The sequence below is a fragment of the Trachurus trachurus genome (assembly GCF_905171665.1).
Source record: "Trachurus trachurus genome assembly, chromosome: 8".
In the NCBI taxonomy this organism is placed as follows: Eukaryota; Metazoa; Chordata; class Actinopteri; order Carangiformes; family Carangidae; genus Trachurus; species Trachurus trachurus.
In genome coordinates this window covers 17944146-18196715 of record NC_139905.1, presented here as the reverse complement: position 1 = coordinate 18196715, position 252570 = coordinate 17944146, and the positions used below count along the sequence as shown (strand labels likewise).

The 252570-nt window shown below is 41.6% G+C and overlaps 11 protein-coding genes across 25 annotated transcripts; 4 read left to right on the top strand and 7 right to left on the bottom strand.

Moving 5' to 3' along the window:
* Positions 1–30708: 30708 nt before the first annotated feature.
* Positions 30709–118145, bottom strand: septin9a (septin 9a). Of its 10 annotated transcripts, none has more exons than XM_083977791.1 (12): positions 117857–118145; positions 107751–107813; positions 87374–88135; positions 40540–40749; positions 37950–38078; positions 37483–37564; positions 37036–37173; positions 35256–35373; positions 34695–34790; positions 34476–34572; positions 33311–33362; positions 30709–32235 (listed from the first exon to the last, which is right to left on the bottom strand). In XM_083977791.1, exons 1-12 carry the CDS (start codon positions 117876–117878, stop codon positions 32094–32096), a joined length of 1911 nt encoding a protein of 636 aa, XP_083833917.1. In that variant the 5' UTR covers positions 117879–118145; the 3' UTR covers positions 30709–32093. The 10 variants fall into 10 exon arrangements, with proteins under 10 accessions (XP_083833917.1, XP_083833921.1, XP_083833922.1 ...); XM_083977795.1 differs by lacking the exon at positions 117857–118145 and adding an exon at positions 110855–110971; XM_083977796.1 differs by lacking the exons at positions 107751–107813; positions 117857–118145 and adding exons at positions 102996–103118; positions 103740–104140.
* Positions 78188–82030, top strand: LOC310990435 (uncharacterized protein). The gene is made up of 2 exons (XM_083977804.1): positions 78188–78418; positions 80098–82030. Exon 2 carries the CDS (start codon positions 80099–80101, stop codon positions 81593–81595), a length of 1497 nt encoding a protein of 498 aa, XP_083833930.1. The 5' UTR covers positions 78188–78418; position 80098; the 3' UTR covers positions 81596–82030.
* Positions 118146–123727: 5582 nt separating the features above from the next.
* Positions 123728–128475, bottom strand: LOC310990172 (uncharacterized protein). 2 transcript variants are annotated; one of them, XM_083977444.1, is made up of 4 exons: positions 128388–128475; positions 125916–126251; positions 125194–125333; positions 123728–124368 (listed from the first exon to the last, which is right to left on the bottom strand). In XM_083977444.1, exons 2-4 carry the CDS (start codon positions 126049–126051, stop codon positions 124285–124287), a joined length of 360 nt encoding a protein of 119 aa, XP_083833570.1. In that variant the 5' UTR covers positions 126052–126251; positions 128388–128475; the 3' UTR covers positions 123728–124284. The 2 variants fall into 2 exon arrangements, with proteins under 2 accessions (XP_083833570.1, XP_083833569.1); XM_083977443.1 differs by lacking the exon at positions 128388–128475 and adding an exon at positions 126394–126470.
* Positions 128476–131397: 2922 nt separating this feature from the next.
* LOC310989682 (uncharacterized protein) lies at positions 131398–141074 on the bottom strand. Its single transcript, XM_083976824.1, has 5 exons — positions 140851–141074; positions 138128–138270; positions 134490–134647; positions 133712–133739; positions 131398–131971 (listed from the first exon to the last, which is right to left on the bottom strand). Exons 1-5 carry the CDS (start codon positions 140904–140906, stop codon positions 131826–131828), a joined length of 531 nt encoding a protein of 176 aa, XP_083832950.1. The 5' UTR covers positions 140907–141074; the 3' UTR covers positions 131398–131825.
* An 875-nt stretch (positions 141075–141949) lies between these two features.
* Positions 141950–147552, bottom strand: LOC310989997 (small ubiquitin-related modifier 2-like). Its single transcript, XM_083977201.1, has 4 exons — positions 147493–147552; positions 146185–146316; positions 143511–143582; positions 141950–142696 (listed from the first exon to the last, which is right to left on the bottom strand). The coding sequence occupies exons 1-4, from the start codon at positions 147511–147513 to the stop codon at positions 142634–142636; spliced, it is 288 nt and encodes a 95-aa protein (XP_083833327.1). The 5' UTR covers positions 147514–147552; the 3' UTR covers positions 141950–142633.
* Positions 147553–148338: 786 nt separating this feature from the next.
* On the top strand, positions 148339–155739 carry nup85 (nucleoporin 85). The gene is made up of 19 exons (XM_083976808.1): positions 148339–148495; positions 148963–149053; positions 149162–149318; positions 149423–149493; positions 149614–149657; positions 150011–150080; positions 150215–150336; positions 150554–150688; positions 151496–151618; positions 151916–152047; positions 152142–152248; positions 152518–152601; positions 152707–152772; positions 152918–153069; positions 153170–153287; positions 153685–153785; positions 154323–154474; positions 155268–155369; positions 155626–155739. Exons 1-19 carry the CDS (start codon positions 148463–148465, stop codon positions 155722–155724), a joined length of 1959 nt encoding a protein of 652 aa, XP_083832934.1. The 5' UTR covers positions 148339–148462; the 3' UTR covers positions 155725–155739.
* Positions 155740–155923: 184 nt separating this feature from the next.
* Positions 155924–166650, bottom strand: gga3b (golgi associated, gamma adaptin ear containing, ARF binding protein 3b). 3 transcript variants are annotated; one of them, XM_083976449.1, is made up of 17 exons: positions 166583–166650; positions 163932–164016; positions 163763–163838; positions 163582–163680; positions 163355–163478; positions 163163–163266; positions 162825–162905; positions 162506–162643; positions 161635–161716; positions 161409–161534; positions 161077–161325; positions 159995–160077; positions 159771–159910; positions 158981–159270; positions 158180–158349; positions 157452–157562; positions 155924–157338 (listed from the first exon to the last, which is right to left on the bottom strand). In XM_083976449.1, exons 1-17 carry the CDS (start codon positions 166635–166637, stop codon positions 157228–157230), a joined length of 2124 nt encoding a protein of 707 aa, XP_083832575.1. In that variant the 5' UTR covers positions 166638–166650; the 3' UTR covers positions 155924–157227. The 3 variants fall into 3 exon arrangements, with proteins under 3 accessions (XP_083832575.1, XP_083832576.1, XP_083832577.1); XM_083976450.1 differs by having other exon boundaries at positions 158981–159261; XM_083976451.1 differs by lacking the exon at positions 162825–162905 and having other exon boundaries at positions 166583–166626.
* A 175-nt stretch (positions 166651–166825) lies between these two features.
* mrps7 (mitochondrial ribosomal protein S7) lies at positions 166826–169334 on the top strand. Its single transcript, XM_083977233.1, has 5 exons — positions 166826–166923; positions 167892–168083; positions 168182–168245; positions 168341–168508; positions 168857–169334. Exons 1-5 carry the CDS (start codon positions 166880–166882, stop codon positions 169076–169078), a joined length of 690 nt encoding a protein of 229 aa, XP_083833359.1. The 5' UTR covers positions 166826–166879; the 3' UTR covers positions 169079–169334.
* A 159-nt stretch (positions 169335–169493) lies between these two features.
* mif4gdb (MIF4G domain containing b) lies at positions 169494–174309 on the bottom strand. Its single transcript, XM_083976828.1, has 6 exons — positions 174197–174309; positions 173405–173516; positions 173211–173320; positions 172730–172885; positions 172197–172289; positions 169494–171212 (listed from the first exon to the last, which is right to left on the bottom strand). The coding sequence occupies exons 2-6, from the start codon at positions 173481–173483 to the stop codon at positions 170985–170987; spliced, it is 666 nt and encodes a 221-aa protein (XP_083832954.1). The 5' UTR covers positions 173484–173516; positions 174197–174309; the 3' UTR covers positions 169494–170984.
* Positions 174310–175001: 692 nt separating this feature from the next.
* Positions 175002–180068, top strand: slc25a19 (solute carrier family 25 member 19). 3 transcript variants are annotated; one of them, XM_083976960.1, is made up of 7 exons: positions 175002–175048; positions 175982–176142; positions 176881–177036; positions 177144–177314; positions 178014–178194; positions 179084–179214; positions 179308–180068. In XM_083976960.1, exons 2-7 carry the CDS (start codon positions 176011–176013, stop codon positions 179521–179523), a joined length of 987 nt encoding a protein of 328 aa, XP_083833086.1. In that variant the 5' UTR covers positions 175002–175048; positions 175982–176010; the 3' UTR covers positions 179524–180068. The 3 variants fall into 3 exon arrangements, with proteins under 3 accessions (XP_083833086.1, XP_083833088.1, XP_083833087.1); XM_083976961.1 differs by having other exon boundaries at positions 175029–175121; XM_083976962.1 differs by lacking the exon at positions 177144–177314.
* A 2956-nt stretch (positions 180069–183024) lies between these two features.
* Positions 183025–234701, bottom strand: pitpnc1a (phosphatidylinositol transfer protein cytoplasmic 1a; the record flags this gene model as incomplete). Its single annotated transcript, XM_083977128.1, has 9 exons — positions 183025–183335; positions 184576–184639; positions 185165–185320; positions 187088–187183; positions 189396–189467; positions 193010–193017; positions 194619–194707; positions 198383–198531; positions 234654–234701. 9 exons carry the CDS (start codon positions 234699–234701, stop codon positions 183025–183027), a joined length of 993 nt encoding a protein of 330 aa, XP_083833254.1.
* Positions 234702–252570: the final 17869 nt, after the last annotated feature.

Sequence of the window (252570 nt, the reverse complement as noted above, 5' to 3'; positions counted from 1 at the left end):
GCCCCTCCATCACTGCCTGTGCTGTGCCCTCTCTGCACTGATGCTCACCAGCTCGTCCCCCCCCCCCCAAAAAAAACAAAACAAAAACAACAACAAAAAAAAATCATATGTAGCGACAGAGGAGAAGTAGCTACCGTACAAGTACAGTGGGTTGAGGGGAAGGTTCAACTGCGCATCGGCCTTAAACCTGTAGTGTGTTTTTTGCACCAACAGAGGGCACGGTTTCTAAAATGACAGGGTTTGTTGAAAAGTTTTTTTTTTTTTAGGAAACTTTAGTGAATCCAGTTCATCTTTGCATAGAAGAAAAATCACAACTTAGTAAATAGTTCCCATTAGCAGTTATAATAGCCTACCTGTAAAATGTGTACTAACTAAAACAGGGATGGGATAGTGGGACATGGGACTGGATTGTGCAGGAGGATCATGCTAAACTGCACTAGAAGATTGATCAAAGTCAATATAAATCCATCAAAAATCTTCAATAAGCAGTGATTTATTTTTAAAATGTTTAAATACAATCATTTTTCATTAGCTACTTGATCCATTCGTCCAATGTCCATTCATTCTCTGCTGCTTATCTGGGTCCACCTGTTATTACAGTAATATAATGGAGGAATTATTGTTATTTTGCTAGGAAGCGTTAAAAAAAGTGATATGATATAAACACTTCTTTTCAACCATACGTTCATTAGCTGGCCACTGTGACTGTGAAACAAGTGTTAAATCATTGTCTTGTGGTATTAAAAAGGTCTTTAAAGTCTCAGATTGTACTTGTTGAATCAGTAGAAAACTCCTCCACACTGTGCTGCTTGACTGAAAAAAATGACACGTTGTACATAGAGCAACATTAATAATACTAATACTGGTATGGAGTCACAGCGCTAGGGAGGACTTTTCCTTTTGATGCTACATTTAGTCGACTTTTAATTGTAATTAAACTATTTTTACATCATCATATTGAGGTTAAAGAAAGGGATCCTTCACCTCATTTCCTTCCCTTTTCTTATATTTTTATTCCCTTTCTTTTCTTCTCTTTTCATGTCACCCCGTGTTACTGACACAGCTTAAAGGCCTCTGTAACATCATTCAGACCATTCATTCCCATAAACCACTTTCCCCTTTTACGGTCATGGTTGGCTGGTTTCTATCCTAAACACCTTTGACATGTCAACAGAGCGTCACAGGGCTTAGGCACAATTTAGAGTCTCTATCTGAACTGTACTACATCTTTGTAATGTGAGGAGGAGCTGAGAAGATGGGCCATGCTGTGTTCGGTGGCACCTGGGAGTTTTCACATCTTCTACATTTACATTAGTATATTTGCCTATTATTGTTGCTGTTGGTCACATTTTCTCCATTTTGGTTTCCTGACAAAACAGTTTGCGACTTGGCACGAGAACAAACTCCACTTGGTTTGTTTCTGCCACCTGCGCGACAGACATGCTAATCCCTCTAAAGCCTCAAGGTAAATTGTAATTTCATGGCAAGTACAAAAATAAAACTGACTTGACAGTTTTGCAGACAAGAAAAGTAATTGAGAGCAATGAGATTTTTCCAAATGTATGTGTAAGATAAGCAGCGTGCTACTGGTTTTTTAATAATCTTTATTACAGTTGTCACATTTAAGATAGATGACACCTACTGTGATAAACACTTGCACACCAGTGGTTTTGCAACAGTTTCTAATGAATTTCAGTTGTAATACAAAAAATAAAAAAAATTTGACCACAGACTTCCACATCCACGTGTGTAAAACTTGATCTGATGCATCAACAACATCAGGTACATTTTCAACACAGTTGATACTCATGAGAAATCCTCTCAGTGGAAACCTTATCTCCACAAGCGAATCAAGGAGAAACAGATATGATTTGAGTGCCCATCAGGCCGATATGTCACCACCCAATGAGCCTCATCCGCAGCTGAAATAAATACCCTCGTCTGTATCATCACGAGCCATTGCGGTCCACTCTAAATGAGACTTCAGTGGCATCTGATGAAGGAAATGAATCCTGAAACATCAAATGGTCACCGCCCACAAGAAATCTGATTACAAAACAACGCAATTACGGAACCATCTGCACCGTGTGTGGCGGGCGTATGGATTACAGTGTCAACCACATCTGGATAGTCATGGATGGAGATATGCATCACACTGAGGGTGGCAAAACACAATTATTCAGTCTACAAGATGATGGAGTGCAAGTGGAGAAGAGTGTGGAGAGGAGAGGAGGGGAGACACTAATCACGCACCATGGTGATGAATCTTCTGTGTGCCATGGCAGTAGATATAAATAATCTATTGCCCGAGTCCTTATCAACCTTTATGTGTTTTGTGCGTGTCTGTGTACATGTGTGATATTTCTACAGTGTAACTCTGAGCATATTTTTCACCAGCTGCCACAAGTCATCACAAAAGCGTATTATATTCATTCTATTACAGAATCTCTTCAGTGACTGTGAGCTGTAATTAGTTTATTTTATTTTATTTATTTTTTTGCCTGTCTGTAAATTCAACTTTGTGTGTGATTCAATATACTTTATATTATATTGATGTTGTCTCCATGCAAAATGCTGTCGCTGATGCTGCCAGTAGTGAAAACAAATTTTGCTGGCCCTGGTTGTGTGCTCATTAAAGCAAAGTATGTCACTGTATTTAAGTGAGTTAATATGTGGAGTAGTGCAATTTTGGCTGAACAGGTAGATTTAGGTCAACTAGATCAGAGAAAGATGATGATTATCATTAATGTGGAGCTCTCAGTGGCAGGAGTGCACGGTGCTAGACTGTTGCAGCATGGGAAATGATGGTAAGTAAAGTTCAAATTAAAAGTGCTACTGTGACCACTGCATTTTGTCGTATCCTTTCATCCTGCACATATTACTGTAAATAGAGACCTGAGGGGTAGGGAGGAAGGGGTCGCCATGGAGCTTTTTGTGTAGCGCTTTTTTTTCTCTTTGTTGTGTAATAAAGGAAATATAAAAAAGGATCACTATACAAGAGAAAGCTGACTACCGGTATGTGCAAGTTTATATACAATAGTCCACTCAAAGGTGAATTTATACAGGTTTACTGTACCAGAAAGTAAGTACCAAAGAAAGCAAAAACCAGTCAGTGTGTTTGCTGTTATTGCTCCCATCCTTTTTTCCATTTCATATAGCTTCATAAATGCTACGGTGGATAGTTTAATATGTCCCATAACCTCTTCTGTAACCTTCTGATATTGTTTCAGTACATTAAAGCTGGAGCGATGCTATAATGCTATAGATGTGTCTGTGTGTTTGACTCACACATGATGGAGTACCAGCCCCTGGTATGTCAGTGAGTGAGGATATTAAGGTCCGTTAGATATACTTATATTTGGGCCTGTTCATGTTGGACTGTCAATCATAGCTGATTGATAGTTCAGAAGAAGAAAAAAAGAAGAAAGCAGAAAAAAAACTTCTCTAAACCTTTGGTTCCTGCTCCTTATAATGTAATAATCAGCTGAGTCACATAAAACATCCAAAATAAGTATGTGCAGGACAGTGTGTGGGATCCAGACAAGAAACTCTGACCTTGCTGTCTCCACCGTGAACGTGAGCCGCATTGATTAGTGCGCCAAGCCAGTCGATGAGTATCTGAGAAATTCAATTATGACCGTGGCCAGCTGACCTGTCTGGCTGAGGGTAAAGTTCAAAGGTCAAATTGTTACCGTACCAACCAAGCCCTGTGGGAAATGCAGGGGGTCAATCAAAGTGTCATTTCAGACCAAGGAGGAGGAAGGTCTAGTGGAGCTCCCGGGAGCAGAGAGACATTTTTGTTGATTCAGTTAAAGGTCGGAAACACAATTCAGCCAGCCACACACACACACACACACACACACACACACACACACACACACACACACACACACACACACACACACACACACACACACACACACACACACACACACACACACACACACACACACACACGCACACACACACACACACACACACGCACACACACACACACACACACGCACACACACACACACACACACACACACGCACACACACAGGTACACACACTGTTTTAATAGGCTCATGCTTGTTGAAAACTCTTAATGTGTATTTGCACAATACACACACATTACACACGCACATTTCACTGTCTAAATAAAAATGATATGCTAAATATTACAAGTGGTAAAAGATTAAATCATTATGTTTTTTTATAGATAACCATTTACAAAACAGGATGAGTTTATGAAATATGATTCACTGTTATAAAACAACCCATATCTCCTATACTCCCACGCATATTACAGCAAAATACTGCTTGAATATTACATGCATCAATTAAAATGGTTCAATAATTAGTCATTTAATATATTAGATAGTTGTGATAACATTTACATTAAGTTCATTTTGCTATCAATTAAAAATGAGTTTGTTTATATTGTGTCCGTGAAGGTTCTCAGTCATCCAGGTCATCTTATTCTTGTGGAGTTTTAGTAAAAAGCAACTGGACTTCTTTTCTTGTTTGAAGATGTTTCACCCCTCATCCAAGAGGCTTCTTCAGTTCTGAGACTAATGCAAGAAACCCAGGTACTTAAACCCAGAGTGGGTGGTCCTATGTTTGGTTTCAGGTCAGGTTTGTCAGGTTTGTTTATATTGCATTGTTGAAATTTTACCTCAACAAAGGATGTGAACACTTACTCCAGAAATAACTGTATGACAAGGAGAGCTCGCTTATGTGATGTGACTGATGCTCCTTTAACAATAGTCCTGAGATCCATACAAGTGTTTATTTGTATAATACAGATGAAAGTTACATCTATAGCCTATGTAGCATATTTAGTACCAGCCACCCCAACCCCCACTCCCTGTTTGCATGCACTGATGCATTATTCCTGCATTACAGCGGTCAGCTGAAAACCACTGGAGGCTGCATGATTTCAAGATGAATCTTGTGTTTGACGTGCAGAGAGACAGCAGGTGACAGTATAATCGCCCGGAGCATGTCCATTAGAGCGGGTAAATGATGACACTGCTTGTGCCGGTGTCAGCGTTCTGCAAACTGGAGGGAGGGAGTCTATGGGGGCCATCAGCATGGATCTGATGTGATGCAGGACCAGTTTGTCAAAGATCTATTCTCTGCAGGGAGCAATTTCAATGCTAAGCACCTGTATTTGTGCTTGACTTGACATCCCATCTTGTCTCCCTAAAGTTTTCTAAAAAAGAATCATGTTCAACTCAGTCATTTTTGTCCTTGTCGAGCTGACAAAACATCTTCCGTTGGTTTATCACTTTTTATATTTTTACACTGTTTTTCTTTTATACTAACTTCACTTCCATACCCTGGCACAGCAGATTTTGCTCCCCGTCGTCCAGGGAAGGTGCACGAGGGAACAAACTGCAACTGAATTCTTGCAAGTTATTTTTCTCAGTAAGAAAATGGAGGATCTTAGTGTTAGGGGAGGGGAGTGAAGCTGCGATGATCCATGACTCTGAAAAACAGAACGTTGCAAGTGTGAAAAAAATTCAGACAGGCACGACAAATTGGGCCATTGTCAGTCTGAAGGTCTCTCTTTCAGCGTTGGCTGTTATTTTAAGCTTCTGTCACTAATGTTTGCTTTCCAAATAGACTGCGCAATTAGTCTGAGTGATACATCATCATACTTCATTTCATATATTGTGCGGTAATAGAGAGAGAGATATGTGATGGTGCTTTGCAACTAATCAGACGTGTGCTGTGTGGGTGGGCATTAGCCCCCTATTCAGCAGACTGTGTTACGTTTGCTGCGCGACACTCTGCGCTAATCAGATTTATGGCATGCATAAACATAATTGTGTGTCTTTATGGTTTCAAATGATTCAACTGAACAATTAAGCTCCAACTAACATTAATCTACCTCCTCAATACATTTTCTACCCTCTTTACCTCTTTTTTACTCTCTAATTCTCTGTGTCCTCTCCTCAGATCTTTTGTCATTCTCTGCCTGTGTGGGGTGTCTGTCTACCCGTCCTCTTATCATCAGAACAACATCTTCTTGAACACACTCAGTTAAGCACAAATGTGGAGCACAGCATCTCTCCCACAGAGAGGAGACAGGGGGAGGAAGAGATGGCGCAGTGACATAATATGAAAAGCTTGTCTGTTCGTCATCCTTCAGAGTCAGTGCGTCCCATCACCGACTGCACCTGCCAAGGTCTCTGCAGTTTTGGGGGGTGGGGGTGGAGAGCAGCGGGCATGCTACGGTGCTAAAAGCGCTGCACCACCAACAGCCATGATTGTTTCTATTTTCATTTGAGATGAGATTAAAGTCCTTGGGGGCAGAGATATCAATCTGTTGTAACATAATGAGTCTTTTCTAGTGAGCAAATAGACACTTGGGCCGACAATGGCCATGGTCGATATTTATCTGCCACTCACAATTATATTCACAGAAAGCAGGAAAGGAGCAGAGTGACAGAGACAGAGAAAGAGAGAGAGCTTCTAGGGAAGATTAGTCTTTCACTAGAAACAAAGGATGTGTTTGTGTAAAACCATCATATCAGCAACTAATTTCAATTAACAACAACATCATCAAAATCTCTGTAAGCGCTCTGTAAACTGAATACAGTGGAGGAAACAATGATATATATCTCTATATCTTCAGCTGGTGCTTTGGGTGTAATAATACTAGTAGTGCACACAGGCGTGCACACATACATGCACGCACACACCCCATCGTCTCCCCACAGCATCCATGTGTCAGGGTGATGAATGTCTCCTTCCTGTGAGTGACCCACAAGGTCAGCGGTAGTGGGGCAAATGCAGCTTAGCTGCCTCATTTCCCCCAGCAGCTACAGCAAGGTAACAGCTCAGGCATAATTCACCATCCCTTGGCCACAGCTCTAATCGCAAATGTAATCAAACTGGCTGGGGTGCTACAGGCTCCACAGCGCCGGGCTGGAGTACAGGGTGGCATGAGGACGAGGAGGGCTTCAGTGTTTTGGAGTTAAAGCATGAAGTCTGTTTACACAAGCGTCTGATACAACACATTCCTTTTAATTTGCATTAATTTGCCCTGGGACATCTCACATACATAAACACACATTCCTAAACAACGGCTTTGCACTTGATTACAGTGCATCATGGCACTGAGCATTGCACTTACATTAATGTCAAGTCTACCATCAGTCTATGTGACAGACCACACACTAGCAGGCTGCATATGAAAACATGCTGTACATACACCATGCCATGCCTGGCTACACTCACCCAGTCACACACAGGGAGAGAGAGAGAGAGAGAGAGAGAGAGAGAGAGAGAGAGAGAGAGAGAGAGAGAGAGAGAGAGAGAGAGAGAGAGAGAGAGAGAGATATAAAATAAAAATGCAACAGAAATAAACTGAATGAGGAATCAAGCGGTCACAACCTATGGGAGCACGCTGTGGTATTATAAAGCAAAACTCCATATGCCTCGTGCCAAAAAACACATTTGTTCCATTCTCCCACATATGCCACCTCTGCCTTGGGATGTGCCTGTAAATTATACATAAGTATGTCATTACGCACAGAAGCCAATGACAGTGGCCTAATGAATATGGGCAGCGTCGCAGTCAGCGGCATCCCCTCACTGGAGAGATCCTATCTAGGCCACAGCATCAATCTTCCTGTCAGCACTACAGCACAACCACTATCTATGCCCCACCATCATAAACAGATATATTATTCATGAATTAGCATTATTGTCCACTTAATTATTCAGCAGGTCTTAATTATCTGGCAGATAATCTATTCCAGGTCGTGGGAAATTAGATAAGGAACAACAACGTTGTTTCGAGAGGTTTCGCCGCCTTGGTGAGAGTGTGGAGTGTTTTCTGCTCAAGTGGTTATGAATTTATGAGCGGTTATGAGTGCATGGTTGAGGTGTCAAGAAAGGAGGGATAAAGTCCACGAGACAAAGAACTAAACAAACTTCAGATAAGTTTCAGATTAATGTGACAAGAAGAGGTGAGTTTTACAAGGATGATGAATTACAATGAGCACCCCAAGGACGGTGTACATCAAAGTGGTAATGAGAACATTAATATCAGAAATCTCCTGTCAATTAAGGTAAAGACTGTCCCTAAGGCAAAAACACAACAAATGTAATAATACAATGACCATTGCATTCTGCATCCCCAGTCCAGCAGACGCCAGGGTTTTTCTGCCACAAAAAAAAAAAAAAAAAACTCGAAGAAAATGTGTTTTTTGTTTAATCCCAAACCTCTTAATATCTCTCTGAGTCTCTGCTGCTGTACTCCACCTCTGGCTACGTTCTCTCTCCTGTCACCTCATCTCCCCTTCCTGCAACTATCTACCTTACCCTCTCTATCATGTCCTCCTTGTTTTCTAGTCCGAGCACATACACACCACACAGGGCAATGAATCATTCATAGCAGCACATAATGCCCTCAGCCCTCTCCCCAGAGAAGGAGAGAGAGAGAGACAGACAGACAGTGAGACTAACAGAGGCAGATAGAGAAAGACGAGGGACGTGATCGAGAAGCAAGACATGAAATGGGTTAATATGCAAGACAATGCTGTGTGAAATACTGTAGATGAAATAGATTGGAAGCATTTTATTGGGAAAGTGGTTAAGATAGCTGAAAATTTAATAAGGTCCAATTTGCTGATATGGACAATTTTTCATATGGCACATAAGAATGACGTGATTTTATTCAATTCATAATGCTGCAAGTAAAAGCGCTTTTCTTTCTTTGTTGAACAATGTGTCTATTGGTGTAGAAATTGTATGAATATAGATATAGGTTTGCAAGACAACATTATTTTAACACTGAGGTGGAGCTTTTAGTTAAAGCCGAGACAATAGTAACATCTTTATCAACACCAAGTCTTTGATGGTCCACTCTAATCATCTATTAATCATATAAAGGTTGGTATTGTTGACATACAGTATGAACAGTTCTCCTGCCATGATACTCATGAAATCTGCTGAATTGGCAACAAATTAAATGAAAGATGAAACGATTTAGTCCAAATAACACTGTAACATTACAACACTGGGTCTGGATCCACTGAGAGACCACAGAAATTCGCCCTGGCATGCTGCAGCCCTGTGTGTACACTATAGCATCTGCTAAGTGCAGTCTAATGATATCTATTCCTCTAACTCTGGTCAGCAGGCCTCTAAATCACACAGCTATAATACACTTATCGTCCCCTGAGACTGCCCCATGTGGTGCAGCACGGGGAGCGAAACAACATGCGCACAAAGACCCACACACACAGCGGTCTTGATTCCTTTTGTGAGATTTGTCCTCGTGTCAGTGATATGATCATGAGGGGAGAGCGGGAGCTGGGGTGCTAAGAGGTGGACAAGTGAGGCTTGGTTAGATAAAGCATGTTAAAATATCGTTTTTCCTTTACTGTATTGGCTCTGTATGGATTTTCCATTCACTCTGCATTAAACTCCCTCTGTGCTCCTTTCCTTCCCCATGTTCTCCACCTTTTCCTCTCTTATCTGAGTCAAAAGAGTAAAAATAAAAACTGCCTGTTTGGCTTGCTCGGTTCAGTCCAGCTCATTTCCCCTGAGTGAGATTAATCAGAGAAATCAGCTGCTGCAGTGTTTGGTTGAAATGAAAAGATGAACACTCTTGTGCCGTGATGGGACGCTGTTAAAAACCACTGAAGATCCATTAAGAGTGCACAAAATGCTCCGAACTGGCATAATTAAAAGACGGTCTTAAGATATGCTCTGGCAGCGGCCCAGCAGTTCATACAGCTCTCACAGAGCCCTGAAGACTTCGCTCACGTGCATGTGAGACAATGGCCGATTGAGCTGTTTGTCATACAAGCCACTGTATCTGCCAAATAAGGATGAGAAGAACCTCAGCAGACTGGTTCTTTTGAACACGGCATGTAACCAAACCATTTCATCTGGAGGGAAACCATGAAGCAGCTTGTATGACAGGCAAGGTCAGACGAGCGCTGGAAAGTACCAGAGAGTTTCAAGGAAAAAGCAAATATTTTCCTTATTAGCGACGTTTATGACAATGACGAGTTGTTGTTGTCTGTCTGTGCACGCAAAGATGAGCACGTAAGTACTTGTCTGTTTTTCTGTGTGTTCACCACAGAGAAGTGGGTGTATAAGATTCAGTGATGACAGCCTGTGTATGTAACGCACAGCAATCACACATTTAAACTTGTAATTAATTCTTTCACGGTCCCTTTATATGTCAAAAAGCCCACATCATTGATTAAACAACTTGTTTTTTTTTGCAGCTTGTGACATAGACTAAAAGCTCACACACACAGAGAGGCGTCTTGGTGTATTGCATCCTGCTGTGAGAATGACAGAAAAGTGAACGCCAGCCTGACAAATGCAGCCATTACGCCACAAAAGACCACAACATGACGAGCCGTGCATATACAAGAAAAGAAACAAGTGCTGTTAAGTCCTCCACTCTCTGCAACCTACAAAAGCTTATTTTTCCATCTCAAGGACCTTGAGTGTTTTCCTTTTAATGCATCCACTCACCAAGGCCTCACCCCTTCCTCTCCTGCCTTCAGCTCTCTCACATACAAATGCCTTTGATGTCTTCGTTGGCAGCCTCTCTCTCTCTCTCTCTCTCTCTCTCTCTCTCTCTCTCTCTCTCTCTCTCTCTCTCTCTCTCTCTCTCTCTCCTTCTCTGTCCTCTGTAGGTGTCTATGTGTCTGTTTGGTCCCACTGTTATCTTGACAAGCTCTCCAGCTCCTAATTGCTGCACTATAAGTGAAAGCTTCTGGGACCGGCCCTCTAAACTCTCACCCTGTTTTCGCTCTTTTCAGTGGAGGTGGGAAAGAGGGAGCAGAATAGAAGGGAAGACAGTGACAGAGAGAGAGAGATTAAAAAAAAGAGGCAATGAGGAGAAGGATTGAGAGAGACAGTAACGAGAATCTGGGAGGCAAATAACAAAAATATGAAGGGACTGAAAGGAAATGACAGCTTGATAGTGTTGATATTGATGCACACACATACAAATCTTATATACAGTAAAGTGAAATACCTGATATATCGTGCTGTTGTATTAATTCTTTCCATTTGAGACTCAGAGAAAACTCAAATTTCACTTCATTATGCTATGAACAGAGAAGTCATTATCACCTGGAGGATCCACAAACATTTTCTGCAGATCTTCTGTAGCCTATACTGTATATCGAATGAAAACGGAAGAGAATAATAATCATCAAGACAAATCTCCGCAATGTGAACGCGTAGATTAGAGGGGTGCACCTTGTGGAATTCCTCATTTATGGAGTTAAGGGTATTTGTCAGATTAGCACTTCTACTGAAGAGGATATAAAAAAGAAATAATTGAATTAACCCCCCACCGAGGTGGATGCATCCAGGTGTGACAGCTACTGTTAAATAAAATATGCATTTTCTCCACAAAACATCTCGCTGGCTCATAATTAGGAGCCTAAATAGAATTAGGTATTATTAGAGTGACTATTTGCCTTATTAAATGGGCAGTAAGAAAATCCCCTGAGCTTTCATGTCAGCTTTTAGGAGCAAGCAGCTGGCTAGACGCCTCGGCCCCAGGGGCGCAGCTAACTCACTCAGTTCAGGCCCCCACCGCCGGTTGCCATAGAAATAATGGGGGGGGGATGCACGGAACCCGCAAAATGGAAAATGTCAATTACTGTAGATATGTAGATGTAAGCAGGGAGCGTGGGGTATCCAGGTGGGGAGGGGGAGGCGGGGCGGAGCAGATGCTGCCGTGTCCACCTTCATTTAAAGATCATTCCTCTCCACATGGCAGACGTCCGTCTGTCATTGAATTCACATCTGTCCTTCTCTTCTCTCTCTTTCTCTCTCTCTCTCTCTCTCTCTCTCTCTCTCTCTCTCTCTCTCTCTCAGTGGTGATCAGGTGCTGAGTGTGAATGCGAGAGGTGTCACAGAGCTGGGGGAGGGAGGGGGGTTTGTGGGGCAGCACTGAGGACTTAACTCCCCCCTATAATCCACGTATTGATCCCTCCATACTCGGCCCGAGCCACGATCGATACAGGCAATAAAACCAAACCAGGCAGCCTCTCCAGGGAACTGTGACAGACCCTGAGGCGAGGTGTGCGTGCGTGTACACATACATCTCCCTGTGTGTCAGCAGCAGCACACCGTGTGACATGATAGTGCATACAGTGTGTGTATGTGTGTGTCTGTGTGTCGTAACACAAATCAGTCAACTGGACAGACCTTGGTAGCTGTCATGGCTGCTTTCCTCTCGGGGCACTCAGAACATTCAACATGACAAAACAGTCGGTGTGCTGCATAAACGATCAGACAGCTACTGAGGCTCCAACCAGAGAGTTGTGGTGCAGCATATGCTACCAGCTTACACACACACACACACACACACACACACACACACACACACACACACACACACACACACACACACACACACACACACACACACACACACACACACACACACACACACACACACACACACACACAGTGCATGAATGTGTGCAGCTGTGTATACACCAAACATCATATCAATTCATTATATGTATTTGCATCTGTGTGTGTGTGTGTGTGTGTGTGTGTTTGTGTGTTTGTGTAACCACACATGCTGACACACTGCCACCTGCAGGTGAGTAATACACTGACCACTGATAACATCTACAGTATCATCCCTCTGATAATGCGTCACAAATCTGGCATTTTATATTCCACATTCAACCTGTACTCCCAGAAAGTGTTAACACTCTAATACAATAATATTAGACGGAGACATGCAGGTATTAAGTGGACAAGCAAACACATAGGGGTCATGTGCATTCACCCACAAACAATAAATAGATGAAGTCATGCATGAAGCAATATAAAAAAAAAACCCTAGTAAACATAACATCCCCTCGGTGTACATTAGGCTTATTTGCATTCACATAAACACACACACACACACAAACGTTTCACATTGCTCTGAACGCAAAGAGCCAATTTTCTAACCCCGAATGAAAACCTGAATTAACTATGAGATTACAACGGGGAGGATGTTTATAATTTACTATACATCACAGGGTCTGTTATTGTTGCCACCCCCATCGCCTCGGTAATCATCATTATTTTTATTGTGGGCTGTTAGTGTGGCATCATTAGCATACTGTATTGCAGCGGGTAAAGCGAGGCTGGGAGCTGAGGTGGATTGCATTGCTCACAATATCGTCCTCGTGGGCTAAAACTATTCTTACACAGGCAACACAATTACACTATTTTGCATCTTTTAATATCTGTTGGAAATTACACTGTTCCAGCTTCAATCACATTCATGAGGTGTGTGAGGTGCTTTGGCAGGGTAGCTTATATTTATGGAAATCAGCCCATGAAAATTACATGTGATTAGACATCTCCCTGAGCATAGTTAATACTCTTCGCTGCAAATATTATGCATCATTTGCATGTGGAACCCCCATACAGTGGGTTTTTATCTGAGGATTTTTGCAATGAACAAACTCAGAGGGAGGAAAAAGACTGAAGCTGATCCATGTAAACAGAGAATTAAATTTTGACCTGATGATGGGATCCTGGCAGTCCACAGTGATCCTTAGGAGAAGCAGCTGCAACAGAGAGAGGGAGAGAAAAGCATATACGACATATACAAAGAAATGTGGACAAAACTGAGTTAAAATTCAGATAGATGCAGGCGGACAGTTTGAGACACAGAGAAGCTGGAATATCAAAGAATAGCGTGTAGAACGTTGAGCTGGGCAGACGAACCAAGCCTGCGATAACTTGACAAATCCCAGAGCGTGTGCTCTTGAGAGGATTGTGCTTCATTAACAGATAAAGAGTGGAGGAGACGGAGAGGAAGAAAGAGAGAGGGGCGAGGGGGAGACGGGTTCGCTCTTTGTTCCTCAGTCTTTACTCATTTCACTGTTATCTGCTTCAGGGGAGCTTCATTTGATGACATGACCTTTAAGTTGCAAGAACATGAATTGAAAATGAGCACAAGTTTCCGACGGTAGGCAGATTTGTGCTTCATCTCCCACTAGGAAAGACGCCCTCCTGTCACATCCCGCCACCTACAGTGGCAGGGATAAATCAAGGTGCATGAAGGAGCGTGCACGTGTATGTGTGAAGGAGGGGGAAAGAGACTTTAAATGGCTGTATTTAAGCTACTGTAAACACACAGTCAGCTGCTAACAGGCAAAGTCAAACAAACATCTCTTGTAATGAAATACATTTGATGATGTTCGTTTAACATTTCCGAAAATACAATTGTTGTCATATCTGTCTCTAAATATAAAGCTACTGTACTACAGTTTAGCAGAGGCTAAAAGTAATATTTGGATGCTGGCAACAATCTGTGTCATCTCTGTCTTGTTCAGGAGAAAATGTAAGGTGTACGTAAAAAACAATTCACTCTTTAGCCAAGAAATAGCCCTGCACATAAAGCACTGCATCAATCTTCTCAGCTAACTCTACTCACGTAGGTGCGCACGAGTCGTTGCCCCGTCAGTCCCAGACTCCATTGGGAGTCCCTGCAGAGGTCAGAGGTCAGAGGTCAGGGCCTCAGACAGTCCAGCCCAGACACAAACCCTGACATTATAACCTGCAAATGAGCTGATCAATAGTCTTCTCCTGGTCAGGCTGGAGAGTGGGGGTGGACTGTGATAAAAAAAAATTGACGTTCAGCCATCAGCTTAGATTAAAGCATGAGACATAAGAGGAGTAGGAGACTCTGCTTTCTTTACTTCATTAGCTTTCATTGCTGTTTTGTTGACTATACTTGAACAACACCTGGATATGTTTTATAGTAGCAAAGAAATAAAATATACACAGATCACAGCCTGAGGTGTTGCTGACAGTGTACGTGAAATTGTGGCACATGGGGAAAATCTTAGATATTATTGCACTTGCTCAACACACTGCAACTTAAGAAAACACATCCAAAGAGACTTACTTACTGCAGATTTACTACAAATAACAAGTGCATCCATTTCAGCTTCATCACTTTGTTCTATTTAAATTTTTTTTTTTTGTCTTAATTTTAATAGTTACAGAGATATGGATGCTTATTGTTTTTTTTTAATGTCTGTCAGTTAGTCCTTGTTACAAACTGATCTGTCTGCACAACATTTAATGCTTAGCTGTGCTACTTTGTTACTGTTTTATGTGCTAATTGTTAAATATTAGCATGCTACTAAACATAGGCTGTAATGATGGTGAACCCTGTCTGCTAAATGTCATAATGTCTCTGTGCAGCCTGGTTGTAGATCATATTGACATTTCACAACAGCAGAGAACTGAAGGTCTGTTCATTGACTGGGATAATTTACTTCCAGAGGTGACGTCTTTTGTCTTCAGGGTGTGAGGAGTTGCCCCTGAGGCCTTCTTGTATCTGCCACCATCAACAAATCCTATTTACTAAGCATATGTTTCACCACTCAGCCTCCAATCAGTCCTGCCATGATCCTGTGAGCTCTACCTAACCCCTGATGCACCGAGGCCCGGCGGACGCTTAGTTAATTGGAATTTCCTTTGGCACAGCCGTTGTGGTGATGACTGCTGCTTGCTAAATAGAGACGTTTCCCCGGTAACCCACATCAAACACTATAGTTTAACTCAGGAGTTTCTGAGAGATTTCTGTTGGCTGATGGCGTTAGCTGGGTGAAATGTCACATGTGGGATGTCAGCTTCGCCGGTGAGCTCTGAAATGTCTGGAAAACACCTAACAGTCGCAGCTCTGACACGTGACATCGCCTGACGAAGAAGTTGTGGTCACAGCTCAGCTCAGCTCAGCTCTGCTCTGCTGTCTGTACCCACAGTGAGTTATTCTCCATCTCTGACTCTCTCTCATTCTCTCTCTGATCAAACATTAACTCCACAGGGAGTGATAGACACACACTGAGCCCACCTGTTCTCCTCAACACACACTCACAGCAGCATATGTGTGTCCTTCTAAGCATTTTGATCCCACACAAACACACATAAACACACACACACACACACACACACAAACAGTGATGGAGCACAAGTGTAAACAAAAGCACAAAAGGGAGGAGAGTCCATTGTGCAATTAAAAAGGATAAATTAACCATCGCTGTCCACTGACATCTAGGTGGGAGTGAATCCATGTCCGGCTGAATGCAGACAGCACGGACCAAGGATGGAGAGAGGATTACGGCTGATTGGTCTTTTCTTCTGTCTACAGCGGTGCGGCCAGGCGGTCTGCTGGGCCGGCTGAGATGAGCTCTTCACCATTCCTATCTCGTAGCTGCAGCCCTGCAGGCTCATCCATCTCCATTTCCAGCTCGCTGTCGTTGTTTCTCCAGCACCAGCTCGGCCTTAATCAATTTAATTACCAACCGCAGAATAGGCCCCAGACCTATCTACCTGTCCGCTAAGCCTCCCAGACTCTCTCCAAGCCTTTGCTGTCAACACGACGCTGCCCCCTGGTTTACAGTGATAAATAGAGGAAATGCGGTCAATAACAGTAAGACTTCTTTTAAACTGTAGCAATAATCATCTGGGTTTTTACTTTTAGAAATATCTGCACATTTTTGCAAAGGAAATTACAGTAATACAAAATTACCTAAAAATCTATCAAATCGTTTTACTAAATCATGATACATTGTTCTGTGCTGATAATAGCTTTCCCTGTTGATGCATTGGTTTATTAGCATTAAGTCATTCTTAATCCCAACCTTAATTTGCCATCCATAAAAAAATCTTAAAATATGATAATTAATGAGTTATTATTATATTATTCTAGTATTTAGTATATCATTTGTTAGCTTGCAGTTTAACTGCTTCTTGTAGACACAAAATCTGCTGTAAAGAGTCAATACACCACATGTATAGGTTTTCTGCACAAGTTTTTTTTAAATCAAATGTTGGAAATCAAAATAAACTATTACTCCAGTGAGTATTTTATGAAACAATTGACAAGTATTAACATGAATTTACGCCACACAGTTCTTGTTAAATACTCAGTGAGAGAATGTAAATGAACTTGCACGTTCACTCCTACAACCTACTGATCGTCACAAAGGAATCGAATCACATTCCTACCAGGCCTCTTCAATATAAAGTGTGACCAAGCGAAGAGAGAAAATTAGTCTGTGATTTCTCTCCCTCTCTGACAATGGCATGCTAATTAAAATCCTGGCATTTCATATTCATGACTAATTAGCTAAACGAGATGGCAGCTCCAAAGTGGGCTGCACTTAATTAAGCCAGAGAATTTGAGTTACACCTTGGTGTGGAGGGGTGTGTGTGTGTGCGTTCATCTTGTCCGTGTTTGTGTACATGCGTGTGTGTGTGTGTGTGTGTGTGTGTGTGTGTGTACAGTATGTGCAAGCATGTAGGCGATATTCATCTTGCCGGGTGCCCTGGCATTTTCCATGAAGCTGACCCCCGTCTCAATGGAGGCAGAGGGTAAAGGTCATTTAACGCTGCCTGGATACAGTGCACACCATCTATATTGTTTCTCCACTCGATCTGCAGCTCTATTTTATTAGTGGGTATTTATCAAGATTTTTTTTTTTAACACAACAGCTTGGGTGATGTGGGAAACTTTGAACCCTATTGGATTTATCAGTGTTGACCTAACAGTTAGTGCTGCGTTGTGCCACACACATATTTGTCATGACAACATTTTATTACCACATTTGTTAGAGAAAAATTTAAACACAAATTTTGGTATCTTGCCTCTATTGCCACATGCTGCAAAACAGCTTACTGATACTGACTCATTAACCATCTTATCTATAATATACACTGTTGGTGATGCTGTAAATGACTAAATACACTATTCTCTATGCAAAACTGAAATCCAAATGAAAACAGTGGAAATCAAAACAGAAAGAAAACAAATACTGAGGGAGAATTAGCTGATGTAAACATTCGATTTGTAAATTATTCACTAATCAAATATCTGTGCTGCCAATTTGTCTGGGAAATCTTTGTTGTCAGACGTTACTGTGATTGACTGACTCGTGAAAAGGAGCGACACAGATGTTTGTGCCATTAGACATCAACATTTCGGTGAAGACAAAGATAGTGAGTCAGGAAAAAGAAACAAGATGTGCACGTTTGCTTTTTGGTTGAGAGTTAGATATGAAGCTCGATACTACTCTCATATCCAAGGCTGGAAGTGACTTGTTAAGAATACAAATGACTCTATACTGAAAGACGCTGAATTACAGCAATGCAAGAGAGAAATATGGACCGATTAACTAAAGCTACTTAGTAGTAGAAGTTCAAACAATATAGAAAACATAGAAAATGAAATTCAAAACAGTACAGTACAAAGATAAGTCACAAGCCACTCAGTTGAATTCACAAGTGCCTCGTTAAAATATAAACCAAAAAACTGAAACAGCTTTTCATGGGAAAGTGCAACAAATGTCAGCTTTAGTTTTGTAATTGCTTACCCATTGTTACCGTGGTGACTCAGGCTAAAATTCGGGAGGTTTAACCATGATGACGTTGTAGCTGTGTAACCACAGAGCCAACGCCTGCACTCGGCTGTTGCACATGCTCTACACAACAGAGGTCAAGTGTTTGGTGTGGATGGCCTGACAAGCGCAACTGGAGTTTGTCTCCACAGACAAAGGAGGGTGGGGTTTCAATCACAGTAGCCTAGAGAAAATGTGTTTCTAGTTTTAGAAGTTGACTAAATGTCCAAAGAAACTAACTACTCACTGATGTAGCTGAGCTTCCAGCAAGCTGCTGCAACACTTAGCACTGGTTTAATGACATGTAGGTTCATGACTCCTTGACAGTACTCATATGTGGTGCTAATTACTGTATGAAGCTGCAGTGGACCTGTGAGTTACTGTAGCTTAGCTTAGCAAAGAGACAGAAGAGAAAGAGAGGTCTCTAATTAACATGTTACAGCTCTATGTTTCAACTGAGTATCAACAACAATTTGCCATTTTCCGCTGGTTATGTAAATTCCCTCGTTGCAACAAACAGCCGTGCACATAACGTCATATTCTCATTTGCCTCTTTGTTGATGTTGATGTTTGAGCAGTTGCTTTAAACTTAGTTGTGAGAGGCCGCTACCTACTGTACTGACCTCAACATGGGGTAATTAAAGTAAACACAAAGTGGCTCTGTCAGTCTGTCTCCTCTAAGTCTTGTGTGCCGGTGTGAGTGTATTAATTTGGCGTATTAGGGTTTATATGTGTGTATCCCTGCGGCAGAGTCCAGCACGGCCATTAAATCTGAAAAGAGAGCTTCTGTTTTGTCAGCTCCTCAGCAGATTAAACATCTCCCTCAGGCCTCAGTGTGTTCCCCGTGCAGCACAGCTTAGACACACTGCTCAACCACCAGCTCCCATTTAGTCATAGTGCATCATCCAGGTTAACACTCACTCACATACACACTGTGGCGAGATCCACAGCTTTATTTACTGCACTGTTCAGCCGACAGAGAGTCTCAACACTGGATCAAATGTGATTTCCAAAACAAGCTTTTATCAACTTACATTGACTCATTTTGAGAGCGTGACAAAAGCTCTCCTTTGTGTGATCTTTGTAAGAAGCAGAGCTCTAAAGAAGCAAAGCGAGAAAAAGAGAAAAGTGAATAGAGGAGAAGAAGAGAAGGGACAGGTACGTATAACTTTTCTGTCTTTCTCTTGATTCGAGTAATCTCCGCAAGAAAATCCTCTTTCATTCTTTACAAGATTCCCAAATCCTTGGTAAATCCACAGCAAGACATTAGCGCACTGCAAACCCCTCTCTGCCTTTAAAGAGATTTGTATCCTTCAAAGCTCTCAGGGCCTGACTGCTTTCACACTCTACAGCTGAACAGATGCTGAACCGCACAGTAAAACAAACCAGCCTATAAATTACTGTCTGAGCTACAATGAAATAACTAAGGTACGAAGAACCATGGGGGGATTTTTTATGGGATGATTGACAGTATCAGTGTAGAAAAGTAATAGAAAAAAAACTTATATCCGTACTCTTGAATGTGGCCACATTTGCATTTTTACATAAACATTATGGTGTATAAGGAAAGAGCAAAGTGCATGATGTTATTGTGTGAAGTATCTAATTTAAAAGAAAAATATGCTTCATTTATATGCTTTTTATAAAACTTATATGGCATATCAATGTAAAAGTATATAAAATGTCATGCTTTGTATATGTTTTTTCCCCATAAGATTCTGATATATCATCTAATTAAATGAAATGTCACCAGAGAAGTATAAAATAAGTATACATTCATTTATATAGGACTTTTTCTTTCTTTCTTTTTTTTTTTTTTTTTTTTACTTTAATTTGACAGGTTTGGTCAGAAATATATAAATCTCATATTAAAGTTGTCCCAATCTGTTGAGCTGGATGTCAGTGTTTCCTGGATGGAAAAACTTGGCACAGATCTATTTTCTTATGATAAATGTTTGAAAATTTGCAACTTTTGAGCATTATTTGCAATAACAAAAAGAGACTTGGAAGTCAAATAAACTCACACATAGAGTTTTCATTTGTACCCACTTGAATTAACTGATTACTGGAAATGCACTGAACATATGAATCGTCTCTGCCTGGTGATCTTTTTGACACTGACAACTCCTCAGTACAACATCATTTTGCACGTGGGTGTTGTATTTAAAGAAGAACAAAAGATCTAAGTAGTGAGTATCATGCTGTTAGCCATAGGGGAATAGGATGTAGATTAAAGGACACTGAGAATCACAGTATCTGCATCAACTCCAACAGTCTTTACAGTATGATGCTCCTCTTGAGTGTCTTTGAACCCAGGCATCCTACTTAATGACTGAAACCTTCCAGGGGTCCTCTGTAATGAATGGAAGCTGAGTGGGAGAGCGCCAAGGAGTCAAAATTATAAAACCACATACTTCCTTCATAAAACTGTCTTATTTGGATCTTTACAGGGATTACAGGGACAGTGTTTCCCCTTCTCCCTGTTTTTTATGTCATTAGCGTGGCAGTAAAAAGACTTTTTGAGAAGCGAAAAGAGAAAACGGGATTTTCAACTGTGGAGTAAGTGATGGGTGTTTTCGTCGTCTCAATGACGGAAAAACTCTGAAAAATATATATATTTAGGTGCTTGTGGAAAATGCTAATCTGATTTCACGTGGAGAAATACTCTATGATATTATTACAGCACAAAATTGGACTAGTTGTGTGGCGGTATGAATGTATAGGCCTATACAGTACATGTGCCTCTGTGTGTGTGTGTGTGTGTGTGTGTGTGTGTCTGAGTGTGTGGTTGAATTTGAATGAAAGGAATTATCCATCAAATGGCTCCCGAGGGTGGCGGGGTCCAATCCACTTGTTTCTGCAGTGTGTAGATTAGCAGCAGGTTAATGGATAGGCTGCCAATGTGGTGCACACACACACACACACACACACACACACACACCAAATTTCACAGACTGTTTTGCTATAGTACCAAGACAATCAAGGTCCAATAAAGGATGTTTTCATACAAAGGCACACCTTCAACATCCTGGAGGAAGCAAACAAACACGACGATGACAGTGAAATCAGTGGCTGAAGATAAAATATGAAAAAGAGGAGAGAGAGAGAGAGAGAGAGAGAGAGAGAGAGAGAGAGAGAGAGAGAGAGAGAGAGAGCGAGAGCTGAAGTCACAGAGTCTTGTCAAATGCATGGCGCTTAATCTCCAGGGCTCCATGCAGGTAGGATGAGCGTGTGTGTGTGTGTGTGTGTGTGTGTGTGTGTGTGTGTGTGTGTGTGTGTGTGTGTGTGTGTGTGTGTGTGTGTGTGTGTGTGTGTGGAGATAGATTCACCCACTTCATGTGCATTACAAACTGAACAGGACATTTTATTTCATCACATCACAGCACAGATTTAAATTCAGGATCTGATTACACCATCTCCCTCTTTCAGTCCTCATCAAAGAGCCGCTCCGTCTCGTTACCAGTCACACAGAGGAGGGAGGAGGATTATACCATGTGTGATTTTAATGGACGGCACAAACAGCTTGTTCCATTGCTGTAGTGTAGTTTATATTTTCTTTCAGCCATGTGTTGTGTAGCTCTATATAAGATAGGAAACTTGCAGCTTCTATGGTGGCCCAGATAAGTCAATGTACTGCAACTTAAGAAAATACCTGCAAATACACAGGGGACGCGAACAAGGGACTGACCTGGTTTAAGGCTAATGCTAAGCTAACGTATTTGCAATAATATCTGAATCACGTGATGTTGACATTATAAAAAAAATAAACAAACTCACCTTATGTTCAAACACCACCAATAGCTAGCCATCTTCAAAACTTATCAAGTCAAGAAATATTGAATAAAAGTGTTTCCCACAGTCCAACACTTTCTTGTGTCCCTTGAAACATTTACAGTATCTTGTGTTGTGAGTTTCTGTGTTTTTGTCTCTGCATGATTTTTATAAGCATGTTTTTTATAAATTAGAGCCGTTTGAGCCTGCAGGGCAGTTTTTACAACATTCTTGATTAAAAAGAGTCTGTTTCAGACACTAAGGTGTCTAAGGTGCAAAAACAAACTGCGCTGAGCTGCTTTTATAAAGACTACGTCTTATACAATTAATTTTGTGATTTTTTTTTCTTTTATCGTGATTCTGATTTTTTTTTAAATTGGAGTGTTTGTGGTGTTTCTGCCAAATGTGCAGGCACAGCCTTGTTGAGGCTACTGTCTGCAGAATATTCTGTGTCTAAATATATCGCTCTTGATTTCAGTTATGGATCAATAACTCTCAAAAACTCTCCACCATCCTCTCACAGAGGAATGCAGTCAACACAAACACACAAATTGTTGTCATCTGCAGTGGGTGGAAACGGCTCAAACCTCACAGGCTCAGATGGAAACTAACAAAAGATAAATAAATAAAATCCCATGTCATACAGCAGGTCTAGCAATATTGAGTGTGGAGACAAGAGACAGCAACAAAGTGGAGACTGAGGTGCTGTGCAGAGGGAGTGGAGGTGGAGGATCAGTGGAGCAGCGCTGAGTGAATTTACAGAGGGAACATCGCTCCTCTAATAAAGAACGAGTCTCTCCCTCCACCTCTCACTGCAGGCTTAGAGAAACCGACTTTATTGGTTCATATCTGACTGACTGACTGCTGCAGCCACAGGGGGAATCTTGATGTGTGTGTGTACGCGTTTCTACGTATGTGAAACAGGTGATCAGCACTCACATGATATTAAACCGTCACAATATCAAACTTTTCACACAAAGAGGAGAGAAAACCAGAGGCAGGTTGACGGGAGAGGGAGCAGATGTGCACACGACAATAAAGGAGTTCACTGTTTGACCTCATATCTCACATCTTTGACACAACAAAAAGGTAAAAGCAGCTTAGTTTTAAGGTCCGGGCTTAAAGAACATCTCCCTTAATATCCCAAGTGACATCCTGGTTTACGCTTTTTGTTTAATTAGGCAGGCATCTGAGGCTCTGTGAGGCTTTTATCCTGCCAGTCAACTTGGCTGTTATGACGGCCGACTGATGGGGAAACAAAGGGAAACATATGCACGCTGGCTCCTACCTGTGCCGGCCTGTTTGAGGTGCGTTCGTCCTCAGTGTCTCTGTAGATGCCTGATGGCAGCTCCATAACCTGGATGATAGAAAGATGGACAGATTTTTTTTGGGTGGGATGGGGTTTTTATTTTGTAAAACACTTTGCGTTGCATTTTTTAGTTGTATAAAAAGTGCTATACTAGACTTAAAGTCTGATTGATTAAAACTTGCCAACAATAAATGCAGGTGCCTCACTGCTCAAAGGCTCACTCTCTATGTCCTCTCCTCCATGGGTGCTTCTAGACACTCTGGAGGCCCCATGCAGGCAAGAGGCACCCCACCACCACCCCCCACCACAAGGCCACAAACTAACATTTACTGTTAATTCATTCAAAACCATTGATTATTCAATTTTGCAGTAATGATGCTTCATGTTAATTTGTACCAGAAAGTTCAAGGAGATATACAATATCTTCCTCTTCAGCAAACAAATCAGTAACAGTTTGGACAGGACAAGCTGACCTACCGATAGCAGATTTGATGTTGGTATCAATGTTAGTATTTGACAACAAATGCATTATTCTACTGCTTATGGGAGAAATTAACATTGGCGTTGGCTGCACTCAATTATCGTATGCTCTGCAATAACATTGTGCATACTATGTGTGTACATCCACAGCCAGTCTGGGTTTCCTGTCCTGTTTTAACGCCTCTGCTCTCCTCTTCTTTCCTGCTGTGCTTGATTATTCACTTCTTCTGTTTTCTTCCTGTCACACTTTCCACTCCTGTTTTCTTCTTTTTACATGCTCATCTACTATTTCCAATTATCAGCACCAGAGTGGAGGAGGGGTTTGTTCAACTGTACTTGAAGTTTTCCTGTGTGTGTGTGTGTGTGTGTGTTGCTGTGTACGTATATGTGCGTCCATTCAAGCATCCTCACCTCCCTCGTCTGAAATGCCACTGAAACCAATGTGCAACCATGGGGAAAATTAATTTCTTAATACGTGACCCTCCTCTCCAACCTGCCTGTGCCTCTGTCTCTGCCGCATGTTCATACAAAAAAACACTTTTCTTCCCTCTTCCATTTATCACCCTCCTTTCCGCTCAGGCTTGAATCCTATCCTTACTCTCCATTACTATTCACCTGCAGTCTCACCTGGCTGCATACAGTACATCAAACTGGCTTTCTTTCCCAGAGAGCCGGCTGCCTTTATTTGCTCTGCCTCTGATAGAATTTCCAGGCTGTCAGGAGACTTGAGCAGGAAAGTCAAACACCAGTCTGCCAAACGTGTCCTTTATACAGGAGCACATTTAGGATTTTCCCCTGGCACATAGACACTGATTGGATCTGTCGGTGTGTGGTAAGTCGTGCATGCAAATGACTGACACACACACACACACACACACACACACACACACACACACACACACACACACACACACACACACACACACACACACACACACACACACACACACACACACACTGGAGGGCTAAACTAAAAGACAAACCAGGCTTTTACTTTCTGAATGAGTCTCCTTGAAATTCCTCAGCCTCCAGAGCTTCCCTTTAGCTATCACCTCTCTCATTCAAACCAAACATGACATAAATAAAATCACTGTCTTTTCACCATGAGCCATTCATCACAGTTTTGTAAGATCGATTGCTTAAACTGGAGTACAACTGCAAGTTTGCTTCCAGGGTGATTTTTTTTTTACTACAATAACAAAGTCAGCCACCTTAAATACATCATGAAGTCAGAGCTCAACAGACTCATGTGTGGCATTTGAAACTTGATGTTTATGTGACAGTTTTGAACGTCCTGTGTACAAGCGCAGGTGAATTATGCTGGAGGAGGTTGCAGAGCCTCAGTGAAAGATTTTTTTTCTTTCCCCATTATTTAGCAGAAACCTTTCACGGACGAGTCGACAATGTATAACTGAACACATGATAGTATAATGGATATTGTGTTTGTTCAGGCAGTGAGCTACCATTCTGTATAGTGGAGAAAGAAAACAAATGGAAAGAAAAAAAAAAGTGCAGGACACGAGCGGCTATCGATCTGGAAGCCTGTTGAGGAAAGAGCACTGACACAATTATGGTTAGTATTGAGCTTCTCACTTCATTACAGAGGCTTTATCTTCCTCTGCTAACAGAGTATCTCTACCTCCATCAGTCTTTTTAGCTGATAACCCTTTCCTCCATTCCCTCACTCCTTTCTTCTTGTACTGCATCCATTATTCTGTCTCTCTCCTGATTGGTTCTCCCCTCACATTTACTTTCACTCTTTTGTTCCATTCATCCCAAACATATTCCCATCCATCAGCTCTGTTGTTGTCCTTGTCAGTGTGTCATTAACAAGCAGTGAGCAGATCCAACCGAGGTTTCCTCCACCTTGGTTAGATCTTTCACCTATCTTCGCATCTATCTCAGTAGTAAAAGTTGTAGATATCGTCCTCTCAGTCCTAAGCCTGAATAAACTTCTGAAGATCACCAAGTCACTCAGCAATGTCCTTGGGGCAAGTAACTGAAACCCTGATGGCTGTTCCATCAGGGTATGGGTGTGACGTATGAATGTGAGTGAATGGGTGAATATGACTAGAAAAGTGCTAAGTAGGTAAGTCCATTAACATAAAAACATAAAACTAACACAAACTATGCATCCTCTCTATCTCCTCTCCTCTTACACATTTTTGAACTGTCATTATCTGTTGTACTTTGTAGTCCTGCCTTCCACTGGCCTGCTCTCCCTGCCCACCAGAAGCTGCCTTCATCAGCTCTTGTTAACTGACCGATTCCTTTTCCATGTTTTTCCATATTCCATGTTGTAAACCGTTTTCTTGTCTGCACACAAAATCTATTGCACGTCTGCCCGTCCTGGGTGAGGGAATCCCTCCTCTGTTGCTCACTCTGAGGTTTCTCCTGCTTTTTCCCTGTTAAGAGTTTTCTTTGGAGTCTTTCCTCAGTCGATGTGAGGGTCTAAGGGCAGAAGATGTTGTTATGATGCTGTGAAAAGCCCCTTGAGACAAACTGTGTGTAAAATGGGCTATAGATATAAACTTGCCTTGCATTAAAACTAAAAAAAGGTGACACAAGTAAACAATGGGAACCCAACAAGTTTAGCAACGACAGCAAAAGAGGACGATCCTCACTAGATGTCAGGAGTTAGACCCTGGGGGCCCGAGGGTGGGGGGTGGGGGTTCTACTTTAGCTGACCACCTTCCCATGTTGGTCAGGACCAACCATCAAGATCCACGACAGTAGCATTGGTGTGACACAGTATTAATATGTCATTGTGACAGTTACTCCTCTGCAAATTGCTTTCAATTAAAACACAATTAGCTCCGGTCCTCTCGGTGTAGTTTAGTGAGTTGACCAGGACACTATGAGCATCAATTAGCTGCTTGAAATGGGTCAACTCTGTTAACCTGTTAACCTGGTTTAAAGTGTCCGCCAATAAGTCAAAGCCAGAAGAAGAGATGAAAACCCACAAGAAGTCCACAAAGCCTCCACTTCCCGCACAGACAAACATCATCACCTTTACAACGCATAAGCATGCACAGTGACAGATAAAGACACACGCAGTAACCGCAGTCACAACGGCGTCTTCGCATTCATGTCCATTACAGCACTGATCGCTGACACACATCTGCGACTACTTTAATTACTCACAGTAATTAGCCAGAGGCAGGAGCTACCAACGAGGATGTTCTCTCTCTCTCTCTCTCTCTGTCTCTGTCTCACGCCTCTCCTTCTCTGTCTGGATCATTCGCTCTCTGTGTCTCAAATGCTTTCCAGCAGTGTGTATGTCAACCAGCTCACCACTGTTGCACATAGAGCCGCACACTCCATCACGTTCTTATATTACCAGGGAGCGGTGTGGTTTACGACAGCTTGACGAGTTTGTTCCCATGATAAAATGACAGTTTCATCCTCGTATCCAACACATTTTTAAAATCCCTCCCTGAAAAACCCCCTCTGCCACGATTTCTTTGTTTTTCGAAAAACCACCTTCAGACTGTTTGGGAAATGTTTTGTCTTTCAAAGCCGCATTGCCTCAGCGTGAGCAAAACGCGCTTCCTCCTCGTCTGTTCAGTCAGCTAATTGAATTTGCAGCTGACTTTTAATTAACAGCGGGTCTGATTTGCATAAAGTCAGATCATTTGCATGTGGTCGGCAGCCCCTCCCCCCCTTTTCCCCCAGCTACATGTCTGAGTGCCTGGCACGGAGCCGAGAGCAAGGGGTGGAAAACTGACATTGGAGAGACTGGGATACGCAAGGAGGGAGAAAGGATTGGGCGGAGGAGGAGAAGGTGAGGTGTCTGCCAACAAAGGAGAGGAGAAACAGCAGATGGAGGAAGGAGGAGACAAATGGGGGCAAACAACAACTCGTGCCACGAGGTAAACGAGGAAGACATGAACACACGCAGCACGCACAACATGATCACCCACGCAGTGTCACACTGATGATGATAATACATACATTTTGTTTCAAAGACACATTTCAAAGACACCTTACAGTAAAGAGATAAAATGCAAGTTGAACACAAAATAGAATAGAATAAATAAAAATAGTTAAACGGAGTAGCTTTGTTAATGGAGGAGGGACGTGGGATTTGGAAACAGGAAGAGGATCAGTCTTGTACGGATGTCTTGTGGAAGTGAATTCCTGAGCACGAGTACACAAGTATCTCCACAGATTTTGCAATCAAGTTGGCTAATTACAAAATCAAAAAGGGGGAAAGCGGCGCAGTGCATGCTAAATAGTTATACTCGTCTTACAAACAGGTGTTAATTGGTGGCACGTCAGCTCTATGCAGATGAGCCTGGTGGAGTTGATAACAAGATGAAGCGATGAGGTGAAATTCATCGCGTAGTCATGTAATAGCAACAACGATTTGCTACAGAGGGACTTAAATGTGGAGCACATTCACGGATAGTCGGGTATAAAATAAAAAACGAAACTCCGCTTCTAGTTAAAGATTCTACATTTGATGACAACTCACTTCGAGGCAACCACCTTCCTTCAATCACACCGATACCGCACTGTAACCACCTCTTGCATATTCATGCGGCGACAGGATGAGCATTCGTCAAAATGCCTCCTGTCCACGAGCTCGCTGCGCTCTGATAGGCCCCATCCATCACTCTGTGCCAAAGAGCATGCCCGTATCTATTAATGGCCATCCCATAATGCCTAGTGGATTGGTGTCTCAGTTTACAGTGCACACACTCATGGCAAAGTTGTTAAGACGCATTAAAACAGATGGCGCAGTGCAAACTTGGAGCGTGTGCACGGGTTTATGTGCTCAAGTGTCACGACATCATCAGCACATCATACACTTAGAGAACAGAACTGCAGCTCTACATGTGCACACAGACACAGGTTCTCCTTCCCTCTCTCTCTCTCTCTCTCAGTCGCCAGACTTCATTAGTATCCAGAAAGAGCACAACTCATTACTGAATGTCATTAAGGCGGGCGGTGAAGTGCTGGGTGGCTGCCAACAGGACGACTGCTGGGTGGTGGTGCGCAGGGAGTGGACGAGCAACGGCCAGCTCGAGTAGAGATGCAGCTGCTTCTCTCTCTCCACTGCTCCCGGGGGAGAAGAAGGGAGCTGGAGAGAGGGACTGTGAGGGAGAATGTGTGTGTGTGTGTGTGTGTTTGGGGGGGGTCTCAAGTCTTAAGAGTTGAGGCGACGGGTGCGCTAAAGGGTCATGGCCACGGGTGTTACAGGCGTGTGCCTTCTGAATACTGTGGAAGATTGGGCACGGCAGGCGCCATTTTGAGGAGCGATGCGACGAGACGCCATTTTGAGGAGCTCTGCATGGAGATAACGGAGAATTATTAAGAAAACTGAACCAAGCCCTCTCACATTACACAAAAATCTGAGCCGTGGTCAAAGTTTTGACACTTGGAAAGCTGATTGATGACTCACGAGGTCACATGACACCATCAGCTTTACTGTGAGAATGTGACCTCAGATCATCAGTATTCTTCAACATGCACAAACCAGCATTTAGCTTTTATCGCCCACTTTGTTGTTTCACAGACAGTCGGTAGTTTGTGTTTCCACTATGACACACAGACTGAAATTAAAGGGGAACTATGAAAGTCTGGTCGCTTTTCCACTGTTTTGCTATAACCCTCCTCAACCCTCCATGTGCATTTGTTTTCAGCCAAGAGAAAGTAATCAGTGGAGTGGTGGATAACGTTATTTATCATATACAATGTGAATATCTGTGTAGTCTTATCTGTCATAAACAAGAGATTAGGGGTTACGGGGCGCGTTTGTGTTGCGGTGCGGCCAAGACGAGAGCTGGGACACCGGGGCGCTGATCGTGCCGGTAGGTTGGCTGAGAGACACGACATGGAAGGCAGAGCCTCCATTCTCCCTCGTAACAAGTTACAGGTCATTGTGATAACCATCACAATTACTCTGAAATGTTTAATTAAGGTGAAAATGTTGCAAAGTTCCTCTTTAACAAAGACATTTAAAACACAAAAACTATCTTTCTGTTTTAGCCTTTAGGTCAACAGGCAGAAACATTTCATCTTGTTGCTATGCACAAGTTCAGTGACTGTTTTGAGATTTTTAAACTGTGTACGACGAACACTGATTCCACATTGTTCACCTTTACTGGCAGATTGCTGTCAAAAGTGATTAGAGGTGTTTTGTTATAGAAAGATCTGATCAACTAAAATGTCAATGTCCAATGAACTAAGAAAAAACATTCGCAGCTTTATATTTCTGTAAAATCCCCATTTGACTCACAATATATGACGTACTTTGAACCACAGGAGGAAAATTAAGTGGTAGGTATCTGCCCACATACCTCTGGACGTTGATGTCTGCAGCCTCTCACTGATCCGAGGCCCTGACTGGAGCTCAGGACTCGTCCTCTCTCACTTCTCTTACTGAGGAAGAAAACATGCACTCATGCATTCAAGTGATTAGTGCTAATCAGCCATTCACCGACCTAGCAGGCAGCCATATTGATTTAGGAGGCTAATCAAGGAAAAGCTTAATGACACGGCAATTAAAGTGCTTCACTATGTGAATTACACCTGTGATTAAAAGCTATGGGGATCCAGTGTAGTATAAATGCTCTCAAGCGCATTTACAGCCAGAACATACAAGCTGATAAATTTAAGCTGTTGTTGTTTCTCTGCAGACTCGATCTGTGAAATGTGCTGATGAAGAAAAAAACGTTCACACACTAGTTTTAGAGGAAAATGTTCAGATAGATAAGATAGATCAAAGAAAATTAATATTTACAACTTTAATCTTTATTTCTTTAAAATAAGATAAAGGAAATTTAGTTATTATCAATAATACAAGTACAAAAAATGTTTCAGAACACAGAGGAATATACAGGACAGATCATGACAGTGACAACTTAGGAAATTATATATGGTTCAAACAGACAAAGACCTGGGTATATTATGGAAAATAGGAAAAAAAAAAGTGGGTCAGTCATTGGAAGAATAGATTTTTTTCCCCCGGATAACAAGGGAAAAGGACAGAAAAATGTCCACGGTAAATGTGGTTAACTTGGCACCAGCAAACCTGTTCTCTTTCCAGTTTCAGCCAACACGCGAGCAAACCTTCTCCAATAAATAAGGCACTGTGACGGGCCCAAAAGCAGGGTAAGTATGTGAGTGCTTATATGAATAATCTGAATAAGTGGACCACATCTGATGGTATATGTTCACATTTTATCTCGTGCATAAATACTTATTCATCTTAAATCACTCTTCAGATATTTCTATTAATAAACAATGACATTTATTACTGGGAATTTAAAAAGATGCCAAGGCCCTGACATCCATCTTTAACATGACATAGAACAAACAGTTAAAGCAAAACACAGCTTGTGACAAAAAAGATAAACTCAAACATACAATGTGCTATTTGATAACCTTTTTTTGTTGTTTGTGTTTGGTTAGCTACTACCGGGCGACGGCAGCTGAATGATTGTATGTGGGTCACATGTTGTCAAAGAGCTGCCCGGCTCCTCTCCAACATGCCGTCACTGACAGAAGATGTCGTGATCAAGTGCAATAATGAATATCATAATTTGGCACACGCGTCGCTACAGTACAGCGGTGTGCAAAAAGACAGAAACTGCACTTCTGTTACGGCATGAATCCTTAAAATAAACTGCTAAAAAATATCAAATCTTGGAGAAAAGTAAAAGTGAATCAAGATTAACATGATACTGTTTAAGGCAGTTCTGACTGAAACAAGTTGGTATCAGCTTGTTCTGTTTGGCCGTTGCAGAAACTTTGGCACCACGAGTTAAAAAAACCACCAAGGTTAACTGTAAGATCTGGAAGCAGGTAAAAAAAAAAAAAATCAAGCTGCAGCACATTACGAAGAAGCAAACGTCTCTTCACTCTCTTTGTCAGCATTAGTGAGAGGATAGTGTTTGTTTGATAACAAGGCCAAAAAACTGACATGAACTGTCCGTCAAGCCGCCAAAAAATATTGAAAACAGAGTCTCTGGCAGGCTTTTTAAGTTTCTATCCCACCTGTGAGATGGTGGGGGGCTGGAGTGGAGCGCTGGAGTGGTGGGAAGGTTGTCAATGAAGGTCAAAGTCTCATAGCAAATGAATGACGCCCAGCTGAGGTCAACCGCGACAGGGCAGGTGGCGTCTACATCTCGTGGGCGGCAAGATGATGTTCTGGGATACCGTTGGCATGAGCCACCACTGTGTTATTCTCATTGAGGCGCCTCACGCGGTACATTTCATAGTGGATGCTGCTGGTGATGTCCTTAATGTTCTGCATATGGGTCCTGTAAGAATCACACACACACAAAGCTGCATAAGGAACCAATACAAGTGTGAGAAACTTTCAGATTTTACAATAATATTTAATCCGTCCCTTCACTCAAAAATGCGGTTGTCATTGTTTCTTCAGTTGGACGTTTGAGCTTCACCGTGAGGAATGATGTATGAGCAGAGTTTGACATGGGAAGGCTGTTTTCACCTTTGTCTGTTTAAGGAGGAACTCTTTAAATCATGTTGAGGACCAGAGGTATGAGCTGCAGGATTATGCAACTTACACAAGTGTGATGTGGAAAGCTGGAAACTATCAGAGCTTTCACATTCACTGAGGATGGACTTTACAGTGAGGTAGGAAAGGTCTTGTGTCCTGCAGTGATTTTTTGATTGAGTGATATTATGTCGTAAACCATGTCTATAGGGCATCTTTAAACAGACAGACACCGCAACATGCAGCTGTTTAAGGGTCATGTACACTAATAAAACAATTATTAGGAATAATATGTTAATGTAAATAACGCGTTTGCCCTACATGCCTTTTTCTGAAAAAACCTTGTTTACATGATCCTCTTAGTTATCAGAAATGTTTCCTTGCGGTCTTCTGTTGTTTTCAACTCCAGTGGTGGAAGAAAAAGGTGAAAAGCATTCATACGTCGCGTGGGAGAGAGTTGTGTTGACGATGTTCTGTGATACTGAATGGCTCGACAACTTCAGGATGTTGCGGCGATCATTAGTAAGGCTGTGTGAAGTAATGAGGGTGGTCGTGAGCCTGTTGCCCCAGAGGAGAGGACAGTGTGTTCCCCAGTGCCTCTACAAATGCGAGAGGCTGTAGCACCGTACACAAAGCCATACTCTGCCACAATGTAGCTGTATACAGCACCGGAAAAACGGATTATTGTCCAAAAACCTACATTGGTCAAACTGTTTTCTCATAAACCAATAACTGCCTTAATCCGATAACAGTTATCGGTTTATGCTGTTTACATGACCACTTAAATGATCTGAAAACTACAGTTATCCAATTATAATCAGTTTGTTAGCGTGGATGTAAACGCACTCACTGATATGCAGAGAAATTTCACTCACCTGATGAGGAGATCCCTTAAATAGGCAAACTCACAGTGGGCTATGTTCTCAACTAAAAGGGAGAGATGGAGAGAAAGAATATCATAAGTTACTAGAAATAATCAAAAATGAGTCTGGAACAACAGAAAAAAGAGGTTCAACAGGCCAAAATAACGACAGGATGACAGCTGTGAGTTTTGTGTGTGGTTGTTGTTGAGTTTCCTGAACAGTCCACTAGGTGTAGTCAGTGATCTCAGTGTGTCGTCCCCACAGACGCACAGAGGCTGCACGTCGTGTCAACACTCAGATGCCATCGCCTGCTGCATTTTTCTATTACTGCTGACTTCACCCACTTAGAGCCTCTCTGGGGAGATAAGGCTGACTACTCAAAAAATTCCCGCCAGACGTGTGTTTTGTGTGTCTGCACAGCGCACACTGCAGGAAATGAAACTTCCTTTATGAGACACTTGATAAGAGGGGTGGTGCTGCCCGTCTAGAGTGGATAACATAATTAAATATTGAAAGACGAATCCTGCAGTAAAAATGGATGTTAACAAAGCAAAAACCACTGGCCGACAGATAAACTGAGTGAGCAATTCTTTATGAAGACCAGACAGAAAAGAACAAAGCTGACAAACACATTTTAATCTCGCAGTGCTGATAATGTGCAACTAGTTTGGAAAAAGTCAAAAGGCCCACTATCAAGTTTCTCCTGTACAACATATTTCATTTTCTACATGAGAGTCGTGTGAAACGTGGCTCTGGATACATTAGGGAGCCAAAGAAACAACAGCTGTGTGTGCTGGAGGCCCGAACCAGCGGAAAGGCACATGACACTAGTCTGACCACTGAATGAAGCATTGTTTTATTGACTGTCTGACTTAGTGAGGTCTTCATCAATCTGCCTCCTACTCAACACACCACTTCCTGTTGTGTTCTTCTTACAACCAAGACACCAGAGACGCGAGGTGCATGTTTAACTGAACTTGACTGACAAACTGACCACAAACCAACCACTGTCATCTTCGTGCATTTGGCAGTGTTATGTTATCTTGACACCTCCAGCTGTGGTACTGTATGTGCGTGCTGACAGAGTCTCTGTCCTGAAACTGTCTCTCAGAACAAATTCAAGCAGAAGAAGGAAATGGGGCTGAAATGGGAGGAAAGACGGAGAGAGAGCTGTTACCTTCAATAGTTCCCCACTTGGTCTTCCTACCCAGCAGCCTCCTGCCGTTGACCTGGTACTCCTGGTCGCTGCCCACCACAGCAAACGGGATCATCTCCTGCTCCATTGTTAAAGATCAGAACAGACGCTGGAGTCAGATATCAGTCTAATCAAGTGTATATAAAAAAACGGGACTGAATGGATTTAGGCTGTGCTGTAGCCAGGCACCGATCTCCTCACCCTAATCTTCTCGTTTATCATCCTGTCCTCTGCATCCTCGTCAAATTCCTTCTGTGGGTACACGTCAATCCCGTTGGCTCGCAGCTCTTCCCTGATCTGGTGAGAGCATGTTCAAACACACACAGAGAAATGAGTCTTTGACCCAAGAACAGTTTTAAAAGGATACAAAGTAGGACCTTTAATTGCTGGAGTAATTAGACAGCCGTGCTTGATGTAGTCTTAAGAGAAATCAAACACGAATGTGGCCTAAGACGGCACAATGTACAGATTAAGGTGGTATTAACACTAAACTGCCTACTAATCAGCGCCAAAAGTTTGGGCTTAGTCGTTAATCGCAGTCTGTATACAAACAGAGCAGAAAAACCTCACGAGACTGATGCCCGTTCATTAACAAACACACACACACACAAAGAAGATGATGATGATGCCAGTAAAACATACAAATCAAAGGCTGAATATACATGTGGATCTAATGGGGTAAAGGGGAGCATTAACACAAAACAGAAACATATTAAATAACTATAAACTGAAATTAAAAAACAAAGGATAGACATGTGTTACCTTCTTTTTGAAGAAGTCCCTCTCCTCCAGGGTGAGTGTATCCGCCTTGGCAATTACTGGAACGATGTTGACCACTTTACTGAGACGTCTCATGAATTCTACATCAAGAGGCCGCAGACTGGGAGAGATAGAGGGAGCAGACATTAGAGGCAGAAACATGGATGTAATGCCCAGCTCTCCCACCAGAGGGCAGATGTCTCCAACAGTTGCCCCAGATGGAAGAACTACTGTAACATGTTCGCAGTTCCAACTGTGACCTAATCATCTGATGAAGTGTGTGAGCAGCTCCTTGGTGAGTGTGAAAAGACTTGTGATCGGTTTGAGGGGCTCAGAACTTCTCTACAGTTTACTGAAAGCATCTGCATGCGGTTAGAGCAGCAGATCCTGGCCTTGCTCGCTACAACACTTCGACAAAGACTGGCCATTGTCAACAGCGAGCCCTGTGCACTCGAAAAGACAAAAGTGCAAAATTGATTGCATGCACCCAGACACCCACACAGACTCTCTGTCTCTCTCGTCCTTCCTGTCTCTGTCCCATTAGGCCTTTTAAAGGCAAACCCTGAGCAGCTGCTGGACACACCATGTGACATCTGCAGTGTTGGATCGACATGAAACGTTGCTGATGGGGCACAGAGACAGGGGGCCATTTTCACACCAGGCCCCCCTGACTGAGTAAAGACAGGCCTTGACATAAAAATTAATAAAGGTGCAGCCCTTGAACGGTGCTCTGTGTTCATGTGTGTCTGCGCACTTGAACAAGGCTGACGATCCACAGCTGCTTTCAACGTTTTCCCAAGACCTGCTGCTGCACTCGACTAGAGTTACACAAATGTAAAAGCTATAAAACGCACGGTGAATCCATCACTTGACAGACACACAAGACTGTGTGTACCCTCCCCCTTATTTCTTCTGCTAGTACACCCCAACCCCCTGAGCTCCGAACAGTGAGGGGCTGCACCAGCGGAGAGTGAAGAGGGAGGGCAGTTTATGCAGTTCAATCAGAGACAGATGTGTGTGTCTGTAAGAGATCCAGGGAGAGAAACTTGGGACACTTTGCTGCTTCGGGGCCTGGCGAGAGCAGCCCATCTTTCCAGTGTGTTTGTGTGTGTGAGTGTGTTTGTGTGTACTGGTGGTCTGGGATATGTTGAATCTAGCTGAGCAGAGAAGTGCAGGGACGTCCGTGTGTTCAGTACGAGGGATTAGAAAGCAGAGCGACACAGTGAAAAGCTTCAGATGATAAACTAAGGAAATGTCTATCAATGAATGATCTGTTTGAACATACACAACACACTGTTGGGCTAAAGGTTGAGTTAATATAATTCGGTTTTGCTCTCATGTAAGTGAAAGTAAGATCAAGTTAACCCCATTAATTTAGTTAACTGACTGACAGTCTCTGAAAGTGTCATTAAATGAACAGATGGATACCACCCACAGGGCCTGTACACTAAACATGAGGCTAAATAGAAAGCATTGGTTTCTGTGCAAATTAAACCGACCTATAACCTTTTGAGTTCCAGTTTTAATGCTGAGTGGCTCTTCTCATGCAACTCTCAGCAAGAACGCAAAGAGGTTTTACAAAGAAGAGCATCTTTTGTTCTTTCACATTTAAGATCAACAGAGGGCAGCACTGACACCCTCTCTGTGTTGTTGACAAATGAGAAGGTGGAATTAACATTCAGGCTGTCTTATCTGTGTGTGTTTGTGTGTTTTCTTCTTTCAACTTAAGTGCACTTGTTTGTGCCATGTGTCTATATTTAACCATGTTTGTACGTGTCCTTACCAGTGTCCGGTCGGGGGGATGAAGTATATGCAGCAGTGAACTCTGGAGTCTGGGATCCTTTTCTTCCTGTTGATATTGATCTCCTCCTGCAGGTATGCCTCGTACTGGTCATTAATGAACTTCATGATGGGCTGCCAGCTAGACCACAGCAGGGATTGATTGAAGGAATAAGGAAGATGGGAAGAGATGGAGATGAAAGAGGAAAGGCAGTAGCAGCATTTGGGTAGAAAAGGAAGACAAGGGGTGGATGGGTAGAAGGAGGAAGAGGGAGGGGCACAGAGAGCAAGACAAACAGAGAGGAGGGAGATAAAGATATAAAACCACAGAGCAGGAACAGGAAAAGTGGGACAACAGGAAAAGTAAGGAGAAAGGCAGAGGCTTCTGGTTAGACAATTCAAGTCTCACAGTTCATATAGTTCATGCAGTGACAGTGGGACTGTAACTCACCAGTTCTCATTGTTGATTTGGTCTCCAAAGCCTGGTGTGTCAATGACTGTCAGCTTCATTCTCACTCCCTTCTCCTCAATGTCTGCACACAAACAAAAACCCAAGCTTTAAAAATACTTCTACAGTACACTTATAAAACAACCAGAGCAGCAGGTGCTGTAGAGACATGATTTGTGATGGATGGAAAATAGAGAGGTCAACTTTAGAACTGTTTGTTTTGTAAGTTTAAGAACACATTAAAAAAGAGCACTAATAGCTGTCTGCAATTAAAGAAAATTATATTTAAAGAAGGGGAAGAGGAAAAGTAGAGTGAAAGAAAAATAAGATAAAGGTTTGGAATGACTAGACGAGCACTGCTGACAGATGATACAGTCTGTGACAGAGGCAGGGTGTATTTTGGCTCACAGACCTACAGCCAAAAAGAGGGGACAGAGAGAGAAGAACTGAGGGGATTGAGAGGGCCATACCATGACTGATCGACTTGATTTCAATCGTTTTGGGGATCTTCTCCTGTGCTGTAGCCAGCACCGACTTACGGCTGACTTTAGACTTGAACAGTGTGTTCATCAGAGTAGACTTTCCTAGGCCACTCTGTCCTGTAAGCAAAAAACAAAGACAAAAACATAAATCCAAACAAGATTCTGTGTTTAAAACTCGTCTATTGTTGGACTGAGGCTGTGACACGCTGCAGGCGTCTGTCTACACACAAACACTGCCTGCAAATCCATCAATATGCATGAGCACAACCCAAACACACCATCAAATAGACAAAGTGGATCCAAGGTAAACCGTTCTCATGTGCAATGACTGACCAGACATTTAGTAAGTCTTCCACTTTGTGATGCAATTCAATGTAAAACTCCTGTCCTGTATCAATGCTACCTACAAGATGCCAGGAATTTATTTAAATACTGGGTCACAGATAACATGGTAATGATCATAATAATATCTTTGCTTATGCAGCTCTTTTCTTAACAATTCTTAACTGCTAACCAGTGAAACACAATATTGAACCATAATGCTGCAATGAATAAATGAAAGAGTTTAAAAATATAACATTGAATATAGTAGTAAAAAACAATGATGAACACATACACACAAAAATAAAGCCAGGATAAACACATGAAGTACTATGAAATCTAAAAGAATGTATGTTAAACAGGTGATTATACATTAGATTTTATTTAGTATCCATAAAAGGAGGTTTATTTTCTCCCTCTAATTATATAATTTGTCATTTGCATATATTTTTAACAAGATGATCACACAAACGGTTGCTGTTGCTCTGCTGGATAAGACAGCCTGGGGGCATCTTTATGATAGGAGCTTGCTGCCTAAATGAACTGTATGAGTATAGGTCAAACGTGTTTTAAAAAAACCCCAACAGGAACCACAGGTTAATGAAGATGAGCTTGGAGGGGCCTAGTGGCCAACGAAACTTCACAGTTCAGCCTCAGGTTAAGTCAACACAAATGATAGGAGACACACCCGCTGATACAGTCGCATTTACATGCAGTCAGCAGTGAGTTCATGCAACCATGGATCTACTGTATGCAAGAGACAACAGCTGCAGATTTTATTGGCTGGAGAGTTAATCATCACATGCCAAATTTGCATTGGGTCTACTATGAAGCCTCTATCAGCCCTCTACTGCATCCATCCACCCTCTCTGTAACAGATGTATTTCCCAAAGTGTCTTGGTCCGACATTCTTTCACCGACTACAGTACCATCGCAAGAGTGATGCCAAAATCCCACGCTTGCCTCCTGTACAGTATGTGACCAAAGTGCTGCAGATTTCGTTTAAAACTGTGTCAGGAAAGAAAAACTGTGACAAAATATCTCCAAAACAAAACGGATTGAAAAAATCAATTTGAAAGTCATAATTAGAAGAGAGACTGTGTCAAATTTAATACATATTTTGTGAAGCCACAGCCTTCTAATCAGTTCATTCCTCAGTGAAGAAGTTACATTTCATTCAAATTAAACTGTGGGCCTGGCTGCTCTGAGACATAATACAAAAGTGACTCCTTCGCCACCCAAATATCTAAAACAAAGACGATAACCCAAACACCTCATTTCAAAAAGCCTAATTCCTTGCTGCACTGCTCTCCTTTCTTTAGGCGATGGAATATAATTTCGCTTGAATGCAAAAACCACATGGAGACTGACTGTGTTCAGTTCTGTTTATCACTGCCTCCACAACTTTGCATGACTCGGTTTCAACCCTGAGGCTGCTTCTTAAATCAAGCAAGCTTTTTTTTTTTTTTTTTTAATGGCTGAAACACAGACCAACCGGCGCGACATCACCCAGAGGAGACATACAGTAGGTAGGTGGTGTGAGTTTTACGGCAGCCCGTTAACTGTGTGTGTGTAATTAGCTCCCTTTTCAAAAGGTGTCTGATCACAGTGATGAGGGCCCAATGAGTCCTACTGTGTTTGGCTGCTAATTAAAAAAGATTTGAGGTCTCAGTTTTTTCTACCCAAACTTAATTAGAGAGAAATGGCATCACACCTGAATGATGGGACACGTTATGACAGTTGGCTGCGCTCGTTTTGGGATAAACATGCAAGATAACAGGTGGATACTGCAGGAAAAATGTAGCCTACTCTTGATAACAAGGCTCAGAGAATGAGAAAGTTGAACGATAAAAAAAAAATCCACTTTACAGAGTACAGTAAATTATTACATCTGCAGCCAAGTAATGTCAGGGCTTGAGTGCGTCCCTGAAACATAGGCATATTTTAATAGTCGTCATGGAGACATTCATCCTCACTATTTGAGAAATCCTAGACATTTAGGAGCAGTCGGCATCCACAACACGGCAATCAAGGGCCAAGTCAAGGAATATAATACAGGAATATTTCCGATGCCTGCATGTCTTGTGGTGTCTGTGTGGAGTGAGATATTTTCTCTGAAGTTCTTGTCATGCAAATGTAAAACCCACTTAGAAACTTAGATTTGTGGCAAATAAATTAGTAATCTCCAATAAAGCAATCAAAGTCTTTTCATCAAACGTAACCCAGTTACATTAGTGTGTCTGCACGCTCTACTTACCCACAACCATGATGTTGAGCTCAAATCCCTGCTTCATGGCCTTCCTCCTCATCTGCTCCAAAATGGCATCAATGCCCACATAACTGAAGTCCACCGCGGGGCCGCCGGCCTTTTCCCCGTACAGGCCCCCCACTGCTGGGGGCATCACAGCATCGGGCACCACTGCCTCAGACATGGCACTGCCGCTGTAGCTGGAGATCACCTCTGACCCTGATTGGACAGAGAAAGAGAAAATGTCAGAGGACAGTTGCTGAGGTTATTACCGTGGAGGGATCAGATGGCGCTGGAGAGTAGTGAGTGACAGATAAATATTTGATAGCAATGCCAAGAATGTGAAAAACAAATACTTTAAGTAAGATGAGGGAGCAGATGAGAGAGTTTGTAGCTGGGTACGGTATTGGAAAACAGTCACGCTACAAGAACTCAAAGAATCCAAGTCTCTGAGTAATCACTACTCAAACAAGGCACCACCTACCTACAGATGTTACTGGTTCAAAATTGCGGACTTCACGCGTGGTCCACGCGAGACGGCACAAGACTCAGGCATTTTTTTTCTTTGGCGAGACAAGAGGTTTTAATGAAAAGCCTCAATGTGCCAAAACAACCGCCAGGTGGCATCTGTGAGAACGGAGGACGACAGGCGGATGACTCAGTGATCTGTGCAGTAATCCACAGCTTAAACTCTAGGCTATTAAACTAGAACTAAGGCCCAATCCCATTTCTCTTTTTTACCCCTACCCCTTCCCCTACCCCTTGCCCCTCGCCCCTTGAAACGGAGCTACAAGGGGTAGGGGTAGAAAGTCAACCCCTCCGAATTGGGACACCCCTTCAACAATCACATACGTCATCACGTAGTCTCACTGGCTTTTACGTAAGCTGATGCGGCGAGCTTTTGCCAGAAATCAAATAGCGTGTTCCATATAACTTAATAAAATAAGATAAAACTTAATGCAGACTGATCGGTTCATTGTAAAACATTTATTTACTGATGTAAATGTGGTGATTTCTGTACACAGAGCCCAGAGGCAGCGCTGCCTGCTCCTCTGACTGGTACATGAAGCATAACTTTTCATCCAAATAAACTAATGCTACTGCCACAATTGTCAGATTTCATCAATGAGACCAACATTTAAATGCTGAAAAGAATTTAACATGCTGGTGGTAAACCTCTAAAAACCCGCGGATAAGTTAATTAACGACCGCCTTCTCTCCCGGCGGGACCGGGACGAGAACGTAATTTGGCCGGTGGAGCAGCGCTGCAGACCGGCTGCTGTCTCTGTGAGGAGCCGCTCCTCCTGGAGCAAACTTCTAACCCGCCGTCATTTGGATAAACTAACCGCACATTTGGGACCTAAATAGTTACTTTCTCGCAAGAAAAAATATTAAAACTTAATAAAGTGACGTAATAACAGCGCTACAGTGAGAAATAAAACAGCTTTTCGTTTTACAGCCACCGCTGCCGGCTGCCGCAAGATGCATTCTGGGAAATTTTCATACCCCTCCGTTTGGAGTGTGCCTCTGAAAAATCTCCGTTTGGAGGGCTATGTAGCCCTACCCCTTCCCCCTACCCCTCTGTCCTAACGGGGATTGGGACACCCCTACCCCTACACGTGAACGCGCAAAACGGAGGGGTAGGGGTAAGTGGTAGGGCCAAGGGGTGAAATGGGATTGGGCCTAACTACTGTATACCCTGCCTAAATCACATAAACTATTGTAATATGATAAAGCCTGTCTTGCTTTATGACTTGATGATTATGTATCACAAATTATGAAGGATCATCTGCGCAAGGCAAAGATGATAGCATCAACAAAACACGTCGTAACACACGCGGCTGTATGGGACAGGCTTTTATTTAATTCAGCACTCACTTTAAGTTAAACACTTTTTAATTCATAAAAACTGCTCGGCAGCGAGAAACGGACGCGTTTCGGCAATCAGCCGTCCTCAGCGTTTTTTGACTTTGAATTTTTTTGGACTGGCACCCGATTCACCCGTTCATACCTTGAGTTGAGCACGCCAGGTTTGCTGATTTTATTTAATTCAGAACAAACCGCTTAGCAAAAATGGAAAATATAGTCTATAATAATTAATTGATCTGTTGTTTGGCCACTGTTTGAAAATAACCCGAATTATGAGCAAATAATCTGATCCAGAGCAGCAGTCATAATCAGACTTCTTCTAAATAAACCTAAACATTCATTCTTCTTTCTCTTCTTCTTCACAGGAGAAAATGAGGTGCGCTGCGCTCACGGACGCGTTGATGTTTTGTGATTTATCTGCTGCCTTGACTCTGCCCTTTATACATGTGCGTTCAGATTAACAATAAGACAAGCCATGGTTGAGTTTATTGAGTTAATAATCAGCATCTTAGTACCTCTGATCCGGAGCGATAGTGTTATGAAAATCGCTACAGTTGAACTGGTCTGGTTTTTAGCTGCTCAATCTCATTGTTTCAAAGAAAAGGGATTGATTTTTATAACAAAATGAAACGAAAACAATATTATATTGATACATTGTTGCCGCGTGAATGGCCAATTGCCATACGGCCGACATGTAAATCAGCTGTTTCGATGGGCGTTATATGAATAGAGATGTTAATGTGGTACTTTCTTGTGAATGAACGGGTCTGTGTCACTTTGGGGCTGGGCGATAAAACATAGGATAAATAACTTTCCCTCGATAGAAGACGCGGCCGATACAAAGTCGTTTCATTCATCCATTTTTTGACAGACAACACAAACAGCCAGTGATAATGAGAGTGGTGACACCGTCAGCCATGCAGCCGGCCTGGACTTTTTATTTTTAATTATGAAGGATCATCTGCGCAAGGCAAAGATGATAGCATCAACAAAACACGGCGTAACACACGCGGCTGTATGGGACAGGCTTTTATTTAATTCAGAACAAACCGCTTAGCAAAAATGGAAAATATAGTCTATAATAATTAATTGATCTGTTGTTTGGCCACTGTTTGAAAATAACCCGAATTATGAGCAAATAATCTGATCCAGAGCAGCAGTCATAATCAGACTTCTTCTAAATAAACCGCTCTAAATAACTTACTCTTCTTCTAAATAACCCTAAACCGCTCTGAGGCGAAACCAACTAACAGGGAGGAGTTGGAAGCAGCGATCCAGACATTTTGGATGGAGAAGCTGACCATCAGCGTCTGTAATAAGTACATCGATCATCTGGACAGTGTCATTGAGAAAGTTATAGAACTGAAGGGAGGAGCGACTGGCATGTGACCGTAATCGATATCCTGTCCTGGGGATGCTGTTTGTGTGCCTGCTGGTGACTGTAGCCTAATATAAAGCTGCTGTATATTTTAAATAAAGCTAGAGAAAAAAAATCTGGCATGAGTTAGTTCTTTGTTCTAAAGTTGTGGGAAATATACTAGAGACAAAAGAAGGGACACGCACATTAGGGCAGGTGACGTTATGTAAACAAACATTTTTATCATGTGATCAACAACTCACATGTCTATTCTCTTAGTTACATAGGCTATAATTTAACACATATGTTGGATGATCGCGCTGTTTTATAACTTTAAACGTATGTTGTTATTTGTCTCAAACGTCCCACCTATGCGGGTCGTTTGAGACACAGAGGAGGGGCGGTTGAAACAGCATGTTTTAAACAGAAACTACTGACATTAGGCTACTCCCGTTATGAAGCTTATCTGTGAAACGTGCGCTGCTCAGAGACTGGGCAGAACGGTCCCACTTGCTTTCTCCCCGGCTACGTTGGTGGAGATCTCCCACACAGTAAAAGATTTAGGCAACACATTCTTCCAGCTGGCTGTTTTTCTTCCAGTTACAGAAAGTAGCCTATGTGCAAAGTACCACATTAACATCTCTATTCATATAACGCCCATCGAAACAGCTGATTTACATGTCGGCCGTATGGCGATTGGCCATTCACGCGGCTTTGTTCTTGGTTTCGGCCAATCAGCTTATAAGCACATGGCTAATTATCAGCTTTCAACCAATCACACTGTTTTAATGTGTGTGTGAAAGTTATTTTCTTTAGTTCATTTTCGTTTCTTTTGGATTTTTTTTTACAACAATGTATCAATATAATATTGTTTTCGTTTCATTTCGTTATAAAAATCAATCCCTTTTCTTTGAAACAACGAGATTGAGCAGCTAAAAACCAGACCAGTTCAACTGTAGCGATTTTCATAACACTATCGCTCCGGATCAGAGGTACTAAGATGCTGATTATTAACTCAATAAACTCAACCATGGCTTGTCTTATTGTTAATCTGAACGCACATGTATAAAGGGCAGAGTCAAGGCAGCAGATAAATCACAAAACATCAACGCGTCCGTGAGCGCAGCGCACCTCATTTTCTCCTGTGAAGAAGAAGAGAAAAAAGAATGAATGTTTAGGTTTATTTAGAAGAAGTCTGATTATGACTGCTGCTCTGGATCAGATTATTTGCTCATAATTCGGGTTATTTTCAAACAGTGGCCAAACAACCGATCAATTAATTATTATAGACTATATTTTCCATTTTTGCTAAGCGGTTTGTTCTGAATTAAATAAAAGCCTGTCCCATACAGCCGCGTGTGTTACGCCGTGTTTTGTTGATGCTATCATCTTTGCCTTGCGCAGATGATCCTTCATAATTAAAAATAAAAAGTCCAGGCCGGCTGCATGGCTGACGGTGTCACCACTCTCATTATCACTGGCTGTTTGCGTTGTCTGTCAAAAAATGGATGAATGAAACGACTTTGTATCGGCCGCGTCTTCTATCGAGGGAAAGTTATTTATCCTATGTTTTATCGCCCAGCCCCAAAGTGACACAGACCCGTTCATTCACAAGAAATCATCCAGCTGCACTCTCAAACAAGGTGCGGAGTGAGAAATCTGCGGCACTACTGCACAGTACTGTAGTTGGCTCATTTTAAAAACACATTTTGGAGATGACGAGACAGATGACTGAAAAAAGAGAGTGAGACGTGGGCTATAGTCTACTGTAGCTGCCGTCGTTACATTTTGTCATTGAAAAACGAGGCTACTATATTATTTACTGTCTGCAGCTAGTTCTCCTTTCATCCTCTTGTATTCTGTATCATGAACAGCGCCACTCCTAATCGCGGCTATCAGGCTGTCAGCATTGTCCCCAAAACGTCTGAGCAGTATTTAGTACGGTGCTGCCACCTAGAGGAAAACAGTTGTGGTGAAAAGTCACGCGATCACGCGATCCTGCAGTGCAGGAAAAACCCCGCAATTTTGAACCAGTAACATCTGTACTGTAAAATGTCAAGCTAATCAAACACAATCAAGTATGTCATCATGAGCCATGAAAATCACCTTGTACACAAAAAAAACACCTCTCTAATGCTTTGGATGTACCTGCTTGAGGAGGACGGGTACTGTTAAATGGATTTAGTTGGTGTAGCCTGTTTTCTAATCAAACACCGCTGGACTCTCAAGCGGGCGGGATGGCTGGTCTCATGCCAACAGAGACTCTTGGCTCGACAGAAAACTCTCGAAAATATACGCTCTAGTCTGTAGTATTACAGCACTTTGCACTTGGCAGGAGGTTATCCCTGCAGTTTGTTTTGCTAATGATTAGCTTAATGTCCTTCTGTGGAATGCCTGCAGATGTGTGTCCAATCATAAGCTAAATATTCAACTTTTAATATGCTCACTAAGGTCTGTACATTGTACGTACATGTAAAACTGCCGCAACAATGTGTTTAGTCAGTGTAGGTGAAGAATTTACAGTGTTTATGTCTCGGTCTGTATGTCCAGTAGTTTGAGTGGCTGCCGCCCCTCACAAGGCCTCCCGTCCCCTCGCTCTACACAGCGCAGTGGTACTGTCCTGTTAATGCGAGTGGAAAAGAGAGAGAGGGCTGATTCTGAAACCCGATACACTCGCCCTGCTAGCCTGGCGTTCACACTCACGCACTCAGTACATGCTTGAGTATGTCGATTTAAATGCAGAGGTCGACATGGCCTCGTATGCGCTCGCTCTTGTCTTTCTTCTACTGTATGTGACCACACAGATGACCTGTAGGTACACGCCAATGTGAACACACACACACACACTGGCTGCCAAGAGTTTAACAGCAATTGGATTCCAGCTCTGCCACAAATCTTACCCCGCAACACTTGTCCTGCCACATGGAAAAAAAAAAGTCCAGACTTAGCCAGTTCCCTTGTACTGTATCACTTGGGGAACAAATCAACAGGGAACGGCACCGCTGCTAGTGGGAGCTCCACGCACGTCAAACTGGCACTGCATTGATTAATGGATGAGATTCAGGGAAGAAAAACACTCCTGTGGAAATCCAACACTAGTTCATATTCAGCACTGAGTCTTACTTTTATAATGTGCTCCATTGTGTGTGTGAGTGTATGTGTCATAGAGACCCACCTATGGAAGCAGCTCTCCTGGCCTCCTTCACCACTTCCCCATCCTGTTCCAGCAGTCAGTCAGCAACTTACTGCCCTCCACCTCTCCTCTGCACCTCCCGCATTCCCATACCTCAGCTAGTGTCTTTTTCTCTCAACCTCACCCTTTCCTCTCCTCCACATACTGACTCTCTCCCGTCATCAATTTCCCCTCTACACTCAATCTCTTTGTTTTCCATTGTCTCTGCTGTTCAACTCCACGTTACTCCTTTATCTTCTCCTTTTACTCCTTTATCTTCCTCCTCCTCTGCTCTCATCTGGCTTTTATCTTGAACATTACATTGGTTGTCCTTCCTTTTGATTACTTTTATGTCACCTCACACAACCTTTGTTCTTTTTATCCTCTGGCTGCTGCTCTTCATGTTAATCTTTCTCTTTCAGTGCTTCCGTGACATATGTGCTGTAAACAGAGATGTTGGCCCACGGCAAGTGCACATTGACGGGTAGGGCTGCAACAACGCCAGAGCATCAAAACAAACAGACAGTAAGTGACCAAGGTCAATGATGATCAACACTTGATACTAAAATATCATCCAACAGCAGCTACGCCTACAAAATAACCACAATCTATCTTTTGAAACTTAAAAATAGACAATTGGCAGACATATTTTAGAACTGAAAACACTAAAACAATCACCTCGATCAGTAACATAATACATGATGGTTTGCTCCTGAGAGTTTTTGGTCATGAGTCATGACCAAGCCCAAGGGGCTTGAGGATCTGATCCCTACACTCTGGTCAGTAGTTCAGTTTTTCGAAGGCTTTATGTGTCCAAACCATCACAGTATCTGTATTTGATACGAGGTCTTGGCCTTGAACACAAGTCTCATTTCCTTTTTTGAGAACAGGGTACTGAGAACAATGCTGCCCACATCTATGGTATTAACAAGCTGTCTGTTCTCAGTAACAAATAGTAAACACACACTAATCTCCTAGAGTGGCTGGAAAAATACTGAAGCCACCAAAAGACAAAGTAGAGTTGTCTCCTGCATCTTAACTAGCAAGTTTCCTAGACAGAAGCAAGCAAACTTCAGAGAATCATTGACTGTCATTCATGACTACACACAACGGCACCGCCCATTTGCGCAAGTCAAAGTGGTGTCAAGCACTGTGAACTACTTGGCAAACACACACAAAGTGCTGGGCCACAACTGTGGGAAACCCTGATCCATCCAACAATGAAAATAAATCACTTTCTTTACAGGTAGTAAAGTGTTTCAGTCCTGTGTCATCCATTTCAGTAAACTACAAAGACCACAGTGAAGCAATGTTGACATAAGCACGTCAAGCTGTGAGTGGAGCATACTGTCTCAATTCTGGTGTTTTAAGGCTGAATAAAACCAGACTCTTGGAGCAGCCTATCATTAAACATCTGGATACACAGACCATCTATCAGACGGGGGTACTCAGTGCCCCCTGTCCATCCATGATGTCCTGCCAAACAGGTGTTTACTGACCAGTTGGAGCACGACCCTGTAATAAGGAATGACATGACGGCTTAACAGCTAATGGACATTAGCCCGGCCCAGCCAAACACTGGCCTGACTGACACAGCACAGGTTAATGCCAGGTTGGATAGGAATGTAATAGCCCACATTCAGCAGGACCAGCAGGTAAACTGAGTATTGTCTGATTGATGCTATCAGGCCAAATGTTGTGGTTTTGTTTACACACTTTTGCCTCGAGGGAAATTAGCCTCTCTCTGCTGCAGGTCAGCAACATCCACCGTGCATCATCGATTTAAGAGTTAACTACAAGTTTTTGCCCTGTACTGTATCTGGTACAGACATGGGATGGCATTGATAATGTGTTTCCTTTGAGTCTGTAAGAAAGCAAAATTAATTTCAGAAATTTGAAAGCAGTGAATGAGTCAGAGGACTTGTTGTGATCCTGTTTTCAATTACAGGCACTAAAGAATACTTTTTTCTTGCTTCAAGCAGTATCAGATTGTTCCGCTTTTTGTACTGTAAATATCCTATCCTATACCACAAAACATTTTGCAAATGAGAGCAGGGGGGGGGGGATAAAGGCATGAAGTAAATGAAAAAGAGAAAAGGTAGTCATAAAACAGCAGAGGAAGGCAGGAGTGTGAGATAATGGGGTAGAAGCAAAGGAGGAAGAGGACCACTAAAGAGGGGGAGGCAAAAAAAAAGATAAGGTCAAAACAAGGAGGACAGAGGAAGGAGTGTAGAATGGAGGAGGAGGGAGGAAAACGAAAAAATACTTTGAGGAGAGTCGAGAGTTTGTGATTGATTCCACTTTTGAGCCTGGGGCATTCCTCTCTAACTACACACAGACCTCCAAACAGGGATGTAAATACAGTTGGAAGCCACTAAACGTGTCCCTGTCTGTTGCATATCTGCTTTAAAAAGGCACCAGAACTGCCCAGAACTATGAGGACCACTGACTGTGTCATCTATGTTTAGTGGAGATGTGGTCAGAACCACTGAGCCGTATCGCAGCTGCCCAGGGTGTTGATCTTGACAGCATGGCCAGCAGGTCAGAGGTCATGTTCCCAGTTTAGGTTGGAAAAGATCCCCCCACCACCCCCGCAATCATGACAAACTAGTGGTTTGACCCTCTGTACAAAAAGTGCCTTGAATCACAGGAGAGGAATCCAGAAGAAGTGTGTTTGTTATCTAGAAGAGTGACTCATTCAATTCTTACAACTCTGACTCCACAAATTATTTCCCTTCAGACAATTTCTGCAATTTAATGAGTCATGTTTTGTATGTTTTCTTCATTTTTCTTGAATGAGTTCATCAACTATTAATAGGAATGAACTACATTGATTCTTCTTCACAACAACCAACAATAAACAAAAATCATACTACCATGTCATAATTCTCATAATTAAGTTTGCAAAAAGGTAAATGTGAAAGTTTATATTCAGTAAAACGGTTCGTTCTGAAAAATGATGAAATGAACATGTATTCTTTGTGCAAAAAATGATGTCATCTCAAAGCAGGCCAGGCGTTCACTATGCAACTGTGCAACATACGAGGGGGAGCAGGTATCCACCACCATACGCAGCCCTTCCAAGTGAGGAGGAACTTTATACTTATGTACTCTCAATTCAAGTCATTTGTATGGAGCTTTATGTCAAACACACATTAGTGGACTAATCCACTAATTGGGCCGTTTGCATCTTTGCTCTGGTTTAAAATCTTTTTATGGTCCCTCTTTAAAAACATCTGCTCTTTTTGTCCTTTATTTACATTCCCAGACAGGACAAAGGAGGTTTGCAGTCGAGTCTCGTCTTAACATGACTACATTCGTTTTGATGGTGACCCAGATGCTTCCTCAGAACTGCGTGGGCTGCTGCAAAGCTTATTCACCCTGATAAAAATCAAAAATGGTTCTGGGAGGCCTTTTCAATTTCAGTGATTCTCCAGCTTTTCTCTCTTTCTTTTTTTTTTTACGGTTGATTTCCCACAAGAGGAAGAGGTGGTACAAACACAACTGAGAAACTTGTGCAGAGAGAATAAAGTGCATGTGGCCATTAAATGACTTTGAACTGGGGTTTCCGAGCAGCCCTCCAGCACAAACTCAATTAGATACCCCAGACCACATGGGTTTTTGCGACAGACCCAGGGGAAAGACATAAACACATACGTACACACACACACACAAACACTTTTTTCCCACCCTCTGACAGTGAATCCCTTAATAAAAGGGGGAAATTGGAGTGGTGGCAGTGCAAACATGGTCTGTTGTGTTATTAGAGTCAGAGTGTTTGTGCAGCAAGGCCCCGTTCCCAGAGTCCTCATCACTGAGCTCTCTGGAGTAATGTGCCCTTTGACCCCAACTCTCTCATTGTGTTACCTGACATCGGACGGTCAGCGTATGTGTGCATCTGTCTGTGTATCGCATATGTATGCTTTCTTCTACTAATTAACAGTGTGTAAGTCATACACGCTGTATGTTAACTACTTGTCACCTCTCCAGAGCTGCAAACTAGCCCGCGTCCGTCTCTGACGTTCTCACTGCAGTCGCGTTAGTTTGACTCTAAAAAGGCCCAAGTAGTATCCGTGTCGGTGCAAGCAGCTACAGCAGCTTCAGCAGCTAGTGTTACTTTGCAGACGGTTGAGAAATGTTTGTAAATTGCAGTAATGACAGTAGAAGCCCACAGGTTTGTCTAGACTGCCAGAGGAATGTGTTCAGCTCCACACTGCAGCGGCGCACAAGAGAGCTGTTGTGTTTCTAGGTTCTTCCACTGTCTCTGACAATGTGCAACTCACAAAAAAAGGTCCGGTACTTTTTGCAAGGTTTAACCAATATTTCATGACGAAAGAGCAAGTACCCTTATGAACTAAATGCAAGGCTTTATTATTCAATTTCTAGTTGGATATCTAGAGTTAAAGAAAGCAGTTTAACCACAATGCAACATTCTTTACATAAGTGTGCAACTGACTCGGTTTTAAACCTCAAAAAACAATATTGTAGGCCAAAGCAACTGCTAAACATTAACCCTTAAGTGTGTTGACACAACAGCTTAATGAAACAGGAAGTTGCCCATTTTCTGAGGCTCTTGGCTGAGCCGGCTTAATAATGATTTAGCTGGCTATTATCCGTTAGCTGCTCTCTGACAGGAGTTGTTAGAGTCATTAGCCTGGTAGTGGTAGCAGTTCTTTATCTTAGTGTGCAGGTCAGAGTGTATCAGTGAAACGGTTGGCTGACAGCGGGCGTGGGTCCGCAGGGCCAGGAATCTAACCTCTGTCCTCACACATGCCTCACCTCAGGGACACCAACCAGAAGATGTCAAACATTTCCACATGCAGGTGAATGCTGACATGCAGCAGTTTCAGAAAGAAATAGAACCACAATATTCTTATAAAAAAGGATGAAACTGACTAGAAAAAGTACAACGGCATCTCATCAGATCAGTATGTTCAACTCACAGACAGCTGTCTTTCAGTGTTAACATGGGAAAGGTTCAAGGTCTCCAAAGCCACTAATAAAACATTTCACTGTATGTGTGAAGCTGCACAAAAACACACATCCATCACTCTATCAACAACACAACCAGCAGGAGTCCTTAGGCTCTTTGACACCATCCACAATGTGTGTGTGTGTGTGTGTGAGATATAAAGCCTGTCCTCTCCAGGCCTCAGGAGCAGTATTTATGGACTGACTGACCCACATACAAAGCCTGAGAGCTCAACAGCAGACTGGACCAGTGAAAGATCTCACTACTAACTATTCTAATTTGCTCTGTCCCCTGAGCGCACTTTGTTTTTAAAATGCAGTTCTTGTTTTTAACCATTTTTCCACATGAAATGCAGGTTACAAATCTTCAGCTTTTATCTGCTGTATTCACTAAGTAATATAGTTGCTGTATTTTACAGTAAAAACTATGTTTGTGTTTTAAGACATGTTGGGCACTGTGTGTGTACATCACCCTCTTGAAATAATTGAGGCCTGTTACATTGTTACATCAGAGTATTTCCTGGTTTACATCTGAAATGCATATGACAGATGTATACGCACAGACACACAAACTAGCTGTTTGAGAATGTACAGCATGTCGACTTACAGATATGAAACCTTATCAATTTTACATTTCAGAGCTCCTGCAACATTCGTGAAATACTTTGCATTTCAACATCATGATCCTGAATTCCACGACAGACACATAATCTTACAGCAGTGACTTATTGGCTGATTCACAACAACACACACACACACAGAGGCACACACAGACACACAGAGGCACACAAGATACAGAAGGTAACGATGACCTTTTCAGCATCCCATCAAACACTGGTGAAAGGCCACTGTCTGTTCTCGCTTGGCATTGCACAGGGGGCAACAACAGAGCTCCTTTCAACAGCTCCCTCTGTGTAAAAGTGTCTAGCTTGAGTGTGTGTGTGTGTGTGTGTGTGTGTGTGTGCGTGCGTGCGTGCGTGCGTGCATGCTGGTGAGGCAAAGCAGAGGCTGGTGACTCTCCCAAAAGGTGAAGGGTGGTTGCTGTTTTCCATCGGGCTGATATTGTCAGAGAGCTATGCCTTGTAACCCCCAGGTCAACCCTGGATAACAAAGCCTGGATGATACAGAGCTCAGGCTCAGCTTTCCATCTGCTGCCACATCGCAACTTAACCAGGAATTCAAACAACCGCCGCTTCTCACCGCTTAAACACAGACTGACTGATCAGAAAAGCAGAGACGAAAAAATAAACATGAAAGAGAAACTGAAGCTGGACAGGGTCAACAAAGCAGCTCAAACAGAACAAAAAACTAGGATACCCTTTGATTTTGGTCAAAATTTGATACCTAACCTTTCCCAATGGAAAGGAATAAAGACTACTTTCCACAGACTACCATTAGCTGTGTGGATCCCTTCAGTGTTACTTTCCAAAGCGGACACTAAACTCTAGACACTAGATTCCCTTCTGTACTGTCTGAAGTGTACAAAGCACATCTGTGGAGCCAACTTCTCACTTTGCTGCACACACACACACAAACCTCTGAGTGCTGATCTGGTAATGACAGAGCACGTCCAGTGTGTGGACAATATCACGGGGGGGGGGGGGGGGACAAGAACGTGAAATTAAACAGTGAGGCAGATGAAACATGACGGAACATCCCTCTCTTTCTCTCTCTCTCGCCTATGTATGTGCGTTACAAAGACATATCGATTACAAAGCCTGTCACACAGCAACGTTAAGGGGATGAAAAGCAGAGGGAATGTAAAACCTTAACAATGGTAATCATGCACAGGCAAGCACACACATAATTGAAAATCGTCTACAACACAGCTAAACGGTACCTACACCTGAACTTAAAAGCAGCAGCAACAGGAACAGCCGATGTATATATGAAGACGACTGGACTATTTAGACACTTGTTAACTACCAGGCTCAAGTATGGAAGGCATGCACAGATATCTATCAAGTAGGCAACAGATGATCAAATCTCTTCCTCCTGAAGAGAAAACAAACAAAAAGAGAAAAACTCCCTCTTCTTACAGCCACTCTCTTGCAAGCTCACACATACACACCCACGCAGAGACACTCTCCCAGCATGCAAAAACACTCACCGTGTGTATGTGTGTGTGTGTATGAGTCGTCCCCTGACGAAGTGCAGCGCTCCAGTGAGAGGCCAAACTCTGCTGTGGCTCTGGAAGCTCCCCGCCTGCCCCTCCCACCCACGTCTGTCATGTGACTCAGCATGCAAGGCAACAAGACACACCCACTTCCTCCAAATAACCTCCCCTCTTCACCAAAAGAAGGAAAAAAACACAGCCTCTATGCAAACTAAGTCAACTTTAGCATGGATGCTGTGGGAGTAAGGTACAGTAGACGATGCAGAAGGTATTCGTCAGAGACAGAGTTCAAACAAGAGGAAAACAATTACTTAAAGAGAAGATGGGTGATTAACAGTGATAGAGGCAAAAAAAAAAAAGAGACAGGAGTGATGTGTGAACGGAGACTGACTGCAGCCTTTGGGACAGCTGAATGTCCCTCTCCTAAACTCCCAGGATTATTTACAACCCTAATTACCTGGCCTGACCCTCTCATCTCCTCTCCAGGCTCTGCATTCATCACATCCCACTCATTCCTCACACACAGACCTGAGACACTTCACATCAAGCCACTGGGATTCCCTTTGACGTTACATAAGTGGATGCTCTTTTAGTTTGAGCCACTAATAAACACTTTGGACCAAGAGTCAGGGCTGCACAGTTTTGGGGGAAAATATAATATATTATGTAATGTCTCCATTTCAAAAGCCAAGATACACTTTTAGAGGGATGTTTTAAATGTTTCGATCTTGCATGGTTTAGAATGAGGACAGACAATGAAAATATTTATTCTTTTTTAAAAGGGAGAATAGTAGTATTGGATAATAGCGTCACAACTAAACTGTTTTGGCAAATGTCAATGACAGTGACACATATCCAATTAACAAAAAACATTTCTGGCATCCCATAAAAAAAGCTGAAGAAATTTAAACTTAAGAAAGGTGCCTCAGCATTTCTGTTGAATAGTCAAAAGTGCAGCCGTCACTTATTTTTAAAACCTGAGAGCAAACCAATTACTTTGGCTGATTACTGTTCTTATGGAGTTTGTATATTTGTGTGATTAAAGAGGAGAGGAAACAGCTGTCTTCAGCCTCACAGGAAGTGTAATTATACACCAGTGCAGGTCTCGAGTGCAACCTCACAGCCACATGGACACACACACACTAAGGGCAGCACCTGCATTCCTTGAGATGAAGAGTCATGTTCCTGAAAAAACACACACAACAGGCCGTGAAAATGGATTTGTTTCATCTCATCACAGACTAAGCTGCCAAGATAAAGTCCTTCTCCGGGTGCACGCTGGCACCTCAGTGCTGAATACCTGCGACACACAATGCAGCATTTATACCACATCCATCCAACCCATCTGATGCACTGTAATGGACCTTCAAAATACTGAACTACCAACAGGTATATACAGTAACACACAAGAGTGAAAAAACCTAACATACAAACAGATCAAACCCTGGTCTTACCAAATAAGGAGATAATAAACCTTCATTGTGCTCAGTGTTACAATGGTTCATCTCCCCCTAACCATGGCCCCCTCTCTTTAGACCTTTTAGACCAAGTCTTCTCTTTTCATCCCCACTCTCTCTGAAATCCTGCTTCATCAATAAAACCCCTTGGTTTAAATTGAACATTCCTATTCAGGTTTAAAATGTAGATTAAACTGACAATGTATTAGTGGGATTAGATATAACTATCTTCTCCTGTCTTTAACATTAAGCAAAACACACTTAAAGGTTATAATATCTTAAGATAGCAAAAATGACATTTTCTTCTGAAGGCTGAGCCTGGGAACCTCAACCTTCCTCGACCGCTACCTGGGAACCACCTCAGCCACATCTCTGTGCACTTCCCCAGTGGAGGTAGGTCTTCTTTACAATAGCTCTCCTGTTTATGATGCAGACATGACCATAAAAGGATATTACAACTTCTCCTACCATATATCTTTACAGAGCCAGAGATAAAGCAAGCCACGGTGAAGATAAAATACAATCTCACAGAAACAGAGGTAAATAAGTGCAACATGCCTGCTGCCTCTTTCATTCAATGCAAAACAAAAATCACCTATAAATTCACCAAAGTATCTTCATCTGATTTTGTATCATGACATAGTTGCTCTCCTTTTAAAAACTGACTGTTACAGGGCTGAATAGCTTTGTGCAAACAATTCTCCTCCAACTTGGAACTCCAAACACAAACTTTTCCTCTTGCCCGTTTCCCACATCACCGCCTCTCTGGAGCCACTCTTTTACTCTCTTTATGTTTCACTAATAACTCTCCCTCTCTTTCTTTTTCACACCAAATCCTTGAGTTAACCTTTTCTCCGAGCTCCCCAGAGTGTAAAACTATGTCGCCCCCATAATCACTGACACCCAACAAAACAACGTCACTGCAAGCTTCAGCTCTATGACAACCCTCAAACTATGAAAGCTGACACAGGATTTCACAGATGTTGTTCAGAGAGGTTAGTTAAGATTTGTAAGAAAGAAAAAAAAAATCGAGACTTTCTTTCCTTCCCTATCGAGGTATCTTTTTAAAAACGTTGACTCCTGAGTGAACCCAGCCTGCGCACACACTGAGCCAACCGTCATTTGTTCAATCCGACATAACTTGGCGTGCTCCTTCGTTACAGAGTTGCTGCCCTGCTGGGGACCTGGTCTTTTCCAGATAAAAAAGATCTTCATTTTAAAAGGAGATGGGGGGGGATGTGGCGACAGAAAACCAATGGCAGCGGCTGATGTTTTCTGGGCCGCGCTGAGCCAAGATGGTGTCATGTATTGGCAGGCGGAGTGTAAGGGCTGCCTGGCTGACCCCTGACAGCGTTCCTTGCAGCTGTCCAAGGTCTTTCATAAGACAGAAACATGATGGATCGTAGCAGCATGAGTCACTGGGTGCATTATATTAAGTGCATTTCTGTGCGCTCTTTTACAGACAATGTACAGTGGAATGCCTGGTGTTCATGAACATTTAGGAAAATACTGTAATTGCAAAGGGAGGACAGGGACACAAGTTAAATCATTACGCTTGATGAGGGACAAACTTTGGTCGGTCAAATCCTGTTTCAGTGGAAAAAGAAAAAAGAAAAAATGAATCTTCTGAAGTATCAGTGTCAGTTGTAATGCATGTTATATGAAGAGCAGCAGAGCATCATTATACAGCATTACTTGTAGGCTGATCTTGTGCTGCCCATGTGAAAGATGTGGGTGGTGACCACAGAAAAACTAAAAGTTTCCTTTGTGTGTTTTTTTAACTCCCTACTCATCTACGTACCTTACCCACTGGGAGTCCCAAAGTCTCCATACAGGATATGAAGATAAATTTAAGTGTGTTTGTGTGTGGAGGTGTCAAATAAGTCGGAAATACTTGGTTATTTTGGAGGATTTCTAGTAAACAGCAGTGTGGGACCTGGTCATTGCTCTGAAGAAGCAGTGATTGCAGCCTCACATCGGCTCCTCCTCCTTGTCCAAATTATGTGTGTGCACAAACACAGAGCTGGACAGCTGATCTGGTGTTTGGTATGTTCCTAATTGTAAACTCCCAACTCCCTTTAAAATGTAGTGCTGCCGCAAAAGCTTTTACAAGAGGCTTGATACCTTCCAGGTGAGTGAAGCCAATGACCTGTGTGACAGCACCTCCTGCTGGTCGTTGGTAGGAGCTGCAGCAGAGCTGGCTCTGACTTTAACTACTCCTTGTTATTGTGCTGCAGTGACATGAGAAGTATAGATACCAGTTCAACTCACTTTTGATATTTGGTAATCACCTTAACAATATTACAGTTGCAATTTGCCTGCATTAGTATCAAATGTTTTTTTTTTTTTTTTTTTTTTTTTTGTGGGTTTTTTTGGAGGCAGGGGGGGGGGGGTAACATTTGGTGAGGTGGTGAACCTGGCAATAATTCACTTCATTTCCAGGCAGTGAAACCAATTTTATAGTGGAATAGTTTGGTCAATATTTAACAATATTATCTTCTAGTTCCTGTAGACTTTAATCCAAGACAGTAAAACCTGCACAGGGCAGTTTCCATGGTTACAGAATAAACCTCATTACCGTATCATTCCACTAATAACTGCAAATTCGAACAATCACATTTTATGTTTTCACAGGAAAACGACAGGCATACCCAATCAAAACATTGAGAAAAAGCGCTATTGGTTCCTTGAGCATAGAAGGAAAAAAACAGCCGTGTCAAACCTCCCCCTGGGCTGGGCTAGTTTCAGTTTCATTTACTAGGAACAGTAACCTAAGGGGGAGTTACAACTGCTCAGACACAAACACAGATCACATAGCTACTGTACATGACAGCAGAGGAGTGAGGTGAGCGCTCTTATTTGATTGCTAGTTTTTCCATTTACCATGGCTTCCATTCAGTGTGACATTTAAGAGAAGTCTGCCTGGAGTGCAGCTCTAACCAAATGCATTCTTATTTATAGCTTTTCCCTCACAGTAAACAAGGTCAAAATGTCAACTAATCATTTATTAAATGTTATTACAGGATGGCGAGGATGTCAGGAAGAGTCTTAAGTTGCTGTGTAGTTCTGTTCCTCACTGTGACCTCTGTGTCAGCTGTGAAAAAGCTCCATTCAATCAACGACCTGAAGAAAATCAACTTTGGCCAGTCGGTGCCCAGACACGGTCTTCTGCTGCTCCACTGGTTTGCCAACATTCTTGATATCGACAACGTCATACGTATGAGATTTAATCCATTTAATGGAGATTATGGCTTGCATCGTTATTATGACAACGAGAGGGTACTGGACCCACTGCCTCCCGGACACGTGTACTACACTGTTGGCAATCTCAATGCATACACTGCTCAGCAACTTCCAGTTTATGTCACCGCTCCACCAGCAGGCTATGGAGGAACAAACAGCGACCGCATCATATTCAGAGTCAGGGAGCACAGCGCAGTTTTACCAACAATAGACAGAGTGTACCTCACACAGCATTCTGCAAATTGCAGGAGTTATGACCCAGAGTATACCTACGAGATCACCACCAACCTTCTGAGAGAAATCAGAGAGTTTTCTGTAGAGGAAGAAAACCATCGGCCACTCTGGGATCTCAGAGATCGCTTCGGAGGGAGCATTGATGATTCCCAGTTACAGGACATCAGCAACACATGCGGCCAACTTGCTGGTCTTGGACTGCTGCTGCGCATTGTACTCCAGGCAAAGTATTCCTACAACAAATTCAACTACAGGCCTCAGCGAGAGGCAAGAAGAAACCCACGACCTGATGTTGCTGTTAAAATCCCAGAAAGCGCACAAAACCACAGGGATGCTGACACTTCAGACATCTGTACAGACATTGGTACTTGTATTGCTCGTTTTTTGTCTTTTTTGTTTGTTATCTTTATTGTGATTTGTATCGTTATATTTTTCTCAAGTATGCAAAGATGACAAGAAATGAGAATGATATATTGTCTAAACCAGAGGGTGATTGTAATGCTTTTCAGTGATGGTTAACATGAAAGAGAATCACACTGTTGTGACACCTTAATACCTGGGTAAAGGTGAAGGGTTGCTCTAACATCCTGTTGTGTGCTTAATTTTGCTTCCATACGTTTCATTAATTGTGTATTACATTAGTTAGTAGTTACACTGTCTACTTTATATTGACAATTTGACATATTGGTTTATTATGACATGTTTGACATAATAAACCAACTACTGTCAGGCCTTGGAGTCAAGGTTTTCAGTGCAGCCCAATCAGCCCATTTTAAAGCCTTTGACTTTTGAAGTAGAAGATACCTTGAAGCACATTCCACTTTGTAGGAAATTTCTATCATTGTAACCTGGATGACTGTTACAGGTCTTTTTAATTGTGCTACATACATAAAAGTGAACTTGAACTTAACTGAACAAACTAAATATCATGAATACAGTACAAACCAAGTTAGAACATTAACTATTCAATGTATTTGTCAGATGTTGTCTAGGGTGGGATTAGGAAATACAGGAAGAAGGTCCAGTGTACTGGACTAGTGCATGCATATTGTGATAACTGCTGTGCTTCATTCTGCTGTTTGCTGCTGCCACAGTGAGAAGTAACAAACAAAATTTACAGTACCATCAGTCTTTGTAGTCCAAAAACTTCAACGTCTCGACTATTTTACTTTACTACTTCGTAAAAACAAAACGATGAAGTTATGATTAAACTGTTTATGAATGCAACAAAGCGTGTCAAATCAGCAGCCTCAGCAGAGGGAGCTGCTGATTTGATACACTGCCCTGTAACCATGGCAAGTGTCCCAAAGCAAACACACCTGGAGCATGAACAACAGGTGCATGCACAGAGGACAACTCCTGTGCTGCCTTGCAACAGTGTTTTGGCTGCATTTGGCTGTTACAATGGAGTTTGTTGTTTCTCACCAGCTTAAATATGATCATTTATTAATTCATTAATTCATTTCAAAGGAGGTTAAATCGAACGCAACTGGACTTAGTTATTTGTCTAGGAAGACTGTTCACCTCTCATCCAAGAGGCTTCATCAGTTCATGTACGCATCTGACCAGGCTGGGACTGGTCCCTATGACCTGGACAAATGAGAATATACACAGGCCCATTATTTTTAAGTTATTGTTATCACCATATTTTTTCTCCTCCTCTTCCCCAATTTAAAAAAATGTAATGCAATTTCTACACTGAGTACTTTGTTCGTGAGAACATTTTTACAAAAGAAAAGTGATTCCACTTTTCAACTTTAAATGATCACCTACAAAATTGCAGTGAGAAAAAACTTCTTTAAATTATGACAATTATTCTGGCATAGTCACAAAGCTCCAGGCTGACAGGACCTGTGGTCTGTTGAGGAGAACTTGCACTGATAATGTAAATAAAATAAAGAAGTATATTTTACATTTTGGTTTTGTATTCTTTCTGTGTCATTTTAATCATTTGTTTAAAACAGTGATTTGTTGGTCTATGAATAAGAAATCTGTGACTCTGCAGTCACAGTTTCCCTCATGCTCCTAAAAACACAAAACTGATTCACAGAATATTTTTTTCTTTAGAGAAAAGTTATAAATACAGTAATATATACATTTTTTTTTGCACATTGAGTAAACACTTATAATAATACTAACAAAGATCAGCACATTTCTTTGATGATTCAGCTGCTTGAAACGTCAGTATCAAATGCCCAATACCTGTTTTCCCGGTTTCATTTGAGGAAACGGTACTGTAGGGAAGTTACTACTGCTATCACACAAACACAGATCAGATACCTAATGGCAGCGGACTAAAACAGGTGAGTACTTTCATTGTCTCCTTGTTTTTGATTTAGCTCAGCTTTTATTCAACATGAGTGAAGTATTTAAGCCCTGTCTTGTTTGTCTAGTTTCCCTGTTTAGACATAATGCAGTAGGCAGTTTCAGTTAGATGTGATTTAGAGTGGACTGCACTTGACTGAGCCAGTCTTGTTATAAGTGTACTCTTGTTATAAGTGTACAAAAATCTGTTTCATTGTTAGTACTGCTTGGTATCACCTGAAAAACAGCCTATATTTTATATACACTTTTCTCCACTTTACAATTTAAACTAACCTGAATTGAACACATCGTTAAAACCGGCCAAGTTGCATTTTTTCCTCAATGGAATTCCTTCCTGATGCAACAGGCAGACAGCAATTAAATGCAACACTGCAGAAGTTCAAATAAAGACGTTTATACTAAGGGACTAACTTTTCAATTGAAGCACTGGTTTTAATTTGGTAAGACTGCACTTGCTGTGACATTTGCGGAGTCTAAAACCTGTCCTGCCTGTGTTAGCTGGAAGAATAGTAACCATAGAATGTTTTCGACAACATGATATTGCTTTAAGGAAGGGTGGAAAAACAACAAACCCATGCTTTAGGCGTTAGAATATAATCACTGACAATCATAAAATATAAAAAGTGAATTGATTTGTGAAAATAAAGATTGGATACATGGTTGAGATTGTACAGTATGAATGACTAATTCGACTAACGAGTTATTCCATGTTGTTACAGGAGGATGAGGATGGCAGGGAGAGTCACACGTTGCTGTGTAGCTCTGTTCCTCACCCTGACCACTGTGTCAGCTTTCCAACAGCTCAACTCAATCAATGATTTGAAGGAAATCAGCTTTGGCCAGTCTGTGCCCAGACACAGTCTCCTGCTGCTCCACTGGTTTGCCAATGCTGTTGATATCGACAGAAACAATGTCATACATTTAACCTTTGATCCAGACAATGAAGATTACGGCTCACATCATTATGGCAATTTTGACGAGCTGCTGGACCAACTGCCGTACAGACACCGGTACTTCACTGTTGGCAATCTAAATCCAAACACTGCTCAGCAACTCCCAGATTATGTCATCGACCCACCAGCAGACTACGAAGGAACAAACAGTGACCGCATCATATTCAGAGTCAGGGAGCAGGACGCAGATTTGCCAACAATAGAAAGAGTGTACCTAACACAGCATTATGGGACGTATGGAACTGCAAATTATAGGAGATATGATCCATCTTATACCTATGAGATCACGACCAACCTTTTAAGAGAAATCAGAGACTTTTCTGTGGAAGAAAACCAGCCACTCTTGGATGTCCGAAATCGCTTCGAAAGTAATGCTTCTGATTTCCAGTTACAGAGCATCAGAAACACATGCGGTCACCTTGCTTGTCTTGGACTGCTGCTGTTCATTGTGATCCAGGAGGGGTGCTGCTCTAACAAAGTCAACTACAGACCACTGCGTAAGCAATCCATGTACAGACCTCAGAGTAACCAAGTCAACTCCACACCTCAGCATAATTCAGTCAATTACGACCTTCAGCATAACCAAGTCAACTCCACTCTTCTGAATACACCGGTCAACTCCACACCTCATAACCAAGTCAACCCCACACCTCAGCATAACCAAGTCAACTACAGACCTCAGCATAACCAAGTCAACTCCACTCTTCTGCATAAACCGGTCAACTCCACATCTCAGCATAACCAAGTCAACAAACCTCAGCATAACCAAGTCAACTACAGACCTCAGCATAATAAAGTCAACCCCACACCTCAGCATAATCCTGTAAACTATAGTCATCCGCAAGCAGCGAGCAACACAGACGATTTTGTTTTCTATACTTGTGTTCTCCTTATATTGTTGATTGTTTTTGTGCTTGGGATTTGTACGAAAAGATGACAAGAAGTCAAATATAGCACATTTGTAGTAGATATTTTCTAAAAACTAACTGTGATAGTGGTGCTTTAGGTCAAAAAGGATGAGAATCACATTGTTATGGCTCCTCGACATGGGGTACCAAGAGTTGTTCTATGATACTGTTGTATGCATTGTCCTGCCTCCATACTGTATGTTCAATTCATTGTGTGTAATAATGGCTTATTGTGTAATTTAGTTGACTTTATTTTGTTCATATTGAGATACTATAAGATAAGTGTGATGTGCCGTTAGGGGCTGAGGGTCATCGGGTTTTCAGTTCAGACAGTCAACTTTCAGACTGTAGGACCACTGCACTGTGGTCCTACAGTCTGAGTGGCACAGTCTCAGTGGCACAGTTTTGGACATACAGTACGTATGCTGTGAATAACATTTGAAAGGATCATAGTCTATAAAACGTTTTTGATCTTTTTTGTTTGACTTTTTTCCCCAAGTGGTAAGGTCTGTTGGGTTGAATTTCATCATCTGGATATTTTGAAATGTTTCTGTTTACAAAATAAGATAACAACTCTGCTCTAGCACAATCATAAAGCTACAGGATTTATTCTTGCATAATATCATGTCTCCATCACATTTGATGTCATACTAGTAACTCACTGTTGCTTCATCGTGTGTCTGATAAATACGAGATTTTGAAGTCTGATTGATGACTAAGAAATGAATTAAATGTGCCATGGCCTACTTACAGTAGGTCAGCCTTCTGATTATGTATTCCCGTAGCTTTAAAACTTTAAAAAGGGACAGGAGTCTATTTTAAATGCGATTTTGTATTCTTTCCATAACATGTGTGCACTTATTGAACAAACACTGTTTTGTTTGCTCTGTAAATAAATAAAGTCTATAACCTCACACATCTGATTATTTCTTCATATTCTTTCCTCAAGATGTGAGGAAGAATTCAAATACAGAGGGAAACTCTTGTGTTGGTCTTTGTACTGCAGAATTGATTTATTCAACAATGAAGTCACTTCATGAAATTCACAAAACTTTGATTAAGTTTTTGATCAATCAAGCACAAACTGGAATAAGGAAAGCTGAAACTCCAATAAAATAGTTACAAAACAATCATACTGAAGGCAAAAATGTTATCTCAAGTGACATCTCCTAACTTGTTTAGACAAACCAAACGTCCAAACTCACAAAACTTGTTTATAGATGCCAGTCTACTGAGGTAAAAAAAAAAATCTCTGTTAACCTCCAGAAAGAAAAACAAAACAGCCTGATTGTCCCAATTTAAAAACACCACGTCATGCTGAGAATCTAGCTGGGACCTTTTGTTGCATATCATCACTATTTCTTGACTTTGCTTTCTGAGACACTTTGCTGTGTGTCCATCAGAGCAAAGTTCACCACATTTATGAGAGTAATATGACAGTATGAAAAAAATAGATTTATGGCATCATAAGTGAATATGAGTTAATAATAAGCCAGCTTCTAGTGCACATTTTACAGTTCCTCACACTTTCACTGTCAAATTTGGATCCACAGTTTCACACGTAACCTGCTCATAAAAATATGTGTAAAAAAACATGTAAAAAAATAAAATAAAATAATGCACATTAACTTGACCTCCTATAACCTCCTGAGACCCTGCGTCCTAAAATAAAGCTCGGGTCTCAGGAGGTTAAAACACTAAAAGAGATAGGTACATTTCTTTGATGATTCAGCTGTTTGAAACGTACTTCCTTTATATCAAAACACCCTGCGCTTGTGTCCCCGGTTTCATTTATGCAGAAACGGTTCCATGAGGAAGTTACAACTGCTCTTACACAAACACAGATCAAACACCTACAAGCAGCTGACTAACACGGGTGAGTAGACTTGTTGTTTGCTAGTTTTTCGATTCACCTCAGCTTCCATTCAGCATGATGAGTTGATAAAGTTTTTAAGCCCTGTGTTGTTTGAACTAGTTTCTCTACTTATGATGCAACACAGTTTGTTCTGTTAGATGATTTGGAGTAGACTGCACTTGACTTGGCCAGTCTTTCTTGTGTCATAAGTGTACTCTTTCACACACACACACACACAAAGAATACACATTCAACAACAACATGCAAATATCCACCATCAAAATCAACTTTAAACATTTAACTACTCTTTTTTTGTTAAAGAATTGTGTTATTGCTACAGCTAAAAATCAACTCACTTAACTTATACTTTTATTTTTGATGTTTGAATACATTTAAACTAACCTGAATTTAACAAACCGTTAAACTGGCGAATTGAGGCAATTCCTTCCTTATGCAATTGTTTCATCATAAACTTGGCTCTTACTTACTTCTCAGTTGTAGAAACAAAGGTAATGACAATGTAATGCCACAGAAATTCAAAGAAGGAAGTTTATACTAAAAAGACTAACTTTGCAATTGAAACACTGCTTTTAATTTTGTAAGACTGCACGGCTGTGACTTTTGCACACAATCGTCTAACCCAGGCATGTCCAAACTATTGCACAAACGGCTGTGTGGCTGCAGGTTTTCGTTGCAACCAAGTAGCAGCACACCAGACCCGACTCATTTAATCAACTGATTTCAGTCTTCAGACAGTTGATTGGTCAATCAAACTGTGTTCTGTTGATTGGTTGGAACAAAAACCTGCAGCCGCAGGTCCCTTTGTTGAATAGTTTGGACATGCCCTGTCTTACCCCTCCTGCCAGTGTTAGTTGGACGAACAATAACCAAATAATGTTTTCAACAACATGATTTTGTTTTAGGTAAGGGTGGAAAAATCATTGACAATCTTAAAATTACGAAGATAATAATTGGATACATGAGCAGATTGAGATTGTACAGTGTATCAGACTCTACAACAAGGTCTGCTCCCAGTAACCAGACAACAGCACATGTGCAATATCCCGTTTCTATGTGCAATAACGGCATACATTACTAACTCAACTAACGAGCTATTCCATATTGTTACAGGAGGATGAGGATGGCAGGAAGAGTCTTAAGTTGCTGTGTAGCTCTGTTCCTCACCCTGACCACTGTGTCAGCTGTGAAAAAGCTCAACTCAATCAATGATTTGAAGAAAATCAGCTTTGGCCAGTCTGTGCCCAGACACAGTCTCCTGCTGCTCCACTGGTTTGCCAATGCTGTTGATATCGACGGAAACAATGTCATACATTTAACCTTTAATCCAGACAATGAAGATTATGGCTCACATCATTATGGCAATTTTGACGAGCTGCTGGACCCACTGCCGTACAGACACCAGTACTACACTATTGGAAATCTCAATCACTCACCTAGGAAACTTCCAGAGTATGTCCGACGTCCCACGCTAGAGTATCAGGAAGGAAACAGGGATCGGATCATAATCAGAGTCAGGGAGCAGAACACAGGAGGGCAACGGAGGATAGACACAGTGTACCTCACACAACATTATGAGGACTCTGAACATCAGAAGAAATATGATCCAGTTCATACCTATGAGATCACTTCCAACCTTTTAAGGGAAATCAGACAGTTTTCTGTACAAGGAAACCAGCCACTCTGGGATCTCAGAAATCGCTTCAGAAGTAATGCTTCCGAGTCCCAATTACAGGACATTAGAAACACATGGGGTCACCTTGCTGGTCTTGGACTGCTGCTGTTTATTGTGATCCAGAATATGTACTATGTGAACCAAATGAAATACAGACCTCAGCATAATCCAGTGTACTACAGTCATCAAGCAGCAAGAAACACAGACTCTGATTTCTTTAACAACATCTGTACTTGTTTTGGTGTTTTACTCGTTTTATTGATCTTTGTTGTTGTTTTTGTTCTTGGGATTTCAGGTATGAAAAAATGACATGAAATCAAAGAGAGCATGTTCCTACATATTGTCTAAAAAGCAAGTGTGATGGTGGCGCTTTCAGTCAAAATGAATGAGAATCACATTGTTATAGCTCCTCGATACAGAGGAGTTGTTCTATGATTATCTTGTATGCTTTGTTCTGCCGCAAAATTCATTTTGTATTATAATGGCTTATTTTGCAAATTTGCTTGACTTTGTTTTGTTTATACTGAGATATAGATTTACTGTGACATGCTTGTGATATAAGACCAAACAATCACAACTTTTCTTTTTTCATTGGGGGCTGGGAGTCATCAAGGTTTCAGTTTAGACACCCAACTTCATCACCGTGCTGTGTTGGGTCAAAGGCACAGTTTTGGACATATGCTGATAACATTTGAATGGATTTTAGTCTATAAAATGTTTTTGATCTTTTGTTTGTTTGATTTTTTTGATGAGGTCTGGGGGGGGGGGGGGGGGGGGGGGGGTCCATTTCATCATCTGGATATTTCAAAATGTATTTCTATCTGCAGTTAGGCTATGACATCACAAACTCTGCTCTAGCACAATCATAAGGATTTATTCTTGCATAATGTCATAATGTCTCCAGCACATTTGATGTCATAATAGCAACTCATTGTTACATCATCCTGTGTACTAAGAGATTTGAAATAAGTCTGATGGATAAATAAAACAAAGTAATTAAATGTGCAATGGTCTACTTATGTCAGCCTTCTGATTGTGAATTAGCTTTAAAACCTAAAAATAAAAATGGGCCTGAAGTGTGTTTTACATGTGATTTTGTATTCTTTCTGTAATATTGGTGGATTTATTGAACAAACAAAGGACAAAGTCACTGTCAGACCTGGATCTTACACCTGGTTCAAAATCTGCATCAAATTGACGAGCACATCTCTCTCATCAGCTGTGTCAAACTACCACCAGCAGTGCTTGTTTCACATGTTTCATTTATAAAGACAATGACAGCTAAAAAACAAACAAAAGCAAAAACAGCTTCATTACCCACATCACCCTCAAAATTTCAATGACTTAATAACAGCACAAGATCTTCTCCAAATGGCTCCTTTTGTAAAGTATGACACATTCTGGCATGGACATAAACATCCAGGCTGACAGCACCTGTTCTCTGTTGAGGAGAACCTGCACTGATCTTCTCCAAATTATGACACATTACTCTGGCATGGTCATAGAGCTCCACTGGTCTGTTGAGGAGAATCTGCATTGATAATGTATTAGCTCTAAATAAAATAAGAAAGTATATACATTTGGTGCTTTGTTTGGTCTATGAAGTCTGTGACACATTCACTGTCAAATTTAGATATCAGTAATAGTTTAACCCTAAACCTGAGAAGGGTTATAAAAACCTGGGCGATATGTGAGACTGCTGTTTCTAGACTTTTCCAGTGCTTTTGACACAATTCAACCTAGTATTCTGAGAGGAAAGCTGGAGAAGATGGGTGTAGATCCAACCATCATCTTGTGGGTCTATAACTATCTTACAGAGCGGCCACAGTATGTGAGGCTGGGGAATTGCATGTCAGACACAGTGGTGAGCAGTGTAGGAGTACCACAAGGTACTGTGCTCTCACCTTACCTCTTCACACTTTTCACTGCAGATTTCACATCCACATCTGAATCTTGCCATGTTCAGAAGTACTCTGACGACACGGCCATAGTGGCATGTGTGAAGAAGGGACAGGAAGATGAATACAGGGACCTGGTGGGGGCGTTCACAGACTGGTGCAACAAGAACAACTTGTTGCTTAATACATCAAAGACCAAAGAAATGATTATTGACTTTGGCAGGTCCAAAAGATCCTTACGGCCTGTGACTATGGATGGGGTGGACATTGAGAGGGTTCAGTCATACAAGTACCTTGGAGTACACCTTGATGACAGGCTGGACTGGTCCGTACACACAAATTATGTGTACAAAAAGACACAAAGCAGGCTCTTCTTTTTAAGAAGACTCAGGTCTTTTGATGTATGTAATGTAATGCTGCGTATGTTTTATCAGTCTGTCATTGCAAGTGTTACATTCTTTGCTATTGTCTGCTGGGGTAACAACATCAAGGTCAGGGACAGGAACAGACTAGACAGGCTCATCAAAAAATGTAGCTCTGTGATGGGGGAGGGAGCGGAGCTGGTAGAGGCTGTGGTTAAGTGGAGGATGGGGTGTAAGTTGAAGACCATCCTGGGTGACCCCCAACACCCTCTACACAAAACCCTCTCAGGTCAGAGGAGCAGCCGAAGCAAAAGGCTCATCTCCCTGACCTGCAGAACTGAAAGATTTAAGAGATCATTTGTTCCTGCTGCAATTGTTTTATATAACACTTGTTAAAATGTATTTTTGTGTTCATCTTTTTTGTCATTGTTGTGTGAGCTACTGGACTATCTTGAATTTCCCTGCTAGGGATGAATAAAGTATTCTCTATCTCTATCTATCTATCTATCTAAATACATAAACATATAGTTTTGCACATGAAATAAGTAAACCCTCATAAAACACCAACAGAGATCAGTATGATTCAGCTGATTGAAATGTACTTCCTTTGGTATTAAACGCCCTGTGCTTGTTTCCCCGGTTTCATTTCTGAGGAAACAATACTGTAGTGAAGTTACAACTGCTCTCACACAAACACAGATCAGATACCTAAAGGCAGCTGACTAACGCAGGTGAGTACTCTTGTTGTCTTGCTAGTTTTTGATTCATCTCAATTTCCATTCAACATGATGAGTAAAGTGTTTAAGCCTTGTTTGAGCAAGTTTCTCTGCTTAGACATAATGCAGTTTGTTTAGTTAGATGTGATTTGCCACATAGCCAGTCTTGTCATAAGTGTACTCTTTCACACAGACATGTGAAGATCACACTTTCAGCAACAACAATATACAGTAGACACACACACACACAATATAAGAATTGTGTTATTCATTTTTTGTGAGAATCAAACACAAAATGTATTGTTAGTACTGCTTGGTATCACCGGAAAACCAGCCTATTCTTTTATATACTTTTATTTTTTGCCACTCTAAAATCTAAACTAACCGAATTGAACGCATCATTAAAACCAGAGAAATTGCATTTTTTCCAAGTCAATGGAGTTTCTTTCCGATGCAACAGGCAGACAACAATTAAACAATGTAACACTGCAGAAGCGCAAAGAGGGAAGTTTCTACTCAAGGGACAGATTTTTATAAGGCTGCACTGCTGTTACTGTTCCACAGAGTCTAACCCTTCATGCCAGTGTTAGCTGAAGAAACAATAAAAAATAGTGAACCCCTGATTTAGGTCTTCAAATGTTATTATTCATAATCCTAAAAAAAAAATCAGTTAAGACCAGTTGTGAAAATAATGGATCTATGAGCAGATTGAGATACAGTACAGCATGAATGAGTAATTCGACTAACGAGTTATTCCATATTGTTACAGGAGGATGAGGATGGCAGGAAGAGTCTTAAGTTGCTGTGTAGCTCTGTTCCTCACCCTGACCACTGTGTCAGCTTTCCAACAGCTCAACTCAATCGACGATTTGACGGAAATCAACTTTGGCCAGTCTGTGCCCAGACACAGTCTTCTGCTGCTCCACTGGTTTGCCAATGCTGTTGATATCGACGGAAACAATGTCGTACATTTAACCTTTAATCCAAACAGTGAAGATTACGGCTCACATCATTATGGTAATTTTGAGGAAATGCTGGAACAACTGCCTTATAGACACCAGTACTACACTATTGGAAATCTCAGAAATCAGTATGCCTCTCCCAGGCCACTTCCAGATTATGTCCTACCTCCCAGGCCAGAGCATGGGGAAGGAAACAGGGATCGGATCATAATCAGAGTCATGGAGCAGAACAGAGGAGAGCGACACTGGAGGATAGACAGAGTGTACCTCACACAACATAATGAGGATCCAGAACATCCGGGGGAATATGATCCAGATTATACCTACGAGATCACGACCAACCTTTTAAGGGAAATCAGACAGTTTTCGGTAGAACGAAACCAGCCACTCTGGGATCTCAGAAATCGCTTCAGAAGTAATGCTTCCGAGTCCCAATTACAGGACATTAGAAACACATGGGGCCACCTTGCTGGTCTTGGACTGCTGCTGTTTATTGTGATCCAGAATATGTACTACGTAAACCAAATGAACTACAGACTTCATCTTAACACTGGGCGCTACAGTAATCTGCAAGCAGCGAGAAACACAGACTCCGATTTCTTTAACAACATCTGTACTTGTTTTGGTGTTTTACTCGTTTTATTGTTCTTTGTGGTTGTTATTGGGATTTCTTTATCGGGTATGAAAAAATGACATGAAATCAAAGAGAGCATGTCCCTAGACATTGTCTAAAAACTAAGTGTGATGGTGGCGCTTTCAGTCAAAATGAATGAGAATCACATTGTTACAGTATAGCTCCTCGATACAGAGGGGTATCAGGAGTTGTTCATCATTATCTTGTATGCTTTGTTCTGCCGCTATATGGTAAATTCATTTTGTATTATAATGGCTTATTTTGTAATTATTGATTGACTTTGTTTTGTTTACACCGAAATATAGATTTAGTGTGACATGCTTGTGATATAAGACCAAACAATCACAACTTTTTTTTCCATTGGGGGCTGGGAGTCATCATGGTTTCAGTTTAGACAGCCAACTTCATCAGACTATAGGACCACCGTGCTGTGTTGGGTCACTGGAACAGTTTTGGACATATGCTGTAAATAACATTTGAATGGATCTTAGTATATACAGTAAAATGTTTTTGATCTTTTTTTATATTTCTATCTGCAGTTAGGCTATGACATCACAAACTCTGCTCCGGCACAATCATAAACCTGCAGGATTTATTCTTGCATAATGTCTTGTCTCCAGCACATTTGATGTCATAATAGCAACTCATTGTTACATCATCCTGTGTCTGAGAAATACTAAGAGATTTGAAATAAGTCTGATGGATAAATAAAACATATGAATTAAATGTGCCATGGTCTACTTACTGTATGTCAGCCTTCTGATTATGAATTAGCTTTAAAACTTACAAATAAAAAAGGGCCTGGAAGTGTGTTTTACATGTGATTTTGTATTCTTTCTGTAACATTGGTGGATTTATTGAACAAACACAGTTTTGTTTGCTCTGTGAATAAATAAAGTCTATGAGTTCACACATCTGATTTCTTTACACTCTTCCTCAAGAAGTCCAATTCAACATGAAGAAGAAACAATAGATTTATGGCATTCAAGTATCTGCTAATATAGGCAATTAAACCTGAAATGTGCAGCCCAAAGGACAAAGTCACTGTCAAACCTGGAACTTACACCTGGTTCAAAATCTGCTTCAAATTGACGTGCATCTCTCTCATCAGCTGTGTCAAACTTCCTATAACCACCATCAGTGCTTGTTAGTGTGACTGCTGAAGCAGTCACACTATTGTTCTTCTGTTTGGCCATTTTCTTCCGCCTTTTTACGGTCTTCTTCTAGTCCTTCATACTTTGTGCTATTTCAACAATTCATATATCAAAACGTGCAGCTTTTTTTGAACTTTATTGGCATTACTTTTCTCTTTTTAACTATTTATACTTTTTCAAATATTTAACTTTTTAGATGTTGACAGTGTGCAGATCATTAACAGACAACAGTCTTCTTGACAACTCCACTGTAGTGTAGGGGTTAGGGTGGCTGCTTCCCAACCCTAAGGTCACTGGTTCGAATCCAAGGGAAGAACTCTTGTTATGTTATGTTGAATTCTGCTCTCCTCCCCCGCCTTCAATTGGTCACAGGTGTTTGTTATCTCCTTGATTACTCATACCAGTTTGCAGCACATCATCACATTACAATAAATGACAACAGTCTTGAAAGCAGTGTGCTCTCTGTAGCCGAGTGGCAGAGTAAAGGTTTAGTGATCATATGGTCATGGGTTCGATTCCTGCCTTAGTCATTTCACATCATTGCTTGACTTTTGATTCCAATTATTCAGCTGTCATTGGACAGTCTTTGATTCCTCATAGTATAAAGCTCATTGTATCAAAGGTTTTCTTTACCCCTCACATACTGTCTCTATCTGTAGCCTAGTGGTTAGCCTGCTGGTCTGGAGACCTGAAGGTTGCTGGTTCAAATCTTGCCTCAACAACAATTATAGTGAATTATTTTCCCAGTCGTCATCTGTTGACTTCTGATAACTTGCTTCATGTTGAAACTGCTGCTCTCAGCCTGAAATTCACAGAAATTTTCATTCTAAGTCATTCAAGCTGGACTCTCAAGCTTTCTTGATGTTGACAGTGTGCAGATCATTAACAGACAACAGTCTCTGCAACTGTGTGTGCACTGTGGCCTAGAGGCAGAGTGGAAGTCTAATGACAATGAGGTTGTGGGTTCGATTCCGACCTTGGTCAAACATTTGTATGGTGATCACTGCTTGCACTATTTGCTAATTCTGCAACAGCATTCAGTTGCTATCAGCAGTCACACCATTTCCATTCTTGGAAATGCTTTTTCTAGTTTCACATGTTTCACAATTCAGACAATGACAGCTTCGCGAAGCTACAACAAAAACAGCTTCATTACCCACATCACCCACAAAATTTCAATGACTTAATAACAGCACAAGATCTTCTCCAAATGGCTCCTTTTGTAAAGTATTACTCTGGCATGGACATAAACATCCAGGCTGACACCACCTGTTCTCTGTTGAGGAGAACCTGCACTGATACTGTGATAGTGTTATGTATTATTAAAGTCACTGCTTTGTTTGCTCCATGAATATCCCCAAGAAGCTCAGTTCAACGTATAATAATGGTAGTCTACAGCATATTATCATCTACAACCTGTTATTGCTGCTGCTAAAAACAAAGATCAAATACTGGAGAAATTTAAATGTGATAAACCCATATCACGAGTTAATAATAAGCTGCTTCTACTGCAGATTTTACAGTTCCTTACATTGCAATCCAAATGACACTTTCACTGTCAAATTTGAACATGCACAGTCAGAGTTTCACCTTAAACCTGTTCATAAAATGTACTACATATTTTTTTTCTTTTGAAAGGTAAGGTGATTGAAAAATAAACATATAAAATATTTCGGCACATTATCTTTGATAATTCAGCTGTTTGAAACATACAGTAGCTACTTCCTTTAGTATCAAACGCCCGCGCTTGTGTCCCCGGTTTGATTTATGCGGAAGCGGTATCATGAGGAAGTTACAACTGCTCTCACAAAAGCACAATTCAGATACCTCACGGACGCTGACTAACACAGGTGGGTACTTTTATTGCTAGTTTTTGATCCTCCTCAGCTTCCATTCAACATGATGAGTTAATAAAGTGTTTAAGCCCTGTCTTCTTTGAGCAAGTTTCTCTATTTAGATGCAATGCAATTTGTTCAGTTAGATGATTTGGAGTAGACTGCACTTGACTTGGCCAGTCTTGTCATAAGTGTGTGTGTTTTTTATTGTTTATTTTTTTGTGTATTTTTTTGTTTAAGAATTGTGTTATGGTTAATATTGCTTGGTATCACCTGAAAAGCCTTTACTTTTATATACTCTCATTTTTCTACAGTTTGAATACATTTAAACTAACCTAAATTTAACAAACCGAACTGTGCACGTTGCATTTTTTGCAAGTCTAGGCACTTCCTTCCTGATGCAGCAGTTTTATTATAAACTCATCTCATATTACTGGCCACTCTGCTGTAGAAACAAAGGCAATAGCAATGTAACGCTGCAGAAGCACAAAGAAGCAAGTTTATACAAAAGGGAGTTAACAACACTGCACTTGAAACACTGATTTTAGTTTTATAAGACTGCACTGCTGGGACTTTTGTACTAACTCTAACCCCTCCTGTCAGTGTTAGGAGAAACAATAACCAAAGAATGTTTTCAACAACATGAAAAATAGTGAACCCATGCTATCAGTTATGATCAGTTATGAAAATAATCACTGGACACATGAGCAGATTGAGATACAGTATGAATGACTAACTCGACTAACAAGTTATTCCATATTGTTGCAGGAGGATGAGGATGGCAGGAAGAGTCTTAAGTTGCTGTGTAGCTCTGTTCCTCACCCTGACCACTGTGTCAGCTTTCCAACAGCTCAACTCAATTGACGATTTGAAGAAAATCAGCTTTGGCCAGGCTGTGCCCAAGCACAGTCTTCTGCTGCTCCACTGGTTTGCCAATGCTGTTGATATCGACGGAAACAATGTCGTACATTTAACCTTTAATCCAAACAGTGAAGATTATGGCTCGCATCATTATGGTAACTTTCAATGGATATTTGAACGACTGCCGTATGGATACAAGTACTACACTATTGGTAATCTGTATAGAGACCCTCCCAGGAAACTTCCCTCCTATGTCCTCCGTCCCAGGCCAGAGTATCGGGAAGGAAACAGGGATCGGATCATAATCAGAGTCAGGGAGCAGAACACAGAAGGGCAACATCGGAGGATAGACAGAGTGTACCTCACACAACATTATGAGGACTCAGAACATCAGGGGACATATGACCCATCTCATACCTATGAGATCACAACCAACCTTTTAAGAGAAATCAGACAGTTTTCTGTAGAAGAAACCCAGCCTCTCAGGGATCTCCAAAATCGCTTCGGAAGTAATGCTTCTGATTTCCAGTTAACGAACATTATTGAAAAATGGGGTCGCCTTGCTTGTCTTGGACTGCTACTATTTATTGTGATCCAGGAGAGGTACTTCAGACCTATAGGCAGAGTACAGTATAAATCAGCGAGAAATAGCTTAAATTTCTTTGACGACATCGAAAACTGGATCCTCTTTGTATTGTTTTTTATTGTTGTTATAATTGTATTTAAGTATGGTGAAAATAAATGAGAATCACATTGTTACCTCAATACAGGGTATCAGAAAGTTGTTCTGTGATTCCGTTGTATGCATTGTCCTGCCTACATATGTTTAAAGGGACAGTATGTAAGAAATGTACAGCAAGTTATCATAAAATCACTCAATATGTCACCAGAGACTAAGGAATCATGTTGATTTGAAATACTAATCTAACTGACAACAATAGTACAGCCAGAATATATTCACATTTAAAAATGTTATTTGCAGCCTGAAAATCATGTTTATGTTTTGGTTTTGTGCTTTGGCCTGTTGCGCCACCCAGCGCTCTCTCCCAATCACAGCGTCAGTGGCATTTTGGCCTCCGGGTTGCCAGTTAAGCTACCACTGACACAGTAACATATTTCTTCAATATCACACGGGAGAAATAAGCAGCCTGTCACTCTGCCATCTGATACACCGCCTGCTGTTGTGAGTATATCTTGTTTGAGCTGCAGCAGCTAAAGCTAAAGGGAAGAATTACAAAGTGAAAGTTGGTAAAAGAGGGAGGAAATGTGGTGAAATGGAGTCGATGGTAAATAAAGTGATGGTGAATGTGTGGAGACGCCCGTCTCCGCTCATCATGTGTTATAATCCGACGGTCAGAAAGTGGAGGAGAAAAGTCCGACGGAGCTGCTCGTGTCGTTTATTCTGCGGTAACTTGTCTCATATGTTGGCTCATCTACGGCATGAAGAACATGGACTAAGGCTCCTGCAGGGTTACAGTGTGTCTGTGTGTGTGTCAGCTCTGCGCATACACAGACACACACAGCCGTTACGTCAGAGTGGTGAACTGAAACCATAACCTTCAGATCACCTGAGTTGACGTGAACTCCACTCATAGGAGTCAGAGTAAAAAGCTACAGAAACGCGAACACATAGGAGATATTTTACAAACAAATGTAGATTTACTGCTGCTCCTTCCCTCTGACTGCAGATAGTAACTACAGTAATGCAGTCACATATAACATGTAACATTTATTTACATTTATTTTTAGAGAGGCTTGATCATCTTTACAGTACTTTGAGACTGACTGTATGAGTGAGCAGAGCAGAGGCTGTGTTTTGAATTTGACTGCAGCAACAGTTTTGGCCACATTCTTACATACTGCTCCTTCAATTCATTGTGCATTATAATGGCTGATTTTGTAATTATTAGTTGACTTCATACATAAAGGTTCATCAAATCTTTCCTCCACAGCACTGTTTCAGACATAAATACCATTTGAATGGATTTTGGTCTAAAAAATGTTTTGGATCTTTTGTGTTTGTTTTTTAAAGAGGTGAGGTCTGGGAGGTTGTATTTCATCATGTAGATATTTTGAAATTTGCATTTCATTTAAATATATTTTCACTTCATACTGTTGCTTCATCCTGTGTCTGATAAATGTATGATTGTGTTTTCTTTCTATAACGTTGGTGCAGTTATTGAATGAACACTGTTTTGTTTGCTCTGTAAATAAATAAATACATTCTAAAAGCTGACACATCTGATCATTTCGTCATACTCTTTCCTCAAGAAGCCTAAGTGACCTACTGGAATAAAGAAAATAGATAGATCCAATAGATTACACAACAATAACACTGAAGGCACAGATGTTTTCAGCTAGTTTAAAACCACATTAACTGACAACACTTTATTGTGTAACCATCAAATAAAGGCAAAGTTCATCACATTTATTGGAGTTACATCAATATGATTTATGACACTGACATATCTGCCAATATTTTATTCTACTCTCTGGCCATTAAGGAGGAACTATGCAGGATTTGTACCTTAACTATGCTACATTTTACCTTAATTAAACAGCTTTGGAGTAATTATGGTTTAATAAATAAACGTGTAGTAAGGTTAACTTGTTATGAGGGAGAATGGATACACTTATTGGGTCTCTTGGCTGAAAACCAACTTTACAAGATTGAGCTGCCGCCCCGGTGTCCCACAGCAACACACAGCAACGCACAGCAACGCAAACGCGCCCCGTAACCCATGATCTCTATCTACCGGTCCATTGATTGATTTCTTGCCCGCTTCGTTGTAAACAAATGCACATGGCCGGGAGGAGGGTTAGCAAAACAGAGGAAAAGCGACCGGACTTGCATAGTTCTCCTTTAAACATCAAATCATATGAGCAAGAGTTGTGACACATACTTGAGGTACAATAAAACAAACTTGAATTAAGAAAAAAAAGGCACAGAGAAAACAAGGCAATAAAAGAAGTCACACAACATGGAATTGATTTGTGATAGGTGAATGTGAGCTAATAATAAACCAGGCTCTATTACCTATCCAATGGTGCCTCACCCTGCAGTCCAAAGGGCGAAGTTACTGTCAAACCTGGATCTGCACAGGCATGTTTTCATATTAAACCTGCTTCGAAACCTGCTTTTAAATGACTTGCAAAACACATGTCTTTCATCAGCTATATCAAACTTCCTCTAACCACCAGCAGTGTTTGTTTCACTTATGAGGAAACTGAAACCTACAGGGAGAACAGGGAGCTACAACTGTTCTCACACAAGACACACAGATCAGATATCAACAGCAGCAGCATAACACAGGTGAGCACTCTTCTTTGTTTTTGACTGCTAGTTTTTGCATTTATCTTGCTTCCTTTGAAAGGGACAACGAGGAGTTTCGGAAAAGCGAAGCGTTTTCACACTACATTTATGAGCCTCCGCGCGCACCGTACATTTCTTTGACCGGGCGCAAGACGGACTCATGTTTTCATTCATCAATAATTAAAGTCAGAGGTTCAAAGAGGTTCACATACCACCGTAGTTCCGACCATAAACGGCGATGCGGCTGCGTTATTCTCATGATTCGCCACGAAGGAAACGCTGGTCGGCTCGACCAGCATTTCCGCCACCACTAATAATAACAAAATAACGATAGAGACAGAACGATATATTTATCGAAAATGGGCTCATTAACAAGTGTGGGTAGCGGAGATTCATCCACATTAACGTGAGACTTTTTTATAACCGAATAGAAACTCCTCGTTGTCCCTTTGAATGTAATTAGTGAGGTATTTAACCCCAGTCTGCTTTGTAAAGGTTTCTCTATTTAGAAAGTACGTATATCACATTTTATTAAAAGACACAATGAAACTGGCAGTTAGTTTGGTTAGATCTGGAATACATTACTCTGTTTCTGGTTCCTCTCCGAAATCGTTGCTGTGTTTAAGTACTCTCTCTTACACAAGGTGAGGAATACACATTAAAAGGGATATTTCAACATTTTGGCAAATTCATTCTAAAATGTAGTTCCAGCGACGCATTTACCTTGAAAACAACTAGCCTACCGCCCAATTCCAACCCGACCCCTCACGGACTCACTGACTTAGAGGCGCGTTCACGGGAAGTCCGTGAGTGTGTGAGGGCTGTTCCATTGTCACATCAAGTCAGTGAGTCAGTGAATGAGCCCTTACTGCCCCAGGGCCTTACCATACTGTAAGTCAGCACCGATGCTGACTTTGGGTAAGCAAATTACCCACAGTTTATAGCGTTGTGAAGTCAAACACATGGGATGCCGTCGGAACGCGAGTGTTAAAAAATTAACGCTACGTGTGTTAATTTACTTCTTTTTTTTTTATTGTCCATTAACAATAAAGAGCTCTGCCGGTCTCTTTATTGTTAATGGACAGGAGCAAAAAAAAAAAGAAAGACAGAAAAAAAGAAGAAATTTACTGTCAGTATTAACGTGCGCAGTTTGTGATTATTGATGAGGATTTGATCAGATCTGATCCAGGAACATTTTGTTTTGAGTCCGTCCCACTCACGCATATTTGTGCGTGTTGAAAGTACAGTAAATTATCGGTCCAAGAGCAGAGTCAACAACATTTTGTTGTCAAGGTAATGTGTTGTGAGAGTGGGTAAGTGCTGTTCCATTCATGTTTACTGCATCTGGACCCTCACAGACTCTCACACTCTGTCACTTAGAGCTGACGTCACTTAAGTCAGTGAGCGTTCAGGGCTTGAGTCTTCAGGGGGCGGATTGGAATTGGGCCTACGTCTTGCAATGACCAAAATGTTGAAATATCCCTTTTCCATTTCCAAATTCAGCAACCACAACAACAACAGAAGATACACTTAATCCAACAACATCCACTTTTTGCCTTAAAACATTTACATCTTCATTGGATTTCTTGCCAATTATGTAGCATTAGATCCACGCCTCGTTAATAACACTTATATGGATTGAAAATGTACAGTACTGATAATATTTAATATTTTTACAGGATGGCAAGGATGTTTGGAAAGCTCTTGAGCTGCTGTGTAGCTCTGTTCCTCACCCTGACCACTGTGTCAGCTTTCCAAAAGCTCAACTCAATCAATGATTTGAAGAAAATCAACTTTGGCCAATCTGTGCCCAAGCACAGCCTTCTGCTGCTCCACTGGTTTGCCAACACAATTGACATCGACAATAACGATGTCATACACTTAACCTTTGATCCAAACGATGGAGACTATGGCTCACACCATTATGGAAACTATGAGAGATTGCTAGACCCACTGCCACAGGGAAACATCAGATACCGGTACTACACTGTTGGAAATCTCAATCAAAACTCGCCCATGCGACTTCCACCTTATGTGATCCATCCCCAAACCCCCGAGTATGAGGGAAGAAACAGGGATCGGATTGTATTCAGAGTCAGAGAGCAGAACACAGGAAATTTACCAAGGATAGACAGAGTGTACCTCACACAGCATTTTGAGCCTTATGAAAATCGGGGGACAGTGTATGATCAGGACCATACGTACCAGGTCACTACTAATCTGTTAAGGGAGATCACACAGTTTTCTGTGGGGGAAGACCAACGGTCACTGTTGGACCTCAGAGATCGGTTTGGAAGTCACGCTGACTCCTCACAGTTATGGAACATCAAAATCATCTGGGGAGACCTTGCCTGTCTTGGACTGCTGCTGTTTATTGTGATCCAGGAAAAGAACTTCTTCAGCCAAAACAACAGACCTCAGCGGGCATCAAGAAGAAACGTGCAGCCTGATGTTGTTGTCAATATCCCAGAAAACAGAGAAGATCACACGTCTGTTGATATTGCAAGGATTTTGGCAAGAATTCAAGTGAATGAGCACAGGGATGAACTACAACTTCAGGTGACAACCAGCGGGAACGGACAAGCGAGGATTGTTTGGAGCAACATTTCTGAGCATCGTCGAAGAAATGGAGTGATGGTAGTACTTTTCAAGAACAATGAGGACCAGGAAGCAAGCAGGACTTATAAGTTCATTGGGAACAGAGAATCAGGCAGTTGGGACACCTCTGTACCCCTGAACGAAGGCCTTCAGGTCCGAATGCATAAGGTGAGAATACGCTGCTGCTGCTGGAGAGTGGTGGGAGAGGAGATATGCAGAGGACCTGAGTTTAAGAATCCCGAAGCCGTCAATATAGCAGGCTATAATGCAAAACTCCAGCTCTTGGCAAAAGATGGTAAAGCCTGTGCTCGCTTGTATGTTAAGAAGACTTTCAGGAATTGGAGGTCAGAATTTCAAAAGTCTTGGGTCGGGTTCTATGACTCTGAAAACAAAGCTACAAATCAATATGAATGGTGGCAGTGGCAATGGGCGACTAAATTCGGATTTAGCACTGATGTCCAGAGCTCCCTTTATGATGTCTATGAATATCAATCAGGTATGGCGATTACCCCAGGAGTCCAAGCACGATTCATATTAAGGGATGAGGAAGTAAAAGTACGAACCCCAAGCTGGAGGTGACAGTCTTAATGTAAAATGTATTCCAGAGATACTGTCAGCTATTACAAATCTGAATTTATCCTTGAATGAGAATTTCTCAGAAAATGAAAAGGAGACGGTGCTGAACCTGTGATCTTGTGTCTGTAAATATTTGCATTTATTTTATTGTTTAATACTACTGAGGGTACAATCAAATGGTAGCATGAAAAAGCATTCATTTTACATGACTATGAAACACTGAGCCTAATAGATTTATTTACAAAACAGCAGTTTGTTAAAAAGAGCAAATTGTTCATGCATGTCAGTCTACTGCTAGTGACTCACTTCTGTTTCATCCTGTGTCTATACTGTAAAGAATGTAAATGAAACAGGTTAGTGAGGGATCTATGGTCTGTTGTGGAAATCCTTCAGTGACAGTGATATTGCTTTTTTCCTGTAAGGTTAAAACATTTTGTTTTTAATAAACCATATTTTGTATGACGTGTCAGTGTTTATTTTGAGTTGGAAAAGGACCTGGGTGAGTATTTGTTTGTAACAGCATGTGTGCCCCAGGCAAAACACACGCCCACTTTCCAGAGAGATCACATCCAACCCTTGTGACATGCACAAGTCCTTGTTTCTCGCCAAGTCCTAAGCAGACCCATCTAAAAGGGCTTTATGTTTGTGTGGAAGAGATGAGTGCTGTTTAAAAGCGGTGGAACCAGGATAGCACTCAGCAGGCCATCACAAGACCAAACAGATCATAAGATAATGAGTCATCATTAGAAACTGTTGCACATTCAGCTTTAAGGAACACTAATCAAACATTCCCTCCCCGAGGATTACAGAGTCCAGAGCCAAGTGTTAATGACAAACACACACTGCTCTCTGTGGTTTGTAAATAAGAAGCCCAAAAGCTAGTACTTTTAATCAACTGCTCATATACAGTATCGTAGAGAGGTGCAGGTCAATGTGCGGTCTAATTCCTGCTACACAACAAGGTCTTTCAAATATTTACATGACTTGTGTTTGTTTTGATGTTGATGAATTTATTCAACAACAACACTGAGGTGAAACTGGTTCAAGTACTGAACCGTACACGGCATCCGCTGTTAATTTGGTTATACTTCCTCCACGTCTAGCCCTGACTCAACTTAAAGGTAACTGGGTCAGTGCGTGCACATGAAAGTCTCAAAAGAGAACTAGAAATTATTTTCTATTAGATTAATCGATCATTCAATTTTTTCCAATTAATATCTAGGCTATACAGTTTTAGAATTACAGTGACGGCCACTAGAAGTTCTTCCAAGCTAACGTCTTCTTGTCTTATCTAAAGTGACATAGCCTACTTCTTTTAAAAAGCTGGAACCAGACTGTCTGCTATTTGTGCCTAATTTAACAAAAAACCATGAATAATCCATCTCTGTTGATCAGCAACAACTTAATTAATCATTCAGGCTACACGACATGACGCAAGTTCTTCTTTTCCACATTCTTCAACACATAATATGATCACATAATGTTCCAATCCAGACATAATAATGCTTTACTATGATTAATCATTAACTGTAATTTTGGCCTGCCAGTTCACAATAAACAACTTCACAGCTCAATTACAGGATTTAAGTCAGTCCACAATCTCGCTTGACACGCACACTGCATCATGTCCTTGTCCTCAACTCTATACCACTATTCTTGTTCTCTTGGCATTTATGCAATATTAGCACAATACATTGTCATAAATACTACAATTAAGCGTTAGAATAAGATTGGTTAACCTCTGCATGGAAATCGCTGTGATATTCCCCCTATGTCAATACAATGATTCCAGCAAAATAATTGAAGGACCTGCAATTTTATAAACATAGTCCTAATGTGAGGACACATATTAACTGTCCTATTTATTCTAATTCAGTTGCAGTTATTTCTCCACCTACGCCCGTGTATGTGTGCCACGCGTTGCCTCATCTTGCTGTGTGTAACTCTGATAATGAAACTCACGGCTAACACGCACCAATGTTGGCACCAGGAAATAACAGAATACATTATCTCGATTGAGAAAAATCCAAACTCCCTTTAGCCTCACTTGTTTGTGTCACCATTCCTTATTATAGTAAGGTACATTTCTGCATTTCGGAATAAGGTTACCAGATATTGAAGTGACTAGTGTGTGTACCAGAGGCCAACACAAAATAAATCAAGGCCAAGGCATGGACAGGAAACTCAGAGGAGCTGTGTACAGAATGAATGAACACAAGTGTGTGTGTGTGTGCACCACACACGTGCACGCCGGTCTGTAAACATGAGATCATATCCTGTGGAAGCACCACAAGACTGGATACAGCTGCTCATTGTTGCAGCCAACAAATCAACTGAAACAGAGCATGAAATTGCAGCACCTTATGTGTTATGGCACAAAAACACACAGCTTAATGCACATGAGCATATTCATCAGCAACACAGGCACAGACACACAACAGAAAAAGACGAAGAGGCAGGTCAATCTATTGAGGTAAATGTCGCAAAATATGAGAGCTGTGGGATTGCATTGTGGCAACTTGTAGAGGAAAGTATTCAAACACAGTTACAGAACTACGCTGAAATTTATTTAGTTGTATGATAACCCATGCTCACCAAAACTTAACATACTTTAACTGTTTTACACACCTGGCTATTTAGCATACCGTACCTTGATGAAGATTTCAAAGATTTGCATTGAGACAAGGTAAAGTGTGCAAGTGAACAGATATTTGTCCTACAAGCTCTCATTTCTTCTACCAAATCTCACATTTTGCAACATGTTTAGCTTTATATAGATTCCCTTCAAATACCAATTAGGCTGCTAAACAATAAACTAATGGGACAGCCAGAGAGACACATTGGAAACATACACTGCCTGTGTCCCATGAGACACAGTGCAGACACAAGCAGCAGCAGAAGTAAACAACAAAGAATTAAACTGAAAAACATTCCCAGTTTTCCTTTCCAAACAATATAAAATATTTATGCAAAAATAAATACTTAGAAAAGTGAATTTGCCTGAATGTGTGTTGTGTGTACTTGTTGAGGAAATGGAAAGTAAACTGTAGTTTTTTTGGGCATGTCGACAATGCAGTGTGGTCTGTCAGTTCAGCTTCTACTCCCGGACGACTGGAGGTTAAAGTGGGCTTTTCTCATTCTGTTTTCTCCCTGGGGACGGACTTTACAGGAAATCACACTCTCTTTCTCTCACGCCTTGCGTTTTACTTCGTCTTCTTTCTGTGTTACTCTTCCTCCACCTCATATCTGCCTCCTTCTTCTCAAGTTTTTTTTTCCTAGAGCAGCCTCCCTCCCTCCCTCCCTCCCTCCACATGCACGGCTGAAGAGGAAGATTGTAATCTGAGCCAAATGTGGCAAACGTCGAGACTTAATCCTCTCACTTTTCCTCCCTTATTTCCTCTCAACGAACACAAAGGCCACAATACATATATTTTGGTTGTGTATGCTTCTGGTTCAGCAGCAGCAGTACATAGAAAACTTTAGGAAAGAAATGTCTTCAGAAAGAGGCAGAGCTAAAATTAAATCCTTAGCTGGTTGCAGTGGAGATTGAGAGACACAAAAAGACTAAACGTACACACACACACACACATACACACAGCATAAAAAGTGGAAATTGGAGGCTTTCTATTTTTATGTAGAATGGTTTATGACCTCCAGATTTGGAATGTATCACCTCCCAGCCCGCCTACGCCTGGATACTACTCCACCAGTGAGAGCAGCTCATGAGCACAGCTGTCTCCAGATAGCAGTGCTACACACACACACACACACAAACACACACAAACACACACACACAAGATGAGCTGTTCTATTAGGATTAGAGACAGGGAAGCATACGCCACAAATAACCTGCCAGAAAAGTGTCGATTTTGAAGCCCCTGCATACAATGCAGCACAAATGAACACCGTTTTTCCTACAATAACAAGAACCAGTCCTATGCACAACTTGTACTGAAGCCTGCTTATCTATTAAAATGACAGTAAAATGAAGTGAGCCACTGAAAATGAAGCATACTGTATGTGCCGTGACCTATGCTCCACAGCTCACAAAATGAGAACAGGACTAAAAGCTGCTAATGGGAAGCTGCTAACCCTGCTAATGACCCATAGACACTGCAATTCACTACACCACAGTAAAAAGGAAAGGATGAAACACTAGCAGTTTATGGATTCAGAGAAATTCAAATGCAAGGTTTGTCCTGAGGGTGGTGCTAAAAGAAAGGTCATGGCCTAACTTTAAATATAATATTTCTTCCACTGAGGACAAGGAGTGTCCACAGGGTGGACCAGCGATTAGTCTTTCGAGAGACCTTGTCATGCACTTCAGTGTTGCTCCAGAGCTTTGTTTACCCTGACAATGGATTAAAAAAATACAACAAATCACCTTCTTTCACCATCTTAATTTAGCATCAATCAGATCAGAAGTAATCTCAGCACATCTTTGAACCAGCACTCTGGATTGATGGACCAGCAAACCTTGCCATGGAGATAAAAGTAAAATACTTAAATACCCCTGATCGGGGGGTTTTATTGTACGATGATCATAACCTGGTCAAACTGAGAGGTTACACCACCATCAATGACTCATGGTATGTTGCATCTGACCACAGCTATGGGGCATTTCTTGATGTTTTCCTCACTAAACCAATAGTTTTGTGCAAGTTACTAGAAAAACATCTGATATTCTGTGTTTGGCATCATCTCTGTACCACATGTCCGATGTTAGTCAGCAGTGGCTGAAAAGTAAATACCACCTACGCACTGTCCAGATCAGGAAAACTTTGCTCTCTTTTAGACTTTTTATGTCACATAAGTTCAATGATCAACTGAGAAAATGATTTATCACAGAAAACATCCGCTGTGTCACGAGTAACTAAACTGTAACCAATTAGATTGACTTGATTAAAAAAAACAATGGAAAGCTCTACAAAATGCATAGCTGCCAGTCTCACAATATAAATTCACAGTGAGTTTATCCTGTAGCTCTTCTGACTGCAGTGGTTGATTCAAGTCGAAGTGAGCTGGGCCACTCAGCTGCTTTGCCTGTATGAGCTCTTTTTTAACTGCTGTCCTGGGAGCAGCCCTGCGATTCTCATCATTACCCTCCCTGACCTACATTCAAAGAGCTGCACTGACAGGCTTACACAAACTTGTGCTTGTGCTCATGGCACTGTTAATTCACAGCTGTTTTTAGGTGGAATAAAAGAGCAAAAATACCAAATCAGTGCAAAACAAAATGTCAATACATGGTTCCATTTTGTGTCACAGGGAATTACATGTAGGACCTAGTTTGAAAGTGAAACCTCCCATCAACTGGACAAATCTTCTGTATGTAGATGTAAGTAAACTACGGTATTGGAAGTACCTTAAATCTGGGTAGAAATACCTTTAAATGCAAACAGGATCCAGCGTGTTTGATAGATAAACCAAAGCTCAACATGATTGCGAGTGTGTCGCAAGATAAGGTTAAAATGAAACGGTGATAAACAGGAAAGGAAAGTGAGCAGCAATGAGGTAAAGCAATGATCAGATGATTTCATCATAGTGTAGTTGCTGCCAAACTGTTGAAAGTTATTGGATTTTGAAAGATGGGCCATGTTGAAATCAGTTACAGCCAAATTACTAAAGACAGTCAAGTGGCACTTCAATCAAAAACAGACGGACTATATGGGAAAATGGTACCGGCTTGATAAGTTCACTTAAACAAACTCTTTCCCCTGAGAATCTACATCATATACACAAAATAGTTAGTAAAACATGCTGTATTTAGCAGCTACTCACTGTCGGTTGGTCGGGCTGTCGGGGCCTCTGTGACAGGCGACTGCACCCTCTCCACCCGGGGCTCGGCCAGGGAAGGCAGGGGGGCACTAGGGGCAGGAGGCGGGTGGTTGTTGTTGTTCTCCATTGCACTGTTAGTCACCACACCATCTGGCTGTCTGAAAACCGGCATCTCTGGCCTCCTGGAAGGCGCCCCCTCTGCTGGGCTGAGGATTGTAGACGGGGGCTCCGCTCTTCTCTGGGGGGGCTCGGGGATCCTAGAAACTGGGGCAGAGGACAGCTGTGCGTCCATCCTCCTGGGAGGGGCAGGGGGCTCATGGGGCCGAGTCATGCTCAGCTCTGCCCGCCTGTTTGTGGAGCTGGAGATGGAATTGGAGGAGCTGTCCAGGGCAGAGCTCCGACTGCTCAGGCTGACTTCAGGTCGTTTGAGGCCAAAGCGGGCGATCCCAGCACTGGGCGAGTTGTCAATTTGCTTGGAGGAGACCTCAATAGAGATTTCTGTGCGGCGGGATGATGCTGTGTCAGGGTTACGACCCCCTGATAACTCGATGCGCCTCATGCCAGTTTTCGGGGAGCGTGGATTGGAGGACTCAGAGGGGGAAGATCTGGAAGAGGAGTAGTCAGAGTTGCGAGAGCTCAGGTCGTAGCTCCGCTGGCTGGATGTGGAGGATGTGGATGAGCGGAGAGGGTTGGTGTTCCGACGGGACAGGGGTGAGGGGTGTGTGGATGTATCCGTGTCCTCCACCTCAAATGACCGCTTCAGCGCTAGAAAACAGAACATTTGTGGTTGGTCAAGATACAAAACAATCTCTTGAACTATCCAGACAAACATTATCAACAAAAGGGCCTGAGGCAGAGGTCATAGGCCACTGTCTTTATGGATGAAACAAAACGTGTAACACTTCATACAATCAGTGGTGCAGCAACCCAACCTGAATCAGCACCACAATGTTTAGGCTACATCTCATAGTTTCTTCAGAGACTTGGTGCAATTACAGTATTTTATCTTAATAAGGTAATGTTTGTTTGTTTCCTGCTTAGTTTAACAAAAATGACATTAAAAGTGAATTTCTTGCTCGTTCACAATGTGTTGAGTGCAGAAACACACAAACATCTGCAGATGAGAGGCAGACAGAGCCATAAAAGGCAGCAAACACATGCTACAAGGAAGACTCACAACTGACATGCAAACTTGACACAATGGGCATCACACGCAAGCACTTTGAGAACATTTACAAATGAGCCAGTGATATCTGCCGATAAGATTATCTTACACACTGTGACAGAGAGTGAACCGGCCAAAATAAATAAATAAATACGTAAATAAACCGCTGGGGAACAAGATAATCTCACCGGATTTAACACGCTTCACGTAGCGCGATAGCATGGCGTCTGAAATGACTATCCACTCAATGAGAGAGTATTCCTCTGTTTCCACCTGGTAGAGTTTAACTGTAGGCCTACTGTCAGGTAAGACCACACATCTGCCACTGACCGAAGAGGACGGCTCTGGTATATCGTCTGGCTTAATATTTGATGAAAATACACCGTTATTGTTGTGCTACTCCGTCCTCCACTACTCGATGTAGTCCAGTTAGCCGAACCTGGCGCACACCTGTTGACATGACGACGAGCAGTCTGGCCACGCCCCCTGAGTGCGTGGATTCTAAATTTCTGCACGTCATACACGTCATACAGCAGCTGAATGAAAAACGTGTAGGCCTACTTCTGCTTTGACCACATTTCTGTCCTTAATGTTTGGGTTTGTATGTGGATAGTGCAGTAAATGTCATACTAAAAAAAAACAAAAAAAAACCTCCATTTTAAAATATCTAATTTATATGTTTCCAGACTAACTAGCTCTTGCCATCCATAATAGCTGAATGCCAATAGTCCACCACCAGAGGTCCATGTCAAGTGAGCGTGACACCAAGCTCACCTCTGCTCTCAGCCCAGAGACCGGAGCAGCAACAAGTCCTGGAGCAACACGGCACCTGTCCCAGATAAACACCTGAGCCTGTGCAGGCTTCTGGCCTGCGTCAGGGCCGACGAGCCAAGCACCAGCATGGGAGAGGACCTCTCTTCCTGGAACTCTCTGTTTTCACATCCTTAATTTGTTTCAGCGGGTTCTGTGATGGGAGGCAGCTAACGATCCACAGTGTCCACTGAGTGTAATGTGAAACACTGATTCAACTGAGCATCTGTATCAGTAAGAACTTTTAACCCTTCCCCTGTAAAATTTACAGATTATTCAGTGCTTTAGGCTATGACATGTGCATGTTCAAAATACTGGCAGCAGCACTTGGCATCTTAAAGGAAGTACGTTTTCAATATCTTGGTTCTCTTTTGTGCTGAGTAAGATACCAAAAATAAAACCAGACTCACCGGCTGGTTATCTTTGCTCATCATAGAACCAGGAAACCAACTGCTAACTTGGCTCTGCATGATAATAAATAAATCCTCCTTCCTGCACCTTTAGAGCTCAGCAATTTGCATGTTAAACAAATAAGATGTTGTAATATCCTCAAAGGCTTACCGGATGGTTTGTCATGTCATCCATAAACTCTGTGGAATCACGTTATACTAAATTCTTGTGTGGTTACCGCATGTGGCAATTTTGGCACTCCTTCATTCCACCATTAAAAAAAAAGAGACAAAAATAAAAAAACAAAAAACATTGTGACTCAAATTCAGACTCACATATGCATGTAGTGTAGCCTACATCTCCACTGTCACAGATGATTTCAGCTGTCTCTGACAATAAGAACTTTGTGCTGCTAGAATGGAGTAATGTAATTTCATTTGAGGGAAAATCTGCCCTTGAAATTTTCTTGCAAAACAGTGATTTCAGTGTGTTCTGCTCTTATTTAAGAGTAAAACAGAGTCACAATGGAGTTATGTGTAAAATTCATTGGAAACAGGGGCTTGACGTATCTAAGAGTTGAGTGTCAGTACGGACAGGAAATGAAGCATAAATGCCTTCAGTGCACTGCTCATGAATGCGTGATGCTCAGCCTTTAATGGTAAGCCTGAGCAGTGAAAGTAAAGTCATATTCACAGTGCCACAGACCACTTGAAACTCTGTTTGACTGTGATTTTGATATAATGACCTGTTTGCCTAGAATTGTGTTAAATGTGCGGTGACACAAGAGCCCAACACAGCGAAGTCCTCACAGACACGTTGGAGACAGAGGCTCCGTCAGATGTGTTTCAGCCTCTCCGTGTAAGTGTGTGTGTGTTTAAACACAGCTGCAGAGTAAAGCAAACACAGGCAGGTCTGCCCATGGCTGGAGCCAAGGTCTCTGCTTCTGTTAACGTCACTACATGATTTAGATGTGTGTGTATGAATAGATGAGGAGATCACACATTAATATGTGTCCTTTTCTTCCCCTCTGGCACCGTTTTGCCTCCTGTCATGTCTCAGTGACTGCTTATGTGCCTATATGAATGCATACAATACCATATTTGTGTGTGTTACAGTGTGCGAGTGTGTATGCATGCACAGGTTTTTCTCAGTGTTTGTGTGTGCCATTTCAAGGACAAAACCATTTGATCCAAGTTTGCTGTACGCTGCTGCTGCTCTGTGGTGATAGCAGTGATCAAAGACCTTCCATCCAAGCTAAGATAATACTAATGAGCTCCAATGTGAACCAAATGTTAACCTTATAGTGCCCCCCTCTCTTCCCTTTTACCTCTCATTTCACCTGGAATTGAAATGAAAACCTGCTTTGAAGATTTCTGAACCGCATTCATCCTGGACTCAGTTCTAAACACGATAGTGTAAACTTGCCTGCAGGCCATACCACCAAATAAGGAAGACATTGCAGCCAAGCATGATGTTTTTCAACTAACACTCAGATGTCAGATATGGGATGAGTCCATGTAGTGTATTAAAACATAGTTAAACTGCCAGAAAATCACATGATGTTGCTGCTCTGTTCTCCAGTGTAGCATGTACTGCGTGAGCACCACATGGACATTCTCTATGCCTCTCTGAGCATGACAGTGGATGAGTCGGATGGGTCAACAACATGTGCTGACTTTTGTCTTCAGTTCTTGAGGGAAACTGTGAATCACTACAGTATATGCGGGGATTGTTTGTCAAACTGCAAATTTAATCAGACTGGCTTCCAAGAGCTACAGGCAACTGTCTCCAAACCGTGATTAAACGTCCCAATCAGGTAAAAGCTGAACTTCCACTACAGGGATCCTGTAGAGTTTCTGACCTCTAGTGGCACTATCAAGCAGCTGGCTTTAATTAGTGCCACCTGTTTGTCTTGTGTATACACAGGATCAGTGACACTGTATCCTGGATACAGTAAGTAACACTATGCAAAAATAGGCTACAATTTAGTTTGTTTTTCAGAAAACACCTCAGGGCACATGAAATATGCAGATCTGAGTAGGCAGCCAGGTTGTAACCTTTAGATTTCCCATGAAGGCAAACCTTGAATTTTGTAAATATTTCTCTATAGTTGAGTTTTCATTGTCATTTTTGAGAACACCATTCCTCTAGGTTCATATTGTCTTCGCTCACACAATGGACCCACATGTACGTGATACAGTTTGATTGTTTATAATTTCTATCATGGCACAGTCATCTGCCTGCATGCATGCCCACAGCCGTGTCAGAGGTTTATTATGTCGCAAACTCAATATATTTTATACTGTCAATTGAAAGCACTCAACTGGCGAAATAGTGGCTGTTATTGTCCAGGAAATGCATTGAATTTGTCACTGACTTCTGTGCTAACCACAAAAACCATGTCCACGAGACAAAAGTTAGTTATGTTGGAATTTGAATTATTTGTGAGTAATAGAGTAAGAAGCATCAACTGTGAGCTGTAAACTGCTAGCTGCAGGTGAAACGCTGCACACCTTCAACTCTATGTGAGTCAAATTCAACATGTTGAGTGCTAATAACTAAAGTCACTCTCCCTCTTCTCTCTGTGAAAAAATGATTCTGCAGTTTACCACAGTAGCCCAAATAAGATCTGCATGTCAAAATGTGCTTTGGACCAGCTGGCATAAGAGCATCTGGCCCTCAAATAGTCTCAAAGCCCAACTCTCTCTTTCCTGGAGGTGTATGTTACAGTTGTCAAACACACTTTCCATTCCCTGCAGAGACAAAAAACACTTTCTACTCAATGTACAAAAGAAAATCTTTCATCACGGCCTAGTTGTTTTTAGCCGTATAGCGTGGAGCCTGTTGATAACTCTGGGGTCTTGCCTGAAGTTGGCATGGGCGCAGGGTTCGCTCCACGTGGAGAAAAACAGCAAGGAGCACCTTTAAAGCTTAACAAAGACCTGCTGTGTCCGCTCTACCTCAGAGTGACCCTTGGTGCTTCTCAGCAGCGCCGATGCTGCTGGCGTCATTAACAGGAAACCTGTGCTAGCTGGTGACCACAGCAGCCTGATAATGTTGATAAGGATGGAGACTCCTGAGCACAGTTATCATCAGCATCTGCCGGAGGATGCTTCCTATTGCTGATACACAAGTCAGTGAGTGTACCTAGAGGCCTTTTGTCTCTAAGCTGAGACTTAATGGTTAAAATCATTTGCACATTAACGCCATACAGCTGTTCTCTGAGAACCCGAAATAGTTCCACCAGTGGTCCTTAATAACACACTTTCAGTGCATTACGTGTTACTGAGCACCAACTGACTTAACAGTCCCTGAAAAAATCCAAAGCCACAGCTAAGTGGCAGTTAGCTTATAATAATAGTATTCGTTTTGAAAAGGCATTTAGGTTCTTACCATGATCCCTCATCAAATTTCTCACTGTCACCATTAAAGAGTTTTGTCCTCCAAAACAAAAGAGACAGTCAGCATGGGAGCAACCTGATTGTAAACCTGAATGACCAAAAGAATAATTTGTGAGAAATGAATACACCAGACAAACCAGTATAAGCTCTGCACTGGGATCAGGAAGCTGCTCTTTATTTTTCATTGCTTTCCATATCTGGTGGTGGAATTTGGCTTTATCTCGTAACTGACTGTGAAAACTCTGTTACAGTGAATGGTTGGTGAGTGCCATGCAGCCCGGGCCCCATGCACATCTGTAAAAAGAGGCCAGACTGTGCTCAGATCCACTCCTTCATTGCCTACCCCGACATTTTCACCCACCACAGAAATCTGCTCCTGTGGAATTTCCTCCTCCACTGGACGAGCAAATGCCCTTCACATGCAGCTCAGAGATAGAGAGAGGGAGCTGAGAGAGAGGAGCCTGGTAGCAGTCACAACTCGTTGGTGCTATTACTTCAACAGGAATCATTATAATCCAGGTTTCAAGTCTACCTTTGGGTCATTATATGACTTCTTGCACGCTGTCTGCAGTCACTCATTCATAAACTGTAGATGTTTTTTAATGTGAGAAGGAGACACAGGGGGCTGTTTGCAAGAAAAAAGAGAAAACAGACCTCTTTCAAGGAGAAGTACAGAATGATGCTGTATGAAAGAGCGTGTGTGTGTGTGTGTGTGTGTGTGTGTGTGTGTGTGTGTGTGTGTGTGTGTGTGTGTGTGTGTGTGTGTGTGTGTGTGTGTGTGTGTGTGTGTGTGTGTGTGTGTGTGTGTGTGTGTGTGTTCGCTCTGCGCAGCGGAAAGGCCCAGTGGCTCGGTCAATGATCTGTGTGTTTACGAGGCAAAGGTCACAGCTGAGGTCATCAGCCTCATGGGCAAGAAAATCCTGTCTTCTGTCTCTCTCAGCCTCTCACAGGCGTCATCAGCTAAAAACATGACAGAGTGAATCACACTCAGTATTCAACAATGGTGACGTGGCAGATACACTCACTCTTTTATATGAAAAACCTGCTGTTCCTGCTGCCATTGACAAATTCTACTCTATAGATTACATGTGGGACGTTGCACAAATTAGTGTCACGTCCAATGATAAAATGATCCATATTTTCTGCATTGCTTTAAACCGAGCACCAAATACCTAGAGAGTACAGACAATTCAGCCACAGGAAGTTTTCTACAAACAAAATATGACAAAATAAGTCTTATATGACACTATGGGCGTCGTATTGTCTCTCATATGTTGTCCAAGAGAACACCATAACCTGACAAATAATTTATTATCTAGTTGTATCACAAAATTAAACCCAACAGTAACTATTTCTGAACTGTGTGGATAAAGGATAATGCTAAAACCTAATGGTGTATTTCAAGAGTCAATTATGTGAAAACATAACAATGTCCATCTAAAGTTTGCTAACTGTAGCCACCATAAGCTAGTAAGCTACAGGTCATACAGGACCGAGTAAGACTGTGGCAGAAAAAAATGATGTTATAAGGAGAGGTCTGGTTGCTTCTCAACTTAACTATCTTAATTCTTCCTTTAAATATTAGCTATCACAGTCACCTAATGCACAAATGTACAGTGAAAGATGTAACTTATTTGACTTTGATGCAACATATCAAAAAAATATAGTAGCCTCTCAATAGTGCCTGAATTCCCCTGACTGCAGCATACTGTGCCTTTTTAAAACCATGATGTACATAGTTCAAATCGAATTTATTGATTTTAAATGTGCCATTTAAAAAAAAAAGGCTCATGACTGAGCTGCTCAGTTACAGTGGGGTGAGTACTTTTCCACCCTTAATTTCTATCTCGTGGTGGGCTGTTGTAGGCTTGGCTGAGCTATACATCATGGTGCATGGTGGTGACACAAAGGTATTACCACACACTCAGCCCAACCAGGGGCAGCACACACCATTGACAATCACAACAGTAGCCCATTATGCTGGTCTTACACATGAGCGAGGGACGTCTAAAGAGCATGACTCTGAGCCACATGGTCGAAGCGCACTCCCTCGCCCCTGATGCCTCTCTTTTCTGAACGGCACTTATCTTTCTGCTCTGTTGCACAGTGTAAGCAAGCGGCCTAAAGACTAAAAGACAGGGGGAGAGGAAGAGAGGCAGGCCGAGAGATTCACCATACATACCACAAGCAAACTGGTGTTGACAGAGAAGCAGCTCCGGACAAGTGTGGATGCGTTCCTAATGGCTATGTGTTTGTGAGAGACAGGAGACAGACAGTCAGATAGACAGACATGGTTGAGGGAGGGGGGGGGGGAGAGAGGTGTCAGTCTGTCAGCCCCTCCATCCCCCCCAACCCTCCTTGCAGCCACCAGCAGGCAGGCCAAGGGGAGAGGGGCCTGAGGATGGACGAGCTGCTGAGAGAGGGAAAAGGGGGAAGCACAGCCGGAGGACGAGGACGTGGAGGAGGAGGAAGAGGAGTGGGAGGAGAGGGATGACAGGGGGAATCTGTGGGCCAGGGGGAGAGAGATGAAAAGGAAGAGATGAAGAAGGAACAGAGGAGGAGGAGGAGGGGAGGGGGGAGGCAGGCCAGGTGTTCCCCTCACAGCTGTACTGGTCAGTTGCTGTCTCCATGAGAGCTCAGTGTACACAACACAAGCCGACTCGGATGGACGTGTTACGATGGAGGCTCCTCCAAAAAAATAAAATAAAAGGCTGAATCCGATGGACACAGTTTCTCCTTTTGACACATGCGCCCACATCTTAGACTCACCCATAACAAACACACACCCATGAGTCTCAACAAACAAAAAGTTAAAGAGCCTTAAAAAAGTTATACACTCTTCCCCTTCGCAAACACCACAGCTCACCACAGACATCAACATCAACACTCTGTTTTTCCAGATCTCCTCCGCTCCAATCAAACATATGGAAACTATCTACAGTGTCCTCATGGCAGGGTTAAAGAGTGCCTCGCTGCACATAGTGACAAGAGGAAAGAAAAGCAGTGGAGCAGCAGCAGAGAGAGAGAGAGAGAGAGAGAGACTAACCTTCAAAGTCTGATATGATCCCTTCCAAGTGAGCGTTGACAGTGGAATCAGACATTTTGGGGAGCAAGTGTGTATGTGCGTGTGTGTATAATGCGAGAGAAGAGGGAGCAGGGTTCCCTTTCCCAAGCAAGGAAAAGTCTTCCTGAGGTGCAGTCCCGCTTTTAAACAAATCCCAAATTAGGAGCCCGTGCAGGAGAGAGGAGGGGAGGGAGAGAAAAAAAAAGTTGCTCAGCTCACTGATCCAAACCCGCTCCCTATCTCTCCTCTCTTCCTTAAGGCAGCAACTTATTTTTCTCTTCTCCTCCTTCTCAACTTCCAGAGCTTGGAATGAGCGAGCGATGACAACCCCCCACTCCCTCCTCTCTTCTCCCTCTCTCCCTTCCCTTCAGCTCGCTGCAACCCCCCCTTCCCTCCATACCTCCCTCCCCTTCTGCAGCCGTCCTCTCAGACTGGCTCCTTTGAAAGCTCTCATTTTTGACTGGCTTGGTCAAATTATATGCACACTAACATTCAAACACGCTTCCTGTTGGCTTGATCACATGGTTAACACATTCTGGGAATCTGATGAAACGCTCTGTAAAAGTCATTACAAAGACATATTCTCCACTGAATACGCCAACATCAGCATCCTATAAGCGCATACCTCAGTGTGCACGCTTATAGCCGCATGGACGTGTATACATTCGATCTTATCTCACAGTAGATGGAGTGAAAAGTTGAAATTGATAGAAAAATAAATGCGGACTGGAAACAGAATCAAACTATGGACTAATATGGTCAGGACGAGCTCACACAGGCAGTTAGTAGATCATCTGACATGCTCAGTCGCTCTGGAGGCAGACATCAATAAATAAGTAGCCTAATGACTTAATGACCATGTGAATGAGACCCTGTGTATGGGGGCGGAGGGGGGGAGTGTTGACAGGGGCGTTGGTCAGCGTGTGTGTGTGTGTGTGTGTGTGTGTGTGTGTGTGTGTGTGTGTGTGTGAGAGAGAGAGAGAGAGGTGTGTGTGTGTGTGTGTGTGTGTGTGTGTGTGTGTGTGTGTGTGTGTGTGTGTGTGTGTGTGTGTGTGAGAGAGAGAGGTGTGTGTGTGTGTGTGTTTGGGAGGAAGAGGAAAGATGTGCAAGTTGGGGGATGTCTGGATCAATGTGAATGTGTGTATAGCCCAGTGAATTCATGTCACCATGGTAACGTGATTATGCACAGTTGAGCATATTCACAGCAACTTCATTGAAAAATAAAAGTGAAAAGTCACTTTGATTCTCCTCCTGTGCGAAAATTGGAATTAGCCAGTGAGATGTTTCTGTGAGAGAAATGAAGTATATTCAGACTTTATCAGCTCCAGGCCAATAGATAACCACTGCAACCGGCCTCTGCACCAAAATGAACCATTTATTAGTGACTAGACAATAAGGACCAGTGTGTGTGTGTGTGTGTGTGTTCTTCTCATAAGGCTCATAACTCTCTTTTCAAACTGCAAAGATATACTGCTTTAAAAATAAAGGGAGCACAGAGAGAGGACGCCGCACGAGGCAAAAATCAGAAGACAAATGAAATAAAAATGTGTTTGGATAGATGATAGAACATAGAGAGATATGGAAAAAAATTTGTGTTTAAGCTCAGATAAATCATTGAGGCTAAAAAGTGACAGAAGAATTCTTCAATAGCTGTTATCCTGAGAGTGATTTATCAGAAAATGTTTGGGACTGAAACCTTGCATGTCTGGCAAACTCACTGCCAAATTTGCTGCTTACATTGGAATCAAAGCTGGCGTTTTCTGTTGATTTAGGCATGTTTACCGATCATAAACACAGATGTGTGCGGGTGCACACACACAGACACACATGCACAAAGCCACATATTTCAAAACAAATATGGGGCTTTACTGTACCAAAACCTGCAGTCTGAGATTAATCTTACACCACATTTCCACGCCATTGAACCATGTAAAGTATGAAACCCAAAATATGTGTGAGAAAACACTTGAATCGTCAACAGCTATTCTGGGTTAACATAAGCACTGTGTGTGGAATTTTTAAAGGCCAGCACAGGTGCCTGGGATGCCATAAGGTAAACATAAACGCTTGACATTATTGTTTGTTACTGTTTGTTAGCTGTAGGGTGAGTGCATATATCAGTGTCCAAACAAAGAGTTGAGCTTTAATAACTCCCTCAAAAGATCTTCCAATTCATCCAGATACACATGCATCTATATTGAAGTATGAACCCTACAATGTCTGACATTGTCAGTTCCTCCAGCAGAGGTCAGCATTGTACCTATAAATAAAGCCTGTTGGCATGAGCAACAGTGATAGTGGTTGCAGTGTCACTAAGGTACAGTAATCTGATCCTGAGACAGATAAAGATGGCGACATGGTGAGAATCCCGCTCTGGACACACCCGCGCCCCAACACAGTGTCCTGCCCAACACATGTGTCAGATTCCACTAGTCCCTGGCATGCATGCATGCACACACACACACACACACACACACACACACACACACACACACACACACACACACACACACACACACACACACACACACACACACACACACACACACACACACACACACACACACACACACACACACACACACACACACACATAACTAAATGCAACAACAAAAAACAAAACAAAACAACAGTGCACAGCAGATGCATGCAAAAATAAGAACATGCATGTACTGAGGCAAGCAGCACATGCATGCACTCAGCCCAGCACCCAACCATTTCCCTGAAACACACACGCGCACACAAAGAAAAACACACTTCCTTCCACTGCATATCCTTACAAGCCCCAGCAAGCCCAGACAGTGCTAATCCAATCTGCTGTAACAACTGTCACACTGGGAGAAGAAGACTAGGACGTTTTTTCCCTTATCTCTAAAGAGCTTCATTCATATGGTTGGGCTTAAGTAATGACATTCAGTATATTAGTTATAGGATCTTTTAGTTATGTATAGAGCTATCAGTAAACATATATATTAATCATTGAAGACGAACAGATGCTCGACTATACATGTACTTCAAAATTAGTTCTGACAATAATGTATAATAGTGGTATAATACTGATATCAAACACCCATCACATGCAGATAATTGATCTGCTGTGGCCCCACAACTCCTTTAAATTAATGTATTGTAATGTATTTGAATAGGCAGCTGCTGGTGTTATGTTGCACTGCAACGTACAGATGAAGAGAGACAGAGACAGCCGCCTGCTGCTTAAAGAAACACAGATCACTACCACACTAATGTGGGACCTTCCCTCCTAAGACCTGAAATATGAGAGAAGCTGAGTGGGAGGAGACGAAGATAACTTCTATAAACAGATGCCAAACCGGCGTGGCAGTTGCTAGGGCAATGCCAGGGCAACGGCGGGTTGCGAATGTCAGCGGTCGACCACCAGAAGCACAAACTTGTGCATGCACACACGCACACACAATGGCACCATTAGACCCACATGCCCCGACGCCAGCCTGCACCCTCCCCAGCAGGCCAGCCCGCGCCAGTGGACACAGATCCTGAGATCTCTGTAATCTGGGATGCAGCTCCAAGAAATAAAATGTTTCCCCTGTAACCCACTCCAGGCAAAGAGATGCATGGATACACCTGGACTGTGTTATTCGTGGCAACATCTGTAACTCTAACTTACAGTATAATACCTGAGAAAAAGGTGAACATAAATAATAATATTAAGGTTGATTTACCACAAGTCATCAATGTTCTTGAGGATTTAATTCAGTTTTCACTTCCAGATAAGAAGCAGATGTCAGAAAAAAAACAATATAGAAAACTTTATTATGTTATGCACCTCTAGCATAACAAATGCCAAGTTTATGACGTTTTCATGAGGTGAATTACAAGACTGAAAAGATGCAATCTTACGAGATAATACAGTATGTCATTTTCAAATAAGTTTAACAACATCACATCTGTTGAAAATTGTGTGTTACAGGAAATGAAACTGTGACAATATGCCAGTTTTGTATCATCATCGATGATCAGTCTTTCTTTCCAGGTCATGTCAGGTTTAGACTGTCATTGTTATTTAAAGATTATCAGTTCCAGCTACAGAGGAAACCCCAGCTTCCTGCTGAGTTCATCCTAAAACAACAAAAGCCTTGTTGGCTGCAATGCAGACAATTCACCAATGAGTCAGGCTGTATCAAACAAGCCATCTGGAAGAGGTAAAAACGTGTGTGCGTTGTGCACTGGCAAATGTGTGTAATGCTTGCATTGATTGCGTGTGTTCGTGTCTTCACAAGTGTATTTTGGATGTGACTCGCTGGTTACCGCAGCTCTGTTTACATGGCAACCCCCACAATAAGCAGCTCTACCTGCACAGCTCAGGACCTCAGAGAGGAGAGATGGATGGACTAGACGAGAAAGAGAGGGGGGAAGGTGGGGAAAGAAAGACTGACAGAAAGTGATGCAAAGTGACACTGGACTCCTGTGGCTCTAATGAAAACAAGGAAGCAGGAAACTTTCTCTCAGCTGCATGTGAGAGGAAAAGAAAGAAACAGAAAGAGAGAGCAGCGTTAGCATGACTAATGAAATCAGCGGCACTGGTAGTGTAAACATCATCCGAAAAATGGCCGGCTTTCACTACAGTACAGTAGCCTACTGTGCTTTCAGCTCAATGTGGGAATGAATGGCAAAGTAAAGCACTGCAGTGGTGATGATCTCTGACAGTCCAGTAGGTTGGTAAAAGTTTTCAAACAAAAAAGAAGTGAACATCTGCACAAGGTGATGAAAATGTGAGTATTGTTACTAACAATTAACACAACCCTCTTGCAAGAGTGTATTATTTGGCAAACTGTAAATATTAAAGAGCTGGTGTTCACAATATTGCAGACACCACCACGCGCACACACACACAATGCCCCCTCATGTGGCCCCAGAGTGCACATGGTGAAGGAGCTTCCTGCTAAAGTATATGCACAGCTGTAGTGACAACAGCTGCCCTAAACCAAATGTTAAACAGCAGCACCAGGCCAGGCTCTGCTAAATTTAATCAAATACAGCACCTGTTGGAAATATGGCTCCACTGCACACTGTACACACACACACACACACACACACACACACACACATACACATTCAAGCATACCCTGTCAATTGCTTTAGCTCGGTGGTTTGTTTTGCAGTGAACGCTGGCTGTACGTGTGAGTGAGTGTATCTGCTGTCTGCACACATGCTACTGCCTGCAAGTGTGTGTTCCCTCATGCATGGGGTGGGATGGCTCGGTAAATAGAGAGAGCAGCTGTCCTCCATCAGAGATGACTCTCAATAGGCCTCTCTCTCTCTCTCTGTCTCTCTCTTCATCCCGCCTCCACCCTCTGCTCCCTCTCTGCTGGGTAATAACACTGTTTAGTGCGTCAACAAGCCAGCATTGATCGCCATCCTTGTTGTTCCCCCTCGCACATGCATATTGTTCTGCTCAGCCGCACTGCCATAGCAACTCAGCCCACAGCACCAATGGTGTTTCACCAGGAAGGAACACACAAGTGCCATTTCCTTCGACAATATGTCTCTACTTAAATTTGCGTCAAAAGGCGATAACACGAGAAATAACAAAACAACACTTGTTGCCTCGGGTTTCTGTGACTTCACCACCTCACAAGTGAGAGAGGTAAACAGTATTTTTGAAAGACTAAACTCAGCACCTCCACCTGGTGGGAGAAGCCAATATTACACTTTCAGCTCAAACTCAAAATATCTCTCAGTGAAATTAATGGAAGAAGCTGGTTTTCAATGGAGACCAGCTGAGATAAAGGAGGCCAGTCCATAAGTCATGAGTCTGATATTTCAGTCGGGGCTGACTGTGGCTGTGTGTCACATAGACATTCAACAAACATCATCAGCTGACCTGGCTGTGACTGGAATGAATGGGACACGTCAGCCCCTTTACAGTCCATTCACAGCCTCTGTGTGGCTGACGGACGGTTTCCGTTGAGAGCATCATCACTGTTGATTCATGTGGGAAGAAAACACAGGAAACAAAGAGAGTCTTGCGAATCAGCATCAACACCAGAGTGGGAGGAACATTAGCGAGAAGTGAATTGAATTGATTTGGCCTACAGTAAGGTAGAGGAGAGGAGCTCATCTCTCAACATGTGAACGGGTGGGATTCAATACTTATAGCCATAAAATGTGCACATATACACATGCACACACAAATGCATTACACAGCAAAGTATGAACACACGGTTTTCTCCAGTGAACATTCACACAAAGTATGTCCTGCTGAAGCCATTACAGCTCCCTGGAGGAAGCACCTGGAGACAAGGGGCCACAATAAGAGAGAGAGAGAAGGTGCGGCCTCCATCACACATGTACACAAACACACACACTTGTCAGTGATCTCACTTCCATTCATATTTCACACAGTCAAGGTGCTACGAGCTATTATACTGTAGGTCTCAAACACAACAACCACATAGACACTTACTGTACACACCAACACGTCACGTACACACAAACACATGCACACAAACACATGCACATGCTGCAGCCACTTCACCACTTCCACTCCAAATTGGCATTTTTTTTTCATTCCAATGAACTTCTTTTTTAACAACACTCACACTAACGCTCATAAAAATACCATTTAGAGGCAGACAGCATTGCCTCACTGATGACTTTAGCATAATGTACGACACACACACGCAGAGTCACACTCACACAGAGACAAACTCTTATCAGTTCAATATGCATGCTGTTCACAGCATCCGACAGGGGAAAATAGCATCAGAGGGAGAGTTTGGAAAAAGTGAGGATTTTTATTTTCAGAGTCGGCCTTACTTTGCCAGTGGACTGAGGCAGGGCTTTCTCTGTCCTGTTAGCTAAAGGAGGGACTGACTGATGGCCGAAGCAGGATCAGAGCCACAAGGGACAAGAGTAGTACTGTTCAAACAGAGCTCTTTCCTGTTTTCACACCAAAGAAGAATGGGAGAATGCAGATGGAGAGAAAAAAGAGAGAGAAATGTCTAAGAAATAAGCACTGTTTCTGTGTCACTTCACCGCAACATCAACTAGAAGGTTTCTTTTCCTACAATAGATGCCCTATTTTTATAGCAAACATTAAACATGGGGAAAGACAGGCGGACACAGACAGGAATGGGAAAGAGCACGGTGACTGAGCAACAACCTGTAAAGACAAAAACATTTAACTGGAAACAATGGGGACAGAAGGGGAGTGGAGATGGTGGGCACAAACAGAGACAGAAAAAAAACCCTGCAAACATTACAGGCACAGGACAGATAAAGACAGATAAACCAAAACAGGTCCAACTAAGCTGCTGTACAAACCCTGCAGAGCTCCCAGCTCCCAGCTCCAAACCCCAAAGAAAACATGCAGTCAGCAAACAGGACAGAATGAGAGAGTGGAAAATACCATAGAGGGGAAAATAGAGGCAGGCTCTTACAGAAAAGACACTCGATCACAGTGAAATAGCTGATTGAAGAACCTTAAGCTACACTTGGTTTTTCCATTCAGGAGAGACGCTCGTCCTCATGGGCTGAGAGTTTCCGGAGAGTTTGTCTTACCTGAGAATTTGTCCCCCTCCATATCCAGATCACTCCCTCCACAGCCACATGTAGTGTCTGCACTTTGGCTCCACACTCTCTCTCCCCTCTCTCTCTGTCCGTCTCTCTCCCTCTCTCTCTCTCTCTCTCTCTGTCTTTTTTTGGACTTCCCTTTCTCTCGTCCCTTCTCTCCCTCTCCCTCTGTTCCTCTTCCTCCTCTTCTTACTCTCTCTTTCCTTCTGGGCTCTCTGCTCTCCCTCCCTCTCCTCAGTTTGATTCCTTCAGTGTGTCTTGCTAATGAATTCGGAATTACGACATCCCCATGTGCTGATCATATGTTGCGTTCGCCTCGCTTTCTCTTTTACCCCACTTTTCTCTCTCCTACCCTTTTCTTTCTTCAGAGCAGACCAAAAGACTGAAGCAGCATTGTGTCTTGAAAATAGAAACCATTAGCTCCACCATGTGACATGGACGGACTAAAATAACCCGCTGGACTTGCAAACGCCTCTGCCAGCTTACTTACTTTATAATGTTGCCTGAGTGCGTGCACTGTGGCCTTGATTCATTCGATAACAAGTGATACTTGTCGAGCTGGTGTGAAAGACATTCCCTTAGATGCTTCCAGACTTCCTCATGATGAATCAGATACAGCTCAGTCTTTGTGAAACGTGTGAAAGGACGATAGCCTGGTGAAATAATACTGACACGCAAACACAATACAGGACGGAAGCAAGGGAGGAATTTTATCAAAACATACTTCCCCAAAGCGTTTTCAAGGGCCGTCCATTAGTAGCGGAGAGATGACGTTTTTCTGCCTGTGTTACTAGTGAGGAGGGGAATAAAACTGTAGACAGAGAGTGATATAAAACCAGAGTGTGTTATAAAGATTAGTGAAATCCCCGCCTCTCTCTCTCTCTCTCTCTCTCTCTCTCTCACTATCTAAATTGCGATTGTGTCTAGAGCAGTCTCCGTGTTCAGGAAACTCAGTTGACCTCTGAACTCCGGCACGTCTCTCACACTGCGCCGGGGGGTCAGAGGTCACATGGCAAGCGTCTGAGCTGTGATAGAGAGATCAAACACACTCAGACATGTCAGTCTGGTGTCTTGTGCAACACACACACGGCTACAGTGACCTCGTCTATTGCATGTTGACTTTCGTCTGTTGTATTCATGTTAGTATTTCATGTGTGTTGTGTGTCTGTTCTCATTTTTCACTCATCACTAATTCTTTAATCAAAGACAGATGATTCAATGGGTGATGAAATAATGAAAGTTTGCTCTTTGGCGGCACCAAATGGTCAAAACATGCAACTCTGATGGTCTGAAAGATGACATACTGACATACTAAGTTCAAGAGCAGACAGTTTAGAAACGTAGCAGTGGGTGCAGGGAAAGATCAACATTCAGCTGTGGAGAAAGTTCAGGTTTAATTAGGTTACAGTCTTAGATAAGTAATTTTAACAATGAAAATAGGGTTCAGCATTTAGTTTAGTTTAGTTTTGCTTTTCAACTCGATGAAATTAAATGTTGTGAGATGATGTGAAAGAAATTACAATTTATTAGAAATTACGACTTGAGTCCTTTAAAGCCGATTGAACAATTATAATAATGATGTTATTTCACATTGTAGAGATACACCCCTCACACAGTATACTGTACTAATTATCTGTACCATTCTGTGTGTGTATGCGTCCATGTATGCATATGACCAATAGAGTAGGATCTGCTGACTCTCAGATGGGAATTAACCACACACAAATTAACAATAGACACAGTGTTGGATAGACATGTGTGTGTTTGTGTGTGTATGCATGAGTTGAGGTTACAGTAAAGCATCCTCCCAAACAGCCGCCTGCCGGCTCGTGAATCTGCCCTGTTGGCAGATGTTTTGTATGGGACATCTCTCTCTCTCTCTCTCTCTCTCTCTCTCTCTCTCTCTCTCTCTCTCTCTCTCTCTCTCTCTCTCTCTCTCTCTCTGTTTCAAAGACACATACACACACACACAGACACACACATGCCCTGTGGCGACTGCATCAACGTCAGGGAGGTCTGCTGACAAGCAGGGCCCTATCCTCAGCGCTAAGTGCTTCCCCCTAGACCAGTGTGTGTACGCACTTAAGCATATCCGCATGTGTGTGTTTTAAGTCTGTCTGTATATGAAGGTGTATCTTCACAAGCCTTTGCATGTGTGTCACTATGGTTTAAAGATAGTAAAACACAGAAGCTCAGGAGCCCACAGGGCTGTGACACTGTACACACCAAATACTTGACAACTTCTGAAAAAGTTTAACTGATGAATCAACCTGTGAATCGTCATTTGAGAGTGTTCGGGGACAGTGTAACATATGTTGTATGAATAGGGTCTGATGTGTGCTCTTATAATTTTCTCCAGATGTTTTGGCAAATCCAGGAGATGCTTCACTTCCAGGTTAAATCAAATGAGGTCACTGCACTTCCAACTGCTCGGAAAGATAAACAACCAGAGAGCAGCACTGAACACACTGTGCAAAGCTCAAATGTGAAAACAAAATCTCACAAAGTCACTGATTGCACTCATGTTGCTGTGATGTGTTCACTGTCAGCTGTGGGATGAATACACATACTGGGGGCTGTTTGACAAAAGAGACCTAAAAGCACTAATTATATTCAAAATGGTGCAAATGTTTCGTTTCACAGCAATCGTGATCTACAAAAAGTCCTATAGTCCTCTTGCTTGCTCATGCATTCAGTAAAAGGTGTCAAAGTAAACAGGAAAAGAAACCAATCTTAACACACCGCCTCTAATGATGAGTTTGTGCCTTCACACGCAGTCTACATGCCAAAACTGTATATGCATGTGTGTGCGTGTGTCGTCAGTCCCCCCTCCTTCCTCGCTACTCTCTTTGTGCTGATGCTGCAGACGGCGTTGGTTCTTCCCACTGGGAGAAGATGCTTCAGTGGTGAGCCACAGCTTCAGCCTGTTTGCCAATGCTGTGTGTTAGTAGCACACACACATACACACTCTGTCTCACACATGCACAGAAACACGAATGCCCACGTTTCCAATCCAAATTGTTAAAAACGCACATTGAAAAAAAAAAAACAGATGGGAAACATCAGAAAAATGTGATTTTAAAAAGTATTGCAAACACTGCAAAAAATGTTTTCAGGCTTGGCTGACGTGATACTTATGGAGATGGTTTCCATTGCCACACATGCATTCACTTCTTAAATCAAGATAGTACATAAAAAATGTCCCAAGAGCTATTAATGAATAAATACTTAAATGTTGAATAGAGTGCTGCAGGACTGAGTCTTAAAAATTTAGCACATTAGACCCAAAACCCACAGAACCAATATGCATGTTTTGAATGGGCTTTGGGTTAGATGGCTGTTTTATTTCACAATATAAAGTACGTCAGTAAATACCCACGTCATTTCTTCAAGCTTTTTGGCTGGTTGCTAATGAGGTTAAATGTTATCAAACTGAACACAAAACCTGCTACTCCTCCCTTTCAGCCTCATATCAGGGTGGCAGAAGAGCCAAAGCTTGTCTTTGTCATTGCATAAGTTAAATCTTGTTAGTACTTCATATCATTGTCTTAGCATTGGGACGTGGTTTGAAGATACAAAGTCATTTTCCACTTTCCTTTAATGAATTTTGGGGAACTTTGTACACATTCACAAAGACAACACTGTGTACACAAAGATGAAAATGTCTTCTCCTCATGACTGGTCACTTTGCCATCTCTCTGTCTCTAAAACTGTCTTTATCACTGTCTGTTATCTGCTGTTTACCTGCTATCTAGACAGGAAACAGTACCTGCTATGCCCTCAGTGTTACCTCATCTCCCTGCTGGAGGTCAATGACTCTGACTTATGTAATCCTTTACAGGGATAGTGAGCTGGAAAAGCCAGTGCATGCCCATATTTGGACAGATGAAAGATAAACAGATGAGTGGCTGCACCATGACTGTCATACTAGAAGTATACAACGTGCATGTGCTGTATCATAGGGCTTATAGGTGGAAGTATGAGTGGTCAGATACTTACTGGGACTGGTGATTCCAGACCCCTCTCTTTCTGTTCTTCTTACTCGAGCACTGGCTGATCTCGCTGTGAATGGGAACAGGGACAGAAGAACAAATTGAGCAACGTCAGGATTTAAGTATTTTCAGTGTCAGTGTTCAATAACATGTACCATCCCAAATTAGAAATGGTTTGAAGGACTATAGGATTAGAACATATAAACATACAAATACAGGCACTGCTACAAAATATGTACAAGCATCAAGTGGAAAACGATTGTTGCTTCACATTCTCCTCAAGGCCAAATAATCTCAAGTTGACATGTGGAAAAACAAAGTCAACCGATGTTTGAAAGATTGCTATTATTGCCTGACCACCAAGAAACCACTGAGAAGTTTTTATTTTTATGACAGTGTGGATGATGTGGAACTAATTCAAGCCAAAATGCATGGAGCAGGACAGAAATAAAACTGCATGGCGAAGCGTACTAACGTGGGCAGCTACAGTTTAAAGGCTTGTGTGTATTTTCAGATGGTCAAATTAACAAGCTTTGCCAGAGGATGACCATCAGATACGCACCTGCTGAGCAACGTTAAGATGATTTTTTTTTAAATAACAGGTAATAGAAACACTCCAGAAAAATCCCCATCATTGACCCACTGTGTGTGTGTGTGTGTGTGTGTGTGTGTGTGTGTGTGTGTGTGTGTGTGTGTGTGTGTGTGTGTGTGTGTGTGTGTGTGTGTGTGTGTGTGTGTGTGTGTGTGTGTGTTTCAGTTGTGCTGAATCACTAGCCGGGTATGGGGTGGCAGGTGATTCATCTCCATGGGGAAATGGTGTGTAGTAGTGTAAGTATATGATTATGCATGCTAAAGTATAGGCTACAGCAGCATTTCAGGCAATTTTTACAGTAAAAGTATGAATTAAGTCTAAACGTTACGTATGGGAAATACTTCTTAACTTACAGTAACTGCCCTTCTCTTGCTAGCAGCAAACAACTACAATGAGTCAGTGGGTCAGTCTGGAATATCTAACACTTTGATGAAGTCTCCTGTGGACGGTATCACCACAAGATGCCAAATCTCCCTGAGACTGATCAGTGATCACACATTATTTTCTAACCACTTCCTTTGTCCTCCACCGCATCGACCTAGTGAGTGGTGTTCAGATGAACTAAGTTCATCCGGTGAGTCATTTTCCCCCATCCTGTTTTTAAGTTCTTAGAAATACTTCCTACCACAAATCAGTGTGTAACATGACATTCTTTTTCTGCCAATAACGCCAGCAAACAGTGGTTTTCCACCCGTGTTGTCGCTGGTTTCAACACAAAGACAGCTGGTCTGAGGGAGAAGGAGTGCATGTGTTTGACTGGAAGATGTGAGTAAAGCTTCTGTAATATATATGTGTGTGTGTGTGTGTGTGTGTGTGTGTGTGTGTGTGTGTGTGTGTGTGTGTGTGTGTGTGTGTGTGTGTGTGTGTGTGTGTGTGTGTGTGTGTGTGTGTGTGTGTGTGAGCGAGCGAGAGAGACACACTTAGATTATGAGGGAGAGGAAGGCTTTGAAGTCGGGCACATTCCAAGAGAGCACAGAAAATGAAATAAACTACTTTAGGTGATGATGAAATGTGCAACCTTTGCTCTTCTCCTGAAACTCATTCAGTTTTTCAGCAGGTCCACTTCTCTGTCTCTCTCTTTGCTTACGATACAAACAAATCAGTACGGGCCTCCGACTATTTCTGCCACTACGTGTGTGTTGCAGGTGGGACCAAACCGATGCTGGACGTTGCTACGCTTTCTTCTTAAATGAGAAAACTATGAGACCAAGTGAAAAAAGCAAGACATACAGAGACAACATTATATGCCTGAATGCAAAGATTAGCGCTCACAAAAATCAATCTTTTGTGAACTTGTTTGCTTTATCACCTGTAAAACCTGTCACTCCGATCAACAACTTATTCACCCGCTGTTTCAAGTTTGACTTGATTGACATGCAAATGTACTACACTATTAGTCTTACCAAAAACACAGTTGGGTCAAGCACATATTACACTATGTTATCTGTTGTAAAATAATGAAATGAGAAATACACTTAAAGTGATTCATTTAATAATGCAAAACCTGTTTGCACTGGCTTTTTTCTGCATCTTGCAGGAAGGAGAGATTGTGAATAAAAATGGCAAGGGAGGCTTGATGTTTTCATGAGTACAGTATTGAAGTCATGTTAAGTTGTAGCACCTTGCTGATTTACTAACTGATGCTTTAACTTCATATTCTGCTGGTAAGAATGTCTGAACTCCTTCAAAACAGGCTGAGATCAGATTTCAGCCAAAGACGCAGAAACAACACAGATTAAACTGATCGGACTCGGGCCAGGCTGCGTAGTGGAGGAAGTGTTGCGTCTGTCTACAGTAGCAGCAAGTCGTTTTTACAATAAATACAGAGATAAATATGATGTAAATGTCACGTAAAGTTCAGTTTCCGCTGAAGCGGAGAGGAAGCCTTGACTCATCACATCAATTTACCGACCGGGTATTCAGATTGTCAACAGTAAAATAGCAAGAGTAATACGCTGGTTTTTGCTTTAAACGCAAATTATTCACCTGCCCTAAGCCATGTGAATACACTGCCGGTCTGTTTTGCGGCCGTGTACATAGCTACGTGTGTTTAAGAGCATTAAGTGTATGGAAAATGACAGAGCAAATAAGAGCCAGCCAAGTCTATCAAGCCTTGCGGCCAAAAAGCATGTCTGTACCTATTTACTCCTCTTGGCTCACAATGCAGCTTGAGAGAGGTGAGCTGAACACACACACACACATACACAACCACACACACACACGCCCTTGCAACACAAAGTAGTTCAATCAGACCAAGCAGAGTTTACCATTGCAACAAAGTAACATGCCACAGGAGTCATACCGACACCACAGAGTTGAGTCGATTGGATGATGTTTGGCCTCAGTGTGATATTCAGCAGTAACAGTAGCTGTGTGGTTTAAAGTGACCGCAGAAGCAAATTATGCAGTAACCAATCAGAGTGAGCAAGGTTACAAAGTAAATGAGTGACAACGAGAAAAGTTAAACTGTAAAGGTGCGTGTATGTGTGTGCACGTGCGGAGGCTGTTGCTGTTCTCACCTGCTCAGTCTTGTCTGAAAACCCACACACATACACACACACACACAGAGCACATATCACTGCTTCAACAGGTTTCATGAAAGTCTCCGGCGCTGTGTGATCCCTGTCTGTTTTCCCCTCGGAGCAGATTTGTGATCCTCTTCTGAGCTGAGGTCATATTTGCCTTATGACACTGTTATGTACAACAGAGGTCACGGCACGCACATGATACATGAGGAAGAATGAAAGCAGTGTTTCTTTTAGTGGAAAAATCCCAGTGCTGCAAGTCATATTGTAGACCAGAGTATAGCAGAGTTAATGCATTGCTGACAATGTATTTGCTATATAGGCCTCAACTGATTGAGTGTGTGTGTAACGTGACCGGTCAAGTGCACGGTTATGCCTGGACAAACATGTCAACTGATCAGTTAATGGTCTCAGATGACCAGGGTCGGTAAACAGAGGGGAGAGGGTGCAACACTTGAAACACAAGAGCAATTTCACACGCTCGCACACAAATGAAGACATGCAAACAGATACACATCCACGGGTTGAGTGATTTACAAAAACATACACAACAATAGCTACACACTCCGTCTCTCCCCCAGCACACAACTACCTGAGATTTTTGTTTTGTGTGTTTGCAGAAGGAGGCCACGCCGTTTGTATTTGAGCAAGAGGGCGGAGGAGGTGAAGGAGCTTTACCTTCCTGCTTTTCCCCCCCTTTTCTTTCCTCCTCTTCTTCTGTTGCTTCCACCCTTCTCTTTCAGGGTGGGTGCTGGTCTGATCGAGACATTAATCTTTTCTGTCGCAGGCATTGTTGCAGAGTAGCTTTAATGATGATGCGAGGGGTGTTTTTTATTTATTCACCTAATTAAAAACAACTGCTGTGGTTTAATTCTGCCCACAGCTATAAAGTTATCACTGAATACTGTCCTGTCATTTCCTACTTGTTTGACACTGTAAAGTCAGTTTTGATTTTTACAAGGCTTTTATGGTTATTTTTTTAATATTGTATTTTAAGTGTCACAATATCACAATATGTATGTGTCAGCCATTTTTAACCATATCACCAAGCCTTACTGGGTGATTTCATCATCAAGAACATTGAGATGTGCAACTGGATTGTATCAATGTCTGTTCAAATCCCTAAATATCTATTGTATCATAAAATGTTAAAAGTTCAAAGCAAAAAAAAAAAACTATAATCAAAAGCATGAGGTTTTTCCATTAGATTAAAGACAAACAATCTTGGTGCATTTCCTCGGCCTTTATGTTTATTATTAATTTACTTCACATGCTGAATATATGACAAAGATATTTGATGTCCTCATATCAAATCCCTGCTCTTTTCCCTCGTAAAATGTCATGAGACAGACTGAAAGGCCAGACAGCCATTTTTATAGACTGTTTTTACAGCTCATAAGGTCTTTACCTGGCGGCATTGTTAATTAGTAAGTACCAGACTAACACACACACATCAACACACTCATATACACATGTAGTTGAGGAAAGACACAGGCCCTGACCCTGAGCTGCACTCCTCCCAAATGAATAGCCCTTGTTCTGGAGCCAAAGGTACAAACCGCCAACACCTTTTCCTACCTCTGTACTTTCAACACACATCTATTCCTCACTCACCACGTTCATTGAAAACTGACACCGGTTTGCCAGACACACAGTACTCTTCACAATGCAAACACGAGCCCCAATCATATCATATAAAAGTGTTTTAACAGGACAGGATACCATGGCAGTCTATAAAACAATGCTGCTGTGGCAGATAACGATCAGCCTTCCTCCTTGCGAGGCTGTTAAAACCCATGGAGTCTGTTAAATAGTCCATAGAGCTTTATGGGGTGAAACCTCCCACAGGAAACATGTAGTTACTGTATGTGTCACAGGTGGACAACTGAGCGGCTTTATGTATGTGCATGTTCAGAAATGTGAGAATGATAGGAGGAGACGGATATCAGGTAACAAAAGCTTACGTAAAAGCTTTAACATCTCCATGTTTCCAAGGATGATGTAAGGAAATACAACTAAACAACCACTGTTCTTGATGGTAAAGCTAGTGTTACTGACATATGTGCGTGGTTTGTGTGTGTACTGTATAATTACTATATTGGTGTGCATGAAAGCACTGGGATAAGTGATAAGTAATGTACAACAATTATTATTATCACCATTAGGAAGATTGTTACAATCCTATTTCTAGACTAACATGTATGAAAACTCGAGTCAAATTGAAATTGAAACCAAAGTTTGCCTCATCAGCTGAGTTCAGTCAATGATAGATTCCACTCCATGGTATTTATAATCTCATAAGAAGTGGTTATCTTGAACTCCTCTTTAGCCTACGAAGTTTATCTTGCTAATTCAGGAGGACTATCTCCGCTCCACTGAGCCCTTTGAGAAGTTATGAATCACTAACACTTAAACTGATTGCTAGTTGCAATAAAGTATTTACTCATGTCATGACAGGACAAGGTTGCTCCTGCTAAACAGTGCAGTTGTTCTTTCGCATGGGCTGTGTCTGTGGTTTACTGTAAGAATAATAAAGTGTATATCGGCGTATGTGATGCCGGTTCAATGAACCTGAGTTTAAGTAATCCAGGTGTTTGAAATGGTGAAATTAACGTCCACGTCGCTGCACTTTATCATTCTAATACCCACATCTAGATGTCAGCGCACATGTTCTACCACACATCAGAACATCCCTGAGCCTGCTATTATCTTTTTACAGTCTCTCTCCTGGCCTCAGGCCCGCAACACAGGCAATCTGTTGTATCAGTTGACACCAGCACCCCCCCCCCCCCCCCCCCCAGCAGCAGCAGTGGCAGCAGCAGCCTCACAGAGCTGCATTCTTGGCTGCAGATAATAAACACAGAGCACAGAGTGGACACTTCAGAGCAGGCTCCACACGGCTGAGAGGGGAGGACCAGAGACAAGACATAGACTGTCACAGACAAGTCTTCCTGCGATCGTGGGGAACTCCACATCAGCTACTGTGTGTTTCGATGACACTGTGTCGAGCGCAGTGTTGTGCAATGTGGTCAGGTTGTGGGTAAGTTAAATGCATATAGGCCCTGTGCACAGGGCTCATATGGTTTGAGACCTATAATCTAGCTACATATACCTGTCAACTGAACAACCAAATTGACCTTTTGATGAGCTGATGTCCCCCTGAGTTACTGTTGCAGCACCATTAAAATTTTCCAGTCTTGCACAACATTAAAGTTTACAGTTAAATCAGGTGATTCTTGGTATTAGCTGCAGGATTTCTAGATAGACAAAGGTCATCTTCAAATAAACCACTGACTCAGCTGAAAAGATGGACTGGTAACCGATTTTATCAGCTTTAGTTGGAAACCTAATTAGGCAAACATCAAGTCTGTGGTGAAAATGACTAAGGCCCTTTTCCTGGCTTAGTTGTTTTAAAGCAGAAATCCTGTAAAGAGTTGAGTGGACCCACACACAATTTCATTCATTTCAGTTGGTCGCAGTAACGCACCACAATGTTGTTTGCGTAGTGCAAGAGAGAGAAAGAGCAAGAGCAAGGCAGGAAAGTGTAGGAGTTCAGCGTCATTGGCCGTATTTGTAACACCAGGCCTCCTCGCACATCCTCCGTTCCAAAGACTTCATTTTGTTATCTGAAGCAAACGCAGTGAGGACAGTCTGCACAGATGCAAATGTTAAGCATCAGGCAGACATCCATTTAAAGTGGAACTATGCAAGTTGGTCGCTTTTTTGCTGTTTTGGTCGCTTTTTGTTTCCAGGGAGCTCCCCCTACAGTTTCTGAGTGCATATTTTCACTTTCATAAAAACTCACCGCTAACCCCCACCCACCCACCCACCCAGCCATGTGTATTTCTTTATCCAACAAAGCCGGCAAGAAGGCAATCTGTGGAGCGATGCTTGTTTGTACTTTATTTGTCATTGCCATAATAACACAGTTATAAATAACAACGAGATGCCGTTTAGAGGAACTAAATACTGCCGCAGAGTTATCATAGAGAGTGCAAAAAGTGCATGACATTAATGTTCAGAGGAGCCCAGCAGAAGTAAGTGCATTAAGTGCACTTACCGAGGTTACTCCGAAGCTGTTTAATTAAGGTGCAAATCTAGTATAGTTCCTCTTTAAGGATCCACAAGGTCCTTGCGAACATGGACGGATGATGACATCCATGTCATAGACCTACTGACCAAAGCATACCAAAGGGTATCGAGGGTCTGCTTTGATCAGTATGACATGGATGTCCATAGAGGGAATCAAAAAGTGGACTAATATTTACAAAAGTTTCTACCTGTATCCCAACACAGTATCATAGCATGAAATGCCAAGGGCCTCGGAGATACAGTAGCACTGGCCATGCGTACCAATGTTTAACATTTAAGCATCTCCGTATAATATTGCTCTTATATTTTTGGTTTTGAACGTATCATACACTTGCAATTAAACTTAATATTGACTTCATGTGACAAAATTGTCAAAATTGAAGTCAGTTGCAAAAACAGATTTTTACTAGCTAACGGAGATATACAGGTACAGGACATTACGTAAATGTTTACAATTTGCCAGTAGATTGGTGCAGCTTCCCTAGACTTTTCTCATTGGCCTCTGATGCTCTTTTTAGTGTTATGCCCTAAACTCAAACCTGTAGCTCCATGACAGCACTAGTTTAGATCAGACCAAGCAGAGCACTGTACTGTACATGCATGTCCACGTGCTCCTGCTCCAATTCCTTATTAGTATCATTATTCACAGGCTTCTAGGAGGCCAAATTGAGGGTTAGACCATCCTCGGCATGCTCTGCAAGATGACAGGGCAAATATGTCTCAACACAGTTTATAGCTTGACTTTCAAGTTGCCATCTAACAATAGCTTTAGGCTCCAAATCAAAGCTTCACTGACTCTCCAGTATAAACAGACTAAAAGCCATAACGCAGCTCAGAGTGAAGCATTTGTCACACAGGTACAAGAAGTGGAATTAGGTGTGTGCGTGTGTGTGTGTGTGTGTGTGTGTGTGTGTGTGTGTGTGTGTGTGTGTGTGTGTGTGTGTGTGTGTGTGTGTGTGTTGAGTTAGGACATAAAAGCACATACCAGTAGGAGTGTACTTGGAAAATAATGACTCTGTGAGTGTGTGTGTTGGAGTGGGTTGTTATTCATACGGGTTACTCATTGATCCAGATGACTTGAGGGAGTGGTGTGCAAGGCAGGGATCGGCTCCACGAGCAGAGTTCATCTGCGAGGGGTTGCATGAGTGAACACAGGCACACACACACACACACACACACACACACACACACACACACACACACACACACACACACACACACACACACACACACACACACACATATATTCATGTATACACCCTGACACACACATTTCTAAGCATAAGGTCTAAAACTCTATCTTCAGCTGTGCCAAATGCATAATCAAGCAGTGTGTGTGTATGTGTGTGTGTGTGTGTGTGTGTGTGTGTGTTGGTGTGCGTATGTGTAAAGGCATTTGCGTACAAAACATACACACATGCTGACACAAAGGGTGACCTTCCTCTCTCAAAGTCACCCCCCCTCCACATCTCTGATGCCTGTCTAAACACCCCTACAAGTTAGAGAGGAGGGCCTTTACACACACACACACACATCAGACTACACACACATGCTTTGTTATTAAGACTATTCCCCGAGTGTAGCCCTGACAAAGAATGTGACAGCTCAACACACGTCGCACGGCAGAGGGAGAACACACACACACAGGACGAGGAGGAGGAGGAGGAGGAGGAGGAGGAGGAGAGGCAGCATGACCCAACATGCACTTGGCTCCGATAGAAAACGGTCCGACGCTCCATCGCACAAAAGACTCAAGGAAGAGGAGCGGGGAAAGGCGGCATTCCCGGGGATAGGGTTGTGTACACTGGGCTGAGCCTGAGCTTAGCAAGGAGGGAGTGGGGGGGCAACGACGAAGATGGAAGTGATTGTAAGCACCTCTGGAAAAAAGTGGTAGGGGGGGGAAAGAAGGGAGGAAGGAAGAATGAGAGGGATGCCACATGTAGCCTATAAGGATGTAGCTACACAGTAGTGATGGACTGGGGGTGCAGGTGACCAAGCAACCCCGCTGGTGGTGGTGGTTCATGTAAGCATCCTTCAAACAAACAGCCTCAGGGGAGCAAACATTCCTCTGCTGAAGTCTCTTTGAGCCAGGGGCAAGCGAGTGAAGACTTAACCTGCACAAATCAGTATCATCATCACAATTCAGTCTTCCATGAGTTGCAGCCAGGCGATCATGCCACATCACCTCCATAGATACAGTTTCGCAATACAACCACAATCAGATCCAGACAGTCCACAGATGAATTGAACGAGCAGGCCTGTGTTGGTTTAGTGCATCATTCATTGGGGCATTAGTGGGGAGGAGTGGAGGAACTGCACCATAAAACTGTCAATCAAACCAGATTAACAAACAATTTGTTTTATAATCGGAGTAAAAAGAAGCTTTATCAGCAACTTTGAATTCAAGCAAAGCACACAGGTGGGGTCTTTTTCACATTATTGTCACATGATAAAAACATTACATTTTTTGCCTGAGGACTTCAAGAAAAATGAGTCCAGCCAACTCTGTCATGATGTCATATGTGTGAAGCTATAGGCTATCATCTTTGGCCTTTGGAGGCAGTGCCTGCAAGAAAATGTTTTATAGCCACACCCACAGATCCATGTGCCATTGCTTTTGTGAAGCTAAAATGGAAATTCAAAAGTTTTTGAAAAGTTCACACCATCTTTGGAGTTAAATGAAAACACGTAGGCAATTCACTGTCAATCCAGTTAAACATTTACCTGAAGTGGTTCAGTCATTTCGGTTTCTCTGTCACTGGCACATTGTCACATACTGTAGGCATCAGCCTTTCACCAACAAGTTTAACACCGTCATGCACATCGGGTTGCAGCTCCACACTTTCATTTTCATCATAAAAGACAATAAACACCATTAAGCATTGTCACGCAACGACAGCTTACCTTGGTATGAGGATTTCTTCATGGTTGTGGACGTTTTCTTCCTGTATTTCAATCTGAAAAGAAATTATCGGTTGTTGATCCGCTCCAGTTTCTAAGTTTGATCGTCAGGTGCACGTTTTTTTTTTTGTTTGTTTGTTTTTTTTCGTAAACTTTCCAAGGGTGTTTCTCTTTGTCCGCTCCTCTCTCTCCTTCTCTGCCACCTCGGCTTTCCAAAGACGCACCTGAGCGCAGGTAAACTCACTCACTTCTCACTGAACTTCCTACACTTGTTTCCCAGTCTTTGCTTCCACCGGCTCGGATCCACTTGGGGAGACGATCGTGTTGGGAATGAATACAATCACACCTGCGCTCCTGACGCACGCCCAGTCCAGGAGCGGGAGTGGTTTACTGTTAGTGAGGGGGGCCTCTACAAAGTGAAGCTGCTGCTATCTGTAAATCATATTTGCTGTGGATCTGTGGTTAAGAAAAGTAGCTAAATGTAAAGTCAACAGTGCACAGGTCTGGTCTGTTGTTTAATTTAAAGGGAGACGCAAACCAACATGATAAGAAAAAAAAAAACTGTTTGAAATCCCTCTGTGTGTATAGTGGAGGAACCATATCTGTGTGTGTGTGTGTGTGTGTGTGTGTGTGTGTGTGTAGTGTGGGGGAGTAAGGGAGACAATTTGTTAGTAGTAGCTAACCTTGGGTGGGTTGGTGGGTGGTGCCACATGTTGAGTTAGCCCACGTCTCTTTAAATGTTCAGCTGTGCCCAGGGCCTTTAACCTTTTTGAATTCCACATGTCAAACTGTGGCAACCTGCTTCATGTTATTAAGACCTGAATTCACATCACCAGCCACAGAAAGCCTGAGCTCTGAGCTGCAGAGACCTCTAGTGGCTGCAGACCGGTCTCATTGTCATCATCTCATACTTTATGGTCTGTACTCAGCTGCAGCTCAACACAAGCCTTGACGCAGCAGTGACCTGTATCACTGAGGGCGAGGACTAATCAATCATTCATTTAGATGTAGAATGATTCCTACTAAATTAAATGACACAGTAAATAGAAAGTCCATTTGAAGCATGTCCAGGTCATTCCCTGGAAGATCATTTGGAAAGCTAACATCAGCAGAGGCTGAGATTACAATGGAAAAACTGGCAAATACCTACTCTCATTAAAAGCTCAACAGAAACCGCCAACTTTATAAGTGCTTCACTCACTGGGTGCTTACCAGAACAGACTTGACTTCAAACAGGAACATCAGCAGCAGTTCTGTTCTGAAATGTGTTTTTCAGTAGCTTCATTAACTAAGAAAACTGAGTTTCCTGATGTTTCTCACAGCGTTCACACTGAGACTTTACAGAGACACATCAGCACTGACTGAAGTGTGGGTGGACGTGCGAGATGTTTGACCCAGAAAAACAACCACCAACAGCAGATAGCGGTAGTGCCAGGCAGTAGTGTGAGTTTGCATTGTCATCAGACAGGACCCTTGCAGTAACAACTTTAGAGTTAGTGATCCTCTGGTTGGGCTGCTGCATGCAGGCATTTGTAACTTTTCTTGGAAGTTGCAACTAATAAGATGCAACTTCACAAAAGTCATAAACTGAAGTCTGTGATTCAGAAATGTAGAAATATAACATTAGCTACCCACCACATTGGTCATACTGTACCTGAGTAATGACTGAGCAATGGCGGCGTTAACATCTAATTTTAATATTCCTGTCAGCGAGGGCAGTAACACATCTTGGTTATCGCAAAACAAATTGATAAATGGGTTTGTCTTTCTGATTCTGAAAGGTAAATGCAGATGTTATACATCTAAGGACAAGAACGAATGCAGATGTTGAACAGATATTTTTTACCAATCATGTAATTTCAAAACCTTTGAGTGCATACTGGCTGGCTGGATAGGTAGCTATTAAAACAGACATTTAGTGAGAAGAAGATGTAGCTGAATAAGAAATTTGAAATGATCAGGTTGTTTGAAAAAGGCCTTTACGTAATTGAAAGTTTGGGTTCCTGCAGTGAAAATAATATGCTCAGTGCTTTTTTCTGTAGCTCTAATGCTTCTAATGTGGGATGCCTTAAATAACAACATCAAGTTACATGATCCTCTGCATGAGCTAGATAATATACCATAACCACCAACTCAGAGGTTAAGTGGCTCTGTGTAGGCTACCACATGTATCGAAAAAGTGGTCTTATCTATATAAGTGTATATCTGCAAGAGGCGGCCACATAACTTACAGTATGTCCCAACTTCCACTTAAGTTATCTGAGAAACTCTGAGTTAAATCTACAAAATAAGATTTTTGTTTATGTTTTTATCCAACTAGATTTTATCCAACTAGATTAACTTCTCCCAGTTAATGATTTGTAATACTGATGACTGTCCCTGAGAGGCAGCTGCTGATCTAATCAATATCACAGACTTTTTGATTGAGATGATGCCACCAAAACCCAGTCCATATCCATACACATGGATGCAACCTCTGAGATGTCGCACAAAGGTTTCTTGAGAGCGGTTCGGTCACCATCTTGGCTGTGCCTGGACTTCACTTAACTCCCAGAAAATGCACAAATTATGCTAAAATAAACAAAAATATACACCATGTACAGCTGCCATTAAAACTTTTCATCTCCAGAGGTTGGTGGTGATGATTGCTTATCTGCAAAGGACATCATATTATTCAGATAAGAAATCAAGTGATAGAAATAATAACAGAACTTTCCACCACAAGATGCAGCATCTAGGAATAAAGGCTGATACTCAGTATGTTTAAGTGACGGTTGAAATGAAATTATGGCCTTAATCCGTCTATAACTGGACAACTAAAGTGTGTGTAAACGCGTTAATCCGACTATGACTGGAAGCCCGAGGCCCAACCCGAGCCAAATATTTTGTATTTCCAGCCCCAACTATTAGTTGAACTATTATCCAGTTATTTACTAGGTGACAGAAAAGTCCACCAGAAAGGGGTCTGCATTAACCCGCTGAAACGACAAAAAAACTTACAAACAGCTCCTTTATGTAAGGGGAAAGATTGCTCAGTGAATCATAAATATTAGTGTTTAGTGTTAGATTGGCAGCTTTGGTGTATTAGCCTATATGATAAAAAAGTGATACACGCAGCACAAATGACCTATAAGGCTGACATTTGTGGAATGACCACATCCCATGAAAAAAATGAGTCAGTGTGAAACTTCTCACATTTGCTTATTGGACAGAAAACATATGGGCCAGGTCCATCTCACTAAATTAAAACGTTTTTCTTTTTTCTTTTTTAATGATATGACTTCTATGGGAAACAATAATCAGATCATTTGAAACTAGACACTTTGGCTCCAAAACGGTTTTCACCTCACACCTGCCTACACTTCTGCAGTAAAAGCACCGAGTGAATGTCAAAGTTTCCGCTCTTTACTTGTCACAGAAAACAGATTCTGACAAATACTGTAAAAGCTCAAAAACATGTGAAGTGAGTAATAATGCCTCATTTCAAGTGAACGGTTGAACCCCTTGATCAGCAACACCTGCGTGTATGGATCATTAAACTTGATGTGTGGGCCTCTCAGTATAGCTTACATCAAAACAGCACATCTGTGATTGTGGCTTCCAACTAAATATGGCATATCCTCTGTTGTTGTAAACACGATTCACTTTACCTATTGACAGTGTGGCGGGTTGTTATCTGTTAGGTTCAGACATACCTTATCATCTGGTGTTTCCTGTCAAGTTATGACAGGTATAGACACTGCTGCAGTTGCACAACGTTTCCTGCATTTGCACTTTGTATCAGTACAAACAAGAGGATTAAATGCAGCAGTTTACCTAAGTCTGCTTAATGGAGCCAAGCGACATTGTGGTCTAGACAGTCTTGTCGTCGTGGCCGTATGTTGTTTTTCAAGCAAGAGGGGGTCTTTGTTTCCGTTTGCACGCTAACGCTCACCTCAAAGCACAGTTTCCATTCCTCGCTGGACTACAAGTTCTTCTAAGTCGTCCCCTACACTCATACACATACAGCAACTTGAACACTTGTACCAGCATACTCTGACACTTGCCCCACAAACAAGCGTAAACACACACTTCACACTCCTAGGCCTTGGCTGATCTTTGCTGCCTCGTCAAGGGGAAAAAGTCACAGCTTGTGACCACACAGACTCACCGCAACGCTCAAGTAAACATTCAGCTTTTGCATGGCCTGCATTTCCTTTTCTTTTCTTTTTCTTTTTGCCTTATATTTTAATGTTGACTCATTCGACGCCTCTAGGCCCATCCGGTTGGATGCAACTTGTCTTGACTTAAATAGTTTTAACTGTTCCTTGATTTACAGTGTTTGAAGATGCTGTGTTTGCATTAGTGAACACACGCACTAGGCTCAACTTGGCACTGGTAATAAATTATTGTACTGTTTTTTTTAAAAGCTTGTTTCTTCAAATCATGTTGCTTGAAGAGAAAAAAAAACTTTGAAAAGATTTTTTAAAAAGAACTTCAAAAACATTTTTCTAAATTCTCCTGAGTTATAGGAAAAAGGCAGCATGCCAGGCTATAGTTGAATTAACCTCAAACCCCTTTATGGTAAGTTGGATGTTAGTGACTGATTAAATAGCTCTGTAAGATTTATTTGTGCCTGTGGGTAGTTTACAGGAAGTCAGTGTCAAATAGATTTACAGTATAACCTACATGCAACTGACTCATGATATTCTTGCTCTTTCAGTTATTCAAATGATCTCAGTGCTGTTATGTTGCTAATCGATCACCGAGCTGGAGATTTACACTCTTCCTCAGACCACCTTATAGCCTACCTAAACCCAACATTTACTCTCTGATATAGACAGTGAATGTTTTTATGGTCACACTCAAACAATTTGTTTATGCCTTTAATATTAAAGGGATAGTTCAACATTTTGGGAAATTTGTCCATTGCCATAATCCCTATAGTTTTAGGAATAGGTTTGTTACCTTTTTTTTCTTCTTTTTTTAAAAGTATTTTTTGGGGAGGGTGCTGAGCTAAACACCACCCCGGTTCGTTACCTTTAATTGTCGGTGCAAGCTATTTTTAGAACGGCGGAGCAGAGCCGTGAGCTCAAATACAATCAAATACACAATCCAACAACTCCAAAACGCTCTCATGGACAAGTTGTGACCTGCACATTCACCGCGCTATGAGATAATAACGGAGTTATTTTTTCGAGTCAAATGCAGAGACTGCTTGCCGAAGAACTGCTCCCATGAATCAGCGGTTTTGCATGAATTTACATTGAAAACAACAAGCGTTTTGGAGTTGTTGGATTGTGTATTTGGGTTATATGAATTTTACGAGAAAATCAGGTTCTTAAGAAGAAGTGTTAGCAAGTGGATTCACTTCCATGTCTGTATTTTCTTTCTTTCTTTTTTTAAATGTATTTTTTGTGGTTGTTGCCTTTAACTGATGGGATAATTGAGGGGGAATGACATGCAGTTGCAACCGGGTCTGGGTGCACCAAGGACTATGGGGCGTTTCCTCAACCTGGCTGTGAGCTATACGATACCCCAAACTGTACACGTATGATTAACCCTTGGACTGTACAGAGTGAACAAAGGGTCATTAATGTAAATGTCCTCCACCCTGGTTTTTCATTCTTTCTCTACTACTCTTCTTGTTCTTCTTCTCTTCTTTTCTTCAGAAAACAGCACAAAATTAGGGTCGGCCTGTCTTTATTTCTTTATTACAAAATTAGAAAAAAAAACGTCTTACTTTCTTAACTTCTGTATGACCTTGCATCTCCTTTTCAACTGACTTCACATCATTTTCGTGTTATTTCATCATGGCATGATGGTTAGAAATAAATGGTTTATAACACACTTGAAGATGATTTCTACGTTGTGTTTATTGATATACATTAATCATAGTACTAAATAAAAAGGCAAATCAGGTTAAGAATTGCTACATCTCCGACAAATTTATTGTTTTACATAAAGTAGATTGCTAAAGTTACATTTATTGCGATAACATTTCATTGTATCTATATACACAGTATATATGACTTTCAAAAGAACCCCACTTTTTAATTATTACGATAAATCATCTGAATGATGGTCTAAAATTTGGATGAAATTACAAGAAATTGTTGAAATTAAAGAACAGATATTTACATTAAAAACATTTCAACAAACAATATAATCCAGTTTAGTTTTTTGCCATTCAAAGATTATTTTCAAAGTTGTGGAGTTATGTATTTTATACATTGTCTGTGTATAATCTTCTGTGGTGATCTAGCTCTCCTTGTGCTGTTCCTTTTTGCAAATCACACACTGTCTTGTCTTTACTGACTTTCAGTGACAAACAGACTTGAAGACACATCAGACCATGTTGAAGCAGTTCAAGTTCCTGCAACGCCTCACATGCATCACTTTGTACCTCAGCGGTGCAGAGTTTCAGGTTACACTCTTGCAGGCTCACATCTTCACGGCCGCCTTCCACGCATGTCCTCATAAACATCATTGGTGGGGACGGTCGATGGTTTCACTGTAGAGCATAACTTCTTGGTCTGGTAACAACAGAAATTGTGGGATTGTGGGATTAACACAACACAATAAGTGGTATGATTTTTACACTCTGTATTTTTTTTACACTCTAGTCAGGTATGTTTTAAAGGTGCAATATGTAAGAATGTGGCCAAAAACGGTTACTGCAGTCAAATTCAAAACACAGCGATCTCGTTTTCTCTCCCAGTCGTAGCAGCAGCTCAGTGGACCAGACCGGAGGCTGAAATGCCACTGACGCCGCCGTGACTGGGAGAGAGGGCTAGGTGGCGCAACATGCCAACACGTGAATTCAAAACATAAACATGATTTGCAGTCTGCAAAAAAAGATTTTTAATGCGAATACTCTGGCTGTACTATTGTTGTTGGTGAGTTCATCATGTTATATGAACATTATTCCTGAGTCTCTGTGACATATTAGGAGGATTTTACGGCCAGTTGCTTTAGATTTCTTACATATTGTACCTTTAAAACCAATATCAATATGTGATGTGAATATGACAAATAATGTATCAGTCTAGCTATAATTCTTTCATTCACAAAGACTGAAATATGAGGGGTGAATGTAAAGTATAAACAAGTGTTGAATATCTGCTGTACATGGCAAAGGTGGGTGTGTCATTGTATTTAAAATGTACTTGCACAAATTATGTTGTATTATACTGAAACAGGATTCAGGTTTTGTTTTGGATGAGTGCTGTATAAGTGTAACAGGAAAATGTGGTGTTAAGAATAACTGGAACAACTCACACCTTGTGAGTCAAAGCAACATTACAATCAAATGTATGTAGTAACAGAAGCACACACTAATTAAATCTCACATGAGGTACCTTGAAAAACATCCATGCGAGGGCGACCACGATGCAGAGCAGCACCGAAACAGCGACCACAACACACACCAGGACCAGATTTAGATGTCGTGTTTCACACCCCGGCACTGCATCATCAGGCTCAGCTCTCACCATCTCATCTAGAAATGAAGGCGATAGTTTTCCCAGTTTCATTATGATAACAAACATGTTGTCTGGTTTATGTTTAAAAGCATGATCATAAATGCATGTTATCTAATAGATAAAAAAGAAAAAAGAAAAAAAAACACATTGTCAAATACATAATATTAATGAAATTTCAGCTCCAGAGGTTGGTGATAGGACATCAGAACAAGAGGACGCAATACTATTGGATAATTGTTAATGGATAAATGAAAATCATTTCTAGGTAACAAGGCTGAGTATTAACATAGACTCAAACTACCAAGGCTTAACCCCCCCCCCCAGTAAAATACTGGGTCCTGATGAAGGTCAATAGACCGAAATGTTGACTAAATAAAAGAGCTTCAAGTGAGTGCGGGAGCAAGTGTTGATTTTTTATGTTGAACTAGACTTTTCGGTGGGCATGGAGTACTGGAATAACTGTGTATGTCACCTTAATTTCACCTACATTCATACCGTCCCGTTGGAATTGAGAAGAAAGTGTGTCCAATTGAATAATGACATTGTTCCTTTGTAAGCTCAATAGTTTTTGTGGCAAAATCAAAATAGATGAGACTCACCCCTCACCACCAGGAGCACAGATCCTTCGCCTTTTACTGGCTTCTTCGTCATGTGCTCCGCCGAGTCCAAGTACATGTACACACACCAGTAGGCCCCCGTGTCAGCAGAGCTCAGGTTCTTGATGAGAAAGTCCATGTTGGGAAATTGTCCATTTAACTGAAGTCTGTGTTTGAATTCCGCTCCAATGTTGTTTTTATCTGATAGATCAGCCTTAAAAAAGATGTCAACCTCCTCATTGAGACCCTTCTTCAAAGCCAGGAAACTGACTGCTTTCGTCACCCTGCACTGGATAGTGAGGTCTTCTCCAGGATTTTTCCATATCACTGCACTGCTTTCTACATATAGAAACAGAGACACACACAGCAGCACAGTCATCCAATTTAATCTCAGTTTACTCTTGATAACGTTTTATGAATCCATGCCTTACTTTGAAAACAAAAGTTTCTTTTCGGTACTAATGCATGTAATCAGCCTTACCTGGGCCACACAGGGCTGTGGAGGTGAGACAAAGGAGGGTTAAGAGCTCTATCCAGACAGACATGCTGACAGCGCAAGGTTACTTCGAGTACTAACTGCAGTGGGAAATGTGGGTGTTTTCATCTGCACTATACGTGACACGTGATGTGACCTACAAAATGTAGGTTACAGATACACAGCAAACAGGATATGAGATAAAGTAGAAAGATATCCATGTAACTTTATGTTTCCAAACTAATTAGTTTAATTCCAAACTTAAGTTCAGTGGTAAAAGGGAGAGATTTTAGTTCAGGGATAAAAAAAAAAAATAATAATAATAATAATTTGTGCATTGATAATAAAAAGAGTATTTTGTGTCAATATTTTCAGCTAAACAGTGACAGTCTGTTCACCGCAGACATGCTGACACTGAGATTAATATGAATTTCACGTGAAAGTCACGTTCTTAAGGAAGTTTTAGCAAGCGGATTCACTTCCATCTCTGTATTTTCTTCTTCTTCTTTTCTAAACCACTTTTTAGGGCTTTTTGCTTCTAATTAGGATAGTTGAGAGAGATGGGAAAGTGGGAGGCAGAGGGGGAATGACATGCAGCAAAGGGCCACTGGGGGATTTGAACAAGGGCCGGCTGCACTGTAGCCTCTGTGTATGGGGCACATGCTCAACCCAGTGAGCTGAACAGGGCCTGATATCTATGTTTTAAAATGTTTTCTAACCAAAGAACAATATGTGGGCCTCTTGTAGTGTGTGGCTAAAACTAAAACTTGTGTGTTTCAATGTGAGAGCAGTTGTTATAATCAGAACTAAATAAACTGATGAGGCCTCACGGTTGGGCATTGGCACTGGTTAATGTGTTTTACTCATGGTTTTACCTTCTTTATACAGTCTATGGTTTTACTCAGCTTTGCTACAGGCTGAGTGGAGTGCTGCTGTTTTTCAGTGCCCCCTAGTGGCTGGAGAATAAATGTGGGAGTTAACCACAACAACAGATACTTCCATGCTAGGACGAATGGGGTGTCCAGTATAATACAGGAGGTGATATTTACACATGAACACATAATTGGTTTATAACACACTAAAATGAAGTTGGCAGCAGATGAAAGTGTTTATTAATACATCATGTCAAATGGAGAGTGACACACAAAGTTGTCATGATGTAAAGTAAGTCTTCACTGGAGCAGTAGTACTCATCGTTTAAAAATCCTGCACCATAATAAAGACTCATTAGGCTGATAATCACCTTAAAACAACAATACAGTTAAATATGATGTTATAATGTTCACATAGTGTTTATCACTGTTATACAGGAGGTTAGGGCTTAACTTGACTTGCACAAGCAAAGAACAAAATATTGCAGCTCATATCTCCAAACAAGCTTCTTCATGAAGCAGACCCTGTGACTGGACACAGTGAGCAGCAGACAGTGTAACTGAAACCAGTTTCCTCATCCTCACCACCTCCTTGAAAACCACTAATATATACACCACAGTGATGGAGGTAAACATTGCAGCCACACTCTCAACAAAAAGGTCCTCATCTGTCACACATCACCCTCCATTTCTGTCTCATTGGCTTCCATTAAAATGTAGAATTGATTTCAAACAAAGCCCGGTCCCTGCAGAGCCTTTATTCAGGCCGATGGCCTCGCTGATCAGCTGATCAGGGCTTTATTTTCTGTTCCCTGTTGCTGAAAACTCCTCTCTTTGACTAGTTCTGGACCATGGCATGGAGTTGGTATAAAACAAAATATCCAACAGTATTGTGAAAGGACAGGTGGGGAACTGATGACACAGTAAAACCATAGTCGTGTAGTACTGCTGATAAAGCTTTAGTTAGGTAGGCCGACACACCATGACCATACTGAGATGACCTCAACAAAATCCATTAAGTTGTCACCGTCCTGGGAGAATAGTAAACACAACATCAATAACATCAATGCAGGCTTTCACAGTCTTTGGGGATGAATAATAATAATAAAAGAAAACACACACACCCACCCCCTGCTGTCTCTGCCTCTCCCTCTGGGACGCAGTGAAACAGTCCCAGTGCATCCCAGCGCTCTTTGCTCCATTACTTCCCGTCCTCCAGTCTCATCCAGTTAAGGAGGTACAATGTGAGCTGGAGCAGACGCAGCAAGGAGGGCTTTTTGCTTTCTTTCTTTTTCTTTTTTTTTAAGGCTGCCTTTGTCGCTACGGAAACGGCCCTGTCCAGCTGCCAACCAACTGTGCTTCCTTCCTGTGCAGAGCTCCTAGTGGGTGGATGGGAGGAGGCGTTACGATTGTGAGAATGTCAGATAATCAAGAGGATCTGTCTCTGGTCCCAGAGGAGACAGGAAGAGAGTGAGAAACACAAGAGAGGAATATTTAATATCATTTATATTTTTTGTTTAATACAGACAATAGAGCACATATGACTGGTGTTAGGATACTAATCAAGACAGTGTGGTGTGTGGTGTGTGGTGTGTGTGTGTTTCCCTCCATTCTTCCTTTAGCCTGCGCAGGGAAGTTGCTGAGTCAGAGCAGCATGACTGAATCGGTGGGTATTGATTGACTGATTGTTTGCCATGTCTCTCAGAGATGACTCACCTCATTTCCCCTCTCCGTTTCCACACTCCCCCCATATCCTGTTCCTCTTCAGGGATCTCTCTCGGGACACACATGGCCTCATCTGGAGGGCGCACGGTTTAACGACCCTGTCAATACTCTGAAGTGGCAAATGAGCAAAGGATGCTTAAACATTCAGCACAGACGTCAGTTAAATAAGACGGCATATGGCCGTGGGGGGAGGAAAATGGCAATCTCCCGTCTTTCTAGAAAGATTAGCAGGATCATCGATGAGAGAGTCTGGTTATTAGCCTACTGATTATCTGACTAGGACAAAGGAGTAAACTGCTGTGTTACATTTGCAGCCAAATGAGGCAATCACCCACCCAACATTTAGATCTTAAATGAAGTAACAATACCACTATGTAGGAATACTAAATAGTGCAGCATTGCAGCATTAAAAAAAGAACAATTACCAGAGAATAACGTTATTCTCTGCCATACTGTTGGATTATTATTATAGCTTTTTAGCAGGTATGTGACGGTATGTATGTACTTTTGTGTATACACCTGCTACATATATAATGTATAGTGGGGTACATTTATGAAGTAGCTGCAAAACATTAAAGTGAAGGAGAAGTAGCTCAAATTTGTTGTTAAGTGCAATACTTTAGAAGATATAGTTGGTTGTTCAGTGCACACACAGCTATATCATATGTACAGCAGAGGCAGACTGAGAAAAGGCCCTGAGGTGCAGACTGAGTCTTGAGTCTTAAGGTAATAATAAAAGACACAGAACTTTCCCTTTGGGCACGGCGCTTACAGAAAACAAGCCTTCATTGACTACTCTCCAACATCCTGGCATTTCTCCAGGGCAGGAAGTTCTTTTCCTGATCCTGAGTGACCTCTGCATGCCTTACACGGCAGATGAGGGCTGAAATGCACCGCTGTGCCACAGCACTCTTCACGGGTTCGGTTGCATAGCAGCTCGAAGTTGCAGCTCAGGAGAAAGAAACATGCAGAGAAAAGCCACTGAAACTATTCTGAAAGATTTTTTGTTTTCTATCAGGACTTTTTGTGGCTGATGTGCGAGCCAGAGTCTATTTTAAAGGTAACGGTTAAACACAAGTTGAGCACTATGTGAAAACTGAAATGCTCTTGAGCCCTTGAAGATAATGTTCGTCATGGCTTAGCTGCAGAGAAGTCGTCCTGCTGTGATGATCTGCCTCCTAGAGCCCCTCAGCTGCACAATAAGAGGCTTACAAATAGTCATCAAGTCAATACACCAGCGTTCACAGAGAAGCTACGGAGCAAAGACAAGATGACTCAAAGTCCAAGTGATTGCATGGTCATGTATGATTCGATACTCTAGTCAATCTGCTGACAGTGTTATGGTGTGTGTTCACATCTTGTCTGAACAGCTTATTAACTTGACGACTGAGCTGAGGTCTTGAAAACAGCTGCCAAATTATGGCAATCATTTCTATGAGCACTGAGACATCCACATCAACCTGAATGACTTGTGTATGGGCTGTTACTATTAACAGTGACCTCTCAATTTTGCTATTACAGATTTCACTCTGTTAAATAGCCCTTTGCTTAGATGCTTAGAGTGTGTGGAGCTATAACAAAATGCATCAACAAGAAGGTTTTTTTTTCTATTGTTGAATGTGTTTAGTGAGTGTGCCTATTGTGGTTCCTATATGTGTTTAATGCTTTATTGAGCTGTTTTAAAGATACATTTTAGTTTTTACTCGAGACAGCTTACAGAATCTCCATCTATGGATCTAAATATCCCTTTTCCAGTTTTTTTTTACTTTTTAAACTGTAAGTCGGACACTTCCAACCACAGTAACTGGTTACGACTTATTGTGCTGAATCCTCTTTGTATGTTCCTGATTGTTCTTCAGGAGGAGGTGCTTAGATTAACACAAACATTCCCAAATAAAGCAATCTGCAAAAGTGCTATCAAAGCTAATGTTTCAAAAGTAACATTTCAAACATCTTGCATAGATCACATTTCACCTTTCCAATCTGACTTTTGTTTGAAAAAAAAAAGCCTAACTCTACGTAGAGTGTGAACAAAATGCATCGACCCCTCTTAAATCAGAAACGCTACAAAGAGAGCCAAATAACCAGCGTATGATGTCATGAAAAAAATAGGGCAGTTTCTCTTTTGACAGAATTGGCGGCAGCTTTCATGATTACTTTGGCTGGGCAGATTTCCAGTCACGGAGCCTGTCTCCGCTCTCAACGGCCGCAGTCTTCAGACTCCATCTCACTGAACATAAATAATGTCCAGCGCAGTGTGGAGCTGTTTATACACATGGAAACAGAAAAGGAGTTTTTTTTTTTCGAGTCTAATCCTTAATGTGCCTCTATCTACGTCATTCTTTTTTTCCACTTCAGCTTAATTAAACATGTCTACTACTACTACATAAAAAAGAAGAAGAATCAGCCCCAGCAAATTCATATCAATCTTTATTGTATTTAGAAATCCACGCATCAAATCTTTTTTATTATTTTTTCCTTTACCATTTACAACAGGGAAGAATGAGAGACAAGCTAAACGTCATGCCTTTCCCAGCAGGCGCGATGCACTACAGGATGGGCTGAAATGGAGGGAGGGGGGGGAGATACATAAAGTGCTTTTGTCAACAGTTTTCTTCTTTTAATAGAAAAAAGGATCAAAACAAAAGGTTTGAGGGTGGAGTGCGAGGACGCGAGGGTCCGTGGACGTGACGGCATGATTGCAATGTGGAGCAGGGAAGAAAGTGACATGACGATGAGGAGGGAGAGAGTGGTGGTGGGGGTGAGGGGGGGGTATTTATCTTTAAAAAATAAAAAAAGCGTTTGAATGAACAAAAACAAAACAAAACAAAAAAAGTGGTCTCAACCCAGGATGAGGCTGGACTTGCCGCCAGGTGGGTTTCTTCGGCCACCGGCGGCGGCGTTGGCACCTCCCGACGGGGCAGAGGACTCTGACGTCTCCTGCTGCTCGTGCTCCTCTTGCTCCACCTCCACGCTGTCAGGACACTCTGCAGGTGCAACAGAGGACACAACGTGGTCATCCAGAGCGTTCAGATGGAGCCGATATTAAATCAATGCAAATGCTGACGGTTCCTGGATAACAGTAGATTTGACTAAGCTCCACAGAGAAACCCTCCCTGTGTTATCTGGTAAAATAAACTGAGCATGCCCCGACAAAGGCTTTCTCAACTGGTTAACTGTGAAACACATGGATATGATGTCATGCCTTCACATCTGTTTAGGTTGTTTTACTACACCCAACACAGACACAACCTCTGAAAAACCTAGGGTATACGAGTACTAACAGTGTTGGTGTTGTTCAGCTACCCATCTATCATTTGTTAATGATTATTTGGGAACGAATGAATTGGCAATTTAATTCATTTGAATAAGATTACAGGTAGCTTAACCACACCCTGAACAAAAAGTGCACTGAAGTCAAAAACTGAAGAAGACGTTGCTGCATAGTCTGCAAAGCTGTTAGAATAACCTTTGACAATATTTAGTAACTTTTATTTATGAGGGATTTAAAGCTAAAATCACAAAAATTAAAGTTCAAAGGATTCATATGATGGGCAACAGCTGGGGGTAAAAGCCAAAGCTTACCATCTCTCCAAATAACTTTAACTGTGTTTTTAGTAACCAACTGATTAAGAAATTTTGCATTTAAAAAAAGAAGCCTGACATGTTTGATTAAATAAAAACCAATGTTAACTGAGCTGAACTCAATTATGACTTAATATGTAGCGACTGGATTTTTGGCTGTGGGCAAATGGGTCTGTAATAGAATCACTGTTCTGAAACAGCAGGTTCTTGTTGTCCATTAATGCCTGATCTGCTGCAGAAGCTGCACAGTGAAGGGGACTTTTTGACTTAATGTCACAAATAAGGGAAATACTTTTTTTGCCAGTTTTTAAAGCTTTTGTGTGTTTCTTTTAAAGGCAGAATAGACAACTCCCAAATGTTCCCTGGTTGAAATCCGTGGGAGTGGAGGGGGCTGCTGCAACAACTGCATTAATTACAGGTTTATAAGACTGGTGCCGGGGATATTAAGTCTGCGCAGCCCGATTTAACTCGCATATTTTAGCTCTGTGTGCCTGAGCAAAACAACACACTCCTGTCAGCCCCAAACTATCCACTCCTGGCCAGCCCACTCTGTGAGAGATGTTTGCTTTTAAGAGATATGTGATGATGATAAATCACTAAAATTGCACCGTTTACAAACTCAAGCTCTCAAAAAGTTTTCCATAATGTAGAGATATTAATACACATACACACATTCAAAAAAAACAAAAGCAAAAACGTGAGCTTTGATTTCTGAATGTTCATACTGATGTGCGGTCAAACCCTCCATTAACCGAGGAGCCAGCCACTCTCTCACAAACACGCACCTGGAGGTTAATAAAAAGCTGAACAGCTGCCTGACTACAGACCATCACGGCATCATGACAGGGAAAAACCACTTCAAAGAGATCATGTGATGTTGACTTAGAAAGGGAGAGCATGTGCACTGTATCTTAAAAAAAAAAAAAAAAAGTTTTGGTATGCCAGCAGGACGAGACCAGTCGCCACAATCTGATCTTTCAGAGGCGAGGGAGAGTGGAATTACCTGATCAACATGTTAAGAGCGTACCATGGAGCTATTCACTGAATAATCTAAGTCATGCACTGCTGTTTAGACACAGTGAGAGTGTGACGGGCACTTAAAGGCCTTTTTTATAAGCAGTTGAAGAGCTGAGGACACTTACCATCGTTTGCTTGTTCTTGGCCATTCTCCTACAATAAAAGCATGAGACAAGAATATCAGATACCATCACCGAGCAGAAAAAAAAACTCCCTCTCCCTGTGTGACCTTCCTATCCTAAATCCTATCACTCCTGCTTTCAGACAGCACTGTCCTCTGACAGAGTCTGGATAACGTTTAAAAATTCCCATTACTGGCGGATATGTCACATCTTCTGTTGAATTTTCTCATCTTGAGAGGAAATATAAGTTTAAAATAACTTTATTTAAACAGCACTGTTTTAACAAAGTTACAAAGTGTTTGAAAAAGGGAGAGTTGTACTGTAATTCTTACCCTAAAGACAAAAGAGAAAATAATATACAGAAAGGTGACTCCCAGTGAGTAATGACTACTCAGCCTTGTGACTCTTTAAAGTTGATATTTCTAGAAGGTAAACCACATCTCAGTTTACCTGACGGGTGCTTAACTAATAACCCATATCCTGTTCCACTCTTTCTTTGTACATCATTCAAATTTCAGCCGGTATCTTCAGTGTGTACTGGCTCATTCCCAGAATAAAAATTAAACCTCCACAAGGGATTACAAATGTCAGAGGAGAATATCTATCAAACAACATCCTGGGCCAGTTTCAGATAGACAGATCGTCCTCCATCCCCCCACACTGAATTTTCCACTGAACTGTTGAGATTTATACTTAATCTACGACCATGTGCTTTTCAGCCCGAAACGAGGCTGCGGCTCTGTTGTGGAAACAAGAGTCTGTCAGACTAAATGAGCGGTACCTCTCGTCTCTGGTTCCAGATCAAGGCTGCCCCAGAGTTGTGGATGGTGGTCAGTTCAGGCTGGGGGTTCTTGGGGAAGAGAAGGGGCTGCTGGCACCGCCTCAGTGGGGCTGAGGGCTCCCCGCACAGGGTCCCTGTTGGGGTCCCATCTGGGAAAGCTAAAGATGGAAAAAGACAGAAAGAGCATTACTTAAATGTAACAGCAGACACCAGACATTATTTTTGACTAAGGGGTTATACTGAAGCTCGAAGGGAAATAAGAGAGACAAAATGACAAAACATGAGTCAGGTTTCAAAGCAGCAGACTCATGCCATATGGACACTAATCCAATTAGTCACAAAGCCACCCCAGACCTCAATGTTTCTAACCCTCACAAGATTCATTTCCTCAGATTTGACACAACATCAGCTTTATGGGGGGAATTTGGCTGAAAAACCACTGAGAATCAACAGGAAACATCACCAAATCCGCTCAAGCGTCTGCAACAGACCCAGAAACACGGTGGAACACGTCCAGGCAGACGACCTGAATGCCAAAACTCACATGACCCCGTAACGCCTGCATTCTCCTTGAGCAGAAACGGCATTAAAAACCCAGTGTTTGGCACCACGGTGGAGAAGCGGGCTGGGCAAACCCCCCGAGCCACATAAGGTAACAGCCCAGCTCCAGTCCCGAGGGCCAGGGAGGGGGACAGACCGTCTTTGTCATGAAGGGAACAACGACTGCTGAAGAAGCAGAGGAGCGGCCATTGTTGGTAATGAAGTGAAGTGAATCAGCGCTGTTGAGTGCCACTCCGCTGCTGGCTCGGCCAACGTTCCTCAATCTGATCAACTCGCTGGACAGTCAACAACTAACCGCAAACGGAAGAAGATTAAACTGAATTCATGAGCTAGACAGCGATGCATCATGTTATCATCGCTGCAACACATAGCCACCTACTTATACCCTCCTAGATCTCTCATGTCCATCATATAATTGTATGATATCGCCGTCCTTGCTGGTCAACAAGCCTCGGAGACAGGAACAGCAATCATGCTACTGCTGCTGGTAGTTTTGGCTTCCTCTCTGATTACAGAGTGCTCATCATGTGGCCAGAAGCTGAGGGCTATTGAACAAACCAACAGTTCTGGTATCTTAAAACCCTAAAACCCTGACCAACAACCTGCCAGAGACTCGGCTGAATAACAATATGCCTATGTATCAGCGTAAGCATAATATCAGCACATTTCTGCAGTCAAACTGCCTCCAATTTATAAGCCTTGATAAAAAAATAAAATAAAATGAAAAACCCCAAACTGAGCACAAACGTCGACTTTAACTTCTCACACTGAAATACTGTCTTGTAAAGAACAGTTTGTTCACTCAAATAAATATCAGTTCATCCAAATATTTTTTTTTCTCCTTTACTGGTTTAACCATGAGGAGATTTATGTTTTTTAAATTTATTCTTCAGATGAATTTGATTTAACGGATCAGAGGACAAAAAAATTATACTCGAAGAACTCTACAAAGAAATAGTCCTGGCCATTCTGGATAATCCACAGGCCTCACTGTGAGAAGTTTTCATCGGAGGTACTTTTATAGAAGAAATAGTCTATAAATCATGGTTTATCCTGAGTAAACAGGACTCTGCCTTGACTTTGTCTGAAACTGTCACACAGTTAAACATTTCAAGTGTGCATGACCAAAACCTACCAATAAAAAGTTGTGCTTGCCTACCCGTTTTTATTGTAAGACCAGGACAGACAGTGAGTGATCATAAAACCCCAGCTGTCTGGTGGCCCACTGGTCCGACAGCCAAACTACATTAAAGCACGTGTCTAGTATGAATCCATAGTGGGACCTTTGTTGCGTGCGCCCCTCTCCCTGTGCTTTTTCTCTCAGCGTAAAGACGTGTTGTCCAAACCTCTGTTAGTGTACACAATGTTGCAAGAGTCCGTTACTATAACAAAGCTAATAGCTCTTCCAACGGGTGAAGCATGAGAGACAGTATTCCTAAACAGACGTGTTTGAAGCATATGAGGGGAATATTTGACTATTTAAAAAATGATCTACACAGGACAGCATGCCAAAGCAAACAATCCTGTTTATCTGAACCAGGAGTTCAAACTGAGGCCAGACAGATGCAACACAATGCTCATAAAACCTGCTATTGTCATAAACCTTGCTCATTCAGGCTGAAACAGATGTCCACATCCAGTTGTATCCGCCATGGGACACAGCGGGGAAAACACTTTTTCATACACTGGTCAATTTTAAGATTTTATAGCGTGTCTTCATTCAGACAAGTGGAAAGAAAACGTCTAAGGGACGCAATTAAGTATTCATGTCACTAGGCTAGATCGAATTTGCCAAAAGTCTGCAGTGTCAGACAACATGCGGCACTGTGAGGTGCAGCAGCAGCTACTGACATGGCAGAAAAGTAATCCTCTGTGTGGGTTGTTCACATCATTTATATACACGTTCATATCACAATAACATCTGAGAAAAATGTAAAAAGAAAAAAAAAAAAGTAAAAAGAAAAAAAAAAAGAAACATTTGCCAACACAAGGATTTTAAACCTGGCTTTATCCGGTGCTCAGTTTCCAGTTGTTGTTTTTTTTACTCTGTTCACCTGTAGCGTCTTGCCTGAAAGTGGGACAACTGAACTTGACCTAGACCCAAGTGAAACAATGGAAACAGGAAAAGGTTTTACTGTCAGCAGCTGCTGATTGTAGAGCTTGGAGGCTGAAGTAATGAGTTTAGCGTGAATTCGTCATAGTCCGCAAACCCAGAAAATATGATAAACTGTATCTACACTGTTTTCTACAAAGCGTCCAGTGTGAAAATAGCCCTGACCTGAAATGGTATCCTGCTGCTGCGACTTCTGATTTTTCCTCTTTATCAGATCTTTGAGCCCTAAACAAACAACGCCTAGCTGGGAAAAAAAACATTCTTTCCGTAATTACAAGCAATGAAAATAACGCCCACTGAGGAGTGATCTATGTTTTCCTAAAGCTTCACCTGGATTATTATAAACACACCGACAGGTACAGTAATGTCAGCCTGCACTTGTTTTTAATTCAAGCCTTTGTTGCTCCGTGTTTTGCAGTGACCTTGGCAACTCCGAACCATTTCCAGGTCTTATTCTCCCTGCTGCTGCTGCTGCAGCGTTTGCCTTCTCTCCTCCTTGTGCTCTCAAAATAAAACTCCCCTCATGTCTGCAGAAGGCCACACATTTAACCAATTGACACATTTTTAACTGACCTATTTCTTTCCAGTGAGGGCTGATCCTCATCCACATTTAACAAAGCCTAGCTTCAAATTACCCTTATCCAGTGCTCCGGGGCTTTTTGGCCATTACCCTTGTGGGATGTTCTTTCTGACAACCTAAATGGAAAAATACTAAATAACACTCTAGTTTTTATCTTTTCCTAGCTCAAGTTAAAGGAATTAATTCCATGGTGTTTTTTGCTTACTTTGCTAGACTTCTGCTAGTTCTGCAGACTTTTGCAAGAGAGCTCCCCTGGTCTAAAACTCAAACTACTGTTAATGGTATCTGCTAAATCAAAACCATATTGTTTTCATTCCTCTGGCTCCGATGTTCTGACATGGAAAACGGACTAAGCTAGGTTAGAGCAATATTAGACTGAGTTACTGGGTGGGTTGTTCCTCCGATGAGCATGGGGGTCCTCGGGTTCTGCGAAGATGCTGGAGGCCATCTTGTTCTTGCGCTGGGGGGTCGAGTTCTCATCTGTGCCGAGGGAGAAGCTGGAGTCCCCACCTGGCGGCCGTAGTACCCTGAAGAGCAACAAATGATGGATTTAATAATGTCAGTGGACTGACATCGGGCGGACTGTGCTCCCATCCCCCCACTCTGTAGGCCGACATAAAGTACAAGGCCTTTAGTGTCACACGCCACCGATCAGCTGCACAGTGTAAAAAAGAAAAAAAATCAATACTCAAATAAAACATGAGGATGCCTCAAGCTACTTACAGCTTTCTCCCTACCCCACCCAACCCTTTCATACACACACAGAAAAAAAAAACACACAGTCTATGCTACCAGCAAGGTCTCCACTGTATAAGCCCCGGCTGTCAGCCTGTCAGACAGACAGTCACAATCTCTGCCCTGCAGCTGACTCCAGTCGCATATAATCACAGAGTTAGCTGGGTAGCTGCTGCCTCTCAGCACAGATTCCTTTGCAGTGACACACGACGAGGGGCTGGTGTGGTGTCAGTTCTTGGGAGCATTGTTGTTCCATTATTCAGTGAGTAAAACCAATTCGATGGCCTTTTTGGGTCAACGTCACACAATAGAGGTGAGAAGTCTGAGGTCCACAGTTAATGTAGGTCACCTAATAGACCGACGGTTCTAGAAGAAAATAAAGAGCCCGCATGCGGAGCAGTGCAGGGTAAACAATGCCCACTTTTCCCCGACATTCCTTCAACCACAAACTGAACAAAAGGAGCAGGATAATGAGAAGGGAAAGCCTTTTTCCTTGCTGTGCTGAAGGACAGTTGGGGTGGACGGTAGAAACTGATGTGTGTGCACAGCCCCTGCTGGACCCCTCCCTCTTTTTTTCCAGCAAACTCTCCTCTCCTCAGAGTCCCTGAAGCCACCAGCTGACACACCGAGCAGCTGTCCAAGGGCCAGGCAGACAGATGGAGTCCAAAAAGCAACTCGGCCCCTCGAAACAGAACTACAAAGAAAGCAACTAGAGGAGGAATCCACACCACACCGCATGGACTGTGCTGAATTTTCTCAATCAATTCTTGTATACACACACTAGTGTCCATCACACTTGGCTGTCACAGTAATGCTTAAACCAGACTTCACCTCCCGGCCAGAGAGGATGAGCTCATGCTTTCCACACGGATTGCGACAGGAGAAAAGCTTTTAGCTGCCTGGCAGCAGACCCCACCCAAGAGTGAAACTGCAAATAATATCAATGAAACGGCATTAAGTTTTGAACCTGAAGGGCGGCTCCAGGCAGGTGGAGCTATAGGACACATAAAAGCTGAGCTCCAGAGCCAAAGATTGCATGTCTGATAGGGCAGGCTTTTTGATGGCCTACTAAGATTTTAGCCTGATTCTGTTTAAGTTGCTGCTCTACGGATCCCTTTGGTCGGCCAGCAGCAGAAATGACCACCAGCCCGTAGAAAGGGGGGGTTAAGAAGCAGAAGCAAAAGAGCTAAGGAAAGATTTACTGTCCAGGCTTAGCTAGCTCAAAGCCCCCACCCAGGCCCCGCATCATCCGAGAAACAGCATGCGACTTCAAAACGCTGATGACTGGCCGAGATGTGACATGCTCATGTTAGAAAAGACTGTATAGGTATTAGTACTGCTTCAAAATCTGCTTTATAATCCCTTAAAATCTGCCTCTTTATTCAGGATGTCATGATTTATGGGATTTTTTTTCTCTTTGCATTGTTTTCACTGCAAAGGGTGAGGAATGCATCCAGACGAGACGCATCACTTACTGGAAAGCTCTGACTGCGTGCGTGCTTGGAAGATGAGTGGTCTTCATGAGCGGTCCCCCCACCCCCCCAAAAACCCCCCATTTAACATGAAGCTTTAACACATATCTATTGAAATCCGCATGATCAAAGTGTCGATAAACGATATAGGCTACTTCCCTTTCTCCGGCCAACAATGAACCACATCAGAGATAATGACATATGCAGACCCGAGACTAGTCTGGGATTCTTCCTGTAATCAATCACATATTTGGACCCTCAGCTCATTATCTGTTTCCTTGGACCCTGAGTGTGTGAAAAAACAAAAAACAAAAAAAGCTTTATACTCTAGACTTAAAAGAGAAGGTATAACACTGTTCACGACTGCAAAACTCCAGCACCTTTGGAAATCACAGCAGGAGGAGTTGACTGCGACTTGAACTACAAAAAAAGTTATTTTGTAGTCAGCCACAGCCATTTGCGGAGCTAGCGTTAGGCAGCCTCCCCTCCCCTCCCAAGAAATAAAGAGAAAGGATATATCTCCAGCTCTAGTAGGTGTCTCTCTTTTCTTTCTGTAAAGAAAAAAAAAAGTTAAAAAAAAAAGAAAGAAAAAAAGTCGCATACCTAATTACTGTACAGAGCTCAGGCAGGCCAACCAAACTAACTTGATGTGGCTGAAAGCTGTGGCGCATCAGTCACCCAATAAGATTAACTTAATTAGCAAGACTATGTGACAGTTTAGCTAAATCCCGAAAAATCCCTCGCTACTAGTCACCAGCGGGCTAATGTTAGGTAGCAGGCTGCCTTGAAGCAAAAGCTCAACAGAGGCGTTTTGCTAGCCGAGAGGCTTTGCCCGCATCCCACTTCTTTTGTTCCTCCCGTCAAAGAGGCGTTCAGCTCTCCTTTTTTCTTTCTTTTTACCTGGAACTGCTCTTAGCACCAGGCTCCATTCCTTTGAAGGTGGTAGTCGTCGTCATCTTTAAGGAGTTATTTCGACAGCTTTGGCAGTAAAAAACAAAAGAGTCAGTGTGTAGGGGAGAGAAAAAAAACTAATAGAAAAAATTCCTTCTCCTTCCCCGCAGAGATGCGACGGGATGTCGACTCCACCCGACACTGAAAAACATAACGCCGACCAGAGCCGTAGGTTCTGCGGTGCCAGCCCACCAGCGTTCGACCGGCGCTGATTGGACAGAACGCCGCAGAACTCTTCTCTCATTGGACAGAACCTCGGAGCTCGGCTCTCTTGTTGGTGGCAGGTCTCGGGCTTCACAGTCAGTGGAGTCCAGATCCCTCACGGCCCCCCCTTTTTTTCTGTCATCTAGTAGAATCTATCACTTGATTGTGACAATGTGCAAAACGTTTTAAAGAGGGGGTAAATATTGCAATTCACTGACTTCCAACAAGTGGAAATCTTGCACTTGGTTTTTTAAAATACTCTTTGGATAACTTGACTGATATTTTTTTCTCCCCACAAAGTTTAATTCACTTTATGCACAGCTACACTACTTCCTGAAATAAGCCAGCTCGTTTAATTCCTGTTTTACATTATTGGACCAATTGATTAATCCAGGTGTGTCTGACCACTGTGACTACTCAGACACACCTGGATTAATCAATTGGTCCAATAATGTAAAGACAGGAATTAAACAAGCTGGCTTATTTCAGGAAGTAGTGTAGCTGTGCATAAAGTGAATTAGGCCTGTTTACAGATGGCATTTACACCCCCTGGATCAATGAATATGAATTGATTTTTCCCCATCACATTTGTTAAGGTTGCCTCTTCTTATCTGATCAGAGCAAATTTTATTCTTCATAGCAAAGAAGCAAGAAGTAACCAAAACAAATACAGACTTTGACAAAGTAAAAACTTGGCAGCAAAATTTCTACCTGACCATGTACTTCTGTTTTAGTTCTTCAAATTCTTCTTCTCCTTTTTTTTTTAGTGGCTGTAGGCTATTTCTGGCCAGAAGGTGGTCAGACAATTGCACTGGAGAGGCAGACAAAATAATGAAAGTTTGGAAAAAGACAATAGCTTTATTTTAACAGGCATCTTTATAGACATGACAGATGTTTATTTAACTGACACATCTCTTCAGGCTTCCCAAAATTTGAAGCTTGGACTAGTAAAATGATTAATCAAAACATTTCTCTACACATCAGCTACTATAAAAAAATGTATAAAATCAAATACTTTTCTGAAGTGGACAGAGATAAAAATGACCATCCAGCCCCATTCCCAAACTGAACATACCGTTAACCAAGTGAAAGCTAGTCCCAAAATAGTACACTTTAAGAACAGATTTACTGGACACTGACCAAGCCAAGCCCAATGACATTTGACCAGTAAAGTCAGCTTTATTAATTCACTCACTCTATCAACAGTCCTGTCTGTCTGCAGCCTTGGAAACAAGCCCTTCGAACTGGGAAGCGAAGTCCTTAACATTTATCACAATACAGTATGAACAAACAAAACCTGAACTCAGGGTGACCTCCATGTGGTTTATGTACAAAAAACAGAGAAGTAACAGGGGCGAGAATTAAAATACTATACAGCAGTTATGTGTGGCAGAGAGGAAAGACAACTTCTTCTGAGTGGAATTCTGTCAAGACAAAAAGGACGAATTGCAAAGAAGCAGCCGCTGTGCATCACAGGCCGGAAAGGTTGTTTGTGTTGAGGAGAGAAGATGGTGGCGCATGTTGTTGATTAAATCAGGCCTCCCGTCTGTTGTTGAAACACATCAATTGTATCTTCATCCTCCATTTCCAACTGTTAAGAGAAACAAAAAAAATCTATTTAACCTTGTGTGTCACTGTCAAACTCGGTCAGAGAATAAAGTTATGTCAAGACGTTACAGTTACTATGTGTCCAAAGTGCGACATTATAGTCGACACAAACACAAATCACATGTCTTTTGCTTTGGCATAATGGTACCACTGCAGCCAAATGTAACACTACATTAGGCAATGCAAAAAATATTCAAGTGGTGTCTATTTCAACCAGGAACTGCAGTGAGCACACTGTCCTCTTTCTGCAGAGTCATACTCAACACATGGACTAGAACATAAAAACTGAGTGTGGTGTGCTCTGACAGTCTGGGGTGAGTCTTGCTCTCTGTGATAACATGTCTTTAACCTCAGCCTACATTTCCCATCACACACATACTGGTCATTGAGGGGGCGATCTCCTTTAACTGGCTGTTTAATCCTATCAATTACTGTCTGTATCCTACACTTACATGTCTCAGTAAGAGACTGGACAGATCCTGAGTTGGTGTGCACATGATTTCATTTTCAACACATACTTAACATTGCCCACAAGAAAAAAAAAAAAGGGAATACCACAAACAGGGCACACTAACAAAAGCATCCCCATGAAAGGGCACAGAATGCATGAAACATGCATACCTTACTGATTAAAGATGTCACAAGTGCATCACCACGAGTAATGATGCATGTGGAAGTGCTTTAAGTATGTTTACAGGCAACAGGGTGCCTGTTATTAATGTACATTTTAGAAGGAAACTCATCTGTGCTTGCTTTAAGTAGCTAAACTCATTGTTTCAAAACTTTAATAAACGTACCTGTGACGGTGTGTCTGTCTCGTTTATGGGCTGTCCATCAAATCTGAACCTGATTTGTCTCATCGACAGTCCCTGCAGAGACAAAGATATAAAACCTTAGCCTACCTGGGAGAATAAGAATGGTTCAGACAATGAAATCATCACTTCAGGCAGTCAACAAAAATGTGGGAAAGGCTCCAAGTTTCAGTGAAGGTTCTCATTTGTCAGTGGCTGCGAGTGCTGTTAGATCAGAGCCGCACTGTACAAGCGGTCTTTCAAAGGCCAATGTAAAATTCTCACAGAAAAGTAGGGTGGAAATCTGCCAAGTTTACTTATCAAAGATTTTATCACCAAGACTAGAAATTCACTGTGCGAGGTGTGCAAAACACCACTGAGCTTGGTCTTTGCTTTTACTATGGCTAAGCCAAGAAATTTAAATACAGTAGACCATTTTAAAGCATATACTGTGTTGTTAAAAGTACATCTGCTGCCTTGAAAAATTCAAGTTAAACTGTCTCTTGCAGTGAAACAAAAACGAACAAGTAATGAAAAACATCTGGTTTTTGCTGTTGTTTTAAAAATGAGCTGCATGACATAGATGTCTCTTTTGCTCTGCTGGCAGTCCAAGGAATACACAATATTCGGGTTAGACTTTCAGTCTTCCTGAGAGTTGAGCCCTCATTTGACTTTTAAATAAAGGAGGTATATAAGAGACAGTATTTTCTCATATATTTTTTCTTAACTTTTGGTCATAGATATTTCAGAATGTAAAAGACACTATCTAACCTTTGGGCTGTCTGTGTAGCCATGCGATCATAGTTGCAATCAAGATTACAGTGTAATTTTGAAAAGTGAACTGGCGCTCATCCCAGTGTTAACTCATTAGAATTCATACGCATAAGTCATAAGAAGAAGTCAACATTCCTGCATCGCATTAAATCAAGTAGCCTGATGAAGGACATCTTTGCGTAACTGCTGATGGAAAAGATGAGATGCGTTTTCTGATTATCATGTGGAATACCAGATGTGCATAAGGTGGTTGGGTTTAGGATGAGAGATGGGTAAAGCCTCAGCTGTGTTCAGCTGTTGAGGTAAGATCTGCATTGCGCTCTTCAAGTGGGATAGGAAGACCTGTAATTCTTTCAGGAACACATGATTGAAAACATGGCCTTGATGAATCACTTTTAAATGACCATCATCAAGCTTTTATTTTAGGATCAAACCCACATGTTTTTGCACGTGATGCATCTGTTGGGCACAATTTCCATATGAGGGACTCAGGTAGTACTGTAACTTGTAAAATTAAGTAATTATCTGCTGTCAACTGAAGATTCACGTGAAATTAAAACCACAGTTTTTGACCACATATTTTATATGGTAAGTGGTATTTTTAAATGACCCTGATAATCTGACTTGTTTGCTTGAGGTTAATATAACATTGTAAAATGAAATCTCCAATTACCAGTTATTAAGTGCAAACTTGGTGGTGAAAAGGTTGAAAATGTCCTCAAAGTTAGTTATCAAGTAATTCCTATAAATATTTCCATTTGAATAAATAATTGTGATAACTCTACAAAGCATAGCAACATAACTCTTAAGCCTCACTCCACAATTTAAGGAGACCACTAGAGTAAATGTTGCTGTGTGACAAATATTTAAGCTTACGAGGTCTCTGCTATGCTAAAAATATTCCACTCTGATAGGCCTTTTATATGGAAGGCATTCTGACATAGCATAAAATAGCTTGGGTATGATTAAGACCTATAATAGTGGATGGATTGCATTCAGATGTGCCAGTTCCAGAGATCCAGAAATGTGCGGGCTGCCTCCCTGGCACACTTGAACGTTAAATGTTATTAGTTACACCTGAGCTTTTTTGACAAACCATAAGCATACTGTAAAAAAAAGGCCAATTCAAGGATGGCAGGATTTTTGTTACACATTTACGAGAGGGACTTTGTGCGCCCTAACCCAAACGCTTACTCAACATATTGCTTTTAAAATCCGGTAAGTGAGTAGGTGTATTGCGTGAAGTAGATGTGAGTAATAGCGGAGGTGCTACATCTTCTCATCCACTCCAAAAAGATTAAAAGGCTAAAGGAAACAGGTCCTATCTAAACAGTACAGACTCAACGCTACTCCAACTCCATTTAAGGCAAATTCTGTGAATTTCCAACAGTTTTCTAGCCTCAACAAACCACTGCATGCTTCATTTCAGTTTCAGTGATGGGTGATAGATTCACCCTAAGAAATCCCTGATCAACAGATTAATAACATATGAAAATGGGACTGGGAGATACTTAACATCTGCAATAGGCTTTCTTCATTGTCTTTTTTTGACAGTTTCCACAGGGGTCAAAACTAAACCAGATATCACAACAAGCAACTGTGAATATTAAAGCCTTTTTATGTCAGATAATATTAAGCAACAAAGGCACATCAGGTACACGTTACAAAAAGCACGTTACAAAAAGAATTACAGTCAAATGGCTATATGTTGTATAATGTGCTATTTGTATTCATATTTGTAAGACCTGTCTTTGGTCAATGCAGCCTTAGTGCACTCTGTAGTATAGCTCTGCAGCACTCAGTCTGGGAGCAACCAGTTAGAGGAAATTAACCTAACATCATCCTGAATGTACAAACAAAGTGACTCAGTGACGGCTGCTGCATGCTGATGTTGTGCCGTGCCCACCTGTCTCTCGCAGTAGGCCTTCATGAGTTTGATGAGCGGCGTGTGTCTTTTGATCTTGAATTGCACTACAGATCCATCCTGACCTGCTACCTTCAGGTTTATGTGTTCGTTGTTTTCTGTCTTGACTCCTTCCTGAGGGACAGAAGCAGAGAAAAGCACAGTTAACAACACAGCTGTGCAGAGAACGAGAACTAGAATACCGATTCATAAAAAAGAAAGATCGGCAAGCTCTATTTTTAGTCAGTTTTATCAGTCAAAAATGCCACATTTATCACAATTTTAAGGATGTATAAATCTCTGTTATAATAAATAATAAACGAATAACACTTTTATTTGGTACTGCAATATTAACCAACCAGTTTGAGCTATTTTAAGCAGAATAGGCAACAATTATTATTGTTAACATGTTATAGATTTAGTCTATTAGTTCTGCGCAACATGGGGTGCTATTGAACTGTAATGGACTAAGGTGTCTGTTATTCCACCAACCTTCATTGATTTACATGAGGTGGACAACATAAGAGCTATAATTGTCATACTGATGAATTAACACCTCTTTAACACAATTTAAAAACTTAACTTAACTTTGATGGATATAGGATTTAATGCAGGATTGTCCTATTAGGCTGTCTATTAGTCTCAGCTCTACGTGTATTTACCTGCATCACCAACAGATACATCGTCAGTAGTTGCTTACAAAGTCGCAAATATTCTTGCACTCACATGATACGATGCATAAATATGAAATAATTTGTCTACTGCATTCAGAGAAAAGTCATCACCACGTGGTTGTGTGTATGTAAACCATTCAGAAAATAAAATGTCAAAAAAATGTGTTTTGGGGAACTTTAAAAACTTTCGTGGAGCACATTTTCTCTTTGTTTACATTATGTTTCAGCGTCCAGAAGATCAAACCAGAGCAAGCCACAGCCTGACCAGCAAAATAGAGCATCGAGATAAACACAAAACATATGCATACAGCAGAAATACCACTGCAGAGTGCACAAACACCCGCCAACCTGCACACAGTAACAAATGCACACGTTGGTACACTGGGCTATGAACTGAGGATGACACCAGCTGGCTGACAGTGTGTGATCAGGCAAAAGGCGACCTGCGCGCCTGTGGATGCGCGTTCACGAACCTTCCGGTCTATCAAAGTAGGGATAGCTAGTAGTTGAATTTCAGCTCTGAACTTTAACAAGGTACAACAGAAGAAGTGAAGGTGTCCATTTTTTCCTGTGAGCCCAGATGCCACACACCACATGAACTAAAGTGGTATTTTGACACAATATGAAAAACACTCACCTTTGGTTTTTCATCAGCCATGGTCACTCTTTTGGCGCTTCTCTACGCTGCCACACAAAGAATACGAGTACGCGCACGTACTCGTCCCCGTTTAAGTTTTGCGAACAGAACGTGCGCGGCCACGTGTCATTGCGCGTCCATGCTTTGGTCACTGAATAGCTGCAAGCAGTCACGAGGTTGGAAGCGCGGTCTGGTCATGGGCGGGAGAGTCTCCCTGCGCGTTAAAGAGACACGACAAGCAACACATGAACGCGCACAGAGATGTTTTGCTTTTTGTTGTCAGGCATTGAGGGGCAGTTAGCCCATAACATGCACCTGACCATGCAGTCCACTTGCCATTAATGTCACATGGTTCAGGCATCATAGTCATACAACAGATTTACCATACTGGAAAAGTAATAACCACTTTGTTTTCCCCTTTTCTTCCCTTCCCCCTTTTTTTTCCTTTTTCCTTTTTTTCCATAACCCTACAAATCCCGGCAGCCATCTTGTTTTTTTCTGTCTGATGATGAAGCTGCACCAAAACTACATTGAACGAATTCTCTATGAAATACTCTAAAAACGAAAAAAAGAAAGTATGTATTCACACTGATTCTTAAAAGTTTCCAGTGAAAAAAATTAGAAGAATTATGTTTAGATGACAAAAAAAACCTACCCCTCTTCTTATCTCTTGTATGAAAACCTTCTTCCCCCAGAGCTTTGAGGTGACTGATTATCGTATCTATTGGGAATATATCCTTTAGTTATCTCACTGTAGGGAAAAACCTAACAACACCGTGAGGCAAAACAGAGGAGCAGGCAGGACGGAGGGCAGCTATATGTGTGACGTCATCCAGCACGCGCCCTGGGGTCCTTCGGCTGAATGAGTTGAGGCGCGTAGTTCCACCTGTAGTTTATGGAGTGAAGTGTTTGTAGCGGTAAAAGTCAAGTCATTTTATACATTTCACTGTGTTGGAAACATTGTTCACCGATGGAGGAGGTAGACGTCGAGCCCGCGATCACTGTGAGTAACCGCTGTAGCTTAGTTTTCCCTTTTCCGGCCACTGACTAGCATTGCTAACCGGCTAACTGCATCGCAACTAATGTAAGTTGCACAAATACAGCCATGTGTCAAAAACACAAATAATAACCTTAAACTTTCACATATCTCCATGTAGCAGAGGTCACAGAGCATGAAAGAATACATAATGTAAGGCTTGTTGATTTATTAATTAAACTATATTTAGTATCAAGTTGCGAATTTGGCTCGATTTAAAACAATATTGAATGAGAAGTTTGTCCAGAAATGATTTCTAAGTCAAACCTCAATTCATACTTCCTGATGTGTCTTAATTAAAACATTATACTAAACAAATCTTGTTAGAATTTTAAACAAAGTTGTGATCAGTCATGAGAAAATTTGATATTTCACCTGTTTCAATTAATTATTGCAGTATGAATAATGATAATCTCTCTGTCTTTTTAATGAAGAATATTCCTGCAGCCAGCGATGGGAAGCATTTGGGATTCGCATGGGGTCCTGGTGACATCCTTGTATATGAGACTATTTACAAAGGATCAGGTGTGTGTTAACAATATCACAAGTTTTTCCAAATTTTTCATGTTTCATGTTCTCACCCTCTCTCTGTGTGATTTTACAACTCCTTTGTGTCCTTACCATTGTTTGCAGGTGGTAAAGGATCTGGCCGCTCCTTCATCCATGAGGTCAGGAAAGATGAGGATATATATTCCCCTATTTTACGTAAACTCTTCAATGAGTCGCATCACATCTTTGTTGGCCTGCAAACAATTAGAGAGGATCTTCCCAGCAAGAACAAAAAACCACAGTAAGTCTTCTCAACCTACGTATACCATTGGTTGATGGTGAAATGTAACACATGTATAAATCATTGACAAATGATAATTAACTCGTTTCTGTTTTCCCTCTTAGGTTTGTCAGCATCAGTAAAAACTACAGATCTGTGATACGAGCCTGTATGGAAGAACTTCAGCAAATTGCAGGTCAGAATTTAAAACGTCAAAACTAAACTGACATAAATTGTGATGTATAACTTTAACATTTAAGTTCTCAGTGTGATTTTTAAGGGATTGGGAAAAATTAGCTTTTTGTCTTTTCCACAGTTTCGACGAAAGATGCACAAATGGCCATGCAGTCTGGAAATCAGGTATGCTTTACATTTTGTATAGACCAGGACATTACATTTACTTTTGAAGAAAAGATTAATTTACACACCGTTAAGCGAAGAATTAAATTATAATTTAGTAGTACCATGTACTATTATTTTTTGATTAATGGTAGTGTGATGTAATGGGACACAATTGTCCAGTATTCCACTAATTCATACTAATTTACTATTTATTTATACACATGTTTTTCACCATATATAAAGGGACAATTAATAAAAAGGTGCTGACCGCAATGAAGAAGAATACATTTTTTTTGATTGGCATCAAGTTTTGCATTGATTTGTCTATAGTGACACTAGTGCCAACCACAGCCTCTGTTGTTTTGTCACAGGTTTCCATACTGTTGGCCATTGAGCTGATCTGGAATCTGTGTGAAGTGCTGTTCATTGACGCTGCCCCAGGTTCGTTTCACCTTCTCTTTATAGCCAATATTTCTTCTTTCTCTTTAGAATACATTTTATCGCTCGACTTTGAGATCATGAAAGCATCCAAACAAATGAATAAACGTTGTGTGTCTGTCTGTCTGTGTTCTCAGCGGGTTCCCTGTTGCTCCACCTCCTGGACTGGGTTCGGTTACACAAGGCTGATGTGGATGAGAAGGCCAGAGAGGTGCTGCAAAGCGAGAGCCCAGCTGAGCACCGCGACTTCTGGGATGTGGTGGGTGCAGCACATGCACATGTCTTTAAAACTTGTAACACATACAGTACGACTTCTGCGTTTCATTGATTGGAGCAAAGTGAGGTGATGGGTTTGAGCAGAATTGTTCTTTCTCCCAGGATTGTTGGACAAACACATTTCTGTCTTTTGTTTGTGTTTTGTCTGACATGGAGCTTAATGTGAAATCTCAGTTATTACATGTGTCGTGTCTGTGCAGGTGGTGAGCTATGTGCTGCAGGGCAGGTTGGAAGAAGCCAGACAGATGCTGATGAAGCAGGCCACCCTACAGCCTGCTGCTAGAAAAATGTACAAGCTGATGGACACTCTGCTCAGCAAAATGCCCTTCTACAATGTAAGATCATTCTTCAATGCTTTATTCTGAGCAGCTTTAGATTGCCTTGGTTTAACAATACAGTGGAAACTGCTTATATTGATCACGTGGGTCCAGAGTCAATGTGAGCAGTACAAGCGGTTGACTATTATAACCGATTTTTTATTATTTCACTTCATTTTGTTATGCTGAACATAATCTAAATGCCATTTGTATAGTTTTTCAATGAGAAATATTTAACGAAACAGACAGCTTCAGCATTTACTGAATTTTATTTAATGTTCCAAACATGGTACAGTCGTTTCAAATGCTTTTCGAGGGGTATTGTGCAAGTTTAATTACTGCACAGACATCAATCAAATACTGTACACAATAAAGCACAGTAATGTTTAGCTTACTGTGGTTAAAATTATAAATAGGCAATTGCCTTAACATTGTTGTGCAGTTTAGTTTAGCGCCCGGTGTCGACTCATTTACGTTAGCTAGCAGCGGAAGCAGACGTCCAGCGAGGAATCATGGGAGTAAGAAATAAAATAAATACACGTAGAGTCGTTTTTAAAATAGTTTTTGCACATGTTTTCATTCATAAAATGACAAAAAATTAACACTACAAATGGATTTCTTGATTACTATAAACAAATTATTTAAACAGCGTTTGTATAGAAATGATTCCGTCCCAAGCCTTTTGATCCATATAAGCAGTTTCCACTGTACTCTGATTTTAAGGTATCACACATGACCTAAAGAGAATTTTCATACAAACATGGCTCATAAACCGACCTGTTTCTGACTTTTACCTCTGAACTTTCTGTGATGTTCATCCCTCAGCCTGGTGGCACCCAGACATTAACAGAGTTTGATGTAAAGTGGAGACACTGGCATGAGGAGGTGGACCGATGCCTACAGGACAACTCGTTTGCCAGCAACCATCACCTGGAGCTCATCTGCAAGGTCAGTGACCCTGTGGCCTCAGAAACCAACTCCTGTTGACCATCTACTTCTTGTATGTGCACTTGACCACAAACCACTGGCTCCAAAGTGATCATGAGATTCAATGAGAAACTGAGAGGTCACAGTGTCAAACCCAGTGCAGTTTACTGTGCTGCTGTCTAGTTATCCATTGCTGTGGGAACCTTTTATTCAGAAAGTGTCTTCTGGTGCATTTATTTCCATCTCCTTTTTTTATTGTGATTTCAGAGATTTTAATTTATTAATTCAAATGAATCTGTTTTTGTTGTTCAATCTCAGATCCTAGTTGGGGATGAAGACACATTGCTTGAGCACAAGGAACTGCTGAGCACCTGGTACCACTTCCTGGTTACTAGACTGCTGTTCTGCCACCCAACAGTCAAACCCACTGAGTTACATTACTATGCACAGGTACGCTACATTACTGCTGCTGCTGCACCACTCAGCATTTATACTATCCAACGCTGCACCCCTGTTATTAACTGTGTGTGTGTGCTTGCTGCAGTCATGCTTGACCATGTTTCTGGACTCAAGAAGCGTCCCAGAGCCACTGGACAGCATCTTATTGGCTGCCTTTGAGTTTGACATTCATCAGGTCATCAAGGATTGCAGGTAGGACATAGCATTTAGTACGATACCCGGACTTTAGCACAAAGCACCACTGATTAAAGTTCATGAAATAAGTTGAGTAAAAAATATTAACATGCATTAACGTGAGGAAATAGTTGCTTCTTTTGTGAGTCTGGGTGTTGTTGTTTTTTTTCAACATTAGAATAATAAGTGAGCAAACTTTTTTATAGAGCTGCTGTACCTGTTTATCTCAGCAGGATACAATGTTAAACACACTATTTTCCTAATTGCTTCGCTACGTGTCTTTTCAGCATTGCTCTCAACAACTGGTGGTTTGTGGCCCATTTGACAGACCTCCTGGATCACTGTAAACTCCTGCAGTCTCACAACCTACAGTAAGCACTCAGTTTGACTGCATTTCTATTTGAATACACTTAAATTAGCTTATTACCCGAACACTTCAAATCAATGTTTGCCATGTATGTCCTCTGTGTGTTCAGCTTTGGCTCCAACCTGAGGGAGTTTCTCCTGCTAGAATATGCATCTGGACTGTTCACTCATCACAGGTATGATTATCTACGGCTAGTGTAATCGATTACTGTGTTCTGTTTTTAAAAATGCCAATAAACGACACCAGCAGATTTGAAATCCAGCAGCGTCATGTTATTAAAATTTTCTCACATGATGTTTTTGTGTGTGTTTTGTGTTCAGTCTGTGGCAGCTGGCCGTGGACTACTTTGACCACTGTCCAGAGTTCGGCCGTAACTACCTGGAGCTGCAGATCGAGCGAGTTCCTCTGGACACTGAGCGCAAAGCCCTTAAAGTACTGAGGATCTGTGAGCAGAGACAGATGTCAGAGCAAGGTACTGCTTTGTTTCTTTGTCTCTCTCTTATTCTCTGTCCAGCTGTGTTGCACAAAGAAAAAAAACAACCTCAGCCTTTAATTTGTTATTATGTATTTAGTGCGGAGTATCTGTAAGATCATGGCTATGCGAGCTCTGAGGAACAACAGACTGGGCTCCGCTTTGTCCTGGAGCATCAGGGCCAAGGATGCTGCGTTCGCCACACTCATCTCAGAGAGGTGAGTCCCCTTCACAAAAAACATATTCTTCTAAATTGTTTCTTAACACTGGGAATAGCTGTGCCCCAACCTTGAGTAGAAGTAAATGACTTGCAATCTAGTTTTACTGTTTTTTACCATGGACTCCTAAGAGCAGGCAGCTTATTCAACCAAAACATCTCTGAAAGCACTTGACTCTGTGACTTCAAACGAGGACATGTTGTTTAAATGTAGAATTAAGATGATTGTCAGATTATTAGGCTGATATCTTGGATATAGGGGAAGCATTTTAATCAACATGTGGGTAAAAGCCGAGCAAACGATTACATGTGGTTGGTTCAAAATAAACAAAGCATTGTAGTCGTTGTGAGATTGCCTCTTTCCACGTGGTATTGAAATTTGTGTGTGTGTGTGTCAGGTTCCTACAGGATTACTGTGCTAAAGGGACCTTCTCAGATCTGGACCTGATAGACAACTTGGGTCCAGCAATGCTGCTCAGCGACAGGCTCACTTTCCTTGGTATGAACACTGAAACATACATACACACACACACACACACACTGTAGCACTGTTAACACTGCTCCATTTGTGACTGAGCCACTGCCGTAGGATTCATACATCAAGTTATAGCACATTCATTAAAGGCAGATTATATCTTGGACAGATTCCCTTATACAGTAGTCAGTTTCAGACTGTCACATGAGACTCAGACACACACACGTGTATAGACACAGAGATATAAATAAAGCTTGACACGATGGCATGTGACTGGAAATATCTTAGTGAAAAGAACCATTTAAAAAATCTAAGTTTATATTCAAGCACAGTTGAGTTAAAGAAATGCTTTTTTCATAGGTGATTTCATATTGTTATCTCTGTTAGGATCTGTTAGGTTGGAGATAGATAAGTGTTTTTTTGCTGGAAAAAGCACACACATGCTCAAACACCACTTTTATACTCTGTGGTTATTACATCTATTGATTACACATCACCATGAGCTCAGAAGCTTGTTCACAAGCGCCACTGTTTCAGTCTGAAAACTCTTTTCGTTTCCAGGGAAGTACCGCGAGTTCCACAAGCTGTACGGAGAGAAGCGCTTCAGGGAGGCGGCGAAGCTGCTCCTCTCCCTCATGACGGCGAAGATCGCCCCCCGGAGCTTCTGGATGACTCTGTTGACTGATGCTCTGCCGCTGCTGGAGCAGAAAGAGGTCAGCTGCCACAAAGTGTTCACTGTGCTGCGGATGTGGAAGAAATTGCTTTAAATTCTAAAATGTCAATGTCAATCACAATCACAATATAGATGTATACGTATAACTGAGGTACATGAAAACATTACATTGATATTAAAAGTTTTCTGGAGCTATGATAAATCATTTCAAATACATTTTCACTCTTTGTTTAATATGATTTTATAATTTCTAATTCATTTTCTATAATTGTTGAATCTTTATACCAAGTTACAGTGTATCCCAGGGCTGACGGACATTGTCCACGTCAAGAATCAAAACTTGGTGTCAGACTGTGATAAAAACACATTTCCAGTCTGATCAGATTCCAGCTGTAAAACTGATTCTGCCTAGTTATTGGTTTCAAATAAAACTGCATCCAGTTTTAATGTGATGTAAAGCAGCAGCTGATTTACAGCTGATTGTTTGTGTGTTTGTGCACATTCCTGTCAGGCAGTTGTTTCGTAGTGTTGGAGAATTTTGTGCGTTTTTGTTTCTGTCGTGCCACGTGTCCATGACGGGTTAACAGACATGTCCAATCACGATCATGTGTTTTAAATCACAAGGCTAAACGTGTGAGTGAGTCATCACCTTTTTTGTGTTGCGAGCTGTGATCTGTCAGGATGTCGGCGTCACAGTGTCACCTATTGTACTGGTACAGACTCAGCAGTCCACGCTAATACTGTATATTAGATATAGGCACACAGTAAGTGGGAACATAAGAGGAAAAGTGTGTGGTAATATTAAAAGACTTTTTTATTTTATTTTTTTAAAGGTGATCTTCTCAGCAGACCAAACCCACGAGCTGATGTTCTGTTTAGAGGAGCTCACCTCCTCCCTCAACACCACGGCTCCCAGCACCAACCGGCCGATGCAGGTATGGATCCCCAACATAATGTAAATGATAATGATGCTGTTCATTGTCAGTTTCATATGATTCTCTTGTTTATCTTTTGAAATTCCTGCCAACTACAGTAGATGCATATACTCATGTTTATTTTACTTATTCATCACTTGACTTATAGGGAGGTAAACTCTGTCCTGTGAAGTGTAGCTCTTATTCTACAGCTGTGTTAGAATTTCCTGCCAAACTTAATCCACTCCATGTCTGATTCAAGTGTTTGTGCTTTCAGGAGGAGGACATCGAGCTGACCAAAGTGGAGCTCCTGCGACTCGCTCTGGCCAGGAACTTGGCTATGGCTATCGTCAAAGAGGGAACAGTGGAAACATGAATTGAGACATTGAAAAGAAAGCTCTTCTTTTGCATTTTTGTATTGTATATAAAACTCAAGTAATCAAAATGTGCTCTTTGATAATTAAATTTGATGTACATTGTTTTGAAACCTGATTTTTTTTTTCTTGTACATGACAGGCTCAATAGTTAATCAGACATTCATCCATTTAAAGAAATATTTATTTTCTCATGCAGCAAACAAATGGCACATCATACAGTATGTACAGACTTAACTCTCCCAAAAACTACACGACACGTCACGTTCACATGACTTGTCATACAAGAAAACATTACATACTATGTACATTGGACACACACTTCTGTACATCCCATATGACGATAAGCTGAGGCTGCGAGAAGGGACCTAAGAGAGCGTCGGGTGGACTGATGTATAAAAACTTCCTCCAAACACAGTTCCACTCCACATCCCACTGCTGCACACTGTAGAGTTCCTCCGACAAGATACCGAAATTAAATTCAGGTTTTTCAGTTCACATTTCTTGGTTCAGTGATGCACTGAAATACTATAACACAAAATAATAAATATGACGGAAAGATACTCCCAATACTGAGACTGGTAGACAAATAAACATCTTTAAATACAGAACAGAGTTCCAGATACCCACTGCTAAAACAATAAAACTGAAATGCTTACAGTCTGGGCAAACCACTAGCACGTGAAATAAAACCAGTGTTGGATTCAGACGATTAAATATATAATGCTTTTGGTCTTCTCACTTTACCTTTACAGCTTAGTATTCAACATTGTTGGTCCACTCATCTAGCTCAGGGCTACAGCAGCTAATATAATTGGTAAACAGTTTCTTTCACCATGTCAAACATCCTGATGGCTAAAATACCCACTTAATAAATATTTTAATCAGGACACTATCCTGCAGAAATGTGACAGTACTTTTTAATCAACATTTTCTAGTTTAACTCCATCCTAAGAAATCTAGATACCATTTCCGATATCTCTAGATACATTCAAGTATATTTTGGGGTAAGTGTTGATTCAGAGGCAAAAGTTTAAAAATGAATAAATCAAAGCACAGTTGTCTCCAGGCTCTGGTAACGTTAAGGTTAGTTTCAGTCTGAGGCAGAGCTCTAATGCTTTTATACCAGGGAAAATCCATTAAAATGTGAATCTCAAAACCACTGACCTGTTAACACAACGGCTATCTCCCATACCAGTGTACGTCTTAACTTTGTTAACTATCTGCAGAGAAGCACAAGCTCTGTTTAAGTAAAACTTTTAGCGTCTGTTGTCAACATATCACTGTCAAGAATCACAACGGCCGATGGAAAATGGAAAAACGACTATCAGGAATGTGAAGCTGAACATTATTGTTACCATAAACAATGCAGCTGAATTTCACCGCCTTCCCCTCCTTTCTCTCTCTCTCTCTCTCTCTGGGTTGCATGTGGACACACACACGGACACACACGCGCCCCTTCATGGAGTCTATCCCTGCTGAGCGGTAGCAGGCCCGGCGTGCTGCTATAGGTGACCCCATGACTCTGGCGGGGGGAACTGGTCGACTTCTCCGACCTCGTTGCACAGACAGTCGCCTAGTGTGAAAGCCAGCTTGTAGCGCAGGCGCACTTTTTCCTATGAGGAGACACACATACACAGCTCTTAGGAGTAATCGCCACCTCTCCACAGTTAATCATTGCCCGACCCCTCCACAATCTAAATATGTTTGTTACTATGGCATCACCTACCTTTGCTGGGTTAGCCAGCAGCATGATCTGGGTGATGGAGGCTGGAGGTAGGATGGGGTTGAATGGTGCAAGTTCTGTTCCTGATGGAGGCTGCAGCTTCACCTTCATCGACTGGAGGAGAGTGAAGGAGAGAGACGGTGTTGGAGATTGAAGCCTGAATCACATTTTGACTCATTTAAACTGCTGAAGCCTCATTCATAGCAGCCTCATAAAATGTACTAATGCATTTTTTTACACAGACTGACTATTGATTTATGTCTCTTGTTATGTTTTCTGTTAACAGAGTCAATATAGAGAATATTAATGCTTGCAGAGCTCAATCAATATTTCAGTGTTTGAATTCTCTCAAGCCAAGACTTGGAAAGAATGTGAATCTCTTTAATAAGTTAAATTAAGAGAGAGAGGGGGCCCAACCTGCAACAAGAATCCCTGGTAGTATTTTTTTCCCTCTATTTAAATAATATTTTGTACATAACAGTACATTTTGTTTTTTATATATACATTTGTACATAGTAAATTATTTTCTTTATGTTTATTTTATGTTTAGTGAATAAAAAGTCTTATGTCTTATGTTAAAGTTTGTATCAGTTCAGACATGATGGTGTAGATACGTAGGTGAAAGGCCCGTATGGAAAGTTGTGTGAAAACTTTTGTGTAAAACATGGATCATACACTGAAAAAAAAACCCTAATAAAACTTTAGCAGGTGAGGGACGACATCCTCTCTACCTTGGGCACAGCAGCCTGCAGTACCACATTGTGAACAGGCATGGGCGCTGTGTTGAGCATGGACACCACCATCACCAGCACGTCAGGCCTGTTGGGGGGACAGTCCGAGGCAAAGTTCAGCAGCACGCGAACGCCGTCCTTGTCGTAGGCCGTCACCGGCAGCACTTTACCTGAGCACAGACAGGACGCAGCCACACATGAGCACAGAGATTACACTCACACACGTCTGTCACTTTTTATGTATAACTGCAAACACTATTTATATTACCTGAGTTTCCATCTGCATGTTATTTTCACTTTATCTTTTACTATTATGTGTATATGCTTGTATTGTGTAATTGTAATTGTGTAAATTATTTTTGCTTTTTGCATCATAGAGTACCTCTGGCAAAGAAAAAGACCTACAAGGGCTCCTTTATCCCCAGTGCCATTTCCATAATCAACAAGACACAGGAAAGGGGATGTTGAAGTGCAGATGCTACCTGTATGAATGTATTTTTTATTATGTGATCATTGTTGACTTGTTTTGTCTTATGTAAGTCTGTGTTCTTTTTATGTAAGTGAGACCAAAGATGAATTTCCTGCCTTGGCGGGACAATAAGGTTTTTCTATTTCTATTTCAGTTCCCTTTCTCTCTTTTCTTTTTTTTTTTAGGCATCTGGGGGTTTTGCTCCAACACTATTTCGTTGTAAATGCACAGTGACAAATAAATCTTAAACACATGACATTTTCTTTAGATACGGTCCATCAACCAGTCAAATCCATCATCCCTCCAGCTCCCTCTCTCCCCCGTGTCCTTACTCGGTCTGATGGCCTCCAGAGCGACGTGCACATTGCCCAGGGAGATGTCCGCAGCTCTGGCCGGGCTGCCGTGGAGGGGAGGGTGGCAGGGGGACAGAGAGCGGAACAGGGGGCTGCCGGGGGCCGAGCCCAGGCTCTGGACCTTGGCGTGGCACAGGGCAGGAGAGCCAGGCATCGAGCCTTGAAGGAGAGAGGCTGTGGAGGGAGAGCCGTGCGCGGGCACAAGGGCAGGTGCTGCGGCAGTGGTCATCCCAAAGCCGCCTCCTCTGGCCGTCATCTGGCTGGACACACTGAGATTCATTGTTGTGAGTACCGTGCAGGGTTATTATAGTTAACTAAAACTAAAACTAGCAGAGAAAAAATAATCTAGTCAACTGAAATGAAAATAAAAATGACAATTTTCCCCCAAAAAACTCTATAAAAACTACAATGTGCAATGCAATGCACTAAAACTAAACTGAATTGCAGATAACATTAGCTTAGTTTTAGTTTTCTTAGAGATGGCTAAAGTTGCAGGAAGAAAACACCACAGCTCAACGTGTGACGACTTCGAGTACGACCCACAGGTAGATGTAACATGATAAGGACCGATTGGAACATTTATGGGATGCAACTAAAAGGGAAAAATCCCACAAATTTGGAAGTTCATCACTTGTTGAACTAACTAAAACTAAACTGAAATAAAAAAGCAAACTGAAAAACTAAATAAAAATAAAAACTAATTCTAAAACTATAATAACCTTGGTACCGTGCAGATAGCGGTTAATTTTCAAAGTTCAACAGTAGGTACCTCTTGTGATCTGAAAAGCCCATCATGGCCAGGTCCTGCAGGTTCTGGAGGCTGTGAATGGCAGCGGCCGGCTCCACTGCAGGCGCCACTGGACCTGAGTAAGCCACACTGCCAAACATATCAATACCCGACGCTGGAGCCTGCAGGGGAGATGAGCATAATTTAGTTCTCTCATCGCACGTTGAGGTTTGGCTAAGGTTGTTAGCAACCTATCTCAGATGTACCTGCAAAGAGGTCCACTGGTTGGACACGTCGCTCAGCTTGGGTTTTGATTGGCTGCTCAGGGAGGTAGGAGGGTCATTTAGTCCTAGAGGAAGCATTTGCATCATCACATTAGAGATTTGCAGTGCACTGCACTTAAATGGACTTGGTAAATGGTAAATGGACTTGCACTTATATAGTGCTCTTCTAATCACTTGGACCACTCAAAGGGCTTTACACAGTATTGTCACATTCACCCTTTCACACACACATTCATACAACTCTGTGCGCAGACAGGCTTGGAGGCTAATCATTCACAGAAGCAAGTGTGGGTTCAGTGTCTTGCCCAAGGACATTTTGACATTATGGAGTGCTGTTTGGTTCAAAACATCTATTTTGACGTCCGTGTTAAGATGTCACATTTCTACATCTTGAGACGACAGAAACTGACGTCTTCACACGTCAGTTTTGTCAAAAGGCGTCAAAAATGACGTGTCAGTTTTTAGTGTCATCAGGTGTTTGGACAGGAGAGCTTTCAGGATATTGGTTGGTGCATATGAACATCTGTGATGTTGAGGCCATGTTTAGTACGTGTGTTTGCCTTTGTTGTAGTCACGTAGGCTCTCGGTGCGTTGGTACGTTTGGGCTACTACCTGTCAGCTGTGCTTAGCACAACTATATTTATATTTAGTATTTGGAACAGTTAATTTGTGCAAGTAATTTTGAATGGTGGTGGTATACTGTCAGCCACAGGAGAGAAGAGGACTCTTTGTTTGGCTCTGTAGGGTTTCCCCCCAGAAACTGATTTAGTGGTATCACCCAAATTTTAACACCTGAGGATGTGCAAAATTGACAATTGGCAATTTTTGTCATCTCTAGACAAAACAAACAGGCAGACGACATGCTATTTTCTGTCATCTTAATATCAACAAATATGACGTCTTGATGTGAAAGTAGACGTTTTAACCAAACCATGCTCCAATATATAGTATATATATTACATATTCGAAATAAATGTATGCACCCATGTTGTCATCAATGAACAGAGCCAGGAGCTGAGCGTAATTCCTGAAACGTTGACCTGCTCACGGTGAGGATACACTACCTAGGGACAGCAGCTCATCGTCAAGGAGCGAGAGAGCGGTGGAGGCCTGGTCGAGCGGGGGGTGACTCGGGCTGCTGCTCTGACTGCCCTGGGAGCCGGCCAGGCGTTTGGGAGGGGGAGGCAGGACGGGTATGGGGGAAGCCGTGGGATTGGCGGAGACCAGGAGCGAGGGCTGGGGCAGAGGGACGGGCGGCTGAGGGGGGCTCGGGGTGTCAAGGCCGGCGAGGTCGATCAGCGTGTCTGTGGTCTCTGGTGAGCGATAAAGAGAGGGTGACTGGTTGCAGCAGCGATGTAAAACGCATCAACACCTGCGTGAATGTGAAATATCTCACCGCTCTCGTCGTGACCGGCTGTGGATCGAGGCTCTTCGCTGTCGCCGTTGATGGGCTGCCCCTCCACTATCTTCTTGTAGGAGTTGATGACCCGGGAGAGGTCGTCGCTGGCCTGCAGGATGTCGCCTGAGGAGTCACATTCAGGGCTTCGCAGGTTAGACGTAAACATGTACACAACGTAAAGACAGAGCTTCCTCAGATGGGGAAAAACACCAAACGGACAAACCTAAAGTAGTGTCATTGTCCTCGGTCTCAGTGGCCATTTTGAAAGCGGCACGCCTCAGCTTGTCACATCGCTCGTACAGTTCCTGAGGACGAATACAAAGGAGGAACAGTTACAGCGGAAGTGCTGTGACACCAGCTTGAATTTCACTGAATACAAACATATAAGATAACTTTACTTAATCCAGTAAAACACGAGATGCTAAGACTATAACATCACCATAAGTAATTGTGGTTTTGCTCCCCTGTAAAGTAAAGGACAGTCTATAGTTTTTATGGTAAGTTTATTTTAACAGAGGGAGACAGAATATCAACAAAACATCCAGAAATACTGTCATCATATAAAGGCTATACATTAATTTACATTTGATCTAGTGAAATAAGGGCAAACATCAGCAGGGGATCAAATACTTATCTCCCCTACGGTATACAGAACATTTACTGTAACTATGAAAAGTATAGATCATTTGAATTACATTATTAATTTACTAATCAGTCTGAGGGCAAAGAACTGAGAGAGAGTGGATGTTTCTGTACTTCATATGGCTGATAACTGTGCAGTGTACAGTCACAAAGCAGGATCCTTCAGTCAGATAAAACATGCAGGAACAGGCGCTAACAGATTATTTATCATACCGACTGCCTTTGATTATTATTGCAAAAAACAACTCCAATGAAAAGAGATTAAATGAGTCAGTTCCAGTTCAACTTTCTCTGATGACGAGTGTTTGTAGCCTTTCCAACTTAGTTACACTTCCTCTATCTGTTATTCAGCAGGACAACTCATTATTGTTGTAATCTTTTGCTATATTCACAATGATTTGTTGTTGTTATGTATTTAAACATCTGAAGTGTGAACTGGGTGGGTTAATTACCTTAATGATCTCCCTGTCTGAGTCGGTGGAGCTGTCTTTGTTGTAGTGGGACAACATCTCAGTCAGCAGCTTGACGTTGATGTTCACCTCCTCCAGCGTGTGTATCCGCTTTGTGACCTTCTGCACTCGAGCCTCGTCCTGGCAAAAAAGACCACAACAAACAAGTTGCTGTTCAAATCCCACATGAAGAACATAATGCCTTAGCTAAAGTTTAACAGTTTAATAATTTATTCCCATGCATCTCTATAGCAACAAGCAACCCAAAATAAAAAGCGGATTACTGGCACTGTGTCAGCCACACATTCCTGACGTGTCTCACCTCTTTCACCATGTTTTTGATTAGTCTGTTGGCTTCCTGGAGGTCTTCGGGATTTTTACTGCGCAGAAGCTCGGCAAGCAGCTACACACACACACACACACACACACACACACACACACACACACACACACACACACACACACACACACACACACACACACACACACACACACACACACACACACACACACAGTTATCAGTTAGCTTTTGATGATAATGTCCTGATGAAGCTAATCGCTGGAAATGAAGGCCATTAGGCCAAATGATTTAGAAAGGAGTTATGTGTTGTTCTTAAGCAGTCTGGTTGAATACCAACAGCACAGAGCTGCTCTCCTCACCTTTCCCATGTCCTCGTTATCGAACACTGGATGTTTGGGGCGCGTTGGGGGAGAGGGGATCAGAGTCCTGTCCAGCGGTAACTCTGGATCACGTGTCACGAGGCCTGGGGGAGGAGAATGAGGACCGGATTAATGCGATTGCAGATGGTTTATGAGATCTGTCTGATGAAGGGAAGAGAAAGAGAGTCACACCCTGTCTCCTCAGCGTCTGGTAGGCTTCACCGATCTTAGGTTCATTCGGAAACGCGACCGTCCAGCTGTACAGCATCTCTACGATCTTCATCTTCACTTTCTCCGGTGCAGTGTCGCCCATGTACTGGAAACAAGAGGTGGTGGTTAAGAGGCTGGAGCAGCGGGACATTCAATCAGCCTGCTTCTCATGGGCATCAAAAGTCTAACTCTGTGTGGATGTGGCTCACCTTTGGAGACACAACTTTAATCAGCTCATTCAAAAATCTGTATTTTCCGACTTCATTATGAAACCTTCTCCCACAGTTCTTCATACACGCCTCCAACACCTGTGCAGAAAATAAATATTAAAACTACTGGTTGAGGAGAAGAGAGAAAGAAAACAGCTTGTTGACTTGCAGCATTTCTTACAGTCAGAGCCTGAAGTGCTTCCCATTCTTGTGGTGAGTGGACTTTGTGGACGAGCAGAGTTACGGCGATCTGAGGGCTGCAAGAAGAATTTCACATGAAAGACGTTTCCCGAGCTGGCTTTCATGGCACTGGCTTTCATCAATGTTTTACGAGTGTTTCACAGACATACCCCTCCAGCTCCTTGTTGACCTGATCACAGAAGCCAATAATGTACTCCCAGTCTTCCTGTCTGTTTGTTGGATGGGTGGCTTTATCTGTTGGACAAACACATTTACACTGACTCAACTAATAATAATAATGCATTTTATTTTGGGGTCATCCCTTTGTTCCCCGCTTACTAAAAAAAGGTGACCGCTTATTCAGAAAAGGCAGGAAACATAGCAGTAGCATTAGGGGGTTAGGGGTCAGGGTTTCTGTTCTGTTGTGTGTGTTCAGAGATGTTTAAACATCATATTAATGCTACTTGTGCTAATGTTTCCTGCCTTTTTCGGGTGAGCGGGGAACAAAGAACCTTTTTTGCAAGGCAAGGCAAGCCAATTTTATATAGCCCATTTTTATAAACAGTTTGTCTCAAAGGGCTTTAAACAACATCCTCTGCCCTTAGACCCTCACATCGACTGAGGATGTAAGAGAGGAACATAGATTTTGGGGAACATACTGTAGATACGCTCCCAAACCACAATTAGTAAACAAGATAAAAACGATGCAATTGAATCAGTTAAAGGGAAAAGGCGATCTTAAACAGGTGGGATTTATTTGAGTGAGTTGGTATTCCTTGTTTCGGGTGGTAGTGAGTTCCAGACCACGGTGGTGAGACGGGCGGAGGGGACAGTCAAGTGGATGGAGGAGGACGATCTGAGTGTACGAGAGGGAGTGGCAACATGGAGAAGATGGGAGCGATATGGTTGAATGTCAGCAGAAGGATTTTGAACTCTATACCAGGGCTCCAGACTAACTTTTTACTTTGTTCTTTACTAGGAGCACCTAACTTAAAATCTTAGGAGTGCAAGCATAAAATTTAGGTGCACACACCATAAATCGAGTTGCAAAGCAAATATTCACATTTCCTTTTCATTCATGATCCTCACACACATTGGTCTGCCACCTGTAATGACAGATACCAGATTCCTTGAGTCGTCTCTTCCACATTTCACGAGTGTTAAAAAATACTAACAGCAAATTTACTGGTTGCACATGCACAAAGAGAAGAAAGATTTACTTGCACTGTCTCAAATTTGAGGGGCAAAATGCCCTAATTTAGGGGCAGTCTGGAGCCCTGTATACAGGACTTGACTGGGAGTGATGTGGTGGATGGAGGCCGTGGTTCTGGTGACGACACGGGCAGCTGAGTTCTGGACTGGTTGAAGCTTATGGAGGCGATTTGAGAGCTAGACCAAAAAGGAGGGAGTTGCAGCAGAAGTGACGAGGCTGCGAACGAGGGTAGCAGTGGTATGGGGGATAAGGGAGGGGCAGAGACGGTTGATGTTGCGTAGGTGGAAGGATGCAGACCGGGTGATGTTATTGATGTGAGATTGGAAAGAAACCGGGGTGTGCATGAGTCTGAATACACATCAAGTTAAGTGGGAGAGGTATTCAGACCATTTACTGCAGTAGAAGTACCAACACATTGATATAAAAATTAACTTTTCTTACTGTTTTTCCTATTTTTCAAGTTCTTAAAGTAATCAGTACCAGTGTAACGCCTTAAGAGAGGCTAGGCTATATGTTTGCTGTCAATTAACTGACCAATCCATTCACAGAAAATTCACCTGTAACTGTTTTAAAGACTGAATGATTATTTTTGTCATTATTTAAAGAAAAGTTTTGTTGTCAAATGTTTGTTTTTACTGGTCTCTCAATGTGCGGATTTGAAACTTTTCACACATGCCATATAAACAAATCTTTCTGACGGTGACCAGACAAAAGAAGGATTGTGAAATATTTGGGAAATTACGACGGGCTTTTTTTTTTTACAATCTTTACAGTCATTGTATGTCAATAGATAGAAATAGAAAAAAAACCAATATTCAATAAATTGTGAAAATATTGGCAGACACCGAAAATAACCATTAGTTGCAGCCCTGACTTTCTGCAGGGGTTGTATTTACTCCCAATCTCCTCATTAATCAGTAAAAATATGACATTTGCCCAAACATTTGTATTCAACTGGCTTTTTAAATAATACTTTAGGTCAGTCAACTGTCAAGTAGCCTACATGTAGTAAGAAATACATAATTTCCCCTACAGAGTAAAATCATAAAGTCGAGATGGAAACACCCAAAAGTACATGAAAACTGTGCGGTACTTGAGTAAATCTATTGTGTTACTTTCCAGTGACAGCTGAACCAATCCCACTGACAATATGGATCCCTGTGAATCTTGTGATCAACGTGACAATGCAGTAATTGTTGACACCCTTCCTCTTTTGTAATTACTGCTGTGGTGTCCATTGTGTTGTCAGAGAGCAGCTCATTCATCCCCCACCACAGCCCGATGTGTCCCTCCCTGCTCCGGACTCAGCATGGAGCCGAGCTGCCCATGAAGAGGGACAGCTTGTTTGCAGAGCTTCATGTCACCACACAACCACTGATAAATCTGTCCCACACAGTGTTTCATTAAAGCTCTCCACCCAGCCTGGTGCTTGGTGCTGCAGCTACAGACACTGGGCTGACAACCAGCAGCAGCAGCAGCAGCAGCAGCAGCAGCCAAACAGCGGTGACAGCCTCTCTACGGACCGACGCGTCGCCCTATCATCCGCGGCGACGTTATCTAGCTAATTTCACATGTTATTTAATTCATAAAATGGGATTAAACACTCACTGAGCCAAGATTCAAGCGACTCCCCTTCCTGGTACGCCATAGCACTTGAAAACATCGCGTGATGTCATCGACGCGTGATGTGCGCGAGAGTCCAAAACGATGCTGGAAATTATTTGACAAAATAATTAACCATACCTCATATTTAAAAAAACAAAAGTTGTCTTGGTGTATGATTTAAAACTGACAAAATAAAAAACTGTCGCTTTTAAAATCTTTATTTATTTATATTTATATTTTAGTGAAGGCAGCTTTAGGACGTACTGAGCCGGGGTCCTGACTGACACTCACATTGTGAAGATGGCGGCCTCCTTGTCAGGATTATTAAAGCCGTGGACACCGAGGTAAATATGACTTTTACAAAGATTTAAAACGGATTAACAGTGTGTTTAATATAACTGTGCTGCAGACGCTTTGCTGCTGCCATTTATATTTTAAAACACTGGAAATGAAACTAAACAATGCGTTGTTTATTAGCTCCTGAGTCCTGGTAATTTTTTATAATGTTTTATCCACCGCAGCCACAGAAAACGTTTTTTTGAATAATCGAAACAATAATGTTATACGAGCTTTCAATCAGCCAGGTAATGAATTACTCTGTAATATCTCTTATACAGCGACAGTCCCCCATCACATCAGAGCAACATGTCTGCAGTACGGTCAATCAATTCATCTGTCATTTATCTTTATTAATCGATAAATTCACTCGTCACTAAAAAGTCAGACAATTGAAACATCTTCAATTATCCTTTTTTTGCCTGAAGCCCGAAAACGGTCCTGTTTGATATCATGGACTACAAAGAAATTAAAATGTGCACATTTTATATGCAAATATTTGATATTTTTGTTTGGGGAAAAAAACATTTGAAACATTTGTGACATTAGACTTTTTTTCTTAATGGGTTGATCGATTTATGGTCCAGTCATTGCAGCTTCAATTGTTAAATCCATAAGATGCCATGAAACGGCATAAATTGACCTTCATGTTTCTAGAGGCCAAAGAGTCATATTCACAGTTTAGGACAAAACCCAAAGAATGTCAGTTTACAGTCAGGTAAAAAGTGAGGATTTAAACAGTTTATCATTTGTGAATCAGTTCACTGACCTAAATAGTTTCAAAACTCATGTCAAAATCAGATTTTAAAAGTTTTGAAAGGATGTCATCGTGCTCTACAGAAACGTGTGAGACTCCTTCAGGTTACTACTTTATTCCAACATTCCAAACTGAAAGATATTCAGCTGACAAATTGCAAATAACTTTTCTGCCGAGAGACGTTTTCATGCGAGTTCCTCGTGTGTCCTTCGTCTGCAGGGTGTTCTTGGTCAGATGGAGCAGGTACAACCCGTACTACCTCGAGCCGGAGGTCAGCAAGGAGGCGTACAACAGACCGGAGGCCGAGCTGACCGCGGAGGAGAGGGAGCAGCAGCAGCTCAAAGTGCTTCGACCCATCAAGGCAGCAACCAACAGCGTCACCAGCTCTGTCTTCAATGACTCGGACCTCAGGTAAAACAACACCCACCCGAGGTGACTACAGGAGAGCAGCGTCACTGATGGCAGCTGTTCAGTCACACATGATCATCTCTGTTTGCTTTGCTTTTCAGTAAATTCATCAACATGATGATGAAACATGGAAACAAGATTCTGGCCAGAGAGATCATGACACAAGTAAAACAAAAACACCATCCAGTCTCTGAAGTGATTTGCTGTTTGTTGGCCTAATAATGTGGTGCTCTAAATCGCTGCTGCTTCTCTTTTCCCAGACTCTAGAGAATATAAAGAGGAAACAGGTGGAGAAATACCACAAAGCTCCCGAGGGGAAGAAGGATGAGATCGAGTGTAACCCCTACACCATCTTTCACCAGGCTCTGGAGAACTGTAAGCCGGTGGTCGGGTTGGCCAGCATACAGAAAGGTGGAAAGTACTACCAGGTCAGTGACGGGTCATTGTTGGGCACGTTACTTTTAAAAGTAATAGTTATAGTTAACGTAAGACTTAGTAACTCAGTTACTACATTATAAAAGTAACTAATTGCACAGACTGGAACAAACTACCAGCAGAACTGAAATCAGCCCCAACTGTAAGCACCTTTAAATCAGGTTAAAAATATTTCTGTGCTTATGGCTGAGCTCCTTTTAAGAACTTTAAACTTTATCTATTTTCTTTTCTCTCTCTACTTTTTTTTTTATCTTGCTTTTAATTCCCATTACTGTTGATAAGAAAATGGCACCAGAGTGACGACAAAGAAGTCTAACATAACTTCATCCCCTTCCCCCCAGGTGCCCATTCCTCTCACGGACAACCGACAGCGCTTCCTCGCCATGAAGTGGATGATCACAGAGTGCAGGGACAACAAACACAGACGCACGCACATGTATGAGAAACTCTCCCAGGAGGTGATGGCGGCCTACGTCAAAGAGGGCAACGTTATCAAGAAGAAACATGAGCTGCACAAGATGGCGGAGTCCAACAGAGCGTACGCCCACTACCGCTGGTGGTAGAAAGACACTCACAGTTTGACACACGTTGTGCTGGTCATTCAGGATTCAGCAAAACATTGTGTCGCTCAAACTGCAAATGTAAATATTACAACACCGTGGAAATCCTTTCGGTGGAAGGACGCTGTACAAAGAGCTGACGAGGAAGTGAAATGTGTATAGACTGTCACTTTTTACATTGAGACATCGTGTTGTGTATCATAAACGGTCCTGCCCGGTGGAATTGTTCATTGAAACACAATAAACATACTGAACTGAATTTAAGGAAAAACTTCCAGAAATTTATTAGAACAAATAAATTTGCATTAAATGTACAACCCAACCATAAAAAAATGGAACTGAGTGATGTAAAAATGTAGCAACAATGTAAGAAAATACAGAAACATACTGCAGTCAGTAACATGTCATTTTACCCATTGCTAGTTTGAATGCAGTGACAAATACCAAAAATCTATGCATTAACCTTCAAATACTACTAGAAAAAAACAAAAACATTTTGGGACATAAATACAAAATTTCCTAAATCCTGACCACTTTCAACTTTTAAATTCTTGAAATTAAGAATTTCTCAAGGAATTCATCAAGTTCGTCTGATTTGTCTGACTGCTGAGAAAGTAAATTTTATATTAAACTTTAATTATTTACATTTTACAGGTTTACAACGTCATGTCATATTTTAACCGCATGACACTTGTCCCAGGCTTTTGTCCGTCTGATTCCAAGGCACAGCTTTGGTTGTAGACCTTAGAGCTGTCGGTGAAATAAACAATAAGCTGAAGTAACAACAGACTCAAACGTAAAAACTTGAGCTCAGCTACATAGTGTCGCCAGTGCTGGTGGAACCTGAATTCAGATGCAAAATACTTTACCTCTAGTTTAATGCTCATGTGACAGGGCGTGTGTTTGGAGTGGGGGAATAACTACTCCCCAAGCACCTTGACTACAAATGAAAGAGTTTAAACTCTGTAAAATCAGCTGTGTTGGATAGGATGGTCCTGTGCATGTTACATTGGCACGATTTGTTCAACGACTCAAATTTGTAAATGCAGAAATCACTTCCAATATCTGACCTATAGAAAAGTTAAAATGTCAAATCAAACCAAAATGTTTTGTCTTGTATTTATAGATTGAGTAAATTGAGGTGTAACAAAAAAAAACAAAAGAAAATCCCTGAATTAAGACAATGTTTTGTCTGAGCTTCACATAATGGAGTGGCAAAGAGACAGTAACACAGGAATCCCACAGGAAAAATTAAGCAGAAAATTCCTCTGAACTGCTACTCAAACCTTTTGTAAAACTCAACCCTATGATAAAATATTAAACTAAATATTTAAAATATCTATCTTCAAATGATTAAAAAATTGGTCACACAACAATAAAAGGTAAAGCAAAGACCAGATCAGCCTGCATCTGACTGGAATGTCTTTCTCAACTTCATATATTTGGTAAAAAATAAGTTGAAATGTTTTCTCAAAACAGGAATGCTAGAAAGATTTTAAAAAACAAAAACAAAAAAACATAAAAAATATCTTCAGCTCCTCTAGCTGGAATCAAACCTTGAAACAAAGTGTTCCTGAATGTGGCTAAACCTCGTGAACTGAACTCCAGCTCTCTGAACTATTGCACGTTTCACATCCACGGCACTATTTCTCAGTAATATTATCAAACGCAGGGAACAATCCAGCAAAAACCAAAGTCTTGTTACACTATGAGCCGCTATCTTCACGATCCCCCTGCTGATTACCTGGAACGAAAGGGGGGGCGTCGTCCAATGTGAGAACTGCTGGTTTTTAGATTCTGTCGTGATTAAGCAGAGGTTGTCCAAGGTGCTTGATGGGTTCCTAATGCAGCCATCAGGAAAAAAAAAAAAAAAAAGAAGCTGCTCAGCACCATCGTCCTCACCACCGGCCTAATCCGCAATTTCGCTGTAGTAGTACTTGTGGGCGGTGCTGCTGAGCAGCCAGCCTCCGGCCCTGAACTCCAGGATCTCCAGCAGCAGCAGCCGGGCCATGGAGCTCAGCCCCTCCTGCAGCAGGAAGCCGTCCCGCAGCAGGAAGAACAGCTCGTCCATCCTCGGACCGTTCACCTTCTCCAGCTGCTCTCCGATACGGTGCAGCTGCAGCACCAGGCAGTCCACCTGCAGGAGGGAGGGGAGGGGGGAGGACACTCTTGAAATGTGACAACTTAAAATATTCCACACAGTTACAGAAATAACATTTCCTTATTCAATCGAATGACTTGAATTAATGGTTTGACATACCATATCACACTAATATGCTATACTGTATGTGACTTAGGCTTTTATGTGTGGAGTTTGCATGTTTCCTCTCACTTGTTGGACACTATTATATTGAACTCATCTATATGTAAACCTCTATTCACCAAATACATTTTCATTCTGATCTTTTATTTTGGGTTCAGACTATTTTCTAGAGAATATTCTGAGAAGACAGTAATATTAAAAGTGAATTATAGCTGACACTTTTAATCTAAGTGTGTTATTTACAATCTATTCTAAAAAAAAAGACATATTTTCCTTTTTTAATGTAATTTCTCTAACTTCTATGAAAAAGGTTCCACCTGCAAAGCACCAATCAGTGCTCAGGACGCAGACAGAAGAACCAATCAGGTTTTGTGTTCATACTGTGTTAATTTGCGGGGGGGAGGAAAAATCAACAAATTGTGTTGAACTTTTAAACTCTTGTTTTAATTTGTTTGGTTTGGTTCAAATAAAAAAGTGTAATTGATGCTCAATTGAAACCTCCATGACACAAGTTTTGCAGAGGTTTCATGAGGAAGGGATGTTTGTTTGACTTCAGGGATACATACAATGTGTTAATGCATTTCACACTGAATATTTTTTGTTTATTGACCTTTCACATGGAACATTTTGGTGAACTATCATAGCACCGGTGCCGTTCTGTTACTATTAGATCATTACTGATGTAACATTGTTGATTATTCAGGTAATGGCAGCAAAGAATAAGCCACAGTACATGAACATCTGTGATACACAAGGCACAAATCTGTAAAGAAAACAGTCTGTCTATTCGGATGTAGTTAATCATCACCAATTAAACTGTATACAACATAAAATAAAAATAACTACTCTCCTCCTCACCTCCTCCTCGTTCAGGAGAGCATCTGGCTTGGCCAGCCGTATCAGACAGCTGTACACAGGATCGACCAGGGCCACCATCGGCATGTTGTTCACCTACATGTCAGGAGGCACAGAGATTGTAAACAGCAGCTCAGCACAACTCTCATTGAGGCGACTGGATATGAGCTCTTTTTCACACGAGCAGAGAAGCATCAGCTGTCAACACTGAATGAAATGAACCCAAGGAAACTGACCCGTCTAAATAATACACTGTTGTAATGGATGAAACCTGAGCCGGGCTCCTGTTGATGAGAGAGTGTGCTGGGACCACACCTCCTACACTCATTCCCCACCACTGACATAATATTGGTTTTATATACAGGAAAAGTGCCATTAAAGAAACATGTGCACTGCATTAGTGGTTGTGAGAAGTTTAAGGAAATCTAAATCTAAAAAGATGAAATCAAGACATTGCAAGGTGACAGTTAACAAGAGGAGCAATTTAACAAAACAAAAACAAATCAAACCACTTCAGTTCTCTCTCTGGCTCTTACTTTGAGGTAGTCAAAGATGTTACAGATGAATGTGACGTAGCACACCCACTCCTGCAGCGAGCGCCTCCTGGTCTCCTCACGGCTGTTGAACTCCTGCTGCAGCCGATTCAACAAGTTTCTCCTGAACACGTTCCCGTTGCTCTGCTTGGCCTCGGCCTGAGCGCCATCATGATCAAGAGAGAGAGAGAGAGAGAGAGACGGTGGACAAAGCAAGAGTCAGGACAGATGACAGAAGGTAAAGCATGGACAAAAAGCCAGGGAACACAGTGGTGTGGGTAAGTTGGCTCCGAGAGCTTCTTGTTGCTCCAGGGTTAAGCATCGATAATGTAAGAGGATTAAGAATTTGGTCAACAAGAGTCAAGACTCAATCAGATCTTGTTCTAGTTTCTTAAATCCTTCTGCCTCAATCAGTACACACTGCTTTAAACAATCAGTACACATTGCTTTAAACTAACATACACAACACAAACAGATATCCAACCTGAACGATGGTGTAGCAGATCCGTCCTGCCTCTTTGCTGAACACCTGGTCCTTCAAAGACTGATCCACGATGATGCTGGAAACCTTCTCCAGGTTCACTGAGCCTGGATCTATAAGAAACAGAAACTTGTCTGAGGTGTTGTTTATCATCAAAGTACACATTGGATACCAGCAACAGTATTAAAGATGCTCACCTTTCAAGGCTGTTTTCAGCAAAACCTGTGTGTCCATGTCAAATGACTGGATCCTGTAGTCGTCAGTGGAGTTTTCCATTTTATGCAGCTGCACCCACAGGACACCAGAGAGCTGGAAATACCAAACAACACTATTTTACCATTATATTTTACATCAGTGAAACAGTTGACAGGCGTTTTTCAAGCACAGATTAAGGGGTCTGCGTCCCGACCATGGACACAACATGCATTGCAGACAGAGACCGGGGGACCAGAGGACAATTTGAGGGACAACAATAACCTCAAAATCCTGTACTGTCATCAAACCGGCTGCTCCCCACAGCTCATTCACTGAGGGATAGGAGGGATTACATGAGCAAACTCGGGACAACTAAAAGGTCACTCAACACATCAAAATCAACAGACTTAACCCACAACACAGGAACGAAGTCTGCTTTTAACTGTGACACTTTAAATACCAATATGTGTGCAATAAACCCAACAAGTACCTTGATGTATAGCGTTAACGTTAGCTTCACGACAACTTGGGTGACATTATTTTGGTTTATGGTCGGGTTAACTGTGCCACGAGTGTCACTGTAACACGGGCACAGTTGGTTTCTCGTAAGAAATAAACACAGAAATACTGTTAACTAGCAGTTCATTAGCTAAAGTACGTGTTTCGCTGAATCCTGACGTTAATACGAGTTAGCGTCAAGTTTTACACCAATCTCATATATTTTACAACTAGTCATGAATTCAAAGAGACGGGGAAACTACCTTTAAAAGCGATAAATCAAACCAAAGACTTACATTTCGAGGATACGGTGGCGTTTTTTGGGGGGAATTTTTTTTTTTTTTTACATCAATTCTTCACATCTAAGCTGCTGTCTATTCTCCTTCTTCTAACTCGTGTAGTTTTGGCCGTTTGGACGCCAACAGGCGCCACACCGCCCCCTCAGGCCGACACGTGAATGACCGCTGTCACACTTCAAAGATCAATGACACAGACTGACCACAGTATCTTGTTAATAAATACGGTATGTTATTATGATTTGATGACTTAATTGATAATGCCAAGGTGGACTTTTGCCTCCTTGACCCTTAAACGGCCATTGAAGAAGCTGTTGAAAGGGAACTTGGCCTCATGTTTCTGTTGACGTTACGTGTCAAGTCAAGATGAATCCCTGCCGACCCCACCCGACCCGACCGATAAAAAACAACGCATGTACGCACGTAAAGAGGGCTGATTGTGTATGACTCGATTGCAATGTCTTTCAACGCCTTTTGGTGTGAAAGCTTTATTTTTGGAAGCAGTTGTGCATGGATATATCTGAGGTAAGAGCAGATTTACTATCATGAATGTTCAGCGCCGACCAGTGGTCACCGAGTGTAACTACGCAACTTCTGCTTATTTTGAAAGTGTACACCACAACTTTTTTTTTTGTGTACGCTATTTCGTGAACGAGTTGATTTAACGTCATTTGAAGCTTTATGTTGTTAAATTATTCGTTAAATACATCTCACGGCATCATGCTGCGTTAGTACAGATACGCTAGGTGGTGACACGGGGATGTATCTTGCACGGATATTTCTTCTTTGACAGTAACCCGGAAGTGTTGTCCCCCGGTACATGGCGTGCGATGGGTGTGTGATCTTGTCCAGGTAATGTTGAACTGTGTTTGTCCAGCTCCGGTCCTGTTATCTCGTTGCATTTATGACACATTTTTACCACAAGGTAAGAAATCATACACCAGCGTTTCTGCCGCAGCGCTGAGCCTCGGCACAAAGCAAATAGCTGCTTTTAACGTAGCTCATGTATCAAGGTCCCAGTGTTAGCGTGTCCTCTACATGCTGTGGCTCCTGCCTCAGCTGGTCTTTATAACATGTTTTCATTAATACTGCATCATAGTCCTGACCATGACAGTTCGTCTATAATTATGTTTTGATAGTGTCGGTGTCAGTACAATATCTAAAACGAAGATATTTCGCACATACTCATAAAAACATGATTGATGATATTATGCCATGCGTATAGTGTCTGGGCTTAAAAAAACTCAACACATTCACATATAATCCTGATCTAGAGATCTGATTTGTATAGTTTATTATAACATGATCGGTGTTCACTTTACATGGATGGTCATATACTTTGCTGTTGGTTAAACTACACAGCAGCACACAAATCAGGGCAGAATAGCTTTATAAAAACCTGCTACAGCATTTGAATATGTTCAAAACTTATTGCCTTTGTAAAACTTATCCAATAACATATTTGAAACGGAAACTCTCTGAAAGTTGCCATTGTGCATCATGAATACATGTTTTATTACTCACGACTTTCAAGTAATTTCAATTTTAGCGTGTAATGCCTCATTCTGCTTTTACATTGTTGTGTTTGTACTTTTATCCAAGCAAAAACACAGTAAACCTTTACACCACTGATCTGTAATACTGAAGCTATCAAAAATAAATAGGAATAACATAATGTGTAAACTTATAGTCTTTGTCACCTGTACATGTGAATGGTTCAAGGTTTTACCACAGAGTAAAACCTCATGTAAATGTTACAACATGAATGATGAATTATTTCTGCAGTGTTAACAGGATCCTGAGGTTGTGGAGTCATGGTGGGCTACGACCCCAGGGCTCAGGACACGGCCCTGTGCCCAGAGGAGGCAGCTCTGGCTGGGTCCGCTGCTGGGATGGTCACCAGAGCGCTCATCAGCCCACTTGACGTCATTAAAATCAGATTTCAGGTAACGATGTAGCTGACTTTGATTTGATTTGTATAAAATAATAATCAAAGTGTTTTTATTGACTTTTCGTATTTACACAACTCAACAAACATCCCATTCTGAAGAAGACAACAGGACTCAAAAAAATACACCGCTATACAACTCTAAACTAAACTAAAGCAGACGAAAACTCATGTTCAAAATTAGAAATAAAAGTCTGCCGGACCTAACAACCTACCGCTTAGTGTTGCCCTGCAGTGTAAATCTAAGGTGCTCTAATTTAAGGTGTGCCATCACCTCCGCTACCCATCGTTTATGGGATGGTGGGCTGTGTTGCCTTTATCCAGTTAAATAAGACCAGTCTCCTGGCCAACAATGAGGACAATGCTATTGCTTTCCTCTGATTAATCGTTAGTTGTGCCGCACCAAAGATGGCTGTCAGAGGATAAATGGATGAGCAGGTTTTAACAATTTTGGCCCAGATCTCTTTCAGCCTAGGGCAAGATTTGATTTGTATTTAAATAAAGCAGCGCATCATCATGATAATAATGATACTTCATAGTGTTTAGTGTTATCACATATGGACCAAAGTGAATGAGGAAAAAGGTATATCAGATTGTCTACTTAGTGATAGCTGTGCTCCTAACTCATTAAAAGTAAACATACTGCCACAAAACAGGAGAGATTATAATCACTATAAAAAAAAAAGGTGTGATTATGTGTTGACAATGTTCATCAATACTTCTCTCCCTCCACCAGCTGCAGATTGAGAAAGTGTCTTCCCAGAGACCGGAGGGGAAGTACCGGGGCTTATTTCAGGCGACTCGCTGCATTCACTCTGAAGAAGGGCTCTCTGCTTTCTGGAAGGGCCACATCCCGGCACAGCTGCTCTCCATCGGCTTCGGGGCCGTCCAGGTAGAGCCTGTGAATTCACACAATCAAAGAAAGAAATGCATCCAAAGTGTCCCAATGATAAGATCACTGTATTAAGATACCCTCATTTGTGCATGTCTGGTTTGCAGTTTGCCAGTTTTGAGTTTCTGACTGAGTTTGTCCACAAGTCGACACCGTATGACAGCCAGACCTCAGGGGTTCACTTTATATGTGGCGGCTTGGCTGCCTGCTCTGCTACGGTGGCCTGCCAGCCTCTGGACACACTGCGCACTCGCTTTGCAGCTCAGGGTGAACCCAAGGTAGGACACACACTACTGCTGGTGCACTGCAGCAGCTCCTCAGAGAGTTATATACTGTAGGGTTGTATTACATTAATTGATTGTAGAGGTTGACCAATAGTGGATTAGGCGAGTGTCATAACAATAGTTTGTAGCAGGAAAAAAAAGCAGGTCCCTGATTAACTGGCTGATACCCCACAAAAAGTCAGCGTGTGAGTGACCAAACACATTTAATCACCATTACCTCTTGTCCTCAGGTGTCGCCATGGTGTTACCCTAACCCTCTGTGTGGACATGTGAGAGCGGTGAAGGGTGCAATCAGCCACTAACAGAGCCAATACTTTGCGGCCATTTAATCAGCCAAACAAATTGGTCTTCATCATTTTCTAAAATTCATGAGTTCATAGAGAATAGAGAGTGAAGCTGCCTTGAGTATCACTTTGATTGCCCATGTTTTGACTGTTATAATCTCTCTTTGTATCTATTGAAAGTTAGTAAGGAAAATGTTGTGTGGTGGAGACGTTACGCACTGATATTTAGGCTTATATTGCCAGAGTTTGGCCCTTAACAGCAAAAATGATACTTAAAAAATGGACATCATCAGTTTTATGCTGCTTTAACTCCATTAGTTGTTGTTACTTACTGACATAAATGTGGTATTGGCCAGTATGTAAAGCGGTGATCCCCAGTGCCCAAACCCTGTCTCACTTGTCCTCTCAGGTGTACAGGAACATGAGACATGCGGTGTCCACCATGTGCCGCTCGGAGGGACTGCTGACCTTCTACCGCGGCCTGTCTCCAACACTCATGGCTGTTTTTCCTTACGCTGGGTTGCAGTTCTTCTTCTACAATGTCTTCAGGAAGATGCTGGATCCGCCGCCCAGCGCTGGGAAGTCGGGAGGTCAGTGGAGCTCGTTCTTCTGGTGCTGCCCATCAGAGCACATACAGCACAGTCATCTAACCCTGCTAAAACCTTCACCTTTTGTCAAACCTTTTCTGAAAAATCAGTCTTGTTTAAACTATTAAAAAAACACCTGGATAATTCTGTTGCCATGTGGAAAAAGATTTTATGGTCAGATGAGACTAAGATTGAACTTTCTGGACCGAAGTGCCATTTTTGGCACAAAAAAAAAACCAAACACAGCACACCATCCATAACACACCATATACTGTGAAGCATGGTGGTGGGGACATCATGTTGTGGGGATGTTGCTCTTCAGCAGGGACTGGGCAGTTGGTCAGGATTGAAGGGGAATGGATGCTGCCAGGTACACCCAAAGTCTTGGGGAAAACATGACAACGATCCTAAACATACCGCCAAAAGAACAATGCAGTGGCTGAAGGATGGAAATATAAATGGCCTTGAGTGGCCAAGTCTTAAATCCAATAGAAATGGATGTGGATGGACTTTAAGAGAGAAGTCTGTAGCCACTCACCACAGAGTTTGACTGAACAATTCTTAAATGAAGAATGGGTAAATATTCTCTAATCTAGGCTCTAGAGACATGTCCAAAGAGACTGATGGCTGTAATGAAAGCAATAGGTGGATCTATGCCTTATTAAATAAGGGGACTGATGACTTTTCCAACTTTTCCAATTTTTTATTAATTTTCAGAACTGTCGCCATTTGATGTGGTAAAAAGATTTTTAGAATGGGTTTTGATTTCGGCCTGTATGGCAGATAATGTCGCTATTTCAAAGGGGTATGATGATTTTCTATAGGCACTGTATACTGTATATGTAGTAATGACAGTTTGAAGTACTTTAGCTCTCTCTGTGGCCTCTGGCAGGAGGCCTGAGAAGCCTGGTCTGTGGCAGTGGAGCTGGGATGATCAGCAAGACAATCACGTACCCCTTCGACCTCTTCAAGAAGAGACTGCAGGTGGGCGGCTTTGAGACGGCCAGAGTTCACTTTGGACAGGTAAGCTGCTCCGCTCAGCATCTCTCACAGTTATGCAGCATCTGTTTCTGACATCTAATCTGTCTGAACTCATCTCCGGTGTGTGACGTGCAGGTGCGGAGCTACAGAGGCCTGGTGGACTGCATGGTTCAAATAGCCAAAGAAGAGGGCATCCGAGGCTTCTTTAAAGGCCTCTCGCCCAGCCTGGTGAAGGCTGCGCTGTCCACAGGCTTCACTTTCTTCTGGTATGAATTTTTCCTCAATGCCATGAGTGACCTCAAGGAGAGACGGAGAACAAAATACTTAAACAAACATGTGGAGGAAAGATAATGAAGGAAACAAAAAGAAACAACGGCACAATCACGCACATCGGAAATGCACCCATGCTTTGTTCTTAAAAAATCAACCGGGTCGATGCTTCATGGCGGCTTCACTTTGTTTACATGTAAGGATTGGAAAATGTCAGATAACATCATTTTACTTTGCTTTTTTGTGCTGTCATTACATCGTTGTAATAGTACCGTGTTTATTTTAAATGTCCTCAATATTCTGTCCTGGGGTTTTTAAGGTTTATGGATTTGTGCTTTTAAAAGATACAGTCATGTCATTTAACATTTTGTGCTCATATCAAGTTTGCACATTTTAAGCACTGACTTTTATTTATGAGTAAACTTGGTCCTTGTTGTTGACTTAGATTTTCTTAACCGTCTCGCACTAAGTTGGATGGAGGAGTCAGTGTCAAGATGAATATACTTTGAGGTTGTGTGGTGGGATTGTGTTATGACGTGATGAACATTTAATATTTACTATATTCTACATTATGGTGGACAGGAGTGTGCTCCTGAAAACAGGCCAAAAACACTGCTAACTAAGAGTCTGTGCCGACGTGTCTGTGTTGCTGTAAATTTAATGTCATTATTTTTAAAATAAAAGTTTGAATTTTTTAATATAATAGTTCTCTGTTGTCTATTCTCTTGTTGTGTGTAGTGTAAACCTGTGAATGTTGTATCTCCCTGTGCAGTGCAGTCTTTAAAGTTATGAAGGATGTGGGCAGGTGACTTTGACTTCAGTCTGATACTCACCTGTTTTGCAAATGGTGCTTACATAACACACTGGCACAAACTGTGGTGAAGTGTATTGTGACTTTCTTAGAACTGCAAAGCCAAAGTTTAGTTGTGTCTGTTTTTTTCGTTAATTGCTTTTTTTTTTTTTAATTGCCAGAGCCATATACAATTTTCCATCTCATGTAAGATGGATGGACAATAAAGTTTTTATGAGTTTGCCTGCAGTGACCGAGGCATCCTAGGGATGCAGTTATATGATAAATAAATTTCACTTTTAGAGCTCTTTAGGCATATGCAATGTTTTCTTTGATGTTTGAATATTGTACATTTCATTATTCTGGAAAAAGTGCAGAAAGACTTATTCTGGCTAGAAACGCAAGATAGATTAAAAAAAAAAATCTATTCAGTTTAATTGAATTAAATTGTTATTTTTGTATTTAATTTGTTTGTCATTCAGTTTGGCTGCACCCCGTGTGAGAGGCTGTGTCAGAGCTCGGGCCCTTTAAGGCCTCCGAAGCTGACCAATCAGAGCACACTTGGCCCTGATTGGTCAGTTTAAGAGCCCGGGCAAGTTACTGTCACACAAACAAACAAACAAACAAACTTCAGGAAGTTTTCTTAATACTGCTACAATGACATTCTTCTGTCTCGTCATTCAGAAAGAGGAAGAAGTCAGACATGTGGGGAGAAATACTGTCATAAATCACTCATCAATGGACTTAACATGACAATGTACATAACTTGGAATACTTTGATGGAAAACCCTTCAGATCATCTGTGGACCCTCACTGGCTGGAGGAACGGACAAACAACCAGACTTGATGAGGTTCTGAAAGGTAAGGAGCTGCCACTGCTGGGCCTTTTTGCTGGTTTGTGCTGCTGGTAAATGGGAATTAGTTCTACTTTTCTGCTGACAAATGTTGCTTTGGCCAGGTGGCTAGCTGCAGACTAGTGCATAGCACTGCAGTGTTAGCCTGGGCCTAATGGTTGTAGCTATCGATGTTGGATGTGTACACAGGGTGACCACTCAGTTGTGCTTCTTGTTGTGTTTTTACTGACTGCTCTCACAGGGGTTTGTGACTCCTTCCTGATTTTGATCTTAATAGACAACAAGAGCACAGGACACACTAATATGTTGGCATTAAAGTTAGTAAAACAATGTTTTAGGAGTCTCCCAATAGCTGCATAAAATTGTTCATTTATGAAATTATAATCTTGCTGACCATACCCTCCTCAATTAGGGCGTGTTTTTACTCAAGTGTATTGATGCTGTGTATTTTTTCTACAGTAAGTAGGCAACTTATATTTGCACTTCCTAGTTGTATCATGACTGTAGACACACAGCTGTTAGGCACCAAAACTGGTCTTTGTATTCTTCAGTATTGAACGTACATGTGTCAGTATGCAAATGCCTTTTCAGAGTTGTCTCTACATCTGTGACAGTGGAAATTATACAGTTGCATCTGTGTCTAGTTCCACAATGATGATCCTTATGAAACAGATTTGTACGTCTGAAAGAATATATTTCTTTATGTTGTTGGACTATAGGTTTATCCATCGGGCCTTAAGTACTTCAAACTAGTTTTAAGTTATGAGTTTTACTATATGAGTTTTATTATTTTGGAATGCACTCAAATGAATGGTATCATAAAAGACGAAACATACAGAATTTTTGGATACAACAGTATTTCATTTAATCAATTTCACTAAATACAAAACCCATCAACAGTATGATTAAAAAATGAACAAAGCGCAAATGAATAAAGCAGCAAAAGCGCATAAACCACATGAGCTGTACGTAAAAACTCAGCTAAAACACAACATCAAATATGAGGCAGAGATAACAAAACACTGAATTCACAAATATTTAAAAGCACCGTCTGCAGTCAAAGTCATGCAATTACATAAGTCATTTACAGACATTGTGGCTGACAGAACCCACTATCATAAATAAACACTTAGAGAAGATAGATAGTCATGTTCTTTAACATACACAAGCCATTTAATAGCAGCGGTATCACTGGATATTATATTCTTTATGAAGCACTGGTGTTTTATTGGTTATCTGATGTTCATACTGTACTGTATATACAAGAATACAACAATCACCTTACACCTGACTGTGAAAACCATAATACTCAACTGATACAGTGGCCAAAAACAACCCGTCAGTCTCCTCCGCATATGGATATGTCAAACCACAAGCTCCAGTCAACAAAGCCAGAGACTCAGATCTTTAAAGCTAAAGTGGAAACAAAATCTGTACATGTAAAAGTTTGATGTGCAGTGACTGGACCTCAGCATACTTCGTCAACACACTCTGAGCTTGGACGGAAACAAGGTGATGTTAAGCGGGATAAAACATTTTCAGGAATGTATGCTACACCCAGTCGGACTAATTGGACTCCATCCATCCTGTCTGGTGCATGGAGCCGTCTGGCTGTTTTCTTGAGGAGGAGGAGAGGAAAATGAGAAGCCTCCAGCTGCTTTTGTTGGACTCTCAGAGGGACACACGATACCTTTGGACCTCACAGGACTTTTAGCTGTGGTGATCAGACTGCCTGTCGGTACCTTGTATAGGTAGCCTGAGAGCTGTTGGCTTTGCTGTAACACCGGCGGGGTTTGCTGAGGGGGCTGGGGGGCCACCAGGACCGTGAAAAGTCGCCTTCACTTCAGCTGGTTGAGGGGGTTATTGTGGGATGTGCTGGGCAGGCATCCTCCACTGATCCACAGGTCGAGGGCGTTCACCAGTGGCACAGCGCGGCTCTCATTCTGGCTGCGGACTGGAGTTCCAGGAGAAAAAGCTGGGCAGTTTGAAGATCGAATCCCTGCGGCCCGGGTCCGGCAGGGTCAGGGTCTCTGGAGCCGACTTCTTCCTGGGACGCTCCTTTGGCACCGACAGGAACTCGGGGGCTTCAGTGGAGAGTGGAGTGGACGGGGCGCTGTTGGGGCCGCTGCGGGTGCTGGACGGCAGCGGGGTCTCGGAGATGGAGATGGCAGGGGGGAAGGAGCCGATCTTTAGGTTGGTGGCTTCCTGTGTGGTGCGCTCGTACTCTCTCACTTCCTCCATGGTCATGTCTGTCAGAAAAAAAGGAGAACTGTTTGGTTTCTGAGGCTGAAGTCAGTCCATAGTTTAACTCTAAAGAAAGCAGCGACACTCGTAGGTTGATTGTTTAAGAAGTGAAATGTGGCTTAACAATTACACTATTTAGTAGTCCAGTTGTTATTTAAGTTCAGTTCAAGTTCACTTTTATTTATATAGCACAGTTAAAAAGACCATGTCTAGTAAGAGCAGGAAATAAGATGATATCACTCAAATAGTTAAAGTGTAGAAATGCAACAGTGTCTAAATCTTTTCTATGGGGTCAGAGCAGGTTGTGCTATGACAAGGTTTCCCTACCAGGGCCACTTCTATTAATATGTGTGTGTTTGTGAGAGGAAAAAATAAACTTGATCTTCCGAATAAACCATTAGGGCGCCTGTCAGCCTCAAGCAGGTGTTAAGTGGCTGAAACAGTTAACTAAAGTAATAGATAAATGGTAGAATAATTTGAGTTAATGCCATGTATTAATGAGTGAAACAGCCAAATACAGGACTAATGGTTAAACAATGGTAGAAAAGTTTAACTAAAAATTATTTAATCAATGCTCGTGGATGAAAAAGTGTAAACTAAAAGTGATTCAGCGTCTATTTCTCCATGTCACAGCAGAGAACAAATGCAAACTTAATCAAAGCATTAATGAAACATGGTCTCCTTCGTGATAAATTGCTCAGAATGTGCAGAGTGTCTGATCTGATCTCACATTGATTATTCCGACAACTCTGTTGAAACCCACATTAACCAGGGATTCTTCAAACAGGGAGCTTCATCAGAACAGAGAGATCAGAGAGGGTTCACACTGAGACGTTCAAATCCAATATCTAGCGCAGTGCTGAACGTAATCTGCTGAATAGCTACGTCATGGTTACATTAGTGCATTTGTGATTGTAGCAGCTTGTACAAACCCAGTAGACATATATATGATAGGGTGCCTGCAGCACAGAATCTGAGAAGAAAATGAAATAATAATGGCTCAGAGGTGGAAATGAAATAATCATCAAACAGTTTCCCGTAGAAATGGGCAACTCATCTACGTGGCTTCAGTGGAAGCACAAGGTAGAAGATAAAATTACACAGCATCATTTAATTTAAAGGTGCAGATTATGGACAGGATGACAACCACAAAAAGTTAGAAAATATAAATAATCTACTATCTTGGGATGAGTTACAGACCGAACAATGTTTCATGAGTCATCAGCTTCACTAACAGACACTTACCGATCCACTCGTCCACCCAGGCAAAGGCCTGCCTGTGTCCTAACAGCAGGACATCTCGAATCACCTGAGCAGAATTGGGCAAAAGAATAGAGGAAAAGGAAGAACATAAGAGGCAGAAAGTCAGAAGAGGGACAGAGGCAGGTGAGGATGGATACGAAAATGAGTTAACTCTGAAGGCCAGTAGGAGATTTATAACATTTCTAGTCCTAAATGTTTCTATTCACCCCCTGGAGGAATGTGATTAATATGAGTCACTCCTGGTGTTTCCATGTGAATAATAGCTCTGCCTGCGTGTGTGTGCGCGTGTGTCGGTGTGTGTCTTGCCTCGGGCAAGGAGAGGACGGGGACAGTTCACCTCAGGGACAGATGCTTTAGAGGGTTAGGTGAAATGGCTTTGGGAAATAGGAGATATGAGGTATAAACTCTGCAGCCAAGGTAAACAGGAGGAGGTGCAAGGCAATTTGTGGAAAGTGAACAGGGCAGATGTAGTAGCAGGCTGGGCTGGAAATGAAGCCCCTTTGGTACCGACACCCATCCACATTGGGGTTAAAACGTTTGGCTTTTACAAGACCTTCGTTAGATCACTGACCTTGTGTACGAACTGCTCCACACGCGTCTGCAGGCCCCACACCTCAAACTTGACTGTGACCAGTTTGTAGGAGCACATGACGGGGTCCTGTGTGTCGATCCATCCCTCCTGCAGCGTGCCTCGGTTTGTCTTCTTTGATTTAAAGTAGCGCAGGTCCTACAAGAGCAGGTGAAAGTCTTATTAGGGAAACAAAATCGTATGTTGTCAATTCTCGTAAGTTTAGCATGATGACAAAAAAAAAATCATTGTTAAAATGTAAAAGTTTCCTCTCTCTCTCTCTCTCTCTCACATAGCTGCACACACATTAATTTTCTCCTCCCTGCCTATTGAGTAGGATCACCTGCATCCATTACAGGCCTTGTGTGAGGTACAGCGAGGCAGCACAGTGGGAGCCTCTAATCACAAACTTTACATTCATTAATCACTGCTCCCTATAGACTAATTATGCTGTTGTGCTCCTTTGTCTCAGGGTCATGTGTCTGACTGTGACAGAGTGTGTGTGCGAGTGATACACAACTCTCTCCATGCCTGCTGGGAAAGCACTTGCAGTGCAGGTGGAGGAGGGCTGGGTGTGTGACATGACGTTTCTTGGCAGACAAAAGAGGGAGAAGATGAGGACTGTCTTGTCTGTTTGTAACACGTGTGTTTATAGACAAGTGTCAGATTAAAAGAAACTTTACTTCAACTTTTTTTAATATTTGTTGAACCGAAATTTCCAATATTAATGTTTATATCCACAGTGTAACTGTGTGTGTCAGTCTGGCTGCTGTCATAGCTTAGGGGTCAAGACGTCATCCATGTTACACAACACTGACACTCTCTCCTCTCTCTCCCGCTCCTTTCCTGCCATATCTCCACTAACACTAACTACTTTTTTGTAGTTAGTGAAAATGAAAAACAACGGACTGTGAAAAAAAATCCCCCCCAAAAATCCATAATTATTTCCTGGTATTTCTTTCGTTTCAAGAAAATTCATTTGCGATGAGGGAGCTGGATGTGGTTGTGTAGATTCTCAGGGGTGTGATTGTGATTACTTGGACTTAATTTGCTTGTGTGAATGTTTGACTCTGATGTGGTCGATGTGCTTTGGTCTTGTTTTGTTGTTTTCTGTAAGTAATGCATTTTAACTTTTAAACCGAAGGAGTCAATGGGCTTTGACTCGTGTGTATAAATTTATTCCATTTCTTGAGGACACTGATTACCAAACTGTGACTTTTGTTGTTGTATCTCTGCGATGCGTCCTTATTTGTCTTTTGTTGAAATTAGAAAAAGCCTAATGATGTCCAGCACAAATACACAGTTGGTTTCATTCATGTATGACACTGATCTGTGTTCAGTGCAGCGAGGTGTGAGTGTGGCGACTCTAAACACAAATCAATTTATATTTACATCGGCCATGTGACGTCCACTTTTAGCTCTGGGTGGCATTCAGGTGCTATTTTTAGCTCCGAGTGGATAAAAGCAGAAGACCATAAAGCTCAGTGGGAGGTGTGAGTGTGTGTGTGTGTGTGTGTGTGTGTAAGCAGAGGTGTCAATAATAAAAACAGCACTGCAGTGCTGTCATGACCCCTCTTGATTATTAATAGCTCAGCATTTTATGACCATCCCACCCTGATGGGGACACACGCTAATGTCCATTCCCTCCCCCACACATAAACATTAATTCCCCTCCCTCCCATCACTCACAGGAGGCAGATGGATGGCTAGTGGTCAGAAATGAGCTGGCACTGCTGGAGAAAGATAACACACCTTTCTGTTGATCCGCACATAAATTACGCCCCACCCCCACCTCCTTTCATTCTTCTGTATCGCTGACTCTTTACTCTCTCCGTGTGTGCATGTATTCATTCGCTCTGTGCTCCTATTCACACACTCACAAACATGAACAGTGTATCCTAAGGTCAGCGCCTCGACCTGGCCCACCTCTGACTCCTTGTAGTAGCGCTCGGCGATCTCATCGTAGGCGATGTCCACCACACACACCTCTGTCTCCTCGTCTCGGGGCTCGCCGCCAAAAATCTGAGGGAAAGGCAAACGGTTCAGTGTGTGAGGAGAGGAGGACAGTGGAATCAATAATTGCACTTAACAGGTTGACAAATGCCGTGGGATGACGTGCTGTGATTTCCCCCGTCACCTGGCGAGGCGGTGGAGGGGAAGCTACGCGTTCACTGGAGGCGTTAAGACTCTTTTGAGACCGAAGAGTGAGAGCCATTCATGAATCACACAGGAGGGTTTTGACAGTGATGACACGCAGAAGTCATGATGAGCACCTACCTTCCTTTGGTTTGGCCTCACCCTCGAAACAATAAACTAAACAAACTGTGAGGATGAATGTGACTCACACACAGTCCATCACACATCATGTGCTCTGTGATGTCTTCCTGTGACTCACACAGGATCTGATAATAAGCAATGCCATCTGAATACTATCCGCTCCTTTAGAGTGTTTTCTACAGTTCCTGCGTCAAAGAGAGTTGATCATACTTCCTGAGTATTTCAAACTCTTATACAGGTGTAGCAGAGGGGTGAGAGAGGGCAGTTAGAGAGCAGAAACGGTTATTAAAATAAAGATGAGGGAGAAGATTGTAGAAAAAAGGGAGAAAGACTAGAGGACAAAGGCGTTGGAGGAAAGTGTAAATGTGTGAGAAGGAACAAACGCTCCAACTGAATTCATCTCCAACTTGTTACGATCGGTTTAAAATGTGAAATCGTGACCATCTGTGAATCTTTTTTGCAACTCCCTGCAGCCGCCACTAAGAGGAGCTGTAGCCTTGTGCCTTCAGCTGCCGTATGGATTGAGGCAGTATTGCATAACCTTCAGACTTGTTTCTATTGCCAATCAAAGTGTTAAGTGGCACTGAAGCAGAGGTGGAGAGCAAGCAAAGTGCTGCTAACAGTGAAGAAAGGGTCAACAAAACCACCAGTACTCTGTCATGTTGTAGGAAATAATCACTCGTCTTCTTTTATACTGTTATGTTCAAATCCTTTTTTTTTTTTTTTTTTGCTCCTGTTATTGTTATTTGAATTATTAATGTGTGTCTCTGTGCTGTGTTTATTTTCTTCAGCAGTAATGTTCCAAAACTTTCTCTCCGATTACATCTATTTGCATAAATGCACTGAATAAATTGTTGTTGTGATGTCTGTGACTTCTCACTGTCGATGGGTGTTATGTCACAGAGCCGAAGGAGCTGCTGACGTGTGATTGTGTTTTTCAAAGAGCGGCCATAACTTTCCATGATGATCTCCTTTTTAAGTGACGTTCACATTTCAACTGAGACACATCTGACTGACTTCAAGTGTAAACAAAAAGGAAAAGACACGTTTGCAGCGAGGCCACACACGACTTGAGTCTGATTAAGCAATATGTTAAAACTGTGGCCTCGTGCTGACGGCTGAAACACAGTCGTGCTGATTGATATTGAGTCCAACATCATAACCTCTAGTGTGATGTAGATTTTATGCAACCGATCTATGAACGCCATATCAGTATTAAGCAACAACAGATTTTAATCATTGTATTTTCTAATGGTTGACTTCATAATTCATTTGTCTCGGCCAACACAAATAGTTCCACAACAGGACAGATGCTTGAGTGTTGCTAAGCGACCCAAATATGAACATCAGGCTTCTTCCTCTTCTGGCGACCGTACTTGATTGCATCCAGATGTTATTTGTGGAGAATATTGTTGGAGAGTTTGTGACGAGAGTCTTTGATTTAACAGATAATAGAACACCTGTGTAGTTGAGTCTTGAGTGAGACATGTAGTTAGAAGTCCCGGTGTGAGACGAAGCTTCTCCAATCAAATGATTTGGTTGCAACTAACTGGTGTGAACAAAAAATAGTTACTTGAATGGAAGACTTGATCACACCATGGGTTTTAAAACTATCCATCTCTAGGACTGACTGCTAGTTCACTTCGCATCCTCCACCTGATGGAAAGAGGTGAGGTAATAAAATCTCCTAATTAAAATAACACAATGACACAACTGTGACAAAGGGAATCCTCCTCCATCACCTCCGATTTGGAGGCTTTGATGCGACAAGGTTGGTGAATATGAGGAAGAGGAAAGATGGGGCAATCAACTGACAGATTATAGGTGTGCAACAGGGGATTTGACAAAAGCAAACCTGAAATCTGTTGAGAAGCCATGCTGAGATCCCCTCTTTTCTTTTCAGAGCTACTCGCACAAAACACACTCTCAACCACATGACACTCTGAGCTCCACTCACGTTATTGTTGCTTCCTTTGTTGTCCTCGTATTTGGTCTCTATGTGGATGGAAAACTTGGGCAGGAAGGAGCACTGCAGGAAAAGAAAGAGATGGTGAGAAATTGATGTGGGCAGTGATGATTTATAACAGATAACAGATGATGATTTGCAAAGCTAAAGGTTTCTATCAAGTGATACACAGGGAGGAGATGTGATATTGTGTCTCCATGTCTGTGCTTTTACCCAAACAAGATGAGCAACAGTGACTATTCTTTCCCTGTGTGGATTTACACAAACAGACACACACACACCAACATCGCCTTTGGTCACGATGACTGCTGTTCATCGTTCTTAAACACAGCAGTTTGATTAGATTAAAGTTTTAGACTCATAATTATTATGCAGCCAAGGAGTGGAGTGCTTGTAACATGAGCTGCTTGTGTGTTTGTGTGTGTGTTGCTGTGTGTGTAGCACAGCAGGAAAGAGACAACACGTAAGATCAATTTTGCCCTCCAGCATTGAAAAAAAAAGAGCTATAGGGCGTGATGCTGGGAGCTCATGCTGAATACATAGGTGTGTGTGTGAGTGTGCGTGCAATCGTGCATTCTTGGTGTAATTACTGTACACGCACACTACACAGTGCAGTAAGTCAGTGCTACCTATGGCCTTTTGAGAGACAATGAAAAAAATGTGTGTATGTGCTCGTGTGTTTGTGTGGCTTCTAAAAGCAAAGAAAAGGCACATAAAGCGTCATCTTGGAAGCAATACTGTCATCCTCAGAGGACTGACGGAGCCATTATTTGACACTATCGCTGACTCTCTGTTCTTCATTTCTCTATCATACCTTTATCACCCAGGAATCTCCATCAGCATAATCCCCCACAGCACATTGTGTTTTTATGCATTGATGCAGTCATGCCTCATGTGTTGTGTTTATGTAGAGGTTAGTTTCCAAAGATATGTCTTTTTTTTAATGTATCATTATATTTAATCCAATATCATTAATATAATTATGTTAATAAGTTAACAAATGAGACCCCCACATCTTAGACACTCCTAATTCAAAACGAGCTGAAGAGTCCACAGCCAAGATTTTAAGCAGAGTTAAATTCTAACATTAAAATGCTAACATGCTCACAATGACAGATCTGACATGCTGATGTTTAGCAGGCATTGTGTCTCTGATGCTCACTGACCAAGTGCTAGTATGTTAACATTGGCTGATTAGCTCAACACCTCTGATCTGATGGTGGTGCCAGATAAAACTTTACCAAAGTGATTACTTGTTTCAATTCATCCTGATAGGGACGTGCAACAAATGTATCAGCAATTCCTATACAATAGTCATCATTAAAAGTAGATCAACAATGTCAAAAGGCTTCATCCTCAAAATGCCTGTATTAAACTCATTTAGTTGTGGTTAAGAAGAAGTTCAGTTTGGGACAGAGTGGTAGCGTTAATGACTGACTGTTAAGTCTATGGATGGATTGACCAACTGCCATCTTGAGAAAATGTAACATTTGCAACCTGAGTATGACATGACTTTGTGACTATTAAATTTTAAACAACAAAGTCACTGGCACTCCTACTCATTATCTTCATCTTCTGCACCCACCCACCTCGGGCTAATGATAACAAAGTATTCCCCAGCTGAATCAGTCCCATGAGGCAGCGTGACTACAACACAAGCCCCATCAACACATACTATTTATACTTGTTTAACTTACAAGTACACCACTGTCTTGTTAGAGACTCTTACCAACATTGTGGTGATTGTTCACTTGAGAATACTTGCAGCATATTTTTCCCGAGGAAAGGACACTCGCTCTCTGCAGAACTTATATAAAATTCTTGAGCTTGTTAAGTCAGAAAAAGTTACAATTCACTTCCGCATCAGCTGGCATAACCTTCCTCAGACATCCAGATGTTTCTCGCATCTGTGCAGTCTCAGGGGAAAGGATCAGCTCCCTGCTGATTTTAAATGTGCTTCATTGATGTTTCCTTGCTGCCTTAGATGTTAGGTGGACAGACAATGTCCACAATGTCCCAGAGCAAATCATTAGTGCTTTTCACAGCGACAGTCAATTAAATCAGTTATACAGCTGAGAGCTGTGAGGTTTGTTAATGTCTTCAATGGGAAATTTCCTTGATTAGTTGATATTGACATGTGGGTCAGTGCAGCAGGGGTGGAGGTGTTGTACCACACTGTAGTGGTGAGAAGAGATCTGGATCAAAGTGCTAACGACTTGGTTTTAGATTTCAACTTTAATCTTTGGTCATGAGCTCTGGGATGGTAAATAACAAATCTAATTTCAAATATGGATGCAATATGTGATTATTTCTTAAATTATCAGTTAATTAATTGATTTCTTGTTTGGTCTGTAAAGCAGCAAAAAATAGTGAAAGGAAACATAGTTTCTCGAGTAATTTTCCATAATTAAACACACTGATGTGAAATTACATGTGTTTAATTTGTGGGATGGTTGTAGGGAAATGTCAATGCAGGTAAAATGCTAAAACCTTCTCAGACAAGATTTTGTTTCTGTTTGGATTAGACTTAATTTTCTGTGAGCGCAATCTGATGTATGAAGGTCAAAATAACAAGCAGAATGTCAAACACATGCAAATCTCTGTTTCTCTCACACATGCTTGTTTTAGTATATTTTTGGGGACCCATTATTGGCATAATTCATTCTCAAACCACTTACTCTAACTTAAAGCGTCACAGCTGAATATCTGACCTTAACTCTTGGTTAACTCCTACTGAGCCTAGCCCTCCAATTCAAACCACATCTTAACCATTAAATATCAATTTAATCATTCCATTTCATTTATTGGATCTCCATTAGCATAGCTATTCTTCCTGGAGTCCAAACATTAAGTCAAAATTGTCTGTTCTTTATTCTTCCGAGTCCATCACGGAAAAAACAAAACAAAAACACAACAGCTAATACAGTGACAACACATAGATACAATCATAGACGCAGACATACGTATAACACAAGACATGATACATCACTTGTAAAATACAATTAAGAATACAAGGGGCAAACAATATAACAAAACATACAATCATGTGAACTTCAGCATTTTGGTTATAGTATAAGTATGGTGGGCTTTTGGACTGTCTGCACGTATATAATAAAACAAGCCAACCAACACACACACACACAACTAGGAAACTTATTAAATTATATTTTCACTTTGTGTTACTCATGAGAATTCTGCTTTACAAGATAAACATGTGCTGTATTGTGTGTGTCTGCTATATCACAATGTGGGTACCTGAAGAGAGATCATTTTTCGGCAGACATACTGATAATATATATAATGTAATATTTATTCAGTGTGCTGCATGTGTCTTCATTCTCAAAACATGTATGAACTCAATGTATCAGTATTCACAGCATCTACAGCAGGGCTGTTCCAGTGACCATGAATACCTACTGTTTTATCAGAAGGGGCACTTTACACACATTTATTTTCCAGTGCCAGCAGCATTAAGGAATTGTAGGTTCAACTTTAACCTTCCACGCTGATTTACATTTCAGCTGTTGGATCAAAGTGATTTTTTCGTGTGTGATTTTGTGTGTGCATGTGCGTGGGTGTAGAGTAGACGCATTTAAAATACTCACTGTGTACTCTGACCATTTTCCCAGCAGAGGCCATCAGTATAACAGACAGAAATGGAGGGGGGGAAGGGGGCAGATAGGAGGGGACATAGGAATGAAACGGTACAGAGATAAGAAGAGAATAGAGGAGAAAAAAATCATTTAGTTCAAAATGGAAAAAGGACCACCAAACCTCAACAATGGAACCTCAGTCCCACATGAGAGGAGCCTATTTTGTTATGACATAGTCCAATGTGACACAATGACATATCTTGTATATGTATAGTCCCACTGAATGCATAATCAGCCCCATATTTGTTGACATAGTAGGAGCTGCATGTTCCTTTGTTTGCCTTGTTTTGCTTGTTGCAGCCACGACAGTAACTTAAAGCTAAACATAACAAGGAATTAATGTGACCTCCCACTGTTCATTTTTAATCCCTGTGAGTGTTTTGTGACATTTAAAGCAGCTCATCCTCTTGAAAAAGTTTTCTACACTTTTAAGAGTTGTTTGACAGGATGAAATTATGATATTAAATATTTTAGTAATATTTCATTTAAATGGCTGTCTGGCCCACTCTCAAACAATGACACCACCATGGCATCACTATGTGTCAGATGTGCTGAGGTGTGCTGTGCCATAGGACATACTGTATGTATCATAGGACATAATAGCTGGCCTTTGAAAAGCTGCTGATAACAAGTGCAGTCATATTTTATATAATGCACCACATAAACTCCTCCATGCAAGATTGGTGTTGCACAACACAAGTGGCATGCTAAAATGCAAATAAGACAATGTTATTTTTGTAGGCAGGCTTCGCTGCTGCTGTACCCACTACTATTTGACGCACTGTAAATACAAGTGCCACTTTCTGAATGGAGCGACAGCAGCAGCGAAGTACTGATGCAGATTGTTGAGAAAAAGGTCAAAACACGTTCCATTGTCAGACACAAACTACAACTTCTATCTTTCAGTTAAACCTGCCTGCCTCTCTCTCTCTCTCTCTCTCTCTCTCTCTCTCTCCACATAACTCCCACCATCCCTCCTGACCTCTACCTCTCCTCCTTCCCTTCTGCTCATGGTGGATTGTGTTGGACAGAATATTGCTTCCCCGGCCTTTTGCCCTTACAGTGATCCCATATAATGGCTGCCAGCAGGTGAACAGAGCCACAGAGCTGCAGAAAATGGGGGTTTGTGTATGTGTGTGTGTGTGTGTGTGTATAGTGTGTGTAGTTCTTGTACAAATCAGCAGAAAACCATGTTATTATACAGAGACTATTATTAGAGACAGTGGGTTTCCTCTAAACCAGTGCTATTTTTTTATGATATACTGTGCTGTAGACAGCTTTGTGTAACGGCGCCATACACTGAATGTGTATTTAGACGGCACCGTCCTCAGAAACTTCAGACCCATCTCCAATCTACCATTTCTTAGTAAAGTACCCCAAAAAGTTACAGTTATTAACACCTTTCTGAATAGTAATAACGTAATAGAAAAATTCCAATCAGGCTTTCGGACAAATCACAGCACAGAAACTGCACTGGTAAAAATAGTAAATGTATTATTTTTTATTATTAGTAGTAGTACATTTACGGTTAAAGCACAGAGATGTGTAATAAAAGCATTACCTGTTATAGTGTATGGGTAATAGTTCCAAGCCTTCTCTGTGACATAGAAAATTTTAGGGACGACTGCTCTGGCCCAACTGGGAAGCTTGCTGAAATACAGAAAAGAGGATTGGATAGATTAGTAAACAAAAGTACAAAAAAAAGAGTTTGTGTGTGGTACAGTCAAAGTTTCTTCACTTTTTTCCCCGGGCCTATCACCCAGAATAAGCTATGATAAGCATCCAGCTGTTTGCAGCCATAATGAGGGCCATACAACGCAGTGATGGCGGCCCCTGGGGGAGGTGATTACACTGATTACACCATGTACTTTGAAGTGGAGACTCACCGGGGTTGCACAGTGGTAGATCTAAAGAAGGACACGGAGGGCAGAAACTACAGAGGAGCAGCTATTACTGAGCATAAACGGATTCTAAATGGTGATATATGCAGCCAAGCCACCAAACGCCAAACGGGGGGGGGGGGGGGGGGGGGGGGGGGGGCTGACTAGATTCGTACATGCACTAGTCTGTTTTTAAATGTTTCAAAATGAAATAGCATCATTGCAATAAAGGCTTTTTAGTTTTTGCCAGGGGAGTGCCTTGGATTTTTCTCCTTTTCTTTTTGAAAACTTTTGAAAACACTCTTGATTAACACTGAGAGAAAAAGTGAGTGCAGTCTCATCAGAGTCTTCTCAAAAACGGTTCACTTCAGCCCAAAATCACACTTGGCCCAGATTTCCACTGACTGAATATCAGTCAGTGAAGCGAGGCAAACAGAACCATAAGTGTGGGCACAAAGCCATCATTAAGCTGTAGCAAATTTCACTTTCAGAGCAATTAACTTTTAAACCAGCCACTGATTGTTTTAACTCTCCGCCCTCCTCCTTCTGCTGTGTTGAGAAGTGGTCATTAAATGCAGAGAATATGCAGGTTTGTAACTGAGAGTCTGGACAGGGACTGTGACATGAATTAGACGGTTCCCCCTCGGTGGCCCTGCAGTGGCCTGTCACACAGCCAGGAGGGAGTGTCCAGACGCAGAAGAACGGTAACACTGACTTAACCTAAAACTACACACTGACACACACACACACACGCATGAATGCACAGGCTGCAGCTTTAACATGGTAACAGGTGGTTTGTGGGTGGAGAGACGCAGGCGTGGCGTCCGACAGTGACTGCTCAAATTATCCATTACTTGCTGTGACCTCGTCTCCCTCTGCCCACACACACACAGTAACACTCAATGTGCATGCCAGCACACACACACATACACATACACACACATATACAACAGCACTAAACCGTCCTCTCCTCCGAATTTGCCAATGACACTTCACATTTCCCAAAGGCCCACTTACTTGTCACTTCTGACCACAAAACCTCACCCTCCCTGCCTCTCACTCTGGCTCTCCTCTTATTGTTTCCGTCTCATTGCCTTCCTATTGGGAAAAATTGGCCCAGCTGTCTTTTAGTATTTTATTTGACTTATTATTAATGTTTCGCAATAAAAGAGGACATGGAAATAAAATAAGAAATTAGCTTAGTGAAACTAGCTCCAAAATGTGAAAATAACATAACGTAACAATAAAAAAGTTGCAGCAAATAGCCATGGTTGTGATTGCTTATTAAGGTAGGGTCCAATGTTGCTTTGCACCTCTATAATGTAAGCACATTATTTGACAAAATAATTTTGGAGACTATTTTAGGTAAATGAATCAACTAATTAATCCTTTCCTAACAGTATGCATTACTTTGATCTCTTGTGTTTCTAAGTTGGCTACCAAAGAAGACAAAGCCTCCACCTTCGTTGCATCTTTTGTCCTGCTGTTCACTGTAAGCAAAGTCTAATGAAACTATGTTCATATTGAACTAACTTGTTTTCCCAGTTGTGTAATGAATGTAGTCCTGAGGTCTAAGTTGTTCTACTAACAATGCCTTTTAAGCCTAAATTGTCAAACCTTTCTTCACCACGGTCCTGCCTAAATGCCCCACCTTGGTCCAGTCGTCCATTTTGGCAAGACACTGATTTTATATAAGCTCACACGTCTCTGCCTGCAGCTGACCCTGTGCTCTGATCTCTCTATGGAAATCAATAGTTTCAAATTACATTACTTTGACAGGAGTTGGCGATATTGATGGATTTGTGTCCCTGCCAACTCTTGGTGTGTATTTATTGGACTTATTGGATCGGGTGACTATAAGCCTAAGGTATACGACTTTCCGAGTGCTAACTGATTTATTACTGTAGAAGTACCATGCAATGATTAATGCACCAAAAATGTGAAAAGATGAAAAATATTATGGCCAGGAAAGGGAGAACTAGCAAAACGTTTGAGGTGTGCATGATGATGGAAATTGCAGATGATGTTTACAGCGCTTTCTTTATAAAGTCTGTGTTAAATTAACTAGATGGACCAGTATAGTCATATGTAATGTGCTACACCTGCTCAGCCAAAAAGTTTACTTTTATTATGCCTGCAATACATTTTTTAAGCAATGTATCCCTTAATTAGCTCGTAGGTTACTTTTTAAAACCCATGTTTCAAATGTCTTGAGGCCAGCCATTCCCAAATTCAAGAATGGGATGTAAAAATCAGAAACCCGTTTTGGTTTAACGTCATTAAATAACACAACATCAAGCATTCATTAAGTGGCTGAACTAGCATGCTACAAGAAGGAAAAATGTCAAAAGAAGGCTGCACAGTCATTGGATGTCAGGAGGTGAGCACATCAATACACAGAGACCAGTGACTCCTGACGAAAGCATGAGAGTAAACGTAAACTCTATTGAGGTGGTGTTTTGGTTTTATCGATATAGATATCTATGTAGATATTCTTTTGGACATCAAAACTTGAAATAAAACTGGAAACTTGTAAGGAGAAAAAAAGGCTGTTTTGATATTCTTTTCTAAATCATCTTTTCTCTTTGTCTACATCTCATCCTTTGCAATCGTTAGAGATTTAATAAGCGAAATCAATAGGGCGCTGAGCCAGGCCTTCATCTGGATTCACCTCAGTGCTGCATTTAATGAAAAGTCTAAGTCCATGATGTTTTGTGCAAATACTATGCACAATTATGTTTTCACTCCGATGCTGCCCCCCGACAAAAAGGTTTTACGTGTGATGAGGCGTACCATTTAGAGCAAATTAACAAATGAGGGTGTGGAGAACATACTTCAGACTGCACCGTGCACCTAATTCAATTGTGATCTACATAACAGAAAATCGAATACTCAATTTCACGCTTATCAAGTTTAACACAGCACATGGCCGGCTATGAGCTGGAAAATAAGCTTGAAGAGAAATGAAGAGACGCCTAACTACATTTCCCCCCTGCTCGTTCCTGAAACACAACAGCAACACTTAATACAGCAAAGGATTATAACATTTTGATATCATTGTGATATTAATGTGTTATGCTCATCATTATGCATTATGTGACTATTCATACTCTAATATTTTTTTAATTAGACAGTATACAGATATTGACATAAACATATCGTTAGACATCTAACCAGTTAATCGATGTGTCACCATGTACAACTGCTGCAAGGATGAGTGGCGGTAATGCAGTGAAAAATGTCACATGATCTTTTTTGGTCAAATCTCTCCTGACAGCTTTATCAGTAGCAGCCTAATGAGCGTTGACTTGCGATAGGACGCTGAGGATCTTTAGTGACAGTTAATAGAATAGAATAATAGATAAAGAAACTAAGTGGCCTTGATGTTTCTATGGTGGTTTAATTAAGTTGAAAATAGGACACATGGCGAAAGGGAGGCACTCACTTGTTGAGGTAGATTCGTTTCTCGGTGAATTGTCCTGATCCGTGCTCGGGGTCCTCATACGGCTCATTCTGGACCACCTCCACACCCTCCCCACGTTCACTCTGCTCATGACTGTGTTTACTGATCATATACAGCTGGCCAATCCGGTACTGAAAGACAGGTAGGAGACAAACAAACAAGCCTGATATTAGATTGACTGATTTTATTAAATCAAGTGAGTTTAAGGTAGGAGGAAGAGGTCATCCCGACCTATTAACATCATTACAGCAAGAAATTGGCCCAAGGGGGCTGTTTTGATGAGGCAGCTTTGAATAAAAAAAATCTGTTCTTGCTTGAAGTCCAGGAGTTGACTCAGCAGTATAATTTTATAGCTGCTGTAAGAATACGTGCAAAGGGGAAAATACCAGGATTACTGCTCTCACCATATGGTCATGACACCTGGGGATAGTCGCCATAACGAAAGATAGCTTGGGGATTAGGAGCTTTCAGGAGCATAGCGACAAAGGTCTCGTATCGGGTCAGGACCAAGCAGCACAACATAGTAGTAGGCAGCAGTAGCCAGCGAGGTGGACCTATCCCACGGCCTCTTGTGACACACCAGGCAGTACCCGCAGTCTTTCACTCATCACCCGATGACCCACTTGGTCCTATTTTCCATACATTCGGAAAACGACGAGCGATGGAGTGAGACTCTCCAGGACGGAGATTTCCATTTGCTTGTAGGCCTATTTCCAGGCTGTGGAAATCGATACCCCCCCTCCACACACACTCACACACACAGATCCAACCAAGGACAGCTATGTTAAGCTAGTGGAAAAAAGACAAGGACTGCCTGCGATGTTGACTTGTGACTCCACATTCAGACACAAAAAGTAAGGAATGGAGAGAAGAGCAATGTGATAGTGTGGTGGAAAAAAGCCACCCAAGTGTGTACCAGTAAACAAGCTCAGGTTGTAACTTATATGACAAAGTTAGATTATTCCGTCTGCTGACCATGAGAGAGACGCAAAGGGCTGCGACAGAGTATTCCCAGCTGGAATGTGGACGGTGGTGCGTTTCTGACCCAACAGCTGTTGGAGTCCGGCACTATTTTTCTGTTGCAATGACTTGGTCGCAGACCAGACATAACAGAGGAGGAACCTGTGCTTAGTTGCACACAAACACACAATTGAGCTTAGACGACTAGTAATACAATCGACCAATTCAACAAAATGTAGAAAGACACTTTATGTTCTCTGAATGTGAAATTTTGCTCAAATTTTGTAATTTTTCATTTACTTTTGGACTGGTGGTTGAGCAAAAAAGTAACTGCCATATTTCTGATAATTTATAAACCGAATCATTATTACTCTTGTACATGATGTTATGATTATTTTTGTTATATTTTTGTTTCTTTATTGTAGTAATTATTGATGCTCTTCTATTTTTACGACCTAATTTGCTGCTGCAATATTGCAAATTTCCCCCGTCATGGGACTAATAAAGGAATATCTTATCTTAATCAACGATCTATAATGAAAATAATCATCTCATGAAAATAATTCTCATCTCTTTTACATCCAAGTGAACTACACATGGGCATATAAAGCCCTCTATGGCAATGTATTAGACCTGGCATTAACATGCGTCTCGTGTTATCTGATCACAAGTGGACAGCTCTAAGTACATCCGTTTACACCTGGCATTAAAATGTTTCTCCATGTGTCTCAAGTGAGCACTTGTGATTAGATCTAATTTCCACACTCTATCCACAACACAAATAAACACTATTATTTCCTAAGGGAAGTGGTCTCAGGTATTTGGAACCCATATGATTGCAGGGACAAAATGTTTCTTTTTTTTTAGCAAGTCTGACAATAAGATACAGGTCCATTGTCAATGTTTGGAGTGTGTGTTTGTGTGTGTGTGTGTGTGAGAGAGAGAAAGTGAGAGCGAGACTGCAAAGCTCCACAATGAAATGTCAGGTCTTTACTGGGCCAAAGTTAGCAGCTCACCGGTGACCACAAAGAGCCTTTAGCAGCTAAAGAGGTAGATATTTCCCTCGACAGCTGATGGAAAACGTAGCTAAATGGAGAGTGAATGCCGATCTTCCACGCGTCGGGTGACATGAATGCTAATTTTGCTCCATGTTCATAGTTTGCTCACATCGGTTTGCCAAATCAACTTTGTAAGTCAGTGATGTGTACAGTTTGATGCGCTGTCGCCAAGTGACCAAACAAATCAATTAAATTAGAAAAAACTGCTACAGGTCAACAGGTGGGTCACACACTGGGTTGAATAAGAGTAAATTACTATCACATGTGAAAAACCACAATATCACAGTATTGTATTTAATATGTATGAGAAGAACACTATTGGAAAGTATTGCATGCCAAACATCGATATAGTATAAACACCACTGACAGAGAGAGACAGAAGCCACAAGCTGAAGCTAACCACCAGGGACAGCATCAGCTTTTGACTCAACTGATGACACTTGTATACTATCCCTTGTTATTCATTACAGCATCACAGTGAATTTGATGTATACTGTCATTTTAGTGAGAGACGTGGAGAGTGGGGGGAGTCCGTGACATTCAGACGGCTTAAAGACAGAGGAGGCTGTCGTACAAAAAAATCGGTAATTACATTTCCAGAGATTCCTGTTTGAGCAGAAAGTACAAAACAGACAATGGGATGAGAGACAGTCAAACAGGACACATAAATCTCTCTGCTGGATGAAAAGCATCACGGCAGAGTGCCACTTGAAGGGACCTCTGAGCGCCGCTCTGATCACACTGATGGCGAGCAACAGCGTATGAGCATTAAGCACCATCGTTCCTGTTTCTCTCTCTGCTCATTCAGGGATCAGATATATTGTGTAAACACGCCGGGGCCATTGTGCTTCCTTTTCTCCCCTCCCCTGTATTCAGCCCATGTCTGCTGTCTACCTGAGAGCTGTGGTTAATGAATGAGCAGCTGTTTTCATTGTTGTCTTTAGAAATCTCATTCTAACGACTAGGAGGGAGAAGTGACCCTTGATGCGGGTTAGAGTGGCCATGAATAATCTCTTATTGTATTCTGCCTTAGAGACAGTAGAGCCATCAGGCAGGTTTATGGCCGACAGCAAAGAGAAAGGTGTCGTTTCCTTTTCCTCTTCTACATTTCCCTTCCACCTGTCATTCCCAGTCACTTCATTTTCTAAATTCGCTTCTGTCTTATTTCGTTTTTTCCTCACTCGACTGCACTTTCCTGCTCATTCAACTGTCTCCTTTGTGAACTCATCACTTTCTGCCTTAAAACTTTGCTGTTATCTCATCATGCCGTATTTTTTGAAAGCCACAAACAGTCCAGTCACTGGACAAGTAACGGCAGTGTATCATTACATGGTGGTGCTACTCTTAGTGCCAGTTATTATTGCACTTTAAAAGAGCGACACTGGCAGGGTGAGCTGAACCAAGAAAAATAGACTAAAAGTATACCTTTAATTTTGACCTCCTTTTCTTACAATTTCTCTATGAAACTGCATCATTTTCATTTCACAGACTTCAGTGTTCTGCAGCAAATGCATATAAGATGTGTTTCCACCACAGGAACTGTCCTAGTAGGAACCTTTAGAAAAGGTGCATTTTGACCACAGGAGCCAGGGTTTTAATGTTGGTTCCAGGGGAACTGATCAACCAAAAAGTCTTTCTGGTACAAAAAGGGTGGGGTTTATAGTGCTAGAACTCACTGTATGTATTGTTCACCTGCCATGTTTAACAGTACAAGCCCACAGCTGCAAACCAAGTGTTTTGTTTTGATTTGGTTCAAGATGGAGAAGAAAGCAGACGACAGATGGACCAAAGAACAAGTCCAGGGCATTTGTGTTGCAATAAAGCAGCACAACTTGGATCTCCATACTAATAGGATAACAATAGCGTCACACCCATGGTGATGTTGGGCTGTCTGTCATTTTTATGGCATCATTGCTGTTGTACAGCCTTCATATTGAGCTGGAAATAAAAGTTCCAGATACTTTTTTCTTCTTTTCTTCTCTCAGCTATAAACAGCTGGAATAAATCTAGCAAAGGGTGGGAAACAAAAAATATGCTAAATGCACCATCAAAAGGTTGTTTTAACACTTGGGGTTTCTTTTTTGGACAAAGTAAAGCAGGAAGTCTTAATTAGTGAGCTTTAGAGGTGCTTGCAGACAGATATTGATCATTTGGACAGAGGCAGGATTTCTGTTCTCTCCTGTTTCCAGTCTTTTTGCTAAGAGATTAGACTTTATAAATCCTACAGGGAAGCTAACTAAACCTTGGATAAACTCTACCTCCTACTTTGTTCTAACTGCTGTATGTGCAATATTACACTTATGGCTATGGTCGATGTTGAGAAAGATTGATCATTATGATTAACATCATTTAGATGGTGGTTATGGCCCAATAGTACGATCTCAGTGTTTCCCATAGACCATTGTGTGGCGCAGTGCCACAGAGTCAAGACGAAGCGCCACAAATTAATTAATTTTTTTTTTTTTTCTGGTGCGCTACTCTCCTTCCAACCCCCTTGACTCCCCTGCTCCTCGTCCAGACCCCCTTCCGCATTTGGAACTCCGAGTAGTTTGTAAGGCCCTGAGCAATTCAGCCATAGACATACTGTATACACAAATTCAGCAGCCTCTGCTTACCCCTCTGGCAAAGGATGAAAGAAGGCGCAAGTCTGCCACTGAAAAGGCAGAGACGAAGAGGAGTTGCGACAAAACTAAAGTAAACATCGTGTCATTGTTTGACCGATGGAGAAAGGTGGCAGCAACATCATGGTTAGTTTACATTTAGTTCCCTACAAATGAGTCAAAATACATCCTGATGAATGTAAATTGTGAAAAAAAAATGTAGATCTATACATGTATTTGAGTCACTGTGAATATTTAAGATGAACCGTGACGACCGCATTGAGCCTGTTCTGTGACTCAACTCTCTTCTGGCTCTCGGTTCTAACACAACAGCAGGTGGTGGAGAGCTGTGGTCATTGTGCGACAGCCAAGATGTGTGTTAGTGCACATGTACAATAAGAATCCTGACATAACGCACATATACACACAAACACACACACATTCACACATAAGAGACAATACCCGAATAAGATGTAATTAAAATTCAACCAGACAGAGTAATTACTGCCTTGAGTGATAAGTATTCATGCATAATTGACTGTGTTCCCATTGTGATAAATAGCCCCTGTTTTTGAAGTCCATTTTAGTGTCTGTGTGTGTGTGGGTGTGTATTTGTGTGTGTGTGTGTGACACGGATCTTTATCTGCATGCAGACATATAAACAGGCAACAGACGATCTTTATCTAACCCAGTGCTCACACAAAGATAATCCATAAAGTTTCACCTTATTATCAAAATAATTGGCTCAGTTCATGCAGCAGTCATTGCATACTCATTTGTACGTGAAATAGTCAATTCCTTTACAATATACTGATTTACACTGAGTATAATTAGTACCTGGTGTTCAGTGTATGATGTGCAAAAAACAAATGGCTCAGAGTCAGAGTTCTGCTCAACAAAATACTGTCATTTATCATGTCTTTGTGAAATCCATTTGTATTGTTTTATCTCATCTGCCCATATGGTGGATGAATTATATGAACATCAGACACCGCACATGGGTATAAACACCCTGCCTGACTGTCCCCGCAGATGAGACACAAACAGTGGCCAAAAGGAACTGTCCAAAATGTGAATATGAAACATATTTATTTATTCTGGCAAAGGCTAATCCTAATTTTTCCAACCATATGGTAATGGAAATATTCCAAAACCTGTACCAGAGATATGTGTTTGGAGTGAGTAACACTGCAGCAGCTAATGATTTAAAAAAAAAAAAACATCAGTCAACTACATTTGGTTGATGATCACATATGGACGTGCAGCCGGTGCACAGCACACATGTCGATAAATTCAGCTGCAACAAACAAAAACCTTTCAGCAGATGAGGCGTTCAAGCGCATGCTGTAACACACTCTGCCCTCAGGCTGTGTGAGAGGGATACGTCCATTCTCAAAGACTTGATGAAACGAACCGGCACCCTGGGAAAAGGGGAATTGTTAAATATCATACATCAGATCAGAAAGAACGGCATGAAAACATATCATCAGGCGGCCTGGCGCAGAGCTGCACAAACTCATGTACGCTGCCATGAATGATATTTTGCTGCAGGGCAAAGCTGTCGCAGTGGGGTGGAGGTCCCACAGAGGACGTCTGTCATTAAAAAACATGTAATTGTGAAGAATCCACAGAGAGTGTAATTTGGCTGAGGTTGTGTTGGACATTACTGTGACGATGCTGCTCGTGTTCAACTTACAGAGGGAAGTTGAAGAGCAGACTGGAGCCTGAAAAAGAGACAAACCTATCTGCTGTATACATCAGGTCGATCTTTGAATGTGTGTCCTAAGAAAAGATTGCTATGGGCAACATGCAGAAAATGTCAAGATAAAAAAAGATGATTTAAAGCAGATATCAGCTTCACGGCCGTTTCGGCTAATGCTGCGTTCAAGGCAGGCTTTTGAAACCGTAAGTTACAGCTTCAAGTCACAACTACGACTTGGTAGCGTTCCAGGTAACCCGTAGCTCGTGTTTTTACCATCCTGTTGTCTGTGAAAGTTCCCTATAACGGCCACTCGTAACTTCCGACCCGTGAACTCGTACCAGATCGAACTGGTATGACTTCACAGGAAGGAAAAACACAAAGTACGAGTTTCTTTGAACGCACCATGAGTTAGCAGCCCCCGCCCTTGTCAGGCATCAATTGGTCCTCGTGCTACGTCACCACATTCACGCGCATCCCTTGGCTGCACACACAGCCCTTCATGCCGTTCTCTCTCCTCATTGGATAACACTTGTATCCCACAAGGAAAATTTTCTCCTCGGGTTACAGCAGAGCAGAGTGACGGAGAGACTCGTGTTTAGGCTGAAATACTTCATGTAAGTGATTGCTGACGGAAAATAGGACTATTTAGGACTTATATTAACAAAAACATTCCACTGATATCTGCTTTAATTCTTGCACAGGAAGCTAGTAATAAAAGGAAAAAAAGGGCAGTAAAATCAAATCACAACCGGTTTAAATTAGAGAAAACTGTATTTAAGTATTTTAATGGACCAGACATAACAATTGATGGCTCAGCACAGCAAAACAAAACCTGAAAAAGGAGACTCAGGAGCTTTGTCAGGTATCAATTAAACAGTAGGCTACTAAAATGAGATTTAGAACTGGTAACAGCCCAACAGCTGGAGTTAACTCAATGTGCAGCTAAACAACAGAGATATAAAGGGAGGCCTGCTGTGAAATCTCTATATAAATGTTGAGGTGTTACAGAAAATACATGTGACACCACTGACATCTCACACACTCACACATTGAATGGGGGAGGATCATATACAGTATATATATAAAAAAGCATTTCTTGTCTAAATATGAGCAACTCCTTCCTTCCAACCAAATGGCAATACTTTCAAATACCATAACTCTGACATGGCTGCTTCGTTTTATAACAAATATTTCAGCCCCACTCTCTAAACTTCAAGTATTAAAGAGCAGAACAAACTCTGCTGTCCCAGCAGAAATGTTGGCCTGCTACTGAGGGAGAGTGCACGCAGCATGACTCACCGTATTTGCTTCATCTGTGCCAATTCAGCAAAATATGAAGGTGAATGTGAACTCTTCTGTAATTCTATGATAAATCTACATGTCATATTAATGACAGAGACAATGTAGGATGATGCCATGGCAGCCAGCTAGGGAGAAGCAATGTGTTGTGGCAGCTAAACAATAATTTGTGCCAACACAAATGGACGATTGGCTTTTCTAATCCTATGGCCTGCACTACTCAGGCATTCAGTCCAACAGTCAAGAGAGATCGAGAGTGACAGGTCTGAGAGCAGGATAAGTCTGTGTCAGTGCCTTTTCCTCTGTAGGAGTGGGGGGTTCAGATTCCACCCAAGAGGCTCAGAGTATTGCTTTTACATTTTGAATTGTGGCTGGCTGCCACCTCAGGTCAGCTTCAACTAAAGAGGAAATGTAAGTCTAGTCGCTTTTCCGCTGTTTTGCTAACCCTCCTCCTGGCCATGTACATTTGTTTACAATGTAAAATATATACGCTAAAATATATACGATCATTTACTGTATTTGTGTAGTTTAATCTGTCAACAACAAGAGATAACCGGTCACGGGGCATGTTTGTGTCACGGTGCCGCCGGTACTATAGCTGGGACACCGGGGCAGTAGCGCTGATCTCTCAAAGTTGGTTTTCAGCCAAGAGATGCCATAAGTGACGCATACAGGGAAGGCAGAGAGCCAACATTCTCCCTTGTAACAAGTTACAAGTAATCTATTAAACCATCATAATTACTCCAAAGCTGTATAATTAAGGTAGAAATGTAGCGATAAAAATCCTACATAGTTCCTCTTAGGGTAGACTCTATAGAGAGAGAAATCTGTTGAAAGAATTCATCATGCAGCAGGTGATAGAAAAAAAAACATCATAGGAGGCCTTTTGTACAGATGAAGTAAACTGTGCCTTTATCAATGTAGTTTCGCTCCAAAGGAAAAAAAAAACCCCATTATGTACAAAGTAGAATGTAGACTGCGCTAGGCTGTATTTATTGTGCCTTCCTTCCTCTATGTGACTGTACTATACTGTCTGAATTCCTCTTGTGTAGGATTAAAAATGAACATTGCTGAATGTAAGTAAAATTCAATTTATTTGTGAGAGTTTAAAAAAAAAAGTCTAATGAATGGATGGAGGTGGAGCTAACAAAAGGCCTGATACATACACACAGAGAGGTATTCTTGAAGCCACCTCCCTGGAAGGAGCATGTTACATAAACTTGGCCAGAGACATGTGAAGGGGTGTAACTTATTAATACCAATCGCAGGCGGTGGGAGAAAGCACTCTCCTGTCGTGCCTCCCTCTCTACCCGTTCTGCTGCTCTCTCCCTCTCCCACCCGTCTTCTCATCCTGCATCTCTGCAGTGTCTGAGGTCACTGAACCAAAGATTACGTAACATCAAGATCACTCACTATGGATCACTCCACTGTGCATCATCGTTACTCCCCGCCTGGCCACACACTGGGCGGCTATAGGCGGAGTGATGGGTTTATATACATGTCTGTATAACAGGAGGGGAGAAGAGTGAGGAGAGAGCAAAGGAATGGGTTGAGTTAGAGATGCTGGGTTGAAATAAGAGCAGAAAGAAGGTAGCGCTTCTGATGAGGGATGTTGACAGATTACTGCTCCTATTCCTCTCCTCATTACAGTGCCTCTCCTCTAACCTTTTTCTCACCCACTTTGCATTGCAAAGTTCCTTCTTTCAAGTTTTTTTCCCCCCATTTGCCTCTTGAGCCAGCTTAGAGACCATTATTATACAACAAAACAAAAGCAATGCCTGCTATTACTGTACCAGAACACAACTATAATTACACCTTTGAATGAAGGGTATTTCATCATACATTAGACCTTTTACCAGGATGGCAGTGACATAATGATCATTATGCCACAAGAATCCTGCACAGTAAGTCCATTAGTTTTGCTATGACATATTCTTATTATTATTACTAAATTACCACCATGTATGTTTGTATGTGATTTAAATAATGGCATTGGCATGTGAATGACATTTGGTGGCTTTTAGTGAAATGTTTTTGTTAGATTTTCATAAACATTTGGAGCCAATATCAGTGGTGCACCAATATTCAAGTGAGCTGCAGTAAGTTTTAAATACCAATCGCCAACCGAAGTTTCTCACACGGAGGCTACGAAACCCAGGAGCACCAACCTGATGATAACACTGCTCTGTGTACTTGCCCATGTGTATCCTCTCAGACTCTGCTGGCAGTGTAAAAGGAATCATTTAGCGGGTTTACCCCAGCAGGAAAAGCGACTATCATCTTGGCACTTGGCGCTTGATGTTTAACGGCTGGCACCCTGTGATGCTGCCTCACTTATTTACTAAGACCCTGAAGTACAGGGAGTCTTGTACTGAGTAGAGCAGGGCCTGGGAGATGTGATAGATTTCTGTGTGATGTGGGGAGAGAGTGAACTAATAATAAGCTATGGAGCACTACAAACTAATATAATAGTAATAAAATACATGGCATTAGACAAACGGTGGTCGAACCGGTGTGACATACCTAATCCATTTTTCCCATCTTTTCAAAAACTGGCCCCGCTGTAGTCTTATGGTAACAGTAATTCTCTCCATCTTAAAAATGTCATAAATAAAGTCAAACCACTCGTCACACGGAAACGACTTCAAGAGAAAGACAGCAGTCGAAGAGAGAAACTGGTTCACAGCTTTGAAATTTCTGTTGACTATCAAATGCAGATGCTGTATTGAATGTTTTTACTCATAGCTAGGCAGTAGAAGTAGAGAGCACACACACAAAAAACATTTTAGACGGTTGGATTGGTGATTGATGTGTATTATGGTAATAATGTAATGGCAGATTTTTGATTGATGTAATGTGTTCCACAAACATAAAAGACATGTGGGGGCACACACACAGAGATATACACTCATGCTGCGTCTGTTGACTGCATCAGAAAGGATCTACTCTACTATTATACCATATCCACTTTATGTGCCTCTCTCACATTCTTTGTCTTGACTTTTTCAAAGAGCTGCTGGGCCTTGTGTAACAACCAGGTGAATTTTCTCTATAGCCAGTTGCTTGATAAACAAGTCTCCTTTTTTTGTTACATAAGCCTTTTGTCCCCTCTGTTACAGTCTGGAGTGTTTCAGTACAACTTGAATTTCAGGTTGCTTGGGGAAAACCACCTCATTTATTATGCATAGAGTAAGCACAGTGTACTTCTTACAGCCCTGCTGAGATAGAAGGGGATGGAGGAGGAAGAGGTGAGCACGGAAAGCAGAGCAAGAGAGGGAGAATGAGGCAGAAAAGGAATGACCACAAGTGTTCTCTTGGTTTGGTCTTGCATACAATATCTGCCTCTACATCTGCCCCTTACTACCTCAATTTTCCCTGCCGTATCGGAGCCAGATGTGCGCTAGGAAGGCTCTGCTGCTAATGAGAAAGGGTAAGGTGAAGGCTCAACACAGATGAAGAAGCATTTGTCTTAATTAAGTCTGTTACAGACCTAAGAAGTTGACGTGATGATAATTAAGGTGAAGCTTCACAAGCCTTTTTTCTACACTGCATATAAATATAAATATAGACAGCAGCTATAGGAAGATGTCAGGAAATTACTTGAGCCTATTTATGCTATAGTGTGATTCTATGGCAGAAATAAAAAGTGGTTGTTGTGGAGCTGATATATTTGCAGGATTTTCTGTTCTTGGGGAAAAAACAAGGTGAAACATGAGCTGAGAAAGTATAATTGGAGTTGTGAATTGTGAGATACTGGAATTGCTGGTGTTTTCCTACAGAACATGTAGCCACCAAAAGGTAGATTGAACCACACCAGGCTTACAGCAGGAATGTAAAATCAGTGGACTCAAAGGTCAAAGGTTACTTTATTTGTACCCTCAGGTAAATTTTGTTTGCAGTGAATCACATGACATTAATAGACAAACAAACAGCACAGTGCATGCGACAGGACATACAAACAGTGACGACAGTGCTCGGGGGTAAGATATTAAAACAAATCAAATAAGACCAAATAAAACTCAATAAAACCAAATAAAAACCAATAGCTCTCAAGGTTTCTTCCCCATGTTAATGTGACTAATGGCTGATGGAATAAAACTATTGCTAAAAAATACTGTCAGCCCAAATAATCAATTATTAAGAAAAAAAAAAGTTCTTCCAAATGCTTGAAGTGTTGAAGGGTTAACTAAACGTATATTACTAGTGGTTACATTATTAAAACTATACTTTACTTTACTATTCATAATTTAAGATAAGGTAATACCAACAGTATTTGAATTAATCAATATTTAAAAAGTCATCAATACAATACAACTCTGTTTTGTGGGATTGTATCTGCAATCTGTTATTGTTTCTCCTTTATCCTTCCAATTTATCCACACTTCAAATGCAATCTTGGAGGTGTAATCAGGAAAATCAATCAATCAATAAAGTCAACCTGATCATTAGCTGTTTTTCCTGAGTATACGCCAAGATTCACACAGCAGAGAGGTCGATTTAATCATGCTAAATGCTGCTGCTAGATCCTGTCACTCGATTACTAAAGTCCGTGTTAGCTACATGTGTTTCTCTAAATACTGCGGTTTACTAACCTTTGAATTTCATGCACAAGGTAGAAAGCACCACACCAGCCAAGGCATCAGCCCACAGTGACTGTGTACCCAGAATTGAGACTGTCAACCTAGATTTTTCAGAGACCACATTCAGACCATTATGGATGGTTTGTGCCAATACTGTTTTTATTCAGCTTCTAAGCTGTTCAGGCTCGTTCCACTCAGACGCTGAATTTCCCCGATGAGCACCTGTTTTGATTTGTTCCATAGTTTACACTCTTTACAGATTTAAACCTTTTACTATGAGACGACATATGGGATTCAATTTTCACACTTGTTCATTAAACCCAATCTCTTATTGCAATTTAAAGTTGTGTATCAGGTCCAAAGCCAAACTTTCTCATATATCCAGTGTAAATCTGCGACAAATGTAAAAGAGATGAAGCCTCACTTATTCACATGTTCTGTACTTGTCCTAAACTCGGAAATAACTGGATGTTTTTCACACCCTATCCCTAGTTCTCAATTTTGAATTTGAAAAGAATCCCCCTTATTGCCCTTGCAATAAGGGGAATATTAGTTACCTTTGGTCTTAATTGTAGCTTGCTTGGTTGGTTTCCATCTCTGCACAATTCAGTGAGCTTGATACTACTGCTTCACATTGGTAAGCAGAGTTTGTGAGTTTCTAGGAAAACATAAACCAATTCAGTAAAATCTGTTGATAGACAATGATGATATCTTTTTTGTTTGTTTTAATTCCAACAGTTGAGATATAGCCATACTTACTTTGTGCACAGATGCAAACTGCTCTTGCAAAGACAACAATTTGAAAGTATATATTCCTTAGTCTCTGCTGTGTTAATGTGCTACAGCAACAGCCCAATAAATATCTTTATGATACAAAGAGACTTGTCAAGCTTGGCTGTGTTGGATGCAACCTTCATCATTCCTAACAAAATAGTGCACAAGAGGGAAGTCCATTAACTCCGAATGTCAGAAAGATGAGATAATAACACTTGTTGGGTAACAAGCAAACACATACTGTATCAAAGGTACTGAGGTCAATTATATTATTAAGACACTTACAATTTTGATCAAGAGTGAGACTATTTATATATTCATTAATAACAATGTGAAGTGAAGGCAGCTCTAGTCTGTATATCTAAAAAGATGAAAGATGAAAGAATAATTATGATAAATAATTCAGATTATTTCAGGCCTGGTCTTGTAGCCCTTTTCATTTAAGTGCAGGGCACATCACACAATATGGAGCTGCTAATTGGGCCTCAGACACTGCAGTCCGATCGATGGTAATGACAGACGAAGGGTGCTCACTGAGGATCATGGACACTGAAACACTTCCCTTCACAGCTGGAGGCAGGGGGCTGTACAGGAGGCACCCAGGGGAAAACACTGCAAAGTATGGGTGCAGGTAAAGAGAGGTGAGCTGAAGCAAGGGTTAGGGTTAAGATTGTGTTTGCATGAGCTATGGGGCTCACAGTGTGCTCATACTGTACACACACCTGCAGGATGTTCAGACACAACCAGTTTCAAGTAAATCTTCATCAGCAGCACTCTCTATTTAATCAGGTCCAAATTGGACACTTGACGAATTGGAGCTCTGATGAGAAAGGGGAAGAAGGGAGGGGGGGAGACAGGCTCTACATTATATAACTGTTGAATTTGAAATTAGTGTACGAGTGAAAGGAAAATTTGTGTGATAACACTGCCCAATATTGTGATTGTGATATGATTTGTCCACATGTATGAATGTGCTGTGTGAATGGGTGAATGGGACTAGTAGTGTATAGTGTTTTGATAAGTTGTAGAGACTGGAAGAGCGCTTTATAAATGCCAGTCCATTTACCATTTGTGATAAATGAACAAATATTGAACTGTGCATACCGTACACAGGTTTGGTGAAAGAAGGACAGAGACAAAGGTCACTATCGGTCATCCCCTCTGCCCTCCTTGCTCTGCTGCAGGTGAGAGGGCTGCTGCTGACTCAGCCTGTGGTTATGTTTACAAAATGTTTGTAGCAAATGAGGCTGTAGTTTACACAGAAGGTTTGTGTTTTAGCTTGGTAATGCTGTGGACAAAGGTTGTGATGACACTCAGAGCTGCCACCATAGAGTGTGTGTGTGTGTGTGTGTGTGTGTGTGTGTGTGTGTGTGTGTGTGTGTGTGTGTGTGTGTGTGTGTGTGTGTGTGTGTGTGTGTGTGTGTGTGTGTGTGTGTGTGTGAGGACTTCTATTGGATGCTTTATGATACAATGATTTCTTACAGTGGTCATCTTCCATGCACATGCTCAGCCATCACAAGCCATCTTTCTCATTTTAGTGCACTAATCCTCCTTATCTTAGTTAACTGCAAAAAGCTTGACTGTAAAGAGAATGAAAGAAACATGCGAGTCACTAATATTTACAGTGCTTATGCTTATGACACAACAGCTGCAGGACACACACACACACACACACACACACACACACACACACACACACACACACACACACACACACACACACACACACACACACACACACACACACACACACACACACACACACACACACACACACACACACTCAGGCTCATTCACTTAATTTGTACAGGCAGTCAGTCAATGCTCTTACTGTAAGAGCAGCGTCCATCATCTACAACAGCTGCAAGACTGACTGTGTTAGGTGTGTGCATGTGTGGCCCTGTGTTTGTCTAAAACCTGGGAGTCCACTGTACTTGTGGAGTCCAACAGCTTTTGGGGGACCAAACTGCAGGACTCCACAATTAATTGTAAAACAGCTGTTTGAAGGTTTTGACTTGGTTTAAGTCAAGGTTAGAATTAGGTTAAGGCTAGGGGCATTCAGTAGTGGTGGTCTACATCTTGAAGGCGACATCTTTACACATATGGGCATCCTTGGCCTTTCGAACGGTCTCAGCAAGATGCTGCAGCCAAAATCAGCCTGGCCTTTGCCTTCAATAGGCAGGAAAACCTGCCTTTCCAACAAACGCCTCAGAGTCATGGATCTATAACACATCCATGCTCAGAGTCCCTCTGCTGTTTTGTTCTCTGACCTGGAAAGGAACAATGCGGAAGCCGCGGTAGGTTTGAATATTGGGTTTTAATTTAATTGTAAAGCGAATTTTAAAATGTAAATGATGGTCAAAAGGACGTTACTTGCGACCACAGAACAATAATTAGTCCGGAGTAGAGGTCTTCGGAAAAACCCGACAACCCGAAAACCAGAGGTTCCGACCCGACCCGGCTCGGGTCTTGGGTCCATTCACAAGAAGTGACGCCGGGGCCGGGTCGGAACTGAGAGAGTTTGTCTCGGGGCTCGGGGCTCTTATTGTGAAAGGCCGGGTCCTACAGTACCCGAGAGGACCCGGCGATTGGCGGTCACAGCTGTCAATCACCCCCGCCCTCCCCCTTCCGTCCAATACGAGGCTGCAAGCTGCCTGTGTGACTTATGTCACGTGATCAAAACAACTACACGACTCTTATGATGACGTCAAAGGTGACAGTTCAAGCAAAAGTTAGAGCCGAGGTCAGGACTCGGGGCAGTTAAAAGTAGGGCTGGACGATTATGGCAAAAATCATAATCACGATTATTTTGGTCAATATTGAAATCACGATTATTTACACGATTATTGGGGGGGGGGGTACAGGATTTATAGCTTGACCATGCTACATTATTACCTTAAAGCAGAAGTAAGTGGTCTGGTCGTTTTCGCTAATGCTGCGTTCCAGGCAGGCTTTTGAAATCGTAAATTATGCCGTTATGCATGCCGTTCTCTCTCCTCATTGGATAAAAACTGTAGGATACGATAAATGTTTTCTCCTCGGCTCAGAGCAGAGCAGAGTGAATGACAGACCCGTGTTTCAGACCAAACACTCTAGGTAAGTGATTGCTGTCGGAAGATATAACTATTTAAGACTTATATTAACACAAATATATCACTTACTTCTGCTTTAAATAAACAGTGCCATGTGTGTTTAAGGTTTTTAAGTTTATAATTTTAAATATTTAGTATTCAAAAAGTTTTATGATCCAGCAGCAGAAACTATACAGGATGTTTAGCTTAACTTTTCTACATTATTACCTTGAATAAACAGATTTGGAGTAATTGTCATGGTTTAACTTATTAAGAGGGAGAATGGAGGCTCTCTGCTTCCGTGTGTGTCGCTTATTGCGTCTCTGGGATGAAATCCAACCTGGGAAGATCAGAGCCTCCGCCCCGCTGCGCTGTCCCAGCTCTCGTCACAAACGCACCCCATAACTTTTTTTTTTTTTTGACGCGCCCCATAAGTGATCTCTTGTTTATGACAGATTGAACTACACAAATACACGTCGTAACATCGTATAACGTTATCCGCCGCTCTACAGATTGCTTCCTTGCCTGTAGCATCCCCAGCTAAATGATGGTCGAACTCTCAAACTGATGGTTCACAATGTTTTATTCCTTGGACCGTATTCAATGTAAACACACCGTAAGAGCTATGAAAAGAAGAAAACAAAATACAGTTACCTTTACTCTTACTTGAAATTACCTTTAACTGCCTTTATCACAAACAATCATGTAAGTTGACTCTCTTTTTATCTAATAAACTTATTGTAGATTCACAGGTTTTACTCCATGAATTTAAATATATATTTTAACTGCTACGATTGATGTTACAGTCATGAAGGAAAATTCACATTTTAACTGAAAGACAACCTCCCATAGAGTGCAATATAAAACAATAATTAACATGACATTAGCATTTTTAACCGTTCGTTTTTAACCCACTAAACAGTTTTTAACCTTAGCAGACCTTATATAAAACAGACAAAATACGTCCTGTTGCATTACCAAAACAACCTACGAGTTAGCTTACAGCTTCATCTCACTTCAATACAGACCGACACGGCAGCTTGCCGATGCTAATAGTAGCTACCGCTAACCACAATACGTTTTATGCATGAAAATATCCACGGCAACCAAACTCGAGCCGGACATAAATATAGCATTAAATGGTAACAACACAAACCTTGTGCCCCTTATTAGCCAGGTGCTAGGGCGTTTCATGTGGGTTAGGCACACTTTGCTTGCTTTTAGCATTGAAGACACTCCTTTAGCCTTGCAGACATACTTTTCCTACTGCCGGTAAACTCCGAAGCACCGGATGTGTACGAGGTCTCAGCGAGACGCTTTCAAAATAAAAGCCCTGAATATCCGTCTGCTTAATGTATAAAAAATAAAAGCCTGGCTTTATAGAATGTTACTAAGTAAACATAAAAACACATTTATAAAAATACTATGCTCATATTAAAGGTCATTTACATTGCCGGCTTTGTAAACATATGCACATGTAGCCTACGGGCCGGGGGAAGAGGAGGAGGAGGAGGGTTGTTGTTGTGCGGCCGCTTTGAGGAGACGAGCGAGTGTTTTAAATTATTATTTCCCGTTCATTCGTCCTGAGCGGTGGCCGCTGCTCTCTCTTCACTGGCGCTGATTTTTAAACGCCGCCGTCAACACACGAGTGGACTCGTCCACAGCATTAACTGAGAGAGGAGTGCAGTGCAGGCGCGGGGGCGGAAGCGCGCATGTGTGTTTTTCAGAATAAAACACCAATAGACAAAAAAATAATCGTTTATCTTCGATTACAGTGTTTTTATGATCGTGAGAAGCCAAAATCGTAATCACGATCAAAATTCGATTAATCGTCCAGCCCTAGTTAAAAGGTTTGTTTATTAACGTAACATTATGGTTAATGGTTCAAAATAGTTAAACAATCAAGTTGCCGTAGCGTGTTGTTACCGCTGTATGCTCCGCAAAGCACATGGAAACTCCAAAATTATAACATTAATTAAACAAGAGGAAATGACTGGTGGATTGGTGTTAGCAATGGCTAAGAAGAAGGATTACAGTACATGACCATCTAAACAAGAAAATGACAAAGTGGATTTATTTCTGTTTACATCACGTTATGGCCAGGGGGGGCTGGCAGCGGAAGAAGACTACGTTTAGGTAAGAAACAGAAAGTAGTAGCTAATAAAAACAAGTCTTATACGCTAGACAACTTGTATTAAATCATAAAGCAACTCTGGCATTTCGGGCCCACGGGTTTTTTAGGGTTCGGTTCCGACATATCTCAGTGCCACTCAGGTTCGGAACTCATATTTACAATAATAGCTTGGGTACAATTTTCTCGGGTCCATTTCGGTTCGGAACTCATATTTACAATAATAGCCCGGGGCCAGTCGGCTCCGGGTACAATTTTCTCGGGTCCATTTGGGTTCGGGTCCGTCAAATTGGACCCGTGAAGACCTCTAGTCCGGAGCCCATTAATGAACATTGAAAAAACCATAGACTATTGAACAAAAATGAATATAAACATCCACATGCTGCAGCTGGGAGTGTAGATGGTATGAAATGAACTGATCATAGGTGACCTGATATCGGAGGTAAACATTGATTACGACTGGAAATGCCCTTTAAGTTTGGTAGCACTGGCGGCTCATAGGGCTGTATCTGGATTGGATTCATTCATTAAAAAAAAAAAAAAATTACATAAAGCTTGCTCCAACAAAGATTTTTCACCTCCTCTCTACAGTATCTGTGTTTGCTTCTCTCTGCCAATTGTCTGAGTGTTGCCTCTTTGTCGCAGGAACCATTTTCGAAAAGGTCTCATTTATTTGTTCGTGGAGATAAACAGAGCTATTGCTTTTTGTCTTTTCTTCTTGTTTGCTGTGGGTTCAGTAGATAGTGATACTCACTAACATTTCCAAGCACTCACTGAGACCACTTTGATATAACAAGTAGATGCTTGATCATTTCATTTAAACAGTTCGACACACTTTATATGTGTATTCTCTATGCAGCTGATGATACAGAAAAAAACCTCAGATCAGTAGTGACTGAAGAGGAATCTTGTCCTTGTGTGATTGCATGTTTCAAAGGTCGTGTTCAGATCGACTTCAGCTCTACATGGAAAAAATGCAGCCTCCTCATTAATTTAAATGGCTATCCATCAGCACTGCTGGGGTGTTACAGCTGAGAGCTGTGGCAGAAAATGCAGGATTGTTTCCACATAAAAGTCTGATCCAGGTTCAGCCTTTTGCTGCAATGACACACGATGCGATCAGAAAAGACAAAGCATTTCCCACCTATTTCTGGTAGATTACTGTTATTTTATTGTTAAGTTATATGTTTTAATGGTTTATCAGGACAACAAGAGATAAAAATGCTGGAATAACTTCCCACATTTGTGAAATCCTGTCTTTGAGTATTATAAACTATTAGTCCAAGTGTTTTGTTTGTTAAGTGGGTCTGTCACTGGTTCATATTTCAGTCTTGAGTAATACATCAAGCAGCACACCCTGACCAGCATGGACCCTTGCTGTGTCAGTGCGAATGCCTGATAAAAGCTTTCAGCACGTATTTTGTCACCACTCTGTGACATTCATTAACACTGTTCTCACTTATTTTTCTCACTCGGAGGATGTTCTCCTGCTGCTACTTTATCATTCAATGAGAGTCAGTTGTGTAAATCACTGATGTACTGATGGACGATATATACAGTATAGAGGGCAAACCAGGATGAATTTGTGATTTTTATGATACCATGTGACTGGTTGAGCAGTTCTAAAGTAGCAGTGAATAGCAGCGAATAGCAGCAGCACTCCTCTGCTACTAGATTATGAGCGATGGCACTACTGTATGTAAGTTATCTTCAAATTGTTTAAGGTCATTGACAAGTGCATCATAACCTCCCAGACCCTCTTGTCCTGTAAAGCTAACTGGCATGTGAGGAACAAGCAGACTCCACGAAAGTGACAGTGCACAGTAAAAACTGGAATCAGATCCAGAATGGGGCCAGTACCTATTGCTAGTGTGAAAATAAAGTAAAGTGAGTAAGAAACACACACATGCCAGCACTAAAGTCATGGTAGACACACATAAATATAACACAGACCATCTGTTGTGTTGAAGGCTCTATTACCATATTGATATGCTAAACTTTCGGGCTACATAGTCGCGGTCCCGTGTTCAACAGCTGTTCCCCAGAATTTTTAAAACACATTAAAAATCATTACAAATGTCAGAGTACTGTAATTAAAACGCATAAATGTAAGATGACAAATTAGCACAATCTCTTGCTCTGGTGTTAATTTGGAAAACTAAATGGCTCTGTCTGTGGTCATTTGGTTTCAAATCTACACGCGCACATACGCACATAATTCGACACATGTTCTTACACACAATACGCACACGCAGAGGGGCCACTTCATCATCAAAGAGATTTCTAATCAGCTGTGAGCTGCTGATGTTCCTATGGCAACCAAGGACACTCGTACCTGTGACTCTACCATGTATCTGCGCATACACCCACATACTACATACGGACATTAATGGTTGTGTGTGTGGACAAGAACAGAGCCATTTTGCCAGTGGCTGTGCTTAAAGCTATCGAGCCTCGTGTGAGAAGGTTAATGGCACATGCAAAGAGAAGTGGAAGTTATAAATGTTAATCGTGTCATGATCAGGGTGGCAGCTCATTGGGCTTATACCAGTGTGGTACAGAGCGAGCATCTAGTTACCCGATGAAAGCGAAGCGATACAAAGGGTCAGGTGGTAATTATGCGGCTGGCTCGCTGACTGGCGGGTTGAATCTCTTCTGCAATGGGAAACGTTTTGATTTGTGGTACGTGCCTGTTTGTTCCCCACCCCCAGCAGAATGAGCATGCTGCAATACTTAGTCTTGTGCATCTGTACGAATATACAGGATGGTAGAAGAGTAATGTGCAAATGCAGACCTGACAGTCCAAACATAATTCTGTACTTGACATTTTTGTTTTTGCAAACTATAAAACTTCCAAAGCTGGGATTATGCATCCCAAGGCTGCACATAAGCAAACACACACGGGTGTCATTCAGACATGTTTGTGTGTGTTTTTTATTTGGACCAGGGGTTAATAATGTATGATATATGATATTGTAAATGTGTCCAGTAGGAAGCAGTGTCACATTTATCAAACCACAATGTAGTGAGATCAAAAGAACCAGAACCAGAACCAATTTCACCGCAGTGATGGTTTAATGTCTGTGAAACTAAAATGAAAGAATTTGGATTTATCAACATAAATGGATGGAACAAGGACAAGATGGGCAATGAAACCTCCCCAAGAGAGAAAGATTGAATACTGCTTATGAGACTGAATCAATTATTAAGATGGATGTTTTCTTGAAGTTAGAAGTTGTATTTTTAGCTCTGTAAATTTAGCAACCTCCCCGTGAACGTGAATCAGGGTCATTTCGCAAGAGGCGAAATGACACTTCACTTATCATCCAGCATCGAGTCTGATTATACATATCGTCACCCTATTAAAATAATGGCCTAAGTCATTTTTTGACGAAAATGAGTTTTTGGCCTAAATCATCTCCTGATAATGCTGGCCACCTCTGGTAAAAAAAATCTTAATCCTCAGTTCAAAGGCGCATGCTCTTTATGCCCTATAGGAAAATGGCCTATGTCAAGAGGGTGACTTAGGCCATTTTATTTTTTGCCTAAGTCAAAACTGTTCACTCTTTAGGATAAACTGTCTGACTTAGGCCATTTAACATGCTTTCATGATGGCAGCTATTTCAAGAAGCAACAGATTCTATGGTGCAGAAGAAGCTCTAAATCTGATTCTTGAATCAGATTCTCCTGGTGAGTAATAAGGTTTACTATCATAAAGGATAGGCTATAATGTTGTGTATTAATTTTAGTCTAAATTTCACAAGTTATAGTTTAGCTACAAAGGTAGCTAATTCTAGCTAGGCTACTATTCCTGACTATCCCACTTCTTTCTGTAACATAGCCAAATGTATTACATGACTCGATTGAATGCCGCACTGTGATCTATGGTCTGTTATTTCTGTATTAGACCATCATCAAATATAATAGACCTTCGTCAAGTGTAACAGACCATCATAAAGTATAGCTAATAGACTGTTGTCAAGTGTAACAGACCGTTGTCAAGTAAACAAACTGTTGCTAGGGACACTGCTCAGATCAGAGGAGCACAGCTGATGTTTCTAATTAATTATTTCACTCGTAAGCCGTGTTATAAATGGAATAATGTGTTGTTACATTACTTAGCACAAGTCAATAATACCCCTCAAAGTTTTAAAATTAAAGAAATGTTTTTTCTTTTTGATAGGAGTATTTGACTATTCTGACACCGCCTTATCCACTGAAAATGATACCATCCTTGAGATTGAGCCCATCCTTGAAGAGATTGAGATGGATATATCAAGTCAAGACCCTCTTTCAGTTAAAGCAGACAATACCTTAAACACTACTACTGATGAAACAAGTGTTGCTGAAGATGCCAAGCAGGTGCAGCAACACAATGAAGAAGACACAGATTATGATGATAATATCAGAGATCCAGACTATAAGTATAGCCCATCCTCTGATGAGTCATCTGCCCCTGAAAATGAAGACAGCCAAGCCGTGGGGGCAGCAACACCAGAACAGCATGATGAGGATGATAAAGAAAACAATTTAGTTAAAAGAAAACGACAGAAACGCCTCAGCCAAGGTACATGGAAGCAAAATGAATCCAAGGGAAAACGTCTCAAAGGAATGTCATACAAGTCCAAAGGTGGCAAAGAAATTACTGCGAAGGCTCTGGGTCCTCCCTGCAACTCGAAGTTCTGTCAAAGAATCAAGACTCGAGGCTGCCAAACCATTACAGAAGAGGAGAGGCAGTGGATATTTGAGAGAGTGTGGTTAATGGAAACGTGGGAAGAACGGAAGTTATACGTTACCACTCTGGTCACAAAGGTTGCCATTCAGCAAAAGAAAGTTGCTGAGGGATCAAGGCGCAGTTCATCATTTAGCTACCAGCTGAAACTTCAGGATGGAACAAGTCTTAAAGTGTGCAAAGCACTTTTTGCATCTACACTTGGTCTCCCTTTAAGAACAATCGCACACTGGCTGAACGAAGACTCCGACAGAGATCCTGACGAAGGCCCTGACAAACAAACACCAGCCCGGCCAACCAAATCTGGACCAAAAAGTGGCAAGCATGCAAAAGTGGAAACCAATGTCACTGATTTTCTTAAGGACTGGTTGAAGGAGCTGCCAAGTGTTGATTCACACTACTGCAGAAATATAGCAACCTACAAAGAGAAGAAGTTCCTTTACCCAGGTACAACCATTGCTCAGCTACACCGGGAATACCAACAGGCAGCTGCAACTGCTGGAGTGAGGGCTGTGGGTGAGTCCCACTTCAGAAATGTGTTCCATGAAGAAAAATATTCTGTATTCGTTCCGAGAAAGGATCAGTGTGATGTTTGTGTGTCATTCAAGCATGGGAATATCAGTAGGGCTGAATATGATGCACATGTGAACAAAAAAGATGAAGCACGGCGAGAGAAATCCTGTGACAAGGAGTTTGCAGACAACGAGAAATCTGTATGGACAATGGACTTGCAAGCTGTGCTGCTGTGTCCAAAAACCCAGGCCAGCTGCCTGTATTACAAAACAAAACTGCAGGTCCATAACTTTACCCTCTTCAATTTACATTCAAAGGAAGGGTACTGCTACATCTGGGATGAGTCAGAGGGGGACCTCAGCAGCGATGTTTTTGCACACCTTCAATACCGCCATTTTGAAAGAGTGATCAAAGAAAATCCAGAAATCAAGGAGATAGTAGTATGGAGCGATGGCTGCGGTTATCAGAACCGTAATGTAAGTGTGGCAAATGCATATTCTGAGCTCTCCAGAAAACATGGGGTTCTTATAACACAAAAGTACCTTGTCGCTGGTCACACACAAATGGAATGCGACAGCATGCACAGTACCATCGAGCGCAAAATGACAGCGGACATCATCACTCCAAGAGACTACACGATCATCCTCCAGACTGCAAGACTGAAACCAAAACCATATCAGGTGCAGGTGCTGAGACATGATGAAGTCCTGAAACTGAGTGGATCTTACTTCTCAAGCATCAGACCAGGCAGAAAAGCAGGAGACCCAACTGTGCACGATTTGCGGGCTCTTCAATTTAGCCACGATGGCACAGTCAAGTACAAACTATCCTTCGCTGAAAACTGTGAGTGGGATGCACTGCCACAGAGGGTACAGGTGCCAAGTGAGCCAATGGCATGGATCAGAGTGTTCCAGCATGCTCTTCCAATCAAAGAGAGGAAGTTCCAGGACCTTCAGTCCATGAAACATGTGATGCCGGTCGAGTGTCATCACTTCTTTGACAATTTGCCACATTAGGGCAAATCAAGATGACGGAGAATGAAGTGAGGAGAGGGACGTGTGAGATAAGATAGATGAGATAAAGTTTATTTACCATGTGTACATTTGTTTGGGGTTCTTAGGATTTATTGTGCAGAAGACACTCAGAGTACAAACATAAAAAAAAGTTATTGGATGAGTTATTTCCTGTTTTACTTTGAAGTTCCTGTCTTGTCTTCCTGTGTTCTTCCACCTGTTTGATTACCTCATGTGTTTCACCTGTACTGATGGCACCACCTGCGTGTTCCCTTGTGTATTTAGACCCAGTGTCTCCCTTTGTCCTCATCTGATCATCTGTGTTTATTCTCTGCCTCTATACCCTGTTTACTGAAAAATTCACCAAATCCTGACAACATGCCTCAGTGTTTGATTGACCTGACATTTGTTTAATATAGGTTAGAGTTATTTAAGTTTAGAGTTTGCTTCATGGAATTAAAGGGCAGTTTAAGACAGGTTTAAAGTTGCCTAAGTCACACTTCAGTGTTCGAAAATTTGCCTAAGTCACTTTATTCTGTAATGTTACATAGTTAACACACAACATTCTATGTATGTCAACAGTTATCAACTGCCAATGCCTTTTTGAGTGAAATGATTAATAAATATCATATGCTCTGAATTTGGTGAAGTTTTTTGTGTTTTCCCGAAAACTTGAAAAAATGACTTAGGCCATTATTTTAATAGGGTGACGATATATTCATCATTTGCCATTTGAGTGCAAAATGTGTCCTTATACGTTGTGATCACATTATGGTGTGGCATGCCCAGCTGCTCCCCTTCCCATGCTGCATCTCTCCTAACACCTGTCCCATAACTCTGCTGACACATTCACAGTGTGTCAGCAGAGCTTCTATTCTCAGTGACCATTGTGTCTCCTTGTTTAGACAGGATGTTGACAGTAAGTAAGGTTTAGTGCCACAGGAAGAAGAGGAGGTGGGTCATAGTTTCCTGTTCTGATCAGGTGAATGATCTTCGCTTCCCATTTACAGCAACTGCGGCCTACTCTGTTGCACACAAACATTTCAGCAATTTTCGCACCACTACTGCCAAAGTGAGTCTGACAAGTTCAATTCATCCACAGCACAATAATAACAAAAAAGTACAAGTGGGTGATCATAAGTGTTAATTTAATTTAATGCTGAAAAGATGTGTAACCACCGTGTGGCCATGCTTTAATGTCATCTGATTTTTTTTAATTCAATCCAAATAAGTAGTAAATCAGTTTTTCAACTCATGGAAGGATTGGTTTTATTTAGAGAGTGCAGTAGACCCCTGAGTGTCACTTCAAATTAAACTGAAAGCATTTTAAGACATTAAATCAGTCCTTAGCATCTCCAGCATATCTGGCTCAAAAACGAAGAAAGCCTCACTGGATCTGCAAACGTAAGCTATATTTAGAAATCATATATTCTCATTTCTTAAGATTTGTTTATATTCCTAACTGAGGTAAATTACTTTCCAAGAAAGACATTCTGGGCTCTAGTTTCCCGGCGCGGCCTAAGGTGGCGCAGGGTGCTGAACCATGCGCAGTGAATCAGCACATAAATTTATATCTATATCGGTTCCGTCACATCTAAAGTCAGATCAAAGGCGGTTGGCTCGCGTAATGGAAGCTCGACCTGACTGAATTAACACAAAACGTGATGCAAACTAACATATCTCAGCCAACAACAAACAGCCTCGGCATCAGATAGTGAGTTTATACTGTATTCAGCATGTCTAATCTCAGAAAATTCAAAAGAAAACAGAAGAAGAGAGACGCTCAGCAATGCGTCCTTTACGCACAGCTGCTTCTGATTTCATCTCTGTTACACATAGGGGTGGGTATTGCCAAGGACCTCACGATACGATACGCATCACGATACTTGAGTCACGATACGATACGATATTGCGATATCCAAATTTTGCGATATATTGCGATATTCTACGATATTCTACATAGTTCACTGAAAAATGTAAAAGGCATTATCAGTGTTTCCCCTAGCAGTTTTGTCTTGGGGGGGTGGGGGGTGGATGAGTCCAGGGGGGGGTGAAGGTGTGTGTGTTCATCTCTCGCGCGCTCTGTTTGGATTAAATAAACACAAATAGGCTACAAACACACACATTGGCCTCTAGTATTGTTAATCGCGGTGTTTTATTTTGAAAAGGGTCTGAAAATTGACCGGAGGCCTGTACTGCGAAGGAGGCTCGACATGGCCAGGCTTTGTGTTCAAGATGCAGCTGAACAAAACCTCACGTCCCGGCCCGAGTTAACACGACTACGAAGCTGGTTATCAACTTGGTTGTTATCGCAAATCTCATATTGTCTCTGTACAAAGACAACAAAGACTTAAAGATTTGCGTTTGGGCAACACTGAAATATAACAGGCAATCGAAATTAATTTATTCATGGCCACATTAAGTGAAATTATTAACTTTACCGATTATCCATCTGTCCTGCTGTGAGTGGACAACTTCTTTCAGTGGTGACTGACTGTATAAAAAATAAGATATAGGCTATTTAAGCAATATATCACGACAGGCCGTGGTATATGCTCATTATACCACGGCTAAGGGGCGTTGTTCGGCCCGACGCGAAGCGGAGGGACGACAACCCCCTTGGAGTGGTATAATGAGCATATACCACGGACTGGAGTGATATATTGCTTTTATAAAACGGTTACGAATAAAGGCAATATAGAAGAGGGATAAGCAATCAATTTCATGTAGTTTTATTCAACCAGAAATACATATTATCCAATAAAATAGCCTCACTGTGAAAAAATAGTCCCACCTCTCCAGACGTTAGCTCCAAGTTAGCTCTGCAGCTCGTCTTTTCCTCCGCATTTTTTCAGGTGAAAGTCACTGCTCAGTCCCCTCTACCATTGTTAACCCTCCCCGGAGGTGAAAGTTAACCTTAAACATGTGAATTCAACTACTTTAGTCCGTTTTTTAACATCGTAAAAACATCAGCTGTCTTTTGCTACGGACGGCAACAGTCCGTTGTCATGGATACATGACAACAACTTCCATTCATACCAGTCATACGTGCCTGACGCGGAGTGATAGCCTGCGCTGTGATAAGGTTTTAGAATAGTAGCCGTGGTATATGCTCAATATACCACGGCTAACAACCAATCAGATTGCCGGATTTCACCTTTCCGTTTTATAAAGTCTAATATACTATAATGAGCTCCTGACGCTCAGCTCAACGAGTGAGGAGGCGGAGACAACTCTCAGCGGAGACGCTCAGAGAGAAAGTAAACAGCAGCGGATCAGCTGATCTCTCCCTCCGTACAGAGGGAGAGATCAGAGCGCATTCACCGCGGAGGTGCACGCCGCGGTGAATCTGATGTGGTTCTCGGTTATTCGCGGCGCTTCCTCGTCCGGTGTGTACCCGGCGTGAGCGCTGGTATTTAAAAATCAGATGGCAGAGGGCGAATAGCGCCGTTTGGTTGCTTGGGAAGCTTGGGTGCTTCAGGTGGAGCGCTCTGCAGTTTGATCAGACCAACAGGTCCGCTTTAACCGCGATTGTCCCGTTTTTCAAGGGGGGCGGGGGCCTGTGCAGGCGGGGCGGGCCGCCCCGCCAATAGAACGGTAGGGGAAACACTGGCATTATGCATCTTAAAATCCGAGTCGTATGTACATCAGATGATAGTGATAATTTATGGGACAAACTGAGTCAAAACAATGTAATTCAAATTATCCATGCCATTTTATACAAGTGCAAGTTACAACAACATATTTGCATGTACAACACACTGTCTGAGGTAGCAGTACAGTGACACCTCGTGGAGCAGAGGGGCGGAAGTCGTACTGGATTTACGTCTGAAACATGATTTATTATTTGAAAAAAAAAAATTTGAATTTTTTTTTTGAAAAAAATAATCGATATTTAAATATTGAATATCGATATCGTATCGCGATATAAAGTATCGTGATATATTGCCATATCGACATTTTTGCCCACCCCTAGTTACACATGATATTTGTTTATGTTGTGATCTGTGCAAACTACTCATCTTTGTTACACAGGGTTTAAATATAGGTTACTAAATGTGAGCACTGGCGCTGCGCACCTGTGCTGCACTTCACTTGCGCCTGGTCTACTAAACTCTCTCTTCGGACAGCTCTCATTGTATTTCAAGCTTTGGAATTTTTCATCAAGTGAGGAAAATATCTAAGGTACATTACACAGCACAGAGCTCTTAAAGAAATGGTTTGACCTTTGGGAAACCAACAACACAAATTAGCACTAACACTGGAAAGAGGGGGAATTGGCTCAAAACATTGGAAAGCAGGCCAAGGTCTGGAACGGGAGGTCAAGGAAACATCACAGAGGAACATTAGAGAACATCAGTAGATGAACTGACAAGGACGAATGGAAAGACAGACAATTAAAGGGAGGCAAGGTATTTTGGAAATACTACATCACAGTTGTGCAGACAATCACAACAGAGGGAAAATTAGACAGGAAGTGAAACGTCCAGCAGATGCACCTGGTAAGAAATTTCTAATAAAACAGGAATTAATATAATCTGAATATAGGTCACTGCTCAGGTACAGATCTGATCAGAGTTTATTTAACTTTCGTCACTTTGCCTGCAACAATCTGCAGGCGAGTCATTCCACTACATAACTGCAATACATCAATGGGAGCTGCTATTTCCTGGAATCGAAAGCAAATGCGCACAGGCTCTTATAAATGTGTGCGTGCGTGGTGTGTATATGTGTGCAAAGGGCTATTTAAAAACGTGTCACCGCTTTCTCTAACCCCAAACAACCTCTGTTTGAAGCTCAGTACTGCAGTGTATGGAGTTTCAAACAAATAGCCAGAGGCAGCAGCAACAGGGCGAAACAGATGTCAGTCTTTGGCACGACACAGGCTGAGTTGAGGATGTGATGAGAGATTTTGAGTTCATTTTCAGGTGAACACATCACTGATTCATTGACATCAGATGGAAGAGGGTTGTGTTTCATTACAAAATAAAATCCAATCTCCTTGGTGATCTGTCCTGTATGTAACAGATATTCATTTGCTTTAAATCAAATGTTTCAACATAGTGTCATAGTCCTCCATGTCGCTCTCTGAAGGATAGGGAGGTGGATGCATGGATGGATGGGCATCATGTTGTTTTTGATGAGTTTCCAAGCAGCTCCACACAAAAAGATAAAAAAGCAGAAGATAAAAAGTAATAAATAAATAATACACTGCTTTGGTGCAAATATGCCTCTTCAGTGCTGGATAATTAGTCAAGGTTATTAAACTGCCAGTTGTGTCTTTGTTTGGGTTTCTATTCTGTTCTCTTTACTTCTGCCATTATCACGCTGTTAATCACCGTGTTTGACTTTTACTCTTTTTGTCTCACCTGCCTTTGTGCCTGTCCTTATCAAATATGTACCCTAAATTAATAAACATGCACTATGTCCCACAGACTTAATAAAGGCTTTCTTTGCATTCAACTAGCCTTAATCATGTTTTAATGCTTTGCTTGTATCATGGAGACAAAAGCACTGACTCTTTCTTCCCCCTCAAGGACTCCTTCATTTCTCACCTGTCAATTTGTCGCCCCTGTTCCCACAACCTCCAGTCACCAGACCAACTGGTCCGGTGCTGCTCTTAATTTAGTCCTCAGCTCTCTACTACAAGCAGAAAACTGTTGTTGACCTTCCTTGTTTACTAGATCATTAATGTTGCTACGTAGCCATGCTTGCTTGTTTGTTTGTTCCAGTATGCCAACCTTGCCACACATTCTCGGTAAATTGTTTTGACAAGCAGAACTTATTTCAGTTTGCCCCATATACATGTGAAACTGAGGCTTTGATCATACTATAATGTGAATTGGAGCTCTCAGGTTGGGACCCGTGTGCATTACTCAGTAGTTACTTTGTAGATACTTTATACTCCTGTATGTAGCCCCTCATGGGCAGATGAAAGAGAATCAGTTGGCCTATACCTTGTGTAATGCATGTGTGTCTATGCCCTGCCTATGGTAAAACATAACATACAATATAGAAAAAGGTAGTAGTAGTAGTAGTAGTAGTAGTAGTAGTAGTAGTAGTTGCAGCCCTAATGCCTCTTGAACTGTTTTCTCTGTCGCCTATCATGCATCATGCATTATAAGAGCATTATATTCATGCAGAATCCATTAACAACCAAAGTCTGAAAAAGCTCAGAAGAGTAAAAAGACTGCAGCTTAAAATGGAAAGAGGAGACGCATGTTCATCTTTTTTAAGTACAGTAACAGTAGCATGCAAAAGTTTTGGCACCACTAGTCAAAATTTCTGTTAAAGTGAAGTGAAAGATTAAATGATCTCCAAAAGGCATAAAGTTAAACATGAAACACTATTTTGTAATATTTCAGGCAATATCAGTGAATAATTTTTGTTTTCTACAATTTTAGAGTGAAAGAGGGAAACAAAGCAGCACCCTGCAAAAGAAAAGGAACCCCGGGAGACTTGCGCTCTCAGATAACTTTGCCCTATAAGATATTTACTATTTACACGCTGTGATAGTTGCTAAAGGGGGGGCTACTAGGTACCAACTATACAGGGTGGCCATAACATATTTACATATCATCCTGTCAAAATGACAGAAAAGGAAAAGATGAAATGTAAAAGATGAAAATAAATAATAATAAATCACCTTCCACTTGCTTAACTGTTCACATCAACAGAGATTTTGACCAGGGGTGCCCAAACTTTTGCATACGGCACCAACTATGCATACAATTCTCACTCTGTTGTAAAATGTCTCTACAGAACCACTGCTTCACTAATCCAGTGCATCAAAATCTGATGAATTACATCGCATTAATTGTCTGAAATTGTCCATCGCTCCCCAAAAGATCTTGGCCCTTGCAACCTCAATTAAATGGACTGTTGAATGTAATGCTAGTGTTGCACGACCCTGGCATGATACAGCAAGACTCTGAAAGAAACATTCTCAGCTGGAGAAGCACAGAAAATCAGCTTTCATAGAGTAGCCGTAGTCTGAGACAAAGTGTGAGTGCAACCTTGAGAATAGCACCAGGGTTTCAATTATCCTCACAGTGGGGACTCATTCAGTACTGTCCTATGAGCCAGCAGGCTGGCAGCTGGATAACCATGGAAGTCAGGAAAATGGAAGCAATTCAAGTAATGGTATACAGATAAATAACCAGATAGACTGTCTGCAGGTAGAGAAATGACTGATCATTATCAGCAACAACCACTGGTGAATCGTAACAAAGTCATAGAATCAGCTGTTTGAATGCAATGCACAGTGTTTAGACCATTGAACCCAGTTCAACAGGGAAATCAACTAAAACAACCTGTGATTGGAGAACGTAACCTAAAGTAAGTCCAATGGGAATCAGCAAAGTAGTGCAGCAATCACTGAGCAGGTCAGATATAGCTTAAAAAAAACTGTATCTGACAACAGCTCGCTTAAAGTGTTGAGCTACGATGGGTGATGGGTCTGTTACTCTGCCGTTTTTTTTCGAAGCTTAGACGAAGCATCAGGCGTGTTCTTCAGAAATCTGGAGAGAGCATCAGCTCTAGTGGCTCCGACTGAATGTGTAATTAAGCTCCATTCTAATTTAGACCACTGCCATTATTATTAAAAGATGATGGGGAAACAGACACTTCTCCAGAACAAAGATAGTGTTAGTGACCCCTGAACACAGGCTCCAGAGCTCATTAGTCAGGAGCTGGTCAAGCGAAGCGGTCGGAGTTATTCAACATACTGTTCAGGTGCAAGAAAGAAAGACGTTCTTCATTCTTTAACCACTGAATTGTAAATTAATTGCAGAATAATCTGCATGGTAATTGATGAGTCTGTGTTAGCGCCACTCATTGTCATCTGAAAGTGAATGTAAGGGTCAAGCTTTTATAACTGTGTCTATTCAAATCTACAGTATACTGTAGCTGTGCATACTGAAAATCTTAGACAGTAACATAAATTGCATAGTATTTGTGCTTCTGGGAAAACTAGTTTGCAGTATATTAGCTGAGGCATACTGGGGAAAAAATGATGTAGAATAAAAACAAGAAAACCGAATGCAATAAAGGAGAACCTTGACAGCAGACACATTCGACTGATTTAGTAGACATTCACCTTATTAAATTCTTGATAGACAGAGTGCTACCATTCTCATGTGTTTTTTCAAAATGAAATGGTGTATTTTGTATATTAAATTACCAAGTCACAGTGTGTCCGTACAGTCTGCTTTGATACAACTGCTTCAGAGAACTAGCTGCCTCCAAAACAATTATAGTGGGCAGCAGAACAAAATCACGCTGACTCAGACAGTTACCAAAAGTGATCAATCACTTTCTCAACGCACTATACATTCTCTTGCTCTCTTTCGCTCCCTCCCTCCCTCCCTCCCTCTCTCTCTCCCCCTCTCCCACACTCCCACACTCCTGGATCATCGTTTGACGTCTGGCAGATAATCCGAGTGAGCATGTTTCTCTCCATCTGGTGTGTGTGAGCCCGGTCACTGTCTGGCTGAGCTAGGCAACAGAGGAACAGGCTTCTTCTCAGTAGTCAGAGCACAGAGCCTCCGCTCTGGGGACGTAAACAAGTTCTTGGGTCTGGGCCTAGATGTGCTGTGGGGCATGGCGGTATGCAGGAACACAAACAAACACATGGAGCCCCCCAGAGACTGATCTTACACCAACTGGTTGATGTCACCTTCATCACTACAGGTGCCCATGTCTCTTGCTGCAGTACGACTATGACTTTAGAAGAATCAAGAGACCAACATGAGTGAAAAGTGAATGGCTTCTGCCTCCTTCTGTGACTATAGGGTGCTCTTTGTTTTTATGTTCAATTTCTTAATTTGTCGGTCTAAACTTACTATAAGGAAATCCGACATACTTGGGAGAAACATGTCACAATTAATTCTACTTTCTGGCAGCCATTTGTTTCCCTCCTGTGGCTTCAAGATAACTGACATGATCACAAAGGATGTCAGCACTTGCTGAAAGAGGCTGTGTACACGTCCAGTGCTCACTCCGTGACAGATACATCCTCTGGCCTCTCTCCACTTGCTAAAGAGACTGAAAAGTTTTCTAATAGGTGACAGGTTTGTCAATGTGCAGACTCATGAGAACACTCAGCTTGGTCATAATTAACTTAAAGCACAACCCTTTTTTTGACAGGCCCAAATTAGGCCTTCATTTTAACTGTGACAGTGTACACTTAGCAGTGAATGGTCCTGCTAAGCAGTGTCTCTCTGGAGGACTTACCTGTTTGCATGCACATACTAATGGAGCATTTTCTAATTTGTGTTTATGAATGAAACACCGATGACTTAAAAACAAAGAAGCCACAACTAGTAAAAGAAACCTCAACACTAACAATCTAAATTCATAATGGACCTTGCAAAATTGTCAAAATCACATTTTCTCATCTGTGTTATATAATAATGTGAATGTAACAGCATAATGTTGCATATTTTTCCAAGATGAACATCCTGCACACATCACTGAATATTTGTTGAATTAAGAAACAAGTTCCACAGATATACTTCAGATCAATATTTTATGTACTTGTCAGCTTACTAATTACATGAATGCAATTCATCAGCACAGCCTCTCCAATCTTTTTTTTAATCTACGGTGCTTAGATTTTATCGCCATTTGAAGATGACAGTCTCATTAGAGATCTGTTTTTGAATGTTGACAATAAAATTCTTTAGCTGTCTCATTCTGCAAAAAAGCCTTCCACTTCACTAACGCACTCGCAGGTACTGTATCTGAAGAGGAGCCTTGTCCCCTGTATGTTGTATACTGAATGCTATTCAAGGTGATTCTCATTTGTTATGCCTATGATGGAAAAAAGCCAAAAATTATAACCAGAAGACCAGAGAACTAAACACATCATTATTCATCTTCAACCCAAGGAAAAATACAGTACACTGACTTTGAGTAGAAGATAGTGTGTTCTTTCATCCATCACATTGTCACAGAAGCACTAAAGTACAATATGTATTTTCACCTTGACAACAGCACCAGTGAGAGTGGGTGTTTTGATTCAGGAAAGAGTAGTTGGTTGTATTTTCCTTTCTTTATACTGGAAAATCATTAAGAGGAGTTATCCACTCATTTTTACTGTTTTGTCAACTCCAGTTGTGTCAAGAGTTGATGTCTTTAAATGTTGCTTCTACACACAGACCAATCACTGTGTGATGTATTTGTCTTTGTGTCTGTGGGCAATTACTAGCATGCCGTGAAAATGAATAGATTACAAATGATCATTCGTCAATGACAGATCAATAGATTGGCCTGGGCACCATTATCATCACAACAACAGATGTGATAGCCTTTAGCTGGCCACAGAAGACAGCAGTGTCTTCCATCACCACTGGAGCAAAGCAGAAATAGAGGATCCAATCAGTTCTAGGACAAGATGTGACAAAGCAGCATCCTCGTAATTATAAACATGAAACTCACAGAAACGACTTCAGGGTCCTGGGCAGGATGATCAAACAAAATAAGAACCGTTACACTTCAACAGAAGCTGCTCTAGTCAGCTCTTTGATCATAAGTATGGATGACTCCACCTTCATCCAGTCCCAAACCTAAGAACAATTACATGACCTTTGCCTAGCTGCAAAGAAGGACTGTATCATTGCAAACAGCACAGCTGATAGCCTAATGGTACAATTTAATCATATCAATGGTGTACTACTATGGCAACACACTTAGTCCAAAGTGCACCGACTCCCTGTAAGAGGTATCTAAAGTCGCATCATGAACTGGGTTAAACGGTGTGTAAAATCTTTATGACACAGTTAAACTCCATAAAACACTTGAGCTGGAACATCTGTTGTTTAGGTTCAGGTAACACTGGAATGAAGACTGTCTGCCTTTACAGCAGGAGGACATCTGAAGCTCCAGCTACAAAATGTGTTCCATCCTATAAAGGCATCAGATATAGAAACAGGGCAGGACCACTCAAGAATCAAATAAATTCAAGGAAAACTGAGCAGAGTGCTGAATGTTCAAGAAGTACCTTATTTGCATCCTAAAATGTCGAAACACTGCAGCTGACTTGATCCTAAAGCTGTGTGACCTCGGGGGAACTTAGCAGCCAGAAGATGCTCCTCTCCCTCATTCTGTCTGTCACCCTACTCATCTTCAGATACAAATACAGTGGTGAATGTTTGTCTTACAAAATAAAAGCTGATCTGAAATGTGCATTCAAATGTTAATTTACTAATTTACTGTAACTCCAAAACAGAGTGGTGTAGAGTGCAGACAGCAGTTGTACTGTATGAGGATCATTTCCAAAGAACAAGGGGTGAAAAGGTAACAGCACTTGTGTTCAATTAATGTGAGACTGTGAAATGCTAAAAATGTAGGAGTTTTTAAGAGCCGTGAACTGAGGAAGAAAGTAATGTGTATGTGGTGCTTGTTTTTTGTTTTGTTTTTTACACATGTTACTCTTAATCACTCACAATCCGGACACTCAAGGTAAAACGCATGCACTCTTTGTCCTTCATTACCTGCAGCAGGCTAGACTCACACAGCTCGCTCTGCTGCTCACACTCTACTCAAGAGTCTTTGACATACATTAAAACTGTTTGCTAATAAAGAGACAACAGCAGCTCCACCGCGTGGTAGCTGCATGAACGCACCTCGTGTCCACGTAACGTCTCCTTTAGTGCACAATGACAAGCGCATCTTTGACAACTTTTTTCAAAAATCGGTGCCACAGCAAAAACTAAAGCAAATAAAATGTGCTGACTAACAACTCCGTAGCTGTCAGTAAATTTGAGGAGTACACAATCAGCTTCAAAACATGATGAAAACCTGGAAAACTTCACCTACCTCCTCCACGGTGAGAGGCATGCAGATGCGGTACTCCTTCATCAACATAGTCCCCGCACAACGACGACTGCAACACAGAGAAAAGGATGTAGGTCGTCGTCGGTCTTCAGTCTTGGGTGCGATCCTGCGAATCAGTCATTCAAATTAAAAGAAAATCTTGTCAAGTGAAGCGAAGCTGCTGAGAATCACACAGATTGGCTCAAATCCTTCATCACTTCTGCATCAGCAACACCTCCTGCAGCAGCTCCGCTATGCCTACGTGAGACTCTACACACGCCAAGTCCAAAGTAAGCTACAAGAGGGGCTCCCCGCGGAACAACAAAACAAAACAATCCTCCGCTTTTCAAAAACTACTCCAACAGTCGGAGTATTTGCCTCTGGGTGTAGAAAGTGTAAAGAAATGAAACCAAACTCCAAAACAAGTCGGTTTCTACAACAATAACCGCGTCTTGGAGAGCAGCTCCTTGTAGCTGTCCGCGTTCCGGACGAGGACTGAACCTAATTTCGTCGTTATCGTGGCTCGTCAGACAATAAACACTGTCCCCACTCCGACCGTGTTCACTTGACAGCAGTCCTCCCCCTCAAACCTATCAGCGCGTCTCCTGCGCCTCGGAGTTTCCCTGACAGCGCTGTTGGGGGATGCACAGCCGTGTGTGTGTGTGTGTGTGTGTGTGTGTGTGTGTGTGTGTGTGTGTGTGTGTGTGTGTGTGTGTGTGTGTGTGTGTGTGTGTGTGTGTGTGTGTGTGTGTGTGTGTAGAGGAGCGACTGCCTCAGATGCACGAAAGAAAAGGCAGCACAGCACAGGAAATAAAAGCAGTCCATCCCCATAGTCCAACACGCAAATAGCTAACGAGCTCATGTACTGTATAAGAACTATGTGCTGAATAATAGCAGTAACATGTCACCTCCCATTTGACGGAATCATTGATTTGTTTCAACACTGTCATTTTAACTTAATATTCAATAGGATCTTATTTTTTAAAACACGACCGGAAGTCCAGCATGTGTATGTTTTTTCCCCCTGACCGTAGGCTATAAAACAACCCCCAACTGCAGGCAGCAGTACAGGCTAACTGATTTGGTGTCTCGAGGATTTCTAAACAGAAAAAAGGCGGCCAACGTGTAGCTAAACAGAAAGGTTAACCGACTTTTACCCTGTGGGATATCGTAGCATCTATGTCACAAAACCTCGGTGAAAGTGAGCTGATGAAAACAACACTGTGCAGCAATGCGTAAATGTTTCATAATTACGCATCTGAAGCGTTTTTCTATTCCCCTCTGTTAATATATTATAATTTAAATAGAACCCCCTCTAGTTGGCTCATGGGAAACTACAAATAGGATTGTGTAAAACTAGCTATATTTTATAAAATATAGGGGTCTATACTGTATAACACATGGCATATGAGGTATTTTGCCATATTGTGCTCGTAGCGCCGGAGCCCGGACCTGAGACTGACCACAGCTGGAGATCTGACCTTGGTGCTGAATGGGAGCTGACCATGGTCCTGAAATTTAGTCGGGATAAAAGTTCCTCCTTTTTGAATAATAGAAAAAAAGTTCAACAAAATTTAGGTTAATGGTTTTCTTTTACATATTCCGTATCAATTAACGTTAGTGATTTGGACTTGTTGCCAGGTTGTGAATGCTGAGTCAAGGTTTTCATTTCTAATAAATCAGTTGTTTTATTTAAAAGTTGTAAGAAAGTTACTGTCTTAACTGTAAATAATTAGTGTAAAAGAGAGTGATGGACAGTCTGCAATAGGTAGGCTATAACGTTACCTAAACCTAAAAAAAAAGAGAGAGAGAGAGAGAGAGAGAGAGAGAGAGAGAGAGAGAGAGAGAGAGAGAGAGAGAGAGAGAGAGAAATAAAAAACTAAAAAAGTTGTATTATTATTTTTAACTGTGGTTCCTCAACAAATAATTCATAAACACTGACAAAACTGGATGCAGCTTATGGACCTTTTAAAAAAGACCTATTTTATTGCACACTGGATTTGTTAACAAATCCGTAATCTGTAACTACTAATTTACTGTACTAAATTAGCTAAATTAAGCTACAAGCTAACATTAACTGACATTTTACACAGTTTTTACTCCTTTTGGGTTTTTCAACTCTCAAAGCTTGTAATACCAAACACACTACTCCCGATTCTATCTTACCTGAACGTGTACAGCAGGCTATTTCTATTTCAATCTTCACTTTATCTTCATTTTGTTGTTGTTGTTTTTTTTACTTTTTTCTTTCAGTAGACACAACTACTTTCCGTTGGTAACTGCGTTACCTAGCAACCAGCACTGTTGAAACTGCATCCTGTCCTCTATCCTGTCAAACGTTGTTACCATGGATCTAATCCAGGGTGGGTCGTCTGTAAGTAACTTTTAACTAAAATTCACCAGTCTAATGTTGTAGATATTATAAGGCACCCATCGACTCTTCTGTTCGTTCTTGTTTTACAGGAAATGCAGAGGTCATTGTGTTTCTGAAGGACCTGCAGTTTATGACTGAGCAACATAGGCCTATTTATGGCGCTATTAGTACAATCATACTCTATGCTCTGCATTTGTAAACTGAGCATAAAATATGACATGCAGTATTGGTTTCAGACGGTAGATGTCACCAGAAGCCTTCATTTAAATCGTAAGCCTGTTCAAATTGTGTTTAATTTGTTTTACTGTAAGAAGATTAGCCTATAGCCTATCCAGGGTGAATCTCTAGTTTTTCCGAATCAGAATAGCCTACTTTATTGATCCCAAGGGAAATTTCTTTTTGTTACAATAATTTGAGCCATCTTCAGTAGGCTATCAGAAATGAATACTCTACCCATTTTTAATTTGCACATATGACGGCTTTCTATTGACTACACAGTGGAGAAATATGGGGCCCAAATAGGCTACATTTTGCCATGCAGTCATACTGTATAATTAATTAGTTAAAAACAAAATATCTGTGTTTTCAGTGTAGCCTAATTTATATTAGCCAAAAATAATTTAAAAAATCTATAGCCTATTTTTGCACATCATCTTGCTTTTGTACAATGTTACTATACATGCAAAGTATTAACAAATGATGAGATATGAATCAGATTAATACCTGTTTCATTAAAATAGGCAACTTCATCCTTATGAAATAATTTATTTGAAAGCTTTTCTCTCTAATGACCATACAGGGAGATTGATTTTCATTGTAGTTTGATAGTTTGCCTGTTCCTCCTTCCAGCTTATGAAAATTGAATTTAAAATGATTAAAGTTACCATTCATTAAATTAGTGTAAATCATACTAGTGAACTGACCTTTTCCTCTGTGGTGTGAAGGAAGGAAACAGAAGTTACGGTGTCTCAACTGAAGAGGGTGCAGTGCACCTGCGTTTTGTATCTGAAATACATTCACACTGCTGTATAATGAGCATACACATCCAAGCATACAGTACAAACTCAAAAGTGACATGCAATATTTGTAGTGAAAGTTAGTGATTATGTGACAATGCACTGAATGTTTATACAATCTTTTCTTCACATTATGTCAGCTCTGAATAACACTCACCTTTAGCAGAATTGGAAATTTGGGCAATTCTCTTGTCATGCACAACATGTTTAAGAGATTTGCAGTGACATTACAGTCATACACTGGTCCAAAACTTTTAGCTTGTGCTTCTTTAAGTAACACATGGTAGACTTTGATTGATTGATTGAGCTTTCATATCCCCAAGGGGCAATTCAGAGTTTGGTTTTAAAATCAAGCTTCTTGTTAGTCTCATTTTCTTGGCTGACTATACAGGACTTTGTATTCAGAATTTGCTGATATTTATCCATTCTTTTCTCCATCGCCAACCCCAAATAGTTCCAAACCCATGGCTGAGCAGTTGTTAACGTGCCCTTTCATCAAATGTGGATTTTTTTTTTCTCAAAAAAAAAAACCTTGGGTGATTATAGCCAATTTTAGAGCTAAAATTCAACTTTGTCAGTCCACAGTAGTCATTAAAAAACTCTGATGTTGCTTTGCAGGCCTGAGTTGGTGGTGTTTGTGATAAGGTCGTCATGTAGACCTATAGTTTGTTCATCAACACTGTACAGTTAAGCAGTGCACAACAGTGTCAGCTATGATCTTTTGCAGTCATATATGGGGTTTACTTTGCCCTTCTGTCCAAAAGACATGCAGTTTTATCTGAAATCTTTCTGGATTTTTCAGATCTTTCTGGACTTTCACAGCTCCAACCGACCCTCTTTTGAAGGCCCAATAAATTCATGAAATCCTCGGTGCATGTAAGGGAAGGGTCTGCAGAGTTGGAAGATTTGCACATGTTAAGATTAGTATAATAAAAAAGTGTATTAACATTTGAATTAAGATCCATGTCATTTGCTGAGGGATGTCCAAACATTTATGTACAACTGAAATATCGGTATCATCACAAATACCTGTGTTGTAGACCAAAGTAATACTCTTTCATGACAGACAGACAAACACACACATGCACACGCTGTTAAAGTTACAGTTCAAAATCTCCTCTATGTAGGCTACTGTTTTCCAGCTGAATTCATTATCACACACATGCGTGTGCATGCTGACAAGAAACCAGTCAGTGATTTTCAGGTCTGACTTGCTGCAAGTCAACTGCGGGAATCATCTGTAATTGGATTTCAAAGTAACATAATATGACATTATGCTAAGGTTTTTGCAGTGTCAATCTGATGACATCTGCTAGAGTTAGGCAGACACACATATCTGCTCACACAGACACACAAACACACATACAGCCAAATCTGTTTATTCTAGCCGGTACCAGTGTCGACAGAAGAGGAGAAACTGTTGCTAAGGAACCTGGCTTCCTCGCCTCTCGCCGCTCAACATCATTAGCTGGCCTTTACTGTCACTTTTCTAACCTCTTAGTCCAGGCAGTCCACTGTTACTGTGGAGGAAGCAGCTTGTTTCTCAGCCTGTTCAGTGGTGGGGGTCATGGCTGGAGCCAAAATTAATAAGTAGTTTACTGGAGTCATTGGTCTGGCAGAGAAAAGACTGGTGGTAGATGAGTGTCAGAGGCCAGTTTAATGACTGCATTACATCCAAGTGAATGGGCAGGGAGACGAGAGGATGTCTTTTACACTTCCTTTGTGTGAATTTCTTGCTGCTCCAGTGGAGCATGATTTAATCCATGTAAAGTCCAAGTATTGAGAATTGGATTGTTCAATGTGGACACCAAGGATTTTTGTTTTAATTAACTCAAAAATGTGACACCATTGATCCTACTGTTACTTGGCATTAAGTTTGTGTGTGGGTGTTTTGGTATGATACAGTTAAAGGTCCAAAGACACATTTGTTTGATCAGCTTCACACCAAACTAATGTGGGCTGTTGTAGAAAAATTAGTGTGGAGTTTGACTGTGCTGTAACTGGATGGAGTCTGTGATTAGCACATAACTGTAGGTATTGTGTACTGAAGATAAGAATGATAATTTTGAGTATCACTAAAAATGATAAATAGGCTATCCACAGACCCTTGGTATCTATAAACTCCATCACATCTGATTAAACCATACACACACATTTCTGATAACGTGTGTTTGTTTTAGTGTTTAAGCCTCAGCTATGAATTAATACTTTAGTACTTTATGTTATATAAACATTCATATGAGTTGAATCCATACAGAGACAAAGTTTGCTTATTTTCTGTCACAATCTCCACACATCTCTTAGTGCATGTTCCCAATTGTGACGGGCATGTATGATGTGTATGCAATCATACAGTTTGGATCTCTCTTCTGCTGACAAAACACAATCTATCGTGTTTGCCATGTCATTTATGAGTCAGGCGTTTGGCACCGTTAATGCCTGAGTCTGTGCAGAGCAGTGAACGGAGGCCAGTTCATTAGTGAGAGGAGCAGAGTAATGATGAAGTGGCTGGAGAGTGTGAGGTGATTATGTCATACAGTATCATTTGGACATGGCGGAGGGTGCTGTTCTCAGCTGTGTGTGTTTTCGCCACAGGGATTCACACATAGAGATGAGTGCCGCTAATCAGCATATGATATGTTCACGGACACACAAATCCCACGCTGTATGTCGAGTCGACTGATACTCTCTCACACGCACACTACCACAAACTTGTGTACACCTCTTCCAAAGCGCACTCTCTCTCTAAGGCTGTCAAAAGCACACAGTGAGGTGGCAATCGAGATTTGAGAGATGACATTAACAGTGACACTGACAGCAATTTGAAGACAGAACACCTTTGAGGGATTTTATGAGTTGAGGTGACAAAGTTTATCTGCAGATAAATTGCTGTCTCTGTCTCTGATGCAGCACCGGGGCTGTCAAAACAGCACTTTCCGCAATAGCACCTGTTCCTTTCCTCCCTCAGGCTTGATGTTGTCAGAAATCTAAAGGGACTCTGATTGGTATTTGAAAGTAGTCACATTCTAATTAATATAGAGATTAAGGGATGTCTAATCAAAAGCACAAGAAGCAGATTTGTGTGATGACTGCAGCAGGATAATTCCCTGTTTTTCCTGTGCAGCTGATTATAAAATCGAGGCATTTTATGAATTATTTTACAATCAACTGCACTTGAAATTTAAATGTTTTCTGGCAGGTGGCTGTGTTGATTTACCATAAAGGCTATAGATAAGGAGCGTTTATTAACAATGAGAAAAGAGAAGAAAAAAAACATGACCAATGAGAGTGCGGCATCAATAGCATTACTTTTTACCACTGGCACTGTGGCTCATTTACAAGTTGAAGACGAGGAGATTTAACTAACACATTGCTCACAAATGTCCCTCTTCTGTCGCCACATCTGCACTCATCCTTATCAATCATGCAGATGCAACCTTTTAGAGCTGTGATTGATGCTTCCATGTCAAGACTGTTTCCATGGATACACAGGGATCCAATCCATTTCTCAGCTTTTCCTATCACTGGTTTAAAAACCCAAACATTAGGCAGTGGGGGGCTCTTACAGACCAGCAAATGTACCAATCCCACAAACGAGGTACCATAATGTGTCTTTATCCGGGTTATTTCAGACTTCCCATTTCCCCATCTAGTGGGTCAGACAGCCATCTAGGTGTCATGCACATTTCATTTAGAGCTGAAGATTGTCTCCTGCATTATGTATAATGAAATCTCAACTTATTGCCAGTGGAGAGATAACACTGAGAGAGATGTGGCATCTTTTTTCATCTCTGAGCTCAGCTTGCATTTCTCCAGGAAGATTAAACGACAAGCGCTCAATATCACAGCTATCAGGGTGTGATGTTTGAACGGAGATGAGTGCTGTGAAATGTGTATGGATGTGCCTGTGTGTTTGTCTCCTGTGCACGTGTGTGTTCGCGTGTGCGTGAGCGTGAGTGCATGGTATATGTGCGTGTAACTCTTGTGTGATAGAATTTCTACAGACGTGATGTTTCTGCCTCGTCACAGCGGCCACAGTGAATTTTAGGCCTGCTGATCATGCCCTGCTCACAGCCAAGCTGCTGCCTCCATGTCACTATGGAGACACTGCTGTTGCTATACATCAGCCAATCGCTGCAGAGGAGATGTTAAAAAGTTATGGCGCTCAGGGTGCCAGTCTGTCACTTTATACCTCTGCCTTTTCCTCCCCATGATGGGAAGGACATTGTAGTGTAGTGTATAGAAATAGAGAAGCAGAATAGAAATGGGAAAAGGGAATTTAGTGTTTATTATGATGAAGCAGTTTTCACCGTAAATTGATGTAGAAAACTTGTTTTGTCACTGATGGAACTGTATGAAAAAAGTGCAGCGTGTCACAATCTGTTGAATAAACAATGACTGACTTGACACATTTAGTTCAGTTAGAAGTTAAAATTCACCTAGAAGTTTGATGAAAGCTTATGCTGTCTTTGTCTTTGTCTTTTGTCTCAGCCCTGTTTTCAGATCCAGCTCCATGCATGCGCTCTGAAATCAGTCAGAATGGGCACGGCTATTGAAGCAATCAAATAGCCGTAAGGAATACAAAGACGTCCTGACATGAGATGAAGAGGGTGAGGTGAGTGGAATCTTTATGGACCTTCAAAGTGCCTTTTATATCAGTTTGTCTTGTACTGTCCATAGCCTATGACTTTGTGGTTTCACTTTGACCTTCTGCAGAACAGTCAAAAACACAAAAATGCCCCAAAACAGACATTTTCTGAAAATGAATGTTCACTACACATCTCTCAACCAGTGTGCTGTCGCTCCTTGCTAACTCTCCTAACTAGTAGCACACTGCTGCATGTAATCCACTGACTATGCATGACTTCCTCGCACAACTCCCCACATCAAATAATCAGACCTATCACCTTAAGTGACAGCTTTTTAAAATAGCACTGACAACACTGACAATGACGAACAATGGCAACACAACAGGAAGCAGCTGAAAGGAATGAGAAAGAAAGAGAAGAGGAAGAGAAAGGAGATGAGAGATGAGGGGTGAGAAGAGTTCAAACAAGTCAGGTTAGAGAGAGAAAGAGAAGGGAAAGGTGAGTTAATGATCCTTTAGATAGAGGCTAATGAGATCATATGAGGTGCTCTAAGGTGCTGTCTAGACTGTGATGAAAGTTAGACACACACGCACGCACGCACGCACACACACACACACACACACACACACACACACACACACACACACACACACACACACACACACACACACACACACACACACACACACACACACACACACACACACACACACACACACACACACACCTCCCTTCAGCCCTCCTCCCCCTTCTCACCTGTGGAGTGGGAACAAAGACACATGGTGAATTGATGAGCTCCTTCCTCCAGTATTACTGTTGTTAACAGCTTGACTGTAGCTGCTCAGGCTTGGGCACAGCCTGTTACTGCTTCTTGTTAGAGAACTCAGGGGGCTACATCTATAAGACTAATGTTTTACTTTTAAAACACATGTCTTTTGCTACATTTACCCCTGGCGTCCACACTACTCCGGGGTATTCGTGCCTCTTAAATGGAGACATTTGAAAACCTTGCAGGGGCTGTTTCTGTCTGACCGCTTCCTGATTGGTTCTTATCCAGCTCAAGTACCAGAGGTGAAAGCAACACAGATAGAGAATTACAAGTACTATTGACCTAGTTATCTTTGCTGGCAGTTAAATTCTGCTTTAATGCTACAACTGCCTTTGTTGTTCCTCAGTTGTAGTATTTTCTGCAAATGATCAAATGCACAGATCTTCTTCCTGTCTATACCAACTTGCAACAGTGTTAATAGTCCTGTCTATATATATACATATACTGTATGTGTGTTTTTTGTGTTAGTTCGTAAATTGTGCATGGAAATCATGCAGACAATGCAAGAGATTGTTTTCAACTTTTCATGTCAGTGAGGACATTTTAAAGTGTAGACCTCAGAAAACCATTTTTTCATTGTCATTGCGACAAAATAAACATGAAAATTGTGTGCTTTTCTGACCCTTTTTCACCTTTATTTTTAGTCCCTGATCTGTGAATATGTGAGTCGAACGTTTCATGATGATTTCATAATGTAAAAAATCACGTTTTGCACTGAATTGCCTCTTTAACTGTAACTTATGTGCAATTAAACCCCCAAAATGATAAAATATTTGTATGTCAAATACAAGTAACAGATTTTCAAATGAGGATCTTTATATATATATATATATATTTCCATGATGTGCACTATTGATCTTTCCCCTGCTCTCCAAATTGCCTCCAAAATTACATTTGCTCATGACTTGAGGTGGCAGAGAGACAGTGATGGTGGTGGTGGGATGCACTGCAGCCATCCATTCATTGTAAATGCTTTGTTGTCTGTGATGGTGCCCCTGCATCTGCGAGGGACGCCACTGATTGGATGAAAATTAGCCACTCGTTTTGTGTTTTGCGCTGCCTCTTCTATGCCACTCACTCACCCATTAAAACACAGATATTCAGGTTATCATACATGCCTGTCACATTTGGGGACATGTGCTAAGAGATGTGTGGAAGACACACATACACACACACATGGATAGCCAGACAGAGGAAAATGTGACTGTCACTGTCTGTGACATGTGTCTGTTTCTGCATGGATGTGCTATCATTTGACTAATTCCATCCACTGTGGATAATGACACACACCAGTGTTTTTCCCCCACATCTTCATGCATCAGCCTACAGCTGACGAGAAAATTTCCACCGGTTATAAAGCATAGCAGAACAGAAAAGGTCTAATTTGTCACAGAACGCCAGCTTGCCCCCTCTCAGTGTAGGACATGACACAATCCTTTAATTTGATTATGTAGATGGTAATGAGAGTGGATGACAGATCACGGAGCAAAGAAATTCAACAGATGTGTGTTCATATTGGAGCTACACATGTTTGCCTGTATCTGCGTTTGGCTTTTTTGGCGCACTTTGTCGTGTCATTTCATGCGAATTGTGAAAGCAGTGTGTGACGTTAGGTTTGTGTGGTGCACAGCACTGCGGTTAAGGTCCCAGAGATATTGTCCTGAAAGCATGCAAAAGTTAGTGTGAGGATTGTCTAAAATTCAACTGTCAACAATATTTTCCAAAAACCAATACAAATAATTTTAAACATGTCACACAAAGCTCACTCAGTATACAGTACACAGTATATAAAGCTCCACAATTTTAAATCTATCGCCTATGTGTTAAGGATTCAAACATCATTGAAATCGTTTTATCCTGGAAATGTAATGTACTCGGCAATAGTAGAGAAAACTCAACTTGTGCTTTACAGTACTTAGATGAATCAGATGTTATACTTGTCCTTGTGATTGATAAATGACTATGTATTAGACCATTTATTACAGTAATGCATCAATGCAGAAGTAGCCTTAAATGTAATAGGTTAATATCTATGTAGGCTGTTCTAACTATACTTTTATTATGGTGCAGTGGTTCCCATTTAAATGTTGAGCCCTTTCCAAAGTTCCATAAGATGAATCTGTGAGTAGATTAAAAATTTCTTGAATATTTTTTATTGTTTTGGAAATTTTCTCTCAAATTCTCAAACTGGAAACCTTTTCCAATTGTGTTTCCTTAGCTTGTCACCTTTTCTTTGAATGTAAAATATCACATTTTAAATGTAAGTTGTGACTAAAGATATCAGATAAGTAGAACTTAAGCATAAAATGGAAATGCTCATGTAAAAGTGTCCAAAAATAAGTACAGTACTTTAGTAAATGTACTTTCTATTGCTCTAGGCTATATTTATATCTTGACTCATTGTATCATTCAGCTTGGTACCAGTTGTATGAATGTCATAATTCGGTAAACAGAAAGGCCATTTTATTGCCACAGTTTATTATCAGTCAGTGCTGATAGCTGTGACGCACAAACTCAATGCAAATTAAAAGAAAGTAAAAATAGAACTGGTGCCAAAACAAGATTGATCATAGGTGGGTGGACAGCCTAGCGGGCTGAGGCAACATGATGGGATAGTGAGACAGCATTAATCCCATTCACATTTTCTATTAGTCATCATGCTTCTTAAACTTAAGTCAACCCTGAAACAGCTATGCTTGTTAAGGAGGAAACGTCCTTTGGCCACTGTTTCCGTACCGCAGTGTTGCTGCTGGAGGAGTCTGTGGGACGGCTGATGGGTGGGAGCATGTCAAGCTGAATCAGTTAGGAGCGGTAAAAGACTGGCAGTGTCAGCTCCAGTAATACGCAGCTCTGATCAGCTGAGGGCACAGAGGAGATACTGTGCTGTGTTTTTACCCTTTAGTCTAAAACTGGAGGAGAACACCTGTTCAAGAGGGAGAAATGTCTCTCCTACTCTCTCCTTCTGTTCATTGGCTCAAATGCAAATGGATGATGCAAATTGTTCAGAAAGTTCAGCAGCAACTTGAACACTTGAGACATCCTCTTGAGGGAAACCAGGAGTCACTTAGCTGCCACGAAAGGCCTTTGTGCCCTTTTCTCCCTGAAACAAAACAGCATGATCTTTCCCTCCTTCTCTCTCTCTGTCTTTCTCTCTCTGACTCTGTCTCTCACTCACTCACTCACTCCTGCTGTCTCCATGGTGACTATGAAGCTCATACCAAGGAGCAAGTATATACTGTATAATGAGAAAAAATTAAAATTAAGATTGAGAAAACTTTGGCTGTACTTATGTGCTCTCCTCCCACGTTGCCTATGAATGAGTCACAGGCCTGCATGATGGAGATGAGAGCTTTTACCAAGCAAGTGAGAAAATCGTTGTTCTGCCAGAGTCATTCAAAGGTACAATTAGCTCACGAGCATTTTCTGTTATCTAAACTGAACAAATGGTAAGGATGCAGTGTGCAGTCTGTTTTGGTTTGGTTATGTCTCGTATATATATATATATATATATTTTAACCCTTATCATAAAATTCAGATGCCAGAATGACATGTAAGCTGAGCCTCCCTTGACCAAAATAAATGCAGATGCAGTTAGCAGGGAAACTTTCTGTGAAAAGTTCTGACTGCATTGTGCACGAGGCCTCAGATACAGATTCCTGTTCTCACGCTGCCACACCTACAGTATAGCTCTATACGTGATGTACCTGGGTTGTCATGGTTACTATAATAAACACAGTAACTAGACCGATGTAGCCTAACTTAAATAACGATTGTGGCTTCATTAGGTTTACTTCTCTTTTGTTTCCTCATGGAAACTTTTAGGTATTACTCACTTTATGAACTATCTTCTTATACTTTTTTCCCCCTCCAGCATCATCCGTCATTAGACAAGTTAGATAATAGAGGTGACGTAAGTGGTGACTTCCAAACACAAAAGATGAGCCGACTGAGACAGACAGGACAAGAAAGAAAGAAAGAAAGAAAGAAAGAAAGAAAGAAAGAAAGAAAGAAAGAAAGAAAGAAAGAAAGAAAGAAAGAAAGAAAGAAAAAAAGAACAAGTAGGCTATAGCAAGGAAGCTGCTGTTTCCCAACAAACACATTGTTGTCTGTGTGATTATCAGGTGCTGCCATTGTCTGCTTAAGCACTATTCATTTTTTTTCTCTTCCTGTCTCTGCTCTTCTCTTACGTAACAGAAAAAAAACATAATGGCGGTACTCAAATGTATTTTTCCACTAGGGCTGGACTGAATTACGCCTCCATGCTCATCATTTTTAACAATTATTTCCTCTGTGTGCAAGTGAGCGTGTGTGTGTGTGCTATTGCCTGACCTTTTCTTCCACCTCTCTTCCCTATTGATTGTGAAAACAGACTTGGATTAATAATTCACAAAAACCGTGGAAGTTTTGACTACTCCTGTTGCCCATGGTAGCAAGACCCTATGTGTGTGTGCCTATATGTGCATGTGTGTGCGTATATCATTTGCTTGCATTTGTGTGCTCTAGGAGGCATCAATGTGACACTGCAAGTGCTCTTGTCTTTGAAATGTATATTTAACTTCATCTCAATGAACTCTGTGGCTGCTGATATCACGACTCTGTTGCTGCTTGTCCAGCTTCCCTCTGAATATTGTGAGTGGAACTGTATGATATAATATAGGAGCGAGCTTTGTTATTGTCGCCCTTAAATTATCAATGCACACCAACCCTCACATCTCATTAGATCAGACCCGCCATCAGTAATCATGTGCCATCAAAGGAATAGCTAGATATTTTGTGTGTTTGCGTTCGTGCTGAGTTATATGAAAGGTTTGACACCATGGCCTGGTTGATGGACAACCGTCAGACAGTAAGGCTACATTCACACTACAGGTTGTTTTTAAAGTGCATCTCTTTAGCCTCACAACTACACTCCAAAAAATGACATAGACAGTCACTTCCCTGCTGGTTCTAAACTGAGTGAGAGAATTTCCTTTTAATGTCACACAATCTCTCACCATTTAACTACCTTGGTTAAAGAAACACTTAATTATCAATTCAATTATTAATTCATCTTCATCTAAGTATATTATCTCAATATATGAGGTCACAGTTAGAGTCAGGATTTCCTGTGCGTCTGCATGAGACATCAATCAAATCATTTTTGATAAAGCTGTCTACAGGTGGTTCAGTGTAGATATAAAGTACACAGAGGTGAGATTTCTGTAGATTTGAACAGGCATGTGTAACGGATGTGCACTCACTCCACCCGTAAAAGACGTGCTAACCAACCCGCCAAGTGGTTGTCAACCTCTTGGCGAAGAGGTTAGCATCGTCGCCTCCGGTGCGGGAGGTCGTGGGATCGAACCCCACCTAGGGCAGGCCGTGAGAAACACAACGTAGAGGGCCAGATATGACATCGGCTACAGTGGTGCCGTGACCCGGATGCCCTGGGTGGAGTGAGTTCAGCGGGGGTGAGTGTAACGGATGTGCACTCACTCCACCCATAAAAGACGTGCTAACCAACCCGCCAAGTGGTTGTCAACCTCTTGGCGAAGAGGTTAGCATCGTCGCCGCCGGTGCGGGAGGTCGTGGGATCGAACCCCACCTAGGGCAGGCCGTGAGAAACACAACGTAGAGGGCCAGATATGACATCGGCTACACATGTAACAACAATGACATCAAATTACTGGAAGTAATTTCAAAACAGGCAAATGCCTGTCATCAGAGTCAGTGACTATGGTGAATTTACATAGTAAAGGTAAAGGTAAAGGTACTTTATTGGTCACATATACAGCTAGTACAGTGAAATTCTTTCTCTGCATTTAACCCATCCCTGAGGAGCAGTGGGCAGCCGCGGTGCAGCGCCCGGGGACCGACTCCAGATTATGAGCCAGTTCCTTGGTCAGGGGCACTGACTGGAGGATCAACCTAGCTGGCATGTTTTTAGTGGTGGGGGAAACCGGAGCACCCGGAGGAAACCCACGCAGACACGGGGAGAACATGCAAACTCCACACAGAAAGGACCTGGACGGCCCGGGATTCGAACCCAGGACCTTCTTGCTGTGAGGCAACAGTGCTAACCACTGTGCCACCGTGCCGTAGTAGAAGTGTGGCAGAAGTTAGAGTCATATTCACCTGTGTGATTGAAAAAAAAAAACCTAGGTGATTGAATTTCCTGTCATGGCAGACTTGGTGTTCAGTTTAGACCTGAAATCAGACATGAAAGCTGTTAAATTAACTTCTTAATTCGCCTTGAACCTAGACAGGAATAAGCTACTACAATATCCGAATGGAGTAGAAAATAGGACTGCACAATTTAAATCTAATCAATTTGCAATATGGCAAAGTGCAATATCCATATTGCAGGAGCTGCTGTGTTTTTGGTAGTGGTGGTAGTGGAAGACAAGGTACAGCAACAAAAACCACATCATCATCACTGTCCATCAATTAAAATATTATAATTGTGATTAATCACATAATAGTTCATCTCATTTAGTTGCAGATTAACCAACCCATCTGGCAGGGCATTGTAGCTGAATATTGACATTCACAAGTTGTTGTTTTTCGTTATCCACCCGAGTGGTTTAGCTTGTGACTGTGAGCTGTTTAATTTAAGGCAACTAATTCAAACTTTAAGTTGGGACAAATGCCAATATAAGAAAACAGGCATTAATCATGCTTCCTAAAACATGTTGTTACAAGGAATTTGCATTATTCTGTTTGACAGCTCTATTTTTTTAAATTTCATTTTAATGTATATTTTTCAGTGAAAACAAAAAGCAATCGTTCCAACTGAAATTGTAAATGCAATTTCTGGAAAGGTAACTGCAATATGAGGCTTTTGATGAACCTTAAAGCAACATTAATAGAAACTGTAAATTGCTTATTTATTCATTTATTGACTTCACTCTTCCTATTTATTATTTCAAGTAGTGAACAGCTGTGATTCACTCAAGCAGACATCTGATCCGTGCATCCATTCCCCATCAGCTCCTCTTCCTCCAGTCTGACTCTAGGCCCGAGTACAGTATGCAGCATATAGTGTGTGGAGATGAAACAGTGGTAGCATGTTGCACTCTTGCTCTGGGTTGGATTGGCTTATTACAGGTCTATCTCCTCTCAACAGTCGCCACCGATCCAAGTCATTAGACAGCAGAATGCCTGCTTGAGAGAGCACTGGAGCAGAAAGATAGAGAGGGAGGGACGGGACAGGAGAGAAGGGGAGAGTGAGCAGATAAAAGAAGGTGGGGATGAACTAATGGCTCACTGTCACTGCTGGCAGAGGGAAACAGCAGAGGGGGGAGAGGAATCTGAGGAAAAGAAGAAGAAGAGGAAAGAAGAGTAGATTGAAGTTGACATAGCAAAGGGGGAAAAGAAAGAAAACACATTGATTAATGGAGGGAACACAGAATAATTGGGCATAATCTGAAAGAAAGGGGCACAAAGAGATAGAAATTAAGAAAATAGAGACAAAAGTCGGAAAACAAAGATGAGAGAGAAAAGGAAAATAAAGATACAAAAAGTCTGCTTGAATAGAAAGTGAAGTGCTTCCAGCCAACTTGAGTGTTGTTGTCACCGTCTCCCTGAGGTGAAGAGAGCATTGTACATGAGCTATCTTGGCAAACACTCCTTTTTGGCCACAAAGGGAAGAACTAATAGAAATAGAAAATAAGGACACTCTCTGATCAGTTAGATATATGCAGCAACAATATTTATAACGGCCACGTATAAGATAGGCCAACTAAAGGAGGGTACACAAGGGGCTAAATTATACCCCAAACCCACCCTTGCAGTGTCAGGCATTCATGCTCCTCGATTTATAAAAAAAAAAAAAAAAACAACAACTGGTGATTATATATTTATTATGTTCATGTCATATGGTCCTGATGGACAGACATCCTATAGGATTTACAAGCCTGGACAATTCTGGACAGGCAGCTGTGCAGAAACAATATATGACACATATGTTATGTGACATATAAAACATAGCCTACATAAAAACACTCACATTCTTCATCACCAAGTTGACTTTTCTAGAATCTTTTCTGATATTTTCAGATTTCTCAAACTTGGATGTTGACATGCAATAACCAGCATACACAAAGAAGTATAGAAACCTGTAACAAACTGGATTTGGCATATAAATAATTGTGAGAGCTGTCGTGGTGAGACCTCCACAGATGGTCATTACTTAATATTAACAACCTTTTTATATTTTAATTAAATGGTAAGAGCTTTGTCCCATTATCAGAAGCAGAAATACTTCATTAATCCCCAGTGGGAAATTTTACTGTGCTGAAACCCAATGCTTAAATGTAATAATGTTTTTTGATTTAAAGTGTAATTCCAAGGCTTTCTGTTGGCACTGGTTGCTATGATTTTATTTTCACTGGAAGAAATCTAACCCTGTGATTTCCAACATTTTTTCCAGCTCAGACATGCACTCTCTGAGGGAAACAGCTGAACTGCTGTGTGGAGCAAATGGGAACAGTTTTGACAGCACTCAGTCAGAGGTCAGGAGAGGGACTGACAGCTTTACATTGAGAGCAGTGACACAAAGGACTGAACGACTCCTCCAAACATTGGCCTTCCTCCTCAACAAAGTGACACAAAGGTGAGCCAAACCATCGGCCTGTCTCTGACTAGTGGCCACAAGTGGGTCCATTAGTGTTTCTAATGAGATTTACATTCACAGTTACTTCTTCTTTTACCACTGGAACCTACACTTCTTTTATAAATGATACTACAAGTAATAAATAATAAGACAAACCAAAGTAATATTACATAACTTGTTGAGCAGTGATTTAAAATGAGGTTCACACATCCTTACATTATAACTGCTATTATTAGATGTGATTTGATTTTTTTTCCATAATGTGCAAATCTCACTTTGTTTCACCCTGCAGATATCATGATGCACAATCTATTGTCATCTAATCTAAAACATCATCTAAAATAACCTGATGCAGCCTGTTCTCACTGCAATGAAATATGTATTTATATTATTATTTTTATTTCAAAGTGTATGAGGTTAAACTAAATCAAGATAAAAAAAACGTAAAAACCCAGTGATATTTCTCCTTACCTGTTGCATTTCAATTAAATTCAGGGTGGTGATGTAAAAATGTTTTTT

Excerpts from the sequence above, each read along its gene's own strand:
- LOC310990172 (XM_083977443.1), bottom strand. The coding sequence starts at position 126,457 with ATGTCTGTCTGGATAGAGCTCTTAACCCTCCTTTGTCTCACCTCCACA. Across the intron at positions 126,252-126,393 it reads CACAGCCCTGTGTGGCCCAG|AAAGCAGTGCAGTGATATGG; the intron begins GTAAGGCTGATT and ends TTCTATATGTAG. Across the intron at positions 124,369-125,193 it reads TCGCATGGATGTTTTTCAAG|ACCAAGAAGTTATGCTCTAC; the intron begins GTACCTCATGTG and ends TGTTGTTACCAG.
- nup85 (XM_083976808.1), top strand. The coding sequence starts at position 148,463 with ATGGAGGAGGTAGACGTCGAGCCCGCGATCACT. Across the intron at positions 149,319-149,422 it reads AGCAAGAACAAAAAACCACA|GTTTGTCAGCATCAGTAAAA; the intron begins GTAAGTCTTCTC and ends TTTCCCTCTTAG. Across the intron at positions 149,658-150,010 it reads CCATGCAGTCTGGAAATCAG|GTTTCCATACTGTTGGCCAT; the intron begins GTATGCTTTACA and ends GTTTTGTCACAG.
- mrps7 (XM_083977233.1), top strand. The coding sequence starts at position 166,880 with ATGGCGGCCTCCTTGTCAGGATTATTAAAGCCGTGGACACCGAG. Across the intron at positions 166,924-167,891 it reads TTAAAGCCGTGGACACCGAG|GGTGTTCTTGGTCAGATGGA; the intron begins GTAAATATGACT and ends CTTCGTCTGCAG. Across the intron at positions 168,509-168,856 it reads AAGGTGGAAAGTACTACCAG|GTGCCCATTCCTCTCACGGA; the intron begins GTCAGTGACGGG and ends CCTTCCCCCCAG.
- LOC310989997 (XM_083977201.1), bottom strand. The coding sequence starts at position 147,513 with ATGGCTGATGAAAAACCAAAG. Across the intron at positions 146,317-147,492 it reads TGGCTGATGAAAAACCAAAG|GAAGGAGTCAAGACAGAAAA; the intron begins GTGAGTGTTTTT and ends TCTGTCCCTCAG. Across the intron at positions 143,583-146,184 it reads AGGCCTACTGCGAGAGACAG|GGACTGTCGATGAGACAAAT; the intron begins GTGGGCACGGCA and ends TTGTCTCTGCAG.
- septin9a (XM_083977791.1), bottom strand. The coding sequence starts at position 117,878 with ATGAAGAAATCCTCATACCAAG. Across the intron at positions 88,136-107,750 it reads GTCTGGAATCACCAGTCCCA|CGCTGAAGCGGTCATTTGAG; the intron begins GTAAGTATCTGA and ends TCTGTTTTCTAG. Across the intron at positions 35,374-37,035 it reads ATCCCCCCGACCGGACACTG|TCTGCGGCCTCTTGATGTAG; the intron begins GTAAGGACACGT and ends TATCTCTCCCAG.
- gga3b (XM_083976449.1), bottom strand. The coding sequence starts at position 166,637 with ATGTTTTCAAGTGCTATGGCGTACCAGGAAGGGGAGTCGCTTGAATCT. Across the intron at positions 162,906-163,162 it reads ATAACGAGGACATGGGAAAG|CTGCTTGCCGAGCTTCTGCG; the intron begins GTGAGGAGAGCA and ends GTGTGTGTGTAG. Across the intron at positions 157,339-157,451 it reads TGCTGGCTAACCCAGCAAAG|GAAAAAGTGCGCCTGCGCTA; the intron begins GTAGGTGATGCC and ends GTCTCCTCATAG.
- LOC310990435 (XM_083977804.1), top strand. The coding sequence starts at position 80,099 with ATGGCAAGGATGTTTGGAAAGCTCTTGAGCTGCTGTGTAGCTCTGTTC.
- slc25a19 (XM_083976960.1), top strand. The coding sequence starts at position 176,011 with ATGGTGGGCTACGACCCCAGGGCTCAGGACACGGCCCTGTGCCCAGAG. Across the intron at positions 176,143-176,880 it reads TCATTAAAATCAGATTTCAG|CTGCAGATTGAGAAAGTGTC; the intron begins GTAACGATGTAG and ends TCCCTCCACCAG. Across the intron at positions 178,195-179,083 it reads CAGCGCTGGGAAGTCGGGAG|GAGGCCTGAGAAGCCTGGTC; the intron begins GTCAGTGGAGCT and ends GGCCTCTGGCAG.
- LOC310989682 (XM_083976824.1), bottom strand. The coding sequence starts at position 140,906 with ATGACGACGACTACCACCTTCAAAGGAATGGAGCCTGGTGCTAAGAGC. Across the intron at positions 134,648-138,127 it reads TCGGAGGAACAACCCACCCA|CTTTCCCAGATGGGACCCCA; the intron begins GTAACTCAGTCT and ends TTCCATCTTTAG. Across the intron at positions 131,972-133,711 it reads CCAAGAACAAGCAAACGATG|AGTGTCCTGACAGCGTGGAG; the intron begins GTAAGTGTCCTC and ends TTGCACCTGCAG.
- mif4gdb (XM_083976828.1), bottom strand. The coding sequence starts at position 173,483 with ATGGAAAACTCCACTGACGACTACAGGATCCAGTCATTTGACATGGAC. Across the intron at positions 172,886-173,210 it reads TCTGCTACACCATCGTTCAG|GCCGAGGCCAAGCAGAGCAA; the intron begins GTTGGATATCTG and ends GATGGCGCTCAG. Across the intron at positions 171,213-172,196 it reads CTCTCCTGAACGAGGAGGAG|GTGGACTGCCTGGTGCTGCA; the intron begins GTGAGGAGGAGA and ends TCCCTCCTGCAG.